The sequence below is a fragment of the Centropristis striata genome, chromosome 19 (assembly GCF_030273125.1).
Source record: "Centropristis striata isolate RG_2023a ecotype Rhode Island chromosome 19, C.striata_1.0, whole genome shotgun sequence".
NCBI classification, from domain to species: Eukaryota; Metazoa; Chordata; class Actinopteri; order Perciformes; family Serranidae; genus Centropristis; species Centropristis striata.
Genome location: NC_081535.1, coordinates 2804979 through 3093336, shown reverse-complemented (window position 1 = coordinate 3093336; position 288358 = coordinate 2804979). Strand labels below are relative to the sequence as shown.

General features: G+C 35.5%; 10 protein-coding genes across 11 annotated transcripts in view; 2 read left to right on the top strand and 8 right to left on the bottom strand.

The window, feature by feature from the left end:
• Nucleotides 1-27478, bottom strand: part of snx30 (sorting nexin family member 30) — a 35185-nt gene extending 7707 nt beyond the window's left edge. Inside the window, exons 1-8 of the mRNA XM_059358245.1 lie at nucleotides 27067-27478; nucleotides 16213-16425; nucleotides 10896-11006; nucleotides 9416-9574; nucleotides 8293-8482; nucleotides 3780-3979; nucleotides 1776-1865; nucleotides 496-648 (exon numbers count right to left, since the gene is read on the bottom strand). Coding sequence (XP_059214228.1) covers nucleotides 496-648; nucleotides 1776-1865; nucleotides 3780-3979; nucleotides 8293-8482; nucleotides 9416-9574; nucleotides 10896-11006; nucleotides 16213-16425; nucleotides 27067-27198 — 1248 coding nt within the window. The 5' untranslated portion in view covers nucleotides 27199-27478. The remainder of the gene's footprint in view (nucleotides 1-495; nucleotides 649-1775; nucleotides 1866-3779; nucleotides 3980-8292; nucleotides 8483-9415; nucleotides 9575-10895; nucleotides 11007-16212; nucleotides 16426-27066) is intronic.
• Nucleotides 27479-28520: 1042 nt separating this feature from the next.
• Nucleotides 28521-31978, top strand: LOC131992708 (SOSS complex subunit C-like). Its single transcript, XM_059358374.1, has 4 exons — nucleotides 28521-28829; nucleotides 30200-30281; nucleotides 30411-30498; nucleotides 31575-31978. The coding sequence occupies exons 1-4, from the start codon at nucleotides 28805-28807 to the stop codon at nucleotides 31671-31673; spliced, it is 294 nt and encodes a 97-aa protein (XP_059214357.1). The 5' UTR covers nucleotides 28521-28804; the 3' UTR covers nucleotides 31674-31978.
• A 2778-nt stretch (nucleotides 31979-34756) lies between these two features.
• Nucleotides 34757-42899, bottom strand: LOC131992639 (uncharacterized). Its single transcript, XM_059358269.1, has 7 exons — nucleotides 42621-42899; nucleotides 39948-40241; nucleotides 38593-38932; nucleotides 37990-38070; nucleotides 37463-37642; nucleotides 36742-36933; nucleotides 34757-35381 (listed from the first exon to the last, which is right to left on the bottom strand). Exons 1-7 carry the CDS (start codon nucleotides 42639-42641, stop codon nucleotides 35074-35076), a joined length of 1416 nt encoding a protein of 471 aa, XP_059214252.1. The 5' UTR covers nucleotides 42642-42899; the 3' UTR covers nucleotides 34757-35073.
• Nucleotides 42900-47114: 4215 nt separating this feature from the next.
• LOC131991989 (sorting nexin-18-like) lies at nucleotides 47115-63653 on the top strand. Its single transcript, XM_059357307.1, has 4 exons — nucleotides 47115-48392; nucleotides 51026-51319; nucleotides 54183-54565; nucleotides 62284-63653. Exons 1-4 carry the CDS (start codon nucleotides 47623-47625, stop codon nucleotides 62502-62504), a joined length of 1668 nt encoding a protein of 555 aa, XP_059213290.1. The 5' UTR covers nucleotides 47115-47622; the 3' UTR covers nucleotides 62505-63653.
• A 12888-nt stretch (nucleotides 63654-76541) lies between these two features.
• Nucleotides 76542-87632, bottom strand: slc31a2 (solute carrier family 31 member 2). Its single transcript, XM_059357538.1, has 4 exons — nucleotides 87267-87632; nucleotides 80015-80081; nucleotides 78554-78776; nucleotides 76542-76771 (listed from the first exon to the last, which is right to left on the bottom strand). The coding sequence occupies exons 1-4, from the start codon at nucleotides 87273-87275 to the stop codon at nucleotides 76606-76608; spliced, it is 465 nt and encodes a 154-aa protein (XP_059213521.1). The 5' UTR covers nucleotides 87276-87632; the 3' UTR covers nucleotides 76542-76605.
• Nucleotides 87633-94725: 7093 nt separating this feature from the next.
• On the bottom strand, nucleotides 94726-169371 carry arrdc1b (arrestin domain containing 1b). Its single transcript, XM_059357537.1, has 8 exons — nucleotides 169236-169371; nucleotides 129757-129867; nucleotides 116780-116830; nucleotides 106262-106416; nucleotides 104430-104612; nucleotides 102072-102248; nucleotides 97991-98462; nucleotides 94726-96606 (listed from the first exon to the last, which is right to left on the bottom strand). Exons 1-8 carry the CDS (start codon nucleotides 169351-169353, stop codon nucleotides 96542-96544), a joined length of 1332 nt encoding a protein of 443 aa, XP_059213520.1. The 5' UTR covers nucleotides 169354-169371; the 3' UTR covers nucleotides 94726-96541.
• Nucleotides 169372-177363: 7992 nt separating this feature from the next.
• On the bottom strand, nucleotides 177364-184968 carry LOC131992602 (glutamine synthetase-like). Of its 2 annotated transcripts, XM_059358220.1 has the most exons (7): nucleotides 184800-184968; nucleotides 182155-182316; nucleotides 181413-181433; nucleotides 181162-181308; nucleotides 180542-180669; nucleotides 179067-179266; nucleotides 177364-177722 (listed from the first exon to the last, which is right to left on the bottom strand). In XM_059358220.1, exons 1-7 carry the CDS (start codon nucleotides 184966-184968, stop codon nucleotides 177389-177391), a joined length of 1161 nt encoding a protein of 386 aa, XP_059214203.1. In that variant the 3' UTR covers nucleotides 177364-177388. The 2 variants fall into 2 exon arrangements, with proteins under 2 accessions (XP_059214203.1, XP_059214204.1); XM_059358221.1 differs by lacking the exon at nucleotides 181413-181433.
• A 19961-nt stretch (nucleotides 184969-204929) lies between these two features.
• On the bottom strand, nucleotides 204930-235999 carry mamdc4 (MAM domain containing 4). Its single transcript, XM_059358609.1, has 29 exons — nucleotides 235951-235999; nucleotides 235206-235298; nucleotides 233127-233294; nucleotides 232122-232247; nucleotides 230039-230272; nucleotides 229821-229937; nucleotides 228409-228564; nucleotides 227946-228049; nucleotides 227383-227538; nucleotides 226333-226423; nucleotides 226127-226243; nucleotides 225083-225175; nucleotides 223876-224013; nucleotides 223633-223772; nucleotides 222385-222493; nucleotides 222190-222294; nucleotides 220609-220743; nucleotides 219621-219748; nucleotides 218589-218805; nucleotides 217291-217425; nucleotides 217082-217209; nucleotides 215802-215892; nucleotides 214514-214663; nucleotides 212850-212975; nucleotides 212629-212753; nucleotides 211686-211785; nucleotides 207571-207761; nucleotides 206422-206487; nucleotides 204930-205056 (listed from the first exon to the last, which is right to left on the bottom strand). Exons 1-29 carry the CDS (start codon nucleotides 235997-235999, stop codon nucleotides 205021-205023), a joined length of 3624 nt encoding a protein of 1207 aa, XP_059214592.1. The 3' UTR covers nucleotides 204930-205020.
• A 6633-nt stretch (nucleotides 236000-242632) lies between these two features.
• Nucleotides 242633-246751, bottom strand: phpt1 (phosphohistidine phosphatase 1). Its single transcript, XM_059358251.1, has 3 exons — nucleotides 246425-246751; nucleotides 243768-243895; nucleotides 242633-242821 (listed from the first exon to the last, which is right to left on the bottom strand). The coding sequence occupies exons 1-3, from the start codon at nucleotides 246588-246590 to the stop codon at nucleotides 242729-242731; spliced, it is 387 nt and encodes a 128-aa protein (XP_059214234.1). The 5' UTR covers nucleotides 246591-246751; the 3' UTR covers nucleotides 242633-242728.
• A 3811-nt stretch (nucleotides 246752-250562) lies between these two features.
• Nucleotides 250563-282377, bottom strand: LOC131992067 (ectonucleoside triphosphate diphosphohydrolase 2-like). Its single transcript, XM_059357447.1, has 9 exons — nucleotides 282247-282377; nucleotides 272958-273075; nucleotides 266063-266213; nucleotides 258870-259029; nucleotides 256872-257099; nucleotides 255489-255761; nucleotides 254027-254146; nucleotides 252817-252951; nucleotides 250563-251168 (listed from the first exon to the last, which is right to left on the bottom strand). Exons 1-9 carry the CDS (start codon nucleotides 282361-282363, stop codon nucleotides 250953-250955), a joined length of 1518 nt encoding a protein of 505 aa, XP_059213430.1. The 5' UTR covers nucleotides 282364-282377; the 3' UTR covers nucleotides 250563-250952.
• Nucleotides 282378-288358: the final 5981 nt, after the last annotated feature.

Sequence of the window (288358 nt, the reverse complement as noted above, 5' to 3'; positions counted from 1 at the left end):
ACAAAACGGAGGAAGAAGTTAGACTGGCTTGGCCAATGGATGAGGCAGGAACGGAACGGAAGTGCTGATTGGTTGAAGAGGGGCCATGGCAACCGGGTGGCAACAAATGTTACAAAAAAAATGGAGGTGCTGATTGGCCGAAGAGGCGCTCTGTGTATCTTTGTCACAGAAAATTTAAATTGAATTTTGCAAACTGAATTTGAATTGTGAGAACTGAATATTCAGTTCCAAACTAATAAATTAAATTTCAAATTATAATTCAGATTCAGTTTTTCAATGCAATGATTCAAATTGAAAAATACATATGCAAATTATGTGATTCAAATTCAGTTTTTTAATGCAATTATTCAAGTTAAGCAATTCAAATTCAAATATAAATAATTCAAATTCGGCCCATAACAATTCTGTGTTTCTGTTCACACTAAAATGCTTTGATCAGTGATTACAAGACAACTAAATCTTCCTGTGTTTGCAGTGTTTTTAGGTCATAAATACCTTTTCGTAGTAGTTGATGTTTTTGTCGGCGATGCCGGTGAGAAGCTGTTTGAAGTCTTGCCTCTTGTTGCTCTGCCAGCGCTCCCAGTCGGCCTTCAGGTCGGCGTTGAAACACTCCACCTTGTCCTGGCATTTCTCCACCTCCACCGGCATCTACGGACAAACACAACTACAGCTACAGGAGCCTTCAGGGGACAAAATACTACAATACTACTGACAGACTACAGGCTGCAGGGCTACAACCAGAGGAGGGTCTGCAGGAGGTTGGGACCATGGGAGGGTTTTATATTAGAGAGATGTAGTGAGGGAAGAGTCATACAATCTCTAAAAACATGAGAAGCTATTTTTGTGGAGTTAATATGGACTAAATATACCCGACTAGTTCTACACTGCAAAAAAAGGTGTGTCTAAAAACAAGATAAAACACTAAATCTGATGGAAATTATCTCGCTGATATAAATCAGCAAAAAGACACAAAAAATCACAAAAAATTGACACAAAAGACAAAAAATACCAAATAAAGATGTAAATCACCAAAAAAGACACAAAATACAAAAAAATAAGATATAAATCACAAAAAAGACACACAAAAATAAAAAAAAAATATGAAAAAAATTGTAAATCACTAAAAAAGACACAAAAGGACACAAAATCACCAATAAAAGACAAATAAATATGTAAAATCAAAGCTTTCTGGTCCATTCACCCGCACTGAACTGGGTGAAAGGGCTTCAAGGTCTTTAATTATTCTTTTTTTGTAATTTGTAACTTTTTATGTCATTTTGTATCTTTTTATGGATATTTTGTGGGTCATTTTTACATCTTTTTTGGTAATTCTGTGGGGTTTTTTGGTCATTATTTGATCATTTTGTGTCCCTTTTGTACATTTTTTGTCTTTTTTGGTCATTTTGTGACCAAAAAAAAAGATGTAAAATGACATGATTTAACAATCTTATTTTAAGAAATCTTGTCAATCTCATCCAGCAAGATCATTTCCCTCAGATTTACTGTTTTTAGACACACCTTTTTTGCAGTGTAGTTCTATCAGCGCTAAAAGCTTTTATTTTGAAAGAGTTGCCATTTCCCAGTTTGTTATTTTCCTAAAATAGCTCGTTGTTGGTCTATAAAGTCATTGTTAAACAGAAAGTGAGACAGTGAAGTGAACTTTGTGAAACTACAGACACTCTGAAAATAGCAACAGAGACTTTAAGGCCTCAGTGTGTGAGAGGAGCTTCAGACTGAGAGGAGAAGGAGGAGAGAAGGAGGCGCAGCAGGCTTACTGGCGTTCTGTCCTCCTGTTTGCGTAATATGGCTGCTTCTAGTCGGCCCTCGTACTCCGCCTGGCTCTGGTCCCGCTTCCTCAAAACGTTCTGTCATCAATCAGAAAACAGTGACAGTTTTATTTTACACATTTACTGATTCTGGAATAATTCTCAGAGAGACAGACAACAACGTGGGAAACATATTAAACAACGTGTGAAATATATTAACCCTTTGATGCACAACATGGTCTAAAGTGACCCTTCAGAGTTTTTATGTTCTATATCTTTGCAATAAATTATTTTCATCATTCAATATTCCAGGTTTTCCTCAATTAGTTTGTTTTTGATCATCATACATCCTAATTTTACGATTTCCTTTATTAATTTTTGAATAAAATCCCTTTTTGTGTCACTACTCTTCTAATGCACAACATGGGTAAAAAATGACCCATATCCATTTTTTTTAGCTAAGTAGCTAGCTAAGCTAACTACTTAGCTAACTTCTTGGCTAAGTATTTGGCTAAGTAGCTTGCTAAGCTAACTACTTAGCTAACTTTTTGGCTAAATAGTTAGCTTAGCAAGCTACTTAGCCAAGCTAGTTAGCTATGTAATAATACAAAAAACTTTTTTTCTTCATAAAGTATGAGAGGCAAAATGGAAATAATGATCTGTTGTTATCTAAAATAAGATATTTAAAGAATATTTGGAATATTCAATCATAAAATAAGTTGATATCAAAAGATAGAGCACAGAAACACACAGCAGCATTAAATAACATGATATAATTATTAAATAAAGTTATTAATAACATGGGGAATGAATGAGGGTCTTTTTGACCATGTTGTGCATTAGAAGGGAGGTAAATATGTTGTGCATTAAAGGGTTAAACACCGTGTGAAACATATTGAACAGAGGAAGATGCTGATTGAAGAGTTGGTGAGTTCAGGATGTGACACATGCAGAATCTCTTCCTCTATTCTGGGTCAAAGGGGAATCAGCTGACAGGAGGAGAGTCTGATGCAAAATACATTACACACTAATCAGGGTTCAGTTCACACTGAAAAATGAAGTGTACGCAAACCAAACTGTGTGCATACTAAATTTGGGCCGTTTTCAGCTGTGCTAACCAAGGTTATAATAGATTTTTCATTAGTTTTAATTTTGTTGTGATTTTTTGTTTTCAAATTCTGTTAGTTTTAATGTTTTTAAAGTTTTTATCTTTTTGAAAATGCTTAGTTTTAGTTTACTTTTTATTAGTTTTAGTTTAGTTTTTATTAGTTGTAGTTGTTTTGTAATGGGGTATTTGTTGGCTCCAGATTCAATAAGGTCACAATAAATGTTTCCTTTATTTCCTTTGTCTGATCCATCTCAGCCCCAATAAGTTTATTAAGTCATAAAACCAGATAGATGAAATAGATTTCATATCAACCAAAAAGGTTTACGGATGAAAAAAGTTGACAAAGACGAAAACGAAGGACATTTTCACTATAATTTTAGTTTGTTTTGTAATCGCAAAATACAGTTTCAGTTAGTTATCGTTTTTTAAAAAAAAAACTCTCCTTTTTATTTTTATTTTCAGTTAACAAAAATGTTTTTTCAATTCTAGTTTTCGTTATTTTGATAGTTTTCGTTAACTATAATAACCTTGGTGCTAACATGATGCTCAGTTGTTTTAATGATCAATCAACACTATAAACATGGATTAACACAATGTGCCACTGGAACACATGACAATATATAATAGATATTTCAGAAGAAAATCAGCCATTTCTAGCTTTAATAGTCATTTACCAAATTAACAATGTCTAGACTGTATGTCTGATATTTAATTTAGTTTTTAATTTAGTTTTTCTTTCAAAAATAAGGACATTTCTAAGTGACCTCAAACTTTTGAGCGCTACTGTATATCAAAAAGCATTTACCTTTTACGCAGCAATCCCAACCATTTATAATCGGGGTTGTTGTACTAACTTAGTTGCTTAGAACATCAAACAAACAAAAAAGGTCCCTGGTCCTCCTCACCTTCATGGACTCGATGTAGAGGACGTACTCTCTGAGGACCGGCAGGAAGTCCTGGCTCATGTTGTCACTCAGGTCCTCCATGGCTCCGCAGCACGTGTTGACGGAGCCGGCCACGCCCTCCAGGGGGCGCCGCAGCTCCTCCTCCGACGCCACCCAGCTGTTGTACACGGTGCCGTACTCACGCAGCTCCGTCAGGTACTCTAGTGGAGGAAACATAGAAATATTAATAAAAAGAACATGCGGTAAGACAGGCAAACAAGAAAAAAACATTTATACAATTAAATCTGCAGAATTTTCTCTTTCTTCACAGGCTGAACAGCACGATCGGTACAGCTGGGCGATATAAAAGATATAAAGATCTATCGATATTTTTTTTTAATGTGATACGGAATTAGACCATATAAAAAGACACAAAAACATGACACAAAAGACAAAAAAAACAATAAAAAGACGTAAATCACCCAAAAAAAGACACAAAGAAATAACCAAAAATGACACAAAAGACAAAAAAAATACCAAAAAAAAAATGTAAATCACCAAAAAAGACACAAAAAATGACACGAAATACAAAAAAAAATACCAAAAAAATATGTAAATCGCCAAGAAAGACAAAAATAACACAAAAGCCAAAAAACTAAAAGAAAAAAAAAGAAAATAGAAGATAAAGAATCGTATGATTTGGGGCGGGGCTACCTTTGATTGACAGGTCACTAACAAGGCGAGCCGTCATCAGGAGAGAAGCAGATATAACTTTATTGACACATTGCCGTGGATACGCATTGTTCTGCTTTATTACCATTATTTATATAGAGTCTATGCTTTGACTGAACATTTACTCTCACTTCATATTCAGCCTAAATATATATCGGAATATGACTTCTGGTCCATATTGCCCAGCCCTACTCTGTGTCTAGAATTTAAGTTAGAGCAGCAATCAAAGCAGCATTTTCTCTCTTTCTTCACAGCGAGATCAGCATGTTCAATTGCAGAATCTGTATTTGTAAATTACACATGATGAGAGAGACTAAACGGGCTGTTGAGTCAAACCTGAGACTACCTAAACCTAGAGACTAAAGAACTTCCTGTTTAAAACCTGTTTTTTATATTTATTCAGAATTTCTTCTGCTTTAGTATGTGAATGTGAAAACAACTTTCTAGTGACAAACTTTCCACAGAAGTCAACAAAACATTTCTGGGATGAGAGGGGCTTACCTAGTTTTGATTTATTTATTGATTGATTGATTGCTGCGATTTAAATTGAATAATTTTCTCATTTGTTGAGTATTTTATGAATCCCTCGCTCTATATACAACAGCACAAATTATGTTTAAAGCAAAAAAACTGCCAGCTAACATACTGAGACTTTTCTGTGAATGAGAAGGGGGGTTATAATTTGATTTAATAACTCACAGGGTGTAGACAACACGTTTTTGAATTTCAATCTGTTAAATTACACATGAGAGGCTAAACGGGCTGTTGAGTAGGGCTGGGCGAAATGGCCCTAAAAGAATATCACGATATTTCAGGCTATTTTTGCGATAACGATATTCTTGACGATATTACGAAATACTTAAAAAGATATAGAAAATATGATTTTTTTTAGTCTAAAAATCTAAAATGTAGTGTGAAGTGAAATTTCAACAGTTGCCAAATATAAAAAAAAAATACTCTTGACTCTTGAGTATGAGCAAATAATAGGGGTCTCGGGGGCATATTTTAATGACATTTTGTAAAATTAGAATAAAGGTTCTTGTATGTTTTATTTAAGGCATCTTATTTTGACAGTCTTCTTGTAAGTTCTTTGGTGGATTCTGCTAACACATCCATGTGCTCTTATTTTGAAAGCTGCATGTGTTTAGCGACAGAGAGTAAGTAGCTTTTTGTGATTAAAACAACTTTAACCACTACATCAAGAAGTAGGAATGTTGCCAATATCATGATATGCATTTTTTTTTAACCATAAAAAAAAAATACCAATATTATCGTGAACGATACGATATGGCACACCCCTACTGTTGAGTCAAACCTTCCTGCCATTTGGTTTATTTTTTACTCTCTGTCAGCTCGTAGGCTTCATTATCTACAGCTGCCTGAGTTTCCATCTTATCTCCTCCAATATGGAAACAAGGACCTTTCGTTTACGCTGCACATTTTTTCAGGCCGCAGCCTGCAACACGTCTGAACCCTGAACAGATGGAGACGAGGAGCGTTTCACACAGCAGATGTCAGGTATTTACCAGGATCACTAGTCATGCATGCTTATCAACCAGCAGCCACAGGGCCAAAGGTCTGTTCTCTCTAAAACACTGAATCAATACTGCAGAAGATTTCACACACAGGCTGGTGTTGGGTAAAGACGTAGCTAACCACAAGCACAATGGAGCAAAAAGCTGCTGAAAGTAGAAAGAGAAGTCAAAGAAGTACAAACTTGAGGCCGTGTTGAAAGCAGCACGGTTTAAAAATGTTGCTTCCTGGTGCCGAAAATACATGTTTGAAAGAAGTAACTGAAAGAGCACTGCAAAAACCAACTGATGAAAAATAAGAAATAAATAACTAGAATTAACTCTTTGGAGTTTGGGGCTATTTTGTTGGTTTTTGACTCTTTTTTTCGTTCTGCCTCATTATTATTTTGTCATTTTGACTTACTGGATCAACATTTTGAAACACAAAAAAACACAAAAAAAAAAAAAAAAAAAACACGTAAAAAAAAAACCAAACAAAACAAAACACAAAATTACAAAAAAACACTTTTTTTTTTTTTTTACACAAAAACACACTGAACACACACATAAAAACACAAAAAACACACACAAAAATGAGAAAAAACACAAAAAAATGAAAAAATTACCAAAAACACGGATGAAAACACACAAAAAACACAAAAAATAATACAAAAAACACGTTAAAAAAAAGATATTAAAAAAACGCACACAAAATTACAAAAAACACTTTTCTTTTCATAAAAAAAAAACACAAAAAAATGAAAAAATTACCAAAAACACGGATGAAAACACACATAAAAACCACAAAAAACACACACAAAAATTAGAAAAAACACAAAAAAATGAAAAAACCAAAAACACGGATAAAAACACAAAAAAATTACAAAAGATTGTATTAAAAATGTTGAAACGCACACTGCGTTTTTAACTTGTTTTTAGACACCTTTTTTTGCAGTGTACAACTTGAGGCCATGTTGCAAGCAGCACACACACCACAGTTTAAAAATGTTGCTTCCTCGTGCCTAAAATACATGTTTGAAAGAAGAAACTGAAAGTGGCTTCAGCTTTGTAGCCAAACAGTTTTTGTTACACCACAGGGCTTATACAGTTTGTAAAATGTATCCTGTGTAAACAGATTGAACTGTTAAATGGAAGATAAAAGACTAAAGAACTTCCTGTTTAAAACCTGTTTTTCTTATGTTTAGTTGTCCTTCTGCTTTAGTATGTGAATGTGAAAACAACTGTATAGTGACCAAGGTTATAGTAGTTTTGGATTTTTCATAAGTTTTTTGTTGTGATTTAGTTAGTTTTAATGAGTTTTTAGAGTGACTTTGCTAGTTTTTATATTTTTTTCACTATAATTTTAGCTAGTTTTGTAACCACAACATACAGTTTTAGTTAGTTATCGGACGCTCGTTAAGAAGAGTAAGAACGAGTCGAAGTGGCTCAGTCCTCCTGCAGCAGTCTCTCCCAGCTGCAGAGCCGGAGGGGATGTTAACCCCTTAGTGTCCAGTCTGCAAATTGCTAACAGGCTAACAGTTAGCTCTGTAGCAGTACAGTGTGTATGTGCTAACAGGCTAAAAAACAGTTAGCTCTGTAGCTGTACAGTGTGTATGTGCTAACAGGCTAACAGTTAGCTCTGTTGCAGTACAGTGTGTATGTGCTAACAGGCTAACAGTTAGCTCTGTAGCAGTACAGTGTGTTTGTGCTAACAGGCTAACAGTTAGCTCTGTAGCAGTATAGTGTGTATGTGCTAACAGGCTAACAGCTAGCTCTGTAGCAGTACAGTGTGTATGTGCTAACAGGCTAACAGTTAGCTCTGTAGCATTACAGTGTGTATGTGCTAACAATTAGCTCTGTAGCAGTACAGTGTGTATGTGCTAACAGGCTAACAGTTAGCTCTGTAGCAGTACAGTGTGTATGTGCTAACAGGCTAACAGTTAGCTCTGTAGCAGTACAGTGTGTATGTGCTGCTGCTGCAGGAGGTGTTCACTTAGCGATCTCTGTTTGTTTACAACAAGCACCAGACACTCTGTGCACAGTTAGTGATGCCGGTTAATTCACGATCACAATGTTTATGCACAGCGGAGACGCTGTGCATAATTAGCCATGCTGGTTTGTTTATGATCAGCTGTTGTGCTCTCTACACGTTTGGTTTCCCATTGGTCTCTATGTAACTAGTGTCCAATAAAAGGCAAAGAATCCAACAAAAACATCTTTAACAACAAAAACAAAGTAGTAAAGAAGGAGGCAGAAGAAGAATCCTGGACCTCCTCCTGGTTCTCCGGTACCTGACTGCTCCTTGAGGATCCTCTGGGCGATGCGGTCGATGGTTCCCAGTTTCTGGTTGAAGGTGTCCAGGTATTCTCCCATGGCGCAGAACTCGGCCGGCCGCCCTCGCAGCTTGTAGCCCCCGGCCACGTGCTTCACCGACTCGCCCACCTTGGTGAGCAGAGCCAGACCCTGGCGCTTGTTCAGGTCCTGCACACATACAGAAATGACCTCATTTATATTATATCCATAGTTACATTCAGGCATAAATAATAACAAACTAATCCATAATTATCTTGTGGCTAACATGCTGAAGTTGTTTTTTTTATATATTGTTCTAGTTCAGTTTGTTTGTGCTCCACTTTCTGTTGTTGAGTCCAATTATTTTACTGCTGCAACAACCCACACAGTCTCGTCTCACGTCTCAGATACTTAGAGACCAAATCTGTGACTGATGGCAGATCTTGAGAACACACACACAGACACACAGACACACACACAGACACACACACACACACACACACACACACAAACAGAGAGAGAGTAATTGTATATTTGTCATTGATTTGTCTCACACACATCTATTTCATTTTATCTATATATATATTTTATGAAATGTATCCACTTTGTTATTGATTATTGCTATAACATTGCTAAGTATATATATATATATACATATATATATATGTATATATATATATCTTACTGTTATTGTGTGTATTGTACTTTGGCAATATTGTTTGAAAACATTCATGCCAATAAAGCCTTTTTTTAAAATTGAATTGAATAGAGAGAGAAAGAGGCACACACACAAGCGCACACACACACACACACACACACACGAGCGCACACACACACACACACACACACACAAGCACGCACACACACACACAAGCGCACACACACACACAAGCACACACACACACACCCTTTTGCTGGTAGATTTCTGCTGAGATAACTTTTTTTTTATTTGCATCATAACACACAATGTGACGATGTGCTTCATAAAACTAATTACATACAAGCATGTGATCCTAAATGTCTGACTGACTTTATGTGTTGATCATGTGGTGAGAAATCACTGCTTTGATTTCTGCTCCCCAATAATGAAACCAGGACCTTCCCTCCCTGGTGTGGTCTCACCTTGGCGGTGAGGAAAGCGTTGAGGTGAGGGTTGAAGGAGAGGACCGGGTGGTCGGCGACTCTCTTCAGGAACTTGTCCAGAGCTTTCATCCTCGTCTCCACAAACTCCTCCGAGAAACGATCCACCACGCCCTTCATCACAAACTTCTCTGGCAAGGGCTGAAGAGGAAGAGAGAGGAGGAGGAGGAGGAGGAGGAGGAGGAGGAGGAGGAGGAGGAGGAGGAGGAGGAGAGAGATAAGTTAAGATCCTCACAGCAGAAAGCAGGACGGTGGGTTATTGTGCACTGCAAAAAAAAGGTGTTTAGTCTAAAAACCAGATCAAACAGTAAATCTGAGGGAAATGATCTTGCTGCATGGACAGATAATTTACCTTGACAAGATTTCTGAAATTAAGATTATTAAATCTAGAAATAAGCATGTTGAACGCTTAAAATAATAAATTAACTCTTAAAACAAGATAAATTAAAGCTGCCAGCAGTGATGAACTGGCCCGAGCAGAGTGACCTGCAAAAAACACAAATCTTATCAAGTATTTTCTTCTTATATCTAGCAATAGTATCTTAATTATCTTGTTTTGAGTATAATTTACCTACTGACCATAGCTTTATGTGCTTATTTTAAGAAAAATGTGTCTTTTTGTAACTAAAATGAGTGAATAACCTCTTCACAGGGGTTTCAGTCTTGTGTAAAGACTTGTTTTTAGGATTGACATTGTGAGCTTTTTCATGCTTTTCAATCTATTCAACTGTTGAATATGGTGAGTTTTTACCTAAAATATTGGTTCCAGTTGAGAGTTTTAGTTGCATGTAGTTTAAATGTTATTACAAAAGCATTTTCTACCACCAGTATCTACCCACAGATACTGAAATGAGAAGAAAAACGTGCTAATTTCTAGTATTTCTGGCTTATTTTAATGTTACTACAGTTGGACTTTTCAAGCCACAATTGCTCAAAATAAGAATTTTTGGATTTATTTTAAGACATCGTTGTTTTTCCAGTACCTAGATATTTTTACTTACTTTAAGAATTCTTACAAAGAAAAATGTACTTACTGCACTGGCAGATAATTTACTTGTTTCAAGCATGTATTTGCTTAATTCTAGTTATTTATATCTCATTTTCTGTCAGTTAGTTTTTGCAGTGCACTGCAAATTATTTGTTTCTTACCAAGATAAAAAAAAAACTTTAGATTTAGAAGTGTTAAAGTTTTGTTTTTTATCTTGGTAAGAAACTAATAATCATCAGGTCACTCTGCTCGGGCCAGTTCATCACTGCTGGCAGCTTTAATTTATCTGGTTTTAAGAGTTAATTTCTTATTTTAAGTGTTCAACATGCTTATTTCTAGATTTAATAATCTTAATTTAAGAAATCTTGTCAAGGTAAATTATCTGTCCATGCAGCAAGATCATTTCCCTCAGATTTACTGTTTGATCTGGTTTTTAACCCCCCTTTTTTTTGCAGTGTGGTTCATTTGACCTACAGGAATGAGGTGGGTCGGCTGGCTGTCCTCCAGCTTGATTCTCAGCCAGTCAAAGTCCTGGTAACGCCGCCGCACGGAGTACTCCGGCAGGTCAAACTCTACCCGTGTTGTCTGGAGAGAAAAAACACACACATAAGCAGATTTGCTGTGTTACCTGAGAAGATTCCTTCTAAAAGACGGCACATTAGCACACAATTTATAGCTACACATTAGAGCAGAGGGTAGTCATGTCTCTGAGCCATCTAGGATTACTGCACATGTTATTGACCTTCAAATATAGCTGACAGTGCACACACACACAAACAGCCTCTCTATCTCTGTTTCTGACAATACAGTAAGGCTGCACAATTAATCCAATTTTAATCGTGATCACGATTTTGGCCGCCACGATTAAATTAACCTGATCGTCTGCGATATTTCCATTTTAAAATGCGTCTCTCCTGCATATCTAATCAACACTTTCTACACCAGTAGTCCACCAACCACCAGGGGGTGGGGCCGTTTTTCTCCCCTGAAAAAAGCCTGGTTGCTGATTGGATAGAACGCTAAGCAGGATGTGACGTAGTACTGGACGCCACAACAACACGCAACATTTGTAAAAGCCGGTGAAGCAGTGTTGCCAACTTAGCGACTTTGTTGCTATATTTAGCGACTTTTCAGACCCCCTTAATGACTATTTTTCAATAAAGTGACTGGCAACAAATCCAGCGACTTTTTCTGGTGTTATTGGAGACTTTTGGAGACTCGTTCTTACTCTTCTTAACGAGCCGCGAGGGCCGGAGGCTCGTTAAGAAGAGTAAGAACGAGTACAAGCGGCACAGTCCTCCTGCAGCAGTCTTTCCCAGCTGCAGAGCCGGAGGGAATGCTAACCCCTTAGCGTCCAGTCTGCAAATTGCTAAGAGGCTAGCAGTTAGCTCTGTAGCAGTACAGTGTGTATGTGCTAACAGGCTAACAGTTAGCTCTGTAGCAGTACAGTGTGTATGTGCTAACAGGCTAACAGTTAGCTCTGTAGCAGTACAGTGTGTATGTGCTGCTGCTGCAGGAGGTGTTCACTTAGCGATCTCTGTTTGTTTACAACAAGCACCAGACACTAAAAACTGTTGCTATTGTTTGTTTAAAAGTAGTGCAATAAAAATACAGATGTTTTCCCTAACATGATGAATAATCGTGATTAATAATCGTGATTACAATAATCGTGATTACAATAATCGTGATTACCATTTTGGCCATAATCGTGCAGCCCTAGTGCACCAACACACAAACACCCTCTCTCTCTCTCTTTCTGACAACACAGTGTTAAAAACAGCCCCCACATGCTCTCAATTAACACTTTGTGTTCATGTTGGACTGTGATATTTGTCTACAGCCTCTGAGCCCAAAGAGCTCCATGGTGCACACGGCAACCGTCGCCATGACGCCACCCGGCGGCTCCTGGCAGTGTCTCCCCCTGAATCTGTTTCTTTCATTACACGATGGAAAGGCTCTGAAGCTGTGATCCCCTGCTGAAAGTCAGTGCAAATTAAGTTCTGTCAGGCAGAGCGGAGGCTCGGAGATCTGCTGCTCTGCTCGCTGGCAGACAGATGTTAAGTATGCGACAGGGCCTCCACCCGCTACACACCAGCCAGTGAATTAATCTCCACTCGGAATATAAATCTTTTCTGGGGAAGGTTAAGGGGAAGAGTTTTCCTAACAGGAGTCCGATCTGTTTCATCACCACTGGGACACATTCTTTACATGAAGATGGCAACATTAGTATCCATTCTTATATTCAGGCGGCTCAGGACCAGATTTGAAAAGAATGGGGACATGCTGGACAAAAGCACCAAATTTTTTCCACATAGGTTTCAATTTTTGGTAGGAGCCACTTCATCAAGACTGTGGATGGGAGATGGCAGCCATATAACGTCTATGAGAACCAATTTATCTTCCAAGCCACTTGCACGTTGGCTTCACTTTTTGGGCCTCGACTAGGGATCTAGTCTCCTTTCGTCCTTTCAAAATAAAAGCGTCCGTTATCAAAACAGGCTTTTGCATAGTCCTGTATATATATCTTTTTTTCCCCATCTATTTATGTATGCATGCAGCGATTAATCGATAAATTGATTGTTAACGTTATAGATGCTCGAGTTAGCAGGTTTCGTCCAAACGCCCATCCCTAGCCTCGACCTGGTCCTCAGAATGCTAACATGTACCACCTATAATAGTCAGGAGGCTGAGCTGAATAAAGGAGACACGCCGGACAAAAGCACCAAATTTTTTCCATACATGCTCTCTATCACTTTAGGTTTCAATATTCTGTAGGAGCCATATAAAGTCTATGAGAACCAATTTATCTTCCAAGCCACTTGCACGTTGGCTTCACTTTTTGGGCCTTAACTAGGGATCTAGTCTCCTTTCGTCCTTTCAAAATAAAAGCGTCTGTTATCAAAACAGGCTTTTGCATACTCCTTTAAATATATCTTTTATTTTGCCCATGTATGCATGCAGCGATTAATCAATAAATTGATAATTAACGTTATAGATGCTCAAGTTAGCAGGTTTCGTCCAAACGCCCATCCCTAGCCTCGACCAGTTCCTCAGAATGCTAACATGTACCACCTATAATAGTCAGGAGGCGGAGCTAAATAAAGGGGACACGCCGGACAAAACGCCAAATTTTTTCCACATACTCTCTATCACTTTAGGTTTCAATTTTTGGTGGGAGCCACTTCATCAAGATTGTGGATCGGAGATGGCACCCATATAAAGTCTATGAGAACCAATTTATCTTCCAAGCCACTTGTACGTTGGCTTCACTTTTTGGGCCTCGACTAGGGATCTAGTCTCCTTTCGTCCTTTCAAAATAAAAGCGTCTGTTATCAAAACAGGCTTTTGCATAGTCCTGTATATATATCTTTTATTTTGCCCATGTATGCATGCAGCGATTAATCAATAAATTGATAATTTACCTTATAGATGCTCGAGTTCCTCAGAATGCTAACATGTACCACCTATAATAGTCAGGAGGCGGAGCTAAATAAAGGGGACACGCCGGACAAAAGCATTTTTTTTAACATACTCTCTATCACTGAACGATCGGCCGTGTTTCAGTTCAGCGAGGACAGAAACGATACAGATTGTTTAAAATTCCACGTGATCGACCAAAATCTTAATTTCTTCTCTATTAATTGATCATCGATTAATTATTCCCATCCCTAGTCGAGGCCCAAAAAGTGAAGCCTGCATTCTTTCTATTGGCCAGTAGGGGGCGACTCTACTGGTTGCAAAAAGAAATCAGATTGTATGCAGAACTCTAAAATATTACCCTACTTCAGTTCTCACTTGATTTATGACCTCATTAAAAAAATCCTAAATTGCTAGTTTGAAGTCTTTTTCAATACAGCATGATGCTTTTTGTAAATTATGTTCTCCTTTCGAGTAAATAGAAGGTACAATGGGGACCTGTCAATCAGGACAGAAGCAGAGCGATGTGTATCCATGGTACTGAGCTTAAAATAGCCATGTACTTGTTTTTGGCTGTTGTCTGTGTTTCTCCTTAGAACTTTGGCCCTTTCACAGTGTGCTTTCACTTCATGTAACATTTTGATCCCCTAAATATGTCTTATTCAGCATTTTACTAAGAGATTGACTTGTTACAGTCAGCTGTTCATGTTTTTTCCGGTATGTACTTTTTATTTTAAGCATGTAAAGGTCTGTAAAAGTGTAAAAGTCCGCTCACTCTGCGTGTCTCCATTACAAAAAGGCCCCAGAGGGATTTAGAGACTTCGGAGGTGACGTACCTTTTTTTGCTTAGCGACAGTTTCGACCGTGACGTCACATACGCAACGGATTAAACATGGGAGACTCAACTGTGGCCACCGTCGCTAACTGATAAATAAACAAAGCAGCATGGCTAATTATGCACAGCGTCTCTGCAGATGATTATAAACATCGTGATCTTGAATTAACCGGCAAGATAAATCAGTGTATCAGTAGTGTGTTCTGATGTTATCGTATCATTTCTGGCTGATACGATAACATCAGAACACACTTGAGAGGTCAAATTCCTATTCTGATGTTATCCTATCAGCCAGAGCATCCACTATAGGATATGCTAGGCTGATTCCTCTAATGAGTTTGTCTTTTCCCATAAAACTGAAATCCTAAACTGTGCCAGGTCACGCAATCCTGCATTAATGTCTTATATATGTATGTTCAACGGATTTATACTACACTAACTGTGGACTTAACGAGCCTCCGGCCCCCGCGGCTCGCTAAGAAGAGTAAGAACAAGTCTCCAAAAGTCTCCAATAACTCCAGAAAAAAGTCGCTGAATTTGGGCCATTTTTCTCCCCTGTAAAAAGCCTGGTTGCTGATTGGATAGAACGCTAAGCAGGATGTGACGTAGTACTGGACGCCACAACAACACGCGCCATTTGTAAAAGCCGGCGAAGCAGTGTTGCCAACTTGGCAACTTTGTTGCTATATTTAGCGACTTTTCAGACCCCCTTAGCGACTATTTTTCAAAAGCAACTGGAGACAAATCCAGCAACTTTTTCTGGTGTTATTGGAGACTTTTGGAGACTCGTTCTTACTCTTCTTAACGAGCCGCGGGGGCCGGAGGCTCGTTAAGAAGAGGAAGAACGAGTCGAAGCGGCACAGTCCTCCTGCAGCAGTCTCTCCAAGCTGCAGAGCCAGAGGGGATGTTAACCCCTTAGCGTCCAGTCTGCAAATTGCTAACAGGCTAACAGTTAGCTCTGTAGCAGTACAGTGTGTATGTGCTAACAGGCTAACAGTTAGCTCTGTAGCAATACAGTGTGTATGTGCTAACAGGCTAACAGTGAGCTCTGTAGCAGTACAGTGTGTATGTGCTAACAGGCTAATAGTTAGCTCTGTAGCAGTGCAGTGTGTATGTGCTAACAGGCTAACAGTTAGCTCTGTAGCAGTACAGTGTGTATGTGCTAACAGGCTAACAGTTAGCTCTGTAGCAGTACAGTGTGTATGTGCTAACAGGCTAACAGTTAGCTCTGTAGCAGTACAGTGTGTATGTGCTAACAGGCTAACAGTTAGCTCTGTAGCAGTACAGTGTGTATGTGCTGCTGCTGCAGGAGGTGTTCACTTAGCGATCTCTGTTTGTTTACAACAAGCACCAGACACTCTGTGCACAGTTAGTGATGCCGGTTTATTCATGATCACTATGTTTATGATCAGTGGAGACGCTGTGCATAATTAGCCATGCTGCTTTGTTTATGATCAGTTGCTATTGTTTGTTTAAAAGTAGTGCAATAAAAACACAGACGTTACAGGTGGACAGTATCACCACCAGCCAGTATCTGACCTTGGTGGAGACCCTGTAGGTGATGTAGGTCTCCATGGTTGAAACGTGCTTCTTCGGGTCGTCGACGGTGACGAACAGGTCCCGTGTTTCAGCATACAGGTCTGGGACGTCGGTGTCCAGGTCGTCGTCCAGCTGCAGCCTGTTGAACAGCGAGGACGTGGAGGCGGGACTCGACGTCTCTACCGGCGTCCCATTGGTCAGCCCCGCTTCCTGCTGCACAGAGACAATGGAGGCGTCAAATCACATGCTGCAGTGTGGAGCTGGTGCTAACAAAGAGCTGATGGATTGATGCTGATGGTTTCTGTGGGTCAATGGGGCTGTTGTTGAGGCCGAGCACCCTCCCTGCATCATCTGACACTACTGCTGCCGCTCTAATTGAATGATGGATGAGAGGAGAGAAATGGAGCATTTGTGGACTGAGGATACATTTCAACAGCCTTAATACGAGAGAATTCACTCTGTGGGGAAACAATGGCTTGTTATCCTATCTCTATCTTTACCTCTACACTATTTTGTTTTATTTGTTATAGAAAATGTTTGTGTTTGTGTTTCCATTAACATCTGCTTGATGATGAATATTTTATAAAGATAGATAATATTTCCTGTGAAGTGCCCTTTATGGACAAACTGGCGTACGGTGCATTAAGGCAGTAGTTCTCAACCTTTTTGAGTTGCGACGAATTTTGGACAAATAATGAAGCAGACAACTAAAACATCTCTCTGACCAAAATATTACATAAAATTAAGCAAAAAAGGACTCAAATTGACCACAAAAAGGCACAAATTGATCAAAAAAGACAAAATGACCAAAAAAAGACACAAAATGGCCCTAAAAAGACACAAAATGACAAAAAAAGACACAATATGACCAAAAAAGACACAAAATGACCAAAAAACACACAAAATGGCCCTAAAAAAACACAAAATGACTAAAAAAACGACATAAAATGACCAAAAACAGGAAACAAAATGACCAAAAAGACACAAAAAGACCAAAAAAGACACAAAATCACCAAAAAAAGACACAATAAGACCAAAAAAGACACAATAAGACCAAAAAAGACACAAAATGACCAAAAAAAAGACACAAAATGACCAAAAAAGACACAAAATGATCAAAAAAGACACAAAATGATCAAAAAAGAAACAAAATGATCAAAAAGACACAATATGACCAAAAAAGAAACAAAATGACCAAAAAAAGACACAAAATGATCCAAAAAAAGACACAACATGACCAAAAAAAGACACAATATGACCAAAAAAGACAAAAAATGATCAAAAAAGACATAAAATGATCAAAAAAATACCCAAAATGACCAAAAAAAAGACAAAATGACCAAAAAACAAACACAAAATAACCAAAAAAGACACACATTGACCACAAAATGATAAAAAAAATACACAAAATGACCAAAAAAAAGACACAAAATGATCAAAAAAGACACAAAATGACCAAAGAAGACACAAATTGACCACAAATTGACCACAAAATCACCAAAAAAAGACACAAAATTACCACAAAAGACGCAAAATGACCAAAAAAATACACAAAATGATTTAAAAAAAAACACACACACAATATGTCCAAAAAAGACACAAAATGACCCAAAAAAGACATTAAATGACCAAAAAGACTAAAACACATTAACACATGAACACTTTAACAATTGGGGTCCCAACCCCAAGGTTGAGAATAGCTGCATTAATCAAGACGAGCACTATCTGGTTCTACAAAAACAGATCTGATAAATATTACTGGGAGGTTTGAAGACGACACTCTCCCACGGGTACGTTAGTGTAAATATGTGCTGTCAGACTTGTTGCAGCACTTTAAATTTTTCAGTGATTTCTATGGCAGCAAATAGAGAATAAACAATACATGTTCCCCTGCAGGCTCCATCCAAACACAGCAAGAGTCCTCAGAAAAAAACTATAAAAAGGAAATAACAAAAGTGAAATGAAGAGACAACCTGTGGATTTAGACACACTATTATTAGAATAAAAAAAGAAATATGTGGTTGTTTTATAACTCTTGGTGCTGTTTGAATCCAAGGGATTTTAAACTACAGTAGTTTTTCTACACTGGATTAATCCTGCACGTGTAGCAGAGACTCTGAGAATCTAAAACAGCAGGAGCTGCTAGCAGCAGAATGTTAAATGTAAGCAAAGAATAAAATGTAAACACTGACAGGAAGATAGCAGAGCTGGATCAGTAACATGATCTCACTACAGAAACCTGAACTGACACATTTGATATAAAGCTCAATATCATCATGTTGAATATTCTTTAAATCAGTTCATAATCTAATGTTCTTTACATTGTCAAACCATTTTAGACATGAAAACTGTGTAAGAAAAAAATAAATGAAAAAGTCAAATAAATAACTAAATCAAAATCAGTAATATATGTTAAATATCAATCGATTGCTGACCATTTAAAAAATACAAAGAAAATAAATAAAATTAAATATAATTAAATAAAATGAAATATAATTAAATGCAATTAAATATAATAAAATATAATGAAATTAAATTAAATTAAATTAAATATAATTAAATACAATAAAATATAATAAAATAAAATATAATGAAATTAAATAAAATATAATAAAATAAAATATAATGAAATGAAATTAAATTAATAATTAAATACAATTAAATATCATAAAATATAATTAAATTAAATTAAATATAATTAAATTAAATAGTATTAAATACAATGAAATATAATAAAATATAATTAAATTTAATTAAATATAATTAATACAATTAAATATAATTCAATTAAATTAAATTGACCACAAAATTAACAAAAAATAAATAAATATGACCAAAAAAAAAAAGAATATGACCAAAAAAAAAGAATATGACCAAAAAAAAAAAAAAGAATATGACCAAAAATTAAATTAAATTAAATTAAATTAAATTAAATTCATAAAGACAATTTCTAATCCACCCCAAGTATTGCTTTTTGTAAATATATTTTGCATATTGGGCAAAATGTATGTCTGTGATAACGAATACTGCGTGATTGATAAACAGATCGGTCTCTACTGAAAAGCCTCCTCAGCCATGAAGAATGAACGACTTTCCTCCAGGTTAAGGTGCAAACAGGAGATCAGCTAATGTTCAACTTTAACCACTTTTTCTCCAACACACACACACATTATCTCTTCTCTTGCCAGAAGTCGCCATGTGTGCAACTTTCTAATTCAATCAGTTAAAACAGTAAAAAAAATTTAAAAAAAAAGTGCTACCTCGCTGTCTCTCACTACTCACACACTAAAATTAAGCAAAAAAGGACTCAAATTGACCACAAAAAGACACAAATTGACCAAAAAAGACAAAATGACCAAAAAAAGACACAAAATGGCCCTAAAAAGACACAAAATGACTAAAAAAACACACTAAATGACCAAAAAAAGACACAATTTGACCACAAAATTATCAAAAAAGACACAAAATGACCAGAAAAGACAGAAAATGACCAGAAAAGACAGAAAATGCCCAAAATGACCAAAAAGATTACATTACCAAGAACATTACCAAAAAATAAAGACACAAAATGACCCTAATGTTCAACTTTAACCACTTTCTCCAACACACACACATTATCTCTTCTCTTGCCAGAAGTCGTTGTGTGTGCAACTTTCTAATTCAATCAGTGCTACCTCGCTGTCTCTCACTACTCACACACTCTGCAACTCCACACGCTGACCACACACACACACACACACACACACACACACAGAGAGACAGCTGCTGACATCAGTGCCCTCTCACACTGAGCTGTAACCTGCTCTGGTAATCACAGAGAGATAATTGCAGCGTGTTGCATCATGACACCAGTGTGAATGAACAACCAGGACACACAACACAGACAGAGATGAAAAAATGAAAATATTACACTGGGGGAGCAGATCTGCTTCAATACGGAGCAGAGAGGAGAGATGGATGAGTGTTATAATCAATACTGTGATATGGAGAAAGATATAATGGGATAATGATACTGAGGGAGGGAAAAATTAACTGCAAATTAACTGCAAATTCAAGACTTCAAAAAATGTCTCTATGCTCTAGGGTTGTCAAAAGTATCGATACTAAAACGTATCTAGAAATGACCAAAAAAAGACAGAAAATTATTTAAAAAAAGACAAAAAATGACACAAAATGATTTTAAAAAAGACACAAAATGACCAAAAAGACACAATATGACCAAAAAAGACACAAAATGACCAAAAAAGACACAAAATGACAAAAAAAGACACAAAATGACCAAAAAAGACACAAAATGATAAAAAAAGACACAAAATGACAAAAAAAGACACAAAATGACCAAAAAAAGACACAATATGACCAAAAAAGACACAAAATGATAAAAAAAAGACACAAAATGATTTTAAAAAAGACACAAAATGACCAAAAAAGACACAAAATGGTAAAAAAAGACACAAAATGATTTTAAAAAAGACACAATATGACCAAAAAAGACACAAAATGATAAAAAAAGACACAAAATGATTTTAAAAAAGACACAATATGACCAAAAAAGACACAAAATGACAAAAAAAAGACACAAAATGACAAAAAAAGACACAAAATGACCAAAAAAAGACACAATATGACCAAAAAAGACACAAAATGATAAAAAAAAGACACAAAATGATTTTAAAAAAGACACAAAATGACCAAAAAAGACACAAAATGGTAAAAAAAAAAGACACAAAATGACCAAAAAGACACAATATGACCAAAAAAGACACAAAATGACAAAAAAAGGACACAAAATGACCAAAAAAAGACACAAAATGACAAAAAAAAAAGATACAAAATGACCAAAAAGACACAAAATGACAAAAAAAAGACACAAAATGACAAAAAAAAGACATAAAATGACCACAAAAATCCTGGTGGTATCGAAAATGGTATCGAGTATCGGATATTTTCCTGAGTATCGGTATCGAGAAAATTGAAAATTTTAGTATGGTGACAACCCTATGAGGGAGTGAAGAATAAACTGCAAATTCCAGACTTCAAAAAATGTCTCTATGTTCACAAATTCCTGTTTACTCTCTCGAGTTAACTAAGATTGTGTGTTATCAGTTGAAGGAATGTGGAGGTGAACATTGTGTTTATCAGGAGAATTCATAATGAAATAAACCCAAAGATACATTTGCTACACAAGATACATTTAGAAATCTCACAAAATTCACTTATTGTAAGTCACTTTGGACAAAAGCATCAGCAAAATGACATGTAATGTAATATAATGTAAACATTTTAGTTCTTATGTTCTTATAAATTCACTATTTTACCTCTCACATTAAAAAAAAGTGTGTATGTGAGTAATAAAACTGAATGTGAGAGATGAATCAATCTTTCATTTCATTGAGCACAAAGCTGTGTTGGCAAAAAGCTGAATTTTGGCTCATTATGTGACTTTTTATTCATTATTTGCTCCACAGTTGTTATGATGAACTGAAGCCTGACAACAAAAAAAAGAAAAAGAAAAACAGGAGTAAAGAAAATGAGAGTGGATTCAGAGGAGATTTATGACTGAAAAACTAGAGGAATGTGTTAATGTGGGAGGTGAAAAGAAACTAAGATGTGTTTTATCAGTTTGTCAGTGAAGGAATGTGGAGGTTGACGTTGTGTTTACCAGGAGAATTCACAATAAAATAAACCCAAAGATACAGTTAGATATTTAATACACATGATACGTTTCAGAAATTTTAGTTCTACTCCATCAAATATCTTACATAGACCTGTTAACGTAGATCAGTGGTGTCAAACTCAAATACACAATGGGCCAAAATGTAAAACTTGAATAAAATCGCGGGCCAACATTGAACAAATAAACCTTTTAATATATACCAAACATGTTTTTGCTTTAACATTAAATATGGAACCAGCAACGCTTATAAACATACAATATATAACTAAATAGTGCAGACATGCAAAATCAAATTTCAAATAAAAAACACATCAATGTCATTAATTTATTAAATAAAATTAAATAAAAATCGTATGCCTTTTTTCTATTTGCATCCTTCTGATTTAAATATCAAAATAAACTTTTTCAACAGGTTGATAAATGTAAAAATAAAATAACAATAATAAATCTAGTATTAGCGGTTAATGCGCCGTATAATACCGGCGGGTCAGCTTTTATAGTACAATAATAATATAATAATTTGGTATTGCCTCGCGGGCCAAATAAAATTACACTGCGGGCCAAATTTGGCCCGCGGGCCAGAGTTTGACACCCCTGACGTAGATCCATTGGTGGCGGTTCTAGGAATTATTGATTCAAGCAGGACGAAAAGCATCATAGTCTGGTGGTTTCATTTGTCAGCCTACTTATGTGAAGATTATTATTACTTAATTGGAAACAAAAGGCAGCCCCAACGTATTCAAATCTTCTGACAGATGAGACATTTAGAGCTGGAGAAAATCAGATTCTTACTGAAAAATCAGGAATCAAAGTTCTATAGAATTTGGCAACCATTTATTGATTATTTTAACCTGAACACAAAGTCTATAGTATAGTACGTTATAGAAGTGCTCTTAATAGAAGGAATTATTTTATTCTATTTGTTTTATTTGAATTCCTGTCTGTTTATTTTTTTATTCCTGTCTCTGTTTTTTATTTTTTATTCCTGTCTCTGTTTATTTATTTATTTATTCCTATCTCAGTTTATTTTTTTATCCCTGTCTCGGTTTGTTTATTTATTTTTATTTATTTATTTTAAATTCCTGTCTCTGTTTATTTATTTATTCCCGTCTTTGTTTATTTTTTTATCCCTGTCTCGGTTTGTTTATTTATTTTTATTTATTTATTTTAAATTCCTGTCTCTGTTTATTTATTTATTCCCGTCTTTGTTTATTTTTTTATCCCTGTCTCGGTTTGTTTATTTATTTATTTTTATTTATTTATTTTAAATTCCTGTCTCTGTTTATTTATTTATTTATTTATTCCCGTCTCTGTTTATTTTTTTTTATCCCTGTCTCAGTTTGTTTATTTATTTATTTTTATTTATTTATTTATTTTAAATTCCTGTCTCTGTTTATTTATTTATTCCTGTCTCTGTTTATTTTTTCAAATTTTTTTTTTTACTTTTGAAGAGTATATACATGTTTGGGTACATATATAGGTATAATCTTTTTTTTTTCTTTCTTTTTTTTATTAATCTCTTACATCTGTCTACATTTCATTTTGAGGTACATAAGTTAATACAACTTAAATTACCTTTTTATGTAAATATGTATGGTGTCTGATATGTTTAATGTTCGAAATGAGGAAAAACAATAAAAAAAATTAAAAAGAGAAAACATGTTGTTTAGTTCTTATGGAATTTGTTTGGATGAATATTTAAAATATGACAAAAAACCCAGAATTTACTATATTCATCCACCATGGCGACACAATACTATAAATCATTATTATATTTATTCTAATGATAAGATATGTTTCTAATCGTTAAATCTGAAACTGGATTTGGATAAAAATGTACAAAGTTACAGACAATTATTACAGTATGTGCAGGATTTAGGATTCTAGTAAATATACTAGTAATGGTTCCCGTCTGTTAGCAGAATATTATAACAACCATTACCATTATTTTTTTAAAAGACACAAAATTACCAAAAAAAAAATGTAAAAATTATGTTTTTTAAAAGACACAAAACGACCAAAAATAGCTGCAAGATGACCAAAAAAAGATGTAAAAACGATCAAAAAATGACTCAAAATGACCAAAAATAGATGAAAACATTATCAACAAAAAAAAAAGACACAAAATGACCAAAAATAAAGTCATGGAAAAAATAAACCACCTTTTTTTCTTCAGTTTCTTGTTCATTTTAATGTCTGGTTCAACTAAAGGTTCATTTGTTTGGACAAATATAATGATAACAACAAAAATAGCTCATAAAAGTTTAATATAAGAGCTGATATCTAGACATTTAACATGCTTATTATCAATAAAACCATGTTAAATGTTTAGATATCAGCTCTTTAATTAAACTCTTATGAGCTATTTGTATTGAATATTAACTATAAAAGGCTGTCTGGTTCATGTTTATCCCGTTTTATCCGTTAAACTTTTCTCACTTGATGCGTTCAGGCCCATGAATGATCTGAGTTTCCATCAGCTGTCATTAAAATGTGCTGACAGATTGTTAAAAGACACAAAATTACAAAAAATAGATGTAAAAATTATTATTTTTAAAAGACACAAAATGACCAAAAATAGATGTAAAAATTATTTTTTTTAAAAAGACACAAAATGACCAAAAATAGATATAAAAATTATTTAAAAAAAGACACAAAATGACCAAAAAAATATGTAAAAATTATTTTTCTTAAAAGACACAAAATGACCAAAAATAGATGCAAGATGACCAAAAATAGATGTAAAAAATGATGTCTTAATAAATACACAAAATGACCCAAAAGATAGAAAAATTATCAAAAAATTACTCAAAATGACCAAAAGTAAATGGAAAATTATGTCTTAAAATTACCAAAAATAGATGTAAAAATTATTTTTTTTAAAAAGACACAAAATGACCAAAAATAGATGGAAAAATCATCAAAGACACAAAATGACCAAAAATAGATATAAAAAATATTTAAAAAAAAGACACAAAATGACCAAAAAAAAATGTAAAAATTATTTTTTTAAAAGACACAAAATTACCAAAAATAGATGCAAAATGACCAAAAATAGATGGAAAATTATGTCTTAAAATAAGCAAAAATAGATGTAAAAATTATTTTTTTTTAAAAGACACAAAATGACCAAAAATAGATTCAAAAATGATCAACAACAAAAAATAGACACAAAATGACCAACAATACAGTCATGGAAAAAAAATAAACCACCCTTGTTTTCTTGAGTTTCTTGTTCATTTTAATGTCTGGTTCAGCTAAAGGTTCATTTGTTTGGACAAATATAATAATAACAACAAAAATAGCTGATAAGAGTTTAATTTAAGAGCTGATATCTAGACATTTAACATGGTTTTATTGATGATAGTCATAAGATTCATAATCATAATTTAACAGCTGATATCTACCTCTTTAACATGATTTTCTCACTTGATGCGTTCATCAAGTCTAGTAAATATATTTCCACCTTATTAGAACAAAGGTTAAATTGTTAAGAATTCAATGTGAAAAAATCTTTTTTTTTTTAATCTTTACATGGATCCTGAATGATGCAAATAATGGATCTCTTGTTCCAAAAGGCTCATAAATGATGAAAGTTCCCATCAGCTGTTATTAAAATGTGCTGACAGATTGTTATAATATTCTGCTAACAGACGGGAACATTACCATAAAAAGACTCGTACAAGTTTGGGATTTTTTATCAACTTGGATGTTTTTGTCCTCTGTCTGTTCATTTATTAATAAAAATCTTCGGTAACCTTGTTGGAAGGACGTATCCCAGAATGTCTGGCTGGTAATAATTAACCGTGGTTGCTAGGCGGATCACCGCTCAGTAAAACAACAGCAGGAGGATAAAAGCTGAGATTTGTTTGCTTGGTCCATCTTTGTTTACACAGACAGATAATGATGTCAGCTCCTTTTTTATATAAAGTAGAATGAAAGAAATCTATTTTCTAACCAACATATGTGGAAACTGCAGCACATGTTAGTATATTCAAATATAAATATTATATAAAAACATTACTCATAGTAGTGGAACCTGTGTGTGCTTTAGTAGGATAATATAGGGCTGAGCGATATATCGATATGAAAAATATATCGATATATTTTTAAATGTGATATGGAATTAGACCATATATCCATATACCATATATATATAGTTCAAATTTGTTTTCTTGCTTTCTATATAAATGCTGCCTTTACTAGGGTTTGTCATATTTAGTTCTTTTGATAATAATTATCAATTTGTTGTTAAGTTGTTATTACACTTGTCCAATATATTTTTGTACACAAATGTACCTTTAGTTGTATGTAACTATATAAATAACAAAAAAGAAGATGTAAAAATGATCAAAAAAGACATAAAATAGGCAAAAATAGGCAAAAATAGCCAAAAAATTTCTGTCTTAAAAAAAAAAAAGACAGAAAATGACCAAAAAAATATGTAAAATTATTTTTTTAACAGACAGAAAATGACCAAAAATAAATGTAAAAATTATCCCAAAAGACAAAATGACCAAAAGTAGATGGATTTTTTTTAAAGACACAAATTGACCAAAAATAGACAGAAAAATGATTTTTTTTTTTTTAAAAAAAAAAGGACACAACATGACTAAAAATAGATGTAAAAATGATTTTAAAAAATAAATAAAAATACACAAAATGACCAAAAATAAAGTGATGGAAAAAAGTATGAGACCACCCTTGTTTTCTCCAATTTCTTGTTCATTTTAATGCCTGGTTCAACTAAAGGTTCATTTGTTTGGTCAAATATAATGACAACAACAAAAATAGTTCATAAGAGTTTAATGTAAGAGCTGATATCTAGACATTTAACATGGTTTTCTCGAAAATAATCATAAGAATCATATCATAATTTAACAGCTGATATCTACCTCTTTAACATGATTTTCTTGATAATGCTTAATATCAAGAAAACCATCAGCTCTTAAATTAAACTCTTATGATCTATTTATGTTGAATATTAACTATAAATGCTGTCTGCTTCATGTTTATCCCGTTTATCACTTTTCTCACTTGATGCGTTCAGGTTCCAGCCTGTAAACCGGTAAAAACCCAGTTAACGGTTCTCTCCGTCCCCCTGGTTCTGCTCAGACCCCCCGACCCGGTCCCGGTGCCCCCCCATCCCGGTCCCGGTGCCCCCCAGCGGACCCTACCTTGTCCCCGGTGTCCCCTCCGCCGCTGCCGGAGCCGGAGAGCGGCTCCTCGGCGGCGGACAGCGGGTGGAGGATCTCCGTGATGGGCTTCTGCCCCGAGCTGGCCAGGCCTCTCGGAGCGCCGACACTCATGCTGCGGGAGGCGGGGAGGACGTGGCCGGGTGTCGGGGGGGTGTCGGCGGGTAACGGCGCTCCGCTGCTCCGCTGCTCGGACGGTTCTTCTTCTTCTTCCTCCGCTCGGCTCTCTGAGTGGAGGTGTTGCTGTCAGCTGACTCCCACTGCGCATGTCCGGATGTGAAACTACACGAACTCGGATGTAAACATATCCGTCACGTGACCACAGCCGACCAATGGACAGCTAGAGATCGTCTATTGAGACGAGCAGTGAGCTGGTACTGAAACCATAGATATCTATGAGGAAAACTACAACTACACCTCAGAGGAAACTATTGCACTTTTTACTGGATGTTTATTTGACATAGGGCTGGGCGATATGGACCAAAAGTTATATCCCGATATATTTATTAATAATAATAATAATAATAATAATAATAATAATGATAATACCTTTATTTATATAGCACCTTTAAAAACAACATTCACAAAGTGCTTTGACAAAACAAACATGACAATAAAACTTGTGCAAACATAAGAAACCAACAATGAAGAAGAAAATAAATAAATAAAAATTATATATATATATATATATATATATATATAATTTTAAATTTTTTATATATAATTTTCATTTGTTTATTTTTTATTTTTTATTTTAATTTATATATATATAAAAATATAAAAATAAAATAAAATAAATATAAATATAAAATAAAAATAAATAAATAAATGAAAATTATATATATATATATATATATATATACATATATATATATATATACATATATAAATCATGACGATATCGATATCAGCTCTTAAATTAAATGCTTATGAGCTACTTTTGTTTTTATCATCATATTTGTCCAAACAAATGTACCTTTAGTTGTACCAGGCATTAAAATTAACAAGAAATTGAAGAAAACAATGGTCTAATAATTTTTTCCATGACTGTCACAAGTAGTTTTATCATATATTATATATTTTATTGAAACCGTTTATTTAAGCTTTTAAGCATATTTGAGCATAAATACTGTATAAGAACAGGAGAACCTTTTAGTGCACATTTAAATTAAATAAAACATATCTTGAAAAAAAAATAGCCTATGAAATAAAAGACGACAATCTGAAATAATTTATTCAGTATATTTACTAGTAATATATTTATTTTATTTTTTTGACTGTTCTGTTTTCACTTCAGTAAAGGATCTGGATAGAAAAAGCTCAGTGTCCTGCTGCTCCTCTTGTTTTGTTTTTTAAATAAAGTTTTTGGTGACCGGAAACAGTATCAGAGTGAGACCTCCTGTTCCTGTCCTCTATCTCCTCCCCAACAGAAGAACCGGTACTTGGTTGCATTCAGGGGAAAATGCGACTCATCAACCACATTTATTAAAGCGAGACTTTTATCTTATTTTAACCTTTTAGTTTCTGTTGCAACAGCAACTTCTTTGTTGTCAACCTAGCTTCAGTTTGAGCAACATTTACCATCTGAGGAGACTTTTATTGTTGTCTGTTCTCCACCAGAGCAACATTAGCTGGTGGGAGGAAGCAGAAACCGTGAAGTATTTAGATATAAATCATATAAATCATATCTCGACTTTGTTTTCTTGTTACCTGCACCAACATGGCTGCTAATCCTCCAGGACAAGGTGAGTTTTGTTGTTTTGGGACAAACTGTATTTGTGTTGAGATTTTTTTGTCTAAACCGATCTGTGACTCCAGGGGCGGAGCTACGGGTTGGGGCCCCCTGGAGACATGGGGCCCCTGGTTCCTCTGGAGGAAATACAACCAGACTGATATCTTCTGTAGTCCCCCTCCAACAGGGAACATGCAATCATCAGGCTGTGGTGCATGTCTGCAGAAATAAACTATATTGTTAACCTCTTACTATTCAAACTCCTTTTTATTGAGAATTGTTGGTTGCAGCCAGTGGGTGTTTAGGGGGAGATAGCAGGTCAACAATAAATAACACATAGAAGTGGTGACATCATCATAAACTGTGAACCTGAAGATTAATTTGAGATGCAGTTCAACCTATTAATGTGTATAAAGGGTCAGAACATTAATATGTTGCTATCCGAAGTCCATTTCTATGTTCAACTGGGTCCCAGAAGTTGTTGCAGCATTTTTTGGGGAGGGATGATACCATTTGTTGCACACATTTGGTGCTGAATTATGCAATTTTATTCATATCAAGAATGGATAAAACCTCCAGAATATAACATCAATATGCCAAGATCAACAGAGAAGAATCCATGCTGAGATTTGGTTTTAAAACTTTGGTCATTTTGGAGATTTCTGTATTTTCAGCGATTGGATGATGAACACTTCTGTTCTTCAAACTGCTGAGAAACCTTCTTATTCTCAATAAACTTAGGGAAGTTACACATCCTCTGAATGCTCCAGGTCTCTAGTTGGTGGTTGTAAAGTTTCATGAGGCTGTGATTATCCTAGAGGTCACAGCAGCTCATTTTATACACTGAGCTCCAGACTCAAGAAATGCCCTCACTGCAATGAACTGGCTCCTACTAACCAAAAAGACCTAAAATGAGCATCAAAAAGAAATACAAAATTACCAAAAAAGACATAAAATTAACAAAAACAGATGTCAAATTACCAAATCAGGCATAGAGTTACCAAAAGTAGCATAACAAAATAATAAAATGTCCAAAAAAAGACACAAAAAGGAACAAAAAAGGCATTAAATGACAAAAAAACACAAAATACCCCCCAAAACACCTCAAATTACAAAAAAAAAATCCCACACAAAACGACCAAAAACAGACATAAAATGATCAGCTGGCTGCTACTGATGACTAACATCATCCCACATGAAGAAAACTGAGCTTATTGGTCTTGAAAGTCTTTAAAAAATGTTTTCCCCTTAATATAACATATACCTTCATCATGTGCATTGACTCAAAGTGTTGCTCACCATTAGATGGATTAAGAGATGTTAGCTGATCATATTTATCCCTATTGTCGTCCTGTTTGTTCCTCTTTGTTTTTCTTCCTCCAGCGTTCCCTAACAAGGCTCGTCTGGCGATCCTGGCCGAGGTGGAGAAGGAGAGGAGAAGACTGATGACGACTCCTGGAGCCAGGTACACACCAGGAGCCTCAGTCAGCCTTGGAGAAGCTTTTCATGGAGGATATTTTAAGAGATAAACAATCAAAGTATACGTCAAAATGTATATTAAATGGGTTTCTTTGCCCTCTTTCTCGTCTTGCAGCATCTCTCTGTCCAGACCGAGTCTGAAGGAGTTCAGGGACAACGCGGAGCAGCAGCACATCGCTGCCCAGCAGAAAGCTGCTCTGCAGGTGAGACAGAAACAAACATATTGATGAACTAGAAAATTTCCTCTGGAGAAATTCTGAAAGGGCTGCGGGGGCTACTGCCGGTGTGTGTACACTATGATGAGATTCTTCACATAAAGTTACCTGTGTATGCATGTGTGAGGAGTGTGCTCGCTTACGTGCATGTGTGTGTGTGTATCTGTAATCACATCAAAGATCAAAGGCAATCAGATCAAAGCAATCAACTGAATTAACTGACACCTGTTAATGAAAGAGTGACAGCAGCCAGAGGTGGACAGACTAGAATTTCTGGCCTCGAACAGAAAGCATTTTTGGCAAAACCATAATACCTATCATTGATCCGACTTCACTTTGAGCGTCCTGAGTTCTTCCTGAACGTGTGCATATGGTTTTTTTTAAGAAAAATTAAAAAATAGCTTTGTTAGAGCGATCTAAAAAAAACTGTTCCATCTCCCTGTTTCCGAAATCTTCCTGCGTTTTTAATATGGGAGCCAATGAGGCTGTTGGTGGTGTTGGTGGATCATCTGTGCGTCCTACGCCCAAACTATAACTCTGACAGCTTTACCAGAGGATTGTGAGGGAGAAGACTAATTTTCCTACGTTTCTATGTATAAATTATTTCTGTAGAGTGGAATTTGCGGCCTGGAGTGCAGTTTTCAAATTTATTTTTTGACAGTTTTTTCTCTCCCTCTACACTCTGAGCGATGATGTCACACACTGTGACACGAACATTCCGTGCAATACACACCCATTATAATCTCAGAATTTCTCCAAAAATGATCATGGTCATTGAACAGGAATTGATAAAAAACTATATGACCTATCGAAACGTGGATTAATACACCGATACACAAGACTTGTGTCTACTGTTTAAAGTTTAAATGGAGTCTCTACGTTTAAAAATCTCCAATTGTTCTTTTTCGCTCATTTTTTTTTGGCCGTCCCATTAATTTCAATGCAAAATTTTGGGCAGTTTCGGCATACAAATAAACTTGCCTTGCCTTGCCTTAATAAAAAAAGGTTATTAAATGGTGAATTTGGTGATTAATAACAAACCTTTTGCTTGTTTTCTCTTTCAGCACGCACACACACACTCAACAGGCTTCTTCATCACTCAGGACTCGTCGTTCGGGAACCTCATCCTCCCCGTCCTGCCCCGCCTGGAGCCGGAGTCGTGACCTTTGACCTCTCGTTCTCCTGCTGACGAACAAGTTTCTCCTTTACGTCGTGATTAACGGACGCTTGTTTGTTTCGTTGTGAACGATCTCAGGAGAGAAACACAAATCTGTCATTCTGACATTTACCAGACGAAGAAGTTGAATTTAGGAAAGATGAAGAAGTTTAAACATCCTGGAAAACAAACAAACTCCAGAGAAACGTTCCTCTCTGCTGCCTTCCACCACACCGATCCATTAATGTTTCAGGGTTTTTACTGTTGAACGGGTTTGTATCGTTGTTTGGATAATAAAGTTGTTACATTAAAGAGTTTATATTTTGAATTTCAGTTATTTTTGGGAGTGTAAAATTGTGATCCGATTGCAAGAGAAGAAATGTTCCTTTAATGCTGAAGGAGAGATAGGAGAGGAGAGAGAGAGGGAAGGGGAGGAGGAGAGAGGAGATAATGAGAGGAGGAGGAGGAAGGGGAGAGGAGGAAGACGAGAAGGAGGAGGAGAGAGAAGGGAGGGGAGAGAGATGAGAAGGAGAGGAGGAAGAAGAGGATAAGGAGAGAGAGGAGGTGAGGACAGGAGAGGAAGAGAAGGAGAGGAGGAAGGGGAAGAGGAGAGAAAGGAGATGAGGAGGAGAAGGAAGAAGAGAAGGAGGAGAGGAGGAGGAGAGAAAGAAGGAGGAAGGGGAGGAGGAGGGAGGGGGGGAAGGAGTAGGGGAGATGAGGAGGTGGGGGGGGGGAGGAGATATGGAGGAGGAAGGAGAGAGAAGGGAGGGGAGAGAGAGGAGGCGAGGACAGGCGAAGGAGAGGAGGAAGGGGAAGAGGAGAGAAAGGAGATGAGGAGGAGGAGGAAGAGAGCACCGTGATTTCCACACCATGATGCAAAAAATTCATATTTCCTCCTGTTTTTAAGAAAGAAGGATTAACTTTATAATGCTCCGTTTTCAGTGGTTTATTGTAAAACAGCACACAGAACACGTCACAAAATAAATACAGCAAATTAACATGCAACAAAAAAAATAATGAGCCAAAGAACCTGAATACTCTAAAACTAACTACTGCTTTATTTACAGCAGAGACACTTCATTATAGAGTGGTTTAGTGGCCACCAGAGAATTAATACACTGTAAAAAAAAAAAAAAAAGGTGTTTAGTCTAAAAACCAGATCAAACAGTAAATCTGAGGGAAATGATCTTGCTGCATGGACAGATAATTTACCTTGACAAGATTTATTAAATTAAGATTATTAAATCTAGAAATAAGCAATTAACTCTTAAAACAAGATAAATTATCTAACACTTCTAAATCTAAAGTTTTTTTTAATCTTTCCCTCAGAATATTCATAATTGTTTTGAAATTTGTAAGTATTTTCATGTAAATTTACCACTTTAATCTGATTTTTTCCTATTTTTCCCATACATTTCTAAATAATTATGAATATTTGCGTGTTTTTCCATGTTAATCTACCAAGATTTCTTAAATTAAGATTATTAAATCTAGAAATAAGCATGTTGAACACTTAAAATAATAAATTACCTCTTAAAACAAGATAAATTATCTAACACTTCTAAATCTAAAGTTTTTTTTATCTTGGTAAGAACCAAATAATCATCAGGTCACTCTGCTCGGGCCAGTTCATCACTGCTGGCAGCTTTAATTTATCTTGCTTAAAGAGTTAATTTCTTATTTTAAGTGTTCAACATGCTTATTTCTAGATTTAATAATCTTAATTTAATAAATCTTGTCAAGGTAAATTATCTGTCCATGCAGCAAGATCATTTCCCTCAGATTTACTGTTTGATCTGGTTTTTAGACTAAACACCTTTTTTTTTTTTTTTTTTACAGTGAACTCACTATACAGATGCATCTCAATTCATTAGAATATGATGAAAAGTAAATTTTCAGTAGTTCAAATTAAATATCAACCAAGTATTGAGTCATATAGATGGACACAATAACAGAAAGAGAGAAAATGGAGAGAAGTCTTCAGGAATTTTACGGATTTTGTGTGTTTTTTGGTCATTTTATGTCTTTTTTTTGCCATTTTGCGTCTTCTTATGGTAATTTTGTGTTTTTTGCTCATTTTATCTCATTTTTTGGCCATTTTGCTTCTTCTTATGGTAATTTTGTGTGTTTTTTGCTCATTTTATCAATTTTTTTGGCCATTTTGCTCCTTCTTATGGTCATTTTGTGTGTTTTTTGCTCATTTTATCTCCTTTTTTGGCCATTTTGCATCTTCTTATGGTCATTTTGTGTGTTTTTTGCTAATTTTATCTCTTTTTTTGGCCATTTTGCATCTTCTTGTGGTCATTTTATGTGTTTTTTGCTCATTTTATGTCTTTTTTTGGCCATTTTGCGTCTTCTTGTGGTCATTTTGTGTGTTTTTTGCTCATTTTATCTCCTTTTTTTGGCCATTTTGTGTCTTCTTATGGTCATTTTGTTTCTTTTTTTGGCCATTTTGCTTCTTCTTATGGTCATTTTGTGTGTTTTTTGCTCATTTTATCTCTTTTTTGGTCAATTTGTGTCTTTTTTTCCTTTATGGAGTGATGTTGATAAATGAACACGAGTCACCTCTTTAGTTCAAAGTCAGATTTACATATTAAATAGACTTTTTAAAAATTGGTCTTTTGTAATAGAACCTTTTTTTTGAGACACTGAATTTTAGGTCTTCATGATAAATTAAAGCCATAATCATTATAATTAGAATAAATAAAATAAAATAAGACATGACATGTTCCATTCTGTGTGTAATGGATCTATAGAATGTGTTTTAACTTTCACTTTTTGAATTGAATTACTGACATGAATAAACTTTCTATGATATTCTAATTTTGCTCCATTTTCAGTGGTTTATTGTAAAAAAAACACACAAAATTGAATTTAATTTGAATTTAATTACTGACATAAATAAACTGTCTTTTTTTTGTAATTGTGTCTTTTTTTGGTAATTTTGTGTCTTTTTAAGTCATTTTGTGTCTTTTTTTGGTAATTTTGTGTCTTTTTTGTCATTTTGTGTCTTTTTTTAATCATTTTGTGTCTTTTTGGTCAGTTTGTGTCTTTTTAGTCATGTTATGTCTTTTTTAGTCATTTTGTGTCTTTTTTAGTCATTTTGTGTATTTTTGAATGAATAAACTTTTCTATCATATTCTAATTTTGCTCCATTTTCAGTGGTTTATTGTAAAACAACACACAAAATTGAATTGAAATAGAATTTTTGAATTGAATTACTGACATAAATAAACTTTTCTACCATATTCTGATATTTTTTAGATGCAGCTGTATTATATAGAAGGCAGACAGATTTCCTCAGCAGCAGAAATGTGGCAGTAAAACAACAAATAACACATGTTCCTGTAGAATGAGAGCGTCCAGGCCTGGCCTCCTGTTCTAATGTCCAGCCGGTCCCCGTACTGTCACTTGGACACGATGGGCAGCAGTTCTCCTTTGGCCTTCATGGTCTTGATCTTGGCCCGGATGTTGTCGTCCATGGCCTGTTTGCAGCGGTGGGAGTAGTGGGCCAGCGTCTCCTCCTTCTCGTCCCAGGGCGCCAGGCCGTGGAACACCTCCGGCGCCGCCAGGCTCAGCTCGGCGATGGCCGCCGTGCGGGAGATGGTGTTCCGATCCACGCCGACGCGGTCGAAGGCCACCTTCATGGAGACGCTGCGGCGAAACTCCTGCAGCGCCGCCATGTAGCGCGCTATCACCCCCACCACGTTCTTCACTGGAGGAGGAGGAGGAGCAGGAGGAGGAGGAGCAGGAGGAGGAGCAGGAGGAGGAGGAGGAGGAGGAGACAACAGGGTCAATGTTCAGGAAGAAACCTCTCATTCTGCTCTACTGGGGCTTTTTTTAATTGTGCAATAATACAATACAGTGACATAGACAGACAGGGAGTGAATATTAAACAATATAATAAAAATAAACCCAAAATAATGGTACCTCTGTGTGTGTGTGTGTGTCTGTGTGTGTGTCTGTGTGTGTGTGTGTGTGTGTGTGTGTGTGTGTGTGTGTCTGTGTGTGTGTGTGTGTGTGTCTGTGTGTGTGTCTGTGTGTGTGTGTGTGTGTGTGTGTGTGTGTGTGTGTGTGTGTGTGTGTGTGTGTCTGTGTGTGTGTGTGTGTGTGTGTGTGTGTGTCTGTGTGTGTGTCTGTGTGTGTCTATGGCTGTGTGTGTCTGTGTGTGTGTCTGTGTGTGTGTGTGTGTGTGCGTGTCTGTGTGTGTGTGTCTGTGTGTTTCTGTGTGCGTGTGTGTGTGTCTGTGTGTGTGTGTCTGTATGTGTGTGTGTCTGTGTGTGTCTGTGTGTGTGTGTGTGTGTGTGTGTGTCTGTGTCTGTGTGTGTGTGTCTGTGTGTGTGTGTGTGTCTGTATGTGTGTCTGTGTGTTTCAGTTATAAATCTAGCAGTTAAGTATTAATATATGATAATAAATATTGTGTATCATTATTAGGCAGAGAAAGTGGTACTACTAAAATGTAAATAGAATAATATATATATATATATATATATGTGTGTGTGTGTGTGTGTCTTTTCGTTCTTTCTTGTGTCTTCTTTTAAGTCATTTTGTGTCTTTTTTTGGTCTGCTTTGTTTTTACGTCTGGATGTGATGAAGAAGCCATGCTTTGGCGCTTTTGGAGACTCCAGAGGGTTAAAAACAATAAACATATTGTTTAAAAAAATTTCAATAGCTGTCCTTTTTTAATGTCTATGCTTTAGGTTTTTTTAGGCATTTTCTATCTGCTTTGTGTAGCAGAGTGGTTCTTCAACCCAGTTAGAGAGTTAACAAGGGATTTTACAACTGTAAATGTAATTGGCTACAGCAAGTTATTGAAATTTAAGTGATATATGTGTTCAAATACAAATCACAAGTCAAAACAGCGCTAAATTTGGCTGAATAAGTCCTTTTTGATGCTGATACTTTTGTACTTTTACTCCAGTAAGTTTTGAATGCAGGACTTTTTATTTGTAGTGGATAACTTCACAGTGTGGTTTTAATACTTTTACTAAAATTAAGGGAACTCAATATTTTCCCACCACTGTTTATAAGCACAATATAACGCTGTTAACCCCCCTGGTCGTGTGGTTCCTTACTCCTGACTCGGGGGTTCTCTCCGTCCCGGTTCCTCTTGGTCTTCAGGCTGCGGTGGCGGTCCAGGAGGTGCAGCTCCACCTCCTCAAAGGAGTCGAAGAGCGTCGGCGTGTCGAAGCCTCCCACGTCGTCAGAGGACGCCATGTGGGAACTTCCTGCTTCCATCTGATTGGAGGAACAAGGCCACCTCTTCTCTGGAGCCACAGAGAGAAATAATCACTCATCTTCAGTGACTTGTACCAGGAGAACTTGACTATGATGGCATATTAGGGCATATTAAGTATGAATAAAAATACAAACCTTGAGAAAAAAGTTGCAAATTTACTAGCTTAAAGTGGCAAATCTGCACGAAAAAAGTCACAGATTTAAGAGATTTAAAGTGGCAAATCTGCGAAAAAAATTGCAGATTTACGAGAAAAAAGTGAAAAAAAAAAAATCTTGCAGATTCACCACTTTTAATCTCATAAATCTGCATGTTTTTTTCTCGTAGATTTGACACCTTAATCTCGTAAACTTTTTTCTCAAAATATTACCCCCCTCATTCCACAGTCCACATTCTGGCTGTATGTAATATCCTCCAATATATATATATATATATATGAAATTTGGAATTTGCAAGTATTTCAATGAGTGCACTATTATATGCGAGTTCATTTAAAAGTCCCAATAAATTGCGCACTACTTTTCACTCTAGTAATATTTCCTTTCAAAATAAAGCTCCACCTGGCCGCAGCTTGTCCTGCAGGAAGTCACAGATGAGCTCAGCCTTCTTGGTGACTTCGTGCTGCAGCAGCTCTTTGTCCTGCTTCAGGCTGGAGATCATCTCCGCCATCTGCTGGGTACGGCTTCGTTCTGCACACAGCAACGCCTGCAGCTTCTCCAGCTCCTCCTGCTGCCCCAAACCTTTAAATAAAGGACAGAAAGGGTGAGATAAACAGGAGAACCTTTATATAAGAGACAGAAAGAGTGAGCTACAGGACGCCAGAACGCTACAGGGACGTCTAAAACAGGAGAATATCAGGAAAAAGTTCAAGATTTGTTGTCAGTCATTTCAGAAAGTGAAACTCATACATTATAAAGATTCATTACACATAGAGTGAAATATTTCAAGCCTGTTTTTGTTGTAATTTTCATGATTCTGGCTTAGTTTTTCCAATATTCTATTTTTTTCAGATGTACCTGTAGATGCAAACACATACACACACACACTGGGTTTGTATTTAACTTTAGAGGAGAGGATCAAAGTAAACCTGCTGTCTTCTCTGTAGTCTCTGTGGCGGAGCTGCATCTCTCAGCCTGGTCAATGGTCCCTGTCACGCAGCTCCCTGCTCCTATCAGCAACAAGAAGACACAAAATGACCAAACAGACATAAAAAGACACAAAATTATCAAAAGTAGACACAAAATTACAAAAAGACAAAAAAATGACCAAAAAAAGACAAAAATGAACAAACATAAAACGACACAAAAAAAGACACAAAAGGATAAACACAAAATGACCAAAAAAATACACAAAATGAACAAAACAGAAAAAAAAAAGACACAAAATGATAGAAAAAATACACAAAAAGACCAAAAAGAGACACAAAATGAACAAAACAGACATAAAAAGACACAAAAAACCCCAAAAGACAAAAGAAAAGACACAAAATTATCAAAAAAAGACACAAAACAACACAAAATGATAAAAAAAAGACACAAAGAGACACAAAATGTCCAAAAAAGACACAAAATGAACAAACAGACATAAAACGACACAAAAAAGACACAAAATGACCAAAAAAACGACACAAAAAAGGACCAAGAAAGATACAGAATGGGCCTGGTGGTGGAGGTCCCTGTGGTGCAGCTACCTGCTCCTATCAGCTCCGTCTTCGGCTCCTCTGCTGCTCCGTGTGTGTGTGTGTGTGTGATCTGTGTGTGTGTGTTTGTAGAAATGAAGACAGCGTCTGTCTCTGTGTTAGCAGCAGAGTTATTATAATCCTCTGCAGACGTTTCCTCCTGTTTGATCTTCTTCCCACTGGCTCCTCCTCCTCCTGAGGCCCCGCCTCTCTTCCTGGAGGGGCGGGGCTCGTAGTCGCCGTCTTCGTCTGTAGCCGACGAATCACAACCATCAAACATGCGGCTGGTGAACTCCTCCGCCTCCGACGCCGCCTCGCTGCCGGAGAGGTCACATGACGCCCTCACTGTCACCTGGAGGGGAAGTTTATTCATTTATTGATTTATTTATTTGCACACTTATAATAATATAAAATGACAAAGATAATAAATAATGTAAAGTGCAGGAGAGGCAGGAAATTCAGATGGGATTATTTATTTAAATCCTCCAACTAAAATTTCATAATCATAATACTTCTTAAAGTAAAACCACTTTTTATGTAACTTCTATGGCTCACGTCGTTCTCGTCACTACTTCACTATCAGCATTTAGAAAACAAAGACAGAAAAAAACGACCAACAAGACATAAAGTCATCAAAAAATACACAAAATGATAAAAAAAGACAAAATGAGCAAACAGACATAAAATTATAAAAACGACACAAAATTACAAAAAAGACACAAAATTATAAAAAAGACAAAAAAGACAAATGATAAAAAGACATAAAAAGACACAAAAAGACACAAAATGAACAAAAAAAGAGATACAAAATGAACAAACAGACACAAAATGACCAAAAAAGACACAAAATGATCAGAAAAAGACACAAAATGCTAAAAAAAGACACAAAATTACCAAAAAAAAGACACAAAATTACCAAAAAAAAGACACAAAATTACAAAAAAAGGACACAAAATGAACAAACAGACATAAAAAGACACGAAAAAGACACAAAATTACCCAAAAAAGACACAAAATTACCAAAAAAAGACACAAAATGAACAAACAGACATAAAAACACACAAAAAAGACACAAAATTACCAAAAAAGACACGAAATGATAAAAAAAGGACACAAAATTACAAAAAAGACACAAATTGACCACAAAATGATCAAAAAAAGACCAAAAAACCCCCAAAATGACCAAAAAAAGACACAAAAAGATAAAAAAAGACACAACCTAGATGGGTTTATTTAAAGCCTCAACCTAAAATGTCATAATTTCATAGTTATAGGTTAGTTATAAGAAAGTAATAAACTGATAATAGAAAAAAACACATGTATAACATCAACAAAAACTTATAAGGCACCTTAGCTCCAGACTTTACCTTATTGGCGGGACTCCGACCAACGAACCTGTCCTGGCTGCTGTTAGCTGAGATGTTGTTGTTGATGTTGTTGTTGTCGTCACTGAGGGGCCAGTGGTAGGCGTGGCCGGCTCCACAGCTCCACGCAGCCACGCCCACGCTGTTGCCATGGGGACCAGGTGTCTCAGGTGAGACACATGCCAGGTGCTGCAGGTTGGGGATGAGGCTGCAGATGGTGCCGTGGCTGTGAGCCCAGCGGACCAGTTTACACAGACTGTCGGGAGAGGTCTGGACCGACTCGGACATGATACAAACCTGGAGGAGAGAGAGAGGAAAAGTGTCTATCTATAACCTGAGAATATATATACAAACCTGAGAATATATATACAAACCTGAGAATATGTACTAAAAGTCTGAGAATATATATTAAATGGTCTGAGAATATATATTAAAAGGTCTGAGAATATATGTAGAAACCTGAGAATATATACTAAAAGTCTGAGAATATATGTAGAAACCTGAGAATGTATATTGAAACTTGAGAATATATATGGAAACCTGAGACTATATATTAAAAGTCTGAGAATATATATTAAAAGGTCTGAGAATATATATTGAAACCTAAGAATGTATATTAAAAGGTCTGAGAATATATATTAAAGGTCTGAGAATATATATTAAAAGTCTGAGAATATATATTAAAAGGTCTGAGAATATATATTGAAACCTGAGAATATATATTAAAGGTCTGAGAATATATATTGAAACCTGAGAATATATATTTAAAGTCTGAGAATATATATATATATATATATAGAGTCTGAGAATATATATTAAAAGTCCTGAAAATATATATTAAAAGTCCTGAGAATATATATTAAAAGTCTGAGAATATATATTAAAGGTCTGAGAATATATATTAAAAGTCTGAGAATATATATTAAAGGTCTGAGAATATATATTTAAAGTCTGAGAATATATATATAAAGTCTGAGAATATATATATATATATATATATATAAAGTCTGAGAATATATATTAAAGGTCTGAGAATATATATAGAAACCTGAGAATATATATTAAAAGTCTGAGAATATATATTAAAGGTCTGAGAATATATATTAAAGGTCTGAGAATATATATTAAAGGTCTGAGAATATATATTAAAAGTCTGAGAATATATATAGAAACTTGAGAATATATATAGAAACCTGAAAATATATATTTAAAGTCTGAGAATATATGTTGAAACCTGAGGATAATAATAATACCTTTATTTATTTAGCACCCTTAAAAACAGCTTTCACAAAGTGCTTTGACAGAACAAGCATGAATAAAACTACTGCAAAAATAAGAAACCAACAATGAAGAAGAAATAGAAATAAAAATGATATATACATATGCATATAAATACACACACACACACACATATATACTACATATATACATATACACATATATATAGATAAACATATATATACGTATATGTATATATACATACATATATACACATATACATACACACACACACACACACACACACATATATACTACATATATACATATACACATATATATAGATAAACATATATATACGTATATGTATATATACATACATATATACACACACACACACACACACATATATACTACATATATACATATACACATATATATAGATAAACATATATATACGTATATGTATATATACATACATATATACACATATACATACACACACACACACACATATATACTACATATATACATATACACATATATATAGATAAACATATATATACGTATATGTATATATACATACATATATACACACACACACACACACACACACATATATACTACATATATACATATACACATATATATAGATAAACATATATATACGTATATGTATATATACATACATATATACACATATACATACACACACACACACACACACACATATATACTACATATATACATATACACATATATATAGATAAACATATATATACGTATATGTATATATACATACATATATACACACACACACACACACACACACACACACATATATACTACATACATATACACATATATATAGATAAACATATATATACGTATATGTATATATACATACATATATACACATATACATACACACACACACACACACACACATATATACTACATATATACATATACACATATATATAGATAAACATATATATACGTATATGTATATATACATACATATATACACATATATATACATACACACACACACACACACACACACACACACATTCCACACAAGTTAGTGTGACCTACATCACATGATTCTGATTTCCTGAGTCTGTTAAAATATTTATAGAATAGATATTCTCAGGTTTCTATATATATTCTCATGTTTTTAATCCATATATGTAATATTTCTTGAACGGCTTGTCATACGTATTGGAGGTATTTGTTTTTTGGTTTTCCATTAGAACGAAATAAACAGATATTTGTAGTGTGTTTCAGTGTTTATGTTGAGGAGCTTTTCAGCCCTTTTAGTCGCTATCAAACGCTGCTGTAACCATAGAAATCTATGGTGAGAACGACGTCAGTTAACCCTCATTAACCCTAAACAAAGGGTTAACAAAGCTCCAGAACAAAGCTGTGACAGTTATCAACATGTCTCATATTTACCTTCTTTTTATTCCTCCACATTAAAACATTCCGTGTGTGAGTCCAGCAGCTTCACATCATCACATCTTCCTCCTTTATTCCGCTTCAAACCGACGCCGCCATTACTGTTGTTATGGCGCTAATAATAATAATGTTTTTAATGGAATATAGTAATATCACAAGACGTGCAGCATTTGTTTGATTATGACATTCTTTGTCTGTGGAGATTAACATCGTCAGGATCCGACGGGGAAGTCTCTTTACTGCCACCAGCAGGCCGGGAGGAGGTACTGCAGGCTCCTCCCACTCACATATACAACACTGCCCTCTAGTGGCCGGAGGGGGTACTGACACATTATTATATTATATTATATTATATTATATTATATTATATTATATTATATTATATTATATTATACTGTGTTATATTATATTATATTATATTATATTATATTATATTATGTTATGTTATGCTATGTTATGTTATGTTTTATTTTATCATACTATACTATACTATACTACACTATATTATATCATATCATATCATATCATATCGTATTATATTATATTACATTATACTACATTATATTATATTATATTTTGCTATATTATATTATGTTATATCATATCATATTATGTTATAAAATATTATATTTTGTTATATATTATGTTATATTATATCACATTATATCGTACTATATTATATGTTATATTATATTATATCATATCATATTATTATTATTATACTATTATTATATAATAGTATATTATGTTTTATATATATATATATATTATCATATTATATTATAGTATATTATATAATAGTATATTATAATTACATTATTGTTATTATTATTATTATAGTATATCATATCGTATCATATCATATTATATTATTATTAATATTATATAGAGTAATGCAATTCAGTAGTAAAAAAAAAAAACATTATAAATAAATGATTGCAATTCTTAGCTGCATTAGAATGTTTTAAGCAAATTGAAATTTTGGCACGTTTAAAGTTCCCCTTCACTGGAAAATGTGTTAATTAAAAAGTTATTTACTTTTGAAACTTCGATTTTCACTTTTACTGTATCTTCTATCTTTTGATTCTTGAATATTCTATCTATCTATCTATCTATCTATCTATCTATCTATCTATCTATCTATCTATCTATCTATCTATCTATCTATCTATCTATCTGTCTGTCTGTCTGTCTGTCTGTCTGTCTGTCTGTCTATCTGCTGCAGGTGTTCACCTTGAAGTCTGAGATGTGTACATATGATTAGAATTTTTTCACAGTAAAACTAGTTTAGACGACTATTTTAATTAGCCAAATATTGAAATGAGTGAAGTATGCGCCACCTTGGATACTATTGAAATTTTCGAATGAATAATAAATGCATATTCATAGATTCTGTGTTTGTCAGTGATAGGGAGGAGTAGATGACTTTCACCACTTGATATTCAATGTGTTTTTTAAATTTTAAATTTTGTCTTTAACCTGTTGAATGGACATAAAATGCATCACTTTTTTAGGGAGATGTGACATGGAAGAAAAGATTTAAACATAAAAAAGAATCTGTAATAGACTTTTGAAACATTTTGAAACACAAAAAAATACAAAAAACACTAATAAAAAACATGTTTTTTTATTTTTAATACAAAAAACACATAGAAACACACATAAAAAACACAAAAACCACACACAAAACACAGAAAAAACACAAAAAACACAGATAAAAACACACACACAAAATAACAAAAAATAAACACACAAAAATAGCCCAAAATCACACCAAAAAAGAAACTGAAGAAAAAAGAAAAACTGTAATAAATCTATTCAAATAATGACAGAAATAGCCTTAATTGGGATATGATCAAAAGTAAGTTGATATTAAGTTATATTTAAAGCAAAGTCGATGCTGACTACAGATACATTTATATGATGATGAAGCTTTTAAAACGAGGTTATGCAAGTTTTTTGTTGTTTTTTTCCATGACTGAATTCAGTGACTTGACTAACTCAGGACATGATTAGCTAATACAGTTTTTCTCAGTCGCTTTGGTGCATTTCTCACATCAATATTAACATTTCCACAACAGTTAGTTCAACTTCCACAACAGTTAGTCATTGGTGTTCATCATAGTAACAGTTCCTCATTCCTTACAACAAATTACAAATACTTTTTTACATGCATCAGGTGCTTTCATACAACTATCTGCTGTTCTATAACTTTATTATTTGCTCTTTGTATTATATTTGTCACAAGATAAAACAGACATCAAGGGGTTCATTTTTAGTTAGAACTCAATTTCGACCAAAAATGTATTTACTGCAGTTACACTTTGTAGGGCAATAGAGTGACAAATAAAGGGATTCTACTCTATTCTATTCTATTATAATGATAGAAATAGCCTTAATTGTTATATGATAAAGCAATTTGATATTTAGTCATATTTAAAGCACGGTGGATGCCGCCTACAGATACATATAAATATATGATACATTGGGTGTTTATGGTATTTATGTTTATGATATTTGTTATTTTAAAATAAAAAAAACTAGACACATTTTCTGCTTACAGAGACACAAATTTGCCTTTTAAAAAACTGTGACGTTATTAGTGCTGTTTAACAACAAATTATTTCTATTTTTTTGTTTTTAAGTAACAAAATAATAATAAATCAATAATAAAAAAAAAACAAATAACCATTTGCCTTTTTGTTTGTATCTCCATAACATCTATCAGAATTCTGACTTTAATTTGTTCAGGAAATCTGGTCAGAACAAGTTAAATGCACTACAGGACACCATATTAACAGATTAGAATTGATAAATGGGTTTAAACTAGCCTAGTAACAAAAAATAAGCTTTTTGAAATTAGTTACTTTTTCACATTTCTGTTTCCAGTCACAGCCACATGTTGAAGTCTTGCTGAGGGACTTAATGAGTTAAGATGAAGCATAAAGCTGAATAAGGAAGATTATAGATGATTTAAATAGTTTAATTGTGACACGGGAGTCACCATAGGTTCTTATGGGTTAAGTTATATTTAAAGCAAGGTGGATGCCGTCTACAGATACATTTATATGATGATGAAGCTTTCAAAACAAGGTTATGTGAGGTTTTTTGTTGTTTTTTTCCATGTATGAATTCAGTGACTTGACTAACTCAGGAAATGATTAGCTAATACAGTTTTTCTCAGTCGCTTTGGTGCATTTCTCACATCAATATTAACATTTCCACAACAGTTAGTCATTGGTGTTCATCATAGTAGCAGTTCCTCATTCCTTACAACACATTATAAATACTTTTGGACATGCATCAAGTGCTTTCATACAAATATCTGCTGTTTTATAACTTTATCATTTGCTTTTTGTATTATATTTGTCACAAGATAAAAAATTAAAAAAAAAACAGACATCAAGGGGTTCATTTTTAGTGATAACTCAATTTCGACCAAAAATGTAGTTACTGCAGTTAGAATTTGTAGGGCATTATAGTGACAAATAAAGGCATTCTATTATATTCTATTAATTATATTCTAATGACAGAAATAGCCTTAATTGGGATATGATGAAAAGCAATTTGATATTTACACTGTAACGAATTTCACTGTAAAAACGCCAGTATTTAACTGTTATTTACACTCCATAGTACTATAATTTATTTTAACAGTATATTATCATATTTTGGACTACAGTATATGACCGTAGGGTAACGGTGGGGGTTGGGGTTATTTTCCAAGGCATTTATTGTAATTTATCAAACAGTATAATAAAGTTTAATGCTGTTAGATTACAGTTATCTATTGTTAATTGACTGATTTAACTGCTGTGAGGGATGAATATTTAACAGTATTTTACAATTATTTTAAAATACAGTAGGATACTGCAATTTGTTACAGTGTAGTTATATTTAAAGCAAGCTGGATGCTGCCTACAGATACATTTATATGATGATGCAGCTTTCAAAACGAGGTTATGTGAGTTTTTTTTTTTTTTTTTCCATGTATGAATTCAGTGACTTGACTAACGCAGGAAATAATTAGCTAATACAGTTTTTTTCAGTCGCTTTGGTGCATTTCTCACATCAATATTAACATTTGCACAACAGTATATATTTTATATTATATTTGTCACAAGATAAAACATACATCAAGGGGTTCATTTTTAGTTATAACTCAATTTCGACCAAAAATGTAGTTACTGCATATTATAGGCTTTGTAGGGCAGTATAGTGACAAATAAAGGCATTCTACTCTATTCTATTCTATTCATTTTATTCTGTTCTATTCTAATGATAGAAATAGCCTTAATTGGTATATTATAAAAAGCGATTTGATATTAGTCATAGTCATAATTAAAGCCAGCTGGATGCCGCCTACAGATACATTTATATGATGATGCAGCTTTCAAAACGAGGTTATGTGAGTTTTTTTTTTTGTTTTTTTCCATGTCTGAATTCAGTGACTTGACTGAACTTGCAGCTGGCTCCACCCTCCGTTAGTCACTAGGCTACTACGTGTTCCGACTGGTGCTTTAACTTACAAGCATCTCGGGGAGAGGAGGAGAAAAAAAAGAAAAGAGAAGAGGACTTTCCCCCGGCTCTTATCTGGAGGAATAAAACAGCTCCAGCCGTCGAGAAGTTGTTCCTCTAACTTGAAACTCTTCTGGACATCTTCCCTCGGAGAGAAAACTACTTTCCTCCGTGTTCTCCGACTTGGATTAAGTTGTGCATGGAAACAAATGATATCTGAGAGGAGCGAAGGAGGAGGTGGGTGTCGGGTACTAAGCCTGTGTTTCTCTTCTTCTTGTTCTTTTATGCATGGAGCTCACAAACACATACAAACCTCTTTGATTCTGTCAAAACTGGACAAATAGAGTCTCCAACCAGAGTTTCTGTTGTTGCCAAAAGCGTGATCTAATCTCATTCAAGCTCCAGAGAGGCTTTTTTTAAAAGAGATTGATTGAAAAAAAACTCTTGCAGCAACAAAGGCAGGAAACAGACTTTTTAAATTATGGCGTTAAAGGCCAAAGTGTTGTACGACTTCCACTCGGAGAACCCCGGAGAGATCTCCATAAGTGAGAACGAGCTGGTGACCCTGTTCAGCGAGGAGGAGCTGGAGGGCTGGCTGGAGGGGGAGAACAGCAGGGGGGAGGCCGGCCTCTTCCCCGCCTCCTACGTGGAGATCCTCAAGGACCACATCACCTCCAGCACCAACAACAACGGGCTCTCCTCGCCCAAAACCAAAGCCCAGACCCCCTCCTACGCCTCCTCGGAGCCCCAGAGGGGCCTCGGGGCGGGGAGCGGCGGGAGCGCCGGCGGGAGCTTCCACACCAGTCAGGGCAGCGACGACGACTGGGACGACGACTGGGACGATGCGTCTCCTGCAGGAGACGCTCCTCAGGGTCTGGGCAGCTCGCCCCCCTTGTACCCGGTGACCACGTCGTTGCCGGGGCGACGGGAGAGCTCCCAGCAGCACCAGCAGCAGCAGCAGCAGCAGGCCAAGAGTTCTTCGGCCACGGTGGGGAGGAACCTCAACAGGTTCTCCACCTTCGTCAAGTCCGGGGGCGAGGCCTTCCTGCTGGGCGAGGCGTCCGCCTTCGTGAAGGACGGGGACCGGATCTGCGTGGTGATGGGGAAGCACGGGCCCGAGTGGCAGGAGGACCCGTACCCCTTCACCTGCACCATCGACGACCCCACCAAGCAGACCAAGTTCAAAGGCATGAAGAGCTACATGTCCTACGGCCTGACGCCCACACACACCAACATACAAGTCAACCGCAGGTACGGAACCTCTTCCTCCTCCTCTTCCTCCTCTAGAGCAGGAGGTCTCGACCTTTTTGAGTCAAGACCCCCAATTTAACATCATGTTGTCCAGTTGAGATCATACAAATTCAGTTGACATGACGAATTTTGGACAAATAATGAAGCAGACAACAACTAAAACATCTCTCTGTCTGTGCATTTATATATTTTTTTATATTTTATTGTTACTTTTAGTCTAAGTCCTTTGCTATAAGAAAAAAAGACACAAAATGACCAAAGAAAAACCACAAAATGACCAAAAAAAGACACAATATGACCAAAAAAAGACACAAAATGACCAAAAAAAAGACACAATATGACCAAAAAAGACACAAAATGACCAGAAAAGACACAAAATGACCAAAAAAAAGACACAAAATGACCCAAAAAAAGACATTAAATGACCAAAAAGACTAAAACACATTAACACATGAACACTTTAACACAGTGGAGACAGAGCTGACTTCCAGAATGATTTGGCGACCCCCAGAAATCATCTCGCGACCCCAATTGGGGTCCCGACCCCAAGGTTGAGAATAGCTTCTCTAGCTAACCTATTCATTTTGTGATAAAAGCACCAAATTTAGGCATAGCTAACCTAGTGTTTTGTAGCTTAGCAAGCTACTAAGCTAACTATTCAGCCAAGAAGTTAACTAAGTGGTTAGCTTAACAAGCTACTAAGCTAAATACCTAGCCAAGAAGTTAGCTTTGTAGTTAGCAAGCTACTTTGCTAAAAAATGGATATGGGTCATTTTTGACCCATGTTGTGCATTAGAAGAGTAGTTACACAAAAAGGGATTTTATTAAAAAATGAATAAAGGAAAACATAAAATTAGGATGTATGATGATCAAAAACAAACTAATTGAGGAAAACCTGGAATACTGAATGATGAAAATAATTTATTGCAAAGATAAAGAGGATAAAAACTCAAACATATCGGGTCACTTTAGACCCATGTTGTGCATCAAAGGGTTAAAAATGGCTGCCACGGCAACCAGGGTCTGAGTCCAATATCCAGTTTTGTTCCCAATATATTGATCAACACATCTGCCAAATTTGGTGCTTTTATCACAAAATGAACAACTGGTATGATATATTAAGCTCTGCCGCCCCACTACTCCTCTTCCTCCTCTTCCTCCTCTTATTCCCTCTCTGGGGTTTCCAGACTTTCTTCACCGGATCCCCCGGCCCACATACATTTAAAAATACATGTTTCATGTTGTGGCTTTTCCTGTGGCCACAATTGTTGCCACAAAATTGCAGAAACAGAGCTGACTGCCTGTGGCCTTTGGCCCTCTGGAGTCCTCAAGAATCTCCCCTTTCCTTTCTTAGATTCCCTCTGCACCTTTCACATTGTCTCCCTGTCAGTCGCTCTGTCATTTCAAACCAACACTTACTTCCTTACATTTCACTTTCCACTTGGGCCTGGTGCAAAAAAACACTCCTTATACACTTGCTCTCCCTGAATCTCCCCCTCTCACTCCACCAAGGTTATTATAGTTAACGAAATAACGAAAACTAGAATTGAAAACACATTTTCGTTAACTGAAATTAAAAAAAAAAAGTTTTTAAAAAAAACCTGTATATTGTGGTTACAAAACTAACTAAAACTAACAAAAATTATAGTGAAAATGTCCTTCGTTTTCGTCTTTGTCAACTTTTTTCCTCCGTAAACCTTTTTGGTTGATATGAAATCTACCCAACAAATACCCCATTACAAAAAAACTAAAACTAACTAATAAAAACTAAACTAAAACTAAGCATTTTCCAAAAAATAAAAACGAATTAAAACTAGCAAACTCACTCTAAAAACTCATTAAAACTAACTGAATTTGAAAACAAAAAATCACAACAAAATTAAAACTAAAACTAATGAAAAATCCCAAACTATTATAACCTTGGTAATAACTTGTTTCTCTGTAAGTTTTCCATGTGTCCCACGCTCTTGAACGCACCATTGAATGCACCACACCTGTGTCTGAAGTGCCGTGCTGTGAATGCGGCAGATATCCATCATAATATCCATCACTCCTTCCCAAAATAACCTCAATGCTAAACATATAGCGGCTAGTGTGCTAGCTAGCGTGGATATTGTGTTTTACTTCAAAAACAAAAGTATTATAGTTTACAGAAGGTCTACCTACCTATAGGCTACCTGGATTTATGAAATGTACTATATTCATAAATATGCTATTGCTACACTTAATAGCAAAAATTGCACTGGTCTGTTGGACTTGAACAAAAATAAACAATATGTTTGTTGCTTAAGTTTATGTATACAGCCATTATTCAATGGTATACTAAAAATCCATGTGAAAAAAATAACTTCTCACTGTTCTCAGGTCAAATATTTATATGTGATTAAAATGCGATTAATTTAGATTAATTAATTACAAAGCCTCTAATTAATTAGATTAATTTCTTTAATCGAGTCCCGGCCCTAAAAAAAATCACAACGAAATTAAAACTAAAACTAATGAAAAATCCAAAACTATTTTAAACTTGCACTGCATTTTACAGTTGTTTACCTCACTTCCTAATCTCCTTCTCTCCGGTTTTCCAAACCTTTCCCTCGTCTTACTCTTCCTCTTCCTCTTCCTCCGTCTTGCAGGTATAAGCACTTCGACTGGCTGTACGCTCGTCTGGTGGAGCGTTTCCCCGTCATCTCGGTGCCTCACCTGCCGGAGAAACAGGCCACGGGCCGGTTCGAGGAGGACTTCATCTCCAAGAGGAGGAAGGGTCTGATCTGGTGGATGAACCACATGACCAGCCACCCCGTTCTGGCTCGCTGCGACGTGTTCCAGCATTTCCTAACGTGCGGAGCGGACGAGAAGGCCTGGAAACAAGGAAAGAGGAAGGCAGAGAGGGACGAGCTGGTCGGGTCCAACTTCTTCCTCACAATCAGGTACGAGGCTGGGAAATGTTTTCATTTTCATTTATGCTTTATTTATGTTCTCGAGGAATCATTGAGGGCAACCCCTCATTTACAATGATGTCGAGAGTACAGAGAAAACACAAAACAGAAAACAGAGAAAACACAAAACAGAGTAGAGAGAAAACACAAAACAGAAAACAGAGAAAACAGAAAACACGAAACAGAGTACAGGGACTTAGCATTAAGTATTAATCACTAGAGCGTGTTGGGTAATTACTATGTGACCAGTTTAATAAAGTGCTGAGGTTTGGTGGCATGTCGCCTATTAATACTTTATAAATGAAGAGAAACCAATGCAGGTGGAGGAAACGGGCTTCAAAAAATAAACAGCAGACTTTTTTTGACAGATTTTGGAGCCAGAAGTGACCATATTTGGATGGAACAGTGGGGCTAAGTTATTGGTTAGCGCCAGCGCTAGCTAGTTAGCTTGGTTAGCAAGCAGTGAAAATAAACAGCCAACTTCTTAGAGCAGGGGTCTGCAACCTTTACTAACAAAAGAGCCATTGTTGGGGAAAAAAAGAGAAAAAATCTTTGAATCGAGCCACATTTTTTTTAGCCTTACAATGACGACAAAACAGCCTTAATTGAAGCCTAATTAGCCTACCAACATTACTAATAGGTCATCATGAACAGTTATTAATATGGTTATGTCAGAATGCAGTGAGGACACAAGTACAAATAAGAGGCTAGACTCCTTAGGAAGATCTTAGGAAAGCTAGACTGGCGAGGGAAACTCAAAACAACACTTGAAGTTGGCAAAATTTAGAGATTAAGGTGCCGGGCTGTAGACTTTCATAAGCTATGATGCACAATTTAGTTGACTAAAATGTTAAAAGAAAACTAGTACTGCCATTTATTAACCACACATTTTTACAATTGAAGAAAACACATTGATTGGAGATTTTTTGCCAACCAAAATTTTAGAATTAACTGTCATATACTAAAATCACACTTTGAAACAGTCAACGTTCTACACCTTATCCTAAAGAAGTCCCTCTTTTGTTGTATATTTTACTTTAATGAGGTAATAATTTACTAAATTAACTTCATGCTGTTTTGTAGGAGACTTGAAACTAACAACTGAGACCATAAACGTGTCAGGAAAATGTTTACTGAAGTAAGAAAATCAATCAGAATAAGGGTAATTTTCTCATAGACTTCTATACAGTTAGACTAGGTTTAAGGCACTTAAATGCATTGGCTTCACTTCTCAGGCCTGAAGGTTGCAGCAATAAGAGCAGCAGGGTCACGTACCAGAATGCATTGCTGCAACAATACAGATAAGGTTTCCAATAAGGCTCTATGGCCCTGACCTTTTTTACTTAATAAAATATTGATGTTTCTGTTTGTCCAGCCGTTTTATAGCGGTTTAATCTACCAGTGGAGAATATTTACCCTTTAGTAGGTCACTCTTATCAGTTTCACTCAGCTGGAAACTGAAAGCTTTCATCATAGGGAGGGGCTGATAGAGAGCGTGAGATAAGAAGACCAGAGGGAGGATATTAAAAGATGATGTAATGCCTCAATAAAAATGACTTTTCAAAATAAAGTCCCGAGATTAGGGTTGTCAAAAGTATCGATACTCAAAAAAGTATCGATACTAAAACGTTGTATCCGGATATGATACTCATTTTCAAAAGTATCGAGTATCTGAAGCTTGTTATCATAGTTGCAGTTTCTTTTTGCACAACTGTTTTTTATTATAAATATTTAACCTGTGGTTCTGTTCATTTTTTTATAATTTTTTTAAATAATTTTTTTAATTATTAATTTAAACAAAACACAACATAAGTCACCAATGGACAAACACAATAAAAAAGAAAAAAAAAAGAAAGAAAAAGAACGACAACAACAAAATCACAAAACCAACCTAAATAAATAAAACAACAATAATAAATAAGAACTTTTACACATTAAATAACATTAAAACTAAAACTAGACACAAACAAACATCAAACATAATTACCACATAAAACATACAGTATATCAGTAAACTTAATAACCTAAGAGAAAATATTCTGTTCTGTTAATTTTTACATGTTGCATTTTTCTTGTTCATAAAAATATTTCTGTTAAATTTTGGGGTCTTTGTTTTTAAATTATGACAAAAAGACAAAATTATGACAAAAGACACAAATTATGACAAAAGACAAAATTATGACAAAAAAGACACAAATTATGACAAAAAATACAAAATTATGACAAAAAAGACAAAATTATGACAAAAAAACACAAATTATTACAAAAAGACAAAATTATGACAAAAGAAACAAATTATGACCAAAAGACACAAATTATGACCAAAAGACACAAATTATGACAAAATTATCACAAAAAAACACAAATTATGACAATAAAAAGTCACAAATTATGACAAAAAAGACACAAATTATGAGAAAAAAGACAAAATTATGACCAAAAAGACACAAATTATGACAATAAAAAGTCACAAATTATGACAAAAAAGACACAAATTATGACAAAAAAGACAAAATTATGACAAAAAAGACAAAATCATGACAAAAGACAAAATTATGACAAAAAAACACAAAAAAAAGACAGAATTATGACAAAAAAGACAAAAGTATGACAAAAAAGAAAATTATGACAAAAAAGACACAAAATTATGACAAAAGGCAAAATTATGACAAAAAAACACAAATTATGACAAAAAAGACACAAAATTATGACATGGGGTCTTTGTTTTTATCCTTGTAGTATCTAAAATGGTATCGAGTATTGAATATTTTCCTGAGTATCGGTATCGAGTTGAAAATCTTAGTATGGTGACGACCCTAGCCGAGTCTAAAATGTCTTAAATGATTTTCTCCAGCACGCCTGCGGTGCCGTTGGACCTGCAGGAAGTGGAGAGCAAGATAGAAGGCTTCAAGACCTTCACCAAGAGGATGGACGAGAACATCGTGGTGGTCAACGCCACCATCAACGAGTTCGCTCGCAAGCAGATGGCGGGTTTCAAGAAGGAGTACCAGAAGGTGGGCCAGGCCTTCAGCATCCTGGGGCAGGCCTTCGAGCTGGACCAGCAGGTCTACTCCGCGGGCCTGAACAAGGCCATCGCCTACACCGGAGAGGCCTACGAGGCGGTGGGGGAGTACTTCGCGGAGCAGCCCAGACAGGACCTGGCGCCCATCTCTGACCTGCTGGACCTCTACAGAGGACACCTGGCCAACTTCCCCGACATCATCCATGTGCAGAAAGGTGGGGCGCTTAAATCAGAACCACACTGTTGTTCGCCAAATAGCTTAACAATGGGAAAACAATGGGCTTATTTATATTCACTCTCAGAATTATTCACCTTTGGTGCACAACATGGTCTAAAGTGACCCGATATGTAGGAGTTTTTATGGTCTACATCTTTGAAATAAATTATTTTCATCATTCAGTATTCCAGGTTTTCCTAAATTAGCTTGTTTTGGATCATCATACATCCTAATTTTATGTTTTCCTTTATTATTTTTTTAATAAAATCCCTTTTTGTGTCACTACCCATTAATAAACATGGGTCAAAAATGACCCATATCCGTTTTTTAGCTAACTAGCTTGCTAAGCTAACTACTTAGCTAACTTCTTGGCTAAGTATTTAGCTAACTATCTTGCTAAGCTAACTACTTAGCTAACTTCTTGGCTAAGTATTTAGCTAACTAGCTTGCTAAGCTAACTACTTAGCTAACTTCTTGGCTAAGTATTTAGCTAACTATCTTGCTAAGCTAACTACTTAGCTAACTTCTTGGCTAAGTATTTAGCTAAGTATCTTGCTAAGCTAATTACTTAGTAAACTTCTTGGCTAAGTATTTAGCTAAGGAACCTACTAAGCTAACTACTTAGCTTACTTCTTGGCTAAGTATTTAGCTAAATAGCTGGCTAAGCTAGCTACTTAGCTAACTTCTTGGCAAAGTATATAGCTAAGTATCTTGCTAAGGTAACTACTTAGCTAACTTCTTGGCTAAGTATTTAGCTAAGTATCTTGCTAAGCTAACTACTTAGCTAACTTGTTGGCTAAGTAGCTGGCTAAGCTAACTACTTGGCTAAGTAGTTAGCTATGTAATAATACAAAAACGTTTTTTCTTCATAAAGTATGAGAAGCAAAATGGAAATAATGATCTTTTGTTATCAAAAACAAGATATTTAAAGAATACTTAGAATATTCAATCATAAAATAAGTTGATATCAAAAGATAGAGCACAGAAACACACAGCAGCATTAAATAACACGGGGAATGAATGAGGATAATTTTTGGCCCATGTTGTGCATTAGAAGGGAGGTAAATGTGTTGTGCATGAAATTAAACAGACTCCATTCAGTCCTTTGATGTGGGATTCAAATGCAAAACATGTCATAACCTGGGGCGGGGAAGGAAATTGTGCAGAATTATGTGAAAATAGTCACTGATAAAAAATCCATTAAACCTCCCTAAGCAGATGTTGTCTATGCAGATGCAAGACCAAGCATATGTCTGTTCACAGGGAGGTCAAAGGTCAAGGGTTAGCATCAAATGGAGCTGATAGGGACTCAGTGGTCTGGATTCTTGCTCATAGATGCCTCTGCAGGGTGGAGGGCCGGCTGGCTGGCAGGCTGTGTAATCTCTTTTGAAACCAAAGAAAGAGATTTATTTATTGTTTTTTTGATTGGAGAATAATTAATGAAGTTTCCAGAAGTCACCCGGCCAGCATCGTGTATTAATCATGTCACTAGAAGGAGAGATAATACACAGAAACCTAGACTCTGCCTGCTTCAACATCTGTTTTCGTTTACTGAATTGTCAATCTGGGTCGAAAACTGAAACCCACAGCTAGTCCATTGTAAAACTCTGGGTACTGTGAGAGCCTGTACTAGCTCACAGGAAAACACAGGAAAACACACACACACTCACACAGACGTGTACAAAGGACTCGTAGAGGAGTTAGCTTGTTAGTTCCCTGCAGGTTGGGAGGAGGGAGTTGCTCCTGGCACGCAAAGTCCTGACGTCTGCCAAACCTAGAGGCTGTTTCTATCGTCCGCTGAGCTCTGTTCTCTCACACAATCGCAGCTCGCAACTATGGAAACAGTCTGAATCCCAATAGTTCCTGTGACTGACACCAGTTCACCTCCTTTCTGATTGACGGGTAGCATGTTGTTCTCTATCTCCCAAAGAGACTTCTTAGAGTGTGTTGTTGTACAACTTTATGCTGATTCAGGATGCAAATTTTGGCTTGGAGAAAACAAGCTGAAAAAAAATAAACAGCAGACTTTTTTGACAGATTTTGGAGCCAGAAGTGACCATATTTGTATGACACAGTGGGGCTAAGTTATTGGTTAGTGCCAGCGCTAGCTTGGTTAGCATGCGGTGAAAATAAACATCCAACTTCTTAGAGTGTGTTGTAGCACAACCTTATGCTGACAAGATATTTTTTGGCAACCAAAATTTTAGAATTAACTGTCATGTACTAAAATCACACCTTGAAAGGGTCAACGTTCTACACCTTATCCTAAATAAGTCCTTCTTTTATTGTATATTTTTACTTTAATGGGGCAATAATTTACTAAATTAACTTCATGCTGTTTTGTAGAAGATTTGGAACTAACAATTGAGACCATAAACGTGTAAAGAAAATGTTTACTGAAGTAAGAAATCAATCAGAATAAGGGTAATTTTCTCATAGACTTCTATGAGCTGCGGCTCGTTAAGAACGAGTCGAATCGGCACAGTCCTCCAGCAGCAGTCTTTCCCAGCTGCGGAGCCGGAGGGGATGTTAACCCCTTAGCGTCCAGTCTGCAAATTGCTAAAAGGGCTAACAGTTAGCTCTGTAGCATTACAGTGTGTATGTGCTAACAGGCTAACAGTTAGCTCTGTAGCAGTACAGTGTGTATGTGCTAACAGGCTAACAGTTAGCTCTGTAGCAGTACAGTGTGTATGTGCTAACAGGCTAACAGTTAGCTCTGTAGCAGTACAGTGTGTATGTGCTAACAGGCTAACAGTTAGCTCTGTAGCAGTACAGTGTGTATGTGCTAACAGGCTAACAGTTAGCTCTGTAGCAGTACAGTGTGTATGTGCTGCTGCTGCAGGACGTGTTCACTTAGCGATCTCTGTTTGTTTACAACAAGCACCAGACACCCGGTTAATTCACGATCACTATGTTAATGATCAGTGGAGACGCTGTGCATAATTAGCCATGCTGGTTTGTTTATGATCAGCTGCTGACGTTGTGCACAGTTAGCGTCGGCGGCCACAGTTCCTTCCCCCGTGTTTTCACGGTCGAAACTGTCGCTAAGCAACTACGCGACGGTCGAAAACCTCCAGTCTCTAAATCCCTCTGGGGCCTTTTTGTAATGGAGACACGCAGAGTGAGCGGAAAAAAAGTACCACCATTATATTAAAATGTCTTTGTTGTGTCCTGCTAACTATTTGCTACTTTGCCCCCAACAATTTCCACTCACACTGCTCTGTTTGTCCGTATGCAGCTATTAGAAAATGGAGAAAATGAATGCAGAGTATGAACAGAAGGCTCCATCCTTATACGTATCTACTACTGAGTATAAATTAACTTTGATGAAGAGGAAAGGCAAGCTAATCCTCCAAGCTGACATGTCTCTTGTGTCCATACTTCAGACATGAGCGTCTTGTTGCATAGTTTTTCCAGGATCCTTGAAGTTGCCCAACGCCCAGTCATGACTCAGAATGTTTAGCGTGAGTAAACTTTTAGAGGGGAAGTAGTTTGGATCCAAGAAATAGATGAAGAGGAACTCTGAGAAAGGCTTCAACATGGCAACATGTGGAGGAAATGATGATCTAGCATGCAGCCTGGCACAGATCTCCTTCATGACCTCACTGACCGACATGTCTCTCTAGACCAGTAGTTCTCCACCTTTTAGAGTCTCGACCCCCAATCTAACATCATGTTGTCTCAGTAAACAGAATCTCACTGTTCAGATCAGTTGATACGACGAATTTTGGACAAATAATGAAGCAGACAACAACTAAAACATCTCTCTGTCTGTGCATTTATATATTTTTTATATTTTATTGTTACTTTTAATCTAAGTGCTTTGCTATCAGTTTAAAGGTCCATTCTGACCTCCTGAGTGTGTAACAGTCAGCTTCAAGCCAGAGACTCCTTGGAAAGTAACAACTTGATACTTTGGGATTTGTCAGAAAAGACACAAAATGACACAAAAAAGAATCAAATTGACCACAAAATGACACAAAATGATCAAAAAAGGCACAAAATGACCAAAAAAGAAACAAAATTACCAAAAAAGACACAAAACTACCAAAAACGGAAACAAAATAACCAAAAAAAAACACAAATTGACCACAAAATGATAAAAAAAAGACACAAAATGACTAAGAAAGACACAAAATTACCAAAAACGGAAACAAAATAACCCAAAAAAAGACACAAAATGACCAAAAAAAGACACAAAATGACTAAAAAAGACACAGAATGACTAAAAAGAGACACAAAATGACTAAAAAAAGACACAAAATGACTGAAAAAAGACACAAAATAAGAAGACAGAATGACCAAAAAACACAAAAGACACAAAATGATTAAAAAAAAAAACCAAAATGACCAAAAAAAGACATTTAATGACCAAAAAGACTAAAACACTTTAACACAGTGGAGACAGAGCTGACTTTCAGAATGATCTGGCGACCCCCAGAAATCATCTCTAGACCCCAATTAGGGTCCCGACCCCCAGGTTGAGAATAGCAGCTCTAACACACCAATCATACCTGCACAAGTTCACTAACGAAGTGGAACTAACGTGGACTTTGCTCTGCTGGCTGCCGAGGAGATTACAGAGCTGTAATCTGAACTCTTGGACTGTTTCTGCTGGGAAACTTGTTCAGTCTCTAACTTTCTGAACCCCCCCCCCCCCCACACACACACACACACACATAAACACACACCCCTCCCTCCCCTCCTCTTCTTCTCCTTCCTCCTTCTCTTCAACCCTGCTGTATCACCGGGAGGAAGGAGGAAAGAGGGAGAAGAAAAGGAGGAGGAGGGGAAACTAATCCTGAGACTGCTCCATTTTACATTCCTGCAGTCCCAGGGCAACACAGGACCAGAGGCCAGGAATCTGCTGCATTCACACACACACACACACACACACACACACACACACACACACACACACACACACACAATACATACATGATACTGTACTGTACGTTGACATGTAGGTCAACGAGGCGGTGAATCTGAACCCATTTAGGCCTAAAACGCCTGTAAAACTGCCTGTAGAACCTCTGATTGGTGATTTTAAATTAACCCCCTAAAACCTGAAGTTTTTCTGTAAATTCAACAGAAGTGTCAACTCTTCCTACTAAATAATAGATTTTTCAGCCTCTGTAGCAGATAGAAATGAAATTCAAATTATATCTGAGCTCCCTCCGCTATAGTCGTCTTCCACCATGATTTATAAGTTCTGGAAAAGTCCCATGATGCATTGAGACACTCCCACATGTATTCTCATTTTGTGTCTTTTTTTGTCATTTTGTGTCTTTTTGTGTCTTTTTTTTAGTAATTTTGTGTCTTTTTTGATCATTTTGTGTCTTTTTTTGGTAATTTTGTGTCTTTTTTTAGTCATTTTGTGTCTCATTTTAGTAATTTTGTGTCTTTTTGATCATTTTGTGTCTTTTTTTGGTAATTTTGTGCCTTTTTTAGTCATTCTGTTTCTTTTTGTGTCTTTTTTTAGTAATTTTGTGCCTTTTTTTAGTCATTTTGTGTCTTTTTGCATCTTTTTTTAGTCATTCTGTTTTTTTGTGTGTTTTTTGGTAATTTTGTGTCTTTTTTAGTCAATTGCGTCTCTTTGCATCTTTTTTTATTCATTTTGTGTCTATTTGTGTCTTTTTTGTCTTTTTGTGTCTTTTTTAAGTCATTTTGTGTCTTTTTGAGTCTTTTTTTTTAGTCATTTTGTGTCTTTTTTGTCTTTTTGTCTCTTTTTTGGTAATTTTATGTCTTTTTTTGGTTATTTTGTGTCTTTTTTTGGTTATATTGTGTCTTTTTGCATCTTTTTTTTATTCATTTTGTGTCTATTTGTGTCTTTTTTGGGTCATTTTGTGTCTTTTTTTGGTCAAACGTGAAACCTCTAGTCAGGTTGGTTTTCTTTGTATGTTAACTCAAAGGAAGCTAATTAAAGCTTCATCTTCTCACTGCTGCAAACGTTTTTCACTCAATTAGGATCCTTCACCAGATTGACTGTTATGGAAACTGTGAGTAAAGCAGCCGTCTCTGGTTAAAGATAGTTATTTCACAACAATGTGAATGTTAAAGTGCAGACTTTGCATTGTGAGGTTGAGCTCACTGTGTTACTCAGCAGACTGAAGAGTCCTGAGACAGCAGCGGTTGATTACTCAGTCTGAGCTTCGTTCTCATGAACTACAGGTCACAGTGATTCACTTTGTTAAACTCATAAAGTTGCTCATCAATTAGCTTGTTCACTGCAAAAAATGTTAGTCTAAAAACCAGATCAAACAGTAAATCTGAGGGAAATGATCTTGCTGTATGGACAGATAATTTACCTTGACAAAATGTATTAAATTAAGATCTAGAATCTAGAAATAAGCATGTCTACAGATGCATTTAGAAGGCTTAAAATAAGCCGAAAATGCTGGTTTTAAGATCAGCTTACATGAAAAGTAATTTTACAGCCCAAAAATAAGTGAAATATAATAAACATAAGCATGAAATAAGTCTAAATGCTGGTTTTAAAATGAGATTACTTAAAAATGTAACCTTTTACAGCCTCAAAATACACTAAATATTAGCAATTACATATTTTGTTTTCTTACTTTTAGCAAATTAAGATGAAGATTATGAAATATATATATATCTAGAGAAAAAAATACTATGACTAATGACTAAGCTAAAAAGGTGTTTAGTCTAAAAACCAGATCAAACAGTAAATCTGAGGGAAATGATCTTGCTGCATGGACAGATAATTTACCTTGACAAGATTTATGAAATTAAGATTATTAAATCTAGAAATAAGCATGTTGAACACTTAAAATAAGAAATTAACTCTTTAAACAAAAAAAGACTGCTGTCGTGAGAACAACATGCAGGAGCCCAAAAACGATGACACTGCTTTTTGTGAGATTCTGTGAAAGCAGAAACGATGATGTCATATCCTGTGACATTTCTATGAGTTCCCTTGACGTGCATGTGGTTTTGTTTTGGGTCCAAGCTTGCGTCATTATGAGCCATTAAGTACAAATAAGCACAAATTTCTCATGAAATCATGCTGAACTGAGACACATTAATATTTAGTCACATATTACTAAAGTTTAAGGTCCCATATTGTAATATGTGATTTTCATGTCTTTAAAAAAAAAAATACACACATACACACTGTACTGCTACAGAGCTAACTGTTAGCCTGTTAGCACATACACACTGTACTGCTACAGAGCTAACTGTTAGCCTGTTAGCACATACACACTGTACTGCTACAGAGCTAACTGTTAGCCTGTTAGCACATACACACTGTACTGCTACAGAGCTAACTGTTAGCAATTTGCAGACTGGACGCAAAGGGGTTAACATCCCCTTTGGCTCTGCAGCTGGGAGAGACTGCTGCAGGAGGACTGGGCTGCTTTGACTCGTTCTTACTCTTCTTAACGAGCCTCCGGCACCAGAAAAAGTCTCTGGATTTGTCTCCAGTTGCTTTCTTGAAAAATAGTCGCTGGAGGGTCTGAAAATAATTATTGGTAAAAAGTGTATTACATTATCGGGAATGTATTACATTATCAGGTTCTAAAAGCACTTTATCCAAAATTCAAGCACTTTTCAAACCTTGAGAACACAACATTAAAATAATTTTCAAGGGTTTCAAGCACCTGTACGAGCCCTGGTTCTCTCTTTATTTCATCTTTTATACTCTATAAACCTGCCCAACTGTCTCACTCTTCTCCTCCCTGTCTCCTCCAGGTGCTCTGACGAAGGTGAAAGACTGTCCGAAGCAGGAAGGCGAGCTCCACGACCGCTGCAACATCATTTCCTGCGCCACGCTGGCCGAGATCCAGCACTTCCACCGCACACGCGTACGGGACTTCCGCTCCCAGATGCAGCACCACCTCCGGGAGCAGATCGGCTTCTTCAAGAAGATCACCGCCAAGCTGGAGGACGCCCTGCAGCAGTACGACGAGTAGATGACCGGTGGAAAGAAAAGAGACGGAGAGATCAGAGAAGCTGGACTACACAAGGCCTCGAGGAAATCAAAAAAGGGGGAAAAAAACGGAAATGATTGATGGCTTCTTCCTCCTTCTTCAGTAATAAAGAACATCTTATCATCCTTTAAGAGAGAAAACTTTCTTTTTTAAGTGGTGGATCGTGGTCTTTGTACAAGCATTGAAATTGAAAGAAATAAACCACTCTTTAAATAAAAAAAACAGGCCATTGGACTGTGGAATGACAGCTTGTTGGATTATCTGGACGCTCTGATGAATGTAACAGTAAGAGGGGTTTTGCTGACGCTCCAGGCACATCTTGCAACTCAGCAGGACTGCAACAGATATTAAAAACAGCTGCTCTCAAAGTGCCGGGGCTGCCTCTCGCTCCATTTCCCGGTTTTCAGGGTCACGTGATCTCCTCTCCACGCCTCCTCCACTTCATGGAAACCCTCCGTCCGGTCCCGGGACACGGAAACTCAACACGAAACTCCCCAAAATCACTTTAACTGGATGTTTTCAATAGACTTCATGAGTTTAATCATTTGGCCAAACATCCGTTTTCCTCCGCTTATCCTGGGGCCGGGGCCGGGTCGCGGGGGCTGCAGGCTAAGCAGAGCATTCCAGATGTTAATCATTTGTGTTGTCTCTATATTATGTGTCTGTTTTTACTTGAATGACCTGTTCAGTATTGCTTGTTGGGACATGACAGTATGAAAGTGATTGTTTGTGACTGTGGAAAGACAAAAAGTTTGCGAAATCGTCTCCGTTGAATGAGTTTATAGTCGTTGGATTTCACTGCAGATTGAAATTTGACCTATTTCTGGTGTCTAACATCTCTCACAATTTGGATGCTATCACATCTTTACTAGCAATATTATAATTTGATGCCTGTGTTGTTCTGTATTTTAGTGTATGTGCTGCCAGACCTTAAATAATAATTGATTTCTCTTTTTTTTGCTGCTGCACACTGTAAAAAAAGGGTGTATAAAAACCAGATAAAACAGTAAATCTGAGGGAAATGATCTTGCTGCATGGACAGATAATTTACCTTGACAAGATTTATTAAATTAAGATTATTAAATCTAGAAATAAGCATGTTGAACACTTAAAATAAGAAATTAACTCTTAAAACAAGATAAATTAAAGAAAATAGTCAGAAAAACAGGAAGAAAATTACTTTGAAAAACAGAAAAAATACTTTAAAAAAAAACTGGGAAAAAATTACTTTGAAAAACAGAAAAAAATAATCAGAAAAACAGGAAAAATGTCCTTAAAATAATAAATTAACTCTTAAAACAAGATAAATATAAGAAAATAGTCAGAAAAACTGAAAAAATTACTTCAAAAAACAGAAAAAATTTATCAGAAAAACAGGAAAAATGTCCTTAAAATAAGAAATTAACTCTTAAAACAAGATAAATTAAAGCTGCCAGCAGCGATGAACTGGCCTGAGCAGCTTTCAACATGCTTATTTCTAGATTTAATAATCTGAATTTAACAAATCTTGATAGATTAACATGGAAAACACTCAAATATTCATAATTATTTAGAAATGTATGGGGGAAAATAGGAAAAAATCTGAGATTAAAGTGGTAAATTTACATCGAAAATACTTTTCAGTTTTCAAAACAATTATGAATATTCTGAGGGAAAGATTAAAAAAACTTTACATTTAGAAGTCTTAGATAATTTATCTTGTTTTAAGAGTTAATTTCTTATTTTAAGCGTTCAACATGCTTATTTCTAGATTTAATAATCTTAATTTAATAAATCTTGTCAAGGTAAATTATCTGTCCATGCAGCAAGATCATTTCCCTCAGATTTACTGTTTGATCTGTTTTTTTTTTTTTTTGCAGTGTATTTCTTTGCGAGCTGCAGGTTTTGGGTTAATAAAACCTGAAGTCCACATCTGTTTTCCTGCTTTCCCTCAATGGAGGGAGGTCAGAGGTCAGGCTCAGGGTAAAGACACTTGGATGCTTCCTGAGCGTTAAAGCTTTGAACCCAGCTCTCCCAGTTAAAGCCACTATATGTCGGCTTTTTATGTGTAATAGCATGTTTCAAATTCCTCTGATGGCAAAGTTTTGTTTTATTGCAAAAAGACAATCTCTGTGAAAATCGTGTTTTTTTCTCACCTTATTCTGTCTGTTTTCACACAACCACATTTCAGATAATACTGGTTCTAATGATGCTAAGCTAACGTGCTAATCTAAAAAACATTCCTGTCAAACCGATCACTAACCAAAATAAGCTCTTAGATCTGTTTATTTTAAGTCCCCAGCTGTTCACAGTGTTTTGACCAAGCTGCAGTTCCTCAAATGACCACTTGAGGCTGGCTTCAAAAGCGAGCCGATCCCCATAGACCCCCTATGTTAAAATTTCTAACTTTACAGCAAAAATTAACATTTTTTACAGCCTGGTACAAAAACATTTTTAGTCTCTATAGATCAAGTTATGCATAATTAATGGTATTACAGCTTGAAATGAGAGGTGGGTGATGTCAGAAGTGCATTTGCCCCTAAAAAAATGTTTATTTAACTGGAAACGTGGTGCCTTGAACACGCTGTTGCACATGCAAGAGCACTACTTTTTTAATATGTATTTTTACAAACACAATAGGGCTGTTTCCACTACCGGGCAATACCCAGAATGAGGCGGGTCTCACTTGTCGAAATCCGGCAAAGCAGTGTTGCCAACTTAGCGACTTTGTTGCTATAATTAGCAACTTTTTGGCTCTTCTTAACAAGCTGAGGGGGCCGGCAGCTCGTTAAGAGGAGAAAGAACGAGTTGAAGCGGCACATTTCCCAACTGCAGAGCCAGAGGGGATGTTAACCCCTTAGCGTCCAGTCTGCAAATTGCTAAGAGGCTAACAGTTAGCTCTGTAGCAGTACAGTGTATGTGCTAACAGGCTAACAGTTAGCTCTGTAGCAGTACAGTGTATGTGCTTACAGGCTAACAGTTAGCTCTGTAGCAGTACAGTGTGTATGTGCTAACAGGCTAACAGTTAGCTCTGTAGCAGTACAGTGTGTATGTGCTAACAGGCTAACAGTTAGCTCTGTAGCAGTACAGTGTGTATGTGCTAACAGGCTAACAGTTAGCTCTGTAGCAGTACAGTGTGTATGTGCTAACAGGCTAACAGTTAGCTCTGTAGCAGTACAGTGTGTATGTGCTAACAGGCTAACAGTTAGCTCTGTAGCAGTACAGTGTGTATGTGCTAACAGGCTAACAGTTAGCTCTGTAGCAGTACAGTGTATGTGCTTACAGGCTAACAGTTAGCTCTGTAGCAGTACAGTGTGTATGTGCTAACAGGCTAACAGTTAGCTCTGTAGCAGTACAGTGTGTATGTGCTAACAGGCTAACAGTTAGCTCTGTAGCAGTACAGTGTGTATGTGCTAACAGGCTAACAGTTAGCTCTGTAGCAGTACAGTGTGTATGTGCTAACAGGCTAACAGTTAGCTCTGTAGCAGTACAGTGTGTATGTGCTAACAGGCTAACAGTTAGCTCTGTAGCAGTACAGTGTGTATGTGCTAACAGGCTAACAGTTAGCTCTGTAGCAGTACAGTGTGTATGTGCTGCTGCTGCAGGAGGTGTTAGCTTAGCGATCTCTGTTTGTTTACAACAAGCACCAGACACTCTGTGCACAGTTAGGGATGACGGTTAATTCACGATCACTATGTTTATGATCAGTGGAGACACTGTGCATAATTAGCCATGCTGCTTTGTTTATGATCAGCTGCAGTTAGAGACGGCAAAAACCAAACGTCACCTCCAGAGTCTCTAAATCCCTCTGGAGGCCTTTTTGTAATGGAGACACGTAGAGTAAGCGGACTTTAGAGAGGGCGTGGCCTGAGACTTTAGAGAGGGCGTGGCCTGAGACTTTTGAGAGGGCGTGGCCTCAGACTCTAGAGAGGGTGTGGCCTGAGACTTTAGAGAGGGCGTGGCCTGAGACTTTAGAGAGGGCGTGGCCTGAGACTTTCCAGGTGGACACTTTTCCCCCTAAAGGAAACGCGGCTATTGCTACTAATTTGGTAACACCTCTGACACACCCACCAAATGAGAGAAAATGTACCCCAAAGACAAATGGCATAGCATAAAGATACTCACCATTACAACTGAACTCACCCCAGGCTTCACTCAGCTGCATGCACCTTCTTGCCAATTTTCTATTAGCCAGTAGAGTTAAATAGAGTCAGGCACTGTCAACGTGGCGACAGCCGGAGCCACCACACTGTAAAAAAAAGGGAGTGTCTAAAAACAAGATAAAAACACTAAATCTGAGGGAAATGAAATTATCTGTCCATGCAGCAAGATCATTTCCCTCAGATTTAGTGTTTTATCTGTTTTTTTTCACCTTTTCTGCAGTGCACACTGAGCTTCACAAAGGATCTGGTGAATATAACCAATAGAAACAGACGATACAGTAGATCACTGAGATGAAATGCATTACAATGCTGTCACTTGTATTTCTGGTAAATGTTGTAACGCCAGGTGTGACTTTTTACTTCTCAAGGTTTATAATAGAAAACACCAGCAGCCAGCTGGTAACAAGCACATAATTCACTACAATGAAACGGCTTCTTAACATTTTTAATGTAACACAATGGATCAGCATTTCAATCAATAAATGAAAGTAGAATTTATTTCAATCATATATCTGTATGTTGACTGTTTTTCTGATAGTTTCTCATGAGCATTTCTGTGTCTTTCAGTTAGTGTTTTTAGGATTTTGGATTCTTTTTACGGGTCAAACAAGAAACCTGCTGCATGAAAACTTCATTATTCCCTCTAAATAAGTTAGTCTTGAACTGTACACTGCAAAAAAAGGTGTTTAGTCTAAAAACCAGATCAAACAGTAAATCTGAGGGAAATGATCTTGCTGCATGGACAGATAATTTAACTTGACAAGATTTCTTAAATTAAGATTATTAAATCTAGAAATAAGCATGTTGAACACTTAAAATAAGAAATTAACTCTTAAAACAAGATAAATTAAAGCTGCCAGCAGCTAAGAGTTAATTTCTTATTTTAAGTGTTCAACATGCTTATTTCTAGATTTAATAATCTTAATTTAAGAAATATTGGTAGATTAACATGGAAAAACACTCAAATATTCATAATTATTTAGAAATGTATGGGGAAAAATAGGAAAAAATCTGAGATTAAAGTGGTAATTTTACATGGAAAAACACTTATACATTTCAAAATAATTATGAATATTCTGAAGAAAAAAATGGAGTAAATCTGAGATTAAAATGGTAGATTAACGTGGAAAAGAACTCAAAGTATTCAACGTGATTATTTCACAAAAAGGTGTAAAATCACAACAAAAAGACAAAAAAGACACAATATCACCAAAAAAAGACACAAAAGACAAAAAATACCCCAAAATTATATAAATCACCAAAAAAGACAAAAAAAATCACCAAAATAAGGTGTAAATCACCAAAAGAAAGTGTTAGATAATTTATCTTGTTTTAAGAGTTACTTTCTTATTTTAAGTGTCCAACATGCTTATTTCTAGATTTAATAATCTTAATTTAATAAATCTTATCAAGGTAAATTATCTGTCCATGCAGCAAGATCATTTCCCTCAGATTTACTGTTTTTATCTGGTTTTTAGACTAAACACCTTGTTTACAGTGTGTGTGTGTTGTATGTGCTTCCAATGCAGCTTTTCCTCAGAGCAGCATGTTACCACTTGTTTCCTGTGGCAGCAGCATCCAGAGGCTGATATCTGACACCAGAGTTCACAGACTGCAGGTCAGATTACTGCACTCACTCTCCATTATTTAGCCTCCTCCCTGCTTTTATTTTCTTCTTCATTTTAAATGACTATTCTGCAATATTTCTGAGACACACTGCAAAAAAGGTGTTTAGTCTAAAAACCAGATCAAACAGTAAATCTGAGGGAAATGATCTTGCTGCATGGACAGATAATTTACCTTGACAAGATTATTAAATTAAGATTATTAAATCTAGAAATAAGCATGTTGAATACTTAAAAACAAATAATCATCAGGTCACTCTGCTCGGGCCAGTTCATCACTGCTGGCAGCTTTAATTTATCTGGTTTTAAGAGTTAATTTCTTATTTTAGGGACATTTTTTTCCTGTTTTTCTGGCTATTTTTTGAGTTTTTTTGACTATTTTTTTAGTTTTTCGAAGTATTTTTCCCTGTTTTTTCCTGAGTATTTTTTTCAGTTTTTCTGACTCTTTTTTTCAGATTTTCTGACTAATTTTTTCAGTTTTTCTGACTATTTTTCCCCCTGTTTTTCTGACTTTTTTCCTAATTTTCTGACTATTTTACCCTGTTTTTTATTAAATCTAGAAATAAGCAAACACTTAAAATAAGAAATTAACTCTTAAAACAAGATAAATTATCTAACACTTCTAAATCTAAAGTTTTTTTTATCTTGGTAAGAACCAAATAATCATCAGGTCACTCTGCTCGGGCCAGTTCATCACTGCTGGCAGCTTTAATTTATCTGGTTTTAAGAGTTAATCTCTTATTTTAAGTGTTCAACATGCTTATTTCTAGATTTAATAATCTTAATTTAAGAAATCTTGTCAAGGTAAATTATCTGTCCATGCAGCAAGATCATTTCCCTCAGATTTACTGTTTTTATCTGGTTTTAGACTTAACACCTTTTTTGCAGTGCACTACTTTCAATTCATAAGAGTTTTTTAGAGATATTTTCTTCCATTTAATACAAACATAAAAAACATTCCCTCTCTCTAAATGCTGCACTTCATCTCACAAGTTTGAAACATTTTCACAGCAGAAGTAGCTGGTCAGAGTGTTCATGGAGTTATTTTCAACTTTAACACACAAAATGTGTTATGGGACTTATTTTTATCAATAGACGCCTGACTTAAAATAACAAGTAATGTGTTATAGACCTGTGTATTTGCAAACATCTTGATAAAAAGGGTTTCGACCAATCGTACTTCCTGTCACACATTTGCAGCTTCTGTTTCAGCAGTTTTAAGAGCCACCATCGACCCTCAGGCCGTAGTTTGAGTGACTATGTTTGTTTGGATTACATATGTAAGATCATTAGAATTTTATTTTCTATAAGGTGATGTGTTGCATGAAGTCCAAATCTCTAAATCTAGCTGCAGAAACATAAAGAGTGATAGAGAATCTTTGTGGACATGCTGCCCTCTAGTGGAGATTCTGATGCTCTGCTGTTATCTTTAATACAATTACAGGTTTTGAATCCATATATATAATAATTTATCCGTATATATAATAATTTCCTGAACAGCATGCCATAATATATGGCATGCTGAACAGCATGAACACACCTGAACACACCTGAACAGCATGCCATAATATATGGCATGCTGTTCAGGAAATTATTATATATATGGATTCAGAACCTGAGAATATATTTTAAAAGTCTTAGAATATACTGTATATTAAAACCTGAGTATATATATTGAAGGTTTTAGCCGCTGAATGTTTTAATATATATTCTCAGATTTTTAATATATTTATGCTCAGACTTTTAATATATAGTCTTGGGTTTCAACTTATATTGTCAGGTTTCAATATATATATATATATATATATATATATATATATATATATATATATATATATATATAGTGAAGTTTTGAATCCATATATATAATAATTTCCTGAACGGCATGCCATAATATACATATATATATATATATATATATATGTATATATATATATATATATGTATATAAATATAAATGCATGCATTTCAGCAGTTTTAAGGGCCACCATTGACCCACAGGCCGTACTTTAAGCAACTATGTTTGTTTGGATTAAATGTGTAAGATCATTTTAATTTTATTTTCTATAAGGTGACGTGTTGCATGACAGTGCATGGAGTAGAAGAAGAAGAAGAAGAAGAAGAAGAAGAAGAAGAAGAAGAAGAAGAAGAAGAAGAAGAAGAAGAAGAAGAAGAAGAAGAAGAAGAAGAAGAAGAAGAAGAAGAAGAAGAAGAAGAAGAAGAAGAAGAAGAAGAAGAAGAAGAAGAAGAAGAAGAAGAAGAAGAAGAAGAAGAAGAAGAAGAAGAAGAAGGTTGTTAAGTCTGCAGTTAGTATTATATGCATGCAGATAATTAACCCTCTGGAGTCCATATGAAAGCTCTGGAGCAACACTTCTTCATGCAACATAAACAAAGCAGCATGAGTCCTGCTGTCAGCTGTTTCACAAGTTTCCATCTCCAATTTAATGCATCAACTTTTTTTTCAGCAAAGGTAAAAAAAAACACCTCGACCAATTACTTGCAATTAGTAGTTTTTCTATAAAAAATACTGATGAAATTATTATCAAATTACAACATTGTTTACTGTGCCATATTGCCATATACAGTACCATTAAAAAAATCAAAATGTAACTTACAGTAAACAAATCAGTACTGTAAACACAACAAAACTAAAATCAGTGTTTGTTTTTTATTTTACAGTATAAACAGTACTGTAAATAAAAAATACAGTAGTTCTACTGTAAATAATAGAGTTAGTTACTTGTTCATTGCTGCCAAGAAGTTACTGTAAAAAGTACAAGACTTTTTTTCAACCAGTTTTTGTTGTTGTAATACTAACTTTGGCCACAAGAGGCTAATATCTAGACATTTAACATGGTTTTATTGATAATAACCAAAATCATTATCAATAAAACCATGAACAATAAAGTGAATAAAACAATGGTCTAATAACTTTTTTCATGACTATATTTTTGGTCATTTTGTGTCTTTTTTTGTGTGTCATTTTTACATCTATTTTTGGTCGGTTTGTTTCCATTTCGATAATTTTATGTCATTTTTTGGTCATTTTGTGGCTTTTATGGTCATTTTTACATCTATTTTGGTCATTTTGTGTCTTTTTTTTTAGTAAATTTTACATCTATTTTTGGTCATTTTGTGTTTATTTCAATAATTTTGTGTAACTTTTTGGTCATTTTTCCACCTACAGCCATGGAAACATTCTATAATAACCAAATCATCATCAGTAAAACCATGTTAAATGTCTAAATATCAGCTCTTAAATTAAACTCTTATCAGCTATTTGTGTTGTTATCATTATATTTGTCCAAACAAATGAACTTTAGTTGTATCAGACACTAAAATGAACAAGAAATTAAAGAAAACAATGGTCTAATAACTTTTTCCATGACTGTATATGCTAAATATAGTGGACAAGCAGAAAAAGGGGAAAACCACAATAAAGCAACAGAGAAGGGAACTTCTCAGGAACCAGAAGTGAAAATAAAGTACAAACGCATAATTTTATGTCTTCATTTTTATTATAATTAGTACCAAATTACACAGGAACCTTTATGAAATGGCAGTTGCATATCAGTTTCTTACTAGAAAAACCTTAAACCTGCAAGCAAGACCACATTTTTTATTGTCAGACACACACACACACACACACACACACACATACTGGGTGAATTATTTTCACGTGTAAAATTTGTATTGAAGAAAACAAAGAGCTCCTTTGTTAAATGCTGAGAGAATAGCAGTGATTCCTCTCAGTGTAATGAGTCAGTTTCCTGTTGTGAAACCACCTCCTGCCACTGGATCCATCAAAAGGCACTTTGAGTTTTCTAGTTTCACAACTTTAGATTCATAGCGAACACTCAGAACTATTTATTGACTGTCACCTTCTCCTCTGTATTTATTTTAAACCTGTCTGTCTGGTGTGAGAGGCTCAACTTGTACATTTAGTGCATTTCCCTTTTTGAAAAAAATATATAAATGTATGAAATACGGGGTGAATAAAATCTATTTCATCAACAATTTTCTTTATTTGTGTCGACCATAAACCCCCCTTAAGTGATCAGAAAATATCTGGATATGTTTTCTATTGGAATTAGTTATAAAATGAGTGAAAAGACTCTTTGTCTCAAAGATAAATATAGAAAACATTAACAACAAGTGGAGCATTTAGAAAACGCTGCTGCAAAGACCACAACACAACAGTTAAAACACTTAAAAGTGATGCACACGTCTGGACACGCATGTTATAATGTGAAATTATCACTTTATTTCATGATAATGACCATTTCATGTTATAACGCAGGGATCAGCAACCTGAGGCTCCGGAGCCTCAATTACTGTTTTCTTTACATTTTAATTTTTATTCATCATTGGCGTCAGAATTTGTATTAAATTGTAAAAATGTGCAGCTAATTTATGGCATTAAAAAGTCTATTAAAATGTGCACCAGAGTTTTTCAAACTTAGTCTATGGTACGGCGCCTTAACCTCTAAATTTTGTCAACTTCAAGTCTATTTTTTAGTTTTTCTAGCTCGGCGAGCTTATGATTCCAAATCTCCTGAGATATTTCTTATGAAATCAGATTAATAAATGCTCATTATGGCCTATTAGTAATGTTGGTAGGCTAATTTAGACTGAGTGGGTTGTTTTATCTTCATTGTGACGCTCAAAATAAGGTTAGCGGCTACATTACGACATTTTTTCTCTCTTTTTTGGCCAACAATGGCTCTTTTGTTAGTCAAGGTTGCCGACCCCTGTTATAACGTGATATATAGCATTAGCCCGCTAGCATTAGCCCGCTAGCCCGTATAAATCACATTGCAGTTAAACAAATCAAATAAATTAATGATTCATGTTTTAGTTGGTCTCTCTCAACGGCACCGAGTTGGTTTTGCTCTTCCTAGACGGCTAACGTTAGCATGCTATCGATGAGCAGCTAACGTTAGCATGCTATCGATCAGCAGCTAACGTTAGCATGCTATCGATCAGTAGCTAACTTTAGCATGCTATCGATCGGCCGTTAACGTTAGCATGCTATCTATCAGCAGCTAACGTTAGCATGCTATCTATCAGCAGCTAACATTAGCATGCTATCGATCGGCCGTTAACGTTAACATGCTATCTATCAGTAGCTAGCGTTAGCATGCTATCGATCAGCAGCTAACGTTAGCATGCTATCTATTAGCAGCTAACGTTAGCATGCTATCGATCAGCAGCTCGTTATATGATCGTTATAATGTGAAATTATCATTATCTTGAAATAACTTGATAATATAACAAGCATATCCACACCAAGGTTATAATAGTTTTGGATTTTTCAGTAGTTTTTAGTTTTAATTTTGTTGTGACTTTTTGTTTTCAAATTCAGCTAGTTTTAATTCGTTTTTATTTTTTGGAAAATGCTTAGTTGTAGTTTAGTTTTTATTAGTTGTAGTTTTTTGTAATGGGGTATTTGTTGGGTGCCAGATTCAATAAGGTCACAATAAATGTTTCCTTTATTTCCTTTGTCTGATCCATCTCAGCCCCAATAAGTTTATTAAGTCATAAAACCAGATAGATGAAATAGATTTCATATCAACCAAAAAGGTTTACGGATGAAAAAAGTTGACAAAGACGAAAACGAAGGACATTTTCACTATAATTTTAGTTAGTTTTAGTTAGTTTTGGAACCACAAAATACAGTTTCAGTTAGCTATCGTTTTTTAAAGAACTTTTTATTTCAGTTAACGAAAATGTTTTTTCAATTCTAGTTTTTGTTATTTAGTTAGTTTTCGTTAACTATAATAACCTTGGTGCAGACGTGTGCATCACTTTTAAGTGTCCTCTGGAAACACTTCTGTTGTGTTGTGGTCTCTGCAGCTTGTTTGCTTGTGTTGTCAAAATGATGAAGATGTTTTCTCTATTTGCTTGTGTTTTGTGATCTCTCTTTAACCCGTCTAAAGGGAAAAAATAAAGGTATTCCTCAACAGAAAACAGCTCAAATGTCAGTTGAAAGTTTCTCTTCTCTGCAGGTTAGTCAATGATTGCCACAGAACCACATGATCCACTTTCACCGTCACCTCATATAGGCATGAGAATGACTGGCAGTGAACCGAGAGGAACGTTAGAGAAGTTAACGAGCTCCGATCATATGATTCACTTCCTCATTCTGAGCCTTTCTGTCTGTCTTATGACCTCTGGAGCTCCTACTGGGACTCTGCTGTTGGCTTTAACCCTTTATCAGGCCAAGAACCGTATTTGGTAACTTCAGCTGATATCCAAAATAAAAAATATAAACATTTTGAGAAAAAAAAGTTGCAAATTTACTAGATTAAAGTGGCAAATCTGGGTGGAAAAAAGTCACAGATTTACGAGAAAAAAGTGGGGAAAAAATGCTTTTTTCTCCCAGATTCAACACTTTCTTGTTCATTTTAATGCCTGGTTCAACTAAAGGTTCATTTGTTTGGACAAATATAATGATAACAACAAAAATAACTGATATGAGTTTAATTTAAGAGCTGATATCTAGACATTTAACATGGTTTTACTGATGATAACCAAAATCATTATCAATAAAACCATGGAAAATGTTGAGATATCAGCTCTTAAATTAAACTCTTATCAGCTATTTTTTTCAAATTGTTTCTTTTTCGATAATTTTGTGTCTTTTTTTTGGTAATTTTGGTCATTTTTACATCTATTTTTGGTCATTTTGTGTCTTTTTTGGTCATTTTTACATCTATTTTTGGTCAATTGGTTTCTAATTTTGATAATTCTGTGAAATTTAAATCTCATAAATCTGCATAATTTTCTCGTAGGTTTGCCACTTTAATCTCGTAAATTTATTTCTCAATATATTACCCTCCCTCCCCCGGGTCCGTATGTTTTTGTTTTTTTTACACATTCTGGCAGTATGTAATATCCTCCAATATTCTCTAGGGTTAAAATTTGAAATTTGCAAGTATTTCAATGAGTGTTAACTCAAAAACTCCACAAAAAACTAAATCAGTGTTCAATACTTTGCTGTTTCCACTCAGAAAATGTAGCTTTTTAGAGGCATAGTTTAGAAATTTTGTGTAGATAAGCATGACTGACAGAGAGCCTGAGCCATGTGTTATTACAGGTTATAACCTGAATACCTTCCTTAAGTAAACTATCTGATTTAGGCATTCAAAAAATGCCGTCAGGATGGTTTTTACTGTCAGTGTCACTGTCAGAGCTCTCAGTTTCTAACTGGTACTAAATCTGGTTTTCCATCTACTGTAGAGTGTCGAAGCGCCTTCAGGAGTTTAGTAAAAAATACAAATAAACCATCTAGAAAGAGAAGATAAGCTGTTTGAGAAGACTTTTCTCCAGAAACAGAAGATTATATCCCTATTAGAGCTGCAACAATTATTCGATTAATTAAACAATCGATTATTAAATTAATCGTCAACTATTTTTATAATCGAATAATTGGTTTTAGCAGTTTTTTTAAAAGACAATAAGTCCAAATAATTCTCTGATTTCAGCTTCTTCAATGTGAATATTTCTGGTTTCTTTGTTCCTTTATGACAATAAACTGAATATCTCTTTGGTTTGTGGACAAAACAAGAGATTTGAGGACGTCATCTTGTGGTTTTTGGAAAAACTGATTGATATTTTTATACATTTTATTGACCAAAACAACTTATCGATGAATCATTTAAATAATCGACAGATTAATTGATAATGAAAATAAGCGTTAGTTGGCGCCTTAATCTGCTACAAAATCATAACATTTAAAAGCAAGACTGAAGTTTATGCATTTGTTTTAAATAAAAGTAACATTGATGCATTTTTAAGTCCTTTCGAAATTGTTTTTAAGACATTTTAATGCCTTAAATTCAAATTACTGTTTTTTTTAATTTAGGGTTTTTTTTATTATTGAAAATGTACTTGTGCACAGAAGTTTATTCAACATTTTATTAACCAAACCACTCATCGATTAATCGTTTAAATAACCGACAGATTCATCAATAATGAAAATAATCGTTAGTTGCAGCCCTAATCCCTATAACGCTAAAGAACCACCTCAAACATGATGAAATCAGAAACATTATCATTGTGATTTTGTGCATGAATATTCCACATAGTTTCCACATCGACAGTAGTGTGCATTGTTTTTTTTGCAGCTCTTTCTTCAGAATACCAGGAATTCCCCTTCGTTTCTCCCAAACAGCAGCCGAGCCCAGAGAAACAGAGCAACAAGCTGGAAAAATAGTCAATCATGTCGTTTTCTTTGTTTAGCATCCAGAGTTAAAGATCCTCTGAACTGAAGGGAAAGATAAAGTGGTGTCCTTAGTGTGAGTGTTCGTACCCTCAGAAGTGACTCAGCAGGGGGAATGAGAGGAAGTAGCCGAGCACAGAGCCGACGATGACTCCGAGGAAGATCCAGGTGTTGTAGGACATGACGCACAGCATCAACATGTAGCCCAGAGTCACCTGCAGCATGTGGAGCAGCGTCTGGATACCATGCAGCAACCAGCTGCAGAGAAGAGACAGGAACACTTGAGTTAAAACAGGAACATTACAGCTACAGGAGAGTACGGCTGGGCAATATGTCATTATAAAAGATATATTGATATAGGGGTGTGCCATATCGTATCGTTCACGATAATATCGCTATAATTTTTTATGAGTAAAAAAAACGCATATCATGATATGGCAACACTCCTACTTGTTGCCGTAGTGACTAAGGGTTTCCATTAATGACCTAGACCGGCACATCACGTCACATTTCAACCTACTGAAAGTATATTTACACTATTAATAATATAAAGTTATTAGTTCGTAATAATCAGTTAGTATTGTGTTGCCGTTACTCAGGGGAGTGTCAAAATAAAATGCCTTAAATAAAACATACTAGAAAACAAATTCTCCAATGGTTATTTTTAATTATCTGCTAATACTCAAGAGACAAAAGGAAAAAAAAATTGTATTTGGCAACTGTCGAGACTTGCATTTTACACTACATTTTAGATGTATGACTGATTTTTTTCGTTTTTTATTTATTCATACAGACATATTTTCTATACATTTTTCAGTATTTTGCAATATCGTCAAGAATATCGTTATCGCAAAATTACCCAGAAATATCGTGATATTGTTTTAGGGCCATATCGCCCAGCCCTATATTGATATATTTTTAAATGTCATATGGAATTAGACCATCTATATATCAATATAGTTCAATTTAGGGCTGTAACAAATGATTATTTTCATTATTGTTTGGTCAATAAAATGTATAAAAGGTATAACGTGTAATTATCACGTTATTTCATGATAGTAATATTTTCATGTTATCACATGATATATAGGGTTAGCCCACTAGTGTTAGCCCGCTAGCCCATATCAATCACATTGCAGTTAAGAATAACGAACATTACAAAATAACTAAATATGACAAACCCGAGTAAGGGCAGCATTTATATATAAAGAAAGAAAAAAAAAAAAACTATATTGATATAGACGATACGGTCTAATTCCATATCACATTTAAAAATATATAGATAAATCTTTTATATCGATATATATCGCCCAGCACTATGCTGTTGTGGATTTTCAGAAACAAGTCACATATTGTTTATGGATTCAATCATTATAGGAGAAAAGGTTGAACCATTTAACAGAAAGGAGGTCAACGTTCAGTTTTACATACATTGAGTGTGTGAGAAATAGTGAACTCAATTTAAATGGAGGAACAGGATCACATGTGGAACGATATCTGATAGCTGTAAAATCCACTAAAGTCACTAAACTCTATGTGAACTTAACACATATACTGAGTACTGTATTTAAGTACAATGTTGAGGTACTTGTACTTTACTTGAGTATTTCCATTTTATGCAACTTTATACTTCTACTTCACTACATTTAACTGACAGCTTTAGTTATTTTTCAGGGCGAGATTTAACATAAAAAACCTGATAAAAATAAAGTGGTTAAATTAACTCTCACTTTGTGATAAAAACATCAGGATATATATCGTTTATTGATATTCAGCCTAAATATATCAGGATATGACTTTTGGTCCATATCACCCAGCCCTAATATAATGTATAACAATGTTAAATATCATTTAATAAAGTGTTGTGTTTGAGAAAGTAGCTCTCTGGGAACATTAGTAGAGTGATAAAGTGATAAAAAAATCGTTGCACAATCCACATAAATCCCATATCAGGCTCTAATTATCTAATAATCTGTTATTTACATTTCACAATCAAACCCTTTGTGGGAAGATAAACTTTAACCTGGTGGTGTTTCTGACCTGTTCCTGGTGCTCCCAGAGGGAGGAGTCGGCTCCATGGGGGTCAGCGAGGACTCGGAGGGGCTGCTCTCCAGGACGGAGCTGCTGTCGCTGCGGCAGGCCGGCGGGGCGCCGTAGGGGGGCGGAGCCAGCTGAGAGCGGGAGCCCAGCCACACCCTCCACACCTTCAGGACCTCGTAGAAAACCGTCAGCAGCAGGACCACCAGCACCGACAGGACCATACCTGGACACGGAGACAGGACGATGGGCCACCAGAAACTGGATTTCATTCATTTATATTTGAATTTGAATTGCTTAACGTGAATAATTGCATTAGAAAACAGAATTTGAATCACATCATTTGAATTTGTATTGTTCAACTTGAATCATTGCATTGAAAAACTGAATCTGAATTGTAATTTTGAAATTTAATTTATTAGTTTGGAACTGAACATTCAGTTCTCACAATTCAATTTCAATCGTCTGTGACGAAGATACACAGAGCACCTCTTCGGCCAATCAGCACCTCCGTTTTTTTTGTAACATTTGTTGCCACCCGGTTGCCATGGCTCCTCTTCAACCAATCAGCACTTCTGTTTTTGTGGTGAATTTGTTGCCGACCGGTTGCCATGGCGCCTCTTCGGCCAATCCATGGTCAAGCCAGTCTAACTTCTTCCTCTGTTTCGTGGCAACCAGGTGGAAACAAATGTTACGAAAGTAAACGGAGGTGCTGATTGGCCGAAGAGGCGCTCTGGCAACCAGGTTTCAGCTACTTATGAAGAGTAAGAACGAGTCAAAGCGGCCCAGTCCTCCTGCAGCAGTCTCTCCCAGCTGCAGAGCCGGAGGGGATGTTAACTTTAGCGTCCAGTCTGCAAATCGCGCATGTGCAAAGTCTCCTCTGGCTGGTTTACAGAGTCACTTTTGGGTCATTTTAGTCGCTCCAGATGCAGGATTAAGGTTGAAATTGTGACAGAAGACAGAGCACTTGCACTTCTAAACATATTTCGGGTGTCTTTTTACTCACTTTTTGTCTTCCCCACAACATTATTCCTCTCTCCTACAGCGTGCATTACAAGGACATGCACATGGTTAATTACGCAAATTATGCAATGATGTCATTTAGCGACTTGTAGCGACTTTTTGGAGCCAATAGCTACTTTCCTTACTGAGGAGTTGGCTACAAACACAGCAGCACCACTGCTGAAAAAAAAATTCTCGGGGAAACACTGATGACAAAGATAGCAGCCTTTAAAAGCCTCTGCAGCTTCAGGCAGGAAATAAACTGTTGGGTTTTCACCAGAACATTCCTCTTAAAATTAGTTTCTTACTGAAACTAATTATGCAGAATCAAATATGAAGGAAGTGTGTGTTGACTCAAGACGACAGAATGATTTAAGCAGGAGAACTGGTTCTACGGAGGAACAGGAGAAGTTCTGCCAGAGAAAACAAACAGTGGAGTTAAGAGGCTCCTGTTCATGTTACCTGCCGGTCCGTGAACATCCCAGAAGTCAAACAGCAGCGTCACGCTGCTGGACACGCCGAACGTCATCTAGAGGAAGACACAAACATGTTAAAACCTCGATAGGGCTTTGGTGTTCCACTGGTTAAGTTTCATATCAGTCTTTAACTAGTTTTGGGTTTGTTGCAGTGACGTAACACAACATGGTTTTATTCATAAGGATTTTGGTTATTATTAAGAATGTTTCCATGACTGTAGATGTAAAAATGACCAAAAAAAAGGACACAAAATTGTCGAAATAGACACAAATTGACCAAAAATAGATGTAAAAATGATCATAAAAGACACAAGATGACCAAAAATAGATGTAAAATGATCAAAAGACACAAAATTACCAAAAATAAATGTAAAAATGATCAAAAAAGACACATTACCAAAAATAGATGTTGAAATTACCAAAAGACACAAAATGACCAAAAATAGATGTTAATATGATCAAAAAAAGACACAAAATTACCAAAAATAGATCTTAAAATGACCAAAAATGGATGTAAAATGACTAAAAGAGACACAAAATAACCAAAAATAGGTCTAAAATGATGAAAAAAAAGACACAAAATGACCAAAAATACATGTGAACACAAAATGTGAAATTTTAGCTGGAGGCTTTAAATAAGCCCATCTGGGTTTTCTGCCTCTACCTTGTTATCGTTGTCATTTGATGTTATTATAACTGTGCAAATAAATAAACCATTGCATGTTTCACTGGTTAACTGTGTGCTGATCTTAAATAGGGCATTATTCAGTTTACCAGCAGCCTTCCAGCTCTGAGAAACATCTTTTTTTTTTTGCGATTTTTTTTTTCTGAGAAACATAATTAATGCAGGACCAGGTGTTCTAACAGCCTCGTCATGCATCGCTGCTTCATCACTCCTCTTTAACTCTTTTAGTTTTCTGCTACAGTCAAACACTCACAACATCTCTGATTACAGACCTGAGCCCATTTCACTTTCTTTTTTACTTTCTCTTAAAGAAAACAGATGTTCTTATAATAATGAAAAGCCATTCTCAGCACAAAGATTCCCATACAAGCAGATAAAAAACAGGCAAGAAAAAATATGCATGACGAAAGACACAAAAAGAAACTAAACTGAAGCAGGCTGGAAAAAGAAACAATGTTGGAAATGTTGCTTCACTCGTCTTGTAGCACGTTCAATCTACCCGCATGCAGAATGATCTACATGTTTCTGCATGTAGATCATTCTGCACGCACTCAAAGCTTCTTTGTTCTGCATCATTTTTGCATTCCTTAAAGTAATAAAATGTAATTTCCGCTGCTCGGGACACAATCTATTACACATCTATTATCTATTCAGCTGGTTTTGCTCCACAATTACAGGACGAATTGTCCCACAGAAGCACACTGTGTCCTGCTGTCCACGTGTGACTGACACAGGAATGTGTGTGTGTGTGTCCGTTATGCCCGGTCCCCGTTAGGCTGGTTTCTCTGCTAATTCACCACCTGTCCTGGCACGACTCTCTCTCAGCAGCTGCACACCTCCATGTTCCAGGAGGATTAATGAGCTGCTGACAAGCATCCTCCAGTTCAGTGGTTCCAAAACTTTTTCAGCTGGGCCCCACTAACAAACTAGGGCTGCACAATTAATCGCATTTTAATCGTGATCACGATTTTGGCCGCCACGATTAAATTAACCTGATCGTCGGCGATATTTCCATTTTAAAATGCGTCTCTCCTGCAGATCTAATCAACACTTTCTACACCAGTAGTCCACCAACCGCCAGGGGGCGGGGCCGTTTTTCTCCCCTGAAAAAAGCCTGGTTGCTGATTGGATACAACGCTAAGCTAAGCTAAGCTAAGCTAAGCTAATGTAAGCAGGATGTGACGTAGTACTGGACGCCACAACAACACGCGACATTTGTAAAAGCCGGCGAAGCAGTGTTGCCAACTTAGCAATTTTGTTGCTATATTTAACAACTTTTCAGACACCCATAGCGACTATTTTTCAAAATAAAGCGACTGGCGGCAAATCCAGCGACTTTTTCTGGTGTTATTGAAGACTTTTGGAGTCTCGTTCTTACTCGAATCAGTACAGTCCTCCTGCAGCAGTCTCTCCCAGCTGCAGAGCCGGAGTGGATGTTAACCCCTTAGCGTCCAGTCTGCAAACTGCTGACAGGCCAACAGTTAGCTCTGTAGCAGTACAGTGTGTATGTGCTAACAGGCTAACAGTTAGCTCTGTAGCAGTACAGTGTGTATGTGCTAACAGGCAGCTCTGTAGCAGTACAGTTTGTATGTGCTAACAGTTAGCTCTGTAGCAGTACAGTGTGTATGTGCTAACAGGCTAACAGTTAGCTCTGTAGCAGTACAGTGTGTATGTGCTAACAGTTAGCTCTGTAGCAGTACAGTGTGTATGTGCTAACAGGCTAACAGTTAGCTCTGTAGCAGTACAGTGTGTATGTGCTGACAGGCTAACAGTTAGCTCTGTAGCAGTACAGTGTGTATGTGCTAACAGGCTAACAGTTAGCTCTGTAGCAGTACAGTGTGTATGTGCTAACAGGCTAACAGTTAGCTCTGTAGCAGTACAGTGTGTATGTGCTGCTGCTGCAGGAGGTGTTCACTTAGCGATCTCTGTTTGTTTACAACAAGCACCAGACAATAAAAACTGTTCCTATTGTTTGTTTAAAAGTAGAGCAATAAAAATACAGATGATGAATAATCGTGATTACAATATTGATCAAAATAAATTATGGGATTATCATTTTGGTCATAATCATGACTTCACGAGTAAAATGTTATCATTACAATTGATGAACGACGCTACAAAAATAAGACTCGAGTGGCTCTGATGCGACAGCTGGAGGAGAAGAATAATCTGCATAATAATCATTTTGTTACTAACTCAGTGTCACTTTAAAACAGCAAACGTTCTGTAATAGTGACAGGGAGGCAACAAGTGTTTTCAGCAGTATGAAAACATATCAGAAAGTTAAATATAGACAACTTGAGTCAACAGTCAGCTGGAGGCCGGCCACACTGATCATTGTGAGCTTATCGCTCAAACCGCTGAGAAAACCTGGTTATTTGTTGGCCTGAATGTTGATACTGCAAACCAACAGAGAGGTGTTTCCATGACAAACAGTTTCAGTTCACCTACAGAGACTGATCTGTACTCCTGCAGGCTGCAGCCTTCATGTACTACATGCATGCACAGCAATGTATATATATGCACAGATCATGTTTGACATGTTTGACATGTTTGAGCTGTTGGCTGCAGTTCATGTCAAGTGCAAGTTAGAACCAACTCGGAAAGATTTCACACACTGTAAGCAATTGTCTTGTAAATTAACAGTAAAATACTGGCAGCAGGGTTGCCAGTATTTTACTGTTAATTTCACAGTTCCTCTACTGTTATCTACTGTGATAAAACCTCATACTGAATTACAGTAAAATCCTGCATTTCATTGATTTTTACAGTAGACTAAAACACAGTATAGTGCTGAAGCTAGTTGCAATATTGTTGCAGTACACAATGCAGTCATTTTTTGTAAATAGAGCATATTACTGTCTGAAAGCCAATTACTACGAATTAAGCGCTGTCTTCACTGTAACCTCAGTAATTTTGATAAACCATATACTGAATGAGTTAGTTAAGTTAAATACAGGCATTAAAAATGTGTATGTATGTGCATTTTTCATATATTTTATGGGAAACGGCAAGCTACCCACAAACATTGCCCAGAATGCATTGTTTTCGACAGTTTAATACAATTTTAATGAAAAACAGTACGTTACTGTCACAATTTGGCTGTTTTCTTACAGCAATTTGTTACAGTGCAGTCTTGAAATGTGCTTGACTTATTTCAGCAAATTGTTATTTTAACCATAAAACATCATAGCTAAGATAAAACATAGATTTTCTAGTGTTGCGGCTAAAAAATATAAAAACATCAAGGAAAATATCTAAATAATGAAATCATCAAAACTGCATCAGTGCACCGAAACACCTGAATCCAACAAAGGATTGAAAGATTTCCATTAAAATAAAAATAGTGACTGTGCAACAGGCATACACTGTGAAAAATGTCTGTAGATTTTACAGTAAAAAACTGCTAAACTATGACAGTAAAAGATGTAAAATGATAAATGGGTTAATTCAGTTTCAGTAAGTTTTTTATACATTACTCCACTGTAAAATACACTGGCACTGTGTTTGGAACAAAAGACACAAAATTACTAAAAAAGGATGTAAAATGAATAAAAAAAAGACACAAAAATACTAAAAAAGGATGTAAAATTAATTTAAAAAGACACATAATTACTGAAAAAGGATGTAAAATGAATTAAAAAAACACAAAATGACCAAAAAAGGATGTAAAATGAATTAAAGACACAAAAATACCAAAAAAGGATGTACAATGAATTAAAAAAGACAAAATTTCTAAAAAAAAAAAAAAAAAGGATGTAAAATGAATTAAAAAAGACACAAAATTACTAAAAAAGGATGTAAAATGAATTTAAAAAAAGACAAAATTTCTAAAAACAGAAATGAAATACATTTTAAAAAAGACACAAAATTACTACAGTTTTATTTTTTACAGTTTTGTTTTTAAATACATTACTCCACTGTAAAATACACTGTAATATGTATTTAATGTAATATATATATAAAAGCTATCACTGTAATTTTTGCATTTATCTTTTGTAAAAAAAAATTACTTTTCCTCACTGTTAAATGTACTAAACACCATATCTCTAACAAAAATATACTGTAATATTTAATGATAAAATCATTTATTTATGCAGCATTTATAAAGTATTTTCTTGTCAATTATTTGGCAGAACAGCGTTTCTTTTGATGGAAAAACTTTTTATTTATACTGTAAAAAAAATGGCAATCTTAAACATGAAATCAACAGTGCCAATATCTTTTTACTGTAATATTTTAAAAAAGTTATTTATTATGGTAAAGTTCTGGCAACCACAGCTGCTGGGGTTTTTTTAACCATAAAAACAACAGTTCTTTTTTTTTTTTTACAGTGTATCTAAGAAGGCAAATCTCACATTTTGCATATTTTTATCACAACAATGTGTCTGCATGCTAACACACTGTGTCCTACTTGGCTCTATTATCTTGAACTGAAATGTAAGGCGGTGTTCCAGGAAGGAAAACCATTATGAATTTCATAAAACCTCTGGTTCCTTTTGGGAAAAAGCCAGACAAAAGAGTGAAATATGAAGCAGGGCGTGTTATAATTTCACAAAGACTGAAGTCACCATGAATCAGTCAGAGAAAATTGTAGTTATTTGTCGTAGGTGTGAAGTGTGCAGCCCCATTATAAAATAAATATCCTTGGAAGAAGTATTCAGATCCTTTTCTGCAGTAAAAGTACTAATACACACTGTGAAATGACTCCACTACAGTAAAAGTCCTGCATTCAAAACTTACTGAAGCATCATCAAAATGTACTTAAAGTATCAAAAGTAAAAGTACTTGTTATGCAGAATGGATCCACTCAGATTGTTTTATATATTTTGAATGTATATATTTTTTTGGTAATTTTGTGTCTTTTATTTTGGTAATTTTGTGTCTTTTTTAAATGTCGCTTTTTTGGTAATTGTAAATCTTTTTTTGTAATTTTGTTTCTTTTTTTGTGTATTTTTTTGGTAATTTTGTGTCTTTTTTGGTCTTTTTTGGTAATTTTTTAAATGTCGCATTTTTTGGTAATTGTAAATCTTTTTTGTAATTTAGTCAATTTTTGTGGATTTTGTTTGTGTGTTTTATGTATTTTTTGGAACTTTTATGGCTTTTTTTTTAAAGGTAATTTTGGTTATTTTTTGGATATTTTACCTCGTCTTTGGTCATTTTTGGTAAATTTAGTTTTTACTGAAGTAAATTACAAAAGTGTCAGCATCAAAATGTACTTAAAGTATCTAAAGTAAAAGTACTCGTTATGCAGAATGGACGTAAAAAGACAAAGTTGAAATAAAAAAAATTCCTTTGTCTGATCCATCTCAGCCCCAATAAGTTTACTACGTCATAAAACCAGATAGATGAAATAGATTTCATATCAACCAAAAAGATTTACATATGAAAAAAGTTGACAAAGCACAATTTTAGTTAGTTTTGTATCCACAAAAAAAATATTTTTATTTCAGTTAACTAAAATGTGTTTTAGATTCTAGTTTTCGTTAAATATAATATCCTTGGTTAGTAGTGGTGGAATGTAACGAATACGAGGTAAAATAACCAAAAAAAATAAACAAAATTACCTTTAAAAAAGCCATAATAGTTCCAAAAAATACTTAAAAAGACACAAAAGACAGGCAAAAACCCACAAAATTTTCCAAAAAAGAAACAAAATTACAAAAAAGAATTACAATGACCAAAAAAGACACAAAATTACAAAAAAATACACAATAAAGACATTTTTTTTAGTTTTGTAACAACACAATCGTTTTTTTTTTTTAATTCTAGTTTTCGTAAACTATAATAACCTTGGTTAGTAGTGGTGGAATGTAACAAATGTGACCAAAGACGAGGTAAAATAACAAAAACGACTACTATCAACTACTTTTGATACTTTAAGTACATTTTGATGCTGATACTTTTGTAATTTACTTCAGTAAAAACAAAATTTACCAAATATGACCAAAGACGAGGTAAAATAACCCAAAAAAATGAAGAAAATTACCTTTAAAAAAGCCATAAAAGTTCCAAAAAATACGTAAAAAGACACAAAATTACAGGCAAGACCCCACAATAAAACAAAAAAAAAGAAACAAAATTACAAAAAAGAATTACAATGACCAAAAAAGACACAATTACCAAAAAAATACACAAAAAAGACATTTAAAAAAAAAAAGACACAAAATTACAAAAAAGATTTACAATTACCAAAAAAACGACATTTAAAAAAGACACAAAATTACAAAAAAAAGAATTACAATGACAAAAAAATACACAAAATTACAAAAAAATACACAAAAAATACATTTTTTTTTAGTTTTGTAACAACACAATCGTTTTTTTAAACTCTGGTTTTTATTTTTATTTCAGTTATTTTAATTCTATTTTCCGTTACCTATAATAACCTTGGTCACAACCAATAATAAGTATTATTTATGTTCTTCTATGTTCCCTAATGTCAGATGTTTCCACTCAACGCCACATTTTATTTTGACCTATTTAGAGAAACATTTCAAATGCACAATAACTTATATAAGTTATGTGATAGTGCGACAGAGACCCAACTCACAGACATCATGGTGGAGCCTCCGGGCAGCTGACACCGCAGTTACTGACTCCAGAGTCCCGTCATAGTCGCCTCAGAGCCGGGGAGAGTTTCAGAGAGAGTCCGGTCCTGTATGAACCGGAGCTGGAGTCAAACCTCCTGACTGAGACAATAAACAGGCTGACGGTTAGTGGAGTTCTTCAGCGGCTAGAAACGAGGACACAGCGAGAGTAAAATAAATAAAATAAGGATTAAACTGCCTTTAAAGTCGTCTGGAAAGTCAAATATTACGGATTTATCTGACGACTACTGGCAGAAACTAATGTTTAGCTCTCATTCATCAGCAGAAGAAGAATACAGCCGAGGGGGTTCAGATGCCGCGCATGCGCAGACCGTGTCTTAAGACTGTAAACAAAAGGCTCGGCCCACGTGATAGGCGGAGATAGCCGAAGATAGCCGAAGGCTTTCGTAGCTTTTCGGCTACTCTCGTTAAACTTGTACTGGAAAGGTCGAACTCTAGGCACAACATGTACAAATTGTCAGTGGTGGAAAAAGTATTCAGATCCTTTACTTAAGTAAAAGTACTAATACCACACTGTGAAATGACTCCACTACAAGTAAAAGTCCTGCATTCAAAACTTACTGAAGTAAAAGTACAAAAGTATCAGCATCAAAATCTACTTAAAGTATGAAAAGTAAAAGTACTCGGGTTATGCAGAATGGATCCACTATAATTGTTTTATATATTCTAAATATATTATTACATTATTTGTATTGATGATTTAATGTATGCAGTGTTTTAATTTTGTAAAGATTGGGCTCATTTAATTACTTAATATACTGTTAAAAGATTTAATTAAAAAAACGTCTAATCACTTTACATTGATCATATATATTATGTTAAATCTCGACCTGAAAAGTAACTAAAGCTGTCAGCCTGTAGTCCAATGTAGTGGAGTAAAAAGTACAATATTTGCCTAAAAATGTAGTGGAGTAGAAGTAAAAAGTTACATAGAATGGAAATAGTCAAGTAAAGTACAAGTACCTCAAAATTGTACTTAAGTACAGTACTTGAGTAAATGTACTTAGTTACATTCCACCACTGCAAATTGTTATAGCTAATTTTTATTAATTTATTTATTTATTTGTTTGTTTATTTATTTATTTATTCATTTATTCCCCAAGCATTCTGGATGCCTCCTTTAACCCTTTATCAGGCAAAGAACTATATTTGGTAGTTAGAGTCAGGTAATATTTTGAGAAAAAAAGTTGCAAATTTACTAGATTAAAGTGGCAAACCTATAAGAAAAAAAGTCGCAGATTTAAGAGATTTAAAGTGGCAAATCTGCGCGAAAAAAGTCGCAGATTTACGAGAAAAAAGTGTGAAAAACAATTTTTTTTCTCCCAGATTCACCACTTTAAATCTCATAAATCTGCACATTTTTTTCTCGTAGATTTAATCTCGTAAACTTTTTTCTCAAAATATTATTATATTATATTATTAATTTATTATTATTATTTTTACACATTCTGGCAGTATGTAATATCCTCCAATATTCTCTAGGGTTGAAATTTGGAATTTGCAAGTATTTTAATGAGTGCCCTATTAAGGGTTAAAGTGGTGGTAAATCTGCGCCTTTTTTTCTTGTAGATTTTCCACTTTAATCTAGTGAATTTGCAACTGTTTTCTTGAAATATTACCTGAATTTACCAAATATAGTTCTTTGCCTGATAAAGGGTTAAATTATCTTTTTATTTTTTTATTTGGCTACTGTTTGCCCCTCCTGTTTTTCTTTGAGGGGGAGAGAGTTGTGTTTGCTCATTATCAGTACTATTTATTGTATCCTATATAGATAATATACATTTAAACTTTCTTCAAACCTTTTTATGTGTTTTTATAAATTTGTATAGCAAATTATTACCAACTTTTTTTTTTCACCTTTTAAGGCAACTCATGACCAACACATTGATATATAAATTTCATTTTTTTCCCTCAATATTACTGGTCAATGTTAGTCAAATATACAAAATTAAGGCCTCATTTCAAGAGAAAAAAAGTAATAAAACCTGAATATTTTCTTCTATAGTAATAGTGGAATAAAAAAATTCTTGATGGGAATGCACAGAGTAGATTATTATAAATTATGTCAACTTTTAGTGAAACTTATGTTTTGAAAGCATTGTTCATTTTTAGATGACAGCAAAAAAAAAAAAAGTTTAAAAAATAATCACACCTGTGGTCCTTCACCTTTTACGGCAACTCATGACCAACACATTGATATATAAATTTCATATTTTTTTCATTATTAATGGTCAATTTTAGTAAAATATACAGCAGATGCATGTATATGTATAGGGTTATATATACTGTATATGTGTAAATGTTTATATGTTTATATGTACATCTGTATAATGGTGTCTATGTGAGTATGTGTATGTATACTTATATGCATCTAGCCTATGCTGTTTTAGTTTATGTTGTTTATTTTTCGGTTTAAAGAAGAATTGAAGAAGAATTAATAAAAAAATAAAAAGAACGTGACAACAAACGTGTTGCCAGTATCAACCTGACAATCATTACTGTCTGAAATGTTACTAAAATTAGTTTTGGTAACGCTTTATATTAAGGTCCTTGTAATAACCATTAATTAACAAGTAATAAGGCCCTTGTAAGTCCTTACAAGATGCTTATTAACATTATTGTGTGTTTATAAGCTTATATAAGTGTTAATAATGGCATTACAAACACCCATGACCCACCCATTATGTCTTTGCGATGCCTTTATTAATCTTTTGTTTGCTTATTGATATTAAAATATACTTTATTGCTCATCTATTATAAGTTAACTATAAGTTAACTATGCTTTTTGCAACTACCGGATCTAAAGCGAGAACAATGCCTTATTACTTGTTAATTAATGGTTATTAAGGACCTTATTATAAAGCGTTACCACATGTTCCCAGTCCAGAAGCACAAATAAGACTCTGCAGACATAAACAACAAAAACACGTCATATATTTTTATTGTTATACTGTACAGTACAACTTTGATTCTGCACTGTTTGTTGAAATATTACATTTACTGATCGAGGTGCCACTATTAGTATCTGCATACTGCACCTGTAAACAGTTTACAAGTAGAAAAATACAAAACCAGACACCACTCATCAATATGTGAGAGGGAAAGGATGAAAAAACAAAGAACAAGTGGGGCTTCATAAAGCTATAGTACCTTTTGGAGGAGAAGAATGAAAGAGAAAGAGGAAAGATAAAGGCAGCGTGAAATGACTTCAGGGAGCTGCTGCTGCTGCTGCAGCGTTCTGCCAGATTAGAGGAATTGCACATTATTCCTAAAACAATAATAAAAACAGAGTTTGACAGGTCTTAGGTCCAGTGTCCTCGCTGCTTTTAAAAAGCTACATTTGTATACATGAAGTGCACTTAGCACAGTCCACAGGAGACAAACAGGAAGAGCACATCCTGACGGTGTCCAGAAGAAAAAAGTCCATCACAAGCTGGAGGAAGTGGCAGGAGTCCACGTTGGTTAAGGCATGCATTCACATGATGGAGAGCCAGAATAGTGGAGAGTGACTGTCAGGCTTCCAGTGGTAACAGCAGTATTTATGTGTCTGTCAAAATAAAATACAAAGTCCAGAAAAACGGGTAGAACATGATCAGGAGCTCCGTTCTCAATTCACAGAACAGACTTTGAGATTGTACTTAAATGTTGTAAAATCAGACAAAAATCAAACATTCAGGACAGAAGTTGTGCTTTAGATTTTCACTGGATATAGTTTCCCACAATGAATATCTGCTGATGCTTTTACAACACAGTCGGGCAGGCTGATATGGTTCAAATCCTTATAAATAGCGATTTTTACTGTCAAGGTAAACAATTCAGGCTGGGCGATATATAATTTTTTATTGATATTGTGATATGAGACCAGTCATATGTCATAATTAATGGTGGTCCTGAGAGCTCACAGCGCTGGTTGATGAAGATGTTTCTCAGTTTTCTTGCGTTTTGTGTATTTGCATGTGTTTTCTTAAGTTGCAGCGCTGTGAGCTCTCGGGGCCACCGTCCATAATATTGTAATACGGCCAAAGTTTCCATAGTCTTAAAGGTACATTACAGTTAAAGGATGTGATTTTCTGAACTTACCAGACTGTTCCACCTTTACCCAACCACTCATTAAATTCAAATTACTTTTGTTATCTTTTAAAAATCTCTGTGTACATATTTTGTAAAAGCAACAGTTATTCAACCCTACAATATCAGTGATGCTGATATCACTGTATTCGGTCAAAAATAATGTGATATTTGATTTTCTCCATATCGCCCAGCCCTAGACACAACATGACACATTCATGCAAAACCACATAAAACATAATCCCTTTTTTTAAATCAGTGATACAGAATCTCTGAGAGGCAAGTGGCAAAAAAAATCATCATCAAATCATTTATATTTTTTGTAAGGATAATTTTGTTTCAAGTGTTTGTTGTTGTAATCCTCTTTTTGGCCACTAGAGGCAGCGGTGCACCACTTAAATAGGACTAAAAACATTCATGTTTTCTTCTGGGTTTTAATTTTTCTCCCTGCACTCTAAACACAATGTACATAAACCGAATTATGTGACACACACACATAGAAAATGGATCACCAGAATATATATTTTTTTACACTTGCTTCTCAGGGCTTCCAAAGATTTAAGTTGATTTTGCCGAAAAATAAAATGATACAGGCAAAGAAAAAATGTCTCTAACAGATAATTTAACACAGCTGCTGATCACAAATCAATTTGAAATTGTTGCCTTTGAGTGAAAGTAGACCTCAGGTGAACCTGTCCAAATAATTCTTCTATTACACACACACACACACACACACACACACACGTCCTTGTACTTCTATCTTTGTGAGGACCCTCATTGGAATAGTGAATTCCCAGCCCCTAACTCTAACATGTTTTAAATGTAACCTGAACCCTAAAACAAAGTCTGAACTCTCAAACAAGCCTTTAAAGAAGTGAAGTTGAAATGTCCTCACTTCACAAAAGTGTCCTCACTCTGTTGGATAAATGTCCCGGTCCTCACTTTGTAGGTAATACAAGAACACACACACACACACACACACACACACACACACACACACACACACACACACACACACACACACAAAGTACAGTAGATGTGCACCCATAAATCCATGATAAAGTGCTGTGTTGTGTTGTGCACATCATGAATGTTTATCATCTGCAGCGGCTGAATTTTACAGAAGATTCTCATCTCACGAATGTAACAATGAAAGAAAAAGTTAAGGCAACAAACAGGAGAAAACCAACAAACAGCCTCATTCAGACGGAGACTGAAACGATAATGCTCACATAATTATGCATAATTAATGCATCACATATAAAAAAACAAAACCGACACACAGCTCAAACCTCAACACACAGCTGTAAGAACATAACATGTAGATTTAAAGCCTTTAGGAGCTCAGTTGGTGCGTCACAGCAGCAGGGACTCACTGAAGTCTTTCAGTTTGAATTGTCAAAAGTATCGATACTCAAAAAAAGTATTTATACTAAAACGTTGTATCTGGATCAAGATTATAATAGTTTTGGATTTTTCATTAGTTGTTTTCAAATTCAGCTAGTTTTAATGAGTTTTAAGAGTGAGTTTTCTAGTTTTAGTTTAGTTTTTAGTTTTTGAAAATGCTTAGTTTAACTGTTGCCAATTTATTGCAACAGATAAAGCAGTTAATTTAAGATGTATTTGTTTCTTTAAATGTTGTTTTATTTGGTATACATTATAATGCTTTTATTTTGAAGGTGAACTAACTCACCCAAGTCTCGTTTGGCTGCTCTCAGGTGCGTGTGTGGATTTCTCGGGAAGCATGAACAATGGTTCAGATGGAATTGTTTGTCAAGAGAGACTGATCAATAATATGAAGAAGACTAAGGATGAAATATAATTCCCTTTATGTAGCATGCAGCCAACAAGGTATTTTGTTTCATTTATCTGTATTTTACTTTGTGGAATGTAATGTTAAATGAATTTGATTTAACCTTTATTTCATTATAATTTATGTGCAGTTTTCACGGTGGATTTTGAGATGGATGAATGACGCTCAAAATAAATCAGTTGAAGGAAACCGACTTGCGTTTGCCTGGTGCTTGGAGGGAATTTATTGTATTAGTGAATTTTAGTTTAGTTTTTATTAGTTTTAGTTTTTTTCTAATGGGCTATACGTTGGGTGCCAGATTCAAAGTGGTCATAATAAATGTTTCCTTTATTTCCTTTGGTTTATTCATCTCAGCCTCAATAAGGTTATTAACTCTTACAGTTCTGGGTGTTTTGTATTTTGGTTCTAGTGTAAACATCCCAGTCTCAGTAAACATATTCACCATGTGTTGCATGTTCAAATAAATACACTGAATTATGAATGAAAAAAGTTGACAAAGAGGAAAACGAAGGACATTTTCACTATAATTTCAGTTAGTTTTGTAACCACAAAATACAGTTTCAGTTAATTATGATTTTTTTTTTAAAACTCTATTTTTTTTATTTTTATTTCAGTTAACGAAAATATTTTTTCAATTCTAGTTTTCGTTAACTATAATAACCTTGATCTGGATACGATACTTATTTTCAAAAGTATCGAGTGTCTTTAAGACTGTACAACACCTGCGTAACCTGAACGTGTTGGAGTTTTCTTTCTTTCTTTTCTGCACATTTTTTAATATAATTTGCATTCTGCACATTCTTCACTTAATTTGCACTAAGTTGTATATAGTATATTGTATTTTGTATATTGTTAAATGTCTTTTTCTTAGATTGTTTATTTTTTTATCTTTATATTAAAGGGAAATAATTTTGTGGGAACATTTTGTGGTCGGCTGTAACAAAGAAATTTCCCTCGTTGTGGGATTAATAAAGTCGAATCTAATCTCAAAAATCTATTTGCAGCTCATAGTTGCAGTTTCTTTTTGCACAACTGTTTTTATTATAAATATTTAACCTGTGGTTCTGTTCATTTTCACATATTGCATTTTTCTTGTTAATAAAAATATTTCTGATAAATTTTGGGGTCTTTGTTTTTAAACCTTGTGGTATCGAAAATGGTATCGAGTATCGAATATTTTCCTGAGTATCGGTATCCAGTTGAACATTTTAGTATGGTGACAAGTTAGTTTGCATGGATGAACATGTTGCTGCAGTTGAGAGAACCTTGTTGAACCACTAGAGGGCAGACAGAGACTGTAGTCAAACATGCAGCTGCAGGAGAAACGAGCCTCATCTGCAGATAAACTCTCCTCTGAATACAAAACGGGTTTCAAGGCAAAAACCTCTCAGTTAGAACAGGCAACACAAGGTGCTTGGACAGATGTTATGATTAAATATGTATAAATAAAATGTGTTTCAAAGAGATCCAGCATGGTCTCACAGGAATCCGTGGAATAGACACGGAATCACTGAAATTTCCGTGAAACTGACACGGATTTCGCTACAATGCAAGTTAATGACAGTCATATCCCGTGGCTATTCCATGGATATTTGTTCCTATTGGTTTGTTCCAAGTCACGTGACTTTCAAGGTCCCGGCGGTCAGAACAAAAAAACATGGCGGACAGTTCTCTCATTTTTAGTGAAAAAAATCAATATTTTGACTTAGCTTCTGCATAAAAATGGATTTTGATCACATTTCTAGGGAGAAATATATGTTTTATTTTCTAAATCTTCACTCAGTGAATGTAAATAATCACTTTGTATGTTGGAATAGCCACGGGATATGACTGTCATTAACTTGCATTGTAGCGAAATCCGTGTCAGTTTCACGGAAATTTGAGTGATTACGTGGCTATTCCACGGATTCCTGTGAGACCAGGTTCAAGAGATCATGCTCTTCTACAGTTTCTCAATATAAATTATCTTGTCTAAAAAACCAAATGTGTTGGAATATAAAAACTTAAAGTCCCCCTCCCCTTGAAAGGGGAGATCAGCTCTAACAATCTACTGAATATCATGGAAACAATTTAACATCTGTGAATTTGATTTCTCAGTTCAAAGTATCATGTGTTTTGTAACAATGTGAATTATTCAGTTAATGTAACAGAGTATTTTTACATACTTTAAGACTTTAAATATTCTAATTGGCCTGTCAATTTAAAAAAAAAAGCTGATTTCAGTGTGACTAGACTAATTTGTATAATTACAGTATTTTGAAGTTGATTATTGTTTTTCCTGCTACCTTTGTTCCAAGTTACACAACTGAGAGGTGCTTTAAAGACAAATAATGTCTCAACAACACGTTTGGGTTTCTGACTGGAAACCTCTATTGGTGCTATAATCACACGGGGTTTTAACAAATCAAACGAGACAAAGCACAACCTCTGGCACACTGCAAAAAAAAGAAAAGTTGGTTGAACTCAAAATTTCATGGCTCAACTCTGAATTTCTCTGGCACGATTGTAACGCCGCTATGAAATGTCAGCTAATGTTGTGACCACAATTTCGAGTTAGCATTGATACGCTAATGGCTACTCTTGTAGCTGTAACAAGCAGCGCCGCTAGCATCAGATAGCCGCTAGCGTCAGTTAGCCGCTAGCTTTCGCTAATGACCAAAGAAATAAGAGTTATCAGAACTATTGTCCCTTGTTGTGAACCCCAACTTAAAGATATAAGTAACAACAACTCACCAACTTGTTTTTGAGCAGACAACTGGCTTCCTTTGTTGTGCTAACTTACATTATTGCCCTAAATGTCAATAATTTATATTTCCAAGTTTTACCAACTTAAATCACTGTTTTAGGCCAAAAAAATACAAGTTGGCTTTTTTGCAGTGCAATAAGTTGTGCAGCCTGACGCCAGCTCTGTCCTGCTGCTGATGAGGACAACTGAGACACAAAGGGACAGCGTAGACCACAAAAACAAGTGCACAATAGAAACAAGACTAAAAATAAAAAAGGCCGGTGTTTGATCTGGTCAAACATGAGCCTTCAGTAGGCTGAAATCATTCTCAAGGCATCACAGATGCAAAGATTAATTAAAAAAAACAAAAACATATTTGACTCTGCCCCATGAAAGAAACATGTCCAATCACTGGATATTCGAAATGCTCATCCAAAATACTTCTTCTAGGCACAGTGATGCTCCCCGTTCTGTCTGACGCTGCCCGATGGGACACGAGGTGAAAATTAAACTTATATTCAATATAAGATATGATCCCTTTTTAACCTGGCGTGTCTCTGTCCTGATTGGTCGAGAGGTGGATGCAGACAGGTGGGGGCGGGGCTTCTTCTCTACTGTCTGCTGTTGAAACTGGAGTTGGCGCTACTGCAGCTTTCCTCGTAAGTTGGTGGAGGCTCTAAACACACAAAGGAAGAAAAAAAAAGAGTCAGAAATATAAATAAGTCTTGCATCTTCCCAGTCTCTGTTCCACTTACACTAGAAAAGTTTATCTACAAGCCAACTGATTTCATCAGTCAGTCAGAGATGCATTTTTGGGGGTTTTCTGCACAAATTCCATGATAAAACCAAATATAAAGCTGTACTGGCAAGTGCATTTTAAACACTTCATTACCAAGATAAAAAAAGCCGATACACAGACTGGCATTTAAGTCAATATTGCACATAAATACATAAATAATGAAACTATCAAATGAATCCCGAGGCTTGATGGTCTTCATTTAGAGTTACTTCAGGTACTCTGGTTGAGGACAACGGACTCTTTGCCAACTGGACCTTAACTCTTTCACCCCCGTGGCTAATCAAAAAGGGGCGGGACTTTATGAAATATTGTTTTGTAGAACTGTTCAGTGATGAACCATCATCATGCATGACAAGTTTGAGGCAGATTGGACAATGCATGGTCAAGTTATACAGTCTGGTGTTTTATGCCAAAACGCCATTTTCGATCCAAGATGGCCGACTTCCTGTTCGTTTTTGGGTATGGCTTCTTGAGACTTTTTGGTGCGTCTTCCCATGATACATGGATGTACCAAATTTTGTGTCTCTACGACAAACCTGTTTTTAGGGGCTCAATTCTAGGGGGCGCTAGTAGGTCATTTAGCCACGCCCATTTTTGAAACCAATGAAATATATAATATGTTTTCGACAGGATTGAATTTTGTCCCAAGTTTGGTAAGTTTTGGAATATGATAAAGCCCTCAAAACGTGATTCATTTACCGCTTTGAAATGACCTTTTTAATTCAAAATTATTAAGGGCCCGAGCATTAACCTTTAACAGGGCACTCATTGAAATACTTGCAAATTCCAAATTCCAACCCTAGAGAATAGTGGAGGATATTACATACAGCCAGAATGTGTAAAAAAACATACAGACCCGTAATATTTTGAGAAAAAAGTTTACTAGATTAAAGTGGCAAATCTACAAAAAAATATGTGCAGATTTATGAGATTTAAAGTGGTGAATCTGCAAGAAAAAAGTAATTTTTTCACACTTTTTTCGTGCAGATTGACCACTTAAATCTGCAGCTCATAAATCTGCACATTTTTTTCTTCTCAAAATATTACCCCCCTCCCCCGGGTCCATATGTTTTTTTTTTTTACACATTCTAGCAGTATGTAATATCCTCCAAAATTCTCTAGGGTTGAAATTTGGAATTTGCAAGTATTTCAATGAGTGCCCTGTTAAGGGTTAATGCTCGGGCCCTAATAATTTTGAATGAAAAAGGTCATTTCAAAGCATCAACCGACTGGTATGAATATAGAGTTTAGTAGAACTGACCGTGCGGGTAGTCCCAGCTGCTGTACTCTGGAGGGAGGATGAGGGAACAGGAAGTGGGGATGGGGGTCACGTCCCCCTCGGTGAAGAACGGTATGGTGGCCCCGGTGGACACACAGAAGAGCGGCGCCGAGGCGTCGGGCCGCCGGCGGCCGGGCGGCAGCGCGGCCCCGGGGGCGTGGCTGAAGGCGCTGGGCGACATGGTGACGGGCTGCCCCGACGGGTCCTGCTGGGAGTGACTCTTGGTGGGGATCTCCTCGCTCACCACGCCGCCGGCACACAGCGCCTCCTCCGGGTCCTCCTCCGCCGGCGGGGCGCTGGGCGTCACGCCCGCCGCCGCTCTGGGGACCGCGGCGGTGGCGGCGCAGTGCAGCGGGCTGGACGGCATGGTCGGCCGCGACGGGGACAAGTTCACCGCGATGTTCCCGATGAAGATTGGAAGAGTGACGACGGCGTCCGGAGACTTTAGTGACACCTGGAACACACACACAGATAGAATATAATATATAATATATATAATATATAACACAGACACAGTGATTTAGGAAGAGAGAACAAGCCACAAATGGATTTTAAATTCATCCTTTTTTTTTTAGAGTAAAGGCTTATTATGTACAGGTACATCTCAAACAATTAAAATGTCGTGAAAAAGTTTTTTTCTTTTGTCCTCAGTTAGATCATTCTTACGGTGGCCCTGAGAGCTCACAGCAACTGCAACTTAAGAAAACACGAGCAAATTAAGAAAACATCTTCATCAATTTGACAACACAAGGACAGCATTTAGAAAACGTGCTGCAAAGACCACAACACAACAGAAGTGTTTCCAGAGGACACTTAAAAGTGACGCACACTAGAGCTGCAACAATTATTCGATTAATCGAACAATAACCGATTATTAAATTAATCGTCAACTATTTTCATAATCGAACAATTGGTTTGGTTTTTAAAGACAATAAGTCCAAATAATTCTCTGATTCTCTGATTTCAGCTTCTTCAATGTGATGCAAACCCTAATGCACCCTAAAGCCCTAATGCAAACATCTGGACACTCTTGTGATATTATCAAGTTATTTCAGGATAATGATAATTTCACGTTATAACGTTAGCGGCCGATCATGGCACGCTAACGTTAGCCGGCGATCAATAGCATGCTAATGTTAGCGGGCTAGCAAGACCAAGACCATCTTGGTGGCGTTGAGAGAGAGCAAATAAAAAGTGTATTATTCATTTATTTGATTTGTTTAACTGCAATATGATTGATACGGGCTAGCGGGCTAATGCATTATGTTGAAATAACGTGATAATATCAAGCATGTCCAGACGTGTGCATCACTTTTAAGTGTCCTCTGGAAACACTTCTGTTGTGTTGTGGTCTTAGCGGTGTTTTCTAAATGCTGCTCTTGTGTTGTCAAATAGATGTAGATGGTTTTTTTTTAATTTGCTTGTATTTTGTGTATTTGCATGTCTTTTCTTAAGTTGCAGCGCTGTGAGCCCTCAGGGCCACCGTAGTTACAGGATAAAACTGGTGATTTTCTATATGTGTCTTATTATGAAAAGCCAGACCAAAGCCAACAAAGAACTGATTCTTCAGTTCTAACAGAGCCTGGTTTGTCTTATATTCCTTTATGTCATAGAGCTCCATTGTTGTACAATAAACTATAAAAAAAACATCAATGAGCCACAGTGTGTCACTGGCTGATATGATCCTTCATTACCAACAAAAACACTATTTACGCCTCTTTGAAATCACTGAAAAATCTTCAGTTGATTCATGTTTTGAAGGAAACAATGTACTTGAGTCTGAGAGCCACAGAGAGGCCAGCGGGAAGTACTGAGAGATGGAGTAATGCATTGTTGATTATGGCCTTTAAATGGGATTTAGTGACAATAAGAAAATATAGAATAACACCAGGCTTATTCTTTTAATAAACTATGTATCAAACTGTAGTTTTAAGTAGGCCTGTCACGATTATTACTATATCAACTTATCGTTCAATATAGAAAAATGGACATGATAGTCTTTTTCTGGACTCAATATATTGTCATTTACCTGCATGACTTTTTGTGCTTTGTTTTGTGTTTAAAGTAATGCTGCAAATGTTTGACAGGCAGCACGAACTGCTGGAAAAAAAACCTATATTTCCCAAGCAGCCATTTTTGGTAATTTTGTGACTTTTTTTTGTGTCTTTTTTTAGTCATTTTGTGTCTTTTTTGGTCATTTTGTGTCTTTTGTAGTCATTTTGTGTCTTTTTTTCAGTTATTTTGTGTCTTTTTTGGTCATTCCGTGTCTTTCTTTAGTCATTTTGTGTCTTTTTTGGTCATTTTGTCTTTTTTTAGTCATTTTGTGTCTTTTTTTAGTCATTTTGTGTCTTTTTTTTGTCATTTTGTGTCTTTTTATTGTTATTTTGTGTCTTTTTTGGTCATTCCGTGTCTTTTTTTAGTCATTTTGTGTCTTTTTTGGTCATTTTGTCTTTTTTTGGTCATTTTGTGTGTTTTCGTTGGTCATTTTGTGTGTTTTTGTTGGTCATTTTGTGTCTTTTTTTTTAGTCATTTTGTGTCTTTTTTCAGTTGTTTTGTCTTTTTTTTTTCATTTTGTGACTTTTTTTGGTCATTTTGTGTCTTTTTTAGTCATTTTGTGTCTTTTTATTGTTATTTTGTGTCTTTTTTGGTCATTTTGTGTCTTTTTTTAGTCATTTTGTTTCTTGGTGACAATAAAGGGTTAAAGTTGTCTGGAAACAAAAGCGGAGGACTATATTGAAACGCTAAAAGAGAGAACTTTGAATTGTTAAATGTAATGTTTTTTTAGTAAGCTGCAGAATGAGGCTGTTGAACAGCTGCTCCAAGTGAATATTCACTCATATATTAAACTGAGAGAGAGAGAACAGTGAGTTTATAAAGAGTGGGTGTCATCAATAATTCACTGGGTTCAATCCAGCTGCATTGACTACAGTCAACAAAGACACATTATTATTCATCAGTGTGGCGTCAAGAGCTGCTTTGTCAGAAAATAAACAGAAAAGTAGCTGACAATGTACATGAAGCTTATCTAGCATTTACAGTGTTTACAGCAGCAACAGACCCTGAATATTAAATAATGCTGAATGTTACAGAACAAACATTAGACAATATGGTCCGTTAGATTACATAAAAAGAGAGTTATTTTAAGCTTAGAGGATAAGTAAAACTAATATTTTTTACATTTTTTTTTACGTTTAACCCTCTATGGTACGCATTGTGATTCCAGTTAGGATGTTTGGAGTGTTTTGTTTTTTTCAAGTCAAGTCAAGTCAAGTCAAGTCAAGTCAAGTCAAGTCAAACATTATTTATAGAGCACATTTAAAACCAAAAAAAAGAGACAAAATGACCAAAAAAAGACACAAAATGACAAAAAAAGGACACAAAATGACAAAAAAAAGACATTAAATGACCAAAAAAGACACAAAATGACCAAAAAAAGTAAAAAAAATGACCAGAAAAGACACAAAAAAGATACAAAATGACCGAAAAAGACACAAAATTACCAAAAATAAGACACAAAATGACAAAAAACCCACGAAATGACCAAAAATAAGACATTAAATGACCAAAAAAGATTCAAAATGACCAAAAAAAGACACAAAATGGCCCAAAAAATAAACAAAATGACCAAAAAAAGACACAAAATGACCACAAAAAGGAAACAAAATGACCAAAAAAGACACAAATTGACCACAAAATGATCGAAAAAAGACACAAAATGACCAAAAACTACACAAAATTACCAGAAAAGACACAAAATGACCAAAAAATACACAAAATGACCAAAAATAGACACAAAATGACCAAAAAAAGAAAACAAAATGACCAAAAAAGACACAAAATGACCAAAAAAAGAAAACAAAATGACCAAAAAAGACACAAAATGACAAAAAATAAGACACAAAATGACAAAAAAAGTAAACAAACATGAACACTTTAACACAGTGGAGACAGAGCTGACTAACAAAATGATTTGGCGACCCCCAGAAATCATCTCGAGACCCCAACTGGGGCCGGGACCCCCAGGTTGAGAACAGCTGCCCTAGAGGGTTAAAGCGTCTCTGACCTGGATGAAGTAGTCGATGTCTATGAGGCTGCAGCCGGCCAGAGCCGACTGAGGAAGAGGAGGGACGATGATCTGTTCTCTCCACTCGGCGTGTTTTCCTGCTTTGACTCCGGCTCCCTCCACCTCCGCGATGGTCCGCAGGTCCAACACAGGCCGCTTGGTCCTATAGGTCACTTTCTGGAGGAGGAAAGGACACAGAAAGAGGTGATATGGTTCAGAATATACCTCAGACACCTCCAGCTTCTTTTTAAAAATCTTTCCTTTATAATGGATCATAAAAAACCCTCTATTACTCTTATCTAGAGGTACGGAGAGATTTATGTGAACCCACACGGAAGGATTAGTTCTCTGGTTTTGAGCTTCTGTTTCAGTCCCAGCAGAGATTTATAAAACATCCCTAAAATGGAAATTTCCAGGAGGAAAAGCACATAATAACTCTGTTTGGGACAGGGCAAGGACTCTAAAGACACAGATATGTTCAGGTTTTTTTTAACACTCAGTAGGCCTGTCACGATTCAAGATAACAATTTTTTAGGATGATATATTTTTCCAGAAACTATCACGATAAACGATAGTATTGTTGATGTTGTTGTTGTTTTTTATGCGGCTGATATAATGATATTAGAGCATAATAATTCAGGTACAACCTTTTTTAAGAGCAATTAACTTTTAATCTTGAAGAATATTGAACATTGGATTGAAATGCTGGAATGGCTGTTTGGGAAATTAAGTTTTTTAAGGGATAAAATGTCCTGCCGATCAAAAGTCTGCAGCATTTCTCAACTTAAATGCTGCAGGGGGCCACATTTTTCATGTTCACTACCACAGGGCCACATACAGGAGCGTCACTTAACCAGATATGATGAAACTGCAATTTTAAATATGTTTACAGTGCCGTAACTTAACATATTTCATGCTCAAATCCATGTATAACAGTATAAATAGGAATACAAAAGGTTTGAAGCAAATAAAAAATAACCACTTACTGTGATTTCTTTTTTTTCAGTGCAAGAACAGCAGACCAACATTAATCACAAGAAGTCATTTTGTGCATTTTTACACTGTACTTTTAAGATTTCATGCTCAAATACATGTAGTTGTACTGAGGGCCAATTCAAGAGAGGGTGAGGGCCGTATGTGGCCCCCGGGCCTCCAGTTGCCCATCCCTGGTCTAAACGCTGGCTTCCTACAGTGCTGAACGGCTGCTTCTCTTTCACTATAAAGTGAGCTATCTAAACGCTATCTGTGAGCATGCAGCATTTTGTGCTGTCATGCTTAAATTTGCATTTTTTGGTAAAGATTTCCTTATTTGCCAGTTGTGTGTTAGTGGAGGGCTCCATGTCCTGTGGCTCCACCATGTTTTCTGTTCCCAGCTGGTTAAACTGGATGGATGGTTATATTTTAAATGGACTTCATGGTTTGTTGTGTTGACACTTTTTGTTGCGACTAGCTTCATACAGATTTGATATCCAGGCTCGTTGATGTTAGCGGCTCTCCGCGTTCATCTGGCTCGAATCCAGAACGTTCCCACTCCACCGCTGTGGCATTAAACTGGAACTGATTCCATTAAAGCCACTCACTGTGTGTGTGTGTGTGTGTGTGTGTGTGTGTGTGTGTCTACTCAATATTATTTTTGCTTAATATTTTTTACTATTTTTGCAAATACCTTAATTATAGAATTGGCTTCTTAGAAAAGTATCTAACTTTCATTGTTTTATGTAAAAATAGGTCCCCATTAGTCAACAAATAATCTGTGTGAAATATGCTAATTCATGTAAACGATGTACCCTGAAAGCATGTTTACTGGTTTTTCCGGATGTCCCCATAAAGCCTGATTAAAACATCACTTCATCATTTCAGAGGTTTGAAGGCGTGTATAGGTTAACTAAGCTAAGCTGGTAGGCTTACTCAATTTTTTTCAGCTCTCTACAACCTCTAGAAAGGGTGGTCCCCACAAGTGATAAAACTGGCGTCCCCATGATTCATGAAAACCAGTATGCATGTGTGTGTGTGTGTGTGTGTGTGTGTGTGTGTGTGCCCCGCCTCCCTGCAGGTTGACTGACAGGAGAGGGAAAGAAGCAGCGTGACTGAATGTTGATGATTTATGCTAACAAACACGCATGTAAACGACAATTTATCGAGTCCGGAAAAACTATCGTGTCCATTTTTGTTTATTGAACGATAAGTCGATATATTGATTATTGTGACAGGCCTGTTTCTGTACTCAACACCTAAAACCAATACAGAATTTGTTAGAAAAGAGACGACTCACTGCAGCAAGAGGTTAGCCTGTTGACATAAAGTTGTGTTGGTGAAACAAAATTTGGAAAATAGATGAAAATAAAGTGAATAATCCACCTGTATTAGACTGGCCAGCACACATCCCGTGTCCTTCCCAGACTTGTTGTGGATCTCGGTGGCGAGCTTGATGACCTGTCCGGGGATGTAGCCCCGCAGGTCGCTGCGAGCTTTCAGCATCAGCGTCCCCGTCTTCACCAGCAGGTAGCTGAACTTCTTCGTGGTCACGGCGTAGCTGGGATGCTGAGGAGACAGGGTAAATGTTTGTTTACGTGTTGTCAGTTATTTAGAAGGCTGATTAGCTGATGCCGGGCTGATAATCTATCTCTACTGAGTCCCAGAGAATCAGGAAACTGAGTCATGATGGGAGGAGAGGGATGATAAGTGAGTAAGGCAGACAGAAGAGCAGAAAATGAATTAGAACCTGCTCTGCCTTTAAATCAAATAAGATGATCAAATAAGGAGATACATTACAGTGTTCCAGAGTGTCCTCTTCTTCTTCTTCTCTTTCTTGATTATATATAAAACTTTTTCAAAGAACAGAGCAGCAACTTTTAAAATGAGCATAGAGATAAGACTTAGTGTGACATTTTATTTTATTGTGATCGGACCGAAGGTAAATCTTGGGTTCATTTGTGGTCTTTAACCCTTTGATGCATGGTCTAAAGTGACCCAATAGAGCTTTTATGTTCTATATCTTTGCAATAAATTATTTTCATCATTCAGTATTGCAGGTTTTCCTCAAATAGTTTGTTTTTGATCATCATACATCCTAATTTTATGTTTTCATTCGTTCATTTTTTAATAAAATCCGTTTTTGTGTCACTACTCTTCTAATGCACAACATGCATTAGAATTTTTTAGCTAAGTAGCTTGCTAAGCTAACTACTTAGCTAACTTCCTGGCTAAGTATTTAGCTACATAGCTTGCTAAGCTAACTACTTAGCTAACTTCTTGGCTAAGTATTTAGCTAAGTAGTTTGCTAAGCTAACTACTTAGCAAGCTTCTTAGCCAAGTAGTAAGCCATGTAATAATACAAAAACTTTTTTTTATAAAGTATGAGAGACAAAATGGAAATAATTATCTGTTAGATTTTTAAAGAATACTTGGAATATTCAATTATAAAATATCTCCTTTCCACAAGGAATCCTGAAACAACTGCAATTCTGATCTTCCCTGTGCACCAAAGTTGCATTAATTAGTAAGTAGAATGAACTAATTAGTAAATAAGTTCATTGCAACTGCCAGAGGAAGCTTCACCTCAACAACAACGACGAACCAGCAAATAAATTTGCAAGGCAGCAAATTATTGAAACTCAACCTGAAATCAAACTTCCTTCCACGCCCTCCATTGAAAAAGGATCTCAGCCCCGTTTTCCAACTGGACTGTGAGTAATGAAGTAGGCTTAGATCAGCAATCAGCAAGGACTTTAAGTGACAAGGAAGTAGCTTGGGATCATGGGAGTTGTTGTCTTTATTGTTTAACAGCCAACATTGCCAATAAAAATGTATCTGACGAGACTCAAATTGAAATAACGGGCAAGTTAATATATTAATGCAAGTTAATGTTTGCAAGTTTTATTCATGTTACTTTTAGCCACATCTATTCACCTTATTTAATTGTATTTAATTTCAATGGAATATCCACAAGAAACGCTACCTAACATTCCATTAACTTGCTAACTAACCATTAGACTAGTTGACTTTCCATCCTTTAGTGTGAAAATTATGTGGCAAATTCATCAAATCATTGGGTTCATTCATGAGCATGTTGAGCGTTGTTGTAATATTATTATTGTGTTACTGTACGCATTAGACAGCATGTAGCACTTGTTAAGAGACAAGTTACATATTATACCTTTGAAAATAAACTCTGTGGAGCGAAGACTTACTTCAATGTTTGGCACCTCATTGAGGTTGAGCAGGTTGAGCAGGTAGAAGGGCCTCTGGGCTTTGTAGTCCTTAGAGAAACGGGGCGTGTCGATGGCCGCCCTCACGCGGTAAATAATCTTTCCAAAGGGTCCTTCAAAGGAAGTCGGGGCAGCAACTAAAGAGAGGATCGGAGGAAAAAGACGATACTGATATTACTTTGATAGCGACTTCTTCCGCCTGTTCAATCAAAGTGTGTGGTAGACTAGAGATGACTAGAGATGTTAACCAGTTCCAATTCTTTACTTGTTACTCTGCACTGCAAAAAAAGAAAAGTTGGGCGAACTCAAAATTTCAAGGCAAATAACTTCGATAAAATTTTAAGTTGGACAATTAAACTAAATATTTTAAGTTTTGTTTTTGAGTTTGCTCAACTCTGAATTTCTCTGGCACGATTGTAACGCTGCTATGAATGTCAGCTAATGTTGTGACCACAATTTTGAGTTAGCATTGATACGCTAATGGCTACTCTTGTAGCTGTAACAAGCAGCGCCGCTAGCATCAGTTAGCCGCTAGCATCAGTTAGCTGCTAGCATCAGTTAGCTGCTAGCTTTCGCTAATGACCTAATGTGGTTTTAGGTTAAGATCATTGTGTTTGTCTATACCTGTGACTTAGATGCAGATCAGATCACATTTTATGACAAATAAATGCAGTAAACTAGGTAATTTCAAAGGGTTCTCATACATTTTTCTTGCAACTGTATATTTTTATTGTTTTCTGTCTATTATAAATAGTGCCATTTGGTGGATTGTGGGGTTCAGAGGGTTTAACAAATAATGAAAAACTTGATTAGTCAGAGTCAAATTGAAAGTTTTTGTATTGTGAGGAGAGCGGGAGGACAGAGCTGTGTCCTTTCTTATCTTATCAGAGCTGTCACAAGATGGAAGGAGCTTTTCAGACTGATTCTGCACTTTCCTTCCAGATGGAAAAAGGACACTGATTGTCCTCGTGACTCGAGGAAAGGGCAGTGAAAAGGAGGAAACATGGAGGGAAATGGCTGGAGGGGAGGAAATTTAAGTAGACTGAGATAAAAATAACTATTTGGGGAGAAAGCAGACAGACGGAAGAGAGATGTTCAGAGCCAGAGGGGAAAAAAACCCCATCAGATTTAAAAAACCTCTTTGGTATTGTGATCCGTACAAACAATCTGCATATAAATTACCCAGACAGGATGTAGAAAAATGTGATTAATGTGTTGTCAGGAGCTGAGCCACTTTCTCACTCTCACTATTCTAAGTGTTGCTTTTCTAACTGATCCTCATTCAGATGTTAATGTCAGCGAGGCGGGCGGCTGCTGCAGGGACGAGCCAGCTGCTGCTGTCAATAAAAATTAACAAGGAGATGTGAGTTGGTTTTTTTGCAGACAAGAACAGAGCTGTGGACCGACTGACTTTCCCCAGAGACAAACCAGACTGAGCTGCTGGTGGCTGCTGGAAGTGGCCAAAGATTGTGTAGCCTGTCTTGTTCCTTTGTGTTCAGACAAAGACTTTCCTCTGACTCCATAACATTTTCTCTTTCAGGGCGGTCTTCTGCATCTCTAACCCGAGCAAACACTTGTTGATTTCAGGTCAAGAGAGAATTTCTACACCTATGTTAAAATTGGGCCAAATTTGTCTTAAAAGTTAACTATCTGGACAACTCTTGGATGGATTGCCATGGAATTTGGTATTGACATTAGAGACATACTAATTAGGATTTTACCCTAAAAAAATCTCATATAAATATTATCCCTGTCAATCATCACTTGTGTACGGTGGCCCTGAGAGCTCACAGCGCTGCAACTTCAGAAAACACCACAGCAGAAGTGTTTCCAGAGGACATTTAAAAGTGATGCACACGTCTGGACACACTTGATATTATCACGTTATTTCAAGATAATGATAATTTCCCATTATAACCTGAAATGATCACATTATTTCATGATAATGATATATTCATGTTATAACGTAATATATAGCGTTAGCCCGCTTGCATTAGCTTGATATCCCGTTCCAATCACATTGCAGTTAAACAAATCAAATAAATGAATGGTACACGTTTAAGTTGATCTCTCTCAACAGCACGAGTTGGTCTTGGTGTTGCTAGCCCGCAAACGCTAGCACGCTATCAATCACCGACTAGACATCTGCATCACTTTTAAGTGTCCTCTGGAAACACTTCTGTTGTGTTGTGGTCTTTGCAGCGTTTTCTAAATGCTGCTCTTGTGTTGTCAGATTGATGAAGATTTTTTTTGTCAATTTGCTTGTGTTCTGTGTATTTTGTGTGTTTTTTTAAGTTGCAGTTGCTCTGAGCTCTCAGGGCCACCGTACTTATGACCCACTAAAAGTGTGCAACAGTAGCCGTGTTTCCATTAAAGTTAAATCAAATTTCGTAGGGAAATTATGAAATGTTGTATTAGGTATCAGTCATGGTTAACATTGTTCCACTGGCGAGGAATTACAGAGAAGTGTATCTAGTTTGTGACGTAGGGCCTGGCAGCCGGTGAGAATCCTTTACTGGAAAAGCATAGTGAGCTGGAGCATGTGTGGACCTGAATAAAGGAGTTCAGGTAGGCGGGAGCTGTGCCAGTTGCTGTTTTGTAGGCCAGAGACAGGGTTTTGAATTTGATTGATTGAATTTGCAACTGATAGCCAGTGCAGAGGGATGAGTAATGAAGTGACGTGGGCTCTTTTAGGGCTGGTTGAATATCATTTGGCTGATGTAAAGCAGCACAGGCCAGGACGACAGGAAGCTCAGTCTTGGAGAGGTTGACCTGAAGGTGATGTACTGTCATCCATGAAGAAATATCAGCAAGGCAAGCAGAGACGCAAGCTAAGACAGTGAGGTCTTTTGGCAGGAAGTACAGGAATAGTTGGGTATCGTCGGCGTAACGAATGATTGTGGATGATTGAGCATTGGATAGCATGCTGAAATTTTGCATGTAGCTCAAAGCACAACTGTGTCTTAATACAGCCTCAGAGCTCTTAGCATAAATAAAATGGCTGTGAGTAACACAGTAAATCCTGTTTGGAGGTTTTGATTAGATTTCAGTCGTTCTGATTTGTCAGGAGAAGATAAAACACGTTTCACACGTCCCTGTTTGACAGTAAGCTACCTGGTTTGAGTACAGCAGCCAATACCTTCCTCCCAGCTCAGTGTTGATGTTTTGTATTAACGTTGACAGTTTAATTTCCGATATCAACAGTGAGATAGAAGGATGTTTGGGGATTTTAAAGCTGTCCTTGTCTTCTGCTCACTGGTTAATCAGTTTGTATGAAAACAAGGACGACTTACATGACGGCTCATCTACAACGAATAAAAGTTTATAAACCTCCATTAAAGTGTATCACTTTTTCATCTATTTTGTTCTTTTCTTCTCTTTTCCTCTACTTGTATCTCATGTCTTTTGGAATGAGGCCATCCACTGTTTCCTCCAACCCTATTTATCCCTCTAAGTGTCCTTGTACTGAGCTTATCTCAGCCTACGCCTTCCTCCTCTCTTTGAATTTCTTTGTTCCCTCTGTGAGAAATGATCAGGCCCCAACAACACCTGATGCCTCGACTCCAGATAAAAGAGAGCTGGGCTTCAGACAAAATTCTGTTAAGTCATTCCCTGCACAGTTTTGTTAAATAAATACTGTGATTATCCAAAGCTCTTTCTCCTGTGTACCTGATCAACAATCCCCTGAACCTGAAATCCATCTTCATTCCAACTAGTAATTCTTATTTTATAGCTTTTCTTCATGAGGGTAGGATCATTACAGGGGCATTAACAAGAACAAATAAAGGACATGAGAATGTGAAATACTCTTTTTCCATAATAATGTTGTTCGTACTGGCAGTAATGGGAATTTTCTACAGTTGCAACACTTGTTCATTAATTGGGTTTTTCGACCGAGAGCCGGAGTCCTAGCCCGCTAGCACTGCCGGGGTCATCCCTATGTTCCCCGGGACCTATGTTCCCCGTTTTCCAAAAAGGGTCCTATGTTCCCCTGTAGCAATACATACCAGGGAGCATAGGACCCTTTTTCTGAAAAAGGGTCCTATGTTCCCCAGCAATCTATCAATCTTTACGGTACATTCTCAGCAGCTACTTTCTGGTTACTTTGCAGTTCATTTTTGGGCTTTTTAAATAGGGTTAGGGTTAGGGTTAGGCCTACTTGCCATGGAATTTGGCAGCAATGGTGGAAAAAGTAACAGACCGGGGAACATAGGACCCTTTTTGGGAAAAAAGGGGAAAAGGGTCTTTTGTTCCCTGGTCTCATACAAAGAGGGGAACATAGACACGATCCTGCACTGGCCCGCTAGCCCCCTAGCGTTAGCCTGCTAGCCTTTATCAATTGCATTACAGTTAAACAAATCAAATAAATGAATGATACATGTTTTAGTTGGTCTCTCTCAACGGCACCGAGTTGGGCTTGGTCTTGCTAGCCCGCTAACGCTAGCCCACTATGGAGCGCCGGTTAGCCATTAGCCCAATATGATCAGACGCTAACATTAGCATGTTAGCGCTAGCCTGTATCAATCACACTACAGTGTGAAAAAAAAAAGAATGCTACATGGGAGCGTGTCTATGTTCCCCGGGTCCTTTTCCCCGCTTTTCCCAAAAAGGGTCTTATGTTCCCCGGTCTGTTACTTTTTCCACTGTTACCGCCAAATTCCATGGCAATTAGGCCTAACCCTAACCCTAACGAGGGAGCATAGGACCCTTTTTGGGAAAAATGGGGAACATAGGACCCGCGGAACATAGGGATGACCCCACTATGGAGCGGCGACTAACAATGCAATGCAATGCAGGCAAAGGACCAACTATTGATTTCCTATTGACCCAAAGCAGCTTCTGACAGTTTGTCTGAGGTAACTTCTTGTGTGGCCTAAGCTAATGGAAGCTATTTTATTTGAGTTCCCTCTAGTAAACAGTTACACAGAGCATGCAATGTCTAGAGCTTTTATTGTGAAAAGTCAAAACAGGAGGCATGCATCTGGTATGTGCTGTCTTTGTCAAGGTTTGTAAAGGAGTAATAAAGTTTGCAGTGTTGATTCTGACAACAACACAAATGATTAACAGGATGTGACTGGTTGATGCTTTTATCTGGAGAGTGAAAGCTCGTAGAAATTGACCTATTTCAGGAAAAAAAACAACCTTTCCCCCTTTAGATCAAGCAATATTCAAGTTCTGTGTGAAAGCAGGCCTACTAATTGACAAAAAAACAACAATTAAAAACATATATTGACGTGCAAATAAATCTCACAAAAAAACCCCCACCCCAATATGTAAAGGGCTTTAGATTAGTTTTAGATATGGGTACCTATTAAACTGCAACTGAGCCAATATCACTAACAATTTCTTCCTCATAACAACTTATAGAAAGCATTGTAAACTGCATGTTTCTTCCTTACATGGTGCACACAAGACTATTCCCCGACACATTATCTGCATTATAACCTGTCTGACTGCATTCATGTCGTACCTACAACCTAAAATAAGTGTGAAGCACTTTACAACCCTTGTATTTATTCAAGCACACTCTCTCACGCTGATGGAGGCAGAGCTGCTGAACTGAGCTTTAATGTCTTGCTCAAGGACACTTTGACTCAGAGTTTGGAGCTGAAATATCATGTTGTGATGTTTGGACGACCTGCTGAACATAACCCGTCATAGAATAAAGAATTTATTGTTATTATTCCAGACATTCTTAATGCTAAAGATGCTCCATTGGCACCATCTATTTTTAGATTGGGTCCCTTGAAGTCTGACCTCAAGATATCTGAATGAAAATTGCTTCTGTCGGCAGTACAAATGTGTTATTATTAAATTGGGAATGGTTGGAAAGCTGAGCCTCTTGTGGATTAAATGATCCCAGTTTTATTCAAGTGTGATGCTGTTAGTCCCCATCGTAGCATTAAGTGAGACTCGCCCTAAAAAATAACCTGTCCCCCACCCCCAATTCTCGATAAAGTGTGTAAAAATACTCTATTAGGTGGGTGCATATATGAAGAAAAAACCCCACCTTACCCTAAAAAAATTCTAACAAAAGGTTTCTCAGCTGGTTTTGTAGTATTAGATGTTCTTATTAACATACTAAAAGTTTACCAAAATCTGACCACTTTTTTTGTGTGTGGGGGGGGTTTGTGTGTCTTTTTTGGTCATTTTGTTTCTTTTTTGGGTCATTTTGTGTCTTTTTTGGTCATTTTGTGGTCAATTTGTGTCCTTTTTTGGTCATTTTGTTTCCTTTTTTTGGTCATTTTGTTTCTTTTTTGGGTCATTTTGTGTCTTTTCTGGTCAATTTGTGTCTTTTTTGGTCATTTTGTTTCTTGTTTGGGTCATTTTGTGTCTTTTTTGGTCATTTTGTGGTCAATTTGTGTCCTTTTTTGGTCATTTTGTTTCCTTTTTTTGGTCATTTTGTTTCTTTTTTGGGTCATTTTGTGTCTTTTCTGGTCAATTTGTGTCTTTTTTGGTCATTTTGTTTCTTTTTTGGGTCAATTTGTGTCCTTTTTTGGTGATTTTGTTTCCTTTTCTTGGTCATTTTGTTTCTTTTTTGGGTCATTTTGTGTCTTTTCTGGTCAATTTGTGTCTTTTTTGGTCATTTTGTTTCCTTTTTTTGGTCATTTTGTGTCTTTTTTGGGTCATTTTGTGTCTTTTTTGGTCATTTTGTGGTCAATTTGTGTCCTTTTTTGGTCATTTTGTTTCTTTTTTGAGTAATTTTGTTATTTTTTTCTGTAATTTTGTGTCTTTTTTGGGTCACTTTGTGTGTGTTTTTGTGTGTTGGCATTTCAAAGTAGTGATGTCTCTAATCTAGCCTGTCCAGTGTAGGTTTGGGAATGTAAAAACACCTCTCTAGATACAAACCTTGCACAGAAACAAGTCAGTATAGTCGAGGTGAGACATTTCAGAGGACATAAAAATGAGAAATCACATTTCTTAGTGGAGGAGGACTTTAGTGAAAGCACTAAAACTCCCTTTTCAGTATTTGTGGTGGGTTTGTATGATTTTTTTCACCTTTTAGTCCCTTTAAAAGCAACACTGAGCCATTACTGTCAGTGCAAAGAGCTATAAGACACATTTAAACAAGCCTCAAGGTCTCCGTCTCTCTGTCTCTGGGGAGAAACGCTCTGAAGCTGCTCAGTGTTTATTGTGGATCTTTATCAGGAACAGATTCTGGAGGTTTCTATGGACGATTTCTTCCTATTGGGAATTTCATTCAGCTTTTCTTGTTAATATTCTTAAATTCATAAAGACAGCCTCGTCATTCCATGATACTGCATCCTATATAAGATGACATTTTTGCTTTAATTTAACCCTTTGATGCACAACATGGTCTAAAGTGACCCGGCTAAGTTTTTATATTCTATATCTTTGCAATAAATTATTTTCATCATTCAGTATTCCAGGTTTTCCTCAATTAACTTGTTTTTGATCATCATACATCCTAATTTTTTGTTTTCATTTCTTACTTTTTGAATAAAAACTTTTTTTTATCACTACTCTTCTAATGCACAAGGTCATTTCTGACCCATGTTGTGCATTAGAAGGTGTTTATATGTTGTCACCAATTTAAAACCTGACAAAGAAGACACAAATATTAACTATCCTATTTTGTTAAATTGCTGTTTCTTCCAATGGAAATTATTATTTGGTGGCTCTAATAAGTCTCAGATGTTAAAATATTTAACATTAACAAATTAAAAGATTTTCCAATGTAACCTGGTGGTTCTAACAACTCTTTTAAAGTTAAACCTTCAAAATAAGACAAACATAGTAACACATTGTGTCTTTTTTTGGTCGTTTTTTTTGTGTCTTTTTTTAGTAATTTTGTGTCTGTGTCTTTTTTTAGTCATTTTTAAATTTTTTTTTAGTCATTTAGTGTCTTTCTGTGTCTCTTTTTTTAGTCATTTTGTATTTTTTGTCATTTTGTGTCTGTTTGTGTCTTTTTGTGGTCATTTTGTTTCTTTTTTTAGTCATTTTGTGTCTTTTTTTGGTCAAACCTTAAAAATAAGACAAACATAGTTACACATATACTCAAATTGTTAATTTAGTGAATCGCTTTTTTTTTATCACTACTCTTCTAATGAGCAAGGTCATTTTTGACCCATGTTGTGCATTAGAAGGTGTTTATATGTTGTCACCAATTTAAAACCTGACAAAGAAGACACAAATATTAATTCATCATTTTGTGTCTTTTTTTCATAATTTTGTTTATATTTTGTGTCATTTTGTGTCTTTTTTTGTCATTTTGTGGTCAATTTGTGGTCAATTTGTGTCCTTTTTGGGTCATTTTGTTTCCTTTTTTGGTCACTTTGTGTCTTTTTTGGTAATTTCGTGTCTTTTTTTGGTCTTCTTTGGTAATTTTCTGTCTATTTTGATCATTTTGTGTTTTTTTTTGGGTCATTTTGTGTCTTTTTGTGATCATTTTTTGTCATTTTGTGTCTTTCTTTGGTAATTTTGTGTCTTTTTTTGGTCTTTTTTGGTAATTTTCTGTCTATTTTGATCATTTTGTGTTTTTTTGGGTCATTTTGTGTCTTTTTGTGGTCATTTTTTGTCATTTTGTGGTCAATTTGAGTCCTTTTTTTGCTTAATTTTATGTAATTTTTTGGTCATTTTGTGTCTTTTTGGTCATTTTGTGTCTTTTTTGGTCATTTTGTTTTTTCTTTTTGGGTCATTTTGTGTCTTTTTTGGTCATTTTGTGTCTTCTTTGGTCATTTTGTTTCCCGTTTTTGGTAATTTTGTTTCTTTTTTGGGTGATCTGAACTGTGAGATTGTGTTCAGTGAGCGGGGGTCGCGGACAACATGCATGTTAAATTGGGGGTCGCGACTCAAAAAGGTTGAGAACTACTGCATTAGAAGGTGTTTATATGTTGTGCATCAAAAGGTTAAAGACATATTATTCTAGTATATCTGTTGTGTGAAAATACATATTATTACATTATATCTGTCTTGGTGAACCAGCAGGGGGCAGCAGGAGACACTTGCCTCTCCAACGAGCCTCTCATGGCTCCATGATGGTGAACATGATGCTCTCCAGTGTGAGGGTCTACAGGCGGAGAGAGAGCGAGGCATGGGGGCATGAAGACCAATTAAACAGTGACTGCACAACAGGAGAGGAACTAAAAATAACCTCCACCCTGAGCTGCTGCAGCCACGCCAGAGCAGACAGACGCTGCTCTGCGAGGTCCTCACAGGTGCCAAGCAGCTTCACTTGGTAGATTTTTTTATATTTTTGCACCTTTATGAACAAATCTACCACCAGCCTCATTATTATATAGCCATCATTAGGAACGTGTTGGTGAACAAGTGGCATGTTTAATTATCACGCTGAGGCAAAGAACAATTGACACGTTCCTCCCATTTATCTGTTAAACATTAACTAGAGTAGCTATTCTCAACCTGGGGGTCCCGGCCCCAGTATGTGTCTCGAGATGATTTCTGGGGGTCGCCAAATCATTTTGTTAGTCAGCTCTGTCTCCACTGTGTTAAAGAGTTCATGTGTTCATGTGTCTTTTTTATGATCATTTTGTGTCTTTTTTTGATCATTTTGTGGTCATTTTGTGTCTTTTTTGGTAATTTTGTGTCTTTTTTTGGTCATTCTGTGTCTTTTTTGGTCATTTTGTGTCTTTAATGGTCATTTCTTGTCTTTTTTTTATCATTTTGTGCCTTTTTTGGTCTTTTTTTGGTCATTTTGTGTCTTTTTTTGATCGTTTTGTGTCTTTTTTGGTCATTTTTTGATCATTTTGTGGTCATTTTGTGTCTTTTTTGGTCATTTTGTGTCTTTTTTATGGTCATTTTGTGTCTTTTTTATGGTCATTTTGTGTCTTTTTTTGGTCATTCTGTGTCTTTTTTGGTCATTTTGTGTCTTTTATGGTCATTTTTTGATCATTTTTTTGTCGTTTTGTTTCCTTTTATGGTCATTTTGTGCCTTTTTTGGTCTTTTTGTGTCATTTTGTGTCTTTTTTTGATCATTTTGTGTGTTTTTTGGTCATTTTTACATCTATTTTTGGTCAGTTTGTGTCTTTTTTGGTCATTTTTGTATTATTTTTGGTCAGTTTGTGTCTTTTTTGGTCATTTCTACATCTATTTTTGGTCATTTTGTGTCTTTTTTTAAAGTCATTTTTACATCTTTTTGTGATTTTCTAATTTAATTTATTTTATCTTATTGCATTTTACTGTTCTATTGTTTACTACATCTCTTTGTATTGTGTTGTCTATTTATTGTTTGTGCAGCACTTTGGAAACCTTGTGTTTGCTAAAGCATTAAGTAATGTAATGATCCTTCACACACTCGTCATTATCACATCATCAGTGTGTGTGTGTACTGAGACAAAGAGCTCAGGGCTGAACACTTGGTGAGCAAACATAATCCGTCTTATCACAGATGTTATCACACCTGTCTTGGCTTTCAGTCACGTCATCAGGACCTCAGAACGCAGGAACATGAGAAAACTATTATGGGAACCAAAGGCGTGTCCCTGATATGGAGGAATGTGGTTAAACAGTCACACTCACCTGGAATGAGAAACTGGAACGGGAAGCTGTGTTCTCCTGCCGACAGCGTTCCTGCAAGAGAGGAAAGTTCATCAGTTAAACAGAAGAAACAGAGTGAAAAATGCATTTATGGGTACAAAGTAGGGCTGGGCGATATGGACCAAAAGTCATGTCCTGATATATTTAAGCTGATTATCGATATACGATACATATCCTGATATTTTTATCGCAAAGTGAGAGCAAATGTTCAGTCAAAGTCAAAGCCTAATATGACTTAAAGAAGACACAAAATGACAGAAAAAAAACAAAATAACTTAAAAAAGAAACAAAATGACAAAAAAGACACAAAATGACTAAAAAGAAGACACAAAATTGCTAAAAAAAAAAGACACAAAATTATTTAAAAGACACAAAATTATTAAAAAAGACACACAATTATTAAAAAACACAAAAAATTATTGAAAAGACACAAAATTCCCAAAAAATTACACAGAATTACCCAAAAAAGACACAAAATTATCAAAAAATGACACAAAATTATTAAAAAAGACACAATTACAAAAAAGACACAAAATTACCAAAAAAGACACAGAATTACCCAAAAAAGACACAAAATTATTAAAAAAAAGACACAAAATTACCCAAAAAAGCCTTCCACACACAACACGGTAAAATGCCATTCATATAAAACTCACATGTCACAAGTAGTTTTATAGAAACAACAGGAAAACCTTTTAAAAAAAATCAAAACTCCATGAAGTGCACATTTAAATAAAAAAAATATCTTAAATAGAAGCTGCAGCAAGGATCACAATGCAAATTTGAACTTTATCAATATATGCAATATGGTCTAATTCCATATCACATTTCAAAATATATCGATATATATATATATTTTATATCGATTTATCGCCCAGCCCTCAAACTCTCAAACTCAAACTTTATTTATAAAGCACATTTAAAACAACCAGGGTTCACCAAAGAGCTGTACAGATATCACAGTTGCAAAAAAACTAAAAAAAAAAACTAAAATACTAACTACTTGATGAAAAGCCAGAAAGAAAAAGTGTGTTTTTAGGGAGGAGTCATAGTACAAATTTAGTGAGAAATTCTCATTGTTTGTGTGTGTTTCGACCTCTGTATCACTTAGTAAACCTGTGTAATTTCCTGTGGGGATCACCTTCTTCCCAGTGGGATGGAGTTTCTGACACAAACAGGCTTTGTTGTTCAAAGACAGCTGAGCTGAGATGTCTTTTGTCTTTGTAGAGAGTGAAACCGATGAGCAGGTGATAAACTGTTGGCCTGGGGACGAGTCAACGCTGTAGCTGGCAGAGTTAGAGCCTTTCTCAGCAAAGGTGATCAATGATTTACAAGCAGAGTGATCGACCCGACACTCAGAGCATTCTTCTGCTCTGACAACATCCACAGGTCACATAGATTAAAGGATAACCTGGTTATTCTATATTTCGCTTACGTTTAAAAAAAAGAGAGTCGTTTTTTGGGGCAGAGTAGTTTTCAGCCACAGTTAAAAAAACAACTGAATTTGTTCGGGACTATTTCAAGGTGTGGAATAATACACATTTGGTGAGCTTGTGAGTATTTACGGCAGCAGGATTGTGTATGAAGGATTTATATATTTCTATGAGAAAATAATAACTAAAACTAGAAAATTTCCTCTGGGTAAATAGTGAAAGGGCCACGGGGGCTACTGCCGGTGTGTGTACACTATGATGATATTCTTCAGAGATTTATAACAATTAATACTAGTAATGTTGTGATACTATATAATATACAAGGAGCACACCTACAACAAGCATTCCTTTACAAGTATTTATTTATACAACAGCATAGACTGTAATTTCTGGCCTCGAACAGAAAGCATTTTTGGCAAAACCATAATACCTATCATTGAGCCGACTTCACTTTGAGGGTCCTGAGTTCTTCCTGAACGTCTACATATGTTTTTTGCGAAGAAAAATGAAGAAATAGCTTTGTTAGAGCGATCTGAAAAACTGTTAAATATGCTTTTCTACAGAAATCTTCCTGCGGTTTTAATATGGGAGCCAATGAGGCTGTTGGTGGTGTTGGTGGTGCATCTGTGCGTCCTACGCCCAAACTATAACTCTGACAGCTTTACCAGAGGATTGTGAGGGAGAAGACTAATTTTCCTACGTTTCTATGTACAAATTATTTCTGTAGAGTGGAATTTGCGGCCTGGAGCGCAGTTTTCAAATGTATTTTTTGACAGTTTTACCTCTCCCTCTACACTCTGGCGATGATGTCACACACTGTGACACGAACATTCCGTGCAATACACACCCATTATAATCTCAGAATTTCTCCAAAAATGATCATGGTCATTGAACAGGGATTGATAAAAAACTATATGACCTATCGAAACGTGGATTAATACACCGATACACAAGACTTGTGTCTACTGTTTAACGTTTAAATGGAGTCTCTAAGTGAAATTATGCCGGAGAAGTAGACGTTTAAAAATCTCCAATTATTGTTTTTTTTTCGCTAATTTTTTTTCGGCCATCCCATTCATTTCAATGCAAAATTCTGGACAGTTTTTCGTGACGTTAGTCGTGATGTTAGTTTCTTTTCTTTATATATAAAGAAAGAAAAATTTGAACTTTATTGATATATGCGATATGGTCTAATTCCATGTCACATTTAAAAATATATTGACAAATCTTTTTATATCGATATATCGCCCAGCCATACAGTTCATTTTAGGTTTTCTTTAAATGAAAATTGTTCTTAACAATAAGAAAAATATAGACTATCACTAGGAACCTTATTCTTTAAAAGTTATTGGCATAAACAAAAAGTATTCTCATGCAGAGAAAAACATTGAAATATTTTACATATCAGGAACAAAATCAATCAGGCAGCAGTACAGAATGAAAAGAAAACTTGCTGAGGCTGCAAACTTTGTATAACTGATGTTATCAGACAACATGACTCACACTTCTGTGTTTCAGAAGCATAAATGGTGTTTTAAAGATGTCAACAGGAAGTGCTCTGATGTAACAAGAAGTGTTGTAAAATAAAACTAACTCTGTTAAATAAATTTTCTCTGAATATGAATTTGTATCCATGACATGGAAGCTCTTTTATCTCACCTTGTTATTACATGGTTGGACTTATTATCTCCAGAGTTTACCAGGAAACTAGGTCACAGGTTTTTTTTTAAGTCACTTATTTTATTCTTTATGCAAACTGTAACCAGCAATTATCAACTTATTGAAATATGCCTCTTGCTGCACTGTGGAGAACTTTTTCATACTTGTTTGTTGTCACACTAAGAGCACCTTGATAAGAGTTGGTTATTAATTCTCTAGGTGAGCCGACGGCCCAATTAAATCCTTGCAGACATCATGTCTCACCTCGTTAGAGACGGGCACCGACACTTTTTCCGTTAGCCTCAGTTTCCTGGAGGGAAATGCTCAGTGTGTGTGTGTGTGTGTGTGTGTGTGTGTGTGTGTGTGTTCATTTGCATCATGTTTACTGCAAAAGGAAGCAGTCATGCTCCACAGCAGAGACGTGCAGCTGCAGCAACTTTATATCCTAAACTGTACAGCAGGGGTCACAAACTCTAATTACCTGCTGGAAGCAGTGCCAAAATGACCAAAAAAAGACACAAAATGACTTAAAAAATACATAAAATGACAAAAAAAGACTAAATTATTTTAAAAAAAAGACACAAAATGACATAAAAAACAAAATTACTTAAAAAATAAACAAAATGACCCAAAAAGACAGAATTACCAAAAAAAGACATAAAATGATTTAAAAAAGACACAAAATGACCCAAAAATACAAAATGACCAAATTTTAGCAACAAAATTGCTAAAAAAAAAAGACAGAAAATTACCAAAAAATGACAGAGAATAACCAAAAAGACACAAAATTATTTAAAAAAAGACAGAAAATTACCAAAAAATGACTGAGAATCACCAAAAAAGACACAAAATTATTTTAAAAAAGACACAAAATTACCAAAAAAGACACAAAATTATTTAAAAAAGACACAAAATTATTTAAAAAAGACACAAAATTACCATTCAAAATTACCATTCATATAAAACTCACATTAAACTTTCATATCAAGGTGGGGGCCACAAAATATCGTCAGGAGGGCTACAATTGGCCCGCAGGCCGCGAGTTTGAGACCCATGTTTTAGGGAGTTTAACTAACACGGTACAGGCAGAAAAATCACGATGAAGGAAACAACAATTTTTTATAAGGCATTTTATAGAGCAAGCAGTTAGACATTCTTAACCTCAACATACTAATCCGAACCACTTTAATATCCATCTAGACCAGGGATGGGCAACATGAGGCCCGGGGGCCACATACGGCCCTGACCCTCATTTGAAGTGGCCCTCAGTACAACTACATGCATTTGAGCATGAAATCTTAAAAGTGCAGTGTAAAAATGCACAAAATTACTTCTTGTAATTAATGTTGGTCTGCTGTTCTTACACTGAAAAAAAAAGAAATCACAGTAAGTGGTTATTTTTTATTTGCTTCAAACCTTTTGTATTCCTATTTATACTGTTATACATGCATTTGAGCATGAAATATGTTAAGTTACTGCACTGTAAACATATTTAAAATTGCAGTTTCATCATATCTGGTGAAGTGCACGGTCCTATATGTGGCCCTGTGGTAGTGAACATGAAAAACTGTGGCCCCCTGCAGCATTTAAGTTGCTTTAAGGAGAAGTTAATGTATAAGCTTAAGTTAAAACAGCACAGGAAATTAATGTTGTAAAGTTAATAATAAACTTGTGCTGATGTTTATGACCCAGGGAGGACCATGCAATGACTTTTAATTCTCTTCTCTATTGACATTTATAATGAACAGTACCAAACCACAGCCCTAAAATATAAATGTGCTCAAGACTGTGTGGTTTTGTTCACTATATTTGTCTACACAGGGACTTAAATTAAATTATTGCTTATTTAATATTTCAGTATTTAGCAGCCTTTTCCCATAAGCCCCACATCGTCCCAGGTTAAATATCATTAGCTTGAAATAACTGCAGTTTTTAAAGGCTAGCTGTGGGTTGCTAGGGCTAGCCTGCAGAAGTTATCGAGGTCATGTTTGTTTACAAAACAACGTCACCAACATTTTTGCCAACATGGACATAACATAAGAAAATAACCTGACTTAGTACCTCACCAAAAAAGACAAAACGACACAAAAAAGACACAAAATGACCAAAAAAGGCACAAAATGACCAAAAAAGACACAAAATGACACAAAAAAGACACAAAATTATTAAAAAGACACAAATTTACTAAAAAAAACCCACAAAATTACAAAAAAGACACAAAATTACACAAAAAAGACACAAAATGACTGACAAAATGCTAAATTACTTTAAAAAAGACACAAAATTATTTACAAAAGACACAAAATTACAAAAAAAGTAATTAAAGGGACCTTCCACACACAACACGGTAAAGTGCCATTCATATAAAACTCAGGAATCTGAATCAAATGAACAGAAAACAAGACTACAGGTGCATCCCAATAAATAAGAATATGATAGAAAAGTTGATTTATGTCAGAAATTCAGTTAAAAAAAGGTGAAATAACACATTATATATAGATCCATTACACACAGAATGAAATATTTCATGTCTTCATTTATTTAATATCTTCTAATAACGATGCATATGAGCAGTTAGTAGCATTTTTTTTATGCGTCAAGTCTATTTTTGTGGCGTATAAATCACACATATAAGCTGCTGTATATGTTTTGAACAGCACATCTACGTTCATTGATCGAGAGTGTGTGTGTTTGTCTGTTTGTGTTGCTCTTTCACTGTTTTTCTGTTTTTCTGTCAATCCTGGCCGTGCTGCTCATGTCCTCAGGGTGTACTTGCATTACCATGCCGTTTTCACTTTATCAGTGGCAATTAATTGTGTAAAGATGATGATAACAATGTTTATGGCAATTATTTCTGGGTCAATAAATCCAATGTAATGTAATTATGGAGCCTGGCCCAGCTGGGGCGAGGTCAAAGACAAAGATGAGAAATGAGAAACATGAGCATGAGAGCAGCAGTTATAATGATTTACTGTATAAAATAAGCAATATGCTGTTTCTTTTATACCAACAAATGAATCGTCCTCAAACTTTGACAAAAATACAAAAGCTTCTAATTCTACACTGCTTATTATGTTGTCTAAAGTCGTAAGACGTAAGTCGCGAAAAACTGCACAAAATTTTGCATTGAAATGAATGGGAAGGCCGAAAAAAAATTAGCTAAAAAGAAGAATAATTGGAGATTTTTAAACGTCTACTTCTCTGGCATAATTTCACCTTGAGACTCCATTTAAACTTTAAACAGTAGACACAAGTCTTGTGTATCGGTGTATTAATCCACGTTTCGATAGGTCTTATAGTTTTTTTTATCAATCCCTGTTCAATGACCATGATCATTTTTGGAGAAATTCTGAGATTATAATGGGTGTGTATTGCACGGAATGTTCGTGTCACAGTGTGTGACATCATCGCCAGAGTGTAGAGGGAGAGAAGAAACTGTCAAAAAATAAATTTGAAAACTGCGCTCCAGGCCGCAAATTCCACTCTACAGAAATAATATATACATAGAAATGTAGGAAAATTAGTCTTCTCCCTCACAATCCTCTGGTAAAGCTGTCAGAGTTATAGTTTGGACGTAGGACACACAGATGATCCACCAACACCACCAACAGCCTCATTGGCTCCCATATTAAAAACGCAGGAAGATTTCTGAAAAAGGGAGGTGTAACAGGTTTTCAGATCGCTCTTACAAAGCTATTTCTTCATTTTTATTCACAAAAAAAATATGTAGACGTTCAGGAAGAACTCAGGACGCTCAATGTGAAGTCGGATCAATGATAGGTATTATGGTTTTGCCAAAAATGCTTTCTGTTTGAGGCCAGAAATTCCAGTCTGTCCACCTCTGCTGTCACTGTTCCGGAACATTCAGATGTCAGTTAATTCTGTTGATTGCTTTGATCTGATTGCCTTTGATCCTTTGATGTGATTACAGTTACAGATACACACGCACTCACACACACACCTCCAGATACACATGTTTCACACACACACAAATCTTCTAGTTTTAAAGTTACAGTACTGTGGCTTTAATGCATTTTTAAACGTGATGACAAACAAATAGTGTCCGTGCAGATAAGATACGTATCACCAACTGATAATGTAAAGTATGAGAACAGGCTGTGCTACAGTGAGTCTAAAAATAAAGCCGTCACTTTGTAAAACAAGTCAACAGAAAAACCAGCAGGACCGAACAGCGGCAGCGCTGTGACAGGATGAAGAGCGGACGCTGACATCATGGTCTTCACTCCTCCAACCGCCAGGCATCTGTGGCATACCACATTATCAGTCAGCCAGAGGGAGCGGCGCTTTGTGTCGGAGTGTGTGTGTGTGTGTGTGTGTGTGTGTGTGTGTGTGTGTGTGTGTTCTTGTACTTCCTATAGTGAGGACCACAACACATTTTTAACCAACAGAGTGAGGACATTTTTGCAAAGTGAGGACATTTCGGCCAGTCCTCACTTCTTTAAAGGTTTTTTTTTTTAGATTTCAGACTTTGTTTTAAGGGTTAAAGGTTACATGATAATGATAATTAACTGAAACTGTATTGTGTGGTTACAAAACTAACTAAAATTATAGTGAAAATGTCTTTCGTTTTTCGTCTTTGTCAATTTTTTTCATACATAATGAAGATGGATCAGACAAAGGAAATAAAGGGAAAAATTTACTGTGACCTCTTTTAATCTCCCACCCAACAAATACCCCATTACAAAAAAACTACAACTAACTAAAATTGAAGCGTTTCATTGTGAAAACAAAAATTCACAACAAAATTAAAAGTAAAACTATGAAAAATCCAAAACTATTATAACCTTGCAAAAATAGGAAGTACAAGAATGTGTGTTTGTGTGTGTGTTCTTGTACTTCCTACATAGTGAGGACCAGAACACGTTTTTAACCAACATTGTGAGGACATTTTTGCAAAGTGAGGACATTTCGGCCGGTCCTCATTTCTTAAAAGGCTTTTTTGAGATTTCAGACTTTGTTTAAAGGGTTCACATTACAATTAGGTTTATGTTCATAAAAAGATAATTCATTAACTAATTGAAACTGTATTGTGTGGTTACAAAACTAAAATTATAGTGAAAATGTCCTTCGTTTTTGTCTTTGTCAACTTTTTTCATATATAATGAAGATGGATAAGGCAAAGGAAATAAAATAAAAAATTTACTGTGACCTCTTTTAATCTCCCACCCAACAAATACCCCATTACAAAAATAAAACTAGTAAAAATTAAAACTAAAACTAATGAAAAATCCAAAACTATTATAACCTTGCTAGGGAATTCACCATTCCAGTGAGGGTCCTCACAAAGATAGAAGTACAAAACTGTGTGTGTGTGTGTGTGTGTGTGTGTGGTCTCTCTCGGCCCTCGGGGGCACAGCAGCCCATTTTTGGAAGAGAATGGGAAAGGGAAAAGTGTCAGAGATAAAGAGGAGCAGAGGGAGGGAGTGATGAATTATTTATGTCCTCGCTGTGTGGAGTGTCTCTGCTGCTGTTTTACAGCTGTTTCCCAACCTAGGGACCCCACAGCCCTGAACGGGAATTCAATTCTTGGACCTCTTCATCGATTATTGATTCCCAATGTACCTGCCAATATTTAGGTCAATTTTAAGCATTTTGCGATATGGTGAGTATTGGTGATTCACACCTCTAATATTGTTACGAGTCCTTCTTATAAATAGGTCACTGATCTGGTAAGTGCTCTTGAAAGACTCCTAGGCCAGTTAATGAAGACAGATACTTTTTAAAATGAAAGCAGGTGATCAATTAATGATCAATTAATGACTTGAAATCTTTTTGCTGTGCAAAATTCAACTTTCATTGAATGTAGTTGTTGAAGCATTCACAGTCGAAACTTCATAATCCTACATAGGTTTTCCTCAATTAGTTTGTTTTTAATCATCATACATCCTAATTTCATGTTTTCCTTTATTCATTTTTTAATAAAATCCCTTTTTGTGTCACTACTAATGCACAACATGGGTCAAAAATGACCCATATCCATTTTTTAGCTAAGTAGCTTGCTAAGCTAATTACTTAACTAACTTCTTGGGTAAGTATTTAGCTAAGTAGCTTGCTAAGGTAGCTACTTAGCTAACTTCTTGGCTAAGTGTTTGGCTAAGTAGCTTGCTAAGCTAACTACTTAGCTAACTTCTTGGCTAAGTGTTTAGCTAAGTAGCTTGCTAAGCTAACTACTTAGCTAACTTCTTGGCTTAGTATTTAGCTTACCAGCTACTTAACCAAGTAGTTAGCTATGTAATAATACAAAAACTTTTTTTCTTCATAAAGTATGAGAGGCAAAATGGAAATAATGATCTGTCGTAATCAAAACCAAGATATTTAAAGAATACTTGGAATATTCATTCATAAAATAAGTTGATATCAAAAGATAGAGCACAGAAACACACAGCAGCATTAAATAACATAATATAATTATTAAATAAAGTTATTAAATAACATGGGGGATGAATGTGGGATGTGCATCAAAGGGTTAAAGATGCCAATATTTCCACATTGTCTAAAAAAACAAATAAAATAGTCTAAAACGGGCATTTTTAAAATTTAAATCTCTTATGATCCAGTCAAAGAATAAAGTCAACAAGACAAATAATCTGAGCAGACAGTCTGACAGCTTTGAATTCTGGTCTATAAACACATTTAGTTCTGGTTGAAACTGTAGCTTTTCATAATTCAGTAAACCCAGATCTACAATACTTCAACATGATATCAATATCATGATAAAAGATGTTACACAAGACCTGCTGAGCTCTGAGCCAGCAGGTCTGCGTGTTTCCTTGTGAGGCGGTGAGGTGTGTTCATGTTTGTGCCAGTTTGTTGCTTCAGACTGGGTAATGTGAGCTCTGAAGCCTTTGAAGAAGTTTCACTTCTCTGTTCGACATCTGATCCAACAGTTCAAAGTCCTGATTTCACTCACAGTAACTCAGACAGTCACGTCAAACGGAATACAAGAAATTGTTGACGTGATAATGACGCATTAAAATACAGGAAAACAAAAACAGGAAGGAGGGTAACCTTCAGGTTAACTGGATAAGAAATATAATATGTATCATATTTTATAACGCAAAACATCTTCAGTTTCAGCTTCGGAATCTTATCTGTGTTTCAACAAGAGCAACTCCCTGATCGTTTATTTCGAAATGATGCAGAGGACTAACTTACTTCTATTTTTTTTTTTTGAGATAACAGCCCAGTGTTGATACAAAGCAGAATTACACTTGAAATAGTGCTGGGCGATATATCGATATAAAAGATATATTGATATATATTTTTAAATGTGATATGGAATTAGACCATATCGCATATATCAATATAGTTCAAATTTGAGCTGTGATCCTTGATCCAGGCAAGTTGCTTTCTATATAAATGCTGCACTTACTAGGGTTTCTCATATTTAGTTCTTTTGTAATGTTCGTTATTCTTTTCTCATATAAATATATTTATTTCAGAAAAAGATTGGCCTATTTTTTTTCCATAGGCTACTTTTATTTAAAATATTTTAAAAAATATATTATTATTTTTACTATACTTTGACTGAACATTTGCTCTAACGTCGTAAAAAAATATCAGGCTAAATGATAGCCTAAATATATCGGGATATGACTTTTGGTCCATTTTGCCCAGCCCTAGTTTAAATAAGTTTTGTTTTTTCAATCTCAGATGTTTTCTAATGTTATGTCCTGCTGCCCCAAAGCAGGTTTAAACCTATGTTAATACATTTCATGTGATTATCGTATTTTTACTCAAGTGAAATACAAGTACCACAAACTCGTACTTAAGTACAGTACTTGATTAAATGCATTTAGCTACATTCCAGCTCTGCAGACAGACTGGAACATGCCACATGTTGCAGCTCAGAGTGGTGGCAGTTAAACGTTGAACTGCCTCTTGGTGTTTTAACAAGCATGAATTACACGCTCCAATGACTGCCATTAAGTCCCACAGAGCCATTTGCATTTACAACACATTTCATGCATGCATGGCACATTTCACCTTCTGGCTGTGGGCGCTATCGGCGACAAGCACAAGAGATGGAAGATCACGCTCGCAACAAAAGGTCCAGTAAGCTCTCGTTTCCGCCGGTGAGCAGGGCAGGATGCTGCCCAGAGGCTCAGGGAAAAAATGAAACCTTCCAACCGGCTCATCAGACACGAGGACCAGGTCTAACTGCAGAGAGGCAGCATGCAGAGAGGCCGGCTGGACCAGCGCTGCAGGGGACTGATACTCTGACTGATTGAAGCTTGAACTCCTCTTTATACGGCTGCAGAAACCTGCTGCTAGCATCCTGAGATTACGCCTGTTGCAGCTGATTTCCCATAAACTAAATGAGATGAAAGTCAGGAGGCTCTAGTCACATCATACAGTGTTAGTAAGAACACGTACAGTTTATTTCACATATAGGATGAGAATCTGAACAGTCATATGCACATGAAGGTGATGAGCTGTCCTGTTGTTTAATGTCTCTACCAGGCGGCAACCTCCGGGTCTGAGCAGGGAGGCAAATTCGCAAATATTTGGTAACTTCAGTGGATATCTAAATGGTCCCCATGTCTCTCTGTTTGGTCGTAGAACCACATGGATTTATTCCAGCTAATCAGCAAAGATCAGACTACGTCACAGACAGTGACACCATGACATCTGACCAATCAGTATGATAATAATATAATAATTTCGAGAAAAAAGTTGCAAATTTACTAGATTAAAGTGGCAAATCTACAAGAAAAAAAGTTGCAGATTTAAGAGATTTAAAGTGGCAAATCTGCACGAAAAAAGTTGCAGATTTACAAGAAAAAACAACAGCTTTTTTCTCGCAGATTCGCCACTTTAAATCTCATAAATCTGGACATTTTTTATCATAGATTTGCCAATTTAATCTTGTAAACTTTTTTCTCAAAATATTTCCCCCCTCCCCCGGGTCCGTATGTTTTGTTATGTATGGTTAAGCTGCATTCTACCACAAATTCGAAAATAACTTTGACCCTTTTCACTGTATTTTGACTTAATGACGTATTATTTGAAGGTTTTGTCCATTAAATGTCTTGTTCAGCGTTTGGTTGGACTAACAGACACTCCAAGGAGTCACTGCTCAGTTTTATGAGGTCAGTAACGTACATTTTGTTTTTGTTTTTTGCCAAAACTACCATCAGTTAATGCTCCGGCTGCTATCGGCCGGCCGATATATTGGTATCGTAAGTTGCCGGAGAAGTAAACAAAAAGACCGAACATCGAGCCAAAAGCGAAGCTGAGGGCAGAGAAATAGATGTCAGTCATGACTTGGAGCAATAAACCAGGAGGAACAGGTGAATGTTGGGAAAGAGCAAAGAAAAAATGTATAATCTCTCCACCGCTTTATGGAAAGAAAACTAACATTCACAGCACGGCACTTCATACACAGGCATGGTGCATTCAGTAGCGTCGGAATGGCTATGGTGTGTTCAAGAGCGTCGGAATGGCTATGGTGTGTTCAAGAGTGTGGGACATATGGAAACTTTCAGAGAAAGAAGTTTTTATTCAATGGAACTAACTAACTAATGGAGTTCAAGAAACACGTTAGCAAAACATTACCTTGTTGGGCTTTCTAATAACAACAAATCTGTTTAATCATTTGAAGAAGTACCACCCAAGTGATTATGCAGAAAGTACAGATTTTCAGTACAGATGCTTTAAAACTGCAGTTTAAAACCAATATAAAAAATCTGATATGAGCCATATGAAAAAGTATATCTTGGATTTGTTTTTTTTGTCATATTGCCCAGCCCTACTGTAAAGCCTGTACACAAGGCCACTATTCCTTCACCTGTGTGTTTCATTGGGGTATAAAAAGACACAATCACCAGGTTCTTACTGTCCTACCTTTGTCAGCTACAGACAGCGTGCTGTTGAAGTATTGCTCCTCCAGAGTCCAGGAGGCGTCGTTCATCTTGCTGTTGATCCCACATGAGCCCTGACAGTTCACCTTGATGGCTGAGGAGAGAGGACACATTACATTAATTAAATACCAGCAATGGTAATTATATGATATTGGGAGTACCCATTTTTAAGAATATAAAGTGCATCTTGCCTTGCACGTAGCCCTAATACCTTAAAAGTAAATAAAGATATAATAATAAATAGAGAGGATATTAATGGGGAAGAGGGAGTATAGTAAATATAATAAAGCAGTGATGTTTATGTATGTACTCAGTGGAAATTGCGGATGGTACCCGAACAATTAGCTAACATTAAACAAATATACAAGTTTAGGCACGGTTGTGTTGTTCTTCCAATAGCTAAGCTTTAAGATTTTTGCTAAAAGGGGTCAGAGTCGGGATTCAAGAATCGTCCCAAAAAATCGTCCCAAAAAATCGGCATCACATGCTGGGGATCGGTTAAGACTGATGTCAAAATAATCGGTATCAGCCTTAAAAAACCTATATCAGTCGACCACTCCTTTACATGTTTACTGCTATATTTATACCTAAATGTCTTGCTCTGTCTGACCAACCTGCCATGCAAACTGTAGCACAATGTAACACAGAGTGCTTCACATAAAAATTGTTTTTACCCGCAAGTGTCCTTGTGTAAACGGGGCCTAAGATGCTTGGTTTTTTTTTTCAAGTCCATATTGCATCCAAGATCATCTACCACCTTTACTAGAGCGGTATCAGTGCTGAGATTGGCCCTAAAACCAGATAGAAACGTTCAAAAATGTGATTTGAGTTCATAAAAATCATTTAACTGATTAAAAAACAAGCTTCTCTAAAATGTTGCTTAAAAATGGCAAGTTCGATACTTGTCTGTAATTACTAATAACAGAAAATCTAGATTGTTTGATTTGATTTGTTACGCTGACGGCTGTGGTAAAGTGTTACAGAATCCTCTTCTGCTATTCCTGACCACTGAGCATGTAACCAAACCAAATTAACCTTCTGGAGTCCATCTATTTATTAAAAACATGCATGTTTTATTTACAGTAATAACTTTATTTATATCTGATATGTCCACAAGCTGAGAAAGCCAGTTAAAGTTCAATCATAGGAGCTTTCACAGTGTGCCATTTATGTTTCTCTTTTTTTAGTCATTCTGTGTCTTTTATTACTCATTTTGTGTCTTTTTTTGGTCATTTTGTGTCTTTCTTTGGTCATTTTGTGTCGTTTTTTGGTCATTTTGTGTCTTTTTATAGTCTTTTTGTGTCTTTTTTTTAGTTATTTTGTGTCTTTTTTTGGTCATTTTCTGACTGATAGCCAAGTTTGTGTGGAGAAAAAGGAGCCATGCATGTGATTTAAGGACAGACTGAAAGATGCTGAACACAGACAGAAATTAATACAGAGGAAGTTGACAAATATGAACCAAAATCTCCTGGACTTGAGAGATTTAAACAATAATTTTCCTTCATGATCTGAGGATCCACAGTTTGAAAAATACAGACCGCCAGCACAATTTAGCCTGATTAGCATGAGAATAGCTGACAGAAAGGGACGCCTCACTGAATCACTACGGGCCTCTTTAACTGGTCACTGGTTAATAATCCCAACAGGCTGTGTGTGAATGGTGTTTCTGGCAACAGATGGAGCAGAGGAGGAGCAACTTTATCATCAGGAGCTGTTGGAAACTAAAGAGGTCACTGATTGTTCACCATCACCTACACTGTAAAAAACGTCTGGAGGTTTTACTGTGAAAAACTGATAAACCATGACAGTAAAAGACGTAAAATGATAAATGGGTTAATTCAGTTTCAGTGACAATGAAACACTGTAAATATATATATTAGCCAAAACAGTATTTTTAACATTTTCTTTTTGAAAAATACATTACTCCACTGTAAAATATACAAGCCACTACTGTAATTTTTGCATTTATTTTTTGTAAAAATACTTTTTCTCACTGTTAAATGTACTAAACACCATATCTCTAACAGAAATATATTGTAATATTTAATGGTAAAATCTTTAATTTATGCGTTTTCATTTATAACGTTTTTTTTGTGTCAGTTATATGGCAGAACAGCATTTCTTTTGATGGAAAAACTTTTTATTTATACAGTAAAAAATAGAATAAAATTGCAATCTTAAACGTGAAATCAACAGTGCCAATACATTTTTACCATAATATAAAAAAAAGTTGCACCGTATTTATTACGGTAAAGTTCTGGCAACCACAGCTGCTGGTTTTTTACCGTAAAAAAAAAACCAAAATGACTAAAAAAAACACTAAATTACTTTTAAAAAAAGACACAAAATGACAAAAAGACACAAAATGACTGAAAAAAACACTAAATTACTTAAAAAAAGACACAAAATGACAAAAAGACACAAAATGACTGAAAAAAACACTAAATTACTTAAAAAAAGACACAAAATGACAAAAAGACACAAAATGACAAAAAAAGTCACAGAATTGCCAAAAAAAGACACAAAATAATTTTAAAAAGACACAAAATTACCAAAAAAAGTAATTAAAGGGACCTTCCACACACAACACAGTAAAGTGTCATTCATATAAAACTCACATTTAACTTTCATATCAAGGTGGGGGCCACAAAATATCGACATGAGGGCCACAATTGGCCCACGGACCACGAGTTTGAGACCCCTGATCTAAGTTAACCTGCAAAAATACCTACAGAACTGATTTGGTAGAAACTTAGATATAACATTTACAACATAAGATGTAGTTGTTGTTGTTTGGCATGCAGCCCTTCCAGCCTGAGGGAGTGAACATGGCTTTTAATGGAGGTAAATGGATTTGGAGATATTTTTTGTGCCAGTGGATGAAGTTAACACTAGAGAACTGGTGAGGCAACACCCAGCTGCTGAGACAGGAAACGTGTTAATGTGTCTCATGGAGTCAAAGATGAAGAAGATAACAACAACAACAGTTTACTGCAGAAAAAACAACAAGAGTTCACACTGCAGCAACAAGAGACAGAGCTGGAGAGAGACAGACAGAGCTGCAGTCTACCTGTCTCTCTCTCTCTGTCTGTCTGTCTGTCTCTCTCTGTCTGTCTGTCTCTCTCTGTCTCTCTGTCTGTCTCTCTCTGTCTGTCTCTCTCTGTCTCTCTGTCTGTCTCTCTCTCTCTCTCTCTCTCTCTCTCTCTGTCTGTCTCTTCATCTTTCTGTTGATCTGTCTGTGAGGAAATGAAATCTGTCTGATAAAAGGACACACACACACACACACACACACACACACACTAAAACTGTGGCAGCAGCCAGAGGATTTAACAGAAAGTTGGCCTAGAGACAGACAGACAGACAGACAGACAGACAGACAGACAGACAGACAGACCCTCGTGATGATATTTTGTGGCCCCCACCTTGATATGAAAGTTTAATGTGAGTTTTATATGAATGGCACTTTACCGTGTTGTGTGTGGAAGGTCCCTTTAATTACTTTCTTTGGTAATTTTGTGTCTTTTCTTGGTAATTTTGTCTCTTTTTTTCATAACTGTGTTGTTTTTTTTAATAATTGTGTGTCTTTTTAAAATAATTTTGTGTCTTTTTTAACAATTTTGTGTCTTTTTTTTGGTCATTTTGTGTCTTTTTTGGGTCATTTTGGGTCTTTTTAAAAAAAGAATGTGTCTTTTCTGGTAATTATGTGTTTTTTTTGGTCATTCTGTTTCTTTTTTTAAGTAATTTAGTTTTTTTCTGTCATTTTGTGTCTTTTTTTAAAATAATTTTGTGTCTTTTTTGTCATTCTGTCTCTTTTTAAAGTAATTTAGTGTTTTTTCAGTCATTTTGTGTCTTTTCTTGTAATTTTGTGTCTTTTTTGGTCATTTTGTGTCTTTTTTCAGTCATTTTGTGTCTTTTTTTGGTCATTTTGTGTCTTTTTTTGGTCATTTTGATCCTGCCTCCAGCGGCCCCCAGGTATTCTGAGTTAGAGACCCCTGATCTAGAGCCACGAGCTGCTTTATCCATCTGCAGCATTCCCTCCATCGGTCTAACTCAAGCAGAGATATCAGAGATGGCTCCTTCACAACGACTGGAACAAAATGTCTATCTGTTGTCATGTTGCCCAACTCTACATGACAAGTTTTTCATGCACAATGATGCAGAAATGACTTGGTCACTCTTCAAAAACAATCCTGGTATGATAAGAACACGAGCAGACAAAAAAGTGTCTAAACACAAAGAGAGAAAAAAACCACAAACTGTGTTTAACCAATCACAGGCTCACACCCACACACACACACACACACACACACACACACACACACACACACACACCCTGAGAGTGGCAGATGGCTGGGCGCTCCACACCGGCACGACTGTTGGCACAGTTTGGGGAGGAGGGAGGAACCTTTCCTTTCTGACGGTAAAAACCAAAACTAGAATCTGCAGCTCACAAAAAACAACACAGAACAGAGCGAAGCCTTCAGCCATGCAGACTAACGTCCATTTATTTGGTCATTAACTAAACAATCTGCTCCTGCAGCCATCTGCCTCATGCATGAAGGAGAAGAATACCTTTATAGTCCACATTAACACCCTGAAACACAAGACAAAAAAGACAGAAAATGACTAAAAAAAGACAGAAAATGACTAAAAAAAGACACAAAATGACCAAAAAAGACACAAAATGACCAAAAAAGACACAAAATGACCAAACAAAAAGAGACAAAATGACAAAAAAATGACACAAAATGACAAAAAAAGACACAAAATTACGATAAAAGATACAAAATGACCAAAAATGACACAAAATGACTAAAAAAAGACACAAAATGATCATAATAAGATACAAAATGACAAAAAAAGACAAACTGACCAAACAAAAAGAGACAAAATGACTAAAAAAAGAGACAACATGACAAAATAATGACACAAAATGACCAAAAAAGACACAAAACGACAAAAAATGACACAAAATGACAAAAAATTACACATAGCCCTTCAGCCATGCAGACTAATGTCCATTTAAAAAAAGGCACAAAATGACCATAAAAAGACAAAATGACCAACAAAAAAAGACACAAAATTACTAAAAAAAGACACAAAATTACAAATTAAGACACAAAATGACACAAAATGACACACAGCCCTTCAGCCATGCAGACTAATGTCCATTTATTTGGTCATTAACTAAACTGCAGCCATCTGCCTCAGTCATGAAGGAGAATAAAACCTTTATAGTCCACATTAACACCCTGCAGAGCTCTCTGGAGTCTTCACACTTTGCAGAAACAACTGTAGTTTTAAGTGTGAAGTCGACAAATATGAGAGGAAACGGAGCCGTCAGATATTGTTTACAGCTGTGTGTTGAGGAAAAGTGAAGAGCTGAGCCATGAGAGGTCGTCTGAGGGCTAATCTGGAAATAATCTGCAGCTACAGCAGCAGGAAGAGGAGAGAGGCTGCAGCAGCTCTAGAGTCTATCTGTCTGTCTGTCTGTCTGTAGCCAGACTCACAGAATTTTAGAAATTTTTTGATCATATGTATTCTTAACCTTTAATAGGGCACTCATTGAAATACTTGCAAATTCCAAATTTCAACCCTAGAGAATATTGGAGGATATTACATACAGCCAGAATGTGTAAAAAAAAACTTACAGACCCGGGGGAGGGGGGTCATATTTTTCTAAATTTTTTATTTTTACATTGGAGGTCAAGGTCAATAAAGTTAATATTATTATATTATTATCATACTGATTGGTCAGACGTCGTGGTGTCACCGTCTTTTTTGGTAATTCTGTGTATTTTTTTGGTCATTTTGTGTTTTGTTTTTCTCATTTTGTGTCTTTTTTAAAGTAATTTAGTGTTTCTTCAGTCATTTTGTGTATATTTTTTAGTAATTGTGTGTCTTTTTTGGTCATTTTGTGTCTTTTTTTAGTCATTTTGTGTCTTTTTTTAGTCATTTTGTGTCTTTTTATGGTCATCTTGTGTCTTTTTTAAGTAATTTAGTGTTTTTTTCAGTCATTTTGTGTATTTTTTTTTGTAATTCTGTGTCTTTTTTAAGTAATTCAGTGGGGTTTTTTTGTAATTTTGTGTCTTTTTTTGGTCATTTTGATACTGAAATCGTCCTTGAATTTGCAGCTTAATGCTAAATGTGTCATCCCTGATGCCCAGTTCAAGTCGTGCTTGACTAACTTGTAAGTCTAAAGGCTGAAATACTGCAGAACAAACTCACATTGAGCAGATTTAGTTAGATTGTGTGAAGCTGACAGTTCCCAACTCATCCCCAGCCAGCAGCTCCGGCTCACACCTCGCTCCTGCCAGCTCAGGAGCCTCCTGCCAGGAGGCGTCCTCCTCAGAATAAAGCTGGGCCTGAGGCAGACTGACACTCAGTAGTAAGAGGGACGCCAGCAGCCAGCAGCTCTGACTCAGCAGCTGCCTGGATGTGTGCAGCTCTGGAGTGAGTCCAGGTCCTCCACGGTTCAATCAGAGTGTCTGGAGGCGGAGATGATCCTGGTGCTACTACTCATTAGTTCTACCAGATAAACTGTGTGGGCAGACACATGGAGAGAGATATTATCACTGAGTCTCCAGACCGGCTGCCTGGACAGGACTGAGGAGTTAGAGCTAGCTATAGAGCAAGAAGTGTGTATGTGTGAATACATACTTCCTACAGGCACTGCACTAGTGTGATAAACACCAATGTTGTAAAAGGGACCAAAAAAAGACACAAAATGATTTAAAACAGACACAAAATGACAAAAAATGATTAAAAAAGACTAAAAAATGACCAAAAAAGGCACAAAATGACCAAAAAAAGACACAAAATGACCAAAAAAAGACACAAAATGACCAAAAAAAACACAAAATGATCAAAAAAGACACAAAAGGACCAAAATGGACAGAAAATGACAAAAAAAGACACTAAATGACCAAAAAAAAGACACAAAAGGACCAAATAAGACACAAAATGACTAAAAACAGACGGAAAATGACCATAAAGTGACAAAAACGACTAAAAAAAAGACACAAAGGGACCATAATAAGATACAAAATGACAAAAAAATGACAAAATGACCAAAAGACACAAAATAACAAAAAAATTACAAAAAAATTACAAAAAAATGACACAAAATGACAAAAAAAATGACAAAAACGACACAAAATAACCAAAAAAAGACACAAAATGACCAAAAAAGACACAAAATTACAAAAAACAAACAGAAAATGACTAAAAAAAGACACCAAATGACCAAAAAAGACACAAAATGAATAAAGAAAAGACACAAAATGATCAAAACAGTTTTCCTCACATATTGTACATATTGAAGTCTTGTGATTTTTCCAGCCCCTTCCTGTCCTCTCCTCTCTGCTCTGTGTAAACGGCCTCTCCTGTCCTCTCCTCTCTGCTCTGTGTAAACGGCCTCTCCTGTCCTCTCCCCTCTGCTCTGTGTAAACGGCCTCTCCTGTCCTCTCCCCTCTGCTCTGTGTAAACGGCCTATCAATGTTCAATGTGTATGTGCTGGATGGTGTGGTACCTTATGAAAAGTGTTTTATGGAGTTGCAGACGTTGTTGTAGCGTGATTAGCATGCTAAGCTAATACATCCTTCCTAGTTGTATCAGAGGGTTCGTGGTGTGGTCTGGAGGGTGTTTCTGGGTTGGTGGAGGATGTGGGAGGAGATAAAGGTGTGGTGCTGATGAGAACGTGGATAACTCAGGAAGGTGAGAATATTTGTTCTGTGCCATTGTGCATTGGTAAAACACATCCTGTTTTTCTTGAACTTGGCTGGTCCAAAGTCCCAGAAGAGACGATGGAGTCAAAACAACAGAAACAGAGTCTGCAGAGGAAACATGTGTTGATGCTTCAATGTTGGTTCCCAGTTTGATACCAAAATGCTTCTTCTTCTTCTGACAACTTCCTGTTAGAAACATGTTTTTCTTCTAACAAAAGAACTTTACAAATGTTAAATATTGAATAAACACAAGTAGCAAAGAAGAACTTTGCCTGGATGAAATAGTCCAGTAGAATATATTTTTCATTTAAATCAAGAGTGATCTGATCAAAGAATAAGTACACTGTGAAAAATTACAGTAAAACACTGCCAACACTGTAATTTTTTGTGTTTTTTTATGTGCGTGTTCTGTGTGTTTTTATGCTTTTTTTGTAATTTTTTGGTGTGTTTTTGTGTGTTTCTTGTGCGTTTTTTGTAACAAAAAATAAAAATAAAATTGTGTTTTGTATGTCTTTTATTTGTGTTTTTTGTAATTTTGTGTGCATTTTTGTTTTTGTTTTTTAGGCATGTATATTTTTATGTGTGTTTTTGTATGTTTTTTGTGTTTACTGTTTTTTTGTGTGACTTTGGGCTGTTATTTGTGTGTTTTTTGTATTTTTTGTGTGTTTTTATCCATGTTTTTTGTAATTTTTTTCATTTTCTTTTGTGTTTTTTGTAATTTTTGTGTGTTTTTTTGTGGTTTTTGTGTGCGTGTTCTGTGTGTTTTTATGGGGTTTTTTTCGTAATTTTTTGGTGTGTTTCTGTGTGTTTCCTGTGAGTTTTTTAATGTGTTTTTTTGTGTTTTTTGTAAAAAAAAAAAAAAAAAAAAAGACACAAAATGACCATAAAAAGATACAAAATGACAAAAAAATGACACAGAATGACCAAAAAAGACACAAAATGACCATAAAAAGATACAAAATGACAAAAAAAAACACAAAATGACTAAAAAATTACCCAAAAAGGCACAAAATGATTAAAAAAAGACACAAAATCACCAAAAAAAAGACAAAATCACCAACAAATGACAAAAAAGACAAAGAGTCAAATACCAACAAAATAGCCCCAAACTCCAAAGGGTTAACTGGCTGCTCATCACTTTAGTGTCACTTCAGTGAAGGTTGTTATAGAGTTACAACTTTCCATGTCTCCTTTCTTTCTATTATTTGTTAATTCCTCTGTAGCATCATTGTTATGTCTATAAGAATATCTTGGGGATATTATTTTCTTCACTTTTCATGCCACTCCAGCTTTTCTCCGTCCCGCCTCTCCCTCTGCAGGAATTTCACCCTTCAGGGCTTTGTTACTTTTGTTTGCTCTGTCATCGGATTTTCCAAACAAAGAGAAGCTTTATGTTGTTTGCACGTTGCCACGCGTAACAACACTCAACACAGTGAGAAAAATGACTGAAGCAACAGCTGTTTGACTCTTCTGAGACGAAAAAAAAGGCTGTATCTGCAGGATAAAACCATTAAGTTGCTGCATGTTGCATCAGGGGGAAAGTGAGTCAGCTTGGGGGGTTTTGGTGGACTGATAATGTCAGTTCCTTATTTACACTGATTACACTGAGTCCAGTTTCAGCTGACTGCTGGAGGCACAAAGGAGCCTCAGTTGGTTTAAGGTCTGAACTTTACAAGAACAAAGCAGAAAGAGGAAAGCCCCGACCTCCGAGACAAGAAACCCTCTGGAGAAGAACTGGGATGTCCTCCTGAAGTGGGTCAGGAGTGTGAACCAGTTCAGAAAAAGGCTGTTTGAATGACTTCTTGAGTTGGTCAGCATTCCTCACATGCACTAAAAGTTTCCTCGGACGTCATATAAGCATTCCAGCATAATGAGGCTCAGAAATTCCCAAAGCAGCGTCTGTGAGATAAGACTGCACCGCTTTAAATGAAGAGCTCCAACAGACACAACAAGCTGTGGATGCAGCAGTTTAGTTGGCATTAGACATCATTTAGTGAGAGGAAAATAGTGATTAACTAGAACATTTCTAAAGAAATTTTGAGTGTGCTTGACTGTCTGTCTGTCTGTAAGTAGTATGAAACTCGTCCGTTTGTGTCTAAAACTCGTCAGTTTGTGTCTAAAACTCGTCCGTTTGTGTCTAAAACTCGTCAGTTTGTGTCTAAAACTCGTCCGTTTGTCTAAAACTCGTCAGTTTGTGTCTAAAACTCGTCCGTTTGTGTCTAAAACTCGTCAGTTTGTGTCTAAAACTCGTCCGTTTGTCTAAAACTCGTCAGTTTGTGTCTACAACTCGTCCGTTTGTCTAAAACTCGTCAGTTTGTGTCTAAAACTCGTCAATTTGTGTCTAAAACTTGTCAGTTTGTGTCTAAAACTCGTCAGTTTGTGTCTAAAACTCATCAGTTTGTGTCTAAAACTCGTCAATTTGTGTCTAAAACTCGTCAGTTAGTGTATAAAACTCGTCAGTTAGTGTATAAAACTTGTCCGTTTGTGTCTAAAACTCGTCCGTTTGTCTAAAACTCGTCCGTTTGTCTAAAACTCGTCAGTTTGTGTCTAAAACTCGTCCGTTTGTGTCTAAAACTCGTCAGTTTGTGTCTAAAACTCGTCCGTTTGTGTCTAAAACTCGTCCGTTTGTGTCTAAAACTCGTCCGCTTGTCTAAAACTCGTCAGTTTGTGTCTAAAACTCGTTCCGTTTGTCTAAAACTCGTCAGTTTGTGTCTAAAACTCGTCAATTTGTGTCTAAAACTTGTCAGTTTGTGTCTAAAACTCGTCAGTTATTGTCTAAAACTCTTCAGTTTGTGTCTAAAACTCGTCAGTTTGTGTCTAAAACTCGTCAGTTTGTGTCTGAAACTCGTCAGTTAGTGTCTAAAACTCGTCAATTTGTGTCTAAAACTCGTCAATTTGTGTCTAAAACTCGTCAGTTAGTGTCTAAAACTCGTCAATTTGTGTCTAAAACTCGTCAATTTGTGTCTAAAACTCGTCAGTTAGTGTCTAAAACTCGTCAGTTTGTGTCTAAAACTCGTCAGTTTGTGTCTAAAACTCGTCAGTTTGTGTCTAAAACTCGTCAGTTTGTGTCTGAAACTCGTCAGTTAGTGTCTAAAACTCGTCAGTTAGTGTCTAAAATTCATCAATTAGTCTAAAGCTCGTCAGTTAGTGTCTAAAACTGATCAGTTAGTGTCTAAAACTTGTCAATTTGTCTAAAGCTCGTCAGTTTGTGTCTAAAACTCGTCAATTTGTGTCTAAAACTTGTCAGTTTGTGTCTAAAACTCGTCAGTTATTGTCTAAAACTCTTCAGTTTGTGTCTAAAACTCGTCAGTTTGTGTCTAAAACTCGTCAGTTTGTGTCTGAAACTCGTCAGTTAGTGTCTAAAACTCGTCAATTTGTGTCTAAAACTCGTCAATTTGTGTCTAAAACTCGTCAGTTAGTGTCTAAAACTCGTCAATTTGTGTCTAAAACTCGTCAATTTGTGTCTAAAACTCGTCAGTTAGTGTCTAAAACTCGTCAGTTTGTGTCTAAAACTCGTCAGTTTGTGTCTAAAACTCGTCAGTTTGTGTCTGAAACTCGTCAGTTTGTGTCTGAAACTCGTCAGTTAGTGTCTAAAACTCGTCAGTTAGTGTCTAAAATTCATCAATTAGTCTAAAGCTCGTCAGTTAGTGTCTAAAACTGATCAGTTAGTGTCTAAAACTTGTCAATTTGTCTAAAGCTCGTCAGTTTGTGTCTAAAACTCGTCAATTTGTGTCTAAAACTCTTCAGTTTGTGTCTAAAACTCTTCAGTTTGTGTCTAAAACTCGTCAGTTTGTGTCTAAAACTCGTCAGTTTGTGTCTGAAACTCGTCAGTTAGTGTCTAAAACTGATCAGTTAGTGTCTAAAACTTGTCAATTTGTCTAAAGCTCGTCAGTTTGTGTCTAAAACTCGTCAATTTGTGTCTAAAACTCTTCAGTTTGTGTCTAAAACTCTTCAGTTTGTGTCTAAAACTCGTCAGTTTGTGTCTAAAACTCGTCAGTTTGTGTCTAAAACTCGTCAGTTTGTGTCTAAAACTCGTCAGTTTGTGTCTGAAACTCGTCAGTTTGTGTCTAAAACTTGTCAGTTAGAGTAAACTGACAGTTTTCAGTTAGTGTGTTGGGGGGGGGGGGGGGGGGACAGGCTTTGGTAGCTAAGCAACCAGGGCCAGGTGGCGTCCACCAATCAGAGCACAGCAATCAACTGAAATCAACTGCTCCTGTGAAGCCACTGACAGAGAGCGTAAAACAGCAAAACGTTCCACTCGAACAGAAAGCATTTTAGTCCAAACCGTAGCTCCTATCATTGATCCGACTTCACTTTGAGCATCCTCAGTTCTTCCTGAACTTCTACATATGTGTTTTTTGAAGAAAATTAAGAAAATGTTTTTTCAGAGTGATCAGAAGAAACTGGTCCCTCTGTTTTCCTCCAGAAATGTTCCCTCCTTTTTACCATGGCGGTCTATGAGGCTGTGGGTGGTGTTGGTGGATCATCTGTGGTCCTACGCCCAAACTAGAACTCCGACAGCTTTACCACACCAATGTGAGGGAGAAAACACATTTTACTATGTTTATATGTTCAAATTATTTCTATAGAGTGGTATTTGCGCCCTCGAGCGCAGTTTCAAAATTAATTTTTTGACAAATTTTTCTCTCCCTCTGCACTCTAGCGATGATGTCATCCACTCTAGCCTCTCCATAGGGTAACATTGGGGGATTTTTTGGTGTGTTTTTGCCAAATAATTTGAAAACCGTTTGCCAAAACCCTGGGATTCAAACCAGCGACCGCTGTGGTAACAAGCTGATGTTTTTTTCTGGGGGAGTTTTTGAGATATTTCTCCGCTGAGAACAATATGCACCAGAAACCACTGACCGCCTGTTCCCGTATTGTTTCAAAAACCTTTTGTTATAAATATTTGGAGTATCTGTGACAAGCCCCAGAGGTCACAGGCTTCCCTCTGTTCCTCAGGACGACCGAGTAATCCGACGCCACTCTTACCACCCAAAAAAAGACACAAAATGACCAAAAAAGACACAAAAATGACCAAAAAATTACACAAAATGACTAAAAAAAAGACACAAAATGAACAAAAAGACATTAAAAGGACCAAAAAAGACACAAAATGACCAAAAAAAAGACACAAAATGACCAAAAAAGATACAAAATTACCAAAAAAGACACAAAATGACCAAAAAAGACAAAAAAATGACCAAAAAATGACACAAAATGACAAAAAAAAAGACACAAAATGAACAAAAAGACATTAAAAGGACCAAAAAAGACACAAAATGACCAAAAAAGACAAAAAAATGACCAAAAAATGACACAAAATGACTAAAAAAAAGACACAAAATAAACAAAAAAGACATTAAAAGGACCAAAAAAGACACAAAATGACGAAAAAAGACACAAAATGACTAAATCTACAGACATTTTTTTTTACAGTGTATATATATCGTATATCAATATTCAGCCTAAATGTATCGGGATATGACTTTATCACCCAGCCCTGTTCCCTGATTGTTTCAAAAACCTTTTGTTATAAATATTTGTGACAAGCCCCAGAGGTCACAGGCTTCTCTCTGTTCCTCAGGACGACTGAGTAATCTGACGCCACTCTTACCACCTTCATTAAATCTTTAAGCGCTGCAAACAATTAGTCCTTCTCCCTTTTCCAACATGTCTGTCCCTCGTCTCCTTCCTAATGTCAAACCCAGCAGCCACCTGATCTCCTGATCTGTTGCTGACTGGAAGGAATCCCCTGCAGCAGAACAGAGTTCAGACACGTCCTGAGTTTCCTCTCTGTTAGATCACTAACAAGCTGAAACACTCACAGCTGATTCACTGGATGAAAGATTAAAAAATGAATGCACGACTTCATTTCCTCTATTAGAACCGTTCAACCACAAACTAAGAAGCCACAAGAAAACAATAAAATCTGGATTACACTCTGGTTTCTGCACAAATATCCATGAAGATTAGGTAAACCAGATCCTTTATCAGCAGTATGAGACATTGTTTTGAATGCTATAAACATAATATCACCACGTTCGTCTTCATTCACTGTTGTGTTTGAATGAATATAGGTGATGAGTCACACAGAGAAAAGGTGGAATATACGGACTTAAAACAACTGCAAACATCTCTGAATAGGTCCAAAGTTACTTATTTTTAAAATCAGACACTGGAAAGAGATCCTTTCTAATTTATGGGTCATTCTCAGCAACTGAAAAGGCCAAAAAGGCAAAATAACTCTCTGCAAAGAAGTGACAATCTAGCACTTTGTACTAAAAATAGACTACACATTGAAAAAAGAAAAGTAAAGTGTCTGCTTCCAAGGATTTGGGAGAGGAGTCGTGACCAATAACATTAAATACATTTTCTCATATCGCAGCAACAACCAGCACTGAATGAAGGATGTATATGTCAGAATTGTTTTTAGCCTTATGGCATCATTCTCCTTATGATTAACTCTCTCTGACCAAGCACTTTGTAAACTGATGTTTTTTAAAAGGTGCTTTAAGAATAAAGTTATTATTATTATTATGATAAAATGACAAAAAAAAGATGTAAAATTACCAAAAGTGACACAATATCCAGAATCGGCACAAAACAAGCAAAAAAAAGTCATAAATTGACCAATAAAAAGAGATACAATTACCAAAAAAAGGGACTTAGTAACCAAAAATATACATAAAATGACACACTAACCCAAACTAAAAGAATTGTGGAATCATTCTTTGTGTAAGTACTTTGTAAACTGCCGTTTTTAAAAGGTGCTATATGAATAAAGTTATTATTATATGCTGCAAACTCCATCGCAAAATAGGGTTGGATGGCATCGTCCCCTTGGCGATTAATTACAATTTTTGTAAAGTGGCTTCTCAGGTGGCAAGAATTTAAGATGTAGTATATGTACTGTAGCAATGAAAACAATTAAGAGCAAGCTTTGCATAGGGGTCCCATGTCAATACCCTCCACAGTGTGTTCATAACACACTATTAAAGAAGAAGTCCTGCAGGCATTCAGAGCTCACACTCCATACTTCTCTTCTTTAGGTTCTCAGCAAAACACCTGACAAGTTTGAAGTGGATTAGATGGATGTTGAGGGCAGACGGACTAACAGGGACCCAGAGAAGACTCATTCCGCTTTAGATTAATTACACTCTTCTATGGTGGGGCGGCATAGCTTAATATATCATACCAATTGTTCATTTTGTGATAAAAGAACCATATTTGGCAGATGTGTTGATAAATATTTTGGGAACAAAACTGGATATTGGGCCATCACAAACTCAGACCCTGGTTGCCGTGGCAGCCATTTTTAAAACTTTTAAGAACTTCCCGATATGATATCCCGGCATGGTTTTTACCAATGGATTCCTTAGGTCTTTTTTCATAAGATAGTTTCAATAGATAGATATGATGATAAAATGAAGCCCGCTACAGCCCCATGAGCCCCGCGGCTGAACATCAGAACACCAACGAGTTCATTTATTACGATAACATGCAGAGGAGATCTCAGCATTTTGTTGTTTTTTAATTTGTTATTGTTTTACATTGTCAAAAAACATATTTGAGCTTATATACATACATATATATTACATTACATTACATTACATGTCATTTAGCAGACGCTTTTGTCCAAAGCGACTTACAAATATACAAACTGGTTTATTCACCATGCTTATTCTTATTCTTCCGTGTTTTTTTCAGTCACCTACTCCTCCCAGAGTTTTGGTAACATACACTAAAAAGGTATCAAATCGACCGGCTCGGCCATGTGTGCCAAGTGTGCTATGACTTTTCTAAGGGTTTCGCCAAACGGTTTTCAAATTATTTGGCAAAAACACGGCAATATATCCCCCCAATGTTACCCTATGGAGAGGCTAGAGTGGATGACATCATCGCTAGAGTGCAGAGGGAGAGAAAATTTGTCAAACTGCACTCGTGGCCGCAAATACCACTCTTCAGAAATAATTTATACATAGAAACGTAGGAAAATTGGTCTCCTCCCTCACTTTGTTGTGGTAAAGCTGTAAGAGTTATAGTTTGGGTGTAAACAGTTCAAATTGTAATCTAATAATGTTTGGGTAGAGTCACGGGCCAGAGTCAAGCACACTCAAAATTTCTTTAGAAATAATCTAGTTTCACTTGAACTTTCATGTAATTAATATTTGTGGTGTTGTAACCATGGTAACAGCAGCTTGGAGGCAGCCCAGGAAAACTGCCGGCCTTGGTCATCAGAATGTGAATATGTAATGGCCCAATATCCAGCCTTTTTCCAAATATATTAAGCTATATATGTACCAAATTTGGTTCTTTTATCACAAAATGAACAGCAGGTTAGCTATGCCGGCCCACTATTCCACTTTAAATAAATTACACACTCTGCTTGGGATGCATTCTACATGAACCTGCACCATGATGAGCATTACACCCTTCAGTCGTATCAGTTTATTTTTATATGTTAGCATGTGCAGGAGCTATAAGGTGCATCATATCACATCTGCATATACAGTAGACATAAACCCTGGGTATGTTGCATGCATGTGTAAGAGGCTTATCTCTGCAGAAGTTACATCACAAAACAAGCAGCAGACGTGTAATCTGCACTCTGATGCTCCACGTTTCCTATCATGTCACGGAATTTCCACATTAGCCTTTAAATCCAGACGTGGTGACCGGAGCAGACTCACAGCAGACAACAACACAACACGCTCAAATATTCAGCAGAGAGATTATTATCGGGGTTCCATTAAACAGCATGACGAAAGGGAATTAATCATTTAATTCTCTGGATATTTCCTCCATTTCATTGTCTTTGTGTCAGCATGAGGCTTGTTTGGAGAATTCAGATGTATAAACACTGAATCTCTGCCAGCTTATGATCATTTCTGATGGTATTTATGTCAGCGGAGAATTAGATTTCTCCCTTTACGGAGATCAGAAATGTCCTCGGTTGACCTGAACTCACATACAGAGCAGCTCCTTTCACAACATGCATTCATTCTAATGTATTGAGATGAACCTGAATATGATGGAATATTGGCATTAGAACGTGTGAGAGGCACCAAATTTAGGCTTTTATGAAAAAAAAAAGCTATTTTTCAACGCTGTCTGGCTGCTCCATGTCCTAGTAGAAAGCCCTGTTGACTGTAAAAAATGTTATGTGAGGTGATTGCTGACATTAATATCTCAAAGTAGATGCGATGGATGCATTTTACTTAAAAAAGTACATGCCCCCCAGACCCCCTAGATAATGGGTCTCAAACCCCGGCCCGTGGGCCAATTGCGGCCCTCATGACGATATTTTGTGGCCCTCACCTTGTTATGAGAGCCTTTTTTGGTCATTTTGTGTCTTTTTTAAGTAATTTTGTTTTTTTCTGTCATTTTGTTTCTTTTTTGGTCATTTTGTTTCTTTTTTTTGTAATTTTGTGTCTTTTTGTAATAATTTTGTGTCTTTTTTAGTAATTTTGTGTATTTTAATTGGTCATTTTGTGTCCTTTTGTAATACTTTTGTGTCTTTTTTAGTCATTTTGTGTATTTTTATTGTTCATTTTGTGTCTTTTTTAAGTAATTTAGGTTTTTTTGGTCATTTTGTGTCTTTTTTGGTCATTTTGTCTTTTTTTTTTTTTAGTAATTTTGTGTCTTTTTAATGTAATTTAGTTTTTTTCTGTCATTTAGTTTTGTTTTTTTTAGTAATTTTGTATCTTTTTTTGGTCATTTTGATACTGCCTCCAGCGGTGCAGATTTGCAATTTACACTACATTTAGATTTAGGATTGATTTTTATTTTGTTATTTATTCATTTGTACAGACTAAAAAAAACATATTTTCTATACATTTTTCAGTATTTTGTTATACCATCAAGAATATCGTTATTGCAAAAATACCCTGAAATATCTTGATATTCTTTTAGGGCCATATCGCCCAGCCCTAATCAGTGTAGATATTGGAAAAACATCAAAAACAAAATAGAGAAAAAAATGGGTGTCATTATGACAGTTAATAATAACAGATCTGACTGTTATGAATCATAAACCAGAGTTTCCTTGTTCTAGTTCCTAGTTTTAGTTGCACCCATATTGTTTTTATTTGAATAATACAACATGTGATTTCAAATTGATTACAGCGACAGCTACATTTATTGCCGAAACTGATTTACTGTGTTTTAGTTGCAGTAAAGGATAAATTAGTCCCATGCAAACATCAGCTTTGATTGTGTTATTAGTCATTTAGTTTCAGCTGACGCCCAACACTGAACTTCAGACTCTAACACTCCCTCTCAGTCTAACGGCCAACTCAGTTAAACTCCAACTGATTTTATAATGAGGGTGTGTTCAAACTGCTGCAGTGTTTCTGTGACTTGCAACATCGATATCTGACTCCATCTGTCAGTAACATCCAAACATTTGTTACACATCAATCACTATTATGAGCTAAACTTTGTAAAGAGGCTTCCAGCTGCTGCAGCTGTTTTGGAGCCAACATGGTGTGTTTTAGACGTAAACATTTTAAAGCTGACCTGTATTTAGGTGAAAAAGGTTAAATAATAACAGCTGCTGATGGCCTGGAGCTTATAGAAAACCATGTTACCTGTTGTGTGGAGGTATGGGAAAGCACTTACAAAACAAATACGGAGCCTTTATATCAGGGGTCTCAAACTCAAATTACCTGGGGGCGCTGGCGGCAGTATCAAAATGACCAAAAAAAGACACAAAATTACAAAAAAAAGACACAAAATGACCAAAAAAGATACAAAATTACAAAAAAAGACACGAAATGACCAAAAACAGTCACAAAATGACTGAAAAAACACTAAATTGCCAAATAAAAGACACAAAATTACAAAAAAAGACACAAAGTTACCAAAAGAGGCACAAAATTATCTAAAAAAAGACACAAAATCATTTAAAAAAGACACAAAATGACAGAAAAAACGAAATTACCTAAAAAAGACAAAAAAGTTTTTAAAAAGACACAATTACCTCGAGGGAGAAAAAAACGAAACAATAATCATTTTCGATGCCCATTGTTGCCCTCACTTCATCTTCTGTCTTGAAAATAATAAATATTAACAAAATAAAGAAACAGATAAACAATTACATTTTTCTCACTTGTGGTGCTGAGCCACGTGGTGTGTGGTCATTGCCTTGCGCCTCTTTAGACGGTCAGATCGCTGTCACAGAGGTCAGGTCATGTCAAGTGACAGACACGTTATGTTTTGATATATCTTATATAATAAATAAATAAAGAAACAGATAAACAATAACATTTTCTCACTAGTGGTGCTGAGTCACGTGACGTGTGGTCATTGCCTTGCCCCCTTTAGATGGTCAGATCACTGTCAGAGGTCAGGTCAGGTCAAGTGACAGACACGTTATGTTTTGATAAATCTTGCAAGATGAAACGGCCGCCAAAGCTGGTGCTCAGTATCGAAAGAGAAGAAAAAGAGAAGTCCCAATCTTTTTTTAAATGCCGTTTTGTGTGAAGACATTTCATTTGTATTAGCTTGCTAGCTAGGTTGAAATAAAGCAACGCTAGCTTAACACAGTTAAGCAAATTTTTTGCATGGTTTGCACTTTCATCGTCTCTCGTCTCTAACTTTGTTAACGGTCTCCAGCTGTGCTTCTTTGTAAATTTACTTGTAAGTTAATAATTATATAGACTAGGGGTCTCAAACTCAAATTTCCTGGGGGCCGCTGGAGGCAGTATCAAAATGACCAAAAAAAGACACAAAATTACAAAAAAGAAGACACAAAATGATAGAAAAAAAATAATTTGTTTAAAAAAAGACACAAAATGACCAAAAAAAGATACAAAATTACTAAAAAAGACACAAAATGACCAAAAAAAGTCACAAAATGACTGAAAAAACACTAAATTACTTTTAAAAAGACACAAACTGACCAAAAAAGACACAAAATTACCCCAAAAAGACACAAAATTACTAAAATAGATACAAAATCATTAGAAAAAGACACAAAATTACCAAAAAATGACACAAAATTATTTAAAAAGACACAAAATTACCGAAAAAAGACACAAAATGACATTACATAACATTTCCACTTCTTGCGGTAACAACAACACGGCAGATAATAAACGTTCCGGTAGCAGCTGCCTTTCTTTTTCTAGAGCACCAAATGGGCTGAACAGACTATGTGCGTTGCCTTCAAGGCCACCTTGAGATAAATGGATATGTGCATCCTGCTGTTCTCTGACTCAAACAGACATCTTGGACTTTCTCTGGAGACTCCATCTCTCTGAACGGGCTGATATAATACGTGGCCTTCACAGCTATGAGCGATGGAATTAGTCTGTGGACAAAAGAGGGAGCTTTGTCTCTAAATGTAGGTGAGGACAGAGGAGGTCAGTGGAGGATTAGCAGCATGTGGGGGAAGATGAACGATGATTTAAACCTCTCATGGCTTCTCAAAAGCTGGACACACACAGAGATTCACCTCTAAATACCGGCTAGAAAAGACTTAATCTGTGTGTCCTGCAGTCACTGATTCAATGCGGTTTCTCACTTCACATCCAGAAAAACATCACAAAACCTTCAGACGTCAGAGAGAAATATCACATCCAGCTTCTCTACAGTCTTTAGGATCATCATGCTTTTATTAAATATACTTTGTATAATTCAATAAAAAGTTAATGCTTCAGTAATATATATTTTTGGCCTCCTGGGCCAGAATTATTCACAATAAACGTAAAAAATATATGGCTCTTAACTACTATATTCAACTTTTTACACCAGCTTGTAGGGCTGGGCGATATGGACCAAAAGTCATATCCTGATATATTTAGGCTGAACATTGATGTATGATATATATCCTGATATTTTTATTGCAAAGTGAGAGCAAATGTTCAGTCAAACCAAATATGACATGTCACAAGTAGTTTCATTAAAACTGTTTATTTAAGTGAACATAAATACTGTATAACAACAGGAGAACCTTTTTTTTTTTTTTTTTTTTTTTTTTTTTTTTTAAATCAAAGCTCCATAAAGTGCACATTTAAATAAAAAAATATCTTAAATAAAAATTAAATGAAATAAAAATATGAAATAAAATAGGCCAATCTTTTTCCGAAATAAATATATTTTTATGACAAAAGAACAAAATATGACAAACCCTAGCAAAAGCAGTAATTTTATATAAAGAAAGAAAAAAATATTGAACTATATCAATATGCAGTATGGTTTAATTCCATATCACGTTTAAAAATATATTGACACATATTTTATATCAATATATAAAAAGGCCTAAAAACCTTTTTTTAAAAGGCCTTTTATTAAAAGCATGGTTGTCCTGTTTTGAATCTTGTTGTACTCTGTAGCACCTTGGGATTGCTTTTAACAATGAAAAGTGCTTTACAAATAAAATGTATTATTATTATTATTATTATTATATTGCCCAGCCCTACGTTGAGATCATCCATTAACCATGACGTGGGCATGCATGACCTCATCACGTAACGTTTCCCAACATACCAGTGAAACCATAAACCGGCTCCTTATCTCCCAGCTGACTGTGGCAGCTCCTTCTATCTTTAGTTTCTTTGTTAGACTAATCAACATTTTGTTCCACTTCCCCAGAAGAGTGACATCCTCTCTGCTAACTCGTTTTCTACAAAGCACAGGAAGTGGGACAGCTTTTTAGAGAGACGAAGAAGAGGAGGGGTGTGTGTGTTCTTGTTCTTCCTACATAGTGAGGACCAGAACACGTTTTTAACCAACAGAGTGAGGACATTTTTGCCAAGTGAGGACATTTCGTCGGGGTTTGCACTTTCATTGTCTTTGTTAACGGTCTCCAGCTGTGCATTTGAGCACAAAAATTCACAACAAAATTAAAACTAAAACTGATGAAAAATCCAAAACTATTATAACTTGCAAGGGAATTCACTGTTCCAATGAGGGTCCTCCCAAAGATAGAAGTACAAGAATATGTGTGTGTGTGTGTGTGTGTGTGTGTGTGTGTGTGTGTGTGTGTGTGTGTGTGTTTATCAATGGCACTTTACCGTGTTGTGTGTGGAAGGTCTCTTTAATTACTTTTTTTGGTAATTGTGTCTTTTTTTTTAAATGTATCTTTTTTAATAATTTTGTGTCTTTTTTTAAATAATTTTGTGTCTTTTTTGGTCATTTTGTGTCCTTTTTTTAGTAATTTTGTGTCTTTTTGGTCATTTTGTGTCTTTTTAAAATAATTTTATGTCTTTTTTGGTCATTTTGTGTCTTTTTTGGGTCATTTTGATACTGCCTTCATTGGCCCCCAGGTAATTTGAGTTTGAGAACCCTAGTTTAAACAGTTTAAAGACATAAAGTGTGTGTGTGTGTGTGTGTGTGTGTGTGTGTGTGTGTGTGTCAGGGGGAATGAGACAGAATCCTCTTATGATAGACCTCAATAACCAGCCGTGGGGTTAGGCACGGTGTTGCTTATGGAGGTCAAGGGACAGTTATTATTAACTAAAGTCCAAGGGGAGAGGAGGCAGCTGAAGCTTCCAGCTGACTTCTAGTACCACCACTATGGGTACACAGTAAACTATGGGTACACAGTAAACTATGGGCACACAGTAAACAATGGGTACACAGTAAACTATGGGCACACAGTAAACGGACTAATGAGTACTGTAGATGTGGATCAATGGCACTCACCCACAGTGAAGGGCAGCAGAGGGAATAGAGTCGCTCTGAGTCACTGTAATTCTCACTGAGTAATCATGTGTCACAGTCCTAATTTCAGGACAAAAGACGAGTCAGAGGGCTTTAAAACACTCTCTTCTTCAGCTCTTCTTCATTATTTATGCATAGAGTATGAACCTCTATAATAAGCAAGCCCCAAAGGACGAAACAAACAGGATACAGAAAACAAGTTACAACAAAAAACTCTAATTAATCAGTATTAATCAGAACAAAGAATAAAGTACGCCGAAAGGATGTGGCATCATATCATAAGAAAATAGGAAAGATAGGATGCTTTGCCTTAGGGCTGGGTGATATTTTGATATAAAAAATATATAGATATATTTTTAAATGCGATGTGGAATTAGACCGTACGCACAGATGATCCACCAACACCACCCACAGCCTCATAGACCGCCATGGTAAAAAGGAGGGAACATTTCTGGAGGAAAGCAGAGCTACCAGTTTCTTCTGATAGCTCTAAAAAAACAATTTCTTCATTTTGCTTCACAAAACACATATGTAGACGTTCAGGAAGAACTGAGGATGCTCAAAGTGAAGTCGGATCAATTATAGGAGCTACAGTTTGGACTAAAATGCTTTCTGTTAGAGGAGAATGTTTTGCTGTTTTTTCAGTTTGGCTTTTGTCAGTGGCTTCACAGGAATTGATTGGTGGACGCCACCTGGCCCTGGTTGCCTAGCTACCAAAGCCTGCCCCCCCCCCCAAGATACACACACTAACTGAAAACTGTCAGTTTGCACTAACTGACGAGTTTTAGACACAAACTGACGAGTTTTAGACACTAACTGACGAGTTTAAGACACTAACTGATGAGTTTTAGACACTACCTGACGAGTTTCAGACACTAACTGACGAGTTTAAGACACTAACTGACGAGTTTTAGACACTAACTGACGAGTTTTAGACACTAACTGACGAGATTTAGACACAAACTGACGAGTTTTAGACACAAACTGACGATTTTTAGACACTAACTGACGATTTTTAGACACAAACTGACGAGTTTTAGACACAAACTGACGAGTTTTAGACACTAACTGACGAGTTTTAGACACAAACTGACGAGTTTTAGACACTAACTGACGAGTTTTAGACACAAACTGACGAGTTTAAGACACTAACTGACGAGTTTTAGACACTAACTGATGAGTTTTAGACACTACCTGACGAGTTTCAGACACTAACTGACGAGTTTCAGACACTAACTGACGAGTTTTAGACACTAACTGACGAGATTTAGACACAAACTGACGAGTTTTAGACACAAACTGACGAGTTTTAGACACTGACGATTTTTAGACACAAACTGATGAGTTTCAGACACTAACTGACAAGTTTCAGACACTAACTGACAAATTTTAGACACAAACCGACGAGTTTTAAACACAAACCGACGAGTTTTAGACACAAACCGACGAGTTTTAGACACAAACCGACGAGTTTTAGACACAATCTGACGAGTTTCACACTATGTTCAGACAGACAAATGCGGACAAACACACACACCAAAACCTGCTTTATTATCTTCCATGACATCCTCCTTTTTTTCCCATTTTGAAAACAGTTGAAATTATAATCCAATAATGTATGGGTGAGAGTCACCGGCCAGTCAAGCACACAATTTTTCTAGTTATATGTTAAAATGTACAAATCCAGGGTTGATAAAATTGAAAGTTAAACCCCACCATAGAAGTAGTATTAGTAGCAGCAGTAGTAGTACAATTTCAGCCATGGACACATTTAAAACGACAGATCTTTGTTTCATTAGTCATCCTATTCACACCTATTCACTGATGTGTAAAACTGTGTCCTGGGGTTGTCTCCGTCCACTGAGCTCAGTTCAGCCTCTCAGACAGATCTGTTATCAGTGGCCCTGGGGGCAGTGATGTCATGATATAGTCAGACCCCTGAGTCTAGACGGTCATACAGAAACCCCAGCCTCCAGGGACCTCTTCACCAGCATGAACAAAGAGATACTCATACAAACACTGGAGTCATTCACTTATGCTCTGTCCATTTCACTGAATTTTATTTGCACAAAGCCTTAAAAAAAGACCAGCTGAAGTCAAAACAGTGATTAATAAGCTGCCTCTCTGCTTAGATCTTATCTAGCTCCTGTTGAGTGTTTCATATGAGCTACACTACATACATACATGCTGCTACCTGCACAGTTCTAGAGGCCAATACCGGAGCTCAAACTGGTTAGTAAAAAACACTACATATCTCTCTCTCCAACATCCCCACTGTCACTTCCTTCAATACTATTCTGCAGCAGTGAGATAACAATGACAACAAAGACTCGTTGACATAACAGAATTATATACAAGATACAGGTCTTGTCAAATTAAACAAAAGGATTAAGTGATTTGATTTTTAGGTGACATTTACGGTGAGAGCTCACAGCACTGCAGCTAAAGAAAACACATGCAAATACACAAAACACAAGCAAACTGAGAAAACATCTTCATCAATCTGACAACACAAGCACAGCATTTAGAAAACGCGCTGCAAAGACCACAACACAACAGAAATGTTTCCAGAGGACACTTAAAAGTGATGCACACGTCTAGAGACGCTTGATATTATCATGTTATTTCAATTATAATTTCATGTTATAACGTTATAAAGATCTTAGCGTGCTAACATTACCGGCCGATCGATAGCATGCTAACGTTAGCCGCGATTGATAGCGTGCTAAAGTTAGCCGGCGATCAATAGCGTGCTTAAGTTAGCCAGCAATCGATAGCATGTTAAAGTTAGCAGCGTTCGATAGCGTGCTAGCGTTAGCGGGCTAGCAAGACCAAGACCAACTGGGTGCCGTTGAGAGAGACCAACTAAAAAGTGTATCATTCATTTATTTGATTTGTTTAACTGAAATGTGATTGATACGGGCTAGCGGGCTAATGCTATATATCACGCTATGACATGAAAATATTATTATCATGAAATAATGTGATAATTTCAGGTTATAACATGAAATTATAATTCTCTAGAAATAACGTGATAATATCAGAAGTGTGTCCAGACGTGTGCATCACTTTTAAGTGTCCTCTGGAAACACTTTTGTTGTGTTGTGGTCTTTGCAGCGTTTTATAAATGCTGCTCTTGTGTTGTCAGATTGATGAAAATATTTTCTCAGTTTTCTTGTGTTTTTTATGTATTTGCATGTTTTTGCATAAGTTGCAGCGCTGTGAGCCCTCAGGGCCACCGTAGACATTGCGAATCATTCAGTGAGACCACATCACTAGCTACTGCAGTAAGCGCTGTCTTTCTTATACGAGTTCCTTAACATCTGCTCACTAAGTGTCACTAAGACTCTGGAGATGTTTACAGAGGTACTCCACTGACTGATGAAGTCATACTGAAACTAGAAATATGACTTATGACCAAACTTGTGACTTGACCTCTGACCAAATGACCAAAATATCATCAGATCATCCTTGAGTCTCAGTGGACATTTGTGCCAAATTTGAAGACATTTCCTAATATTATGTTGATCAAACGTCAAAATCAAAAGCACCAACTAAAAATTGATTACACAGCCCAGGGATTGTCCCATCAAGATATCCTTAATAGAGTCTTTGATAAACTGTTAAACTGCTGCTGTGTGGACGAGTGCTGACTTGTTGAAGACAGAACAAACATGGCGGTATATATAACCCACAGCCATGAAGGAAACACTAAACTGTTAGTTCAAGAGTCATTTAAACTGAATCAACAGCTGACTATGCACAAAAGGAGAAACATTCAGGATGATTCGCCATATGCTTGAAAAAAGTGACCCAGTTTACAGACAGTTTGAACAGTTTAAAGACATAAAGTGTGTGTGCGTGTGTGTGTGTGTGTGTGTGTGCGTGCCTGTGGCCAGCTTTGTATGAACCTGAGAAGCAGTGTAGCCTTGTTTACATAAAGCCGGTGGTTTGTATGACCACAGATGATGATTGGGTTACAGAGAGTGTTTGTGTTTCTTCCTCTTTGGAAGATAAGCAGAGATCCACTATTGTCATCTGAGATACAACACAACTACACACCTAAAGGTCTCATTTACACACACGGCTGTTAGAAAGTCTACTAGATATACAGCAAAGATGAAGATAAATGAGACTACAAACAGGCAGGAAGGCAGATCAAGTGGACTCTCGCTAAAGGTGATGTAGGGCTGGGCAATATAAAATATATATGGATATGTTTTTAAATGTGATATGGAATTAGACCATATTGCTTATATCAATATAGTTCTTTTTTTCCCTTTCTTAATACATAAATGCTGACCTTACTAGGGTTTGTCATATTTAGTTCTTTTGTAATGTTCATTAGGGTTAGTTTATTATATAAACCCTATACTTATGTAATTTTTTTTTTTTTCAGAAAAAGACTGTCGACTGTTTATCTCATAATTTTGACTTTTGATCTCATTGCGACTTTTTATCTCATAATTTGGACTTTTTATCTCATAATTTGGACTTTTTTTATCTCAATTATTACCTTTTATCTCATAATTTCGACTTTTTTAACTTGGTTGAGATTGGCCTATTTTATTTCAAAGGCTATTTTTATTTAAGATATTTTTTTATTTTAAATGTGCACTTTATGGAGCTTTAAATTAAAAAAGATACTCCTGTTGTTATACAGTATTCATGTTCACTTAAATAAATGGTTTCAATAAAACTACTTCTGATGTCATATTTGATTTTGACTGAACATTTGCCTCGCAATAAAAATATCAGGATATATATCGTATATCGATATTCAGCCTAAATATATCGGGATATGACTTTGGTCCGTATCGCCCAGCCCTATATGTAATATAGTTTTGACATCATAACTTTACAGGAGTCCTAACAGCTTGTCCAAACAGACATATAAATCTCACATTTTACAATATGGGACCTTTAAATAATCATCATTTAACATATGTTTACGTTAAATTATGACAAAGTCAGTGCACACATAAAAAGGAAATGCATGAGGTGTTGTACTTCACTTAATTTCTTATTTTTTTGTTTTTGTTTTAACACGTGCATTTAACACCCCCATGAAACTGTTTAAACATCCAGGAATTGAAAACGACTTGTCATTCTTGACTTTTGGTCCATATCGCCCAGCCCTACAGTAAATCATTTCCGTCTAAATTTGCAGCTAACTGTATTTTCCCCAGCATACAGTTTCGTTTTGTTTTGTTTCGTTTCCTGTTTATTTCGGTTAATACAGTCATAAAAAGAGAAGTAACAAACCAGAAAAAAAACATGATCAAAGTAAACAACAAGTAAACAGAGAAAGAAAATTGATAATAGACATTTAGACCGAAAAGGCTGAAGCATAGCTTATTGTGCCTTATTACCCTGTTACAACTCAAGTTCATTTAAAAATGAATTAATGTACAATCCGTTATTTATTAATAAAAGAAATAAGCAGTCACAAAATAAAGAAAAGAAAGAAGCTGCTAGAATTTTCTTTTTTTTCTTCATCCCCTCATCTTCCTTTCCTTTCCCTTCTTCCTCCTTCCTTCCTTAAAAATGTAGAAGAAGAAGAAAAATTTCATAAAATAAAAATAAAAGACAATCAAACAAAGAACAAAGCAAAACAAAAATAGTAGCCGCATAGCACGTGTCCCCACTCATTACTCAAACTTATATAAATTAAGTCACCACAACTGTACATTTAAATCTTGAGTGTTGCAGCTTGAAGTAAAATGTGGATTCAGGTTTGTCCCACATGAGATAAAGTGTCCATACAAGCTGGGTCACTGAGTCAAACAGCAGCTTCTCCTGTATCAGGAGACGAAACATGCTGCTAAGTGCATCTTAAAGGGAAGCAGACCAAGAAACAAGAGGAGACTGAACCAAACAGACAGGCAGGCTACGGCCATTAGCTCAGATCTTAACTCAACATTAACTCAGAGAGGAGGAATCCCCTGCTGCTGTCTGTCAATACCCCAAACCAACAACATCACATCCAGCTCGTAGACTCCACATCTGTACGTGTTAGGAATCTAAAACTAGTCCAGTAAGTGGTCTATAATTGGACCTAATGCCAGTAGTAATAGTTTATTGTATTTCATTGGACAATAGTTTTATATATTCTGTGCATTGTAAAAAAAAAAAAAATTCCGTTGCTTTTACAGAAAATAAATGTCAGCTGTGTTTACCAGAATAATTTTTCAAAAAATCCAGTACAAATGTAAACAACTTTACAGAACAACTTGTAAATGTTACTGGTATTCAGTGTACATCAGACAAGCCTCCTCACTGTCCATTTTTAAAAGTAATCTTAAAACCTATTTTTATTCCTTGGCTTTTAACCACGCATGAGACTCTGCTCTTGTTTTTAGTGTTTTATGGTTTGCTTTTATTTATTTGTTTTTTAAATTGTCTTTTAAAAAGCAATAAATCTATTTATTTTAGTGTTTATTTCCTGTTTTATTTATTTTATTGTCTCTTGTTCTGTTTGTTTATGTACAGCACTTTGTTGCGGCTGTTGTTGTTTAAAGTGCTTTACAAATAAAGTTGAGTTGAGTTGAGTTGAGAATAAATAATAACTGAATGTTAATTTACTGGTATTCAATGCACAATAAGATGCAAAATCTGCATGTAAATTTTACATAAATAATTAGTATAAAAGCTGCATCATCTTGTTAAATTAGCAGTGAAGGACGGTTTAATCTACAACTTTAAAATGTTTTTTTTTTTTTTTAATTACTACAGTTTTAGGATGTAAAATTTACAAGTTGTTCTGTAAAGATGTTGACATATGTACTGTATTTTTACGGAAATATTCTGGTAACCACAGCTGCCAGTTTATTTCTGTAAAAACAACGGGACATTTTTACAGTGTAGTGTAGTTTATTGTATTTCATTGGACAATAGTTTTATATATTCTGTGTCTTTGGCAATTGTCAGACATAAACAACAAGACATTACAAACAAGAGAGTCCAAAGCAGATAGGAACAATGATAGCATCAACATAAAGAATCTCCAGAGGCAGATAGATATACCTCTAGGAACAGAGACCGTTGATTGGAAGGTGGTGTGGAAAAATGTATTTGGGTCTTCTAAAAACCCAAATCACCAGCTAATCCATTACAAAATCTGCCACAGATTTATTTAACACCACGTAAAAGCGCCAGTCCCTTCTGTGCATTCTGTGGTTGAGGGCATTATGGATACACTGATGCATGTCTTATGGGATTGTCCTGATGTGCAAAGATTTTGGGTTGAAGATGTGGATAGGGTTTAAGATTGCAGATCGGAGATGGCAGCCATATAAAGTCTATGAGAACCAATATATCTTCCAAGCCACTCAGAAGGTCAATCTTGGTGTCAAAATCTACATTTTCTGGGTCAAAGAATCATTTAAAGCTATTGAGAATATCACTAGATGATTATTTGGTCAAATAGATAAGTTCATTTTGGCATGTATTTACGAAATTTCCAACTCAGTTCCTAAGCGGTCGGACATATATCAATATAAAATAACAAAATAAACAAATAAATCTATTTCAACAAATAATCATCTAGTGATATTCTCAATATCTTTAATGGATTCTTTGACCCAGAAAATGTAGATTTTGACACCAAGATTGACCTTCTGAGTGGCTTGGAAGATATATTGGTTCTCATAGATTTTATATGGCTGCCATCCCCGATCCACAATCTTGATGAAGTGTTAAAAAATTGGTGCTTTTGCCTATAGTCTGTTAAGGGAAGCCATACACCCATTCACCATACTCCCTACTTCCTACCTTTCTAAATAAAGGTCAAACTACTTCCTGCATTACTACTGAATGCTGCCGTTGATTATAAATCATACAATAGGAACAGCATTTCTCCTAATAAAGGTTTCAGCTGTGTTGTTGTAGTGCACGGTCAACAGTACGTGTAAGTAAAGTGCACGAGTATTTCCATTCATGCATTCCTGACTTTGCTTTAACGACTTTCTTTGAGAGGAAGCTGATCAATAGAAACGCTGTCTAATGGTCTCCATCATCAATAATACAGTGAGGCTGCAAATTTTAGCCTCCACAATATTCAGTAATTCAAAGGACAAGTATCTGTTTATTAATATCCCTCTGTATTTATTTCATCAAAGGGTTTAGTAACTGTACACACATAATTCGACTCAAAATATCATGTAAATAAAACACTAAAAAAAGATCTATAAGGCTCATATGGTGCAAAAATCCATGTACATTACTACATTACTGTAGAAAAAACACAGTAGACAGTATGAAAGTAAAGTAAAGTAGACTACTGTAATTTTCCATTTTTAATCATAATTTTGCTCAGAATCAGTCCTAAACAAATGCTGTTTAAATAATTAACTTTATTTATAATATTATTTTCTTTAGTGTATAGAGTAATTACTTGCAATTACTAGTTATTTCTATAAAAAGTAATGATGAAATTATTATCAAATTAACAGCATTGTTCACTGTGCCATATTGCCATATACAGTACCATTAAAAATCACAATGTTCAATGACTTTTTATCTCATAATTTTGACTTTTTATTTCATAATTTTGACTTTTTATCTCCATAATTTTGACTTTTTATTTCATAATTTTGACTTTTATCTCATAATTTTGACTTTTTATCTTATAATTTTGACTTTTATCTCATAATTTGGACTTTTATCTCATAATTTGGACTTTTATCTCATAATTTTGACTTTTTATTTCATAATTTTGACTTTTTATCTTATAATTTTGACTTTTTTTATCTCATAATTTCGACTTTTTATCTCATAATTTCGACATATTTACTTCTTCTGCTATTTTTATTTGACATATTTTTTTTATCTAAATGTGCACTTTATTGAGTTTTGATAAAACCACTAACTAGGTTCTCCTGTTATACAGTATTTATGTTCACTTAAATAAACAGTTTCAATAAATGTCATATTTGACTTTGACTGAACATTTGCTCTCACGCGATAAAAATATCAGGATATCTATCATATATCGATATTCAGCCTAATTGTATCAGGATGTGACTTTTGGCCCATAACGCCCAGCCCTATCATGAATGTGGAAATGTTTTCTCAGATATTTACTGTTGCCTCATCATCTGATTTAAAGAGACATGGAATTAAATGAAGAACCTGCTCTGACTGTCCAGATTTACAGGAAGAAACCAACAACTAATCTGAATTCTCTTCTCAAGACACAAAAACAGGAAACGCTCACACACAAAGCAGACACTGACACGTTTTCCTGTTTCAGCATGATTCGAGCCGCCTGATTGATAGAATCACCAGCCGCCGTGGTTGAGAGGGGTGATGTCACCGGGCACATAATGCAGCCTCGGCGTTTACAGCACATCAACATTAACATTAACGTTAACGGAGGGCTGAAAGCCTGAGACGGAGCCAGAGCTCCTCTGTTGGAGGAGCTTTAGTCACAAGTCAGTGGAGGACTGAGACACCTCGTATATGAGCTGAACACACCGTCACAGGAGAGATTTAGGGTCATTTAACACTCTTTGAGGGACAAAACTATCATTGATAACATCAGAAAAACTGCAAAACAACAAACTCTAAACTAGAAAAAGGCTCTTTGATGCTGCAGCATGGCAGTTAATTCACATTTAACACAGCAGAAGGTGGAGAAAACTACACTGTAAAAAAAAAACCTGTTTTTATGGTAAAAAGAACTTTACCATAATAAATACGGTGCAACTTTTTCTCATATTACGGTAAAATTATATTAGCACTGTTGATTTCACATTTGAGATTGCCATTTTATTCCATATTTTACCGTAATAAATAAAAGGTTTTTCAATCAAAAGAAATGCTGTTCTGCCATATAATTTACAAGAAAATACTTGATAAATTCTGCATAAATGAAAGATTTTACCATTAAATATTACAGTATATTCCTGTTAGAGATATGGTGTACATTTAAAAGTGAGAAAAAGTATTTTTTATAAAAGATAAATGCAAAAATTACAGTGGTGGATGTGTGTGTGTGTGTGTGTAAATATATATATTACATTAAATACATAATACAGTGTATTTTACAGTGGAGTAATGTATTTTTCAAAAAACAAAACAAAAAAAAGGTTGTTTGTTGATAGAAAAAGACAAAGAGGAGCACTGCAAAAAAGGTGTTTAGTCTAAAAACCAGATCAAACAGTAAATCTGAGGGAAATGATCTTGCTGCATGGACAGATAATTTACCTTGATGAGATTTCTTAAATTAAGATTATTAAATCTAGAAATAAGCATGTTGAACACTTAAAATAAGAAATTAACTCTTAAAACAAGATAAATTAAAGCTGCCAGCAGTGATGAACTGGCCCGAGCAGAGTGACCTGATGATTATTTGGTTCTTACCAAGATAAATACACAAAAACACACAAAAAGACACAATATCACCAAAAAAGAAACAAAAAGTCACCAAAAATGACACAAAAGACCCCCCAAAATACAAAAAAATATGTAAATCACCAAAAAATTACACAAAAGACAAAAAAAAAATACAAAAAAAGATATAAATCACAAAAAAAAAGAGTTTATTTCTTATGTTGAGCGTTCAACATGCTTATTTCTAGATTTAATAATCTCACTTTAAGAAATCTTGTCAAGGTAAATTATCTGTCCATGCAGCAAGATCATTTCCCTCAGATTTACTGTTTGATCTGGTTTTTAGACTAAACACCTTTTTTGCAGTGAGGAAAAGGATTCAAAGAGTGGTAGCAAAGTTAATCTGAGTTCTTTATGTATTACTTTTAAATTCAGTTTTTATTTTTTGGCTTTTTTGGGGCTTTTGGGAGCAACTGTGTGCACTGAAAGCACACTGTGGTTTCTCACAACTCTGCTGCAGGTGTGAAAATGGATTTAGAGAGAAATGAAACAGGAGCGACCGACCACCAAGCAGTAAATGCAACAGATACTAGAGCTGCAACAGTTTCATGGTGACCATCACGGCTGGTCAGGGTTCACTGCACGCAGAATACAACAGTAACGTTGACTAACTCAGTAGTTCTCAACCTTTATGAGTCTCGACCCCCAATCTAACATCATGTTGTCTCACTGAACAGAATCTCACAGTTCAGATCAGACAAACTCAGTTGATACGATGAATTTTGGACAAATAATGAATCAGACAACTACTAAAACATCTCTCTGTCTGTGCATTTATATATTTTTTTATATTTTATTGTTACTTTTAATCTAAGTCCTTTGCTATCAGTCTAAAGGTCCATTCTGACCTCCTGAGTGTGTAACAGTCAGCTTCAAGCCAGAGACTCCTTGGAAAGTAACAACTTGATACTTTGGGATTTGTCATAAAAGACACAAAATTACCCAAAAAAGAATCAAATTTACCACAAAATGACACAACATGATCAAAAAAAGACTCAAATTGACCACAAAATGACCAAAAAATGACCACAAAGACACAAATTGACCAAAAAAGACACAAAATAACCAAAAGGACACAAAATGACTAAAAAAAGACACAAAAAGACACAAAAAAGACACAAAATGACCCAAAAATGACCACAAAAAGACACAAATTGACCAATAAAGACACAAAATGACACAAAAAAGAAACAAAATGACAAAAAAGACACCTATGACCAAAAAATTACATAAAATCAAGCAAAAAAGGACTCAAATTGACCACAAAATGACAAAAAATTACCACAAAAAGACACAAATTGACCAAAAAAGACACATAATGACCAAAAAAAGACACAAAATAACAAAAAAAGACACAAAATGACCCAAAAAAGACATTAAATGACAAAAAAAGACACAAAATGACCAAAAAAGAAACAAAATGACAAAAAAGAAACAAAATTACCAACAAAAAAACACAAACTTATTAAAAAAAACACAAAGTGACCCAAAAAAGACTTTTACCAAAAAATTACCAAAAAGACTAAAACATATTAACACATGAACACTTTAACACAGTGGAGACAGAGCTGACTTCCAAAATGATTTGGCGACCCTCAGAAATCATCTCGGGACCCCAATTGGGGCCGGGACACCAAGGTTGAAATAGCTGGATTAACACACTTCATAATGAACCACATTTCACAAGCACCAGAACCACCTGGAAACATTTCAGCCTGGTGTCCTTAGTAACAGGTGTTATAAAGGTTTGATGAGAGCAAATACAAGCTACAGCTACAACAGGAACTATGTGAAATGGAAAATATCTTATGAATTTCTTTTTTCCACCCAGCTCTCACTGATTTCTGTGTACCAGAACAACCTTGACAGATATTATTCATGTGCATGTATCTGATGCACAGCCTCAGTCAACATCAACATCTCTCCACTATTTATTTTCCGCCTCTTATACAACTCATAATTAGCTATTTGTTTGACTTGGAGAAGCTCTCCTGGGCTCCAAGGACACACATTCACCACAGGTGTACCATATCATATTGTTCACAATAACACCGGTATATTTTTTATGAGTAAAAAACATGCATATCATGATATTTTGTATTGAAGTGAATGGGACGGCCGAAAGAAAATGAGCGAAAAAGAACAATAATTGGAGATTTTCAAACGTCTACTTCTCCGGCATAATTTCACCTAGAGACTCCATTTAAACTTTAAACAGTAGACACAAGTCTTGTGTATCGGTGTATTAATCCACGTTTCGATAGGTCATATAGTTTTTTATCAATCCCTGTTCAATGACCATGATCATTTCTGGAGAAATTCTGAGATTATAATGGGTGTGTATTGCACGGAATGTTCGTGTCACAGTGTGTGACATCATCACCAGAGTGTAGAGGGAGAGAAAAAACTGTCAAAAAGTAAATTTGAAAACTGCGCTCCAGGCCGCAAATTCCACTCTACAGAAATAATTTATACATAGAAACGTAGGAAAATTTGTCTTCTCACTCACAATCCTCTGGTAAAGCTGTCAGAGTTATAGTTTGGGCGTAGGACGCACAGATGATCCACCAACACCACCAACAGCCTCATTGGCTCCCATATTAAAAACGCAGGAAGATTTTTGTAGAAAAGCATATTTAACAGTTTTTCAGATCGCTCTAACAAAGCTATTTTTTCATTTTTCTTCACAAAAAACATATGTAGACGTTCAGGAAGAACTCAGGACGCTCAAAGTGAAGTCGGATCAATGATAGGTATTATGGTTTTACCAAAAATGCTTTCTGTTCGAGGCCAGAAATTCCACCTGTCCACCTCTGGCTGCTGTCACTGTGTTGGAACAATCTACAGCGGCAGTTAATTCTGTTGATTGCTCTGCTCTGATTGCCTTTGATCTTTGCTGTGAATACAGTTACAGATACACACATGCACACACGCACACACACTTTGGATATATTGATCAAAATAATCGTGATTATCATTTTGGCCATAATCGTGCAGCCCTACCTGAAATAGTGTGATATTCTTTCAGGGCCATATCGCCCAGCCCTACCTGCAGCCCCCTCTGCACAGTTCAATTAGTGAATGTCACCTGGTGTCAGGTGGAGGCTCGCTGTGACCGTGTGACATCACAGTGTAACAGGAAGCAGCAGGAGTTGTGACCTCTGCTGTAACACCATCTGCTCCAGGTCAGCCTCTACATACAGCACATTAATCTCACAGGTCGAGGCTGGAGATACTACTGAATTACTTCACAGAAACTCAATATGTCAAAAAATTTAAGATAAAAATAAAATGGAATTCAGGACAAATTGTGCTTTTAATTTGAAGTCTTAAACCATCATCTGTCTTCTTAGTAAAGAAAGCAGGTGTCTGTTTATGCAACTGTCATACAACTGATTCCTAAAACATAAATAAAACAGAATCATTTGTGATAATTTTTAGAATTAGGATGTATGATGATCAAAAACAAGTTATTTGAGGAAAACCTGGAATACTGAATTAATTTATTGCAAAGATATAGAATATAAAAACTCAGTCGGGTCACTTTAGACCATGTTGTGCATCAAAGGGTTAATGTAATGTAACAGTAGTATAATTGGCGCCAACTGGCACTAACAACAGTTCTTCTAACAACAGTTTTATCCTGCAACTTGATCGGATGTTGACAGTTTGATTAATGGATCTGGGGGATTAAATGCCGACTTGCTGGGAATAATTATTGTTAGTGTGAGTTGATTAGAGAAATTAAGGGAAATGCATCGTTTTGTGGCGTACTTGTCTTTGTCTTTGGGGCTTCAGGGGATGCTACACTGTAGTAAAAAAAAATTCTGTTGCTTTTGCAGAAAAAACTGTCAGCTGTGGTTACCAGAATAATTCTGCAAAAAATACAGTACAAATGTAAACAACTTTACAGAACAACTTTAAATGTTACTGGTATTCAGTGTACAATAAATAATAACTGAATGTTAATTTACTGGTATTCAATGCACAATAAGCAAAATCTGCATGTAAATTTTGCAGAAATAATCAGTATAAAAGCAGCATCATCTTGTTAAATTAGCAGTAAAGGACGCTATAATCTACAACTTTTAAAAAAAAGTTGTTTTTTAAATTACTTACAGTTTTAGGATGTAAAATGTACAAGTTGTTCTGTAAAGATGTTGACATATGTACTGGATTTTTTGCAGAAATATTCTGGTAACCACAGCTGACAGTTCATTTCTGTAAAAAAAAAAAAAAAAGGGAGATTTTTACAGTGTAGATCATGTATTTTCAAGTTAAAAAGGCTGAAGTGCAAGCCACATTTTGTAAGATATACTTTCACTCCAGGTGATGAAACACAAACTTCTAAGATTTTCTTGTTGCTAAACCCACCTGACTATCTGCACTTTTCCAGGAACACTTGTTATTTACCGAACTTGTCAATTAACATACCTGTGAGCCAGACTGCCTTTGAAACAGAGCTGTGTTAAAGCTGATAGCAGCTCTATTATCAAGAATCCACACAAGGATCTCTGACAGACAATACATTCTTTGTGTTCCTCCATGGCAACTCCAGGAGCTGCTCTCCACCTAGCTAACCCACTTCAGCCTCATTGTTGCTGATTCCCACAACTTTATCTCAGATGTTACCATTATATGTCAGCATGTGTTTCTATAGGCTGCTGCAAAACATGCAAAACCTACTGAAAACATGCAGAGTTTAATGTATTTAATGGATTTGTATTTATTTATTTATTTGCACCATAAGAAAAGACAATTACAAAACACAGAAATGAAACAAGAATAGTGAGGTCGGGAGAGGTTAAAAAACCTCATATGGGCTTATAGCACCTTCCCAAGAAATATACAAAAATAAATCAACAACAACGAGAGAAAGCAACAACAAATAACAAAAAAGAAAGCAATGCAAGTGCCATTTTACAGCACATACAGAAAAAAAGTCAGAAATGAAAACATGGGTGTGTATAAAGGTAAAATAAATGTATTTGAGTGTATGAGCATGTATATCAGGGGTCTCAAACTCAAATTACCTGGGGGCCGCTGGAGGCAGGATCAGAATGACCAAAAAAAGACACAAAATAACAAAAAAAAAGACACAAAATGACCGAAAATAAGACACAAAATGACTGAAAAAACACTAAATTACTTTTAAAAAATATACAAAATTACCAAAAAAGAAACAAAATGACCAAAAATAAGACACAAAATGACTGAAAAAACACTAAATTACTTTTAAAAAATATACAAAATGACCAAAAAAAGACACATAATTACCAAAAAAAAGACACAAAATTACAAAAAAGACACAAAATGACAAAAAAAGACACAAAATTACCAAAAGAGACACAAATTATTAAAAAAAGACACACAATTATTAAAAAAGACACAAAATTACCAAAAAAAAGACACAAAGTGACAAAAAGAAAGGCACAAAATTACAAAAATAGTAATTAAAGGGACCTTCCACACACAACACAGTAAAGTGCCATTCATATAAAACTCACATTAAACTTTCATATCAAGGTGGGGGCCACAAAATATCATCACGAGGGCCACAATTGGCCCGCGGGCCAGAGGGTTAAGAGGGTTCCATCCAGTTCTATCATTTGATACTAAATCTATTTGAGCTTGTCTCCAGTTTTACTTGGTATATCATCATCAAACTGAAACTGGCCTCATGGAGTTTACAGCCAGAACTTTAGAGGTAAATTTACAGTAGGGCTCCACGCTGCTTTGTTTTCTATCTATCTATCTATCTATCTATCTATCTATCAATCAAACAATGGAGCATTAAAGTGTTTCCCACCTGTTGTTCTGCCATTTTTTAAGTGCTTCTCAAACTCCCCAAACAATTTTTTTTTTAGTCATTTTATGTCTTTTTTTTTGTCATTTTGTGTCTTTTTTTTGTCATTTTGTGTCTTTTTTTGTCATTTTGTGTCTTTTTTAGTCCTTTAGTCCAACAGAAAATGTGATTTTGATATATATTTTTTACTTTCAAAACACTATCATGCTCAATAAAGAATTTTAAATGTTGCAAATGTGACCAAAGGTGTCAAATCTAACATATAAGAGGGTTCCATCCAGTTCTATCATTTGATACTAAATCTATTTGAGCTTGAAGATAATTTAACTACATGAATATGAGAATTCCAAAGTATGGAGCCTTAAAGTGTCTCCCACCTGTTGTTAAGAGATTCTCAAACTCCCCAAACAATTACAAGGTTGTCATAAACAAAACATGGAAGCAACATGTTGTTACAGGCAGGATGTGATGCAGGATGTCGGTGAATGTGGTGAATCACCGAGCAGAGAACCAAGAACCAAGAACCGAGAACCAGGAACCAAGGCGCTTTAAAGGCTCAGCCCCAGTCCAGTCCTGCAGGCTGCTGGGTGGAAACGCTCCGTCCACTCCCACTACACCACCACCAGTAACACCACTAACACCACCAACAGCTTCTCTACACGGTGGCATCAAACCAGCCCTGCAGCCAGCAGAGAACCAGCCGGCTGCAGGTTTTATTCTCTCTGTTAACGGAGGAAAAGTTTATCTCCATGCAGCGTTCAGCGGCGCGCCTCGCTGCCCAGGAGGAGACTCACGCGCTGGGTACGTTTCCTCCTTCTTTCTCTCTGAATATATATAAAATAATACTAATGCAGCAGCTCTTACCTTTGTACTGCAGCGAGTTGCCGGTTCGTATCTTCACAGTCCCGCTGATGGACTCTCCGGGTCCGTAAACCACCTTGTTGTTGGTAAAAGTGATATCAAATTCTTGCAGCTTCCCCATGACTCCGCTCCGCTCCGCTACTCCGCCGCTCTGCGTCTCTGAGAGCAGCAGCAGCAGCAGGAGGAGGAGGAGGAGGAGGAGGAGGAGGAGAAAGAGGAGGCGATGCTGCGCTCTCACCTGCTGCCGCCCGCAAGCCCCCCCCCCCCCTCCCTAGAGACCAGTGACGTCACTTTGACAGCCCATTAAAAGTCATGGGAGGGATGATCACTGGTGTAGGGCTGGGCGACACGGGCAAAAAGTCATATCCCGTGTATTTGTATGTGTATTTTTTGTATTTTGTTGTGTTTGTGTTTTATGTGTGTTTTTCGTATTTTTTGTGTGTGTTTTGTGTTTTTTACGTGATTTTATGTGTATTTTTTGTGTTTTATGTATTTTTTACGTGTTTTTATGTGTATTTTTTGTGTTTCATATATTTGTGTTTTTGTGTGTTTTTTATGTGTATTTTTTGTGCATTTTTGTGTTTTTATGTGTATTTTTTAATTTTTTTGTTTTTGTGTTTTATGTGTGTTTTTATGAGTGTTTTTTGTTTCTTGTATTTTTGTGTGTGTGTTTTTTTTTATTATGTTTTTTTGTGTATTTTTTTTATTTTGTTGTGTTTGTATTTTGTGTGTGTTTTTTGTATTTTTTGTGTTTTTGTGTTTTGTGTTTTTTATGTGTATTTTTTGTGTATTTCTTTAATTTTTTGTTTTTGTGTTTTATGTGTGTTTTTGTGAGTGTTTTTTGTTTTTGTATTTTGTGTGTGTGTTTGTTTTTTTTTTTGTATTTTTGTTGTTATTTTTTTGTTTTTTATTATGTTTTTTGTGTATTTTTGTATTTTGTGTGTTTTAAGTGTTTTTGTGTATTTTTTTGTGTTTTGTGTGTATTATGTATGTTTTTTATTAGTGTTTTTTTGTGCCGCCCGCAAGCCCCCCCTCCCTAGAGACCAGTGACGTCACTCTGACAGCCCATTAAAAGTCATGGGAGGGATGATAACTGGTGTAGGGCTGGGCGACATGGGCACAAAGTCATATCCCGTGTATTTAGGCTGTTGAACATCGAACATGATGAAGGTATTCTTGTTTTTTTTATGTGTATTTTTTTTTTATTTTGTTGTGTTTGTGCTTTGTGTGTGTTTTTTGTATTTTTTGTGTGTTTTTTTTTTGTGTGCGTTTTTTGTGTTTTTATGTGTATTTTTTGTGTTTTATGTATTTTTTGTGTTTTTGTGTTTTTTATGTGTATTTTTGTGTATTTTTGTGTTTTTATGTGTATTTTTTGTGTTTTATGTATTTTTTTGTTTTTGTGTTTATTATGTGTATTTTTGTGTATTTTTGTGTTTTTATGTGTATTTTTTGTGTATTTTTGTTTTTTATGTGTATTTTTTAAATGTTTTGTTTTTGTGTTTTATGTGTGTTTTTATGAGTGTTTTTTTTTGTTTTTTTGTTTTTTTGTGTATGTTTTGTATTTTTTTTGTATTTTTTGTATTTTTATTATTATGTTTTTTGTGTATTTTTGTATTTTGTGTGTTTTATGTGTTTTTGTGTATTTTTTTGTGTTTTGTGTGTTTTATGTATGTTTTTTATTAGTGTTTTTTTGTGCCGCCCGCAAGCCCCCCCCCCAGAGACCAGTGACGTCACTTTGACAGCCCATTAAAAGTCATGGGAGGGATGATAACTGGTGTAGGGCTGGGCGATATGGGCACAAAGTCATATCCCGATATATATTGTATTTAGGCTGAATGTCGATATGTAGTGATGTCCAGATGAAGCCTCATGAAGACTTGAAGCTTTTCATCCAATTGGTTCAAAAAAAGGTTTATTTTTCGAGGCTTCATGTGCTCATAAACCTCCTGCTGGTCAAAACCTTTATTGTCATTTCAACTATTTGTGATGGTCTCTTGTCTTGTCTGTGTGTTTTTGTGTGTGTTTTTAGTATATTTGTGTTTTGTGTGTGTTTTTGAAAATTTTTTGTGATTTTATGTGTGTTTTTGCATGTTTTTATGTGTGTTTTTCATAATTTCTTTGTGTGTTTTTATGTGTTTTTTGTGTTTTTGTGTGCGTTTTTTGTAGACGTATAAAGACCAATAAAAAGACACAAAACGAACAAAAAAGACGTAAAAGGACCAAAAAAGACACAAATTGAAAAAAAAAGACCCTAAATGACCAAAAAATAGACATAAAACGAACAAAATAGACGTAAAATGATCAATAAAGACACAAAATTACAAAAAAAAAGTTGTAAAAGGACCAAAAAAGACACAAATTGACAAAAAAAAGCACACAAAATGACCAAAAAAGACATAAAATGACCAACAAAAAGACACAAAACAAACAAAATAGATGTAAAATGACCAAAAAGAACACAAAACGATCATGACTGTAGGTGCAAGACACAGACTGAAGACTTGTTTACCGCTTTTGGTTGGTGATTTGTGTAATTTTTTTAGTTGTTTTTCACTTATTGTTTATGGTTTTAATCCCCAGTTTTGTAGTTTGTATCATTATAGTTGCTTTGTGCCTCTTTGTTGTCATTTTGTGTCTGATTGTAGTTATTTTAAGTCTCATTGTGGTTGTTTAGCACCTTTTCATAGTCGTCTCTCTTTCTGTGACATCATGAAGGTAAACGCCGTGGGGCCCCGACACTTTGGGCCCCGGGGCTTTTATTAAGGAGAAATGTAAGTGTTGCAGCAGCATAAAGATATAAATAGTACCAGACAAAATGAAAATACATTAATAAATGAATAGTGCTATATAGAATAAGAATAGAATGCAGAAGAGACTATAATGACGATAATTTAACTCAATATACGGCTACAATGCATGCTGTTACATACAAACATGCATAAAGAAATAATAAAAATCCTTAAATATAATGTAGGGAACCCAGATATTATAAATAACCATAGCTTAAATACATATTTCGGCTGTTGTCTGAATGAAAACAACTCAGTTTCTACTGGAAGAATGCAGCAGGTTCAGTTTGATGCTTTCTGAGAAATGTTATTATCTACATTCTCCACTGAAGCTTTTATAGATGAATATTCAGAGAATCTTTATGTGCACCTGGCTGGTTTAACCTGCTGCACATTAACGTCTCTATAAAACTTGTTGTAAAACAGGTTTTATATGCTACAATACGAGCTGCCCCAGATTTTACTGTGGAGTGATTTTATTTAACGCAAACTGATTTATAAGCATGCAACATCAAAATCAAAATGACTTTATTTATCCCGAGGGTGAGTCCAGTGAGTCTGTTATCTCTGTTAGAATGAGACAGTCTGATGGCTGTAGGAGAGAATAATAATAATAATAATAATAATAATAATAATAAGAGAGAAGGATCTTTTGAATCTCTCCGTCCTGCAGCAGAGAGAGAGGAGCCGTCCACTGATGTTTTTTTGGTCCATAAAGGTTTTGTGTAGCAGATGATCTGGGTATTTCAGGATGGACATGGATATGTGTTTTTATTTGTCAATTTTTGTTTTTTTGTATTTTTTGTGTGTGTTTTGTGTTTTCATGTGTGTTTTTATGTGTATTTTTGTGTGCTTTTGTGTGTGTTTTTATGTGTTTTTTTGTAATTTCTTTGTTTGTTTTTATACATTTTTGTGTTATGTGTTTTGTGTGTTTAATGTGAATTTTTATGTGTATTTTATGTGTATTTTTTGTATTTTTGTGTGTTTTGTGTTTTTTTTTGTTTTTTGTGTTTGTTTGTGTTTTTTGTATTTTTTGTGTGTTTTGTGTTTTTTTTTTGTATTTTTAGTTTTTTTATCATGTTTTTATGTGTATTTTTGTATTTTGTGTGTTTTTTTGTGTGTTTTTTTTTTGTATTGTTGTTTTTTATAGCTTTTTTTATTATGTTTTTATGTGTATTTTTTGTATTTTGTGTGTTTTATATATGTTTTTTATTAGTGTTTTCTTGTGTTTTCTTGTGTGTTTTGTATTTTTTGTCTTCAAAATGTTGATCCAGTAAGTCAAAATGAAAATAATAATCAGGTCATATAGGTGAAGTTGTGCTGAAAACAATGATGGGTCAAAAACGACAAAATCCCCCCAAACTCCAAAGAGTTAATGCAACAAGAAATCACTTTTCTGTTATGTTTAATAGGTAAATATAGAAGCTGTGCACTTTGGAGCAGCAGCAGCTAGAACTTGTGAAACAGGTTGTAGGAAATAGCAGCTTGTCCATTTGCATCGTGGTACAAAGTGTCCATGAACTCTCAGAATCAGAGAGATTTCAGTTTGCATGAACACACAAAGTGAATTTGCATGAAAATATCTCACGGTACTTCCCACGGCTGGCTCACACACTTCCTGTTTCTGAAAGCACTTCCTGTCTTCGACTGTACTTCCTGTCTGAATGTGCAGCATCAGCGACCGGAGCAGATGTGACAGTTATGACGGCTGCTGCATGAAAAAAAGCTCACAGTTGAAGGATAAAAGATATTAAAACTGTCTTTATATACAGTTTTAATATTTTATGCATTAATCAGAAGAAGCAGAAAAAATATAAATGCATAGAAAAAGACTTGAATTCTCTCTCTCCTCTCTCTCCACGTCAGCATCCCACCAGGCTGCTGATACTCCTGGTTAATGCTCTGAGACAGATGTTTCCATGACGACAGACAAACACCGCGGTTGCCAGGTGACTGCCTGTATCCATGGAAATCTGCTATGCGGTGGCATCTGATCTGCTCTGAAGAATCCCTCGATTTCTGTTTACTCATGTTACAGAAAGATCAAACAGCTTCAATAAGGAGTCATTGTGACAGGAGCAGGAGGAGGAGCAGGAAGAGGAGGAGGAGGAGGAGCAGGAGGAGGAGGAGGAGGAGGAGCAGATGTCAGGAGGAGCAGGAGGAGGAGCAGGAGCAGGAACAGGAGGAGCAATATTTATTTGTTCCTTCATTCAAGGAAAATGTAACACAAAGTGCTTCACATAAAAAAAAGGAAAAAATAAAATAAAAATAATGCTAATAATAGTTATTATTATTATATTAAAAATGAAAATAATAAACATAATAATTAAAAATAATTATATATATAATGATATAATAATAATGATAATAATGATGATGATTATAATGATAATAATAATAATAAAAGAATAATATATTTTTTTCTTTCCTATTTCTTTTTCACCATGTAAACTGTACGGCCTTATATATCTGTACAAATGACTGAATGACTGACAGTAAATGAAAGATGTATGTATGTATGTAACGCAGTGGCAACTTACTATTTTTTAATTTTAATTAAGTTTCTTATTTTTATTTTTTGGTGTATTTCTTGTCTGCGTGCTGTGCTATTTGTTTATTTTTTCCCCTTTTCTGTGGTTTATTTAAAAAAAAAAATAATAATGACGATGATAATAATAATAATAATAATAATAATAATAATAATAATAATATTATTAATAAAACATAGAAACAAGCAAACACCCTCCATCCCATTATAAACAAAGCACAAACTGAGGAAACACTGGAGGCAGCTTAGAAATTAATTAGATAAAATAAATAAAAATAAAATAAGTTAAGATTAGAAAAAAAGTAAATAATAATAACAATAAAAAGTAAAAAGCTAGATAAAAATGATGAAAATAAAAAATAAAAATAATACAAAAAATTAAAAAGTAGAGCATTGAAGATAACACTAAGATGCAATGGTTCAAGTAAAAAACAAATTAAAAAGATAAGTCTTAAATGTCTTAATAGTCTTAATACGTCTAAAAAATAGTCTGGACTAAGACCATTAAGAGATTTATAAACCAGTGAAAGAATCTTAAAATACAGATTGTTTCAGTGCTTCATGATTCTCACTCATTATTCCTGAAATGTGACTGTCTGACCTTTCATCAGCTGGATCTAATCGGTTCTGACTGCTGAATTACAATAGTTTTAATGTTCTGTCATGTTTTAGGATGAGAACTGTTCCAGTGGCGCCACCTAGTGGGCAACAGGCAGAAGCATCTGGAGTTCTGGAGTTTATCCTGGAAGTCAAATACAGAATAGAAGAAACACAGTGGTTGAATGTAACTAAGTATATTTACGCAACTTCTGTAATTAAGTGCAATTTTGAGGTACTTTTACTTTACTTGAGTATTTCCATTTTTTTCCACTACATTTTAAGGTAAATATTGTAGATTTTGCTCCACTACATTTATCTGACAGCTTTAGTTACTTTTGACATGAAAATCATGATAAATTTAAAGTGGTAACATGTTTTTTTTATTACTTATTTTTTATTAAACCTAATAATACTATATTAAGTAGATAAATAAATAAATAAATATAAATATAAATAAATAATACATAACAGTCTAACTGTGGCCATTCTGCACGACCAGTACTTTTTAGGAACAGCCTGAACTTTACTGCAAAAACTTTACTGCAACCAACATCAAATATATCTTTGTTAAATTGTAAAGATAAAAAAAAAAATATGTTATGCTTTATAACATTATATATATATATATATATATGTAAACACACTCTACCAATATCTCATGCTGCCATGTTGGTTCCATAATGGTTCGTTGTTGCCTCAGGGCAACAGTTCATTTTAACAAGTTTCCATTATTTAATTAGAAAATAAATTGCATGAAACTATCAATAATGGAGGTTTACTCACCTATTAGTAGGAATATTTTTTTTTCCAGATGAAAAGGACCAGAAAATTATGTTTTGAGTGATTTTTTTGTGGTGCAAAATGTCAAAGCTGTTTCCTTTGGAAAAGTCTGCAAAACAGTGTGACTAATTAAAGCTTTGCTATTGGTTCCCTATACTCTTCCCTCTTTTTAAAGTATCACATCACTCAAAAAGATGCATTGTAGAAATTTGACAGGACAAAAATTGGGATAGAGGGATATATATACCAATTTATTGTCCAAATCTAGGTGGAACATTATGTATTTTTACTTTTCTATTATTATATATATTATATTATATTATATTATATTATATTATATTATTATATTATATTATATTATATTATATTATATTATATTATATTATATTATATTATATTATATTATATTATATTATTATATTTTGCCAACAAACAATTAAGACAGAACACAGATTGAAGTAGAGCACCGTTTTGACTTTATATCTCTTCACCACCATCACACCAAACAAAAGTTTAAAGAAAAAAATGATTCATTTTACTGCTGCATGATGTGCACGGAAATATGCAATTTCCAGTTCTTAAAGAGCTGCTGTACAAAATATATTATCCATATCTCATTTCTATAGACATTAACAGTGTACATGAAGAAGTATTGAACTAGATGAGGGGTCAGCAACCTTTTCGATGAAAAGAGACAAAAAACAGAGAGAAAAATTCTTCTGGAGCCGAATCTTTGAGCCTTATAATGAAAGTTATTTGCTAATTTCTAGCTGCAAATCAAGCAAATCACTCATCGTGATCAAAATGACCAAAAAAAGACAAAAAATTACTTTAAAAAAGACACAAAATGGCCAAAAAAAGACACAAAATGACTAAAAAAAGAGACACAAAATGACAACAAAAAAAGACACAGAATTACCAAAAAAGACACAAAATTACAAAAAAAAGACACAAAATGACCAAAAAAAGACACAAAATTACAAAAGAAGACACAAAATGACCAAAAAAAGACCCAAAATGACAAAAAAAAGACACAAAATGACAAAAAAAGACACAAAATGACCAAAAAAAGACACAAAATTACAAAAAAAGACACTAAATGACAAAAAAAGACACAAAATGACCAAAAAAAGACACAAAATGACCAAAAAAAGACACAAAATGACAAAAAAAATAAACAAAATTACCAAAAAAAGACAGAATTACTGAAAAAACACTAAATTACTTAAAATAATGAACGGAATTTGCTAATTTCAAGCTAATTTCAAGCAAATCACACATTTTTACAATTGGAGAATCACTACAACAATGTGGATTCAATTGTAGACAAATTCCATCTCATTGTTTTGGTTGCCGACCCCTGAACTAGATAAATAATAGAGAACTAGATAAATAATAGAGAAACAGATGTATATTTCTATATATTGCTACATTTCCTCCTAGTTGCTCTTTTCTTCTTCTGTGTCTTGTTTCTCTACTTCCTGTTCCGGCTCCAGCAGGCAGGTGGCGGCGATGATGGCGGTGACGGCGTACGGGTCACAGTTGGCGGCCGGCCGGCGGTCCTCGAAGTATCCCTTCCTCTCCTGGCCCACCTGGCGAGGGATGCGGATGCTGGCGCCGCGGTTGGCCACGCCGGCTGAGAAGTCGCTGATGTTGGAGGTCTCGTGGAGGCCGGTCAGACGCCTCATGTTGTCTTTCCCTCCTCGCGGGTCGTAGCTCCTGATGTGGGCCGCGTGGTTCTGACCCAGCTTCTCTATCGCCTTCTCAATGAATCTGGTACCAGAGAGGAACAGTGGTTGGTTTACACTGGGAATCATTTGGTTCTTACCAAGATAAAAAAAACCTTTAGGTGAAGAAGTGTTGGATTATTTATCTTGTTTCAACATGCTTATTTCTATATTTAATAATCTTAATTTAAGAAATATTGTCAAGTGAAATTATCTGTCCATGCAGCAAGATCATTTAGTGTCTTTTTGTTGTAAGTTTGGGTCCTTTTTTTTGTCATTTTGTGTCTTTTTTTTTCCCATTTTGTGCATATTTTAAGTAGAACGTTTTTCTGTCATTTTGTGTATTTTTTAAGTAATTTAGTTTTTTTTCTGACATTTTTTTTGTGTAATTTTGTGTCTTTTTTTTTTAGTAATTTTGTGTCTTTTTTTTGTAATTTTGTTTCTTTTTTTTGTAATTTTGTGTCTTTTTTTGTAATTTTGTGTCTTTTTTTCCGTCATTTTGTGTATTTTTTTTAGTAATTTTGTGTCTTTTTTGGTCATTTTGTGTCTTTTTTAAGTATTTTATTTTTTTTTCGGTCATTTTGTGTATTTTTTTTGTAATTTTGTATCTTTATTTTGGTCATTTTGTGTATTTTTTAGTAATTTTGTCTTTTTTTGTAATTTTGTGTATTTTTTAAGTAATTTATTTTTTTCGTCATTTTGTGTATTTTTTTAGTAATTTTGTCTTTTTTTGTAATTTTGTGTATTTTTTAAGTAATTTATTTTTTTCTGTCATTTTGTGTATTTTTTTGTAATTTTGTATCTTTATTTTGGTCATTTTGTGTTTTTTTTAGTAATTTCCTTTTTTTCTGTCATTTTGTGTCTTTTTTTGTAATTTTATGTCTTTTTTGGTCATTTTGTGTATTTTTTTTAGTAATTTTGTGTCTTTTTTGGTTATTTTGTGTGTTTTTAAAGTAATTTCAGTTTTTTCCGTCATTTTGTGTCTTTTTTTTAAAGTAATTTTGTGTCTTTTTTGGTCATTTGGTATATTTTTTGAGTAATTTCATTATGTGTATTTTTTAAGTTATTTAAGTTTTTTTTCCGTCATTTTGTGTCTTTTTTTGGTCATTTTGTGTATTTTTGACCAACTAAAACGTGTGTCATTCATTTATTTGATTTGTTTTTTTTATAATTACAATCTATAATTCACTGACATCCATGAAAATCATCATGTGTAAAAACAATTCACTAAAAATCAAGTTTACTGATGTTTGGAAGACAAAATACTCACATTTGAGCCTGTTTCTATGTCAATTTGACAAGGTTTGTTATTAATTAATGAATATTTAATGGTCTGTGATAATCTAATCCTTGATTTAATTCCTGCATGAACTACTTCCTGTTTACTTACTGCAGCCCGTCTTCTTCTCTCATCTGCTTGGTGCTGACGTTGGTGTGGCAACCTGCACCGTTCCAGTTGCCCTTCATTGGTTTGGGGTCCAAAGTTGCAACAACCCCGAAGTCTTCACACACACGATGCAACAGGAAGCGAGCAACCCAGAGCTGGTCGCCCATCTCGATGCCTTCACAGGGTCCCACCTGGAACTCCCACTGGAGGAGAAACACAAACATAAAACAGGTTGAGTTGTGGTCGCTAAGCAACCAGGGCCAGGTGGCAGCCACCAATCAGAGCAGAGCAATCAACTGAAATCAACTGCCATCACTCTAGCCTCTCCATAGGGTTACATGGGGGGATTTTTTGGCGTGTTTTTGCAGAATAATTTGAAAACCGTTGGCTGAAACCCTAAGAAAAGTCATAGCACACCTGTCATGGCCGAGCCGGTACATTTGATACCTTTTTAGTGTATGTGACCAAAAAAAAACACGGAAGAAACGGAAAAATAAAATCTAGGATTAAGACCAGTGAATAGTTTATAGTGTGCTTTTTGAAGCACACTCAATTATTTCTGTAGAGTGGTATCTGTGGCCTGGAGTGCAGTTTCCAATTTTATATTTTGACAAATTTTTCTCTCCCTCCGCACTCTAGCGATGATGTCATCACTCTAGCCTCTCCATAGGGTTACATTGGGGGGATTTTTTGGCGTGTTTTTTCCGAATAATTTGAAAACCGTTTGCCGAAACCCTTAGAAAAGTCGTAGCACACTGGTCATAGCCGAGCCGGTCCATTTGATACCTTTTTACCTTTTTATATGTGCGACCAAAACTCTGGGAGGAGTCGTCGACCGAAAAAAAACACGGATGAAACGGAAGAATAAAATCTAGGATTAAGCCCAGTGAATAGTATATAGTGTGCTTTTTCAAGCACACTTAATTATTTCTGTAGAGTGGTATCTGCGGCCTGGAGCACAGTTTCCAATTTTATTTTTTGACAAATGTTTCTCTCCCTCTGCACTCTAGCGATGATGTCATCACTCTAGCCTCTCCATAGGGTTACATTGGGGGGATTTTTTGGCGTGTTTTAGCCGAATAATTTGAAAACCGTTGGCTGAAACCCTTAGAAAAGTCAGAGCACACTGGTCATGGCCGAGCCGGTACATTTAACACCTTTTTAGTGTATGTGACCAAAACTCTGGGAGGAGTAGTCGACCGAAAAATATAACACGGAAGAAACGGAAGAATAAAATCTCGGAATAAGCCCGGTATACTCTTTCAAGCACACTCAATTCAAACAAAAATAAAGTAAAAACTTTAGGAACATTGTATAGAATGTAGTCAGAGTCAGCAGCTGGAGATGGACCATTGCACAGAGAATATTGAACATATAAATTAAATCATATAAATACTGTATTTACAGTGTTTCTAGTGCAGTGCTGGTTGTAAAGTCTGCGTGCAGCAGGAAGGAGGTGTTGACTTGTTGTTGTTTACCTGAGACGGCATCACTTCAGCGTTGGTGCCGTAGATGTTGATGCCTGCGTACAGACAGGCTTTGTAGTGACACTCTACGACGTCCCGCCCGTAAGCATTATCAGCCCCGACGCCACAGTAGTACGGACCTGATGGAGACATGATGGAGGCTTGTTAGGACTAAATACAGACAAACTGTACAAATACATTATACTGTGATCAGTGGTGGAAATGATGAAGTAAATCAACGTATAAACTCTTTGAAAGTATAACTATTATATTATTAACTACCGGTACTATAATTTCGATTAACACGCCCTCTTTCACTATTATAAAACAGCTCTGAGAAGAGGAGTTTGGTTTTTGGCATCTTAGATGACATTTGGGACGCAGCCTTGGATAGTACTTGCTCATCCTTTCTGACATATATTCAATTGAAAACTGTAAAACCATGTATCTTATGTTTGAACTGTCAAACTTGCTTTTAATAATATACACAGAATTCAGTAGGGGTGTGACGATACACTCAGCTCACTCGTGGCACGAGATCTCGTCACACCCCTACTGAATTCTGAATTTGGTGCACTGTTTCCATGTGCATCGATCCACATGAATAAAGTAAATAAATGTTTCTGGCTGACCTTGTGGTCCTGGGAAGCCGTTGAGCGGCCAGCTGTAAGGATGTCCATCTATCCCCAGCAGCGTGTACTCCTGCTCCATGCCGAACCACATGCAGTGCTCCTTCACCTTCTCCATCACCTCGCTGCAGCGCCGACGGTGGTTCGTTTCTACACAGGAAACAACAACCATATAAGGCAGGGGCCTCAGACTCAAATTACCTGGGGGCCGCTGGAGGCAGTATCAAAATGACCAAAAAAAGACACAAAATGACCCAAATAAATACACAAAATGACTAAAAAAAGACACAAGATTATTAGAAAAAGACACAAAATTACCAAAAAAAGACACAAAATTAAAAAAAAAAAACACACAAAATTATTAGAAAAAGACACAAAATCACCAAGAAAGACACAAAATTCTGGAAACAGACACTAAATTACTAAAAAAAGACAGAAAGTATTAGAAAAAGACACAAAATCACCAAAAACAGACACAAAATTACAAAAAAAAAAGACACAAAATGACTGAAAAAACACTAAATTACTTAAAAAAGACACAAAATGACACAAAAAAAGACACAAATGACACAAAAAAAGACACAAAATTACTAAAAAAGACACAAAATGACATTACATAACATTTCCACTTCTTGCGGTAACAACAACACGGCAGATAATAATAATAATAATAATAATAATAATCATAATTAAAAAAATAAAAATAAAAATAAAAATAAAAATAAAAATAAAAATAAAAATAAAAATAAATATAATAATAATAATAATAATAAACGCTCCGGTAGCAGCTGCCTTTCTTTTTGTTAACGTCGTCATAGAAACAAGTGAAACAAAGCTCCAGCTGGAGCAATAAAGGGACCTTCCACATACAACATTCATATAAAACTCACATTAAACTTTCATATCAAGGTGAGTTTGAGACTCCTGGTTTAAGGTAAATACAAGGTGTTTGTCCAGCTCATTGAGACATGGAGACAGGTGAGGTGTGAGACGTACCTGCAGGCAGGCGGTTGTACTTGAGGACCTCACAGAGGACCAGCTTGTTGGGGTCGTGGGTGAACGGGTCCCTGAACATGCGGACCGGGACCAGGTACATGTCGCTGTTGGAGCCTTCGGCCTGGTACGTACTGGAGCCGTCGAAGTTCCACTCAGGAATATCTGACGAAGAGACACAGTCACCCAAAAGATTATCCTCAGAACAACAAAAAGACACAAGATGACTGAAAAAACACTAAATTACTTAAAAGACACAAAATGACCCAAAAAATACATAAAATTACTAAAAAAGACAAAAAAAAATATTAGAAAAAGACACAAAATCACCAAAAAGAGACACAAAATTACTTTTTTTAAAAAGGCACAGAATTACCGAAAAAAAAAAAAATACTAAAAAAAGACACAAAATTACTAAAGAAAACGTGCTGGAGTCATCGAAGTTCCACTCAGGAATATCTGACAACGAGACAAATTCACCCAAACGATTATCCTCAAAAAAGACACAAAATGACACCAAAAAAAGACACAGAATCACCGAAAAAAAGACACAAAATTACTAAAAAAAAGACACAAAATTACAAAAAAAAGACACAAAATTACAAAAAAAAGACACAAAATTACTAAAAAAAAAAGACGCAAAATTACAAAAAAAAAGACACAAAATTACTAAAAAAAAGACACAAAATTACTGAAAAAAAGACACAGAATTACTTTTTAAAAAAGACACAGAATTACAGAAAAAAGACAAAATTACAAAAAAAGGCAAAATCAGCATCAAAATGTACTTAGTATCAAAGTAAAAGTACTCGTTCTGCAGAATGAACCCACTCAGATTGTTTTATATATTCCAAAATATATTATTATATTAATGTATTACCCTTGGTGCAAAAATATATCATTAATTTTATATCTGAAAAAAAATCACTTTATGCATTAAATCTTTTGAACAACTTCAGTCCTGATCATAGCTATAACATTTACATGTATTTCTTAAATATTTTGAACCCTTTAATGCAATTTTAGGAATATTAACCCACATGTTTTAAATGATAAAAACACAAAATATGAAATATTTTCCAGATACTAAGTGCAAACTTGAATTTTTTGGGGGAGTATTACACTGTTGGGTACATCAATAATTGACAACAACTTTGATTTTAATGCATTATTTATTTTCGAGCACCTTTGCCACCTTTTACTGTAGGTGCAAGAAATGTTCACTTCTTAAAAAGTGCTACAAAAATATTGCATTTTCACTTTCAATACATTAATCATCTTTTAAACCAACTTCAGTCCCGATCATAACTATAAAGTTAGTGTATTTCTTAAATAATTTTAGCCCAACATTACATTACACTAAGCATAAACTAGTCTTGTGCGCTGCAGGCGACTGAACTCAACAAATATTTGTTGTGCAGCTCAGAGATCTAAATCTCTAAGCTGCTCCAGGATTCTCCAACACTGAAGTTATTTATAGACGTAAATGTTTACAAGCGTTACTGTAGACGTGCACACATCCCTCTGGTCTTTACCTGCACACTTATTATCATAGTTGTTTATGAATAAGCCTTTAATGATTCCTTTAAGGGAACTCAATAGTTTAACGCCTGAAACAAACTGTTTTCATGCAGCTTTTTATCTTGTTATAAAGAGTGAAAAAAAAAGAAAATGATTTCATATAAAGCTTTCAGTTACACACCAACAGTTGGAAAGTAACTAAATAAATTTACTCGACTACTGTACTTAAGTACAGTTTTGTACTTTACTTGAGTATTTCCATTTTATGCAACTTTACACTTCTACTCCACTACATTTAGAGGCAACTCTGTGTCTTTTTTTGTCATTTTGTTTCTTTTTTAAGTAATTTAGGGTTTTTTTCTGTAATTTTGTGTCTTTTTTGGTAATTCTGTGTATTTTTTGGTCATTTTGTGTGTTTTTTAAAGTAATTTACTCAACTACTGTACTTAAGTACAATTTTGATCAAGTTGTACTTTACGTGAGTATTCCCATTTTATGTAACTTTATACTTCTATTTCACTACATTTGAGAGGTAAATATTGTACTTTTTACTCCACTACATTTAGTTACTTTTCAGCTTGAGATTTAACATAAAAAACATAGATATTTGTTTTTAATATTAAACCTCAGAACAGTATATTAAGAAGATACAGTTAATCTTATCTTGACAAAAGTAAAATGTTGCTTACAATAATGCATCAATAATAATAATAATCCAATAATATATTTAATATATAATATATAAAACAATCTGAGTGGGTTCATTCTGCATAACGAGTACTTTTACTTTTGATACTTTAAGTACATTTTGATGCTGATAGTTTTGAATGCAGGACTTTTACTGTAGTGGAGTCATTTCACAGTGTGTATTAGTACTTTTACTGCAGTAAAGGATCTTAAATACTTCTTCCACCACTGCCAACCAACACTGTAAAACCCAACTTCAACTTAAATGGAAAGACAATGGAGTTAACCTGAATGAATCTTGCTATTTGACTCAATATTTTAGGTTAAAATGACTTTTTGCACAAATCTTTGTCGTATTGAAAAGGAAAAACAGTTATAATCACAAACAAGCAACATTGTGTTTTACAGTGAAGTCCTAAACCCTTAAAGAGGACCCTTACCCAATATGGTGGAGGGCTCCTGGTCCAGGGTCCTGGTCTTGTTGCGGAGCCCCTCCCCGGTTCCATCGATCCAGATGTAGGTGACCTGACTCTTCCCTCCCTGAGGAAGACTCATGTACTGCTGACGGACCGCCTTGTTGAGCTGAGAGCTGATGGACACCGACGCCATTCTCTGCTTTAACCACAGGAAGAACAATACAACAGGGATGTTAGAGGTGCAAATATGGTTTAACCCTGAAAAAACCTCTACCATTTCTTTTGACTCCAAGAAACGCCCCATTTTCATAATAGTCTTTAAATGGACCATTACTCCTTTTAGTCAGGAGGCAGAGCTAAATAAAGAGTTGAAGGACAAATTATATATCAAAACGTGCGGTTTGATCGGGATAGGTGTTCTCTACAGAATACAAGTTTTTCGCGACGTAATTCGCGAAAAACTGCCCAAAATTTTGCATTGAAATGAATGGGACGGCCGACAAAAAATGAGCGAAAAAGAACAATCATTGGAGATTTTTAAACGTCTACTTCTCCGGCATAATTTCACCTAGAGACTCCATTTAAACTTTAAACAGTAGACACAAGTCTTGTGTATCGGTGTATTAATCCACGTTTCGATAGGTCATATAGTTTTTTATCAATCCCTGTTCAATGACCATGATCATTTTTGGAGAAATTCTGAGATTATAATGGGTGTGTATTGCACGGAATGTTCGTGTCACAGTGTGTGACATCATCGCCAGAGTGTAGAGGGAGAGAAAAAACTGTCAAAAAATACATTTGAAAACTGCGCTCCAGGCCGCAAATTCCACTCTACAGAAATAATTTATACATAGAAACGTAGGAAAATTAGTCTTCTCCCTTACAATCCTCTGGTAAAGCTGTCAGAGTTATAGTTTGGGCGTAGGATGCACAGATGATCCACCAACATGCACCAACAGCCTCATTGGCTCCCATATTAAAAACGCAGGAAGATTTCTGAAGAATGGAGATGTAACAGTTTTTTTAGATCGCTCTAACAAAGCTATTTTTTCATTTTTATTAAAAAAAAACCATATGTAGACGTTCAGGAAGAACTCAGGACGCTCAAAGTGAAGTCGGATCAATGATAGGTATTATGGTTTTGCCAAAAATGCTTTCTGTAGAGACCAGAAATTCCAGCCTGTCAATGTTCCGGGACATTAGCAGGTGTCAGCACACATTTTGAGGTTAAAGGGCATAGTTATAAATCTCTGAAGAATCTCATCATAGTGTACACACACCGGCAGTAGCCCCCGTGGCCCTTTCACAATTTCCCCAGAGGAATTTTTCTAGTTATTATTAATATTTCTCATATGGTTTTTCCTAGTGTTGGAGGCTTCCTGCCCATCTGGAAAATGACACCTTTCTTTCTTTCTTTCTTTCTTTCTTTTTCTTTTTCTTTTTCTTTCTTTCTTTCTTTCTTTCTTTCTTTCTTTCTTAATTTCTGTTTTCATCTAACATCTAATACTACAGGAAGCAGCAGCTGAGAAACATTTTGTTACAATTTTTTTGTGTTTGGTGTTTTTTTTCATATATACACCTGCCTATTTGTAATTACATTAAGTGACATATTAACTGCAGCTCTTTGTATTAATGTATCTGTGTTGTAAACCAGACGAGTCTCTTCTTTAGGGTCACTAGAGCTTCGTTTGCTCTACGGATCTACTGTAAATAATCTAAACTGAGGCCAATGTCGTGCTGTTGTTTGTTTTCTCGTCTCTGTCAGGAACGTTTCTCCCTGAAGCAGCTGATCTGGTTCTTGGTTTGCTCGGTCAACAAACCTGCTGGGCTCGACACACAACAAACCCAGAGAGCAAACAACAACAATAACAACAACAACACAAACATCTGAGCAGCAGGGTGTTGTCACACAATCTGCTAATCTGCTGATTTATTAATCACAAGCAATTACATAAATAAAAAAATAATAGAGCAGAAAAAAACAGGAAGATTTGACTTCTAGTCTCTCCATCTTTACCTGAACTAGTTTTTTTATTTTTTTTATTTTATTCATAAGGTATGTTAAAAGCATGAAATCTTTCCAGATATTTTAGATTTAATTCTCAGGTTCATTCTTATCCAACATGTCAATCTTTAGATCTTCATCCTCCAAGATTTCAGAGGTCAATTTATTGTTAAATTTAGTGACTAAATGATGAATAAAAACCTTTTTATATCTGGCAAAGAACTCCATCTCTATATAATGTTTAAAAGACGTCTAAAAGCTCATTTAACTGCTGTTTTAACATTCTAATTCACACAAACACGATGTCTTTTTTTATTATCATTTTGTGTCTTTTTATATTAAAAATAGTCAAACACAGTATAATACTCTACTATACTACTACACTATCTACTTGTACTACAAAAATATACACATGATTGTGGATTATTCCCATTTATCCCTTATCAATTATGAGTGATTTTGTATTATTATTATTATTATTATTATTATTATTATTACACAATCTGTAAAAACTGTACTTGTTAACTGACCTTAACTGAACTTTTATCATTAAATTGAAGTTTGTTTTAAGCTTCTACACATAAAGATAATCAAAGTGATATATGAGTGAAACTCATATTTACACTAAAACCTAAAACCCAAAGCTAAAAAAGAAGCTAGAAATTTCTTTTTTTCTGAGTAATTTTTTGTCTGTTTTTCTGACTATTTTTCTGTTTTTCTGACTATGTTCTTCTGTTTTCTGAGTATTTATTTACTGTTTTTCTGAGCATCACTCTCTAACATGTAAGAAGCACAAGAATTAGATTTGAAGAATGAATTTAAATGATGATAAGTGAATCTATCAGACTCCAGAGCAGATTAAATGAAACACAGGTAGATTTAGAGTGAGACTTACTGTGTTCAGGTGAGTTCAGGTGCAGTCAGGAAGGAGACACGGTGTGTGTGTGTGTGTGTGTGTGTGTTGTCCGTAAACCGGCTTGTGGTATTTATCTGGAATGCTAATTACTCAGCTCACATGACCTTTACGTAACATCACCGTCATCTCGGGAAGAGGCGTGTGTATTTATTTATGTGTGTTTGATTTAGATTTCCATTAATCTGATCCTTTAAACATCTGATTTAAACGTTCAATCAGTTAAAAAAACACTATTTACACTGTAAAAAACATGAAGCTCACCAAGTATTTTCTTCTTATATCTAGCAATAATATCTTTATTATGTTGTTTTGAGTATAATTTACCTACTGACCATAGCTTTATGTGCTTATTTAATTATCTTATTGTTTAACTCTATGGAGTCTTATAGGGCTATTTTGTCCATTTTTTTTATTCTTTTTCATGTCTTTGTAAGTCATTTTGTGTCTTTTTTTAGTCATTTTGTGTCTTTTTTGTCGTTTTGTGTCTTTTTTTTAGTCATTTTTTTTGTCATTTTGTGTCTTTTTTGTCTTTTTGTATCTTTTTTTGTCATTTTGTGTCTATTTTTAGTCATTTTGTGTCTTTTTTGGTAATTTTGTGTCTTATTTTCAGTCATTATCATTCCATCCAGTTCTATCATTTGATACAAAATCTATTTGAGCTTGTCTCCAGTTTTACTTGGTATATCATCATCAAACTGAAACTGGCCTCATGGAGTTTACAGCCAGAACTTTAGAGGTAAATTTACAGTAGGGCTCCACGCTCCTTTGTTTTCTAGTCTGATGGAGGCAACAAGTCTGGATCATTTGGAGCTTTTGGAGACTCCAGAGGGTTAAAGACTTGTTTTTAGGATTGACATTGTGAGCTTTTTCATGCTTTTCAATCTGTTTAACTGTTGAATATGGTGAGTTTTTACCTAAAATATTGGCTCCAGTTGAGAGTTTTAGTTGCATGTAGTTTAAATGATATTTCAAAAACATTTTCTACCACCAAAACGTGCTCGCTTCAAGTATAACTGGCTTATTTTAATGTTACTACAGTCGGGCTATGAAAAGAAAAGTTTTTCCCAGTTTCTCCCTTTGCTAGTTCCTGCAGTTAGACTCTGTAGAGCAGAAACAGATATAAACTCCCATGATAAATATTAATGAACACCCACAGATCCATCTGCTGATGGTGTCTGGCTGTTTGCTGAGCGGAGAGTTCTTCAGCTCAGTGAACAATCAGAGGAGAAGCTGCTCCATCTTCACTTTCCGTCCTCAGATCAGCCAGCAGGGCAGAAATACAACAAGTCCTGCAGAAACAGACGGTCACAGGAGACAGTCAGACGGTGTGTTGGAGTGTGTGATGTGAGCACAGAGCCAGGCTGCATAAAGGGCCTCCAGGGGCCCAACAAGTGCTTTACTACACTAACTAGAGCATTTTTGGGCATCTGAAGGGTTTGGAGGTTTTATGAACTAGTAAGACTCATTGTTTTTTCAGTCTTTAAACTTTCCAGCAGGTTCTTTTATATCAGTGGTTCTCAAATGAAGGTACATGAAGGCATTATCCTAAAAACACAGAGTCTCCCCCATACCAGGATGGTTTGACCCAACCTATCAAAAAGTACATCTGAAAAACAGACGGAAAAAAATGACTCAGAAAAACAGAAAAAAATAGTCAGAAAAAAATGTCAGAAAACAGAAAACAATTGTCAGAAAAACAGAAGAAAATTTACTCTGAAAAACAGACAAAAATAATCAGAAAAACAGAAAAAATGACTCTGAAAAACAGAAAAAATTGTCAGAAAAACAGAAAAAATTACTCAGAAAAACAGAAAAAAAGTCAGAGAAACCGTAAAAAAGTCAGAAAAACAAAAGAAAAAAATTACTCAGAAAAACAGAAAAAAATAGTCAGAAAAACAGAAAAAATAGTCAGAAAAACAGGAAAAAAATTGTCAGAAAAACAGAAAAAATTACTCAGAAAAACAGAAAAAAAGTCAGAGAAACCGTAAAAAAGTCAGAAAAACAGAAGAAAAAAATTACTCAGATAAAACAGAAAAAAATAGTCAGAAAAACAGAAAAAAATAGTCAGAAAAACAGAAAAAATAGTCAGAAAAAACAGAAAAAAATTACTCCGAAAAACAGAATAAAATAGTCAGAAAAACAGAAAAAACAGGGGGAAATAACTTCCTAAAATAGAAATAATTACCCGAAAAACAAACCAAAAAATAAATCACTAAGAAAAAACAAGTTTAGTTTTCTTTCTTTAAGTGAATGCAATACGTTTCTGTAGTCCAAGCAAATGTTAGCATGCTAACAGGCTAAACTAAGATGGTATGGTGAACATTATACCTTGTAAATATCAACATGTAATTATTGTCATTGTGAAAGTGTCTGTTAGCATGTTGACATTGGCATTTACTTCAAACCATGACAGCACCGATTGGTTTCTGGAGAACCACCATGTGGGTGTCTCCTGACTACACCTTTAGTTGGAAGAAATGAGTCTGCAGGGCATTCTGCCACAAAACTTTCTGCCAGAAAGATTAAGTAATAGTTTTAATAGTAGTAGTAGTAGTAGTAGTAGTAGTAGTAGCAACAAAGTGAACTAGAAAATTTCCTCTGGGGAAATTGTGAAAGGGCCACGGGGGCTACTGCCGGTGTGTGTACACTATGATGAGATTCTTCAGAGATTTCAAACAATTAATACTAGTAATGTTATGATACTATATAATATACAAGGAACACACCTACAACAAGCATGTGCGTGTGCTTGTATCTGTAACTGTAATCCCATCAAAGATGAAAGGCAATCAGAGCAGAGCAATCAACAGAATTAACTGCCGCTGTAGAATGTTCCTGAACAGTGACAGCAGCCGGAGGTGGACAGACTGGAATTTCTGTCCTCCAACAGAAAGCATTTTTGGCAAAACCATAATACCTATCATTGATCCGACTTCACTTTGAGCGTCCTGAGTTCTTCCTGAACGTCTACATATGGTTTTTTTAAAGACATATGACTTTCATTTCACTTTCATGAAATAGCTTTGTTAGAGCGATCTAAAAAAACTGTAACATCTCCTTTTTTCAGAAATCTTCCTGCGTTTTTAATATGGGAGCCAATGAGGCTGTTGGTGGTGTTGGTGGATCATCTGTGCGTCCTACGCCCAAACTATAACTCTGACAGCTTTACCAGAGGATTGTGAGGGAGAAGACTCATTTTCCTACGTTTCTATGTATAAATTATTTCTGTAGAGTGGAATTTGCGGCCTGGAGCGCAGTTTTCAAATTTATTTTTTGACAATTTTTTCTCTCCCTCTACACTCTGCCAATGATGTCACACACTGTGACACGAACATTCCGTGCAATACACACCCATTATAATCTCAGAATTTCTCCAAAAATGATCATGGTCATTGAACAGGGATTGATAAAAAACTATATGACCTATCGAAACGTGGATTAATACACCGATACACAAGACTTGTGTCTACTGTTTAAAGTTTAAATGGAGTCTCTAGGTGAAATTATGCCGGAGAAGTAGACGTTTAAAAATCTCCAATTATTGTTCTTTTTCGCTCACTTTTTGTCGGCCGTCCCATTCATTTCAATGCAAAATTTTGGGCAGTTTTTTTCGCAACTTACGTCGCGAAAAATTCGTATTCTGTAGAGAAAAGTAATTGCACACTGATCCCAATCAAACCGCACGTTTTGATATATAATTTGTCCTGCAACTCTTCAAGTTATAGGACTAGTAGCGGGACGAAATTGCGTCCGGAAGAGGAATAAGAAGAAATCCACAGTATAACAGTAGTGCAGCACTGGTCCCTACAGATATTGCTGTATGGGACCAGTGCTCGGTGCGATTGCCCCGAGGCCCTAATGAAGGGAGCACGGACTCCGACTGTCACTCCGAGCTAGGAGACTGATGTTTCCCATGTGAATCCTGTTTGTGGACTCTCTGGAGTCTCCAAATGTTCATAAAAAGCCTGAATGCATGGAGGAGTCAGCTGCTGTTTTAATATACTTGTTGATATAATCTTGGCTGAGCTCTGCATGACGCAGGATGGGTGCAGTTTCTATTGTATTTGCATTCACATTGAGCTTAGTTTTTCTTCACTGAATGCAAATGAAAAGGTCATGTGGCTGCCGAACCTTATTGTACAGGATTTTCAACTATATAATTAGAATTTGGCACGAGTGATAGCTACTGAAACGAACAGAAGGCAACAAATCATGATTCCTGAACCTGTTAGTTAACCTGTAAATAGAAGAGCTGTGTGTAATAAACCTGCTGGCAAAATGAAGCAAACGCCTGCAAGCTAGTTCAGGAAACTAGAGCTGCTCTGCTAAATACACACAACATGCTGCTGCAGTCAAGTGAGATAATAAAATGCACTTGAATATTTACTATAAAGTAAATATTCAAGTGCATTTTATTATGATATTACACAGTGAAAAGTCCTGTCAGTTTGTGAGAAGATACCTGAGGTCCTCTAGTATGAACCTGAAGTGGAATTTTTAATATAATAATCAGTTTAATTTTTAATATAATGTAATATTTTACTGTACAGTCTATATCCAATGGTGTTTTATTAATTAAAAAAATCCACAGTGAACAGTTCTGTGAATATTATGCAATTAAAAATTACTTCCATATTTATCTGGTATTTGGCCTGGTTGTGTAACACTTTATTCTGAAAACTGAAAACCGCACGTCGACACAACAAATACATTTTTTGGCGCGACGCAATTTCATTATTTTAACGTGGTGTGTTGATATAAAATTAATTCTTCATCTCATCTCTACTGGTAAGAGTTTTATACGGAAAAAATTTGAGAAAGCAGTGTTTATCCTTCATATCAGCTCGCTTGGAGCAGTCTAAATGAATTCACTATAAATATCACAATACATATTCATCACTCCTCAACACTGAATGATAATTGCCTGTGAGGAGTGATGAGGTCGGAGTCTAGACGCCAAATGTACAGGATCATCTCAATACATCAGAATATGATGGAAAAGTCCATTTCCAGTAGTTGAAGTCAAACAACCCCAACCAAGTATTGAGTCACATAGATAGACACAATAATAGAAAGAGAGGAAATGGAGAATCTTTAGAGAGATTTTAGAGAGAAGTCTTTAGGAGTTTTTAGGGTTTTTTTTGTCATTTTGTGTGTTTTTTGGTCATTTTATCTCTTTTTTTGACCATTTTGCATCTTTTTTTTGGTAATTTTGTGTGTTTTTTGGTCATTTTATCTCTTTTTTGGCAATTTTGCGTCTTTTTTAGTAATTTTGCGTCTTTTTTTAGTCATTTTGTGTGTTTTTTGGTAATTTTATCTCCTTTTCTGTCCATTTTGCGTCTTTTTGGTAATTTTGTGTGTTTTTTGCTCATTTTATCTTTTTTTTGGCCATTTTGCATCTTTTTTGGTAATTTTGTGTGTTTTTTGGTAATTTTGTGTGTTTTTTGGTCATTTTATCTCTCTTTTTTGGCCATTTTGCATCTTTTTTTGGTAATTTTGTGTGTGTTTTGCTCATTTTATCTCTTTTTTGGCCATTTTGCGTCTTTCTTGGTAATTTTGTGTGTTTTTTATTTATTTTATCTCTTTTTTTGGCCCTTTTGCGTCTTTTTTGGTCATTTCATTCCCTTTTAGGGAGCTCCGCCCCATTGTGTGATAGGCCTACACCTGGTCAGTAACACAATTCACTCTGGATTTCCACCCTGACTCATCTCATCTGTAAGTCTATTCAGCCTACCTATCTTTAGGAGTTTTAAAGTGCACTACAAAGTTCGATTTTTCAATAATATTCGAATAGTTTCCAGACAACCTCCCACAGACACCTGTTGACTACCTGCTGCTGTCTGGAGGCCTTGGAAGGTTGTTTCCATAGCAACTGCTATGAAGACAACAAATGTTGTGCTGTATTTCTTTCTCTTCATCTCTGTCTTCCTGTCCTGTTCACCTCTGTCATATTGTTTGTGTGTTTTTTATACATTTTGGACGGGTTGATGGCTAATTTCGTTGTACTACCCTGTGCAATGACAATAAATGCTTCTGATTCTGAATATCAATGTTCAATCTACTTAATCTCCCACTATATGAATACATACTTCCTATAGGCACTGCACTAGTTCAGCTATTCTCAACCTCAGGGTTGGGACCTCAATTGGGGTCTCGAGATGATTTCTGGGGGTCGCCAAATCATTTTGGAAGTCAGCTCTGTTTCCACTGTGTTAAAGTGTTCATGTGTTTTAGTCTTTTTGGTCATTTAATGTCTTTTTTGGTCATTTTGTGTCTTTTTTTGGTCATTTTGTGTCTTTTTTTGTCATTTTGTTTCCTTTTTTGGTCATTTTGTCTTTTTTGGTCATTTTGTGTCTTTTTTTGGTCATTTTGTTTCCTTTTTTGGTAATTTTAATTGTTTTTTTGGTCATTTTGTGTCTTTTTTTGGTCATTTTGTTTCCTTTTTTTGGTCATTTTGTGTCTTTTTTTGGTCATTTTGTTTCCTATTTTTGGTCATTTTGTGTCTTTTTTGGTCATTTTGTGTCTTTTTTTGGTCATTTTGTTTCTTTTTTGGTCATTTTGTTTCCTTTTTTTGGTCATTTTGTGTCTTTTCTGGTCATTTTGTTTCCTTTTTTTGGTCATTTTGTTTCCTTTTTTTTTGGTCATTTTGTGTCTTTTTTTGGTCATTTTGTGTCTTTTCTGGTCATTTTGTTTCCTATTTTTGGTCATTTTGTTTCCTTTTTTGGCAATTTTAATTGTTTTTTTGGTCATTTTGTGTCTTTTTTTGGTCATTTTGTTTCCTTTTTTGGTCATTTTGTGTCTTTTCTGGTCATTTTGTTTCCTATTTTTGGTCATTTTAATTGTTTTTTTGGTTCATTTTGTGTCTTTTTTTGTCATTTTGTGGGGTTTTTTGATCATTTTGTGTCTTTTCTGACAAATCCCAAAGTAGCAAGTTGCTTCTTTGGGATTTGTCAGACTCCTTTTAAAGTAATAACTTGCTACTAGCAAGTTATTACTTTAAAAGGAGTCTCTGGCTTGAAGCTGACTGAAACACACTCAGGAGGTCAGAATGGACCTTTAAACTGATAGCAAAGGACTTAGATTAAAAGTAACAATAAAATATAGAAAAATATATAAATGCACAGTCCAAAATTCGTTGTATCAGCTGAGTTTGTCTGATCTGAACTGTGAGATTCTGTTCAGTGAGACAACATGATGTTAAATTGGGGGTCGAGACTCAAAAAGGTTGAGAACTACTGATCTAGTTGACTATAATTGCCGCTCACATGATGTTATAGGTTAGTTTTATTGGTGTTCCTTTAGTTGGAGATGGGTTAATCAAAGGCCAACAGCTACATAAGCCTTTGAGATTTATAATTTACATTTTTCAGGGTGTGTTTTTCAGGGTGTGTGTTGTAAAAGTTACGCGAGGCTAAACATGAAAGCAGAGAAACAATCAGAGTAATAATTACCATGTATCATATAATGATTCTGATCATTTCTGAGGCCAAAATCACTGGATTATCTGGAAGAGTTTGTCCACACCCTCCGTCTCCTCCCTTTAATGACAACCATCATGTGAATACTTTTCATCACCAGAACATCTTTACCGGCAATCACATGGAACAAAGGACGTGATGCACAACATTCCATTCATGGTTTTTAATTTCCTTGTTACGTAGCATTCCAGTTAGCTTAGATAGCACCCGGCCTCCACAGGAACAATGATGGAGTACAACCAAAATAAAAGTCAAACAATCTGCACTGAATAAAGAAAAGGTTTCCAGTTATGACACAACAAACAGGAGAAAATATCCCACCATGTCAACATATATATTAACATAGTGCCAGAGTGTTATATTGTTGTTGTTTTGTTTCTCTCAATAGTTGCTACAACGTCTCTCCATCGTCTAGTTTTGTCTCGTTACAGTTTTTGGTTTGTGCCACTTTGTAATCGTCCTGGAGTTATTTTTTGTTCGTATGTTGCACTTTTCGAGGTTGTTTTGCATTTTGTTGTTGTCATTTTGATTCTCTTTGTTAAAATTTTGTGTCTTTTTGTGGTTGTTTTCTGTCTCTTTGTAGTTGTTTTCTGTCTCTTTGTAGTTGTTTTGTGTCTATTTGTAGTCATCATGTGTCTCTTTGTGGCAGACAAATAGAAGTTTGGATAACTCACAAATCTAGAAAAAAAGACGAGAAATATCGTCATTTAATCTCGCGAGATCTCGTGGCACGAGATCTCGTCACACCCCTAGTATTTGTTTATATATATTTATTACTCTGACTATGCACAGACCACACCTCCTGTACAGTGTATCCATATTTTATTTATATACTTATATTTTTCTTATTAGACTGCCTTATTCCATAATGTTGCATTCCAGTTAGCTTAGATATCACCCGGACTCCACAGGAACAATGATGGAGTACAACCAAAATAAAAGTAAAAAAAATCTGAATAAAGGGTTTCCAATTATGACACAACAAACAGGAGAAAATATCCCACCATGTCAACATATATATCAACATAGTGCCAGAGTGTTATATTGTTGTTGTTTTGTTTCGCTCAATAGTTGCTACACGTCTCTCCATCGTCTAGTTTTGTCTCGTTGTAGTTTTTGGTTTGTGCCACTTTGTAATTCTTCTGGTCTTATGGAGTTATTTTTTGTTCGTACGTTGCACTTTTTGTGGTTGTTTTGCATTTTGTTGTGGTCATTTTGATTCTCTTTGTTAAAATTTTGTGTCTTTTTGTGGTTGTTTTCTGTCTCTTTGTAGTTGTTTTGTGTCTCTTTGTAGTCGTCATGTGTCTCTTTGTGGCAGTTTTTCCCCCTTATCTTTTTGTACCTGTGATATGCAACTATTATTTTGTCTCTCTCTGCCCCCTAACCCCAGAAACAGTGTATTTATTAGTCAAGTCAATTTTATTTATTAGGGGTGTGATGATACTCTCAGTTCACGAGAACGAGACGAGATTTTAATAAAACTACAATGACACAATATCTGACTGGACCAACAGACTTTTGTTTAACAGAGTTGCACATGTATTTTGAAATGTTTTATTACAACTCTTTACATGCATGATGTAGGCATTTAGTCTTCCAAACTCAACTAAAACAAAAATTTATAAAAGTTAAAATAAGATGAATAAAAAAATAAAATCCCCCAGAGAGATTAATGAGATACGGAGCCCCTAAAGGGACATGGTGAAAATAAAAAAAAAACTTTGGTATCTCGTAAGCACGAGAAACATTTCTCGTGCTTACGAGATACTTTCTCGTGAGATTTAAGAGATTTAAAGTGGCAAATCTGTGTAAAAAAAGTCACAGATTTATGAGAAAAAGCTACTTTTTTCTCGCAGATTCACCACTTTAAATCTCATAAATTTATTTCTCAAAATATGACCCCCGGGTCCGTATGTTTTGTTTTTTTTTACACATTCTGGCTGTATGTAATATCCTCCAATATTCTCTAGGGTTGAAATTTGGAATTTGCGTGTATTTCAATGAGTGTCCTATTAAGGGTTAACAGATTATTTAACAGACATAATACCCAAAGATTTCAGAGGGTTAACAGATGTTGTTGTTGGTAACTTCAGTGGATATCCAAAATGGTAATATTTTGAGAAAAAAGTTGCATATTTACTAGATTAAAGTGGCAAATCTACAAGAAAAAAAGTCGCAGATTTAAGAGATTTAAAGTGGCAAATCTGTGTGAAAAAAGTCACAGATTTTTTTATTTATTTAAGAAAAAAATGGGAAAAAAGCAACTTCTTCTCGCAGATTCACCACTTTAAATCTCATAAATACATAATACATAATAGCCGAAGATCTCAGAGGGTTAACAGATGTTGTTGACATCATAAGACAGAGACAACAGGCCTGGTTGCAGCGATATAAATCAGCTGATTCACCTCCTGAACCTCAGCTGGCTGTTTAAAAAGAGTCACAGAACAGCACAGTCAGCATTCTGCTAGTTTGGCTCCGTTTGCTGTCATTCAAGTTCTCCTTCAGGACGTTTCCGCCCACGGCTGGTTTTTATCCACGTCAGGCTTTTCTGACAATGCGTCCGCTCTTCCTCAGGTCCCTCCCTCCTCTGTGGGACCTGCAGGACGGGCTGCTGCTCCTCCAGGAGGCCTGACACACCCGGACGCTGAGGAGGAAACACAGAGGTTAAAGCTGCAAACAGAGACGACCAGGAAGCAAATAACATTCCTGGTTCACCTGAAGTCTGAGTTTAACTAAAATAATATTTCCGGAGCTCTTCCTTTCACTCTTCTCTTGTATAAGCCTGTCTACATACTTTAACGAGTGTTTGTCTGGTTTGTTTTCTGTGGAAATGTTGACATGTTCCTCTGAAAGCTTGTTTTTTTTCATTGTTTGATGGTTATCAATGGATTTTTTTTTGCATTTTTAATGCAATCTCTTGTGTTTAATGTTTATTGTGTGTTTTTTTGTGGGGGTTTGTGTTTTTTGTGTGTGTTTTTTGTTGTTTTTTTGTATCTTTGTTGTTGTTGTTTTTTTTAATTTTTTGTATTTTTGTGGGTTTTATGTAGGTTTTTTGTAATTTTTTTGTTGTTTTTTTGTATCTTTTTGTTGGTTTTTGTAATTTTTGTGTTTTTTTTTGTATTTTTGTGGGTTTTATGTGGGTTTTTTGTAATTTTTTCTTGTTTTTAAAAAAAAAAATTTGTGTAGTGTGTAGTAACATGATTTTACTTTTTTGGAGAGATTTTTCTAATTTTGCAGTGTGTGTTCAGCATTTTTAATGCAATCTCTTGTATTTAATGTTTATTGTGTGTTTTTTTGTGGGGGTTTGTGTTTTTTGTGTGTTTTTGTGGGGTTTTTGTGTGTTTTTTGTTATTTTTTGTTGTTTTTTGTATTTTTGTTGTTGTTTTTTTATAATTTTTTGTATTTTTGTGGGTTTATGTGGGTTTTTTGTAATTTTTTGTATCTTTTTGTTGGTTTTTTGTCATTTTTGTGGTTTTTATTGTATTTTTGTGGGTTTTATGTGGGTTTTTTTGTAATTTTTTCTTGTTTTTTTTTTATTCTTTTTTGTTGGTTTTTGGGTAATTTTCTGTGGGTTTTTTGTATTTTTTTGTTTTGTTTTGTTTTTTTGTGTTCAAAATGTTGATCCAGTAAGTGAAAATGAAAAAAAAAAAATAATAATAATCAGGTCATATAGGTGAGTAATAAAAAAAAAACCTCCAAAGAGTTAATTTAACTAAAATAATAATATTTCCGGAGCACTTACTCTTACTGCTTTTTGTGTGTTTATGTGGGGTTTTTTGTGGGTTTTTATAAGTGTTTTTTGGAATTTTTGTGTTTTTGTGTGTGTTTTGTGATTTCTTTGTGTGTTTTTTGTAATTATTTTTGTTTTTCATGTGTTTGTGTGTTTTAAGTGATTTTTATGTGTGTTTTTTGTATTTTTTGTCTCTTTTTATCCGTGTTTTTTGTGATTTATGTGTTTTTGTGTGTGTTTTATGTGTTTTTATCTGTGTTTTGTGATTCTTTTTGTGTTTTTTGTAATTATTTTCATGATTGTGTGTTTTGAGTGAGTTTTTATGTGGTTTTTTTGTGTGTTTTTATGTGTGTTTTATGTGTTTTTATCTGTGTTTTTGTGTGTGTTTTGTATTTTTTTGTTTTTTGTAATTATTTTTATGTTTTTGGTGTGTTTATGTGTTTTGAGTGAGTTTTTATGTGTGTTTTTTGTATTTTTTTGTGTGTTTTTGTATTGGTGATGTCATTTTTATTCTAAAATATCAATAAGATTTATTTGACCTTTGACCCCAAAATGTAGTTCCTGTCTCTGGTTTTGCTGTAAAAGGTTCTAATAGTGATGATAAACAGAGAGCAGGAACAATAATGTTGTTGTCTTCTTTCAGCTTTTAGATTTAGTTTTCAGTTAATAAACATTTTAAAATTGATTTTGTTATAAATGTATTTAAAAGTGTTTAACAACTCTATTCAAAGATTTGTGTATTTTAGACTTAATATTATAAAGAAATGTTATATTTTAGTCTTAATATAATTTAATCTCACTTTTTTAATTAATCACTATCTAGACAATTATTTCCCTATCAAATAAACATATAATTTCTATTATTTTTTATGTTTAAATTAATATATATATCCAAAGCAGACTGTGGTAAGTACAATTACTGCTTGGTTTTGAGTTGGATTTTGTGGTTTCATCAACGAGTTCATTTTTAGTTATAACTCAATTTTGACCAAAAATGTAGCTACTGCAGTTTGACTTTGTAGGACATTATAACTTAACCATTTGTTAATTTATTTAAACATACACTGAATTTACAACATACTACACTTCGCTTCCGTTTCCTCATTTTTAGAGTCGAGCATCAGCTCTGATTCACGAACACACCCATGAGGAAGTTCTGCATCATTATGTGACTTTAGAATATTTCATCAGACGTGTTCAAGGAAGGAATGAAACTAACATAACTCTGTTTATACAATCTCATACAATCTTCACTGTAAAATCCCCTGTTGTTTTTATGGTAAAAAAAACAAACGACCGCTGTGGTTGCCAGATCTTTTTTCTAATATTACTATAAAATTATATTAGCACTGTTGATTTCATGTTGAAGATTTTTTGTTTGTATTTTAAAACAAAAATCAAATTACCACTCGTTTGTTTTTTAATATCCTTTTGTGAAACGAAAATCCAACGACCAAAAGATACACAGACCACTGAACATTTGCTCTAACTTTGCGAAAAAAATCAGGATATTTATCGTATATCGATATTCAGCTTAAATATATCAGGATATGAATTTTGGTCCATATTGCCCAGACCTATTATCTACATCCAGATGTTCTAATGAACACACACACACACACACACACACACACACACACACACACACACACACACTTTATGTCTTTAAACTTTAAACCAAGGGGTCTCAAACTCAAATTACCTGGGGGCAGCTGGAGGCAGTATCAAAATGACCAAAAAAAGACACAAAATGACCAAAAAAGGCCAAAAAAAGACACAAAATTATTTAAAAAAGACACAAAATTACCAAAAAAATACACAGAATTACCAAAAAAAAGACACAAAATTACTAGAAAAAGACACAAAATTAACGAAAAAGACATAAAATTACTAAAAAAAAAGACACAAAATTATTAAAAAAGAAAAATATTGAAAAAAACACACAAAATGACCAAAAAAATACACAAAATGACCAAAAAAACCCACAAAATTACCAAAAAAGACAAAAAATTACCAAAAAAGACACACAATTATTTTAAAAAGACACAAAATTACCAAAAGACACAAAATTATTTTAAAAAAGACACAAAATGACCAAAAAAATACAAAAAATTACCAAAAGACACTAAATTATTACAAAAAGACACAACATACCAAAATAAATAAATAAATAAATAAAAAAGACAAAAATGAACAAAACATACACAAAATTATTACAAAAAGACACAACATACCATAAAACGCGCGCGCGCGCGCGCGCACACACACACACACACACACACACACACACACACACACACACACACACACACACACACACACACTCACCCTGAGCGCAGCGGCGGAGCGGCAGCAGGTTTCCGGGGCTTGGTGCTCTGTCTCCGGTGCTGCATCCAGCCGCAGACCAGCTCATGAGCGATCATCACGTAGAGCAGAAAGATGAGCAGAGCGGGATCCATCCAGCTGTGAGAACCGCTGGACCGGCACCGGCACCTGCAGCGGAGAGAACCGGTCCGGAGGAGAGCGAGCCGAACCGGGCTGCACGCGGAGCGGAACCAGACGTGACCAGCGGGGGTAAAGAGGCCAAGTTACACCTTCTCCACTCCAACTTTAAAACACACTCAGGTGGAGAGACACACACTGCTGCTGCGGTGGGAGCTCTGCCTCCACCCATGACACCACAGCATCCTCCAGAACCCTGCAGAACCCTCCAGAACCCGCTAAAAACCCTCCGTTCTGCAGAGAATCGCAGCTCTCTGACAGCAGATGAGGATGGTGGTGACAGCAGCTCGCTGGGGACACCGGAGGATGTTGCCGTAGAGACGCCACCGTTGCTAGGGACATGATGTCGTCATCCCGTCTTCCTAAAGATGAACGAGGCTTTTGACCAGATGATGCAGCCAATCACTGACATCATTCATCTTCTGACGCCAGCTGGATGGAGGGACTATTGATCCTCTGCAGGATCGATTTTTATTTTTTTTATTTTATTTTTAACCCTTTGGGTTATGTGGGGGGCTTTTTTATACAAAAAACTCACATAAAAACACACAAAAAACACACATTAAAAACTCACTCAAAACACACAAACACACCAAAAACATAAAAATAATTACAAAAAATAAAAAAAACACAGACAAAAACATAAATTACAAAAAACACGGATAAAAACAAAGAACTTACAAAAAAAACACACACAAAAAACAAAAAAGATTGCATTGAAAATGCTGAATGCACACTCACCTATATGACCTGATTACTATTTTTTTTCATTTTGTAGCTACTGGATCAACATTTTGAACACAATTTTTTTTTATACAAAAAACACACATAAAAACACACAAAAACACACAAAAACACATAAAAACTCACTCAAAACACACAAACACACCAAAAACATAAAAAATAATTACAAAAAACACAAAAAATCACAAAACACACAGAAAAACACAGGTGGTGATGCTTGTGGAAACAATACCACATTTGTCCACAGGGGGCGCCAAATCAGCACAAAATCAATCTTTCAGGACGTTTGTTTAAACATCTTACAACTAACAAGTATTACTGATGTACGGTGGCCCTGAGAGCTCACAGCGCTGCAACTTAAGAAAACACATGCAAATACACAAAACACAAGCAAACTGAGAAAACATCTTCATCAATTTGACAACAAAAAGCGCAGCATTTAGAAAACGCTGCAAAGACCACAACACAACAGAAGTGTTTCCAGAGGACACTTAAAAGTGATGCACACGTCTGGACAAAAATGTGATATTAAGTTATTTCAAGATAATTATTATTTCACGTTATGACGTGTAATTATCACGTTATTTCATGATAAAGATATTTTCATGCTATATATAACGTGATATAAAGTGTTAGCCTGCAAACGTTAGCCTGCTAGCGTTAGCCCGCTAGCGTTAGCTCGCTAGCCCGTATCAGTCACATTGCAGTGAAACAAATTAAATAAATGAATGATTCACGTTTTAGTTGGTCTCTCTCAACGGCACTCAGTTGGTCTTGGTCTTGCTAGCCTGCTAACGTTAGCACGTTATTGAACGCCAGTTAATGTTAGCTCTCAGGGCAACTGTACCTTTGAGATAACCAGAGATATATTAAATTTCATTTTTGTTCTCATTCCCTTCTTATCAAATACCACAGCCTTGTCGGGACCCCAGGCCATGCCGTCTCTTTTTTGTGGCAGTTTTAAACAAAAAACGAATCAGTTAGGTCGAAAAATCTTGGTTTTGGGTTAAAATAAGTAGAATTGTTACGATTTACTATCACTTTCACACAGAACTTGATTCAAGATTTTTTGGGAATGTTTGAAGAATTATCATCAGGCCACAGTTTTTACTTAAATATTCACTATACTGTATGTATTTTAGCTCATTATGCAGACATTTAATTCAAATTGACAGAGTGAAAAACGCACACTGACACAATGTCTCAATGCTCAACTTTATTTCATTTATCATCAGAGCTCCATTATTTCTTGTTTCAAAGCAGAGTAAAGTTAAAGAACACAGCTGACCAACAGTCTTTATGTAAATAGCAGCATTACATGTCAACTTCCTCTATTATCTTTTTATCTTTAAAGTTTATAGTTCTTTCTGTTTACAGTTGTTCTTTTCTTTCTCCTCCTCAAGCTTCTGCAGAGCTGCACTGTCAGGACCGGAAGTTGATTCAAAGCCTTTCAAAATAAAAGAGAGCATACCGAAAGCACATATTTTTTCGTTCCCTGTGTTTTGTGTGGAGACCACGAGGTGAGTAAAAGTCAAGTGACAACAACTTTTCGTCATACGAAGAAAAAGAAATATATAAGAAAATATCATGATAAAAACCAAACAAAATATTATAATATATATTAAAATATATATGTATAATATTTTGTTTGGTTTTTATCATGATATTTTCTTGCATTTTTTCACCTTATCCAATTGAACTGGAAAGATGTGCAACTTTTTAATATTTTTAATTGAACACATGAATTACACATAAACATATTTACACATAAAATGTATACATCAAATTAGGTCCGGGACTCGATTAAAAAAATTAATCTAATTAATTAGAGGCTTTGTAATTAATTAATCGAAATTAATCGCATTTTAATCGCATATAAATATTTGACCTGAGAACAGTCAGAAGTAATTTTTCTCACATGGATTTTTAGTATACCATTGAATAATGACTGAATACATAAGCTAAAGCAACAAAAATATTGTTTATTTTTGCTGCGGTGATATGTGAATTCCTTGTTGCCTAGCAACACAACCATGCTCTTATGGACGCTTCCATCCGTTGGTTTTTAGTAACTAAATGTCCCATCATCCACGGGGCCAACCAAAGGTCTCATCAGCTTCTTCCTTCATGTTCACTGTGGTTTGTTGTTGTCTCAACTCATCAACGCTAGTTGGTGCTCCAGTATAATCGGCCCGCCTGAAACTCATCCAGTGAGAAACGTTCCGCGGTGCAAAAATAAGTGCGATTAAAATGCGTCAATTTTTTTTAACGCGTTCATTTTTGTGTAATTAATTAATCTTAATTAACGCGTTAAAGCCACCGGCCCTACATAAAATACAGACCCAAGAAATAAACACGGAAAAATACCATGCTTCCGGTATGCTTGCTTTTATTTTGAAAGGCTTCGAATTAACTTCCGGTCCCGACAGTGCAGGTCTGCAGCCAGACTCTCTTGACTTGATAGTGTCTTTCATCAGACCCTCCTTGTCTTTCATGCTTCCTCACAGATACAAGATGGATCCTAAACTTCCATGCAACCATTTTTTTGGCCATTCATGGGTTAAACCCGTTCTCAATTTAAAAATAGTTAAACTAATTTATGTGCAGGACACTTTAAACCTTCTTCTGACTTCCACGTGTCCATCCACAGGCAGAGAGCTGTGACCTCCGAGGGCCGCGTCAGATCTGACGCAGCGGCAACGAGGTCAGTGTGTATGTGTGTGTGTGTGTGTGTGTGTGTGTGTGTGTGTATGTGTGTGTGTGTGTGTGTGTGTGTGTGTGTCATGTAAGGGCGACACAAGCAGTTCTCCTGCTGTGATGTCGCCTTATTTCCACAGAGCCACCTTTAGATGGCAGGAGCAGCCTCACGCCACCTCCACCTCTCTGACCTCACCAGAGATCTGCACAAATACAAACACAAGAAGAAGAAAATCGATCTGTTAGTGAGCACAACAACAGCTTTAAACCTGTAAGTGTAACAGTCTTCTTAAAACATAAGACATAAAATTACCAAAAGTGACACAAAATACCAAGGAAATACATAAAATTACCAAAAAAGGATGTAAAATGTCTTTTTTTAAAAAGACACAAAATTGTACTTAAATACAGTACTTCACATTCTATGTTGGACTAAAGGACTAAAAAAGATACAAATGACTAAAAAAGACACAAAATGACTAGAAAAAAACACACAAGAAGACACAAAATGACCAAAAAAAGACACAACAAAATGACCAAAAAGACACAAAATGACCAAAAAAAGGCACAAAATGTCCAAAAAACCCCCACTGAAGACACAAAATAACTAAAAAAGACACAACAAAAGACACAAAATGACCAAAAAAAGACACAAATAACTAAAAAAGACACAACAAAAGACACAAAATGACCAAAAAAAGACACAAAATGACCCAAAAAGACACAGAAGACATAAAATGACTAAGAAAGACACAAAATAATTAAAAAAGACACAAAATGACCAGTCTTCTTAAAAGTCCTTCTTAAAGGACTTTCTTATTAATAATTAACTTAACAACTTTCATCAAAATAAACACATCAATAACTAGTAAAAGTTTAACTCTTGTATGACATTAAATGGACAGCATGTTTATTCCAAAGAGCATTCATTCAAAATAAAGCAAAGAGTAAACACACAAGACAAGATATAACTTTATTAATCCCGAAGGAAATTCTGGTCCAAAGTTACAAAAACAATCACAATATAGGATAATATCTAATTATCTATTAACTATATAAATGTTAAATAAATATAAATGTGTTTCAGGTTAGAACAGAGGTTAGTTGCATGCAAGACTCTCTGTGTGAAGCATAAACTAACAATCACCCTGTCACCCTTGTGAAACCAACTACCTGACTATAAAAAAACATTACAACAAGAAAGCTCAATAAATACATGAGCCCAGCCCCGTTAGCAGCAAATTATTGGTGGAGAAAAGCTACACTGGATGTGTTTCCCGAGGTATTTCTTGCTGAAAAAATTGAAAAACACTCTATTTGCTCTTTGCAGAGATAACAACTTGGAGCTAAGTAGCTTCATTTGCAGTTGAACAGGTGTACCTAATAAAGTGGCTGATGAGTGTACTAGAGATATAGAGAATGTTTAGGCTCAAGGCTGCCCTCTAGTGGCCAAAAATATATTAGTTCAGCTTCAAACCACCATAATTTAACTGAGTACGTGCAAATAGAGGTGAGTTTATATTCTCCCCAACAAATTAAATAAAACCATGAATGATAAATAAACTCACAGTGACGTCATTGAAGCCAGCTGCCATCGGATGGTTCTGGACCGGTGCAAAGGACACATAGTCCGGCTGAAATAAAACAAATAATTAATCATTAATCAGACACAGTACAGGAAAAGTGTCACTGACGGCCACAAAAAAAGACACAAAATGACCAAAAAAAAAAGACACAAAATGACCAAAAAAGACACAAAAAAAGATACAAAATGACCAAAAAAGACACAAAATAACTAAAAAGACTAAAAAAGACACAAAATGAATCTTTCCATCCTGCCTGTATTCACCACTTAAAACATGTTTAAATGCCATGTTGGTATATTTTTTCACCTATATGACCTGATAATAATAATTTATTTTTTTATTCTGACATACTGGATCAACATTTTGAACCAAAAAGAAACAAAAACCAACATAAATGTGATCTTGTGATTGTGTGTGATCCTGTCATCAACTCTGGTTTTTATTCTAGTGGGACTCTGTTTGATTTGGCTCTGGTGTGTTTAGCGTAACAATTTTGGTCATTTTGTGTCTTTTTTAGTTATTTTGTGTCTTTTTTTAGTCATTTTGTGTCTTTTTTAGTTATTTTGTGTCTTTTTTTAGTCATTTTGTTTCTTTTTTGGCCATTTTGTGTCTTTTTTGTTGTCATTTTGTGTCTTTTTTTTAGTCATTTTGTGTCTTTTTTTGGTAATGTTGTGTGTTTTTTTAGTCATTTTGTGTCTTTTTTTAGTCATTTTGTGTCTTTTTTTAGTCATTTTGTGTCTTTTTTGGCCATTTTGTGTCTTTTTTTAGTCATTTTGTGTCTTTCTTTTGGTCATTTTGTGTCTTTTTTGGTCATTTTGTGTCTTTTTTCGGTCATTTTGTGTCTTTCTTTTGGTCATTTTGTGTCTTTTTTTAGTCATTTTGTGTCTTTTTTTAAACTTTTTTTTCATTTTGTGTCTTTGTAAGTCATTTTGTGTCTTTTTTTTAGTCATTTTGTGTGTGTTTTTTTGTACTTTTTTTTGTGGTAAATGTACTTAGTTACATTCCACCACTGGTCACCAATAGTAATGATTGAGTTTATCATACGATGCACAGATTGGTGTGTTTTGTGATTTTGAGTTGTATAAAGAAAATTAATGACAACATAAAGGTTTGAATGTGAGATGAACTCACTGAGACGTCTTCATAGATGTCGTTACTGAAACCAGCAGCTGATGAAGATGATGGTGATGTTTGTCCAGTCTTCCTCCTCTCTTTGGTCCTCAGGTAATAAACCAGCAGGCCGATCAATGTGGCGATCAGCAGCAGAACCACGATGACGGACGCCGCGATCCCTCCGGCGTTGTTTCTCTTCGGTAAGACTTCTACATGAGGACAACGAGACTTATTATCAATCTGTCTTCTGAGGAGGAGACCTCTGGGAGCATTACAGAACAGATTAAATACAGGGAAACAGCTTGAACTGATGAAAATTACAAAAAAAATGTTTACTGGTTCTCACCGTTTTTAACCCTACACTTAGGGGCTCAAACTGGCGGCCTGCGGGCCAATTGTGGCCCTCGTGATGATATTTTGTGGCCCCCACCTTGATATGAAAGTTTAATGTGAGTTTTATATGAATGGCACTTTACTGGGTTGTGTGTGGAAGGTCCCTTTAATTACTTTTTTTTGGTAATTTTGTGTCTTTTTTTAAATAAATTTGTGTCTTTTTTAAAAAATTGTGTCTTTTTTGGTAATTCTGTGTCTTTTTTTGGTAATTTTGTGTCTTTTTTTGGTAATTTTGTGTCTTTTTAAAATAAATTTGTGTCTTTTTTATAATTGTGTGTCTTTTTTGGTAATTCTGTGTCTTTTTCTAAATAATTTTGTTTCTTTTTTAGTAATTTGGTATCTTTTTTGGTAATTCTGTGTCCTTTTTTTGGTCATTTTGTTTCTTTTTTAAGTAATTTATTTTTTTTCTGTCATTTTGTGTCTTTTTGTGTCATTTTGTTAGAGTGTTAAAATTAAAAGTGTCTACTACGGTGATATACAATTTTTAATTTTACACCCTATTTCTGATGTAATTTGATGGTGTTTTACTTTAATTTCAACAAACATTTTTTACAGTGTATAAAGTCTGAACCAAGAAATGATTGCCAAAAAAAGTGTGTATTGAACCTGCTGAAAAATTTAAAAAAATAATAATTGAAATATCAATTTGCATATTGATATTGAATTGATGATATTGAATTCTAATTTGTATCATATTTGATACAGGATTTCTTTGTGCAATTTGTTACTCACAGTTGTTTTTCTTGAACTAAAGAAAACATAAAACCTAATATTTTTAACCAATTAAAACTTTGACTTTCTTTTAAACATTTTGCTCAAACATATATATATATATTTTCCATATAACAACATCAAACATCTGCTGATATGAACTTTTCATGCAGGAGTGGAACCAGCAGATTATTTTTGCTACATCTGGTATTTTTGTGCAATTTGTTGCTCAGTTTGTTTATCTTCAACACATCTGTGTTGCCAGTTTGATTGCATGATGTCACTGTTTATCAAAGAACAAAAACACCAAAAAAAAGAAGTTTGTAACCCAGGTGCATAAAGCAGCTTTTTCTCCTTTCCTTTCAATTTCGTCATTAATATCGCGGTGTTACCTGTACTCCCGCGATAGTGACGTAACGCTCACGTGACGGGTTGCCGCCAGTCACGGCAGTCTATTTTTAGAGGAAGCTGCGGTAGCTTCCGGTCTCTTTGCATTGAGCCACTCGCGTCTGATCTGTCTGTGCTGCAGGTGAGGTGAATTGTTTGTTGCAAATTCTCCGCCGAATTATATATTATATACTTGCCGGTTTATGTGACGTCCTTTAAACTCATAGGAGCCGACTGCCGCTGGGTCCGCTGCGGGGTTTTGGGGCTGAATCCGTCCATACTGAACTGGTGAGTGTTAATTAGCGATTGTAGCATGTTAGCTATGCTAATGCTAACGGGTATCATTATAGCGGCCGCTAGCATTTTGCCAGTTAGCTTATGTTAGCCTCTGGCAGACTCTTAAGAGATTGGTTCATGACAATGTTAATCATGACAATGTTGATGCATGGTCTGATCTATGAATGTATGTATATTTATTGTGATAAATATGATATGACAGCTAACAAAAGGTGCCTTTACTTGTATTTGATTTTGAATAATTTATGCACTTCTGAAGTATTTTGTATTAATTTGAAGTTGCATTTATTTAAATACTTTTTCCCACAATTAGTATTAAGAGATGTGTACACATGGGATTTATTGTTGCTCTGGCCTTGTTTCATGTAGGCCAGGTGTCAATGGAGATGATGAAAGTGATTAGATGATTGTGATGGCGAGCTACCCAAGAGCTTCGACTGAAATATTCACCAGCAATTCCCCCAGTTCCCACTACTCCTGCCGGGCCGGGTAGGAGGCTCCATTGGAGTCAGCCAGAACCTTGCACCCCACACTTCCACACACTATTCCCCCCTCTGCTCCTTAACACACACACGCACACTCCTCTTCCGTTTCTGGCCTCGAATGGCTGCTGACGTAGAGGCTAAAGTCAAAACTTGTGAACGTTGTGTTCGCCGGAAAGCCCTACCTGAGAAAGCTGCTCCATTAGTTAACATCAGGACCACTCGTCCACTTGAACTGCTTTGTATGGATTTCCTGTCACTCGAACCTGACACCAGCAACACAAAGGATATTCTGGTCCTTACAGATCACTTCACCAAGTTTGCTGTAGCCATGCCAACGGCCAATCAAAAGGCAAAGACTGTAGCCAAATGTTTGTGGGAACAGTTCATTGTGTATTATGGCATCCCAGAACGCCTTCATACAGACCAAGGACCTGACTTTGAATCTCGCTTGATCAAAGAGCTCTGTGAACTTACAGGCATTAAGAAGACACATACTACACCGTACCACCCTCGTGGCAATCCTGTGGAACGATTCAACCGGACTCTCCTGAGCATGTTGGGGACGTTGGAGCACAAGCAGAAGTCAAAGTGGAAAGAGTATGTGAAGCCCTTAGTGCATGCATACAATTGCACCCGCAACGAAGTCACAGGATTTACTCCCTACGAGCTGATGTTTGGTAGATCGCCTCGACTTCCTGTAGATCTGGCGTTTGGCTTACCAGTGTCTCCATCTCAGACTCCATCGCACAGCCAATATGTCCAGAGTCTACGGTCAAGATTGCAGGAGGGATATCAGCTCGCTGCAAAGAATGCTGCTCGATCCATGGAGAGGAACAAGGTCCGCTTTGATAAGCGGGTGATTCCATCTGTCCTGGAGGTGGGGGATAGAGTGCTGGTACGTAACGTGAGGATTCGTGGCAAACACAAGCTTGAAGACAAATGGGAGCGTGATGTTTATGTTGTTGTCAAGCGTGCTGGGGATCTGCCAGTATATACTGTACATCCAGAAAAAGACATGAATGGATCTACTCGGACCCTCCACAGGGATCTCCTCTTGCCATGTGGTTTTCTGTCAGCTAGTGTTAAAGATGAGTCATCAGTGCCTGATCCTGCTCACCGACCTCGAACCCGCAGTCAACCACAAACCGACACAGATGTCCTTGAAGATTCGATGGATGAAAAAGCTGATGATCTCCTGTCTCTGCCTGGTTGTCAGCCCACTCGATTCAGCATCATCCACCGACCTTCAGCTGAATGTTTAGCTGATCCTGTCAGTGACACCCCTGCTTCATCTCCAAGCAGCTCTGACCTTGTTAGTTCTCCACTACGTGCTGCTCCTGTTACGCTTGACTCTTCAACTCCTCAGTTACCTGCAGTGGAAGAGGCCTTTCATGCAGCTGAAGTGGAACTACCCTGTGGACCTGTGGAAAATAACTTATCTGTGGAGGAAAATCTACCTGTTGAAGGAAATGTACCTGTGGAAGAAAACTTACCTGTGGATGTAATCCAACCAGCTGAGCCGGAAAATCATGACCCTCAGGGTGACCAAGGTGAGACATGCACTCAGCAAGTTGAGATGACCACTGATCAAAGCGTTGTTATTGACAGATATGGTGCAGATTCTGAGGCTGCCACTTTAAGACGTTCTGGTCGTCAGCGACAGCCGCCTGAGCGACTCCAATATTCTGCCCTAGGCACTCCGCTTGTTTCTGTTGTTCAGTCCCTTTTCCAGGGGTTAGCAAATGTATTGAGTCCTGCACCTGCAGCAGACGCTCATCCTGTTCCTCGTGTTTGTTATTTTCCATATAATAAATATTTTTTTGGTTAATAGGCTGAAATAGAACCACTGTCCAGTCTTACTTGAATCTGTGACTTGGTTAGCACAGTCGACTCCGACGGTGTACTCGATGTCATCCAGAGCCACGACACCTGATGTTCCTTTGATTCCTTCAAATATAATCTGTAGATAACAGAAACAGCAGAGATAGTTTTCCATCATTAGTCTCCAAAGTAAGACGTTTAGATACAGTCATGGAAAATATTATGAGACCACCCTTGTTTTCTCCAATTTCTTGTTAATTTTAACGCCATATTTTGCCGCCATGCCACACCCCCATAGAGTGACAGTCTGCAAAGCTTTTGATAACTTTTGACGTCAAAGGCCTTGTGGTGGTACTGAACAAGTCCGAAGTTGATCCAATTAAATCTGTAGGAGGAGTTTGTTAAAGTATGCGGCGTGGAAATGGCTAAAAACGTCTAAAACGCCATTTTCGATCCAAGATGGCCGACTTCCTGTTCGTTTTTGGGTATGGCTTCTTGAGACTTTTTGGTGCGTCTTCCCATGATAAATGGATGTACCAAATTTCGTGTCTCTACAACAAACCTGTTTTAGGGGCTCCATTATAGGGGGCGCTAGTAGGTCATTTAGCCACGCCCATTTCTGAAACCAATAAAATACATACATTTTCAACGGGATTGAATTTTGCCCCAAAGTTGGTGACTTTTGGAATATGATAAAGCCCAATCGGACCAATTTCAACAGGGTCCTCGCACTGTTAGTGCTCAGGCCCTAATTGAGAGCTGATATCTAGACATTTTAAATTATGTTAAATGTCTAGATATCAACCCTTAAATTAAACTCTTATGAGCAATTTTTGTTTTTATCATTAAATTTGTTCAAACAAATGGACCTTTAGTTGTACCAGGCATTGAAATGAACAAGACATTAGAGAAAACAAGGGTCTCATCATTTTTTTTTCCATGACTGTATGTTCAGAATTCGGTGTACCATTGTGCTTCTGACCTGGTATTCTTCAGCAGATGTAATGTTGACATCGAAGCGTTTCCATGGTCCTCCCAGTTCACTCACCACCAGCAGCTCCTGGTAAAGACCTTCAGACAGCCTCAACACCTTCAGCTGGCTGTCAGCTGCACACATCAGGAAAAAGAAACAAGTGGAGTGAGTTACTAAATATCAAAATGGAAATGCATCTGACAGGTTTTTACACCACCACTAATCCTTACATGAGTGTGGTTTATAGACCCAGAACTTGAGGCAGGTTCCCTTGGTTGGAGGCAGGTGAGGACTCAGCAACTTGGCGTCTAGATTGTCTGCCGTCCGGTTGCTGCTGGGGAAGAACAGGAAGTGACCTGCAGGAAAGGAAAGAGGAGGTCGTCTATTTTACACATATTTTGCTCCATGTTGAATTAACATGCACACAAATGAACAAAGCTTAATGAACTATTATTCTCCATGGTAAAGCAGGCGGCAACCTCCTGGTCTGAGCAAGGAGGCAAACCAGGAAGTGCCTTAAGCTGCATTCTACTGAAAATTCCAGTAGGGGGCGCTAAGTGTGGCTGCAAAAGCATTTTTGTCCATTCATTTCAATGGAAAATGAGAAAACTTCTCACTTGATTTATTAGCTCAGAAATGTTTTTCAGGACAACACTATGGTCTCAATCACTAGTAAAAAATCTTCTTCAAGACAATTTGATGTTAATAGTTCTAATAATGGCCCCATTTAGAAGAAAATAGAAGATAAAGAATCGTATGATTTGGGGCGGGGCTACATTTGATTGACAGGTCACTAACAAGGCGAGCCGTCATCAGGAGAGAAGCAGAACAATGCGTATCCACGGCAACGTGTCAATAAAGTTATATATAACGTTATATAGATAGAAAAAAGGTATTGTGGTTTGGTCTCATAACTTTGATCCTTTCACTGTATTTTCACTTAATGACAGTTTATTTGAACGTTTTGTTCATTAAATGTCTTGTTCAGCGTTTGGTTGGACTAACAGACACTCCAAGGAGTCGCTGCTCAGTTTTCTGAGGTCAGTAACAAACATTTTGTTTTTGTTTTTTGCCAAAACTAACATCCCAGCAAATGCTCCAGTTAATGCTAACAAGTCAGGTTGAGTCACGAGAAATAATTCTAAATGAGAAAAAAAAGTTAAAATAATGAGAAAAAAGGGGGAAAATTATAAAAAAAAGGTTAAAATGAGACGAAAAAAGTCAAAGTCACGAGAAAAAAGTCTAAATAACGAGAAAGAAGTGGAAGTCACGAGAAATAACTAAAAATGAGAAAAAAAAGTCGAAGTCACAAAAAAAGTAAAAATAACGAGAAAAAAGTCGAAGTCACAAGAAAAAAAGTCAAAATGAAAAAAAAAGTTGAAATCATGAAAAAAGGTTAAAATGAGACGAAAAAAAGTCAAAACGGAAGAAAAAAGTCATGAAAAAAAGTAAAAATACCGACAAATATGTTGAAGTCACAAGAAAAAAGTTAAAAATTAGAAAAAAAGTTGAGTCAAAATAACAAGAAAGAAGTCAAAGTCATGAAAAAAGGTTAAAATGAGACGAAAAAAGTCAAAGTCACGAGAAAAAAGTCAAAACAGAAGGAAAAAGTCATAGTCATGAAAAAAAGTCAAAATAACGAGAAAAAAGTCGAAGTCACGAGGAAGAAGTCAAAATGAAAAAAAAAAAATTGAAATCATGAAAAAAAGGTCAGAGATCAGAGTGATCAGATCCCTCTCCTCCTCCACTCCACATATGCTCTGATCCCCAGATCTGAAACAAGATGGCGACTAAGAGTGGAACACACAAACCAACGGGACGTCACTACGTCCATTATTTATATAGAATCTATGTGTTAAAGTAGCTCAGTCCCTGTTAGCGTCTCTCCGTTTACCCTTTTCGGTGCCCAGGCTGTGGTCTTCAGCTGGGATGGAGTAGTGGCTCTCTGCCTCCGGACTGGTCAGCTCCCAGTCCAGTTTGTCCACTTTGACGTTTCGAGTGTTGCTCCAGTTACACATGCCTTTCTCCAGACTGCACTTAGAACCTGAGATAGTTAACAGAACAAACAAAAAGAAGCTGCAGTAAGATCACAGAGTGTGTAAAAGAAGAAAACACACAAAGCCTCTTGATTTGAAAAGTGAAGCCAATGTGGAAGAGCCTTAAACCTGCATTCTTTCTAACGGCCAGCAGGGGGCGACTCTACTATTTTCAAAAAGAAGTCTGATAGTCAGGCAGCTTAGGTAAATAAAGGGGACACGTCGGACAAAAGCACCACATTTTTTCCACATGCTCTCTATCACTATAGCTCTCAATTTTTGGTAGGAGCCACTTCATCAAGATTGTGGATCGGAGATGGCAGCCATATAAAATCTATGAGAACCAATATGTCTTCCAAGCCACTCAGAAGGTCAATCTTGGTGTCAAAATCTACATTTTCCGGGTCAAAGAATCATTTAAAGCTATTGAGAATATCACTAGATGATTATTTGATCAAATAGATATGTTCATTTTCCCCCAGACTGGTAGGTCTTCAAGTGCTGCAGCAGGGAATCCTGAGTTGAAAATGTTTGGACTGCCACATGCTTCTTGTATATACATTTTTCCCAAAAGAAAATGTAGATTTTGACACCCAGAATTAAGCAAATACATGCTCAAAACAAGTGAAATTATCTGCCAGTGCTGTAAGTTAATGTTTCTTTGTAAGAATTCTTTAAATAAGTAAAAAATATCTAGAAACTGGAAAAACCAATGATGTCTAGAAATGAATCCTAACTTTTTCGAGCATTTGTGGCTTGAATAGCACGACTGTATTAACATTAAAATAAGCCAGAAATACTTGAAACTAGCACGTTTTTTTCCCTCATTTCAGTATCTGTGGGTAGATACTGGTGGTAGAAAATGCTTTTGAAATAACATTTAAACTACATGCAACTAAAACTCTCAACTGGAGCCAATATTTTAGGTAAAAACTCCTAAAAACAAGTCTTTACATAAGAATGAAATCCCTGTGAAGAGTTTATTCATTCATTTTTGTTACAAAAAGACACGTTAAAATAAGCACATACAGCCAGTAGGTTATGGTCAGTAGGTAAATTATAGTCATAAAAAGATAATTAAGATACTATTGCTAGATATAAGAAGAAAATACTTGGTAAGCTTCATGTTTTTTGCAGTGTACAAACCTTGATCTTCACATGGGTGATCTGAAATAAAGATGTCATCCACTGCAATGTGAGTGTCTTTGCCTCCAGCTCCGACCGCCTCAAACTCCAGCTGCAGAGCAGAATAAAAGCATGATGCTAGAAATAGAGATTCACTAAGGACAGCTATCTAAAGCTTCAAGGTTATAGTCTGCTAGAGAAACGGGACGTTGAAACATGCTGCAGGGATTTAAGGACATCTTTAACAACTTGTACAACACTTTAATACATGTGAACACATAACTGCAATTTAGTTTAACCCTTTGGAGTCTCGGGCTATTTTGTTGGTTTTTGACTCTTTTTCATTCTGTCTGTTTATGCAACTTAAATAATGATCACCATGACTCACTGGATCAACATTTTGAAACACATAAAAACACACAAAAACACACAAAAAAAAACACACAAAAAAGATTACAAAAACACGTAAAAAACAAAAACGCACACAAAAAAACTAATAAAAAACACAATTTTCTTTTACAAAAAACACACAGAAACACACAAAAACACACCAAAAAAATTACAAAAACAAACCATAAAAACACACAAAACACACACATAAAAACTACAAAAAAATGCAAAAATATACAAAATTTCAAACAGACAAAAACACACAAAACACACATAAAACCCCCAAAACACACACACAAAAATGACAAAAAAAACCCCACAAAACAACCAGAACACACACATAAAAACCACACATAAAAATCCAAAAAACACACACAAAAATGACAAAAAACACACAAAAAAACACAAAAAGATAAACAGATAAAAACACACAAAAAATATAGAAAAAACACACAAAAACACAGAACACACACATAAAAACCACAAAAAACACACAAAAAATAAGATTTACAAAAAACACAGATAAAACCACACAAAAAATTACAAAAAAACACACAAAAAATTGCCAAAAATCACACAAAAAAACAGTAAACACAAAAGATTGCATTAAAAATGTTGAAACACACACTGCAAAATCTGAAAAATCTCTGCAAAAAAAGTAAAATCATATTACTACACTTGGTGGTGGTGATTTTAACCTTTGCTGAAAAAGAGTTGAGGCTCTAAATGTGACATGGAAACTTGTGTAAAAGCCAAAACTTTAGAGTTGAGCTGACAGCAGGAAACATGCTGCTGAAGGTTTTTACCTCAGGAAGAAGTTTCTGGACTCCAGAGAGTTAATCTCCTTATAATTCTATTTAATCCATAGAATAATTAACTGTAACTAAGTATCTCCAGCCTCCTCACTGTACCTGCCCGTCCACAAAAGCAGTCAGGATGTTGCCGTTGCCATGGCGCCAGACATCTCCCTGGTTCAGACTGTCAGAGAAGATCTTTACTCTTTCTCCTTCCACCGGCTTCATATACAACGTCAGAGAGCCTGCAGAGGACACCCAGATGTTATATTTTGGGTTTTTTTTGTCATTTTTTATGTGTGTATGAGTGTGTGAAGGTGTCTCACCAGGGTTCTCTCCTCCCATGTGGTACCAGAAAGTAACACACTGAGTCTTGGCGGTTCCTTTGGAAGGGGAGGTGAGGACCGCCGTCCCACCAGGACGAAGGAAGTTCGCTCCGGTGTTTACCATCATGTAGTAACCTGAGCAGCACAGCAGGCAGAGAAAAAAAGGTATCAAATCGACCGGCTCGGCCATGACAAGTGTGCTATGACTTTTCTAAGGGTTTCGGCAAATGCTTCTCAAATTATCCTGCAAAAATACACCAAAAAATCCCCCCAATGTTACCCTATGGATAGGCTAGAGTGTATGACATCATCACTAGAGTGCAGAGGGAGAGGAAAAATTGTCAAAAAATACATTTTGAAACTGCGCTCCAGGCCGCAAATTCCACTCTACAGAAATAATTGAGCCAAAAAATCCCCCCAATGTTACCCTATGGAGAGAAAAAATTGTCAAAAAGTAAATTTGAAAACTGCTCTGGAGGCCGCAAATGCATGTTTACATGCACAGTTTAGAGCTATGCTTAAAAATTGATTTTGGCGTCTAATTGGACTTCTGTCCTTTTCCTTGTTTACATGCACCTGAAAACATTGAATAACTGATGGGAACGTGTCCTCCTCCTCAACACTGGGTGGAGATATGCGTTGTTTCAGAGGGTTAATATGGCGCCTTTCTGTTGACCTCAGTTAGACACTTTGTGCCATCTACTGCAACCGGCTACAGTAAGCGGCCAATGTGACCGGCTAACGCGACCGGCTAACACGACCGGCTAATGTGCGACCTGCTAATGTGCGACCGGCTAATGTGCGACCGGCTACAGTGAGCGGCTAACGTGACCAGCTAATGTGACCAGCTAACGCAACCGGCTAAAGTGCAATCAGCTAATGTGACCGGCTAATGTGCGACCGGCTTATGTGCAACCGGCTAATGCGACCGGCTAACGTGACCGGCTAACACGACCGGCTAACACGACCGGCTAATATGCGACCAGCTAATGTGCAATCGGCTACTTCCACCGGCTAATGTGACCTGCTAACGCGATCGGCTAATACGACCGGCTAATGTGCGACGGCTAATGTGACCGGCTAACGCAACCAGCTAACGCGACCGGCTAATGTGCGACCGGCTAATGTGCAAACGGCTAACGCGACCGGTCTGATCTGTCACATCCCTTAGCAACAGTAGTGATAATATACTGTAAACTACTCGACAGTGTCAATAATAATATGACTGAGAGTCAAGCACACTCAACATTTATTTTGACATTTTCTAGTTTTATTGTGAAGGTTCCTCTGTTTCTCACCCAGCTCCGTCTCCAGAGTGTGGTCGGTCTGGGGTCCGGTCACCGTGGCGGTGTTCCCGCTGCGGTGGAGCCAGCGGACGTCCCCAGAGCTGCTGTATCCACAGAGCTGGGCTTCAAAGGAACACAACCTGGGCACGCTGCACGGGCCGTCATCAAACGCCACGTCGTCAATGGCAACACGCCCGTCAAAACCAGAGCGGACCGCTTCAAACATCAGCTGGTGGGAGGTCAAAGGTCAGAGTGGGTGAGTTGGAAAAGAGAGATATTAAGTATGTTAGTATTATCTTTTTACAAGGAGAAAACACTTTCAGAGTGAAATTCACTTTTCCAAAAATCAGATCAGACTAGGGCTGGGCGAGATGGACCAAAAGTCATATCCCGATATATTTAGGCTGAATGTCGATATACGATATATATCCTGATATTTTTTATCTTAAAGTGAGAGCAAATGTTTAGTCAAAGTCAAATATGACATGTCACAAGTAGTTTCATTGAAAATGTTTATTTAAGTGAACATAAATACTGTATAACAACAGGAGAATTTTTTTTTAAATAAAAGCTCCATTAAGTGCACATTTAAATAAAAAAATATCTTAAATAAAAATAGCCTATGAAATAAAATAGGCCAATCTCTTTCTGAAATAAATATATTTATATGAGGAAAAGAATAACAAACATTACAAAAATAACTAAATATGACAAACCCTTAGTAAGGGTGGCATTTATATATAAAGAAAGAAAAAAACTGAACTATATCAATATATGTGATATGGTCTTATTCCATATCACATTTAAAAATATATCAATATATTTTTTATATCGATATATCGCCCAGCCCTAGATCAGACTAACCATAAATGTATTGTATATTATCAGTCTATTTTACCAACTGTTCGTATAAACTTTGTTTTTTTGTTGATCATGATTATTTAATTCTGGGTTATTAAGGTGTAAGTATATTTATATATATGTGTATAGTAAATACATAAAACATGCATGAAGCTCTGTGATAATGTATGAATCATTTCCTACCCGGTAGTTGATGAGCTGGTGTGGTACGGTGCTCTGAGCTTCGTGCCACATGTTGCCGTGAGCTGCACCACGAGTCCAGAGAACCGTCTCAAAACCATCATCATGCAGCAGCTTCACATTCAGATCACCTGGAGCAGGTCAGTCGGAGAGGACGGAGCAGTTATTGACAAAAAAATAGGAAACTTTAGTCCATCATTAGAAGGAAAAGTACCCTGGTTCGTAGCTACAGAAGTCGAAAAGTTATGTTTTTTTTTATTTTATTATTATAATTATTTCTAATTTGATTTATTGTTTTTTGGTTCTTTTTTCTTTTTTCTTTTATGAATATTATTATTTTTAATTCTCTAATTTTGCTACACTGGAACAAATTGCTGTTTGATTAGTCATCATTTTTGGATGACACAGTTGCACAATTTTATATATAAAAGTATATAAAAATGTTTTATATCTGATCCAAGATGAAAGATTGAGGAAAGATGTCAAGTATGAAGATGTATTATTGGAGGGGTCCGATGTATGTATACCAGATGTGTGCAAAATGTTTGTTAAAATGTTCAATAAAAAGAAAGTAAAAAAAAAAAAATCAACTTTCTGATTATTTCCAGCTATGTGCCATTTTGAGACATAAAAAAAAGCATTTTAAGAAGCAGATTTTTATATCCTGGTCTTTTTGCATCATATAATTAACATGAGGTTTATCTCCCACAGGCTTAAAGAAATATAACTCATTATCTTCTTTTTTTTGTGGTGTGATCCTAGCATCATAATTTCTAAGTATGTTTCCAGCTTTTCCTGTGAATAATTGTGTGTTTTAAACTGTATTAGCTTGTGTCTGGTTGAACTGAACACTTTTGCACGTTATGTAGACATTCTTCCCAAATTTCATGATTTAATTCCATTTTTAACTCATCTGCCTGTTATACATCTCTGTATTCATCAGAACAAAATAAACTTAATTATCATTCTGTGCCTCTAAACTTCTTCCCACCTGTATTCGGTCCGTAGAGTTTGTAGAAGAAGGAGAGGCAGCGGTCTGAGCGACCCGGAGACTGAGGGAAGGAAAGTAAACGTCCAAACGCTCCACGAAGAGACGGACTCCACATGTCCACCACCAGACTCCTGCCTGGACACAGAGACTTTTCCTTTAGCTTTAAAGCATTAAAAGTTCAGCTGTGACACTTTATGTACTGCAGTTATATTGCTATGTCTTATATATGACAGTGGTGGAATGTAACTAAGTACATTTACTCAAATACTATACTAAAGTACAATTTTGAGGTACTTGTACTTTACTTGAGTATTTCTATTTTATGTAACTTTATACTTCTACTCCACTACATTTAGCTGCCAGCTTTAGTTACTTTACAGGAGGTTTAACATAAAAAAAACATGATATATTTCAAGTAATTATGCATTTTCTTTTATGAATTAAACCTCATAACAGTATATTTATTACTTAAAATGAACTATTAGTTTGAGAACATTAAAATGCTGCTTACATAAATGCATCGATACAAATAATATATTTAGAACATATAAAACAGTCTGAGTGGGTCCATTCTGCATAACAAGTACTTTTACTTTTGATACTTTTTTGGTGCTGATACTTTTGTACTTTTACTTCAGTAAGTTTTGAATGCAGGACTTTTACTGTAGTGGAGTCATTTCACAGTGTGTATTAGTACTTTTACTGCAGTAAAGGATCTGAATACTTCTTCCACCACTGGCAGTTATATTGCTTTGTCTTATACATGACAATATATAGTGAAGGAATGAATGACATACTGATTTATCTCAAGATCATTCACTTTTGCTGTATAAAAAACCTTTTTCATTTTCACCACGCTACAAGACAATTCTAAATAATTTCATTAATTTAACCCTCTGGAGTCAGTATTGACTTAAGCAAATTTTGCAGACTTTCTGTTCATTTATTTTTTGCAGATTTTAAGCTTTTAACCTCTTAAAACCCATCTGCTCACCAGCAAGTAGTGGCAGGTGTTTTTTTTTCTTTCTGATGTAGTTTCGGTTGTGTTTTCATCTGCAGATTGTTTACACTCTGGATTCTGAATTTCATACATTCATGCATGATACAATTATGTTTTACACACACTGTAAAAAATGTTTGTAGAAATAACAGTAAAACATCGTCAAATTACATCAGAAATAGGGCATAAAATTAAACATTGTATCTCACCGTAGTAGACACTTTTAATTACCATAAAACAAAGAATAGCACAAAACTTCATAAACTGTAGGAAACACACAGTTTGACTGTAAAAATATAACATTTTCATGCAAAACTTATGGAGAAATACCATGATGTGTGAATGAATGACACAATCACCCTAAAAATAACGGGAATGTTCAGTCTAAATTACAGTTTTTGCTGATATTTACATTTAAATTTAGAATAGAAAACCCACTCACTGTACTTTTTACGGTGAAGTTCCAAAGCTGCCGGTATTTTACCGTAAATTAAACAGATTATTTTTTACAGTGCGGTGTCTCAACTTCTCTGGAATGAGGGTTTGTATAGATAGACTTTTTTGTTTTTAACTGATCTCACCGATCCCGATGGTGTGGTCCATCCCGTCCAGCAGCGTCCAGTCAAAGTTGTCACTGTGGTCCTGATACCATCCACACAGTCCGGCTTCAAAGTTACACGACAGCTCTGGACAAATAACACGAAGGAGGAGGAATTAGAAAGTAAATGATGATTTAACAGCATCATGTGTGTTTAATGTGAGTAACTAGGAGTTACCTGTTGGAGAAGACGGGAGATAATCTGCGTGACAGTTGAGAAACTCAACATTTCTCACTTTTATTTGGCTGATTGGAGAAAGAGTCACAGCACGAGCTTCAAACGCCAGCTAGGAAACATTAACAAACAAGGAAAACAACACGACACTTAACTTTACAGGGAAGCAGATTTTTTGTCAATTCAACGAGATACAACGGTTTTATTTCACCAAACTATATTGTCTTAAATACATTTAGCCTCGAGCGCAGTTTTCCAAATGTATTCTTTGACAAATTTTTCTCTCCCTCTGCACTCTAGCGATGATGTCATCCACTCTAGCCTCTCCATAGGGTAACATTGAGGGGATTTTTTGCCGTGTTTTTGCCGAATAATTTGAAAAACATTTGGTGAAACCCTAAGAAAAGTCACAGCACACTTGTTATGGCCGAGCCGGTCAATTTGATACCTTTTGAGGAAGGAAAGAAGGAACAAGGAAGGAAGGAAGGAAGGGATAATGAAGGAAAGAAGGAAACAACAACCAAGGAAGGAAGGAAAGAAGGAAGGAACAAGGAAGGAAAGAAGGAAACAACAAACAAGGAAAGAAGGAAGGAAGAGAGGAACAAGGAAGGAAGGAAGGAAAGAAGGAAGGAAGGGAGGAACAATCAAGGAAAGAAGGAAGGAAGGAAGAATCATGAAGGAAGGAAGGAAGGAAGGAAAGAAGGAAGAGAGGAACAAGGAAGGAAGGAAGGAAGGAAAGAAGGAAGGAAGGGAGGAACAATCAAGGAAAGAAGGAAGGAAGGAAGAATCATGAAGGAAGGGAGGAAGGAAGGAAAGAAGGAAACAACAATCAAGGAAAGAAGGAAGGAACAAGGAAGGAAAGAAGGAAACAACAAGCAAGGAAAGAAGGAAGGAAGGGAGGAACAATCAAGGAAAGAAGGAAGGAAGGAAGAATCATGAAGGAAGGAAGGAAGGAAGGAAAGAAGGAACAAGGAAGGAATGAAGAGATAATGAAGGAAAGAAGGAAACAACAATCAAGGAAAGAAGGAAGGAACAAGGAAGGAAAGAAGGAAACAACAAGCAAGGAAAAAGGGAAGAAGGAAGGAAGAGAGGAACAAGGAAGGAAGGAAGGACCAATCAAGGAAAGAAGGAAGGAAGAATCATGAAGGGAAGAAGGAAGGAAGGAAGGAAGGAACAATCAAGGAAAGAAGGAAGGAAGGAAGTGCCATCTGATCATTTTTATCAGAAATAATAATATAAATATTTTCTGACCTGGAAGCGATGTCTTCTGGCTCCAACAGGGACCTGGACCTGTTGCCACGCCTCCTCCCCGCTCCCAGTGTTCCCAGTAGACTCCCACAGCTTGGGCAGCTCTCCCAGCTGGCTGTCAATCACCCTGACGGACAGCTCACCTGCAGCACACAGGAGACACGTTAAAGACCTGAGTCATGTGTCCTTCAGGAGAAGGAAGGAAAGGAAAAGAAGACATGTTGGACAGGAAGTTCTTTTAGTTACCGATGTGATCTGGATCCCCACTTAATGCAAACTGGAACTGGAGGGTGCAGGCTGGACCAGAGGGTCCCAGCAGGGGGGTCCTGGTCTGGGCCTCGGTCAGCTGCTGGCCTGAGGCCTCGGATACAAACAGGAACTCCTCTGAGGAATGTGAAAGAAACACACATTTGAGTGATGGAAGAAGTATTCAGATCCTTAAAGTACTAATTCTACACTGTGAAATGACTCCACTACAGTAAAAGTCCTGCATTGAAAACATTTTGACTTTTTTTCATGACTTTAACTTTTTTCTCATTTTGACTTTTTTCGTGACTGACTTTTTTTCTCATTTTGACTTTTTTTGCAACTTTGACTATTTTCTTGTTATTTTTACTTTTTTTCTCATTTTGACTTTTTTGTTATTTCGACTTTTTTTCGTGACTTTGACTTTTTTCTCATTTTGATTTTTTTTCGTGACTGACTTTTTTCTCATTTTGACTTTTTTTGCAACTTTGACTATTTTCTTGTTATTTTTACTTTTTTTCTCATTTTGACTTTTTTGTGATTTTGACTTTTTTGCGACTTCGACTTCTTTCTTGTTATTTTGACTTTCTTCGTGACTGACTTTTTTCTCATTTTGACTTTTTGCGACTTCAACTTCTTTCTTGTAATTTTGACTTTTTTTCGTGACTGACTTTTTTCTAATTTTGACTTTTTTGTGACTTCGACTTCTTTCTTGTTATTTCTACTTTTTTCGTGACTAACTTTTTTCTTATTCTGACTTTTTTTCGTGACTGACTTTTTTCTCATTTTGACTTTTTTTCGTGAATGAATTTTTTTGCAACTTTGACTATTTTCTTGTTATTTTTTACTTTTTTTCCTCATTTTGACTTTTTTGTGATTTGGACTTTTTCCTCATGACTGACTTTTTTGTTGTTATTTTGACAGTGTCAGACAGACACACACAGATGGGCAAACACACACACCAACACCTGGTTTATTATCTTACATGACTTCCTCCTCTTTTCCATTTTGAAAACATACATAATCGAGAGGATGAGTAGCAGAAAATCGCTGCCACTTTCGCCTACAGCCCAAATTCCACAGATACACATCACCTCTGTCATATTTTTTGTGTGTTTTTTTATATGTTTTGGACGGGTTGATGGCAAATTTTGTTGTACTACTCTGTGCAATGACAATAAAAGCTTTCTGGGTTGTTTTTTTTTACCTTTGGATGTGGAGTTTTGATGCAGCAGCCAACCCTGACTGCCGATGCTGCGGTCCGTCCAGCCTGAACTTCCTCCAGGAACAGAGAAATCTCCTGCAGAGAGAAGACACGACACATCAAAGTGAGTCAAAATGAGACAAAAACCACAGCAACGAACATTGAGACAGGAGTCATAAAGAAACAGGGCTGAGCCAATACTATTCATTTAGAAAATAAGATAAAAAGATGCACAATCTACCCACTTAGTTTCCTTTTAATTGTAAGTATTAAAACTGGACTAAAAACATATTACATTAAAAAAACAACAACACAGGACTACACATTTTTCTGTCATCTAAAAAAATACCCATATACTTCTGGACTGGCTGAGCATGAAGGAGCATGAAAGGAAAGGAAAGGAACAAACAAGGAAGGAAGGAAGGAACAAGGAAGGAAAGAAGGAAGGAAGGAATAAGGAAAGAAGGAAGGAAGGAAGGAATAAGGAAAGAAGGAAGGAATGAACAAGGAAAGAAAGAAGGAAGGAAGGAAGGAACAATGAAGGAAAGAAGGAAGGAAGGAATAAGGAAAGAAGAAAGGAACTTTTATTTTTTATTAAGTGTATATATATATATATTTTATTGCATTGTATTTGTATTTTTGTCAGGTTCTTTTCTTATATGCAATTTATATAGCTTTCATTTGTATACGTTTTTAGCTTTTATATAGATCACTAAATAACTTTTTTAAACTCTGTTTTCTTGAAAATGGCCACTATATTGAAAATTTGTCGTGCCTCCACATCTAATTTTGTTCTATATGTCTTTGGTTAGAAGTGTACCAAATTTGACGCTTTTATCATAAAATGCACAATCCTTATATAACCTCTATATATTATATAATCCTTATATAAACTCTAACGCTAAGCTGCCCCACTAAATTCCCAAATAGTCAACATTTTAGGGAATATGTTTGTCTCTGGACAACAGCGTTTTGTAGTTTGCTAACTTGGAGCGCCCCCTGGTGGCTCCTGAGGTCTTTGCAGCTTCTCTGGTGTTTCTGACTCACCACACTGTGCTTCATCCTGGGCTCCTGGACAGTCACTGTGAAAGTCACACATCTTGTCCGGGACAGTACAGGGGTCTTTGGGAGGTTTAGGGAACTCCTCTGCCCAGGTATCATTGACTGTTCAGGAAGAGAAGGTGAGATAACAGATGGATTCACTCTCATCCTTTTGCAGAATGATTTAAATAAAAGATGTTTAAAAAGGTTACCAGGTGACAAGCGGCATCCAGGAGACAACACGATGCTGTCGACAGCAACTCCTCCATATGAAAAGTCCCTGATGGCGGCCACTATTAAAATCTATAAGGACATGAGTGGAAAAGCAAAATTATCCAAACACAAAGTACTAAAGCTCTTAATAGGGCTGGGTGGTATATCAATATAAAATATATATTTATCTGCTGCTTTTTTTTCATGGAAGATTCAGTAGATATCGTGGCAAATGCTTCAGAAATTGCCATTCATTTACTAAGTCGACTTCGACTTTTTTCTTGTTATTTGGACTTTTTTTTGTGACTGACTCTTTTTCTCATTGTGACTTTTTTCGTGACTGACGTTTTTTCTCATTTTGACTTTTTTCGTGACTGACTTTTTTTCTCATTTTGACTTTTTTGTGATTTTGACTTTTTTTGCGACTTTGAGTATTTTTCTTGTGATTTTGACTTTTTTGCGACTTTGACTATTTTTCTTGTTATTTGGACTTTTTTGCGACTTTGACTATTTTTCTTGTTATTTGGACTTTTTTCCATGACCTAGGCTTTTTTCTCATTTTGACTTTTTTTGCGACTTAGACTTTTTTCTCATTTTGACTTTTTCGTGACTGACTTTTTTCTCATTTTGACTTTTTTTCGTGACTTCGACTTTTTTTTCCCATTTTGACTTTTTTCTCTCATTTTGGCTTTTTTGCAACTTTGACTATTTTCTTGTTATTTTGACTTTTTTTTCCTCATTTTGACTTTATTGTGATTTTTACTTTTTTGCAAGTTTCACCATTTTCTTGTTATTTTGACTTTTTTCTCATTTTTACTTTTTTGTGATTTTGACTTTTTCCTCATGACTGACTTTTTTGTTGTTATTTTGACAGTGTCAGACACACACAGACGGGCAAACACACACACACCAACACCACAGAGTCAAGCACACTCAAAATTTCTTTAGAAATTTTCTAGTTTGTCAATATCATTATCTTTGATTTAAAGATGTTTTCCATAATAGTTTAGCATTATTATTTTGGCTACAGAGTCAGGTGGAGTACTCACCTGAAAAGTGGAGTTGGTGACGATCTCCACCTCTGCCTTCACCCAGAGATCTCCCAGAGCTCCGCCCCTCTGCCACACCGGGTAGATCTGACGCTCAGCCACCAACACCGACAGACCGCCGGACCTCGGCCCAAACTGGTGAGTGTACATCACCATCTACAGGAGAGAGAGAGAGAAAACATGTGGAAAATGTTTTGACTTTAAAGTCCGGGTAGCACAAAAATATTAGCTATCCGAGTTGCTGCCCCCGCGACCCGGCCCCCGGATAAGCGGAGGAAATTGGATGGATGGATGGAGTTTTCTACATCACAGAAAAATGTGTTATGAAACACCCAGCCAAATTTGAATCATAGGAAAAGAAACGCCAAACGAAGCCTGATATCGAACTCCTTTGGTGACTTTCTGTTTGTTTGTTTTTTTGAGCTATTTAGCCATTTTATTTCTTTACATTTTTTCTTGTTTTTATTTTGTACGTCATGTATAGAGCTATATTATCTTATTTGTATTATGTCTTACTTTTTAATGTCTTTACTTTTTTAATAAGCTCTCTGTTTGGGACTCACCTTGCAGGGATATGAGCTGTTGGTGGGTTCAAGACGAGGACTTTGGAAAGCAGCCCAGTCAGCTTTCAGACCCCCATCAGGGACGGTGACATATAGGAAGGAACCTGCAGTGATAATAAGGATAGTCTAGACTAGCATTTTTTATGTACGTTATGTTTAAGTACAATTTTGAGGTGACTTTACTTGAGTATTTCCATTTTATGTAACTTTATACTTCTACTCCACTACATTTTGAGGCAAATATTGTACATTTTACTCCACTACATTTAGCTGACAGCTTTAGTTACTTTTCAGCTGAAGATTTAACATAAAAACATGAAATCAATTTATAGTTATGCTTGTTAATTTCACAGTGTGGTTATAGTACTTTTACTTAAGTAAGGGATCAGTCAAAAGAGTTAACCTGAACACATTGACAATAAAAACAACTAAAAGAATACTTTGACTGATGAGAATATGAAACCTGTTGCGGTGTTGGTGGAATGATCCCGTCCTGGTCCTTTCAGAGGATCTGTGTTGGAGATGCTGCTCTGATGCGTTCGTACCCATTTCAATGGGGATAATGAATCCAGGCTCCAATCACACAGGCCTTCCTCAAAGTCACAGCGCCGGTATTCTTCTGGAGTCACAATAAATACACACAAGTCACATGAACCGGTGATCTCTGGATGAGTATATTTATGGGGTAAAAGGAACTGTGTGCATCATGCTCCAGCTGGAAGATGTGTTCAAGAGACAAGTTAGCAGAGATAAAAACTTTCTGGTTTGATGTTTTGGAGAATTCTGCAAAAACTGCATTTTTCAGCCACTGGATGGCGAATACTTGTGTTGGGTAAACTGCTGAGAAACCCACTTATTGTTTAATCCATCCATCCATCCATAACCAACCAACCAACCAACCAACCAACCAACCAACCATCCATAACCAACCATAACTAACCAACCAACCATCCATAACCAACCAACCAACCATCCATAACCAACCATAACTAACCAACCAACCAACCATCCATAACCAACCAAGCATCCATAACCAACCAACCAGCCATAACCAACCAACCAACCAACCAACCATCCATAACCAAACAACCAACCATCCATAACCAACCAACCAACCATAACCAAACAACCATCCATAACCAACCAACCAACCAACCATTACCAAACAACCAACCATCCATAACCAACCAACCAACCAAACAACCAACCATCCATAACCAAACAACCAACCAACCAACCATCCATACCAACCAACCATCAATAACCAACCAATCAACCATCCATAACCAACCATCCATAACCAACCGACCAACCAACCAACCAACCAACCAACCAACCAACCAACCATAACCAACCAACCATCCATAACCAACCAACCAACCAACCAACCAACCAACCAACCAACCATCCATAACCAACCAACCAACCAAACATAACCAACCAACCATCCATAACCAACCAACCAACCAACCATCCATAACCAACCAACCATCCATAACCAACCAACCAACCAACCAACCAACCAACCAACCAACCATCCATACCAACCAACCATCAATAACCAACCAATCAACCATAACCAACTATCAATAACCAACCAACCAACCAACCAACCAACCAACCATAACCAACCAACCATCCATAACCAAACAACCATCCATAATCAAACAACCAACCAACCATCCATCCATCCATCCATCTTATTCTACTGATTTATATGCTATAAAACCAATTCAAAACCAAATGTATTTCCTCAATTAAACAAAAAAATGTGATATATTTGTTAGACATAAACAACAGGGGGACAAAATCCTACATCTTTGCTGTCCTGTGGTGTCTGAGGGCTCTCTGCTCTAATTTAATTTGATTTCTCACCACAGTTCTTCTCATCAGACCCGTCACCACAGTCATCGGTGCCGTCACAGACCTGCCGCCGCTCCACACAGCCGCCACGAACACACGCCATCATCTCTGGAGCACACTTGGGTTGAGCTGAAGATGTAGTGAGAGGAAAACAACATACAAGTGATCATTAATTACTGAAGGGACACTGAAGAGTCCATAGCTTGGCCAGGACATTTGGATGGACTCACAGGGCAAAGCACAGTCCAGAAACTCCAGCTGGTCCACCGCCACATCTCCTTGTTGCCCCTTGGTGCGCTGCGAGTAAAGATGGATTTGGAAGATTGTTGGAATGCGGCCCAAGAAGACGGTAGCCTCCCTCCAGCCACGAACACTGGTGGCCTCAGGACGCCACACTACAGCCTCCTGAGTGTCCTGGCGAAGGATGGACGCCCACAAGGGTGTGGAGTCAAAACCTGTGGGACCTAAAGGTGAAACACTCCATTAGCTGTGTACACAAAAATAAAGAAATATACTATATATGTTTTTATATTACACTGTAAACAAAAAATTGGTTGCTTTTACAGAAAAAAAGTCAGCTGTGGTTACCAGAATAATTCTGCAAAAAATACAGTACAAATGTAAACAACTTGTAAATGTTACTGGTATTCAGTGTACAATAAATAATAACTGAATGTTAATTTACTGGTATTCAATGCACAATAAGCAAAATCTGCATGTACATTTTGCATAAAATTTGTATAAAAGCAGGATTATCCTGTTAAATTAGCAGTAAAGGACGCTATAATCTACAACTTTAAAATGTTGTTTTTTTTAATTACTACAGTTTTAGGATGTAAAATTTACAAGTTATTCTGTAAAGATGTTGACATTTCTACTGTATTTTTTACGGAAATATTCTGGTAACCACAGCTGACAGTTTTTTTCTGTAAAAACAACGGGACGTTTTTACAGTGTAGATAAAAGTGTAGAATCAATCAAACTGTGAGGGACAATTATAAAACGAGAACATTTCTAAAGAAATTTTGAGTGTGCTTGACTCTGGCCCGTGACTCTCACCCATACATTATTGGATTACAATATGAACTGGGGGCCACCAATCAGAGAAGAGCAATCAACTGAAATCAACTGCTCCTGTGAAGCCACTGACAGAGAGAAAAACAGCAAAACGTTCTCCTCGAACAGAAAGCATTTTAGTCCAAACTGTAGCTCCTATCAGTGATCCGACTTCACTTTGAGCATCCTCAGTTCTTCCTGAACGTCTACATATGTGTTTTGTGAAGAAAAAGGAAGAAATTGTCTTTTTAGAGCGATCAGAAGAAACTGGTACCTCTGCTTTTCTCCAGAAATGTTCCCGCCTTTTTAACATGGCGGTCTATGAGGCTGTGGGTGGTGTTGGTGGATCATCTGTGGTCCTACGCCCAAACTAGAACTCTGACAGCTTTACCACACCAATGTGAGGCAGAAGACCAATTTTCCTACGTTTCTATGTATAAATTATTTCTGTAGAGTGGTATCTGCGGCCTCGAGCGCAGTTTCCAAATGTATTTTTTGACAAATCTCTCCCTCTGCACTCTAGTGATGATGTCATCACTCTAGCCTCTCCATAGGGTAACATTGGGGGGATTTTTTGATGTGGTTTTGCTGAATCATTTGAAAATTGTTTGCCGAAACCCTTAGAAAAGTCATAGCACACATAAATAAAACACTAAATTATCAAATAAAGACACCAAATTACCAAACAATTATGTAAAATGACCAAAATAAGACACTAAATTACCAAAAAAGTCATTAAATTACCAAAAAATGATGTAAAATTACCAAAAATAAGACACTAAATTACTAAAACAAAGTCATAAAAGCTTTGAGATATAATTATTTTTTTCCAAATGGATTTTTTGACAATTTTTTCTCTCCCTCTACACTCTAGCGATGATGTCATCCACTCTAGCCTCTCCATAGGGTTACATTGGGGAGATTTTTGATGTGGTTTTGGCGAATAATTTGAAAATTGTTTGCCGAAACCCTTAGAAAAGTCATAGCACACTTGTCATGGCCGAGCCGGTCGATTTGATACTTCTTAAGTGTATGTGCGACTAAAACTCATGAAAAAACATGGAGGAAACGGAAGAATTAATAGGATAAAGCCCGGTGAATAGTTTATAGTGTGCTCTTTCAAGCACACTCATTAAAAATGATATGTAAAATGCATACAAATGCTGATAGTAAAAGCATTAAAAATACTATAAAGTGCAGTCTATAACCTTGTATTTTAAGATAAAGGAGAAGCCTGTAGCCATTAATAGTGGTTACCTGAGTCCCACAGGAAGTATCTGAGACGAAGACGACAGGTTGGAGAAGACTGTTTCATCTCTGGAGAGACTAAAACTGCAGTTTGGGAAGATTCTGCCGTCACTGCACTCACTCCCACAAACCAGCCTGTGTAATGTGAAATAAAAAAAATGATAATGAAAAGCAAACTCCTGTCAGTTTAGTCCAGACAAACACTGAACAAGACATTTTTTAAGCGTCCAAAATGTTACAATTAACTTGAGAATCAAAAGTTCTAGTGTCATGCTGTCAATCACAAGGTAGCCCCGCCCTCAAGCATACCCTGCTTTTTATTGTCTATTTTACTGTTTTAAGTCAAAATTGTTGTTTGACAAGAAATATTTTCTCATCCCCTGTAAAACATTGTTCATTGATCAGAACAAGAAAACAATTATTACAATAATATTGTTCATAATGTAGACAAAATTTAAAAAAAAATCATCTTCATCCTTTAAATTGTGTCCTTATTTCACTTGTTAATATGGAAATGGGGAAAATAATAAATGAATGAATGAATGAATGAATGAATGAATAAATAAATAAATATATACAATATTAAATAAATAAATGCAAAAATGATTTAAATACATTTAAAAGTAATTTTAAGATAAATAAATAAATGAAATTAAATAGGATGGTAAATAAATACAAGAATTAATACAAAGCTAAATAAATAAAGAAGAAAATAAAAATATATATATATAAATGTATATAACATTTTAACAGCTATATTATATTATTTTTGTTTCACTTTATGGTATATCAATTTATTTATTTTTGATTTTGGTAACTTCTGCCCTAGTAGACCTATTTACTGCCCACATTACAGTCAGTTTTTCGCTTATTCTACTAATTCACATTCTATAAAAGCATTTTTAAATTAAATATATTCCTAGATGAAACAAAAAAGAGCGAGCTATGCTCTAGACACCTGTGTTATAAACAACATGAGGTCAAAAAGAGGAAACTAAATGAATAAGTCTCTACCTGTAGCTGTCCCAGTGGTGTAGTCAGAGGACGGCCCACTGTCGGGCAGCGTGTCACTTCCTCCTTGACCTCTGACCCAGCTGTACAGTGCTGCATTCAGGGACCGGTCGGTCCAGCCACACATTCCTGTTCCCTCAAAGTCACACTGAAACCCCTTTCCACTGTAGCCTGAGAGGAGGAAAACAAAGAAATGTTCACTTTTGGACGGAGCAAACTGGTTCACAAAGAAAATCACCACAATACTGAAAAAGGGAAAAATAACCACAAAGCAACTTCACAAAATGTTTCTTGCTCCCATGCAGGAAATATAAAGAGGCCTTGAACATGTCTATGAGGGGTCATCCCTATGTTCCCTGTTTTTCCCAAAAAGGGTCCTATGTTCCCCCCAATCTATCAGTCTTTACATGGCCAGCAGGTCTACCGTCACATGGCCCACCTTAGCTCAACACTGCAAAAAAAGAAAAGTTGGGTGAACTCAAAATTTCAAGGCAACAAACTTCGATAAAATTTCAAGTTGGACAATTAAACTAAATATTTTAAGTTTTGTTTTTGAGTTTGCTCAACTCTGAATTCAGATTTTTGAACTTATAATTTTACATTGTAATATCTTTTAATCCTTACTTCTGCTAACTTCTGCAATGTGCTGAATTGGCACGATTGTAACGGCGCTATGAAATGTCAGCTAATGTTGCGACCACAATTTTGAGTTAGCATTGATACGCTAATGGCTACTCTTGTAGCTGTAACAAGCAGGGCCGCTAGCATCAGTTAGCCGCTAGCATCAGTGAGCCGCTAGCGTCAGTTAGCCGCTAGCTTTCGCTAATGACCGAATTTCACCGCTTTCCCGCATTTCACAACAAAGAAATAAGAGTTAGCAGAACTATTGTCCCTTGTTGTGAACCCCAACTTAAAGATATAAGTAACAACAACTCACCAACTTGTTTTTGAGCAGACAACTGGCTTCCTTTGTTGTGCTAACTTACATTATTGCCCTAAATGTCGATAATTTATATTTCCAAGTTTTACCAACTTAAATCACTGTTTCAGGCAAAAAATACAAGTTGGCTTTTTTTTTGCAGTGAAGCAGCACAAAACTTAAATTTGCACAGCACCTACTTTCTGGTTACTTTGCAGTTAATTTTTTGGCTTTTTAAATCTAGGATTACACGTTTGTCTTTCATGCCTTTTCCCTTTTATTCACATTAGCGTTGAATCATTTTTCCCCACAACTTTTGTTCATTCATTTTGCAAAGAATCAAATAACTGCCATTGCTTGGTTGGTTTTCCAGGGTAAGAAGTGAAGGAAATCCTGCACATTGCTCTGATGTCACCTTTAACTCCCTCCAGCAGCCACTTGTGTTAGATCATCTCTTTTATGGACATTTGATGCTATAAATGTCGAGCTGGATTAGATTTACTCGACTATATAGTGTTCTGCAATGAGCAGTTTATCATATATTCCATGGCAAATAGTTTTTTGTTTGACGTTCCGAGGTCGTGTAAAACCAAAGATATGATCGTTATAATTTGATAGAACAGAAATATTTGTTCAAGTGTAAAACTAGGATAGGGGTGGCGTTTTGTAAAAATGGAAAAAAAGGGCTAACACTGTTCCTATGAATAAACATGTTTTTATGGTAATTGTTTATGTATAGTTTTATAATATTTGAATTTTGTCTTTAAATGTTCATATTTGCAACCTATGTTTACATTTTTTTCAGGTCTGAAACAGTTCATTGAGCCTATTTGTGGTTTTTATTGTGATAAATAGTATCATTTTATTTCAGATTTCATGATTTTTGGGCTCAATAAGAAAAAATAATTGTCAGATCCTGCTGAAGACCAAACATGGGTATAGTAAATATTATGTGGTGTATCAGACTCAGGAGGGTTAAATTGTGCATTTAAATTGTGTAACTTAAAAAAGTCTATCATGAGATCAGATGAATGCCCTCATGGTAAAAAAAATAAATAAAAAAAAAGATGAAAAAAGTTGAATAAACAACTTATGATTCATTTTGTCTCAGCCACTGATGCCATATTATTATATAATATTAAAATAACACGTTTTTAACTTACCACAGTCTCGCTCGTCGCTGCAGTCGCTGCAGTCACACACAAAGTCACATTTCTTGTCAGGAGACTGACAAGCATGAGCCCAAGAACCAAACACTGAAGATAAAACACCAGAACAAACAGAAATATGGGATGGAAAAGGTCATTTTGAGGACCGACTCCTTTCAGAGTGATACATTAAAAATACTTTTTCTAACTGTTAAATGTACTAAACACCATATCTCTAACAGAAATATACTGTAATATTTAATGGTAAAATCTTTAATTTATGCAGCATTTATAAAGTATTTTCTTGTCAATTATATGGCAGAACAGCGTTTCTTTTGATGGAAAAACTTTTTATTTATATGGTAAAAAATTGAATAAAATGTCAATCTTAAACATGAAATCAACAGTGCCAATATCTTTTTACCGTAATATTTAAAAAAGTTCTACTCTACTTTTTACAGTAAAGCAACTACAGCTGCTGTTTTTTTAACCGTGAGAACAACAGTTGTTGTTTTTTACAGTGTAGAAATAGCTGTATATGCATCAGAACAGTCCAGCTGATTGTATCAGTAACTTTCCATCTGGTCTGTTTGAGGCTGTATAACATCTGACAGATGACTCAACCCCAAACTCTCTTATCAGGAATAATTACTGTCACATTTATGGCTCCACTAATGCAGCAGGCTCAAAGGCCGAAGACCATCCAAAGGTCTCTGATTAACACCTGGTGCTTCAGGGACTCGCCAGCTGGAAACCAGACCTGACACCCGGACCGGACCAGACCGGACCGTACCGGACTGTATCATCATGGTTACAACGCAAACAATCTAAGTTTCAACATGCTCCAATAAAGTGCATCTATTTACCGTATTAACCCTCTGAAGTCCAGGAGATTTTGGTTCAAATTTGTCAACTTCCTCTGCATTAATTTCTGTCTCTGTTTATCATCTTTCAGTCTGTCCTTACATCACATGCATGGCTCCTTTTTCTCCACACAAACTTGGCTATCAGTCAGAAAATGACCAAAAAAAGACACAAAATGACTAAAGAAAGACACAAAATGACTAAAGAAAGACACAAAATGACCAAAAAAGATACAAAATGATCAAAGAAAGACACAAAATGACCAAAAAACGAAACTAAATAACTAAAAAAGACACAAAATGACCAAAAAACGACACAAAATGAGTAAAAAAAGACACAAAATTACTTAAAAAATTCACAAAATGACCAAAAAACGACACAAAATGAGTAAAAAAAGACACAAAATGAGTAAAAAAAGACACAAAATGACCAAAAAAGACACAAAATGACCAAAAAAGACACAAAATGACAAAAAAATGACACAACATGACTAAAAAAAGACACAAAAAGACTAAAAAGGACACAAAAAGACCAAAAAACGACACAAAATAACTAAAAAATACACAAAATGACTAAAAAAAGACACAAGATGACTAAAAAAGACACAAAATGACCAAAAAAGACACAAAATGACTAAAAAAGACAAAATGACCAATAAAAGACACAGGTTTCTATGGAAATGTACCTTTTTTAACCATTTATACACACAAAAACAGCAGACAAAAAGAATAAATAATAAAACTACAAAACAGTATATTTGCATGTAAATTAAAAATAGTAATAGTTTTCATTGTAGAAAGAAAATTCACAATTTAAAAATGGTCTAGAAACATAAATGTCACACTGTGAAAGCTCCTCTGATTGAACTTTAACTGGCTTTCTCAGCTTGTCTACATATCAGATATAAATAAAGTTATTACTGTAAATAAAACGTGTATTTTCAATAAATAGATGGACTCCAGAGGGTTAATAAGAGTTGTTGTAAGTGAGCACAAGACAGATTGAGAGAAAATGTCTTAACTGATTTTGTCCTTTGTAACAGAAAATCATCGACTGTATAAAATAAGTGACACAACCCATTAGTTTGTGGACTACCGTTATGAAGCCTCAAGTTTTGATTTTTTTCCTTCTCCATCTTGGTTTTTTGGAGGAGAGCTAGGAAGGAAGTCATTCATTTATCAGGCATCGCTAGCTTAGTTTGCAGGTCCATCCAAAAATTCTAAATAAAGAAGTCAACTCCTGTCAGTTTATTCCAACCGACACTGAACAAGACGTTTTTAAGCGACCAAAATGTAAATCAACTTTGACCTGAAAATACACAGTGAAAGAGTCAAAGTTCTGAGGCAGAAGGCACCTGTCAATCACAAGGTAGCCCCGCCCAAAAGCATACCCTGCTTTATCGTCTATTTTCCTCTAAATGGGATCATAATTTACAAAGTGAAAATCACGCTGTATTGAAGAAGACTTGACACTAACGACTGACACCATAAACCCATTAGGAAAATGTTTACCGATGTAATAAGAAAATTGAGAAGTAGGGTAAATTTCTCATAGACTTCTACACAATCTGACTTGTCTTTGGCCCCTGCTGGCCATTAGAAATAATGCAGGTTTCACACTGGCTTCACTTTTTAGACCTAGTGGCTGATGCTGCTTGGGGAAAACAAGTAAAAACCATCTATCTTTATTAAAGTACTTACAAAAAGTAAATGGGCGTTGTCATGCCAACAAAGTTAATCACAAATAGCAGTTTAATAACAATACAAAAAAAAGTTTTCAACTGTCCCGTTACAATTTTTTTTTTAATTTAAATGCCTATATGATTTTTTTTAAATACTGAAAATGCATTAATTTATCTAGAGTCGTAAAAAGAAAAAAATTAAACCATTGTTTTCTTTAATTTCTTGTTCATTTTAATGACTGGTATAACTAAAGGTAATTTAAGAGCTGATATCTAGACATTTTCCATGGTTTTTTTGTGAATATTTGTCCAAACAAATGAACCTTTAGTTGTACCAGACATTGAAATGAACAAGAAATTGAAGAAAACAAGGTGGTCTAATCATTTTTTCTATGACAGTATTTTTGGTAATTTTGTGTCTTTTTTAGTAATTTTTACATCTATTTTTGGTCAATTTGTGTCTATTTCGATAATTTTGTGTCACTTTTTTCTTTGTCATTTTAACATCTACAGTCATTCTTGATAATAACCAAAATCATGATCAATAAAACCATGTTATATGTCTAGATATCAGCTCTTAAATTAAACTCTTATCAGCTATTTTTGTTGTTATCATTATATTTGTCCAAACAAATGAACCTTTAGTTGTACCAATGCTAAAATTGATCAGCAACAACATAGAAAACAACACTGTTCAACTCTTTTGGCCTGCAAGAAACTTTTCATCACTCTCAGCTGTGATGTCTCTCTCTATGACACAATAAGCTCAGTTTAACCCAACTAACAGCAGCAGCAGAAATTTTTACTAAAACTCCAACGGTTTGAATGGATTGTGTGTGAATGTTCTTACCAAAGTGCAGCGTCAGCAGCAGGATGGAGGCTGAACTCCTCCAGAGGAACATCTTCTTCTAGTTTTCTCCTCCAGCTGCTCAGTCTGGAGCTCTGAACCTCCTGGAGACTCTCAGACGGTTTATTCTTCTGTTTCTCAGAGATAACAGGTGGACTTTAAAGTCTCCCAGCATGCAACTGAACAGACTTCCTCATCATAAAACAATTTCCTCCACTTGTTCCACAGTAGAATACATCTCTGCATTACACAAGAACTGAAGTGCAGCTGACAACAAACAAACAGAGAAATTCTGATTCAAACCACAATGTAGTCAACACAATAAATACCCTCTATATCAGGGCTCTCAAACTCAAATTACCTGAAATGACCAAAAAATACACAGAGTTACCAAAAGACACAAAATTACTTAAAAAATAAACAAAATGACCAAAAAAAGACACATTATTTGAAAAAGACACAAAATTACAAAAAAAAGACACAAATGACTAGAAAGACACAAAAGTATTTAAAAAAGAGAAACGTTTTTTTAAGAGACAAAATTATTAAAAAAGACAAAATTATTTAAAAAAGAGAAAAAATTATTTAAAAAGACACAAAATTACTGAAAAAAAGACAAAATTATTAAAAGACACAAAATTATTAGAAGACACAAAATTATTTAAAAAAGACACAAAATTACTAAAAAGACACAAATGGCTAAAAAGACACAAAATTACCAAAAGGAGACACAGAATTTCCAAAAAAGACACAAAAGTATTTAAAAATAAGAAAAAAATATTTAAAAGACACAAAATTATTTAAAAAAGATACCAAATTACTAAAAAAAGACAAAATTACCAAAAAAGACAAAATTATTAAGAAGACACAAAATGATTTTAAAAAAGAGACAAAATTATTTTAAAAAGACACAAAATTACCGAAAACAGTAATTAAAGGGACCTTCCACACACAACACAGTAAAGTGCCATTCATATAAAACTCACATTAAACTTTCATATCAAGGTGGGGGCCACAAAATATCATCACGAGGGCCACAATTGGCCCGCGGGCTGGAAGTTTGACACCCCTGCTCTATATTATACTTCTATTTCACATTTATTTACCCCAGTTGCCTTGCGTAAGGGAACTTGGTTGTCCATGAAACCAGCTGCACATTAACTTCTTCATGACGTGAAAACATAAAAATGAAGCAACACTGAGCCTTCAACCATCAGCTTCCAAATAAAGTTCTGGCTTGAAACTACATGCATGATTTTTTTTGATGATATTCGGCCAAGTAAAACCGGAGATAATGTCAAATATATTCAGTATAAAAATATTTTACTAGATATTATCCTCATTCTACCTGTTATATGTGTGTTATATGTTAGAAAAGAAACAATCTAAATGTCAACAAGCTCCAATAAGGTGCCTCTATTTACTGTATTAATAAGATTGATTGTAAGTGAGCACAAGACAGTTTTAGAGGAAATGTCTTAACTGATTTTGTTATTTTTAATAGAAAATCGACTGTATAAAAGATGTGGATGTGACACAGCTCATTAGTTTGATGACTTCAGTTTTTAAGCCTCAACGTTTGGATTTTTCCCTCTCCATCTTGTTTTTTTTCAGCCAGGAGTGACTATATTTGGACAAGAGCTCGGGAGGAAGGCGCTCATTTATCATGAGCATTGCTAGCTTGGTTTGCGGGGTGCATCCGAAAATTCGAAATAAAAAATCCGACTGCCCCCGCGACCCGGCCCTGGATGAAAATGAATGGATGGTTTGAGGACTTGATTGAAGGCATTTTTTTTTTTTACTTTTGATGGAACAGCTCCCCTGTTTTCTGTCTTTTTTTGCTGCTAAGCTAGGCTAATCTAAAAGGTCTTCAGCTCGACGTTGACTTTTAGCACTTTTTAACTAATTATTTTGGTTTTATGGTTCCATAACTGTTTTGTATTGTTTCATAGCTCTCAGCTGTGTTGTTTCCTGTTTCAGTAGACAGCTGGCTTTTGCAAAAAAAATCTCAGATAGGCTACCTGCTCAGCACCACACAGACTAAACTGACTAAGTGATGAAGAATTTTGGAGGATTCAGCAGCTAAAAAGATAAATATTTCTCCAAAGAGGTTATTGGATACTAAAAAGGCTAAAAGTAGTAAATGTGGACTTACATTTTCCTACTTTAAACGAACCTCAACACTGCTGGAAAATGTTAGCCAACACATTTATATACGTATAATGAGCTGATAACAGATTTACAACTGTTTTCACTACCTGCAATAAAAAAATAAAAATGCAGCTTTGATATCTAGGAATACTGGGTCAGCTTCATACGGAGCATCCTGTCACTGGCAACATACCAGTAAGTCATAAATCAGAATACTTCAGCATACTGGTAATTGTAGAAGATCATCAGGTTCATTCAGTCTTATCTGCTCAGAATAAATGAAGGCTGCAGTTGAGCACAAATAAGTTAAGCAACGACAGGAGATGTTTGAGTTTTCTGCTCGGCAACAGAAGGAACACAGAATGCACGATGCTGAAAACAGTGCTGCAACTTAAGAAAACACATGCAAATACACAAAACACAAGCAACACGAGAAAACATCTTCATCAATTTGACAACACAAGAGCAGCATTTAGAAAACGCTGCAAAGACCACAACACAACAGAAGTGTTTCCAGAGGACACTTAAAAGTGACGCACACGTCTGGACACGCTTGTGATATTAAGTCATTTATTAAGATTATGATAATGTCACGTTATAAGATAAAATTATCACAGTATTTTATGGAATTTATGTTTTCATGATATAACGTATTATATAGCATTAGCCCGCTAGCGTTAGCTCGTTAGTCTGTATCAATCACATTGCAAATCAAACGAAAGAATTAAATGAAAGATTCACCTTTCAGTTGGTCTTGCTAGCCCGCTATCGATAACCGGCTAACATTAGCACACTATGATCGGCCGCTAACGTTAGCACACTATGATCGGCCACTAACGTTAGCACGCTATGATCGGCCGCTAATGTTAGCACGCTATGATCGGCCGCCAACGTTAGCACGCTATGATCGGCCGCCAACGTTAGCATGCTATCGATCTCGGCTAACGTTAACATGCTTTCGATCGCTGGCTAACGTTAGCACGCTATGATCGGCCGCCAATGTTAGCGCGCTATTATCGGCCGCTAACGTTAGCATGCGATGATCGGCCGCCAAGGTTAGCATGCTATCGATCTCGGCTAACGTTAACATGCTTTCGATTGCTGGCTAACGTTAGCATGCTATGATCGGCCGCCAACGTTAGCACGCTATGATCGTGGCCAACGTTAGCACGCTATGATTGGTCGCTAACGTTAGCACGCTATGATCAGCCGCTAACGTTAGCATGCTATCGATCGGCCGCTAACGTAAGCATGCTATCGATCACCGGTTAACGTGAGCACGCTATGATCGGCCGCCAACATTAGCATGCGATGATCGGCCGCTAACGTTAGCACGCTATGATCGGCCGCTAACTTTAGCAGGCTATCGATCGCGGCTAACGTTAGCATGCTATCGATCGGCCGCTATGATTGTTATAACGTGAAATTATCATGAAATAACGTGAAAATATAACAAGCGTGTCCAGACGTGTGCATCACTTTTAAGCGTCCTCTGGAAACACTTCTGTTGCTTCGCTTGTGTTGTGAAATTGATGAAGATGTTTCCTCAATTTGCTTCTGTTTTGTGCATTTATATGCGTTTTCTTAAACTGCAGTTGCTGTGAGCTCTCAGGGCCACCGTAGAAAAACCCATTTCAGGAAATACTAAAGAAACATACATGGAAACAAAGCATTTATTATTCACGTTCCAGTATATCTTAGTGATTAGGTCAAATTTGTGACTCTAAAACAAGTCAGTAAGTGCCTGTAAGTTATGATCAGTTATTGATTCTGTAGTTCCAGATGAGAGTTCACACTATGGCAGATAATAATTTATTAGTTTAGATCCAAATAGAGGAAAAAATGTGAGAAATACCAATGTTTGTACAGTGTAACATAAAAATAAGCCTCCTGAAGCCTCCTGATTAGACTGTGAATGCTTCTTCTTAATGAAGCTCTGTGTTGCTATGAGGGGTCAAAGGTCAGTCCAGGAGAAATTATTGATCTCAGTCCAGTTCAGTATCCTTCGTTGTCCCAGGTCACCTCGTAGTCTGGATACTGTTCCTTCAGTTTCTCAGTGGTTACTGCGTGGTTCGCTCTTCCAAATCCCTGCAATGAAAAGAAGTAAATCAATGTTCCATTAGGTAGAAAATAACCAGTTTATAAAGCATTTTTAAGTGTAAAACCAGGCATTATTGTCATGTTTTCAACATTTTGATGGTCCTTGAATGGATCATTTGTGTGCTTCAGTTAGTAAAAGTGGAGCCAAACCAAAACTTAAATTAGTAATTTATTACATATATGTACAGGTGTCATTTAAAATTTTAGTAGTTTTAGTAGGTTTTTTTTTCAAGATCCTGTTAAAAATAATATATTCTGTGTTCCTCAGAGACTGCAGGCTGTTTACACAGACCAGAGTGGAGAGGACAAGATTCAAAATCACATTTTAAGTTGGACTAAAGGAGTAAAAAAGACACAAGATGACCAAAAAAAGACACAAAATTACCAAAAGACACAAAATAATGAGAATAAGAGAAAAAAAATAGTCATTTATTACATATATGTACAGGTCTCATTTAAAATTTTACCAAAATATTACAATTAAACAGTTGTTTTTTTTGCAAGATCCTGTTAAAAATAATAAATTCTGTGTTCCTCAGCGACTGCAGGCTGTTTACACAGACCAGAGTGGAGAGGACAAGAGACATCGCGTAACGTGGTTCCAAAAAAAGTTGAGACACTGTGTTAAAACTGTATATTTCCCAAAAATTATATATAATATTTCCCTTTCTGTTATCAGTTGAACTAATCTTACTAGCGCTCAAAAGTTTGGGGTCACCCCGAAAATGTCAGTGTTGTTTTGCATGAAAATTAACTTTTATTCATGGAATTAGTTAAAAAAATGGATCGAAAATATAGTAAAGACATTGACAAAGGGCAGAAATAATCATTTTAACTTGTATTAATCTCCAACTTTACCTCTAGATACTCAACCAGCCTGAGGAAGGATCATTTTATTACTTATTATACTTATTATTTATTCAGCAGGACTCACGATAGAGTATCCGTAGACGTGGAGCTTCTTGGCCTCAGCGTCGTGTTTGATTCTTCCCCCTCCGACACACTCACAGTCCAGCTGGCCTCCTTTCTCCAGCTCCTCAGAAACTTTGTCATAGATATCAGCTGCAAGAAAAAGCAAATGCCAGGAGAGCAATTAATAAAAACTGCACTTTCTGATATATTTAATCTCTAAATATAATAAAGAACAACTGAAAATGCAGGAGGTTCAGCAGCAGCTCATAGCAAAAATCCAAGAGCATTGAATACATATTTTATTTGACCCTTTATAACATATACAATCTAAAGTCACTGTTTAATATGGATTTATAATCTAAATGACCAAAAGAAGATGCAAAATTACAAAAAAAAAGACAAAATGACAGAGAAAAAAACAAAATCACTTAAAAAAAGACACAAAATTACCAAAAAAGACACAAAATTACAAAAAAAAGACACAAAATGACCCCTAAGAGACACAGAATTACCAAAAAAAGACACAAAATGGTAAAAAAGACACAAAATTACCAAACAAATACACAAAATTACCAAAAAAAGACACAAAATTACAAAAAAATACACAAAATTACAAAAAAAAGGACAAAATTGTTACAAAATTACCGTAACATTTAACCGTTTTTTCTCATTGATTTTCATTCAGACTTTGTTCTTTATACATTGTTAAAAACCATTATATTTGATTATATTCTGTTAAAATATACATTTTTAAACAAATATATATTTATTTTTGTAAAGTTAATTCAATATTTATTGTATATAAGTGTGGGGGGGAAACCGTGACGTTTTTATCTGGACGCATTACGGTAAAAAATATGTTTAATAATATAGAAAATATTATTTTAACACAAAACAATGGATTGTGCCTCATTATGGCTATCTTGTTCATTCATATAAAAGTGAAATATATTTAGTTTGATAAAGTATGTCCTTATAATCTTCACAGACAGAACTTAGACTGGCTTCATGAGAATCAGCCCTTAATGTGGACCACAAATCTCGGCTCCGTTATAAATAAATATTAAGTGGGAGATTTTGGCTTTAACACGTCATTTGTTTGTAATGAACTTGTGAAACAGGGTCACTAGTGTTTGTGTTGCCAACTGTCCACGAAATATGTTTCAGCATCAACACAAATGTCGGCCTCCATCTGGTGTTTTAGACGACCTGCAGGCTCAGATGTGTGGAAATAAATACACTCATTTAGATTTAGTCGTTTTAATTCCTGTATGTTTAAACAGTTTTATGAAGGATTAAAATGCATGCGTTAAAACAAAAATAATTTAATGTAAACATTTGTTAGATGACAATTATTTAAAGGTTGCATATTGTAAAATGTGAGATTTCTATGTCTGTTTGGACAAATTGTAAGGACTCTATTTTATTTTATAGGCTATTTTTATTTAAGATGTTTTTTATGTAAATGTGCACTTTATGGAGCTTTGATTTTTTTTTTTTACTGTTGTTATACAGTATTTATGTTCGCTTAAATAAACGGTTTCAATAAAAGTACTTGTGACATGTCATATTTGACATTGACTGAATATTTGAAATTAGAAGAAGAAGATCACTTTATTAATCCCACAATGGGGAAATTCAACCTCTGCATTTAACCCATCCTTTTTTTTTTTTTTTACACGCAAGTGAACACACCATGCAAGGAGCAGTGCTAACGTTAGCGGCCGATATCTATATGACTATATGACTTATGGTCCATATCGCCCAGCCCTACATCAAGTAAAAAATGTGTATGTGACTGGTATTATATATGATGAAATCATGGAGTTGACCACTGAAACTTCCTAAATTACCGAAAAGACACAAAAAGACACCAAATAACCAAAATAAAAGACACAACAAAAGACACAAGACACAAAATAAGAAGATGAAATGACCCCAAAAAAAACACAGAAGATGCCAAATAACCAAAAAAAGACACAAAATGACAAAAACAAAAAGACACAAAATAACTAAAATAGACACAACAAAAGACACAAAATGACAAAAAAAGACAAAACACACACACACACACACAAAATTAGCAAAAAGTCAGACTAGAATAAAAACCAGAGTTGGATGACAAGATCACATTTATGTTGGTTTTTCTTTGTTTCGTTTTGGTTCTAAATGTTGATCAAGTAAGTCAGGATAAAAAAATAAATTATTCAAGTCAAGTCAAGTCAAATTTATTTCTATAGCGCATTTACAGACGGCTGAGCCGCAGCAAAGTGCTTCACATAAAAGTTCAAAAAGTGCAATAAAATACAGAATTGACAAAGGTAAAAAGATAAATAAACAAATCAATTTAAAATAAATAAAAGAAGATGGGATAATTTTAGAAGCACTGTGGGATTACTAGGGGACACTATTCCCTAGGAAGAAAATTATTATCAGGTCATATAGGTGAAAAAAATATACCAACATGACATTTAAACATGTTTTAAGTGGTGAATACAAACCACTGTAATGGATGACAATGATTCAGAAATGGACAAAATAGCCCAAAACTCCATAGAGTTAATTGTAGGACTGTTAGTTTAGACTAGGTGTACCTAATAAACTGGTGTTTGTAGCTCCTATGGTTCTGGTATCAGACCCTGGTATCTGTCTGTGGTTCCGTGTCCCGGACCCACTCACCGTGGAACTCGGCCCAGCCGTAGCCTCGGACTATGTCCAGCTCCGAGTCGTCCCCCTCCTCCCGGCTGTGGACCCGGATCAGGACGTACTTGAAGACCCCGGACGGGTCGATGTCAGCCCGGGGGAGGTCCGCCATCAGAGCCGCGGCTCTAGTCTGAGAACACATCTCTGAGTTTATCTGGTAAATATCCAGATATCTGAGGGAGAACACCAGGAGAACCACTAACAGACCCACAGCCTGCAGTCTATACAGAGACTCCGTGTCTGAGCCTGGTTCTACTCTTATTTTAGTTTATTTTAGTGGAGAATGGAGCAACATGAGTCAGATACTCCGCCATGGATATCCGGGTAACAGAGACACTTCCGGCCAGAGCCTTCAAAATAAAAGCCATAGACGAAGTACGACTGATAATAATAATAATAATAATAATAATAATAATAATAATAATAATAATAATTATTATTATTATTATTATTATTATTATTATTATTATTATAATAATAATAATAATAATAATAATAATTATTATTATTATTATTATTATTATTAATTATAATACTAATAATAATACTACTACTAATAATAATAATTATTATTATTAATAATAATAATAATAATAATAATAATAATACTTCTTTAATAATAATTCTATAATAATAGAACAAGCAAGGATAAAACTCTATATTTATATTTTTTAAATATATATTTTTATTGTTGTTACTATTTACTCTTATTTTTTATTTTAATTTATTTTATCTAACCTTACTTTATTTTTTTATTTATTTTATCTAATTAATTTCTAAGCTGCCTCCAGTATTTCCTCACTGCTTCACGTAGAGACGGAGCTTCCTCAGTTTTGCTCTGTTTTACTACTGTTATTAGGTTTAATTTAAACAAATGTCACTTTAATCACTTCACTATCATGCTTTTTTTATGTTAAATCTCGACCTGTAAAGTGACTAAAGCTGTCAGCTAAATGTAGTGGAGTAGAAGTATAAAGTTACATAAAATGGAAATACTCAAGTAAAGTGCAAGTACCTTAAAATTGTACTTAAGTACAGTACTTGAGTAAATGTACTTAGTCACTTTCCACCACTGCTGACTGTAACTTCTTAAAGCTGCTATTTAATTTTTAGTTAAAACTGAAAAAGTTTGTCCCTCCCTGCACTAAATCATCTAACATATTATTATATATAATTTACCATTTCTATTGGAGAAGCTAAGAAATACAATAAATTCAATAAATAATCAGAGTATTCTAATTATTTTACTTACTTTTACAATTACTGATCTGTAAATTCACTCAGTAGGTATGATCATTAAGCAGCAAATTAAATAGCAGTGCTCTGAAACCGAAATATTGCATTTTGAAATTAAATAAAAAAATCAAGACTTTTATTTTGAAGGCAATAAGATGCCAGCTTCCGCGAAGCAAAGCATTCTGGGAGTCGTAGTCTAGAGCACAGCAGGTAATGAAAGCTGCAAAAGAAAGACAAGAACGACTCAAGTACAAAGGAAAAAACTAAATTTATTTAGTTATCTGGGATAAAAACATACAACATAAAGTCGTGATGATTCAAAATTCACAATGATTAAATATAACTAAGTACACAAGGCGGTAAAAAAAAAAATGTTGCAAAGGTGTAAAATTAGTTAAATCTATTGTCACACTTGAAGCCACATTTAATAAACAACAGCAGGATTGTGTAATTGTTTATATGATCAAAAACGTATAACACATAAATATTTTAAAAGAATGAACAACAGGTTCTTTAATAGATCTAAATAGGGCTGCAACTAACGATTATTTTAATTATCTATTAATCTGTCGATTATTTAAACGATTAATCAATTAGTTGTTTTGGTCAATAAAATGTATAAAAATATCAATCAGTGCTTCCAAACCACAAGATGACGTCCTCAAATCTCTTGTTTTGTCCACAAACCAAAGAGATATTCAGTTTATTGTCATAAAGGAACAAAGAAACCAGAAATATTCACATTGAAGAAGCTGAAATCAGAGAATTATTTGGACTTATTGTCTTTAAAAAACTGCTCAAACCAATTATTGGATAATCAAAATAGTTGACAATTAATGTAATAATCGATTATTGTTCAATTAACCCTTTATCAGGCAAAGAACTATATTTGGTAACTTCAGGTAATATTTTGAGAAAAAAAAGTTGCAAATTTACTAGATTAAAGTGGCAAATCTGCGCGAAAAAAGCAACTTTTTTCTCCCAGATTCACCACTTTAACCCTTAATAGGACACTCATTGAAATACTTGCAAATTCCAAATTTCAACCCTAGAGAATATTGGAGGATATTACATACTGCTAGAATATTTAAAAAAAACATACGAAAATAATCTTTTGAGAAAAAAGTTTACGAGATTAAAGTGGCAAATCTACAAGCAAAAAAAGTCACAGATTTATAAGATTCAAAGTGGTGAATCTGGGAGAAAAAAAGTTGCTTTTTTCCCACTTTTTTCTCGTAAATCTGCAACTTTTTTCGCGCAGATTTGCCACTTTAAATCTCTTAAATCTGTGACTTTTTTTGCTTGTAGATTTGCCACTTTAATTTTGTAAATTTGCAACTTTTTCGAAATATTACCTGAAGTTACCAAACATAGTTCTTTGCCTAATAAAGGGTTAACCGAATAATTGTTGCAGCTTTAGATCTAAAACAATTTTGGAAATTCTTGAAAAAGGGCTCCAGTCACCAAATGTTTGCCCCAGAACTTAAATTTATCACATTAAACTACAAAACAAGAGTTGCCTTCTTTGACTTTTAATGCCAGCACACCTGAGTACATATTGGAATGTCTTTATGTTGCAGTATTCTTAATAATGATTATGTTTTCTTAACCCTTGTGCCCTCCTCTGGAATTTTTGTACATTTTTCTCTTCTTTTTTTTTCATATTTGTTGATCATTTTGGCTGTGTTCCAGCTTGAGGCATGAATTTTTGCAGGAACTTTTCTTTTTAGTAACATTTTTTGAAATCCATTGTTATTAACCCTTATGTGTCTTTTTTTACTCCATTGGTGCATTTACTGCCCTCTAGTGGCCAAAAAAAGGCCAGTTTTAGTGTGCGTGGCCTTTTTTGCCCACGTTTTTCTAGGGAGTAAAGTTATTCTCTGTCAACAAATTATATGGTTAATCTTTGCTGTTATTGTCTCTTTAAAGTTAATCTGGACAAACTAAAACATGTAAATAACTGCCACCTGAAAAAAAAACATCCTTAAATATGAAAAGTAAAATAAAAATGGTGATTGCTAACATATTAAAGTGGTAGTTATCTCCATAACAGTGCATCAAAGTATAGTCTCACTTTCCACAAAATAAACAGAAAGCTTGATATATTTTTTTTACATTCTGTACAATCAAAAAATGGTTTGACTTTTCAAGAATAAAAATTACATTCAGACGACAGGACAGTCACACAGAATCGATCAGGAACAGGTTTTACATTCTGTTGGTTCTGTACTTCAGGAAACTGGATCTGGAATTTAGAAAAACACTTTTAAAGTTAAAGTTCTGACTTTCAGGTTTAATTTCACGTCTACAGTGTTAACCCTTTGTAGTTTGGGTCTATTTAGTTGGTTTTTGACTCTTTTTCATTCTGTCTGTATATGGAACTTAAATAATGATCACCATGTCATGCTGCTATCATCTTTATCAGCTCAACCTCATTATTATCAAGTCATTTTGACTTACTGGATCAACATTTTGAAACACAAAAAACACACAAAAAAAATACAAAAAATGTAAAAAAAAAAAAAAAATCAAATAAAAAAAACACAAAATTACAAAAAACACAAATAAACATACAAAAAAATGAAAAACAAAAATAATTTTTTAAAACAAAAAACAGAAAAACACATAAAAACACACAAAAGAAACACACAAAACACACAAAAATTACAAAAAACATGTTAAAAAAATTCACACAAAATTACAAAAAACACAAATAAAAAACATTAAAAAAACTAAATTTCTTTAAATTAAAAACACACAGAAAAACACATAAAAAACACACAAGAAACACACAAAAACACACACCAAAAAAATACAAAAAAAACCCCATAAAAACACACAGAACACACATAAAAAACACACAAAAATTACAAAAAAACGCGCAAAAAATCACACAAAAAACAGTAAACACAAAAGATTGCATTAAAAATGTCGAAACACACACTGCAAAATCTGCAAAATCTCTACAAAAAAAGTAATATCATGTTCCACTTGGTGGTGGTGATTTTAACCTTTGCTGAAAAAGAGTTGAGGCTCTAAATGTGACATGGAAACTTGTGGAAAAGCCAAAACTTCAAATAAAGTCATTGTTATTATAGAGTGGTGCACTCTCTGTTTTTATATCATTTTATATAATAATCAAGTCCAGCTCTTTAACCTCATAGTGAGTTTCTTCACGTTTTCTCTGTGCTGAAGTACTGAACCAACACAAACAGAAACCTGTTACTGTCCTTCTGTTTTCTGAGCGTCCTGTCTGTTGCTACGGTAACTAGATGGTGCTTTCACTGACTCCTTTCTTCTTGCCGGTGCGAGCTCTGTGCAGGATGAAGAGCAGGACGGCCAGCAGCAGGAGGACCAGGAGACAGAGGAGCGTCCCCCAGGCTGCCGGGGTCAGAGACTTCCTCAGTCCAACCGGCTCCGCTGGCAGCAGACTGCTCAGACTGAGCATGTAGCCCAGAGCCCAGCCCACCGAGGCCTCGCCCGCCTGGAGGGGCAACAACACATTACTACAAGTTAGTGGACAATGAGGATATACTTTTGTTGGAGCCATATTGAACACTTAAATATAATTTTAAAATATGTAAACTTGTTTTAAGTTAATTGTTATTTTTTTTATTTGTAAAATAAATTATTTCTAAGGAAAGGAACAAAATACGGAGCCAACCTAGTTTAAAACGTCTAAAGCAGGGGTTCACAAAGTGTGGTTTGCGGACCCCCAGGGGTGCATGAGCTGCTGCTAGGGGGTGCGCGAGATGAAAAATGTAATGGCGGTCTGATAATTACACAATTACATTTTTTTCCCCCACACAATTTCCTTTGTAAAATGTAAAATCAAAAACTGTAATATTAATTAATAAATAAATGCAGGCTATTCATAATGCACTTCATCTTAAAATGAAGCGTAGAAGAAGTTCTCTTCTTCCATTTTTCCAGCCTGTGTTATGATGACGGGTTGTTTAGCTCCACGCTCATTTAAACTTGCTGCAATTTTTGTTCAACGCGGCTCAAAATATTAAAACATTTTCCCAACTTATGTGCTTTCTGCCTCTGATCCTGAGCCTGTCATCATCCTCTTTGCTCTTAAAAGTGGAAGCTTGTTCATAACTTTGTTGCATTATATTGAAACTGTGTTCAGGTTAATTCAAATGCGAGACCGCATTGTTGTGATGGTGATTATTTTATTATATGTGTGTTCTCATTTGAGCATGATTAAACATGCCACCTTTAATATGGCTTTAAAAAAAGCTTATTGCATTTAGTTTTTTTTGAAGGTGTGGGGGATTGGGGGTGCGTCAACACGGTTGGGAAATAGAAGGGGGTGCGCGGCTAAAAAAGTTAGGGAACCGCTGGTCTAAAGGAACTTAAAGACACTTATTTTATTTGTATTCTGATGGTGACGTAGTAATGCTCCTCCCTAGGGCAGCTGGATATTTAATTTTTGTGTTTGTAATTTTTGTTTTTTATGTTTTGGAGGGTTAGGAGGCGGAGTGGAAACAGTTTTCCGACCGCACACACCTATTAGAAAACACACTTAGAAGCCAAATGTTTTGCATTGCATTAAGTGAAAACGTTTTATTTTGTGTTGAAAATAAGGAAAGTAAACCGGAGCTCTGTTCAATAAATATCAGAAGTGCATGAGCGTCTCTGTGCGTGATTATTATAATGTGTGTCTGCACCTACAGAACAAGAAAAGGTGAAACAATTTAAGCAGGAAATAAGGTAAATAATCAAACAAAAAAGTACACTGTAAAAAAAAAATGTTGTTTTTACAGTAAAAAAAACGGCAGCTGTGGTTGCCAGACTTTTACTGTAATAAATAACTTTTTCTAATATTACGGTAAAATGATATTAGCACTGTTGATTTCAAGTTTAAGATTGACAATTTATTCCATATTTTTGTGTAAAAAATAAAAAGTTTTTCCATCAAAAGAAACGCTGTTCTGCCATATAATTGACAAGAAAATACTTCATAAATGCTGCATAAATTAAATATTTTACCATTAAATATTACAGAATATTTCTGATATGGTGTTTAGCTCATCTAAGAGTGAGAAAAAGGATTTTTACAAAAAATGAATGCAAAATTGATGAATATATACATATATAAAGTAAAGCGACGATGAAGTTGTCACCTTTTTCTGGAAGGAGATGCGAGGAAACGACGTGTCATCGAAGCCGTATCCTCTCAACATGAGGATCTTAACGTACACAGAGATAGCACAGTAGTCCTGCAGACGAGGGTTCTTCTGAGGAGCCAGAGACTGCAGCTGGAACCAAAACAACACTCATTACAATCAGAGAATATAAATTAAAGCTGCGATCGTTGAAGGGGCGAGGTCATCAAGGACTCTCTGCTGAGTTCACTGACACCTCATGCAGGTCTCTACGACAAACGGTTCATTAGTTAGGGGGGAAGGGGGCGTGGCTAATCAAAAAGGGGGCGGGACTTTAGGAAATATTGTTATGTAGAACTGTTCAGTGATGAACCATCATCATGCATGACAAGTTTGAGGCAGATTGGACAATGTATGGTCAAGTTATACAGTCTCGTGTTTTATGCCAAAACGCCATATTTTGCCGCCATGCCACACCCACATAGTGTGACGGTCTGCAAAGCTTTTAATAACTTTTGATGTCAAAGGCCTTTTTTAATGGTAGTGAACAAGTCCAAAGTCGATCGGATTAAATCTGTAGGAGGAGTTTGTTAAAGTATGCGGCGTGGAAATGGCGAAAAACGTCTAAAACGCCGATTTCGATCCAAGATGGCCGACTGATGCATGGATGGACCAAATTTCGTGTCTCGACGACAACCTTTTTTTAGGGGCTGAATTCTAGGGGGCGCTAGTAGGTCATTTAGCCACGCCCATTTCTGAAACCAATGAATTATGTACATTTTTGACAGGATTTAATTTTTTCCCAAGTTTGGTGAGGTTTGGAATATGACAAAGCCCTCAAAACCGCGATTCATTTGCCGTTATAATAATAAACGGACCAATTTAATTGAAGTATTGAAGCCTCAAATTTGGCATTTTGGCTGTCACCATCTTGTTTTTTTTTTGAGCCAGAAGTGACCATATTTGGACGCAAGGGTGGAGCCGAAAGTTGTCAGCTAACGTTAGCCGGATAGCTGAAGCTAGTGGTTCAGACCATAAACTCATTAGGAAAATGTTTACTGAAATAATAAATCAAGTCAAAAGTATTGACATTTTCTCATAGATTTCTATACAATTGGACTTATTGTGTAAATGTGGCAATGTCCACAGTGTTCCACACATAAACTCAAAATATGAACAGACACTATTAGATGTAAATAAATGGAAGATAAATCCAGAAGAGCTTTACCTGTTCATACGGCATGCTGCAGAGGGTCTGAGCTGCTGTCTCCAGCTGTGAAGGCGTTCTGGCGTCGATACCGAGGGTTCTCTGCAGGAACGAGTGAAGGTAGAAGAACGCAGAGAACGCCTGGAACACAGAACACAGAACAGACACAACTCAGACTGGGGTGATAAATAGTAGAGAGAAATAGAACACATGTACACACATTAATAATGTCTACAGTCTGTTTCTGTGCTTTTCTTAGCACTTATAGATCAATATTCTGTATATCTGTATCTGTAGGTTGTCAATACGCTCAAACAAAGTCAGTAACTGTGTTCAACAGTTACAGGAACATTATACTGTTCATCACCAATGTTTATGTTTACCCATTAACTCACAAAAGAGAATTTTCTGTTTTTTATAATATAAAGACACCTGTCCTTTACTCGATTGTTATTTTATATTTGTATATATTTTATATAGTGTTTCAGATATACAATCTGAAACACTGCATCAAGTAGTTTCATAATTAACACCAACACTATATATATATATATATATATATATATATATATATATATATATAATAAAAATATGGCATCATGAGTTGAATTCCTGCATTCAAAAATACACTCAGGTAAAAGTGTTTTCTAAAAAAAATTATCTAAAGAAAAATAAATAAATAAATAAAACTAAATAAATATATAATTTACATATATTTTTTATTATTTTATATTTGTTGTAATTTTACATATAAAACACGATATATATTGCTACAAAAACTGTAATTAACTAAAGTTAAAAAAATTATATATTATACATTATTATTTCATATATGCATATAAAACATGATGAAGTGGTGCAGATATACGCTCTGAATATATATATATATATATATATATATATATATATATATATATTCAGAGCGTATATCTGCAGCTGAGTGTATTTTTTAATGCAGGACTTCAACTCATAATGGTATATTTTCATAATATAGTATTACTACTTTTACTGAAGTAAAGATGTTACATTTTGTTCTCCTAGCTTCATTCTGCACATAGATTTCCATTTAAAATATGCAATATTATATCATTAAAGTATGCAATATTAGATCATTAAAGTATGCAATATTAGATCATAAAAGTATGCAATATTAGATCCAAATGCATCTAAATTCAGACCTGGTGTACACACTGACCCCTTTAATAAATACTCCACAAGAACAGAGACATTTGTTCCTTTTTTCGAGATGGCAAGAAATAAATAAAGTTGGTTCTGGACAGGAAATCTCAAACTTCATGAGAAACTCAAGTGCAGAACTCCTCACAGGACCCTCCTGCTGCAGAACTCCTCAGATTCAAACTTCTGACCAATCACACAACAGTTGTGCGACACATGTCTCTGTTCCTGCGTAGTATTTATCAGTCTTTAGTCTATAAGTCTCTAATCCTCCGTGTGTCTGACCGTCTGTGTCTCCTTCTCTCACCATGAAGCTCCCCGAGACGTTTGGCTGGAAGACGTTGTCGAAGGAGCAGTGAGAGAAGGAGCAGCTGCTGAAGGAGAAGATCTGGGACACGTTGCCCTCACACTGCTCATAGTGTCCTATGCCCTGCAGAGTGACCGAGGCCTGGGGGTCCATGGGGCTGCTGGGTCGGTACTGGTCTGTACACGGGGAGCTGAAGATGCTGCTGAGGGTTAAAGTTCTGCTGGTTCCTGCAGGGAGGCAGGGATGAGAGACGGAGGAGGAGAAACCCTGAGACTGAGACACAGAGACACAGAGACAGAACATTATGATATATTATTATATTAACACACAAAAACACAAAACAGACTTCTCTACTAAAATGAGATGTAAAGTCCCAGACTCTGTTTCCCTCTCTGAGCAGAATAAAATGCAGCAGATACTTGGTGAACATACTAATGTATATATAAATATATAATATATATATATATATATAAAACACCAGACAACACAGGGAACACACACACTCCTCTACTACACTATATTACAGCTGTCATATATTTTAGAATCAGAATAATAGACAATAAAGGTGATTCTGATATTGTTGTTGTCACTTTATTTACTAGATTTACTTAATGAATTGTATATTTGTCATTGATTTGTCTCACATTTTATCTAAATATATATTATTAAATGTATCCACTTTGTTTTATTGATTCTTGTGTATATGTGTGTGTATGTGTGTGTATGTATACATTTGTGTGTATATGTGTATGTATATATATACACACACACACACACACACATATATATATAAGCACACATTCACTCCTCTACTACACAATAGATTTGATGATTTTGTCTTATCCATCGTCTTTATTTACTATTTCTACTGAATGAATTGTATATTTGTCATTGATTTGTCTATGAAATGTATCCATTTTGTTTTATTGGTTCTTATATATTACTGTTATTGTGTGTTGTCCAAATATTTGGAAAAAGTTGTACTTATGCTTTGGCAATATTGTTTTTTGTTTTTTTAACAATCGTGCCAATGAAGCCTTATTGAGTTGAATTGAGAGAGACAGAGAGAGAGAGAGAGATTTCAATGATTGTAAATATTGCTTTCTTTTATTGTTATTAGTTTTTCTTTTCTTAATTCCTTTAAAATGAATGATAGAATTATAATTAATTTATTGTAAATATTGCTTTCCTTACTGCTATTTTTTTTTTTTTTTAAACTTGCTTTGGCAATATGTACAGTGTTACGTCATGCCAATAAAGCCAATTAAATTGAATTGAATTTAAAGAGAGACAGAGGGAGAGATTTAACACTTTCCCTTAACAAACAGATTAAATCCTATGATAGATACTGGACCTCTATATGTGAGTGAGTGAGTGACGTACGTTGACTATATGAGCGGTGAGCCTCTTGAGGACCTGGTCCTGTCCGTAACACAGGAAGCTGTGTGTGTAGAGGGAGTACTGCTGTCCGTAGAGTCGGAGCTTCATCAGGTCTCGTTGGTCTTCTACGTTCTCTTCGGTCTCAAACGTGATCTGAGTCGACGCTCCGCCGAAGTCCAGAGCTCCGACCGTCGCTCTGCCGGGACGCAGCCAGCGGCCCACGAAGCCGTACTAACACAATATTCAGAATAATCAGCAAATTACATAATAAGAGAATAAGAATTGGTACTTTTCTGGTCATTATCTTTATAACAGCTGGACATTTCATACACATGCTGGTTCCTCCTCCTTTCTTTACAAAATATATATTATTCATTATTATTACTATCATTATAATTATCATTATCATCATCATCATCCTGTTACTTATAAATGTTGTCTTCTCAACAGCACACATGTAGTTTTTCTTCTTAATTTGTCAATATAAGTTATTTCTAAAAAAAGAAGAAGAAAGTTAATCTTATTTTTTTTATTATTATTATCATCATCATCATCATCATCATGCTATTTATTAATTGTGTCCCCTCAATAGCACCCATCCATTTTTACCTCTTAATTGTCCTCTTAATTTTCAATATAAGCATAAAAGTATTTTAAAAAAAGTTAATTATATTTTCATTTTTATTTTTATTATTAATATTATTATCATCATATTTATTAATTTTGTCCCTTCAATACCACACATCCAGTTTTCCTCTTAATTTTCAATATTAGTCGTTAAAAAAGTTAAAAAAGGAAAGAAAAGTTAAGTTTTTATTATTATTATTATTATTGTTATTATTTTTTCATTAATTTTATCCCCTTAATAGCACCCATTCAGTTTTTCCTCTTAATTTTCAAAATTAGTTATTTGTAAAAGAAAAAAAGTAAAATTCTTTATTATTATTATTATCATCATCATCATCATTATTATTATTATTGCCATAATTATTATTATTATTATTATTTATCATACACAATTAGATTTCTTTATTTTCCTCCTTTTTTCACCCATCCCTGTCATAATTGTCCCCATAAAGCCTCTATTGCTGCAGTGGCCACTAGGTGGCATCACTCACCTCCAAATGATCTTTAACTAGACGAAACACATCCAGTCAGAAATAAAATGAAATATTATTAAGTGAAATATTGAATGTGAAATTATTCTAATGCTGCTTTTTAGCTCCACAGCTGCAGTTTATGATGTGATGTGTAAATAAATCATTTGACTCTATAGCTGATTTAGGTAAAAAAAAAAAAAAAAGATAAATGACTGTCTTCATAAACTTTTCTTGTAAATTGTGATTTTTTTTGTCATAAATTTGTGGGTTTTTTTCCTATAATTTGTCTTTTTTTTCCTTGTAAATTTGTCATTTTTTTTCTTGTAAATTTGTGAGTTTTTTCTCGTAAATTTGTCTTTTTCCTCCAAAATTTTAAGGATTTTTTAATCGCAAATTTGTATATTTTTCTCATAAATTTGTGATTTTATGTCTTGTAAATTGTGATTTTTTTTGTCTTAAATTTGTGATTTTTTTTTTTGTAAATTGTGATTTTTTTTCTTGTACATTTGTGAATTTTTTTGTCTTAAATTTGTGATTTTTTTTTTTGTAAATTGTGATTTTTTTGTCGTAAATTTGTGAATGTTTTCTTGCAAATTTGTATATTTTTCATTTAAATTTGTGATTTTTTTCTCATATAATTTAATGATTTTTTTTTCTTGTAAATTTGTGATTTTTTTTCTTGTAAATTTGTGATTTTTTTCCTAAGCTTGTCATTTTTTTTCTTGTTAATTTGTGATTTTTTTCTCATAAATTTGTGTTTTTCCTCAAAAATTTTAGGGCTTTTTTATCTGAAATTTGTATTTGTATGCGATTAGATCCACACAGTTGAAATGTCAGCAGATACAATCAGTTAAAACTGATTTTCCTAATGCTTTGTTGTGTTGAATAGAGCTGGTGGTACCTTGATGAAGTTCTCCAGCAGGTAGTTGACGGTGACCCAGCCGTACGCTCCCTCCTCCTGCCCGCTCAGTATCGCCGCCCCGCGGTAGCTGAACGGGTACGACTGGATCTTTTGACCGACTTCCTGCAGGATCTGATCCGACAGCTCCGGGCTGGAGATGCTGGCGGAGGAACAAGAGTCTGAGTTTACCAAACTGTTGATCTGTTTTTTACAAAACATCTGGAAGCAGAACCCCTCCTCCGTCTCTCTCTGAGGTTTCCTCTTTTAATTCAACCTTGAAATGTTTCTGTTTGAGGCCTCTTCCTGTCCCATGTGAAGGTCAAAGGTCAGAGGACGTCATATTCTGTACAGACTGCAAAACTCTTCAATATGGAAGCGTATTGCATTCACTTGATAAAAAAAAAAATCTGTTTTGTCGGAGTAATTTTTTTTTTGGTTAGTTTTTCGGGGTTTTCTGTTTTAATGAAACAGAAATAAATAGTCAGAAAAACAGAAAAAAATGAATAAAAAAAAACGAGAAAAAAACCCTCCAATAAACAGAAAATTTGTCAAAAAAACTGGAAAAAATCACCCTGAAAAACAGACAAAATTACTCATTAAAACAGAAAAAAAATTACTCAGAAAAACAGAAAAAATTACTCATTAAAACAGAAAAAAATTGTCAGAAAAACTGAAAAAATAACCCCAAAAAACATTAAAAAATTTCCCCTAACAGCGGGGGCAAAAATACCACAAAAAACAGAAAAAATTACTCATTAAAACAGAAATTATTACCCCAAAAAACAAACCAAAAAATAAATTAGTTTTTTTTTTAAAAGTGAATGCAATACGCTTCCGTACTTCAAGGCAGATTTTTGATCGATTATGTGTTTCTTATTATTCTGGGCTATATAAATAAAACTGAATGGAATAGAATTATTAGTTACAGCTGCAGGAGGTAAAACTCTTATGGATATTTACTCAGAGCTTGTAGGAATAAAATGCAAAGTTTTCAAAACTTAGATTTCACTAAACTGGTTTATTCTTGTTTGATGTTTTCAGTTTGTCTGTTTGTTTCTCAGCTGGATTATAGAAACACGTCCGGCCTCATTTCCATGATATTTAGCGGAAAGTTGAAGCACACGCTAACAATGAACATCTGATTTCAATCACAGGGCGGAAAAAATATTTATCACTTTTTTAAACAACAATAGAACAAAGCCTGAAATAAACACCAAACATGCTAGAATCCAGGATCAGATGAAGTCCCTGAGGGTTCAGGTCCCAGGTGGATTAGAGACTTATGGAGCGTTCAGGGGCCGTGGTTAATGGGAGAACTGGTTCCCATCGTACTGGTTTTAACCAGGGGTGTAATGTAATTAAGTACATTTACTCAAGTACTTTGTACAATTTGAGATACATGGATATCTAGACAGTTTCCATGGTTTTCTTGATAATAACCCAAATCGTTATGAATAAAACCATGTTAAATGTCTAGATATCAGCTCTTAAATTAAACTCTTATCAGATATTTTTGTTGTTATCATTATATTTGTCCAAACTAATGAACCTTTAGTTGAACCAGACATTGATTATTTTTTACATGACTGTTTATCACAAAGCATTAGCAAATAGTCATTATAATAGATTTAAACAATATAGAATAGACATTCTGTTTTCGTTTAATGTTTAAGACAATGTCCCAACTTTCTTGTAATCTGTTGTAATTGTTTTTAGTTCAAAAGTTTGATCTGAGTTTTGTGAGCTGACAACAGTGACTTTATTATTTCCCAGTCTCTATGTACATATATACTAATAAAGTGTTTTCTGAATTTATAAAAAAAAGAAATGCATGCTGGTAAAGGAAATAATATCCAGTTTATAGAATACACAGTAGATGATGAGGCTTCACTGCAGCTCAACCAAATCATATATTAACATATTTATATAACAAATCCAAATCTATGAGGTGTTTGTTTTACCTTTTTATACCTTGATTGTTCTCTTTTTTTTCTGTAAGTCACTTTGGATAAAAGTGTCTGTTAAATGACTAAATGCAATGTTTTTCTTGCAGATCTGCATATCTTAAACATATCTTAGACATATCTTAGACATATCTTAAACATATCTTAGACATATCTTAAACATATCTTAAACATATCTTAAACATATCTTAGACATATCTTAGACATATCTTAAACATATCTTAGACATATCTTAAACATATCTTAAACATATCTTAGACATATCTTAAACATATCTTAGACATATCTTAAACATATCTTAAACATATCTTAAACATATCTTAGACATATCTTAAACATATCTTAAACATATCTTAGACATATCTTAAACATATCTTAGACATATCTTAAACATATCTTAAACATATCTTAGACATATCTTAAACATATCTTAAACATATCTTAGACATATCTTAAACATATCTTAGACATATGTTAAACATATGTTAAACATATCTTAAACATATCTTAAACATATCTTAGACATATCTTAGACATATCTTAGACATATCTTAGACATATCTTAAACATATCTTAAACATATCTTAGACATATCTTAGACATATCTTAAACATATCTTAAACATATCTTAGACATATCTTAAATGGGACTAGAGGCTCTCAGAGACTCGTCCCTCTAGTTAATCTCTGCTGACGTGTCCCAGGTTTCCCTGCTGACCTCTCAGACTATAAAGTCTCATCTGGTCCTTTAGAGTTTCACGCTGTGATCAGTTACACATGTTGGTCAGCTGGAGATCAGCTCCAACCAGACACAATGACTCCAGACACACAGAGACTTACCTCTGTTGATCTGTTAATAGTTTATAACTGTGACTTGTTTAATCTGAATCACCTTTATCAGCAATAAGTCCTGCATTCATCATATCAAAGACTTTAGGAGCAGGATGCTGATTGTTGTGTCCAAATGCCATCAACATATGAATATTCATACGCAAAAACTGGAGAGTTGAATTAACTCCCACAGAGTTGATTTTAACACCTTTTCAGGGTTTACATAGCTCCACACTCTACAGCAGGGCTCTCAAACTCTAATTACCTGCTGGAGGCAGGATCAAAATGACCAAAAAACTACAAAAAAAGACACAAAATGACAGAAAAAATACTAAATTACCAAAAAAAGACACAAAATTACTAAAAAAAGACAAAAATGAAAAAACCCTGAACTACTTAAAAAAAGACACAAAATGACAGATGAAAAACTTAAATTACTTAAAAAATAAACAAAATGACCAAAAAAAGACACAGAATTACCAAAAAGACAAAATTATTAAAACGACACAAAATGACCCAAAAAAGACACAAAATGACATAAAAATACCTAAATTACTTAAAAAAGACACAAAATGACCAAAAAAAGACACAAAATTACTAAAAAAGACACATAATTACCAAAAAAACACACAAAAATATTTTAAAAAGACACAAAATTACCAAAAAAAGACACAAAATTACCAAAAAAAGACACAAAATTACCAAAAAAAGACACAAAATTACCCAAAAAAAAGTAATTAAAGGGACCTTCCACACACAACGCAGTAAAGTGCCATCTGGCCTGGAGGTCTCAGGTCACCAGGAGGAGTTACTGCTAGGAGACATCTGGAATACTCTGCTTAACCTGCTGCCCCCGCGACCTGGCCAGGATCAGGAGATTGTTGAAAGTAATGTCAGGAATATGCTTTGTTGGAGAAAAAAACTATTATGACACCATTCTTAAAGTATATTCTTCATGATTTCTCCTCTAAAAAGAAGTTTCCATATTGGAAACATGTGCACTGATAAGAAATATCACAGATATATCTCTGATTATCTCTATTATCTGCCGCTAATATCGGCTGAGTGATTTATCCGTCTGACTTTTGTCCTAAAACTAACAAAGTAGGTTTGTTGTAATTGTAATTCACGTTAACCTCTGTGACTTCCAAACATAATAGAGATTTCAGTTTTGGTATACGGGAAGTTAATTTAGTTTTTTTCTCCAACAAAGCATATTATCCTGACATTACTTTCAACAATCCCCTGATCCTGGCCGGGTCGCGGGGGCAGCAGGTCGGAGTCAAAGTATTCCAGATGTCTCCTAGCAGTAACTCCTCCTGGTGACCTGAGACCTCCAGGCCAGATAGGACACATAATCCCTCCTGAATATATATTACATTTTACTCAGATTTTGGAAAAAATACATTCTCAAAGAAATTGAACTTACTTTCTGATTTTTTTCTGTGTGTTATGCTGCAAAAACGTCCATTTTTTAGCGCTATATAAATAAAGTTTGATTTGATTTGATGATTTGAACAGTAACTAAAGCAGAAGTGAAGTAGAAGTATAAAGTTACATAACATGCAAATACTCAAGTAAAGTACAAGTACCTCAAAATTTTACTTAAGTTATGTAAATGTTTTATGTACAAAGGGATGTTTACAGTGCAAAAATACTGCAGACTGTGTCTAAAAATACAAAATGTACATGAAAATGTACTTAAAGTATCAAAAGTAAAAGTACTCGTTATGCAGAATGGACCCACTCAGACTGTTTTATATACTCTAAATATGTTATTGGATTATTATTATTATCATTATTATTATTATTAACATTTTTGATGCATTTATGTAAGCAATGTTTTTATTTTCTCAAGGTAGGACTCATTTTTGTCTAACTTTAATTTTTATCATGTTTTTTATGTTAAATATTGACCTGTAAAGTAACTAAAGCTGTCAGCTAAATGTAGTGAAGTACAAGTATAAAGCTACATAAAATGGAAATACTCAAGTAAAGTACAAGTACCTCATAATTGTACTTTACTACAGTACTTGAGTAAATGTATTTAGTTACTTTCCTGGATGTTATATAAATGTTATTATGTACAAAGGTTTATTATGTTTACAGTGCAAAAATAAACAGATAAAAAAAGACTGCAGACTGTGTCTAAAAGTACAAAATGTACATCAAAATGTACTGAAAGTATTAAAAGTAAAAGTATTTGTTATGCAGAATGGACCCACTCAGACTGTTTTATATACTCTAAATATGTTATTGGATTATTATTATTATTATTATTATTATTATTATTATTATTATGATTATTATTATTGATGCATTTATGCAAGCAATGTTTTTATTTTCTCAAGGTAGGACTCATTTTAACAACTGTCTTTTTGTCTAACTTTAATTTTTATCATGTTTTTATGTTAAATCTCGACCTGAAAAGAAACTAAAGCTGTCAGATAAATGTAGTGGAGTAAAAAGCATTATTTGCTTTAAAATGTTGGCTTATTGGCTTATTTACTTTGCTTAATATAAAGTGTTTAAACAGGCAAATTGCACCTAAAAATCTCATATTACATCCCCATTCTGTTTACTAAATTGTCTGATAAGAAAGGTGCCTAAAAAATAAAATGTATTATAATTATTATTAATATACTGTTACACTTTAAATTAATCATATATTTTATCTTAAATATCGACCTGTAAGTACAATATTTACCTCTAAATGTAGTGAAGTAGAAGTATAAATTTACATAAAATGGAAATACTCAAGTAAAGTACAAGTACCTCAAAATTGTACTTAAGTGCAGTACTTGAGTAAATGCAATATGCAATATTATTATTGATGCATTTATGTAAGCAATGTTTTTATTTTCTCAAGGTAGGACTCATTTTAACCACTGTCTTTTTGTCTAACTTTAATTTTTATCATGTTTTTTATGTTAAATTTCGACCTGAAAAGAAACTAAAGCTGTCAAATAAATGTAGATGTTATATAAATGTTATTATGTACAAAGGGATGTTTACAGAGCAAAAATAAACAGATAAAAATAGAGTGCAGACTGTTTCTCTGCTGTCATTCTGGATCTGTGTGACTCGTCTGCTCTGAGCAGGATTTACATCTCCACCTTCGACTGAGTGGAAGGTTTTCTGTTGAACATTTGCATAAAGTCAAGCTGCTGTAGGAACGTTGACAGTCTGAAGATTCAACACAGAGACTCTGAGCTCCAGACACACTGTCACACTCCATAACCAATCACAGCGCTAATTAGAACAGGATGAAACATGTTGTGACATCACGTCAGGACATGATTAGTTCGATTTATTCAGTTTTATTTACAGCACGCTACAGATTTCTACTTATTATGAACTGAGTCTTAGTCCATGCCTGCAAAATCCTGGTTTTATATTACATCAGGTGCATAATTATGTTTTGAAGAGCACTTTATTGCAGCTGAACTTTGTGTTTTATTGTTATTACCCTGTATGAAAGGATTACTATGGGACACATTCATAAAACTACAATAGTGATGAAGCAAAGCAACATAGAATCGAAGCCAAACCAGACTGGACCGGACACTCTCATTTTTATTTTTATTTTTATTTTAGTCAAGGAGAATGTTTTTTCAGTTCTGGTTTTCGTTTTGTTTTCGTTAACTATAATAATATAACCTTGGTCCCTAGCCCCTAAGATAAACCTAATGGTGACCTTTAACCCTAAAACAAAGTCTGAATTCTCAAAAAAGACTTTAAAGAAGTGAGGACCGGCCGAAATGTCCTCACTTTGCAAAAATGTCCTCACTCTGTTGGTTAAAAACGTGTTCTGGTCCTCATTATGTAGGAAGTACAAGAACACACACACACACCTCCAGATACACGTTTCTCACACACACACACACACACACACACACACGCACACACGTAACTTTATGTGATTTTAGTTGCACACACACACACACACACACACACACACACACACGTTTCACACACACACACACACACACACACACACACACACACACACGTAACTTTATGTGATTTTAGTTGCACACACACACACACACACACACACACCTCCAGATACACGTTTCACACACACACACACACACACACACACACACGCACACACACACACACACACACACACACACCTAACTTTATGTGATGTAAGTTACACACACACACACACACACACAAACTCCTCCAGATACAGGTTTCACACACACACACACACACACACACACGCACAAACACATGTAACTTTATGTGATTTTAGTTACACACACACACTCCTCCAGATACACATGTTTCACACAACCACACACGCACACACACACACACACACACACACACCTCCAGATACACGTTTTCGCACACACACACACACACACACACAGTGGCAGTGACTCACTGCAGCAGCCTCATGCCGGCGGTGGCTCCCAGGTAAACCGGTGTGAGCGGGTGTCGCGCTGTGGGGACCTGGTCCACGGCCTGGTCCAGACAGGCCTCCAGGCTGCTGCCGGCTGCTCCCCGCTGGCCCGCGTAGCTGGAGATCCCTCCGCCTGAACCAGAGGAGGAGAAAAGGTCGGTTAGATGATCGACATGTAGAATCTTGTTCTGGTGTCACACCCACAACGCTGGAAACGTCCTAGATACCTGGGAACAATGACAGCATGACAACATGACAACAGGCTGAAAGAAACAAGATTTATGACACGCAAAGGTCAATTTATTATTAAATTTAGTGACTTAATGATGGAATAAATATCTTTTCCCATCTGGCAAATAACTCCATCTCTACAAAATGTTTCAACAGACGTCTAAAAGCCCATTTAACTGCTGTTTAACATTACACTTTTATAACATGTTCATTTTGTTTTTATATTATTTTTGTTATTGTCAATTGTTAAAATAATTGATTATTTTCTATATTGGTAAATTATTTTATGCTTCATTCTGCTTCTCTGTTCTCTGTCTCTGTGAGTGACGCAGGTCACTATCAAAGGTCAAACCTTGAGTGTAATAAATATCTCTATGCATTTATATTAAGTTAGACAATATGATTTTGATACAATGATTATGTTTGTGTGTTAATTTTGGTTTAGAAACTTTGACTACATATATTTCATTGTCTGTTTCATATTTTTTAGACTTTTAGAATCTATGTGACACAGTGAAAAACCTTTGACTCTGTAGATATAATATCTTTGTGAGACAAAACAAGACAGGAGGTTTTTGTTGAATGTTCTGGAGAAGAGGCCAGGATGGCCTTGTCCGGGGCAGCAAGCAACCAGGTGGCATGACGTGCCGTTGTATTAATTAAAACTGGCGAATCAGCGATCAAGAGGGCGGGACTTCCTGGAGGAAATCGACCAGCATGTTTTGTAAACAAATGTTAGTATTTTAATGGGTTCAGGGAGAGAGTCGTGGTTCAGACTTCATGAACTGAAACACGTCTGTTTGTATTCAGGGACATGAGTTTTTGAACCCAGAGATTCTCTGTAAAGTGCACATTTTTTGACGTATTGTAATAAAACTTTTGTTAAACTGAGAGACTTGGACGTCTCCAGCTCTTCATTTCCCATCAACGAATGCGCAGAAAAATGGTGAGGTTTTTTCTGTTGGTGACAGATTATCAATTTTCAAGGTTTCCTCATGCAATTTTTCTAACACATTATAACTTGTTATACATATGTTTTTTCTTTTCTTTTATCAATATATTACTTTCTTATAACTATGACATTTTAGTTGGAGGCTTTAAATAATCTCATCTGGGTTTTGTCTTTTTTGTTAATTTTGTATCTTTCTTGTTCATTTAATCTTTTTGGGTCTTTTTGTGTCCTTTTTTTGGTGATTTTGTGTCTTTTTTTTGGTAATTCTGTGTCTTTTTGTGTCTTTTTATGTCTTTTTTATCATTTTGTGTCCATTTTGTGTCTTTTTTTGGTCATTTTGTGTCTTTTTTTTAAAATCATTTTATGTCTTGTCGGTCCTTTCTTTTCCCAGCAGCAACACAACTCCAATACAATAAAATAGAATAGAATAAAGTTAAAAACTAGTCAGAATGTGCAAAATTAGAGAGTTCAAGAAACAATAAAAATACAATATAAAATATAAATACAAGGAAATATTAAAAATACAAGGAAATATATAGTATAACAACAGTGCAGAATTAGTGCAGGTGTATGAAAGTGTCTAAAACGTCCATGTTGGTGTTGGTGTTTAGTGGGTCAGGCCTGGTGCTCCTCCCCGACCTGAAAACCTGAACTAAACTAAACTAAACTAGAACAATGTTACTGTTCCCAGAGATCCCAGATTACAGACTTTATATCCATTGTGAGGCTGTTTCTATGATATCAGAAGAAACTCTGGTTTTTGTTTTCTGGGAATCCAAAACTCCTCCATGTGCTGCTGCTTGTCTGGAGGCTGTTCTGCTTTAAAGTGATGGCTCGTTAGATAGAAAAGCTCAATTTACACTTGTGACCCATTTTTTGGGACCGGTTCCATTTTGGTCCAAGCACCAAATTTTAAAAGGCAGTTGCTAACAAGACAGTGGTAATATCATTTTACCGTAATATTAGAAAAAGTTGCTTTACCATATTTATTACTGTAAAGTTCTGGAAACCACAGCTGCGTTTTTTTTTACTGTAAAAACAACAGTTTTTTAACTGTGTATGGTTTTTCGATCGTTACGTAATCGCTCTTCGACCGCAATCCGTGATCACATACGCGAGATTAAACACGGGAGACGCAACTGTGGCCGCCGTCGCTAACTGTGCACAACGTCTGCCACTGATCATAAACAAACCAGCATGGCTAATTATGCACAGCGTCTCTGCTTAGCATAAACAAACAGAACACCTCCTGCAGCAGCAGCATATACACACTGTACTGCTGCAGAGCTAACTGTTAGCCTATTAGCACATACACACTGTACTGCTGCAGAGCTAACTGTTAGCCTGTTAGCATATACACACTGTACTGCTGCAGAGCTAACTGTTAGCCTATTAGCACATACACACTGTACTGCTGCAGAGCTAACTGTTAGCCTGTTAGCACATACACACTGTACTGCTGCAGAGCTAACTGTTAGCCTGTTAGCACATACACACTGTACTGCTACAGAGCTAACTGTTAGCCTGTTAGCACATACACACTGTACTGCTACAGAGCTAACTGTTAGCCTGTTAGCACATACACACTGTACTGCTACAGAGCTAACTGTTAGCCTGTTAGCACATACACACTGTACTGCTACAGAGCTAACTGTTAGCCTGTTAGCACATACACACTGTACTGCTACAGAGCTAACTGTTAGCCTATTAGCACATACACACTGTACTGCTGCAGAGCTAACTGTTAGCCTGTTAGCACATACACACTGTACTGCTGCAGAGCTAACTGTTAGCCTGTTAGCACATACACACTGTACTGCTACAGAGCTAACTGTTAGCCTGTTAGCACATACACACTGTACTGCTACAGAGCTAACTGTTAGCCTGTTAGCACATACACACTGTACTGCTACAGAGCTAACTGTTAGCCTGTTAGCACATACACACTGTACTGCTACAGAGCTAACTGTTAGCCTGTTAGCACATACACACTGTACTGCTACAGAGCTAACTGTTAGCCTGTTAGCACATACACACTGTACTGCTACAGAGCTAACTGTTAGCCTGTTAGCACATACACACTGTACTGCTACAGAGCTAACTGTTAGCCTGTTAGCACATACACACTGTACTGCTACAGAGCTAACTGTTAGCCTGTTAGCACATACACACTGTAGTGCTACAGAGCTAACTGTTAGCCTGTTAGCACATACACACTGTACTGCTACAGAGCTAACTGTTAGCCCGTTAGCACATACACACTGTACTGCTACAGAGCTAACTGTTAGCCTGTTAGCACATACACACTGTACTGCTACAGAGCTAACTGTTAGCCTGTTAGCACATACACACTGTACTGCTACAGAGCTTACTGTTAGCCTGTTAGCACATACACACTGTACTGCTACAGAGCTAACTGTTAGCCTGTTAGCACATACACACTGTACTGCTACAGAGCTAACTTTTAGCCTGTTAGCCTGTTAGCACTGTGCACCTCGTTCTGCACTATTCGACTGTAATGGAAACACCCCTTATGTAAGAGCATAAGCTGCCAGGGTGCGTATGTATTACATAATATAACATAACCTGTTTTGTACCACCTGCATTTATTTATCTATATATACACACCCACATATATCATTCTCAGACAGTCATCTGAGGATCAAAGTTCACTTGCGATGTGACATTCTCTACATAATGAAAGATGACAGGATAAACACCATGCCACTTATGACTAACTGGGGAAAAAAGCATATTAAGTTTATCTAATCCAGAAACATAAAGACCCGTTGGCAGGACAGGAGTGGCAAAGGACAGAGCTCAACTCTGACTCACTGCTGACTCATGACCGCCTCACTAACATTTTCTTTGCTTGGTGCATTGCTATGTTGTTGAAATCTTATCATCCATTCACAGGAACCAGATGGCACCCATTCACATCCCACCCACTGGTGAATATAACAACAAGAGACTTTTAAAGTTGAATTTGTGATTGACTACATTACAGTGCTCTGAAATAAGGACTCCTACTGAATACATATTCCTGCTATAATTCCACTATCAGCAGATTAACTCTATGGAGTTTTGGGCTATTTTGTCCATTATTTTATCCTTTCCATCCTGCCTGTATTCACCACTTAAAACATGTTTAAATACCATGTTGGTATATCTTTTTCACCTATATTACATTACATTACATGTCATTTAGCAGACGCTTTTGTCCAAAGCGACTTACAATAAGTGCATTCAACTATATTTATTGATATCTATTCTATATGATTGATTGATTATGATTTTTTATTCTGACTTACTGGATCAACATTTTGAACCAAAAAGAAACAAAGAAAAACCAACATAAATGTGATCTTGTGTGCGATCCTGTCATCAACTCTGGTTTTTATTCTAGTGGGTCATTTTGTGTATTTTTTTAGTCACTCTGTCTTTTTTTTTTTTTTTTAAAGTGTCTTTTTTAGTTATTTTGTGTCTTTTTTTGGTCATTTTGTGTCCTTTTTTAGTCATTTTGTGTCATTTTGTGTCTTTACACAAACATTACAAAAGAACTAAATATGACAAACCCTAGTAAGGGCAGCATTTATATATCAAGAAAATTGAACTATATCAATATATGCAATATGGTCTAATTCCATATCACATTAAAAAAAATATATCGATATATATTTTTTTCATATCGATATATCGCCCAGCCCTATATTCCACTATTAACCCGTGTTAGAGAAATTAAAAGTCTCCAGTGAAGGAGGAGTCTGTGATGTTTGTTGGTAGTGTAAGGGTTTAAAATAGCTTCCATGGTCCACATATAGCACGATATCACTTACCTCGGAGGACTTTATCCTCATTACAACTTGCATCTTAGACATGAAAACTATTTACAAACTGGACACCTGAACTACTTCCACATGGTGTTACAGTAACCAACAGAAACGTCTCTAATCTTTAATAAAAACTTCTCAAACCACAACATATTCTTCTTTCTCTCTCCATTATTTAAGGTTATATAAGGGCATTTATTTTTTGTACAAATACTTTTTCTCACTGTTAAATGTACTAAACACCAGATCTCTAACAGAAATATACTGTCATATTTAATGGTAAAATCTTTAATTTATGCAGAATTTAAAAAGTATTTTCTTGTCAATTATATGGCAGAACAGAGTTTCTTTTGATGGAAAAACTTTTTATTTATACAGTAAAAAATTGAATAAAATGGCAATCTTAAACGTGAAATCAACAGTGCTAATATAATTTTACTGTAACATTACAAAAACTTGCACCGTATTTATTACAGTAAAGTTCTGGCAACCACAGCTGCTGGTTTTTACCGTAAAAACAAAAGTTGTTTTTTTTTATAGTGTACACTCAAACCAAAATTAAAAACACCTGGAACTATAAGAGTTAATAACCTTACTGGGGCTGAGATGATAAACCAAAGGAAATAAAGGCAAAAATGTATTATGACCTCTTTGAATCTGGCACCCAACACATACCCCATTACAAAAAAACTAAAACTAATAAAAACTAAACTAAAACTAAGCAAACTCACTCTAAAAACTAACTAAAACTAACTGAATTTGAAAACAAAAATTCACAACGACATTAAAACTAAAACTACTGAATAATCCAATACTATTATAACCTCTATTTTCACTTTAATTCACCAACATCTGGCTTCACTGAGCTTCCATATACATACATTAGTGTGTCTCCTTGAGCTGAGAAAGTGCTGAAACATCTGTAACATCTTTATGATCCGGTCCTGCAGCATACGTCTTCCTTTCTTTTACAAGAATGAACATGTGAGGATTATAGGACCAACATGCAAAAGACCCCCAGCCAGACACACACACTACAGACACACAGATGTTCAGTCTGCTTTTATTGTTGGTTTGTGCCTTTTTGTAGTCCTTATGGGTCGTTTTGTGGTATTTTGTAGTCTTTAAAGACTACAAAAAGACACAATATGTCCACAGAGAGATGCATAAATGTTACTTTATGCATCTCTCTGTGGTCATTTTGTGTCTTTTTGTAACTTTTCTTTTTTGTTTTCTCTTTTTCTAGCTATTTTCTACAGCCGTGTAGTTGTTTTTGCCCCTTTTCGCTGTCTGTTTGCATTTCTTTTGAGTCATTTTGTGTCTGTAGTTATTTGCATCTGTTTCTTGTTGCTTTGTGTCTCTTTGTAGTCATTTGGAGTTTCCGAGTGTCTCCTCTCTCAGACACTTTGGGCCCCTGGGCCTGTTCCTGGTAGGCCTGTTAAGTAATACAGACATCCATATATATATATATGGTTAGCTGCTTAACGTTGCTGCATGAACAACATGCAACCAGCTGGGGTTTTTAAAAAAAGATAATCATAAGAATGATAGTAGAACAGATATTGTTGAGGCAGTAGACTAAAACATTTCTAGAGAGGTTCTGTGCTTTTTCACTAGGATTCTTTCTTGATAATTGATTTTGATTTGATTTATACGAAAGAGGACAAGGGCCACACATGAAAATAATATTTGAGTTCTGACTTTAGAGTCCATATACATAAGTGGTCTGACAATAAAGTCAGAACTCAAATATGTTTTTAATGTGTGGCCCTAATCCTCTTCCGTAGATTTAACCTTTTGATTTTGGATGCTTGATATTTAGTTTATATGTATGTTTTTAGTTAGAATAAGTGCTGCTACTTACCCTTAACATGACATTCAGAGTGCTGGGTGACCACTCCGGTCCCATTCTGCTTGTCTGCTGGCCATTTGTAGATATAAAGAGCTGTGTGAGAAGATCCAGCATCCAATACGATCCCATACTGGAGAGAAACAGGCGGAAAGAAAGACATCAAAAGAGTGAAATGGTGCTGAGTGCCTTGAAAAGAGGAATCCAGTTAACCAGACAGACGAGCATGAAGTTTACAACGTTACGATTGTGGATGTGTGACTGAAGTTTTGGCATCTGGAAGCAGTTTGTCTGCAGACTAGTGATGTGGACCTTCAAAGGCAGAGCCTCAGGTTTACCTTACACATGTTAGCATGTTAGCAAAGAATCTATAAACAGTCAGGACTACAAGACACTTTATCACTGCACATCCCCCGCTGTGTGACAGGAGAAGTCTTCTGACTTGTTTTAAATAATGATTTCACAGTTTAACCCTCTGGAGTCTTCTTTATGATGTCACAACGTAGAAACGTTCAGCAGCATGTTTCCTGCTGTCAGCTGAACTCTAAAGTTTTGGCTTTACCAAAAGTTTCCATGTCACATTTAATGCATTAACCCTTTTTTAGCAAAGGTAAAAAACACCCCACCTTGATCAAGTGTAGTAACATGAATTTACTTTTTTTGCAGAGATTTTTCTAATTTTGCAGTGTGCATTCAGCTTTTAATGCAATCTTTTGTGTTTTTTATGTGGGTTTTTTTGTATTTTTTGGCGTGTTTTTTGTAATTTTTGTGAGGTTTTTGTATTTTTTTTGTCTGTTTTTATGTGTTTTTTCACGTGTTATCTTGTAATTTCTTTGTTTGTTTTGTGTGTTTTTATGTGTTTTTGTAAAAGAAAATGTTTAATGTTTTTAGTGTATTTTTGTGTGTGTTTTTATGTGTTTTATGTGTGTTGTTTGTATTTTTTGTGTTTTTTGTGTTTTTTGTATTTTTTTGTCTTTGTGTTTTCTTCTAATTTGTTGTAATTATGCACTTCTTACATCCAGTTAATTTTGCATGATAAAATAACTCTTTTATTTATTTTTTCATGTGATATGAGGCAAAATAGAACAAACTAATGTTGCAGGGACACTCCCTCCCTCCAGTGTGGGAGTGACTGTGAGGTGTGTTGATGCGGATCAGTTTCAACATGTTAAAACCTTTAAAACCTTTAGGATCTGGAAGTCTTCCAACCACCTGCTGCAGATCTGTCAATCATCCTGGGAACACACTTTTTACTGATCAATTCTATATTGAAGCACTGCTACTGGCTGCAGGTACAAACATATACAAGAGGAACATGGTAAATATTAATGAGAAATACAGTTTGTTCTGTCTAGATCAGTAGTTCTCAACCTTTTTGAGTCGCGACCCCCAATTTAACATGCTATATTTTTCTATATTTTATTGTTACTTTTAATCTAAGTGCTTTGCTATCAGTTTAAAGGTCCATTCTGACCTCCTGAGTGTGTAACAGTCAGCTTCAAGCCAGAGACTCCTTGGAAAGTAACAACTTGATACTTTGGGATTTTTCAGAAAAGACACAAAATTACCCAAAAAAGAATCAAATTGACCAAAAAATGACCACAAAAAGACAAAAATTGACCAAAAAATAATTAAAATGACCAAAAAGACACAAAAGACACAAAATCAACCAAAAAATAATTAAAACAACCAAAAATAGACACAAAATGATTTAAAAAAGGAAACAAAATGACACAAAAAAGATAAAAAAAATGACCAAAAGACACAAAATGACCAAAGAATGACCAAAAAGGAAACAAAATGACCAGAAAAGACACAAAATTACCAAAAAAAGACAAAATTACCAAAAATGACACAAGATTACCAAAAAAGACACATAATTACCAAAAAATAATCATATTGACCACAAAATGACCAAAAAATTACATAAAATTCAGCAAAAAAGGATTCAAATAGACCACAGAATGACAAAAGTTGACCACAAAAAGACACAAATTGACCAAAAAAAGACACAAAATGGCCAAAAAAGACATTAAATGACCAAAAAGACTCAAACACACATGAACACTTTGACATAGTGGAGAATTGGGGTCGGGACCATAAGGTTGAGAATAGCTGCTCTAGCCTCCCAATATTTATTTCACAGCATAAGAGGAAGAGTTTCTAGTGAACAGTTGACCCAGTTGGTCCTGACTCCCAGTATAAACCCTCTGGTCTGGTCTCTGTGATGTAAAACCTGTTGCTAGGACAGAGCTCCTACTGCCACCAGCCTGCAGAATACTAAACAACCCAACAAGACTTTAATCTGCTGCTGAAAGGAAACACTCAGAATGTGTAGAAATCCATCCATGCAAGAAGCTATGTGACTGAAGAAACAGACCACACACACACACACACACACACACACACACACATAAATCCATGTGCAGGAAATAGATACTCATGTGCATCAGTCTACACTCAGGTATCTGCCAACACGCAACTTTTCAAGTCAGCCCAACTGGTGAACAGCAACTCCACGTGCAAGCATGTCTCACTATTACCTCCTACAGCCAAGGAGGTTAGCCGGTCCCACATTAGCCGGTCCCATTAGCAGGTCCCACATTAGCCGGTCCCACATTAGCAGGTCCCACATTAGCAGGTCGCACATTAGCCGGTCCCACATTAGCCGGTCACACATTAGCAGGTCCCACATTAGCCAGTAGCATTAGCCGGTCCCACATTAGCAGGTCCCACATTAGCAGGTCGCACATTAGCCGGTCCCACATTAGCAGGTAACATTAGCCGGTCGCATATTAGCCGGTCGCATTAGCCGGTCCCACATTAGCCGGTCACATTAGCCAGTTGCATTAACTGGTTCCACATTAGCTGGTCACATTAGCCGGTCCCACATTAGCCGGTCACATTTGCCGGCCCCACATTAGCAGGTAACATTAGCCGGTCGCATTAGCCGGTCCCACATTAGCCGGTCGCACATTAGCGGGTCGCACATTAGCCGGCCCCACATTAGCAGGTCCCACATTAGCCGGTCCCACATTAGCAGGTCGCACATTAGCCGGTAGCATTAGCCGGTCCCACATTAGCCGGTCGCACATTAGCCGGTCCCACATTAGCCGGTCGCATATTAGCCGGTCCCACATTAGCCGGTCGCACATTAGCCGGTCCCACATTAGCCGGTCGCATATTAGCTGGTCCCACATTAGCCGGTCACATTAGCCGGTCACATTAGCCGGTCGCACATTAGCCGGTCGCATTAGCCTGTCCCACATTAGCTGGTCCCACATTAGCCAGTCACATTAGCCAGTCGCAGATTAGCCGGTCACATTAGCCGGTCCCACATTAGCCGGTCCCACATTAGCCGGACCCGCATTATCCGGTCCCGCATTAGCCGGTCCCACATTAGCCGGTCGCAGTAGCCGGTCCCATTAGCAGGTCCCACATTAGCAGGTCCCACATTAGCCGGTCCCACATTAGCCGGTCCCACATTAGCCGTTCGCACATTAGCCGGTCCCACATTAGTCCCACGTCAGTTATTATATTTTCTCAGTTTCATGTAAACTGGGACAAGGACAGAAGTCCTATTAGACGCCAATATCGATTTTTAAGCATAGTTCGATTAAACTGTACATGTAAACTTACTGAGTGTGTTGTGTGAACGTTGAGAGCAATAAAATACAACTTTTTTTTATGTTGTTGCAGCTCATCAACACATAAAGCTGTCAGACTTCCCAGTATGGTCACTGGGACCATCTGAGGGTCACGTGAACGCCCCTTTGGCCTTGGCAGAGGTCTCTGTGAGTGCCGTTCTAGGTCCTCATAATATTTCCTCATTATCGCTGTGCGCTGAGTTGTGAGGACTTGCTGGAAAAGACTCACCAGAGAGACAAAGTAGCTCTAATGAACTGTTTTGTCCTTTCATTTGAACTGAACTGTTGTTTTCTCTTGCTGCTGTAAAAATGTAAGAAAAACCCCTTTGTGTCCTATTTCTGCCACTTTGATACTAAGAGAAAAGGCTGCTGCTCTATACTAAAAAAGGAAACATGGAATATTTAGAGTAACACAAGAACAAGAGAGCAAAGGGAGCAGCAATCCTTCTTTAATGCAAATGAAGCCTTTATTTACATGCTGAATGTGGATCAGGTAAAGTGTTTAACATTATCTGTTTCTTCACAATGAGGCTCCTCTACAGTTTATCACGTCACCACCAGAGACGGTTTGGTGATAAGGAAACAACTCTCTGTCCTCAGCTGAACTCCATCAAGAGAAGCAACACAGATAATAAACACTGACACTAAATGACCAAAAAAGACACAAAATTACCAAAAAAAAGACACAAAATGACCAAAAAAAGACACGAAATGACCAAAAAAGACACAAAATGACCAGAAAAGGAAACAAAATGACCAAAAAAAGGAAACAAAATGAACAATAAAGACACAAAATGACCAGAAAAGGAAACAAAATGACCAAAAAAAAAGACACAAAAAAGATACAAAATGACCAAAAAAAGACACAAAATGACCAGAAAAGGAAACAAAATGACCAAAAAAGACAAAATGACCAGAAAAGGAAACAAAATGACCAAAAAAGGCACAAAAAAGATACAAAATGACCCAAAAAAGACACAAAATGACCAGAAAAGGAAACAAAATGACCAAAAAAAGACACAAAAAAGATACAAAACGACCAAAAAAGACACAAAATGACCAGAAAAGGAAACAAAATGACCCAAAAAAGACACAAAATGACCCAAAAAAGACACAAAATGACCAAAAAAGACACAAAATGACCAGAAAAGGAAACAAAATTACCAAAAAAAGACACAAAAAAGATACAAAATGAGCCAAAAAAGACAAAAAATGACCCAAAAAAAGGACACAAAATGACCCAAAAAAAAAGACACAAAATGACCAAAAAGACACAACACAAGAAACACAAGGAGACAAGATGTTCAAGTTTACACAGGTCACAAAATATGTTTGACTGATGATGTCATGGTATTCCACTTTAATTTCATGGGATTTCATTGGAGTTGCCGACACAATCTTCTTAAGTTTGTGTCTGAATTTCATATTTAATTTAAGCTTCCAGTAAGCAATGACTTGGTGATTTGTGGGTAAAGAAAATTGGTTTATGTAATTATGGTTCAAATTGCTGTATTTCAATATGAGCAACATCATACTTACAGGTTGACACATAATAACAGAAATGCAGTGGAAACAATAACACTCTCTTTTCATCCAAATGTTACATTTAGAAGTTGTTTGTTGCTTCAACGTGGTCTAAAGTGACCTGACTACGTTTTTATATTCTATATCTTTGCAATAAATTAAAGAAAATAAAAATTAAATCATTCAGTATTGAAGGTTTTCCTCAAATAACTTGTTTTTGATCATCATACATCCTAATTTTTTGTTTTCATTTTTTACTTTTTGAATAAAAACCCTTTTTTATCACTACTCTTCTAATGCACAAGGTGATTTCTGACCCATGTTGTGCATTAGAAGGTGTTTATATGTTGCCACCAATTTAAAACCTGACAAAGAAGACACAAATATTAACTATCCTAGTTTGTTAAATTGGTGTTTTTTCCAATGGAAATTATTATTTGGTGGCTCTAATAAGTCTCAAATGTTAAAATATGTGATTTTCCAATGTAATCTGGTGGTTCTAACAACTCTTTTAAAGTTAAACCTTCAAAATAAGACAAACATAGTTACACATTGTGTCTTTCTTTGGTCATTTTGTTTCTTTTTTTAGTAATTTTGTGTCTTTTTTTAGTCATTTTGTGTCCTTTTTGGTCATTTTGTTGTTGTTTTTTGTCATTTGGTGTCTGTTTGTGTCTTTTTTTGGTCATTTTGTGTCTTTTTTAGTCATTTTTGGTCTTTTTTGTCATTTAGTGTCTTTCTGTGTCTCTTTTTTTGTCATTTTGTGTCTTTTTGTGGTCATATTGTTTATTTTTTTAGTCATTTTGTGTCTTTTTTTAGTCATTTTGTGCCTTTTTATGGTCAAACCTTCAAAATAAGACAAAGATAGTAACACATATACTCAAATTGTTAATTTAGTATATCACTTTTTGTATCACTACACTTCTAATGCACAAGGTCATTTTTGACCCATGTGTGTAAACTTGATGTAATAATACAAAAACTTTTTTTCTTCATAAAATACGAAAGGAAAATGGTTATAATGATCAGTTGTAATAAAAAAAAGATATTCAAACACACAGCAGCATGAAATAACATGGGAAATGAATATGGGTCAATTTTAACCCATGTTTTGCATTAGAAGGTGTTTATATGTTGGGCATCAAAGGGTTAAGAAGGCCGGTATTGTGGCGTGTTTCCAGTTTTAAAATGTTTGGTGTGTAACATACGGAGCCCAGGAGGTTTCATCATGGAGAAAAAGGACCTAATTAGTAATTAGTGCTCTTGGTTTAACAACTTGGGACAGCGAACGCCTTTGGCACAACGCAATTAGTCAACCAGAAGTTTGAGGAAGATGACAAAGACGACATTTATGAAACACCCCCAGAACCCTGAAGCTGGGTTTCATGACCTGGATTACATTTTTTTGCAGCTAGACAGTCCATTATCCTAAAATATGCACATAAAGTTGTTTTAAACAGCCAAGAACTGAAATATATTCACTTATCTGAGTCTAAAACCTAAATAAAATCCAAGCAATCCATAGTGAGAGTTTGAATTGAGCATGAAAGGCATAATAAAGGTGAAACATTATGCTAAATCAGACCATTAATAATCAAACTAAGAGCAGAAATAATGACAGGGGGGGGGAAATGGTGCGTTCAAGGTCTACACGAATGTCAGAATTTTCGACGTTGCTCCGAGCTCCAAATTCCAACTTTCAAGTTTCGACTTTCAGTGTAAATTGAACACACCATAAGGCGTTACGGTAAGAACGTGTTATACCCGCCTTCAAAATAAAAGCAAACACATGTAGCTTTCAAAATAAGAGCACATGGATGTATTAACAGAATCCACCACAGAATTTACAAGAAGACTGTCAAAATAAGACACCTTAAATAAAACAGAAGAACCCTTATCCTCTTTTACAATAATTCATTAAAATATGCAATGATTAAGATGGAATAGTGGCATTAGAATGTGCGAGAGGCACCAAATTTAGGCTTTTAGGACAAAAAAATGTCCGGGGGAGCATGCTCCAGGACACCTGGAATTGTTTGGGTCCCTCCAGTAATTTAGTTTTTTTCTGTCATTTTGTGTCTTTTTTTGGTCATTTTGTGTCTTTTTAAGTAATTTGGTTTTTTTTTTGTTATTTTGTGTCTTTTTTAGTAATTTTGTGTCTTTTTTGGTCATTTTAATACTGCCAACTTTATATTATAAATAGTGTGAATAAACTTTCAGTAGTTTGAAATGTGACGTTAGTGCAGCACATGAGACTCTGGAGCTCCACAGTCTACTAGGTCATTAATGGGAACCCTTAACCACTACGGCAACAAGTAGGAATGTTGACAATATCATGACATGCATTTTTTTTTGTCATAAAAAAATATACCGCTATTATCGTGAACGATACGATATGGCACACCCCTACTCAGATGGAGCCATCTTATTGTGCTGTTAAGACTTACGTGTTGATAAGTTAAAGCAAAAAACTTTTCTAAACTTAAAAAAAAAATAGTTGCACCTCCTGAGCTCTGTAATAGTTCACACATGTAGCAGATGTATTTTTTTTTTTCAGTTTGACTTGCTATGTTATTTAATATTGTCCCACCTGGACTTCCATATTTTAAGTTTGAACCAATCTTAAGTTAAAGCAAAAACGTGTCTATTTTCACTTTAAATCACATGCACAAATTACTTCTTTTTTTTTTTAACTTAAAAAAAAAAAATACAGTTGTGCCTCCTGAGCTCTGCAATAGTTCACACATGTAGCAGATAATATTTTCAGTTTGACTTGCTAGTTTTTTAAAAAATATTGTCACGCCTGGTCTTCCATACATGAAGTTTGAACAGCTGAGCAGAGAACACAAAGCAAACTCACGTTACTGAACACATTAAAAGAAGCTAATTATCAACTTTATAGGGGTGAAAACAGGAGTAAAACACATCCAAGTGCTAATACCACAGACCATATTTCTACTTATTTAAAGAATTCTTACAAAGAAAATGTACTTACTGCACTGGCAGATAATTGTAGGCCTACTTGTTTCGAGCATGTATTTGCTTAATTCTAGTTATTTATTTCTTATTTTTTGTGTCAGTTGTTTTTTTGCAGTGCACATGTAGCAGATACTATTTTCAGTTTGATTTGCTAGTTGTTTTAGTATTGTCACGCCTGGTCTTCTATACGTTAAGTTAGAACAGCTGAGCAGAGAACACAAAGCAAACTCACGTTACTTAACAAATGAAATGAAGCTAACTGTGAACTAAATAGGGGTGAAAACAACATCATCCAAGTGCTAATACCACAGAATCCTCCCTGCACTGCAAAAACTTGTGTCTAAAACAATATAAAAACACTACATCTGAGGGAAATGATCTTGCTGCATGGACAGGTAATTTTACACTTTTTTTTACACTTTACACAAACAAGATTTCTTAAAATAACATTGCTAAATCTAGAAATAAGCATGTTGAACACTTACAATAAGAAATTAACTCTTAAAACAAGACAAATTAGGCTATCTAACACTTCTAAATCTAAGGTTTTTTTTATCTTGTGCAATAGTTCACACATGTTGCAGATAATATTTTCAGTTTGACTTGCTAGTTGTTTTTAGTATTGTCACGCCTGGTCTTCCATACATTAAGTTAGAACAGCTGAGCAGAGAACACAAAGTAAACTCACGTTATTTAACACATGAAATGAAGCTAATTGAGAACTTAATAGAGGTGAAAACAATCTAGAAATAAGTATGTTGAACGCTTAAAATAAGAAATTAACTCTTTAAACAAAATAAATGATCTAACACTTCTAAATCTAAGTTTTTTTTTTATCTTGGTATGAAACAAATACTTTGCGGGGTGCAATAGTTCACACATGTAGCAGGTAATATTTTCAGTTTGACTTGCTAGTTTTTTTTAGTATTGTCACGCCTGGTCTTCCATACTTTAAGTTTAAACAGCTGAGCAGAGAACACAAAGCAAACTCACGTTACTTAACACATTAAAAGAAGCTAATTGTGAACTTAATAGGGGTGAAAACAACATCATCCAAGTGTTAACACCAGAGAATCCTCCCTGTGGAACACCTCCCTGCTGCCGGTCTAGTGAGTCACTCTATCCCGATCCAGAAATACCGACGCCGCGGACCTTACCATGAACCCCGGAGCCTCCTGGACGTCTTCAGTGGGGACTGTGAGGAGCAGGATGGCAACAAGTCCGAACACCAGCAGCGCTATGGGGACCAGCGGGTGAGCGGAGCGCTGCGCCATGGAGAGGAGCGGAGCGGAGAGGAGCGGAGAGGAGGAGGTCCAGTCCGGGTTCTCCTGCAGAATGAGAGACTCCAGCAGCGGCTCTCCGGGAGGAGAAGAGGAGGCTGGAGGCTTCCCGCTGGCTGCTGATCACAGCTTCACCTGCTGCCTGCCTCCTGTTTTACATTTCACTAAGTTGACACAGCAGAAGCTGACCTGATTCAGTGTTTCCCGAGTCCTCCTCCATGCGCCGGAACCTGAATGCAGCAGCTCCAAGACTACTGCTGCACGGAGGGAACAATGTTTCTGTCAGGGCCGGAGCTCATTCATTCACTGGAGGCTGCAGATTTAATCTAATCTAAACCAGGGATGGGCGACTTACATGCTGCAGGGGGCCACAATGTTTCATGTTCACTACCACAGGGCCACATATAGGAGCATCACTGAACCAGATATGATGAAACTGCAGTTTTAAATATGTTTACAGTGCAGTAACTTAACATATTTCATGCTCAGAAAAAGACACAAAATTACTAAAAAAGACACAAATGACAGAAAAAAAACTAAATAACTTTAAAAAGACACAAAATTACTAAAAAAAGAAACAAAATGACCAGAAAAAGACACAAAATGACCAAAAAAGACACAAGATGACAGAAAAAAACCTAAATAACTTTAAAAAGACACAAAATGCCCCCAAAAAGACACAAAATTACTAAAAAAAAAGACACAAAATGACAGAAAAAAAACTAAATAACTTTAAAAAGACACAAAATCACAAAAAAAGGAAACAAAATGACCAAAAAAAGACAAAAGTATTTAAAAAAAGACAAAAAATATTTTAAAAAGACACAAAATGATCTAAAAAAAGGACACAAAATGACAGAAAAAAACTAAATAACTTTAAAAAGACACAAAATTAAAAAAAAAAAAAAAAAAGAAACAAAATGACAGAAAAAAGACAAAAAAAATTTTTAAAAGACAAAAGTATTTAAAAAAAGACACAAAATTACCCAAAAAAGTAATAAAAGGGACCTTCCAGACACAACACAGTAAAGTGCCATTCATATAAAACTCACATTAAATTAATTCTCTTAGGTTGCAGCTATAATCTCACCTTAATCCAGGGATGGTAACTTAAATGCTGCAGGGGGCCACAATTTTTCATGTTCACTACCACAGGGCCACGTATAGGAGCGTTCACTAAACCAGATATGAAGAAACTGCAGTTTTAAATATGTTTACAGTGCAGTAACTTAACATATTTCATGCTCAAATGCATGTTTAACAGTATAAATAGGAATACAAAAGGTTTGAAGCAAATACAAAACTGTGATTTCTTTGTTTTCAGTGCAAGAACAGCAGACCAACATTAATTACAAGAAGTAATTTTGTGCATTTTTACACTGCACTTTTAAGATTTCATGTTTTTGTTCCTTTTTGTGTCCTTTTTCTGTTAATTTTGTGTCTTTTTCTGTTAATTTTGTGTCTATTTGTTTATCTTGTGTCTATTTGTTTACAGTGCAGTAACTTAACATATTTCATGCTCAAATGCATGTTTAACAGTGTAAATAGGAATACAAAAGGTTTGAAGCAAATAAAAAATAATCACTTTCTGCAGGGGTCTCAAACTCAAATTACCTGGGGGCCGCTGGAGGCAGAATCACAATTACCAAAAAAACCCACAAAATTACAAAAAAGACACAAAATCACTCAAAACAGACAAAAAATTATTAAAAAAGACAAAAAAATTATTAAAAAAGACAAAAGTGTTTAAAAAGAGACACAAAAATGATTTAAAAAAGACACAAAATTACCAAAAAAAGATACAAAATTACTTTAAAAAATGACACAAGATGACCATAAAAAGACACAAAATTACGATAAAAAAAGACACAAAAGGCCAGAAAAAAACCCCAAATTATGTAAAGAAGAAACAAAATGACCAAAAAAAACCACAAAATTACAAAAAATAGACAAAAAAAATTTAAAAAGACAAAAGTGTTTAAAAAGAGACACAAAAATGATTTAAAAAAGACACAAAATTACCAAAAAAAGATACAAAATGGCCAAAAAAAAAAGTAAAAGTTACCTTCACACACAACACAGTAAAGTGCCATTCATATAAAACCCACATTAAACTTTCATATCAAGGTGGGGGCCACAAAATATCGTCACGAGGGCCACAATTCGCCCGCGGGCCGCGAGTTTGGGACCCCTGCTTTAAATATATCATGTTTTTTATGTTAAATCTTAACCTGAGTGGAGTAAAAATGACAATATTTACCTCAAAATGTATTGGATTAGAAGTATAAAGTTACATAAAAAGTACTTGGTTACATTCCAGCAGTGACAGTTAATTTACGTAACGTGATTCATAATTGTTTGATTAATAAAAGGAAGAAGGTTTGGCTTTAAGCTGGCGAGGCCCAGCTGCAGGCTGCAGGCTGCTTGTTGTTGTTCTTCACTATTTGCATGTGAATGGGTGCAGCTTTAAAACCTGACTTGCAAATCGTTCCCTCATTTGAATGTTAGTAAAGAACACAGATAAAGTTTCCACTGGAGGCCTATACTTTCATACTTTCTTTGTACATGCACCTTGTTTTAAAGTCTATTTTCTGCTGAAATCCTGTTCTGACTCGTCTAAATTTAGCTGAATATATAATGAGATGTTTTGAAGGAGCTGCTGATTTTTGCAGCTTCAGCTTCTTCTTCATGTTGTCACTCAGGGCGCTCATGTTTATGTCCTTTGCAAAATGTTAGATATTGCAAAAAAACAACCAAATACATCATTAATGTAACTATCACTGCTAAATCTGTTAGAAATAATCTGTTATTCTGTCTCTGTTGTCATAATTCACTATCTGTGTGTGCATAATTCACTATATTCTCTGTGCATTTATAGATTAATCATGCAAGATGCTTTGCTACAATGATAATGTGCTAAAATTGTTTTTAAACTATGATTACTCTAAATACATTTAAACTATATTTAAACTATAATACATATAGTATATATGCATATATAGCATTTACATAAAATTCCCCCATTGTCAAGTCAAGTCTAGTTTATTTGTCCCAACTTGGGCAGTTTGGTTGCAGTCTAGGTTTATAAAAGACATAAAACAATACATTCACACACACACACACACACACACACACACACACATACATACAACAGATCACAGCCTCTCTCTCTCTCTCTCTCTCTCTCTCTCTCTCTATATATATATATATATATATATATATATATATATATCTTAAAATAAATAAAATAAAAACACAAAAACAATAGTGCAACAGAAGGCGATTCCAGGTGAAGCATCTGTCTGTCTGTCTGTAAATATCTACTTTTTATTTTGATTATTTACCTTATTTTCTGTTTAAGTTGTTTGACCTTTTGTTATTCTGTAAATAAAATAAAATAAAATAAAATAAACTATATAATACATTTACTCCATCTGCTTAAACTTTCTCTCTCCTACTTAGAGTAAGATTCTATCATCACAAAAAGATATATATTATGATTTATATGTTATTGTTTTGTTGCAAAAATCTGTCTTTAGTTTTAGTTTTTGTTTTTTTGACAGATTTTTTTCTGTTTTTCTGGCATTTTTTTTCTGTTTTTCATGGTAATTTTTTCATTTTTTCGGGGTAATTTTCCCCCCTGTTTTTCTGACTATTTTTTTCCTGTTTTTCTGACAAATTTTTCCTGTTTTTCTGACATTTTTTTCTGTTTTTCGGGGTCATTTTTTTCTGTTTTTCGTGGTATTTTTTTCTGTTTTTCTGACTACATTTTTTCTGTGTTTCTGACAATTTTTTCTGTTTTTCAGGGTAATTTTTTCTGTTTTTCTGACAATTTTTTTCTGTTTTTCGAGGTAATTTCAACAATAGACGCATTCATTCCTTTATTGAGAGCTAAATAATTTTTTTTGAAGCAAACATGAGCAGCTTGTTTAGTTTAATAAAGTTTTATTCAGATCATTTAGTTTTAAAGGTTTCCTCAATGCATTTCTCAACAGCACTCATGATTATGTTCTTTGCAAAAAAATTAAAAATACATCAGAGCTACATCTGAGGTTATATTTCTCTGCACACGTCCAGATGTCTCTGGATTCACCAGATCTCTGTCATAGTAATACAATCAACAGCCATGTTAATGTTTAACATCTGGTGGCTTTATTATATTCTTTATTATCTCCAGATGTCTGAACCAGCAGCTGGCAGTAAAGAGTTCCTGCTGTGTGACATCTGCACAGCAGAGAGAGGAAGAGGAGCTGAACACCATGATGAAGAGACATCCGGTCAGAAATAACCTCACAACGTCACTAAAAAAACACCTCGACCAAGAGTAGTAACATGATTCTACTTGTTATTGCAGAGATTTTTCTAATTTAGCAGTGTGCATTCAGCATTTTAATGCAATCTATTGTGTTTACTGTTTTTTTGTGTTTTTTGTAATTTCTGTGTTTTTATCTGTGTTCTTTGTCATTTCTTTGTGTGTTTTTGTGTTTTTTGTTTTAAAAAAATGTGTTTATCTAAATGTTTTCGGTGTGTTTTATGTGTGTTTTTTGTGTTTTATGTGTTTTTTTGTGTTTTTATGTGTTTTTTTTGTTTGTGGGTTTTTTTTGTGGGGTTTTTTGCGTTCAAAATGTTGATCCAGTAAGTCAAAATGAAAATAATAACCAGGTCATATAGGTGAGGTTGTGCTGAAAACAATGATACCAACACGTCATGGTGAAGATGTTTAAGTGTTTATATACAGACAGAATGAAAAGGAGTCAAAAAACCAAAGACAAAAAAATAGCTCCAAACTCCAAAGGGTTAATAAAATACATAACATTACTAAAGTGGTATGATTGTGGCCCAAAACACACATATCTATATTTATATCTTGATCATTAAACAATCTCAACTGAAGCTCATTTTTTGTCGTTCAGAAGCAGATTTCACATTTTTTGGTTCACTCTGTGACTTCCTGAGTGTCTTTCATTAAAGTGCTGCAGCTCCATTTTTAAAGAACTACTTCACTTATTTAGTAATGCACTTCAATTATTTGGTTTACAGGAGAACGCTTTTTAAAGAAGCAAAGCATCAGAGAAAGAACTATTAGAGTTTTAGTCTCAAATAAGGACCAAACCCCCGAAATACTGCATTCTCAGACAAAAAAAACAGAGGACCCAAGAATACAAAATGACAAAAAAAGACATAAAATCGTTAAAAAAAGATACAAAATGACTACAAAGAGACATAAAATCATTAAGAAAAGATACAAAATGACTACAAAGAGACAAAATCGTTAAGAAAAGATACAAAATGACTACAAAGAGACATAAAATCGTTTAAAAAAGATACAAAATGACTCCAAAGAGACATAAAATTGTTAAGAAAAGATACAGAATGACACCAATAAGACATAAAATCGTTAAAAAAAGATACAAAATGACTACAAAGAGACAAAATCGTTAAGAAAAGATACAAAATGACTACAAAGAGACAAAATCGTTAAGAAAAGATACAAAATGACTACAAAGAGACAAAATCGTTAAGAAAAGATACAAAATGACTACAAAGAGACAAAATCGTTAAGAAAAGATACAAAATGACTACAAAGAGACAAAATCGTTAAGAAAAGATACAAAATGACTACAAAGAGACATAAAATCGTCTAAAAAAGATACAAAATGACTCCAAAGAGACATAAAATTGTTAAGAAAAGATACAAAATGACTCCAATAAGACATGAAATCGTTAAAAAAAGATACAAAATGACTACAAAGAGACAAAATCGTTAAGAAAAGATACAAAATGACTACAAAGAGCCATAAAATCGTTTAAAAAAGATACAAAATGACTCCAAAGAGACATAAAATTGTTAAGAAAAGATACAAAATGACTCCAATAAGACATAAAATCATTTAGAAAGATACAAAATGACTCCAATAAGACATAAAATCGTTAACAAAAGATACAAAATGACTACAAAGAGACATAAAATCGTTAAGAAAAGATACAA

Bases quoted from the DNA above. Each gene is read 5' to 3' on its own strand.
- LOC131992708 (XM_059358374.1), top strand. From the start codon at position 28,805: ATGGCTGCTAATCCTCCAGGACAAG. The intron at 28,830-30,199 runs GTGAGTTTTGTT...TTCTTCCTCCAG, and splicing joins TGCTAATCCTCCAGGACAAG to CGTTCCCTAACAAGGCTCGT. The intron at 30,282-30,410 runs GTACACACCAGG...CTCGTCTTGCAG, and splicing joins ATGACGACTCCTGGAGCCAG to CATCTCTCTGTCCAGACCGA.
- LOC131992639 (XM_059358269.1), bottom strand. From the start codon at position 42,641: ATGTGGAGGAATAAAAAGAAG. The intron at 38,933-39,947 runs GTAAAGTCTGGA...CTTCCCCTCCAG, and splicing joins GTCGGAGTCCCGCCAATAAG to GTGACAGTGAGGGCGTCATG. The intron at 37,643-37,989 runs GTTTACTTTGAT...CTTTATTTAAAG, and splicing joins GACTACAGAGAAGACAGCAG to GTTTGGGGCAGCAGGAGGAG.
- LOC131991989 (XM_059357307.1), top strand. From the start codon at position 47,623: ATGGCGTTAAAGGCCAAAGTGTTGTACGACTTCCACTCGGAGAACCCC. The intron at 48,393-51,025 runs GTACGGAACCTC...TCCGTCTTGCAG, and splicing joins AACATACAAGTCAACCGCAG to GTATAAGCACTTCGACTGGC. The intron at 54,566-62,283 runs GTGGGGCGCTTA...TGTCTCCTCCAG, and splicing joins CATCATCCATGTGCAGAAAG to GTGCTCTGACGAAGGTGAAA.
- slc31a2 (XM_059357538.1), bottom strand. The intron at 78,777-80,014 runs GTAACATGAACA...CTCCGTGTCCAG, and splicing joins GGATGTTCACGGACCGGCAG to GTATGGTCCTGTCGGTGCTG. The intron at 76,772-78,553 runs GTCAGAAACACC...TCTTCTCTGCAG, and splicing joins TCTGGGAGCACCAGGAACAG to CTGGTTGCTGCATGGTATCC.
- arrdc1b (XM_059357537.1), bottom strand. From the start codon at position 169,353: ATGGGGAAGCTGCAAGAATTTGATATCACTTTTACCAACAACAAGGTG. The intron at 106,417-116,779 runs GTGAGTGTGACT...TCCTCTCTTTAG, and splicing joins GTTCCAGTTTCTCATTCCAG to TTGCTGCCCCGACTTCCTTT. The intron at 96,607-97,990 runs GTCAGTTCTACT...TTGTGTGTTTAG, and splicing joins CAGCTGGGACTACCCGCACG to AGCCTCCACCAACTTACGAG.
- LOC131992602 (XM_059358220.1), bottom strand. From the start codon at position 184,968: ATGGCGTCGGTGTCCATCAGCTCTCAGCTCAACAAGGCGGTCCGTCAG. The intron at 181,309-181,412 runs GTCATTTTGTGT...TTTCCTGTGTAG, and splicing joins CATTTTGTGTATTTATTTGG to AAACGAACCACCGTCGGCGC. The intron at 179,267-180,541 runs GTAAACAACAAC...TTTCTCCTCCAG, and splicing joins CTGAAGTGATGCCGTCTCAG to TGGGAGTTCCAGGTGGGACC.
- mamdc4 (XM_059358609.1), bottom strand. From the start codon at position 235,999: ATGATGATACAGTCCGGTACGGTCCGGTCTGGTCCGGTCCGGGTGTCA. The intron at 211,786-212,628 runs GTCAGAAGCACA...TGTTATCTACAG, and splicing joins CATCTGCTGAAGAATACCAG to ATTATATTTGAAGGAATCAA. The intron at 205,057-206,421 runs GTGAGTTTATTT...GTATTTGTGCAG, and splicing joins CTGGCTTCAATGACGTCACT to ATCTCTGGTGAGGTCAGAGA.
- phpt1 (XM_059358251.1), bottom strand. From the start codon at position 246,590: ATGTGTTCTCAGACTAGAGCCGCGGCTCTGATGGCGGACCTCCCCCGG. The intron at 243,896-246,424 runs GTGAGTGGGTCC...TTTTTCTTGCAG, and splicing joins CGGCTGGGCCGAGTTCCACG to CTGATATCTATGACAAAGTT. The intron at 242,822-243,767 runs GTGAGTCCTGCT...TTTTCATTGCAG, and splicing joins ACGTCTACGGATACTCTATC to GGATTTGGAAGAGCGAACCA.
- LOC131992067 (XM_059357447.1), bottom strand. From the start codon at position 282,363: ATGGCGCAGCGCTCCGCTCACCCGCTGGTCCCCATAGCGCTGCTGGTG. The intron at 273,076-282,246 runs GTAAGGTCCGCG...GTTTCTCTCCAG, and splicing joins AGGAGGCTCCGGGGTTCATG to TATGGGATCGTATTGGATGC. The intron at 252,952-254,026 runs GTAAAGCTCTTC...TTTTGGTTCCAG, and splicing joins GCAGCATGCCGTATGAACAG to CTGCAGTCTCTGGCTCCTCA.